The sequence below is a fragment of the Acanthochromis polyacanthus genome, chromosome 6 (assembly GCF_021347895.1).
Source record: "Acanthochromis polyacanthus isolate Apoly-LR-REF ecotype Palm Island chromosome 6, KAUST_Apoly_ChrSc, whole genome shotgun sequence".
NCBI classification, from domain to species: Eukaryota; Metazoa; Chordata; class Actinopteri; family Pomacentridae; genus Acanthochromis; species Acanthochromis polyacanthus.
This window is the reverse complement of record NC_067118.1, coordinates 22779269-23067626: the sequence shown is the minus strand read 5'-3', so window position 1 is coordinate 23067626 and position 288358 is coordinate 22779269. Positions and strand designations below refer to the sequence as shown.

The 288358-nt window shown below is 40.4% G+C and overlaps 5 protein-coding genes across 19 annotated transcripts; 1 reads left to right on the top strand and 4 right to left on the bottom strand.

Moving 5' to 3' along the window:
• Window positions 1-114274: 114274 nt before the first annotated feature.
• LOC127530237 (zinc-binding protein A33-like) lies at window positions 114275-117962 on the bottom strand. The gene is made up of 2 exons (XM_051950240.1): window positions 117693-117962; window positions 114275-116647 (listed from the first exon to the last, which is right to left on the bottom strand). The coding sequence occupies exons 1-2, from the start codon at window positions 117945-117947 to the stop codon at window positions 115376-115378; spliced, it is 1527 nt and encodes a 508-aa protein (XP_051806200.1). The 5' UTR covers window positions 117948-117962; the 3' UTR covers window positions 114275-115375.
• An 872-nt stretch (window positions 117963-118834) lies between these two features.
• Window positions 118835-124843, bottom strand: LOC110952969 (nuclear factor 7, brain-like). Of its 4 annotated transcripts, none has more exons than XM_051950244.1 (4): window positions 123972-124280; window positions 122441-122939; window positions 121308-121363; window positions 118835-118978 (listed from the first exon to the last, which is right to left on the bottom strand). In XM_051950244.1, exons 1-4 carry the CDS (start codon window positions 124263-124265, stop codon window positions 118889-118891), a joined length of 939 nt encoding a protein of 312 aa, XP_051806204.1. In that variant the 5' UTR covers window positions 124266-124280; the 3' UTR covers window positions 118835-118888. The 4 variants fall into 4 exon arrangements, 2 of the variants coding, with proteins under 2 accessions (XP_051806204.1, XP_051806203.1); XR_007942772.1 differs by having other exon boundaries at window positions 118914-118978; window positions 122114-122939; window positions 123972-124835; XM_051950243.1 differs by lacking the exon at window positions 118835-118978 and adding an exon at window positions 118997-119912 and having other exon boundaries at window positions 123972-124843.
• On the top strand, window positions 124177-205582 carry LOC110969182 (solute carrier organic anion transporter family member 4A1-like). 12 transcript variants are annotated; one of them, XM_051950237.1, is made up of 17 exons: window positions 124180-124194; window positions 146718-146779; window positions 147750-147798; window positions 148163-148290; window positions 154645-154778; window positions 156215-156345; window positions 188309-189454; window positions 193077-193167; window positions 193525-193646; window positions 193735-193846; window positions 195228-195382; window positions 196125-196395; window positions 197821-197983; window positions 199654-199829; window positions 200557-200621; window positions 200721-200869; window positions 201770-205582. In XM_051950237.1, exons 7-17 carry the CDS (start codon window positions 188617-188619, stop codon window positions 201938-201940), a joined length of 2313 nt encoding a protein of 770 aa, XP_051806197.1. In that variant the 5' UTR covers window positions 124180-124194; window positions 146718-146779; window positions 147750-147798; window positions 148163-148290; window positions 154645-154778; window positions 156215-156345; window positions 188309-188616; the 3' UTR covers window positions 201941-205582. The 12 variants fall into 12 exon arrangements, with proteins under 12 accessions (XP_051806194.1, XP_051806197.1, XP_051806193.1 ...); XM_051950236.1 differs by lacking the exon at window positions 124180-124194 and adding an exon at window positions 130529-130543; XM_051950235.1 differs by lacking the exon at window positions 124180-124194 and adding an exon at window positions 138280-138294.
• On the bottom strand, window positions 125801-146216 carry LOC110952968 (nuclear factor 7, ovary-like). The gene is given in 5 exon segments (XM_051950241.1): window positions 125801-127842; window positions 127845-127934; window positions 127937-127958; window positions 130324-130421; window positions 146006-146216. Coding segments are annotated over 5 exon segments (1509 nt in total). The 5' UTR covers window positions 146163-146216; the 3' UTR covers window positions 125801-126700.
• A 7724-nt stretch (window positions 205583-213306) lies between the features above and the next one.
• On the bottom strand, window positions 213307-237914 carry LOC110969181 (solute carrier organic anion transporter family member 4A1-like). Its single transcript, XM_051950225.1, has 12 exons — window positions 237794-237914; window positions 233284-234441; window positions 228546-228636; window positions 227278-227399; window positions 227076-227187; window positions 222704-222858; window positions 221685-221955; window positions 220992-221154; window positions 218282-218457; window positions 216843-216907; window positions 216595-216743; window positions 213307-215040 (listed from the first exon to the last, which is right to left on the bottom strand). Exons 2-12 carry the CDS (start codon window positions 234128-234130, stop codon window positions 214858-214860), a joined length of 2334 nt encoding a protein of 777 aa, XP_051806185.1. The 5' UTR covers window positions 234131-234441; window positions 237794-237914; the 3' UTR covers window positions 213307-214857.
• Window positions 237915-288358: the final 50444 nt, after the last annotated feature.

Genomic DNA, 288358 nt, shown 5'->3' with positions numbered 1-288358 from the left:
CTCTGTATTCATTCATTCTTCCATTCGCCGTGTCTCCGGGGTGCGTCGCTCACAAGACAGAGTGTACGGAAAGGAGAACTCTGTGTGCCCCACGCTAGATACAGAGAGTCTATGAATAGGTCAAAGGTTGTTAATGAATGTTGTTTTCCTCCTCCGCTGATACTGTCCCACCGCTAAGCCCTTGTGTTTAAAGCCGTCAAGTGGCAAGCCAAAACCATTACGGCCCCAGGATAAATACAGAACATTCACAGTAATCCTTTATGTGTGAGTCTGTGCCTGAGTGTCTGTGTGTGTGTGTGTGTGTGTGTGTGTGTGTGTGTGTGTGTGTGTTGCTTCTTCTGCAGCACCTTCTGCAAAGGCTGATGTTGTCAAAGTCATTGTGCAACGTTTTGAGGACAAAGAAATTAGGTTAAGTCAGGAGAAATCTATGATGCACGAGTACACAAACAAACAAACACACACAGGCGCGCTTGTGCCGCATGCAGGAAATAGCAGAGTGTGTGTATAAATACCCACATCGTCAACGGTGCTGCGGAAGATGGTGTCTGAGAGGGTTTTGGAGCTTTGCCTTCATAAATCATACTGAACAAGAGACAGAGACCAGTGGAGGATGCGCTGAAACTCACTTGGCTAGAGTTGGTTTTTACTATTTCAAACCTCGCTATCTTCCACTTTTCTCTCCCTCTAATCCCACCTCCTTCTTTTTTTGCCTTTCGCCCTCCCCTCTCTCACCATTTTTTCCTTCCCTTCCATTTTCACCCTCCCTTTCATCACCCTGGATTATCCCCTCCCATTTCTCTCCTTGTCCTCTAACCCTCCTCTACTCCTCTTCCCTCTGCTTTCATTGTCTCTCCAATCATCCACCTCCGTTCACCCATTTTTTCCCCCTCCAAACCACGCACAACTGATATCAGGTACACTTGTGCCCAGCCAGCACCAATCCATCTCCACGCAGACCTGCAATCTCTGATATCCAAACTTGCCCCCCCCCCTCCTTCTGTCATCCTCTTCTTCACTCACCTGCAGCGGTTGCCCTACCCTCCCTCCCTTTACCTCCCTCCCTTTACCTCCCTCGCATCCTTCCACTGCTGCTCACCACTTCCATTATCCATTACTCTCTTCCCCAGTGTCTTCAGCTCTTGCCATTCCCTCACAGTCAAGCAGAGTTATAAGGCATTCCCTCTCTGTCCAGCACACATCCATCTCCAGCTGGAGTGTCAATCTGCTGTGGAAGCAGAAAACACTGAGGTCCAGATTCAACTATATATCTGCTCCACGAAGGGGAGTCGGAAATCACCTCAAGGACCAAGTCACCACTGCTTACCACTGAACAGGATGCATGGTAACCGATGTATGCACACAGATTTTACAAAAATAAACTCTAATTTTGGATTGTGTTAGAATTACAAAGTAGATTTTATTGCTTTGTTTAGCCTGAACGTCGTACAAAATGACACATTTTTGCTCTTTAGTTGTGGTTCAGTTTGCATTCACACTGACATTTACAAACCGATTAAAAGCTGTAAACATGAGGTCATACAGGCTGACACGTAACTCATTGATTGGACAGTTTTGCTGATGTCATCATCAGCTCTGCATGAACCCGCTCAACGAAATCAAATTCTGGTGACAGCCATCAGTGTGTTAGGAGAGCTGAATGAGACCTTGCTGCCAGTTTTACCCACAGGTTACTACTACAGGGAAAAAAAAAAAAAAAAAAATCCCATGTGGCCCAAACTTGGACTGCATATAAAACATGGATGTAGTCACTATGTTGCTTTGCTTTGAAGCATTGAGTCTGAAATATGGGTGTCACCATCTTTGTCTTTTGAAACTAAACATGAGAAGATGATGAGAGAGATGATGAGACTACAGATGGAAATTAGCTTGAAAAGCTACAGTCTGGTGCAAACATCTTTGCTCTTAATGTCATTGTACACTGTCCTGATAAATAAAATAAATAAATAAGATGTGGTGGATCTCATGAGGACCTTATGACACCATTCCAAAACTGTAGTAAACCTGTCAATCACAATGTAGCCTCGCCCAACAGCATACTCTGCTTCATCAGCAAATATCTACACTACTGTTTAAAAGTTTGGGGTCAAATAGAAATGTCCTTATTTTTTGAAAGAAAGGGTTTTTTTCAGTGAAAATAACAATAAATTAATCAGAAGTCATTAACAGTCTAGACATTGTCAATGTGGTAAATGATTATTCTTGCTGGAAATGGCTGATATTTAATGGAATGTCTACTTAGGAGTACAGAGGAACATTTTTAGCAACCATCACTCCTGTTTTCTAATGCTACATTGTGTTAGCTAATGGTGTTGAAAGGCTAATTGAAAGCCTTGTGCAATTATGTTAGCACATGAATTTAAGTGTGAGCTTTCATAGAAAACATAAAATTGCTTGATTGACCCCAAACTTTTGAACAATAGTGTATGTATTATTTTAATGGTATCATAAATCAGAAAATGACTGTGGTGAAGGAGATTTGAAACTACCAAGTGAAACCATAAACTTGCTAGGGAAATGTTTGTTGTGGTACCACACCAAGTGAGAAGAGCGGCACTTTCTCATATGCTTCCATACAATCTGACTGCTTTATGCAACCTGAGGAGTCGCCCCCTGCTGGCAGTTAGACAGAATGCAGATCTAAGTCACTTCTACATTGGCTTCATTTTTCAGACCTGAAAACTACATCCAAAAGTATGTTTTATATACAGTCTATGAGTTCAAAACACTGATGCTCATGTCACATACCTGTGAACTAGAACATTTTTTGACCTCATGTACCAGGTGACCAGTATTAATTTACAAGTCGGCATCATTTTTGAGTCCAGCTCTCCTTGCTACAGCATGTTCTTCCTCCTACTGTTGCTGCTGCTCAAAGGGAATCTTTGAATTTGTTTGGTTTCAATCCATAATATAATATTGTAAGGTCTTGAAATTACTATGTGAAGTGCCTTGAGAGTGCTTATTTTGTGAACTGGCGCTGTATAAGTAAAACCGAACTGAATTCAAACGGATTGACAAGATAAGAGGATTTTTGGATGAACGACATTTGTTTGGTCCAGAGGTCACAAACTCTAAGAGGTGTTTCTACAAATTTGTTCAAAAAATAATTTTATTCTCATTTTAACACTGGAACATTAAATACAATCACTACGGTTTAATTATACTTTATACTATCTAAGACAAAAAAAGAAGTTCCTAAAATAGCTGAAAACACAGCAGCAGTGTATTCTGTAAGTCATGGGGACGCAACGCTTATTGCTGTGGCCCCTCTGAAGCCTGTATGCTCAACAATATATATAAGATATATTTTGAAATGAAACAGGACCTCTATTCGAACTGGACAAAAGACTATTAGAGGAAAGAGGAAAAAGACCAGGGGGGAGGAGCAACGCACTGTAATCTTTATTGTCCAACAGGTGAGAGTGAGAGAAGCTGAGAGAACGTGAGGAAGCAGGAAAGAGAAAGGAGTTAAGGCTGGAGAAAGGCACTTTATATTATCTCACTGCTTCAGCCCTGGCAGCGTCCACAGCGGGCCCCTCGGCCTGCTGTATCGCACCTATATCTCAACAAATTCTCCCAGCCAGACCCTTCAGCCTTTTCATCATCAGCCAGAATACTGCTCCTCATAATGTCCTCAGGAGCGCCCACACCCCCCACCGCCCGGCTCCCCCCGCCTTTCTCCTTTATAATAGCCTCAGTCTGCTTCGCTCTATCATTCAGCTAATATTTTGTTCATCTTCCGGGAAGTGGATGTGCACATTGAAGAAACTTTTGTCCCAGAGGTAAAAGTGTTTCTATTAGGTCTATTCACGGCTACCACTGATAGTCTGGCTGCACTCTTTGGCTGCCGGCTGTATCATCCAACATCAACACACACAAAAACACAGAGGCAGATTTTCACATCATCGCATGCGGTCTTGAACATCCCGTGCAGGTGAACACATTAAATATTTGCACGTAAGAGAGAGTTTACTTACACACACATCACACACACACACACACACACACACACAGCCGCAGACACCCAGTTTGTCACCATCGCTGAAGTCGGGGGTTTCCATCTTGTGGAGCGACTTACTAATTTCAGGACCTTGAATAAAGTGTTGGTGATAAATCAGAGCTGCCAGCACCAAAATACACACAGATTCATCACTGGATTAGCGCTCTACTTTTATTCATCTCTCTTTCTCTGTCCCGGTCTGTCTTTCTCCCTCTTTCACTTCCCCACACCAACACACACAGGCACATGTATGCAATTAGTCTTACGCTGCCTCTCCCGCTGTCTGTTTTATTAACCACATTCGAATTGGAGGACACACTTTTGCTCAACAGCAATTTGCCTTACACCGTGTTACCACCGAGGGACATGAAATTCAGGCCAGAACATAAACTACTCTGAACTTCTCAACAGTTAGAAATCAGATCATTAATGTATGAACTGTTACTGTTAAAGTATTACACATATCACCTGCAAATACATAAAAATAAAAACAACATGGAAAATTCTGTCAAATCTAGACTACACAGTAATGCAGTAGGTCAGAATATTTTAAGCTGGGCTTATCAGCTTTATGGAACATTTGAGCATCTTTTAGCCCATTGTTTTGGTTTCATGGTGACAAATTGTTGAATCATAGCTCTTACCAGTCATATTTTTTTTTATCCATCCAATCCAGCTGTTCAGCACCCAATGACAAACTGACAAAGTCAGTGACCAGCTGGAGAGCATAGGGGGCGTTTATCACTAGTGAGAGGGATCCTTTTTCAGTTGGTGGAGACCAAAACTGAGCTAAAAGGAGGATGACATCGTCAGGCAGCTTGGAAACTTGATAAATTTGGCAAATTATGTATTTAGCTTTTGTTTTTTAACCTGTGGACATTGTACAATTGTCAGTCAACTGTCATTTTGACAAACCACAATGGCTTCCCAATATATACTGGACCAGCTGCACCGTTACTTCCAGTGGTAAATGTGGGTTAGTCTTGCTTAGCCAGACTGGTTGGAGAATGTTCTGACTGCTCTCATTATCATTCTGCTTTGGCTTGTTTGCATTCCACAATCGTTTTGGGCGGTGCCAAGCCCAGAATGCAGTGACAGTGTCCTCTGCAAAATAGTGTTGGTATGTTGAACTTATTTTGGTGTAACACTTACATTTGGGGAGGAAAACACTCTGTTAGACAGCAAATGTTGTAAACATTTTCTTTTAAGATCTTTATAATCATTTACTCCAAAAACCAAGGTGGCCGGCTTTACTGCTCAATACAAATCTTGGTCAAAACCTGACATTCAACATGTAGATTGCTGCTGGGTTGGTTGTTTCTAGGTTGTTGTTTCCTGTAACAAAGATGATTTTGAAAAGCAGAAAGGGAGGAGAATACCATGCAAACATGTGGTTCCAATAGCAGGGTCATATCCAGAATCTACATCCAATGAGTCAGCTTGAACCTGGGTAAACAGCAGGAGCAACTAGTTTTAATAAAGTTGGGCTGATCTTTAAAAGATTTTCCTGATGGGTACTGGAGTCAAAGCACTGTGGAAATGAGCAGAACATAGTAACAGTGACCAGTAACAGTCAAAAGTTTGGAAGCATCTGCTCATTCAAGGTTTCTTTTCTTTATTATAACAATATTGTAGAATAAAACATAGACGTGCCATTTCATCTTCTATGAAACAGTACATATATATAGTAAACTAAAATGTCAAACAGACCAAGCATGGGTGGTGAGAATGTCTGTGACTTATTCAGAATTCAGGGCAACACGTAATGGTTACCACAACACCCATTCCATCTGACTGAACTTAGTGACATCATCATTTGTTTTGGAGGGATTAGCCAAAGCACACCTTCAATTACTCATAGACTCATTTGATGAAGTGTATCAGATGACCTAACCTCCACAATCACCCACCTAAATACTAGAATTGGAGTGCAGAGTGAAGAAATTGCAGCCAACAAGCATTCAGAATCTGTGGGAACTTCGAGACGGTTGGAAAAATTCCAGGAGATGACTTCATGAGACAGGCTGAGAGAATGCCAAGAACAAAAAGATGGTTACCATGAAGAACCTTAAATTTAAGACACATCTTGTTTTCTCCCTTTTTGGTTATTACATAAATCTATATGTGTTATTTTGGAATAGTGATGTATTGAGCTTTGTTCTACAATGAAGAAAGCCCTTGTATGTGTAGATATGCCCAAACTTTTAAAATAAAATGTTAATCTTTCGTCTACTCATATAATCCAATGCGTCAGTTGCTGTATTTTTGTTCAGGATGCTTAGGTATAAAGTTATAATCAATATTTTCATTATTTTTTTAGCAAAGTATCAAACAACTTAATGGCATCAATTTGATAACTGCAGGTGACTGATAACTTCACACTCTTAGTCCATTTATACTTACGATAATTATGTTTTTCTCTTTGTAGATTTTGGACAACCACAACATCCACAGATCATGATACCACTTGCGAGACAAACAGCCTCGTGTAATGCGATAATCAGATACCGGATGTTAAAACAGAACCTGTTGCTGTGTGCCCGTTATCGTGCTGAAAGTCTTTTAATTGCTTTTTGGGTCCAGGAAAATGTGTTTGCCCTCTGGCTGTGTACTGAAGAGCCACACTGCCGACAAACTGGAGGTATATCAAGCTGTACAGAGACGCAAGTGAACACAATCAGTCATCATGGTGGCAATAATAGGAAATTAAAGCCCAGGTTGAAAATAATTAAATCACCCTTTCAGTTACACTATCTATTAAGTCAACAAAACATTATTAATTCAGCTCTTAACACACAACAACCTTGATCCGTGTGTTCTGCTCTACATTAAATGAGACGGACAGTTAAAACCAATGACTGTGTGTTTTGCTTGCTTGTTAAAATCAGTGGGCTCAGCTAGGACGTTAAATAGGTGCATCAGCTGAGAAACATACGTCACCACTACCGTTTTTACTGTCAATAAAACATGTTTTTGTATGTTCATATTTATTACCTTGGTATGTATGAGTGGATGTGAGTGATGAATATGTCTGAATGAATGTTTTCTGTAAACGGGTTAATCAAAGCACAAGGCAGAGACACAGTAAACTAAGAGTTTCATTGTATTGATAGCTTGTTATTGCTGTATGTGACAATGTCATTGAATCCTGAAGATCTGACAGAAACTAGACAAGAGATCAGAAATGCAGCAGACTGTCAAATCTTTCATAGCATTGTTAGCGCCAGCTTTCAACTTTCATAGATGATCCATGTAATGATGGAGGACACAGTCGCCAAAATTGTCCCCTCAGCCCATATATCTTTGTGCTTACGGCTCTTGGTTTGTCAGTAATATATCTGTGTGTTCAGGGGTAAAGTTCAACATGTAGAATTTTTCTTCTGTTTCATTACACATATATTGCTTGAGCAGGGGTAAAAGTAGTTTTAAATTCTTGCCGGAACGATTGGTAATAGTTCCGGACCGTTCCGGCTTACTTTCACCCCTGAATGTCCGTCGATGCTAACCATTGTAAATCCTGTTGAAAGTTTTACAGCCAATCACAAGACCGTGTGGAATTTCAGGTGTAATTTATTGCTTGCCCTGTCCCGGCGCAAGTGGCGCTTATTGACGTCTATTGACTAGTTGTGGAAAATGTCCCAGTGCAATAAATCAAGCGCACCTATTTGCTATTGGCTGCTACTGGCCATAACAATCGCTGTGTTACGGAAGTAGACACGCATGCGCACTCATGTACTGCTGAGTGAACTCCCATATGTGAACTCTGGTCGATAGCAGGCAGCCAGGCGGCATATATCTATGGGCATACCCATAGATACTGGTGGAAGAGCAGCGTACCGCCACCAGATCTTTTCCCGGAACTGCGTTTCGCCACCACATCTTTTGCCGGTACGCAGTTCCGGACCGTTACTTTCACCCCTGTGCTTGAGACCAATGAACAATAACATGCAGTCCAAAACAATTAAAATCGACATCATAAAACAAACATAGATCACGTCATTCTTTTTTTTAAAATAAATGCGCAAATTATCTTTGGGGCTTCATATTATAAAATCAAGATAGATTTAAATGTAGATGGTATATGATCAAAATACAAGAGTTCTTGTGTGTGCCACATTTATGAACAGTAATTGTCATCAGTCAGGATGTTGCATAATACAGGGGGCCCTCAACTTATGTCGGAATTCTGTTCCTATGATGCGATGTAACTCGATTTTTGCCCTAAGTCGACGAATGTAAACAAAGCAGTCTGCGGGAATTTTGTTTTAACATCGCAATCGCTATACATCGGAATGATGGAACAAGACCTCCTTAATAAATTGATGGGAGGTGATGACATAACCATGAAACATCACAGGTCGACGATGTCGTAAACCAAGGACCTACTGTACTACGCTATCAACAGTAGAGCCTGCGTTACTCGTTTTTGTGATCACTGGTAGATGCACACCTGCAATTTCTCCATTAAGCTTGAACTTTTCACGGACACCAAACACCGAGTTCTGTGCCAGTCAGCATCTAAATGATCCCAGTTCAATGTGGAGAATCATCACTGGAGACAGGAGGTGGGTTTGCGGCTACCATTAAGAGGAGAAACAACAGTTTTTATAGAGGAAGAACCTGCAGTCTAAAACTGGACAAGGAGCATCAGGTCAGAAGAACGCTGGAATCATGCTCGTTGTTTTCTTCAACATTCACATGGTTGTGCACCAGGAATTAATCCCCCAGGGTCAGATTGTCAAGGTAGAGCTTTACTGCAATGTCCAGAGATGTCTAAGGCAAACCAATCGGCAGGAGTGATAATGTGCTGCTCAATCACAGCCCACAAGTTTTTTGACCACAAAATGTCAATCATACCTTGCCATTTCACCGGATTTAGCCCCCTGAAGCTTCCTTGTCTTCCCCAAAATGAAATTCAAGTTGAAGGTTCGCCATTTTGTCCGTTTAGGAGCTCCGATGCTCATTGTAGGTGGTTGCTTGACATATACACGGACTCCCAGCTGTTGCAGAACTGCTAAGATTGCTTCAATGGGGACAAAGTTAAAATTTTAAATTAGGTACAGTTTTATGATTTTTATATGGAGAGTCTGGTATCTGTTTGATCAACCTTTGTGTACTTAATGCTTGGGCAGGTGCTTCTCTGTTTCTCGTTTATTTTAATGCCAGTACATTTATACAGATACCTTTTTCTCTAGACCTTTGTACCTTTCAGCTTCCTTTGGAAATTGTGTTGACTGCTCTTAAATTGCAGATAGCTTGTCTATGCTGTTAATGGACTCTTGAGTATGCTCTTGATGTAGCAAAACTCAACAAAATAATTGGACTGCTTGGAGTTCAAGCACAAACAGAAGTTCAGTTCTGAAATTAAAAGAATCCAGTGGCTCTTTGTTGTCATTGTTAAAACCCTTGCTTCAGTATTTTGTCCCATTGAAGACCAGATAAAAATGTTGTGTTGGTGCAGAATAGTCAGTTAGAGCGGATATGAGGGCCATTTCTTGTGATTAGTTCATTGACTACTCTGCATTTGTTCCTGAATTGTTGATGCTCAATTGCAACATTTGAGAGAAAACGCAGAAAGGAGCAGCAACACAAATGGAAGCAAAAAAAATTATGATAAACAAAAATGTGCTTTGTGCCATTTTAAATCTGCAACAACTGCACTTGCACTAAAGCAGCAACACCTGATAAAACAAGTGTCACATTTGTACAATGCTGCAGCGGCTCTTGGCGACAGCCGCTACTTGTGTGTGCTTGCTCTCTCATGCTCAATTGGTTGCGTGAGACACTGATACACAGCGATCCGCCCTAATGGACTGTACTCTGCCGGGAGTCCTAATTCACAGAGAAAATGATCACCTGGCGGCGCCGGGCTCTGAGCGAAGGGGAATGAATGAACAGATGTAGGAGGGGAGCGAGGTAGCGTGTTAACACACACACTGCTATCGCCAGCCACAGCTGCAGCTCTGATCTCCCCCAGCCCTCAACATGCTCAGCTCCCTCGGCCCTTCTTTACAACCCTCCCTCCCCTCCTCCTTCTCCTCCCCTTCACCGCCTCCCCCTCCTTCCCACTCACCCTTCTCCCCCGATTTCTCCATCCGAGTGCTTTGCATCGCTCAGCTTCTCTGCTCTTTTCCCCTCCTTCGGAATAATGCACCGCTTGGCATTCTGCTTCTTCCTTCATACAGTTTTCATTCTCTAATTCCCCCTCTTCCCTCAGTTCTCTGCTAACACTCTATCTTTCTATTTCCTCTGTCCGTCTCTTTGTCTCTGCCTCTTCTCCTCTGTCTCTCTTTCTCCCTCTCTCTCTGTCCTCGAGTGGCCAGGAGAATGATTATGCGAAGCAGGACTCAGATCCATCAATGTGTCACCGGCTTGTTCCCCAAGTCCCCTCTGAGGGCCCGCCCCTCCCTCCTCTGGCCCTTCTCCGGCCCACCGACCGCCGCTGCATTAGCATGGCGGAGAACAGTGGCGAGACAAGGCATGCTTTTGCTGACAATAAGGATAATTGAAACTCGCCTTGATTTAACATTGTTCTTGTTGGTTGTTGTCTCACTTTAGCGCAACGCCATATCTGTAATCAAGCGAAGACTGAAACAAAGAAGCAGGAGAGACAGAGGGAGAGTGTGTAAAACTGTCACATGACCTTGCCATTGAGACAGTTATATATCTATGTGAAACAAAGGGCAAGTCAATGCTATTCTCAGCCTAAGGAAGAAGTCCATGAAGACACAGAAAAAGCAGTCTGACCTAAAGACAGGGACCCCTTACTTTTCTTCTTGAGTCTTCTGTTAGGATTTACTCTCACCTTATTCCACCCTCAACTGGTCAAACCATGTTTCGTGTGTGTGTGTGTGTATGTGTGTGTGTAGAACGAGGGAGATTCCCTTTATCTCCACCTTTGAGTGATGGCTCAGTCAAAGCTCAGCCGTGCAGTAACATCATGAACACTCATTGTCTCCTCAACAGACGTTTCCTTTACACACACACACACATACACACATACTCACACTCAGACACTACCATGCGATGACTGGCTTTTTATTGAAAAATAAAATGGGGATGATTTTGTCAGCGTTACATGAGACAAGTTTATATTTAGATGTGTTCATCGATTTGCAGCTGACACACTACACTGGGGCTGTCTGCGGCCCATAACTCAGCCTGCGCCACAGAGATTGGCCAAATCCTGCCGCCACTAAATCACACAGCAGTGGAGCTGTGCGAGAGGACGGACCCGGACTTATGAATGATTTCTGAATGGTTTATTTCAGCTAGCGGAGGCACACGATGCACTCTTTACCGTGCCCAAAATGCATGTCACCTGAAGGCAGTTCAAGTGTTGTATGTAAATGGGAGGAAGAACGTGAGGTTCAACATATCCTGTGTGTGTTCTACTGGCTAAACTGCGTGTCATCATCGCAATTTATCAGTGCTGCAGGAAGTATTGAAATACTCTATTTAGGTAAATGTGGCAGAATCCCAGTACGAAATAGACCATCACTTGCTCTAGGAAACACTGCGAGAGCCATTAAGAGAACAGACCTAAAGCATCAGTTATTATTAGTGATGCCCTGACATGTAAGCTGTATTTTAATGCAACCCTCTTCTAAAAATTACATTTCTATACAGCTAAACGACATTCTCAGTTATGTTATCATAATTATGTTTCTAATCCAATGATCTTTATTGTATTTTTTTTTAGTCAACTAGTCATATATGTATGTATATTTTTGGAGGGCCAAAACTTTAAATTAATCAGGTTTATCTTTGTAATTAATCTTAGCAATATTATTACATTAATTAGGTTTTTCTCCATAAGTAATAACACTGTTGGATCTCTGCCTTGATGTGTGTCTCGTAGTTAGGTAAAGTAGTGCTTTCATTCTGTGGGCTTTTAATCTATAATATTCAAACAACTCAGGCAACATTACACCATAATTAACACTAAATGGTCTCATCCCCACATTTGACACTTGTAAGCTTACTTTCAAAATGTCAATCATGATCTTTTTTAATGGAATTATTGGACAAATTTGACTTTTTTGTTGTTGTTGTGAAGCACTCTCAACTTCTTAGTTATTATTTATTATTACTATATATTTACAAGTGTAGGACTCATCACTCTGGTCATATTTTATCTGAAAGCCATGATATTTTCCTAGACCGAACCATGCAATGTTGGTGCCCAAACCAGATAGCGAGTGACAACTGAAAATAAACAAGCAAAATCGAAACTTACGAATAATGATCTGATATGGGGCACAGACTCTCATCTCCTGGGTGAGAGTCCTATTGCTGACTTGTGCCTCCATCTTCTCCTGCTACTTCCTCAGATGGACTTTGTCGCTCTTTCAAACTACAAACCTTTCCCATAGGTTATATTTGTTACAGAGCAAAAGTACTCTTAAAAAAATACAAATGGGAATGTGGTTTAGTTGCACAGCAATGCCAATTTGGGTAGACAGAGTTGTTAGGTGTAGCTGGTCGAGATGGATTTTCAGGATTTCTTCTGCATCCATGTTCTGTGGATGTCGACAGAGATGCCATCAAGGAGAGATTTGCTACTTAAAGATTTCTGAAGAGAAATCTATAGGAGAATTCCATTACGTCAAAGATGGCAGATGTATGACACATGTTCCAGTGCTTGCTCCACAAATGCTTTTTACTGTGCAGCAAATGCCACCAAATGTTTTTCAGCGGTTCATCAGATTTGACTGGCGATTCCATACACACAGTTTTGAAGTCCCGGTGAGCATACAAATTGCAGTTATTTTGTAAACCCCATTTCCTTGTGTGCCAACCGTTGTCTCTTTTCCCTCCTTTTTGATTGCCCTCATTAGTTTCACCTGTGTCTTGTTTCCCTCATTTAGCTCTGTGTATAAATGATTTCATCTTTTTCTCTCGTCTTGACCAGTTCATCCTGTATGTTAATCCCTTTTGGTCTCCTAGAACACCTGCCTGTCACCTGCCAAGTTTCCCTTGTGTTCCTTTCCTGACTTTGATTTGGGTTTTCTATCATGTGTGTTTTATGTAAAACTTTATGTGGCCTTATTTCTTGCTTCAGTATCGTTCCTGTGTTTTTCGGATCAGGTTTTTTGATTAAAGCTCATTTGTTCTTGTATTACCTGTCAGTGATGTCTGCATTTGGGTCCTTCCCTGATCTCTCACAACAGCACAAACCGGAAAGCATTACTAAGGAGAAGGACATAAAAAAATACTGCATTTCTGACAACATATATGGGAATGAACAGCTTTGGCGGAGTACTGTGCTCTCTGAGTGCTTTTCTAGTTATTTTCTCTCAAGGTGCATGTTTGTGTATTTTCTTTAATGCACTTCTGTGTAAAGTCATACATTTTTTGATATTCCTAACGTCAAATTAAGGGTAATGCAATACCAAAGCTGGGCGGCATTTAATTTATTTCTATTGGTTATCCTGCGCGTTTGCTCCTTTCTACAGTGTGAAATTATAGAAAAGCTTTTAAGGGGTTCATATTATTAGGGTCAGCACTGTTGAAACACACATACACCCCGTCAAAGGTTTTAGGACACTTTCTAATTCAAATAAAGTAGAACCTGTCCTACATCTTTTGACAGGGGGTGTATCTACCAAATTTGGTACACTTATGCAACACATCAGGCTGAACAAAAAAGTCAGTGCCAACCACATTCCAAACCCAACAGGAAGTGAGCTATTTTGCGTTGAATGTCAGATTTTGCCCATTTTTCATTTTTTTCTAGAGCGAACTCCTCCTCGGGGGAAACTCCAATTCACCTCAATTTCGACCAGTACATACAGGAGGCCTTAATGATCCAAAGTTATTAAAATCTTTTTCCAAAGTCAAAGGGCGTGTCCGTGGCAGCCTCTGGAATTTTGATCCTTCGCCATGAAATTTCAAATGCTGTGTAAAGTGCCCTGAACATGCTCCAATCTGCCTGAAACTTTACATGTATGATCAGAGTCCTGCCCTGATCACACCCATATGATGAAATACACCCCCTGTCAAAAGTTGTAGGACAGGTTCTACTTTATTTGAATGAGACAGTGTCCTAAAACTTGTGACAGGGGTTGTATAATTGGACATCTGTACATTCTTGATTATAAATTATGATTGTATAGCAGAGATGAAGCTTTTAAAAACCAGATGGGATTTGTTCTGACATCCAGGAGCAGCCACATCTTACTAGACACATTGCTGTTAAAAGACTGACAGCTGGATTTAAACGTGTGTTATTTGTGGCTATGCACATACTTGCAGAAACCTCAAATGTGGTAATAACTTTGGTCACGGATGGAACACTCATTCTTGGGCTCCTGAAAATGCCACAGGCAGCTGCGTTTTAAGTAGTATATCTGCGTTGCTTTAACACTATATTTAGGCAACAGCACTGTAGCACGACTGTGCATCCAGAGTAACAAAAATGAAAGTGTGTGGGTTGGAAGCAAGTGAGGATTCATGTCCTTGTCATTGTCAGACTGCTGTTAGTTGGTTACTTGCAAAACACTGAAATCTCAACTGGAATGTTACATTACACATGCATACGGTTTGTATTGTTCTATTCTTTCAGTGGGAAAGGTTTTTTCTATGAATTTTTGTGATAAAGAAGGAGCCAGTCGATCCACCTTCCTGACCTCATCTCTGGTCTTGAGTTTTGGCAGAAAGCATGAGCTCGCATATACTGTTGTACACAAATGATGAGACTCCATCAAGACCCAGGTTCCAAATTATGTTCAGTTTAATCCAGTCAGGTAAGGTGCTGCTGTATTGCAGCATGTCTTAGGTCTGTGCCGTACAGAGTATCAGCTCTGACTGTGTGGCTCACATCATCACATCTGGATTCCCCTTGGTTCACTGTGGATCAGATCTGACCATCCTTGTGTCGCTTTCAGGTAACGTCGCTTTAAAAAAAATGTGATGTAGATACATTGTCTGTCTTGTGTAGACCTCTAAAATATATAGATTCAGTGTTACTCAAAGTACCTGCAGTCTCCAGTGAATAACACTTTAGCCTTATTAGCATTTAACTTCAAAGCGGCAACAGTCTGTAGTGTCCATTCACAGCTCAGCAAGCCTTCACTCTAATGCCAAATTCATTGAATTTTTATAGTAGGTCCATCAAAGAGGCCCATAAACATAAAACTGATATGGGAGCAGATGGTTTGCATTTCGTACCGTATATAAGAAATAAACCTCTGGATCACTCAGACAAGTGGTGCCGTTTCTCAGCCCAGATCTATAGAAGACAAGAGGAAAAAAACGCTAAAAAAATTCAGATCTGATTTATTTTTATATTTGAATATAGAGGAGAAAAGCTGCTCTGTATAGCAATCTCTAACTTTTCCATATTCACACTTACTTTGGATCTTTATTTCAATATTTGGCATGTGTTCTTCTCCCATATCTCTCTCTTAACCCACTGTACGGGTTAATCAACTAGCCACCATGTGGAGCTCGTACTGAAGGTAAGAACCAAACCTTTAGAACTGATGGGATTCATTATTTAAATTCATTATGAATGGTGCACTTTTTTCATTTGATTTATGTTGTAGTAAGAGTAAACAGCTCAGACTGTTTTCATATTGACAAGCTGCAACATCTGAGTCCCTGTACTGCCACATTAAGAATGAGTCTATTACACCCATCTGAATTATTTTCTTTTTTTAATAAATGAAAACAAATAACGATATGCTCTTTTTTGTTTAGTTTTTTTCTGCAGATGTGTATTTTGACAGTGCCGTTATTTATTCTTAAAAGACAGTAGCTGTTAGAGTTGTGTGTGTGTGAACGTTCTTTGCAAAACTCAAACGTTAACACTTAGCAATAAGTAATGAATTGGCTGCAGCAGTTTGAATGGTTGGAAAACTCACGTCCTCCAGCAGCTCCATCTCGTTATTACTTCTGTCTGTCATCTTTGTCTCTTTATGTTTATGAAGTACATTTTTGAAATCCTCTTAGGAAACATTCATACATACAGCCTGTCTTTGTGTAAATTATTGCAACAAAATTTTAGTCTTCCATGCATTCCATTACATCACTGCACCCTCTATTTGAACACAAAGACACTAAGGTGTGGCTCGATAGGGCCATATCTCCCACCACTGGTTACAGTACTCCAAATGAACTTCCCATTGTGGACATCATGTGAGATGACTTTACTTCAGTAAAAAAAATGGCTCAACTCAGTTTGGTAAATTCGGATATGATAAAGTGTTGCATTGCATCAAAAAATATCATCAAAATCTTGTGTGGTGACAAAGTACTTGTCAAAATCTAAGGTCTGTACATGGGACTCCTGGTTGGATTCAGTAAAAAAAGCAAAGCAATTCTGTGCACAACTGTGAAGCCTTTAGTGGCTCAGCTGTGACATAAAGTCATCTTTTAGCAGAACTTCAGATTGTGTTCCACAGAAAAGTGACAAGTAATATCTACAACATACAGAATCACCATTTTTCCCTAGTATTCGTACATTGGGCACTTCAAAAAAATATAGCACATGCTGATTCCAAGTTTTTACAATTTTGGTAAAATAAGTAATTAAGCAAAATCTACATTTGTTTTTTGTTTTTTTTTAAAATTATTATATGTATGAAATTAAGGGGATGCACAGTGGCTCGTTGGTTAGCACTTTTGCCTTGCACCTAGAAGAGCTAGAAGATCCCCGCCTTCCCGGGATCTTTCTACATGGAGTTTACATGTTCTCCATGTGCATTTGTGGGTTTTCTCTGAGTATTCCAGGTTCCTCCCACAGTCCAAAAACATGCTGAGGTTAACTGGTGATTCTAAATTGTACGTAGGTGTGAATGTGAGAGTGACTGTTTGTCTGTATATGTAGCCCTGTGATGGACTGGCGACTTATCCACTGCATCCCTTAACCTTCACTCTAAGTCAGCTGGGACAGGCTCCAGCCTTTTTTTGACCCTAATGAGGATTAAGCGGTGTATAGTTAATGGATGGATGTATGAAATTAGAATTTGACTGTATCGCACAGAACACATTACTGCCATGTCTGTCCCTCTAGTCATGGTTTTGCTGTTTCCATAAAGGTGCAGGACTTTATAATGCAGTGAACAATGAGTTTACAGTGAATAACAAATAAAACCCCAAGCCCAGAAACTGCTTGTGGCTTAAAGGGTTAAAACTGTGATTACTATAGTTACTGCTCTGCCGTAACAAAGTGTGTATCGTAAGCTTATGACACTTGAAATTGACTTTCAGTTGCCTTTTCAGCGCCTAACCTGGTTTATTCATGTATTTCCTACAAATTCTGTAACCTCAGCAATAAATCTTGAACCACCCAACTAGCATGAAAAGATGTGTGGGGCCACCAACAAAAAAAGTTGATACAGTGTCTGTAGCTTTGCCTGGAAACTCCATTTACAGCACGGCACAGTTGCTGATGCTGCATCTCCTAACATTGAATATTAATTAGACACTGGCCTGCACTGTCATTGGCTTGAAAGCTAAAGGGACATCTCTTCTGAAGGGCTATATTTTTTACTTCAATAAACAAAAGATTTTAATTTAGCCTCAACCTTAAAACGCACAAGGTCATTGGCTGCTCCACAAAGGCTACAAAAGACCACATGAGCAGGATCCATGAATCTATTTGGTATTTTATTTGCATTTTGCTATTTTACCAATTGCTTATTGACCTCTGAGAGCGTCTGCTTCCTCTGGCTTCGACTCCCCAGTGTGGACATGGACTGTGAGCGAATTGTTTATAGGCAGTGGCCCCCCACCTGCAGTTTGGTCCCCTTGTTTATAAGATGCACAGGGACAAGTGGCTGGTCCAAGCAGTCCAGCACAATTAGTGTTGGAGCCAAATCGAAAGTCTTTTTTGCCTTTTCATTAGATTGAAAACCTCTCCTGTGGTGAAGCATTACCCAAAGTCATATATTTAACTTTCCTCTCTAGTGGTGCTAATTAAAAATACAATCACACATCTCACTCTTTCTGTCACCCCTCCTTCTTTCCGTCTTTTCTTTTTTTTGCCTTCTCGTCTTTGCCTTTGCCCCTCCCCTCTCTTTTCACATTTACTTTTTTCAATCCCGCCGCGAGCTTGGATCAGAGAGCTCTCTCTCCCAGATTAAAAAGTGTCTGCAGGATCTGCACACTGTATCCATTGCTTCTCCCCTGCCACCAGGTAATGCAGAAAAAGCATTCATCTCCTAGGCCATTTCACATGCCAGCTAAAGTAATGGCCCCCTGGGAACTTTAACTGCATCATACAGAGAGGTGGAGGGAGAGGAAAAACAGGACGAAAAAAAACAAGGAAATATTTTGGTGTTTTGTCTTTGTGGTTGCAGTTTGTCTCCGATGGGACTGCCCCGTCACAGAGAGACGGCGTTTGAGGGAGCTTATTGTTTTTTTGTCCTACAACACAACCTTATTATTCTGTCTGCTCGCCAAGGCGGATCAGATGAGTGTACAGACTCTAAAGTGCCCGTTGACACTGTGGGACCCACAGATCAGCACACACACCTGCAGGAAAGCACTGCAGGTATGACTGGAAAGAGGCAGGCAGAGACTCACATGCACACACATTCATTTAGAAACACACACACACACAATATGCAAACATGTCACTCAGGGAATGTTTGTGTATTCAGAAATTAAAGATGTAATCTAATTCAGCACAGCCTCTCACACTGACCCAATCACAAAGACAAATACTTAACAGAAGAAACAGCAGAGAAACAGCAACAATAGTTTCACAGAAGAAGACAAAAAGCCTCCTCTGACCAACCGGATAATTCTATGGATCTTTATTTAAGGAGAAAAATCTGTGATTACAGTTACAACAAAGATGTGTTTCATTTGAATACAAATATGGATCAAAAATTGCAAAAAAAAAAAAAAAGTCATGCTGTTAATTTGTTTGTTGCATTCATTTTCAGATTGTTGAATCTGTGTGCACTGATGATGTATTGTGACACATTTGTGTAAAGCCCAGAAAATTAAGTGACCTTCTAACCCGTAAGACCTGCTTGCATCTCCAAAATTACATATTCATCTGTGCCAGAAACTGTGAAAGGAAAAAGAATTGATGGAATTTCAGTTTCATGACACTCACTCGCATAATCACATGTGACATGCAGTAACCAACGTTTTGATCCACACTTTCATTTAAACATTTTTTGTGACTGAATCATATTACAAAAGATCAGGGACGTTTTGACTCTACTGCAGGCTGTGTATAGAAGCAAGTGAATCCCCTACCTCTCACTGTGGTTCTGCTGCGTCAATAGAGGTGCATGACTTTATATTGTAGTGCACAAACGTAACGAAGCCAAAAAAAACAAAAATGCCAGGAAACTGCTTTGGATTCAGAGAGTTAAATGCTTCATTTTCAAAGACATTCTGGAAAAAAGATAAGCACATCCACTATAACTAAATTTTATCTCAAAATGTTGTTACTTGGGGAAGTTATGTGACAATCAGCGTTGGTTTGACTGACTGTCTATTAGCAACACTGTAAACTACACACAGAAAAATCGCATCTAGTTAGCTGCCTGTAGTTTAGAATATATTTCAAGCAAAGTGGTATTTATTGAAGATGTGCTGCATGTATCTGTAATACTGTTTTTTTGTTTTTTGTGTGTGTGTGTGTGTGTGTGTGTGTGTGTGTGGGGTTATACATTTGTAACACTCTGCTTAGGTGGTATTTGTAGACTAATGTCTTGTTCGCCCCTTCCAGGCACACTCTTCTCTCTTAAGCCAATGCAATGTAATGTGATGGTCTCATGTCTGAATAATCAACCTGGTCACTTCATACCTTGAACTCCTTTGTCACTATAAAGCGATCCGGTACATTTTTACTTGCGTTCCAACCGAACACAGAAGCAAGCCTTAAAAAGCTGTAGCCTAGTCCGACACATCATCATCAATACAAGCAAAACTATTTAAGAAAAATGTCTGAAAATGGCCCCAATACTAAACTCAGAGAGCTGCTTTCTTTTCTCGCAGAGGACGAGATAACCAGGCAGCTAACTGGACCATAAGGGTCTCATAAATTATGTGTAGCTTCCTATACTGTCTAGTCTTGCGTGTTAGTTTCCAAATATCGCATGCGCACTGTGCTTCTCTCAGTAATGGTCTTGGTATGTCTGAATAAAGCCCAGAGGAACATTAACGTAAAGGTCACCCACGTCTGAATGACACAAAGACACTCCTCTAAGGGCCAGCAATGTTACGTATTCTATGTGAAAAAATGTACAATTGTGTACATTTTATAAATTATTTCTGAAGCATAAAACAATTATTTACAACTAGCATAGACACTAAAGGTTCTCCGTACGCTAAAATGCAGCTTTGAAGGACGTCTTGTTTTAATCTCCAGCAATCTGACTCAGCAGTACATCTCTGATGAAAGGAAAGAAGAAGAAAGCAGCTGAGAAAAAGGTGTGAGAAGAAAATGAAAAGAGCAACAGGAATAAAAGGATATAAAGAAGTGCAGTAAAGGGAGAGATTAAGGGTAATAGGACTAATTGGAGCGGTGGGGTATCTGTGAAGGAGACGTTTGCACAAAAATGAATTCTTTAAAGGTGTTATTTTCTCTGTTGCTCTGCTGTCCATCTCATTTTTTAAAACATCATTAACATTCCACAACCGTGTGTGTGTGTGTTTGCGTGTGTGTATGTGATGTGAACACTGGTGTCTGCAGTCTCTGCTGTGATCCCGGGACAGATCATACACGTACACAACACACACACACACACACACACACACACACACACACACACACACACACACACACACACACACACACACACACACACACACACACACACACACCAGAGCAGATACACACTTCATCCCTGGAGCTCCTGAGAAGCGGAGATTGCCTCTTTAAGGTGGAAATCAATATCCTTTCTTTCCCCATCTCTTCTCCCTTCCTCCTGTCCTCTCAATTCCCGGGCCCCGTCACCCTCTCCCCCATCTACCTCCCTCCATCCCGCTGTGTCTCTCGGCCTCCACAGATACGTTCGCCTCACCTGAGACTCTTTGTCAGCTTGGAGACGCACACAAAACGAACACTTCTCGCCCTGCTCCTCTGTATGAGGGACCCTTCATCCTCTCTTTCTAATCATCAGGGGGTCCATACTTGGAATTGACTGCTGGAGATGATTTTCTGCATTTTTTGATTATCGATAATGCTATTTTTAGTGACCAATTTCAAATAAATGTGCTGCTTGGACTCTAATGCACCCGCCTCTCTCTGTGACATGCTTTTCTGGGAGCAAGAAAACAGTGGAATACTGTGACATTATTAACAAATACCTGTAAAGTAATGTATTTTTAGTCTTATTTAAATCCAGTAATAGAGTGGTGAGTAGTAGAGTAGTGATCAGTCTCACAGTAAACAGATGAGAACATCTTAGCATCACATGACACTCTGACACCATTATCTCTGTTGCTTTTGCACATGTTCAGTTATAGTAATCCTTACTAATGAAGTATCCATCTTAGAAATGACAGGTTCCCTGTCATCACATATTGTTAATAAGTAGCATCTAATATACATCAATTCAGAATATTGGTTATTGGTCTGCTTGATGACTAATAATCTGTATTGTATCGACCCTGTAAAGCACATATCAGTCGCTCCCTAGTCCACACATACATAGAACCCTTCAATAGTGTCATCAAATGTAAAGCAGATCCAGGACCTGAGGGTAGGGGCAGGGTGCTGGGCTACATCCTGTGTAGGAAGGGTGTGCATGATAGTTTGGATGGGTGTTTGAATGTGGAAGGCCTCGTGCCTCTTTATTTGGCAGGGCTAAAAATACAGCAGGGAGATTCTGCAGGGGATGGCAACTGTGGATGAACACAGGGGTGCTGAGGACTTTAGGAGTTTTGAGCGACAGTTTCATCGCTCGTCAACCTTGAATGGCAGATTCGTAAATGGTGCAGGTAATGGTGAACTTCTTGTCTGTTTAGTCATATGCATTTAAAGACATCCCACTGAAAAAATAAAAAAGTCAAAGTCATTTAATATTGAATATCGGTCGATATCGAGTCATAATCCGATATCACATGGCACAGACCGTACTCTTGTTCCGCACTCCAGTCCAGTAGGTGGCAGTAACTGCCAATTGCCAATCAAACCATAAGTTGAAGAAGAACAGTGCCCTCCCTTTGCCGCACCTGTGTGACAGTTAATATGAACAAAGGACTGGGCTAGATTCAAGCTCGATCAAGCCAAGAATGGTCAGTTAAAACATTTTTGGATTCCACTGAATTGGGTCATCACTATACTATGAATGTAGTTTCCCACTCTGAGAGGACCTACACCACTTGTATTTAAATATTGAGGGAAAGCCAGGAGATGGTTTGCTTTATTGGCTGTCAGATGCAGCTACTTTCTTGCCCAAGAAAGACTCTGATATACAATAACTTTTGAAAGGTGTTTGGCGATGATAGCGAGGCAGCTATCCAACAGGCTTGTTTACTTCAGAATGATTAGCAGTAAGTCTCTCTTTGTAAATATGTTTTAACTGTTTTTACTGACTAGATGCTCCCAGTCAGCAGTGATAAAAATCTGCAGAGTCTGACAGTGTTCTGTGAAGGGACAAATGATGAACCCGCAACAGGGTGTTAGGAGTTGTGCTGGGACAAGTCCAATGCAACAACCCTTAACTCCCAGGACTTAAAATGTCTGCTGCTAACATCCTGATACCACAGGACATCTTCAGAGGTCTTGTAGAGTTTATGGTCCATGGGCTGGAAATGTTAAGACAAGCAATTGATTTTGATGTGGTTGTCAGTTTCTGTGCCAAATTGTATAATGATTCTTAAATAAGTTGTTTAAACATTTTGTTTAGTGACACAAGTGTCAACCTCTGGTTCTAGTGAAGAAGTTACAGGATTGCCACTGTAAACATCTGTAGGTCTCATTTTGTGACCATTAATTATTTTGTAGTCGTTACTAAGATATTCTGGACCAAAGTAGTTGAACAATTGAGAGACTGTGAGATTATAATCACAATGAATGCACTTAACACGAAGGTGTAAAGTATGGTATATGACAGAGGTAATTACACCTCTATTTCAGTACTTCAGAACCTGCCTGGTGCATAAAACAAGCTATTCCTCATCCAAAACTGAGGAAAGAGGAGGCAGAGAAGGAGAGGTCCAAGTCAGACACTTGATGATCAGAGTGGAGGTGCAGTTAGGAAGATACCAAACTGGTGAGCTAGCCAATTACAATGCTTGCTCAGCAGCAGGGCTGCAAAACTAAGTAAATATCACAATCACGATTTAATCTTCTAACCACTACATGAAAATGATCGACTGTGGTCTTTACATTTATAAATGCTTAAAACTCAGAAACGGCATATAAACAGCATTGCTTTTTCTGCTCATAGAAAACAACACATGTATTAAATGACTTGGTTTCATCTTCGACAAATCTGACTTTAGAGAATTCATTTCGTTTCATTTTCTTCCGCTTACGTGAGGCTGGATCATTTAAGACGTCCTTCCCCCTAACAAGGCTTTCCAGTTCTTCCTGGGGGATCCCGAGGCTTTCCTAGGCCAGATGAGATACATAATCCCTCCAGCAGGTTCTTTATCTGCTTCAGGGTCTCCTCTCAGGTGGACGTGCTCAGAAAACCTCCAAAGGAAGCTTCCCTGGAAGCATCTCAATCAGATGTCTAAACTACCTCAACTGGCTCTTTTCGACGCGAAGAAGCAGCGGCTTCATTCTGAGCTCCCTACGGATGTCTGAGCTTCTCGCCCTATCTCTAAGGCTGAGCCCAGTCACCCTGCGGAGGAAGCCCATTATGGACGCTTGTACCTCTGATCTCGTTCTTTTGGTCACTACCCAGAGCTCACAACCAAAATTGAGAGCTTTACCTTGTGGCTCTGTCCCCTTCTTCGTCCGCACAACCAGTCTACGTCACCAGGGGACGGTGTGCCTAGGTGATTTTAGGACCCTTAATTTAAATTTTCAACCTAATTTTTCCTCACGCAACTTTCTGTTCTCAAATGGGGGAACAAACGACCAAACTCTGTGCGTTCTGCTGAGTCCCTTTCGACTTTTAAGAGACAACTGAAGACTCAATTGTTCAGAGAACACCTAGGCACTTAATCCGACTCCACCTTAGGGGTAGATTAAGTCAGGTGGTCCAAAACCCAGCACTTATTTAGCACTGACAAAGTTTAAAAAGAAGGGGGGGGGGTTGGCACTCCTTCTGCAACTTGATGGTGACACCTTTGACCAATTGCACTTGAAGCACTTTTTGCACTTACTAAGGGTTTTTCCTTATGTCTGAATTCTTGCTTGTGTTGTACGTCGCTTTGGACAAAAGCGTCTGTGAAATGAAATTGTAGAATTGTAGAATTCTGAGCACCGGAGCCACCTTTTCACCATGTACCATAGCCTGCACTGTGAACCATTTAGGGAGCATCAGTAAATGTAACGTCTATCCATAAGCAAATGCTCAATGAGTGGGTGTTTTAACTGTGACCAGGTTTGAGGTGTTACCAACTGACAATGTCAGTCGCACCAGTGCCACGAGTAAAAAAGTTAGTATGCAGCCCTGCAGAAGCTTACCAGAAGAGGAATTTTCCAGTAAAACAATCATCAAAAGCTGCCAAAATCACACAAGAGTTTCTCTAGTCGAAAAAAAATGTTCACCAGGCCAAGTATGTTGTCTGATCCAACAGAATATATTTGATGTACTTTAATAAAGAAGGTAGAGAAACACAACCCCTCCAGCAAGGGGAACTATAAACATCTCTCCAGAACACTCTGGTATTCAATGCAGAATAGGATCGACTCTGTTGAAACCAAAAGTTTTAATCTCAGTAAAGTCAGGTTTACTTGATTTAGCTGCATTCAGGTCCTACAGCGGGGCTTGTATTTGGAATAGAATAAATCTAGATTCTTAATATTCATTTTAATTCAACTGGCTGCAATTACTGTCACGCCACACAATTGCAAATCATTTGACATTTAAGTGACACTGCAAAGGGGTGTACTCACCGCTGCTGTATACTGTATATGCAGTCTTTTCGTACACCTCTTAAAATTAAAAGCACCTCAGGAGTCCCAGTGAAGCTCTGGAAAACCCTACTGGGAATCAGTACTGCTACTCAGAAAACAGTTGTATCCTATTGGTTAAATTCAGCATGGTCCTGCCCGTTTTAATTGAAATTTTGTGTCACTGATACGGCAAGAAAGCAAACAAGTCGCAGTTTGAGCTCCGAAGTAACATTTTGAAAATGTAAGATGCAAGGACTAGTTGATGTGGTTGAGATTTGCATCAAATACATTAGCGTAGGACTGTCGTTAAAGAGCTGAGCCCAGGAAACACATGGTGGTGGAGGAGGCAGGGTGCGGACAGACAGTATGTGCAGCAGATGAAGTACCGTGAGCAGAGGAGGATGTTGGACAGTAACGCAACGCACCAAGTGGTGACAACAGAAAAAAATAGATGACCAAATCAGGCTCAGACCAGACTAGTCAAATAGCAGATAAAGTGATTGAAAGTGACGGCACCACCACTCACCCAACCTTCCACGACACCCTCCCCTTCCTCACCTCCCAGTCTTCCCCGCCCTGTCCCTCCCACTCTCCCACCCACCTACTTTACCCAAACACCCCCCAGCAGCACTTGGGAGGCTATTTTTGCCATGCTTCACTAAATAAGGCCGTGGAGCATGGCTGCGCGGGTGGGCTGCTGGAGGTGTGTTCTTACCTTGGTATAAAAACCCTGGGACGGTGGGGGTTTCCTCTGATTATGCTGAACCTTTCGCCTGTCCCCCCTCTCATCGCAGTGTTCTAACTTGCTCTCATCTATTTTTGACACTGAAATTGAAAAAAAAAAATCAATGTACAAACATTGCCTGTGAAAGGTATCAGATGACCTTTTATCCCTGAACCTTTTTTGTATTTTTTCTTAACGCTAACTATTTGATGTCAAAGTGTCACATTTTTTTGTAGTCTTCCTTTCATCTTTTTGTTTCGGAGGAATTGCTTTCACTGACCCCTGGATGTCATATCTGGAAAGTGACTGAGTGGAATATGGGAGCAAAAGGACAAGAAAGACAGGAAAGAGTAAGAGATATTTGAGTTTATTAACTGGCCATTCTACTGCTCATGTTTACCTCCCGTTTTCCTTTTTCTTTCTTTTAGTGCTTTTTCCTAACCTTTCATTTATCCAAACGTTGTACTTCCCCGCTTTATTTCCCGCCATGTTCTCCTGCCTTGCTTTTATCACCCTTTCCTTCCTTTTGTCCTTTTCTTTGTTTTCACTCTTTCATACATCTCATCTTCTCCCTTTCTTCCATTCCTTTCCTCTTCATCTCATTTTCTTTTTCCATCTCTGCCTTTAATTCTCCTGCCTCTCCTCTTCCTGCTTCCTGTTCCTCCTGCATTTACTCTGTTTGATTTCTTTAATCTACATTATTTTTCCTGTCCCGTCTCTCCTTCTCTCACTCTTTCATTCTCTCACCCCCTCCCTCCCTCCGTCCCTCTTCCCGATTTGTCCTTCAGCTCTGTCAGCACTCACTATCTCGCTCCATCTCCTTCTCTGGCAGTCTGATCAGCTGTCTTCCTTCTAACTTTACATGGCCTGGTGTGGTGCGAAGGGACGGGCAGCTGCTGGCTGACGCATTTCACTGCCCAGTCATCACTTCAAAATCGAATCCTCTTGCACAAACCTTTATGCTTTTTATTTTTTCCAAGGCCACTATTTTTGCTCCCTTGTCTACCTGCGGGTTCCTATGGTTTTTTTTTTTTTTTCTGTCTTGGTCTGCCTGTTTCTTCCCCCTCCTCTTCCTCCTCCTCCTTTTTCATCCGGCAAGAGAGAGAGGCAAGTCCCGTGACCCTCTTCTTCTTTTCTCTCCTCTCCTCTCTTTTCAGTCTTCTTCCTCCTCCTCCTCCTCCTCTTCTCCTCTCCGCATCCTTAAACTCTCCATCGCTGATTCAGCTCCCAGGGAGGAGAGACTCCGCCTGCAGCGACCGCTTCACTCCGCATGGGCCACCATCCCTATCTGGATCACCTTTACTACGGTAGGAGCAGAAGTGTCTCCGTGTGTGTTTAGATATTTGTAAAATAAGTGTTTTTCCGAGTGCTTACTCACTGCATATATTTGTGAATGTGTGTTTCTGCTTGTGTGTGTCAGTGTGCTTTGTCCCGACCACCTTCACACACTGTACACAGTTTTTTTATTTATAAGCGGCTGGTTTGAAAAAAAAAAAAAGACAGATTGTGAGTTAGAGAGGTGGAAATAGTCCTCTTATTTATTCATTGCTCTGCTCCTTGTTAGAACTATGCTAGCGAGAAAGCATTACAACTGCAGCATGTTGGCAAAAAACGTCTTCGTGTCGGGGTAAAAGGTCAAGGGTTATCTTTGAGGTGTTGCGCTGTAATACACTGATCACTGATTAATGTATTGATATACAGTAGAAATCATTTAGTATAAAAGTGTTAATGCAAAACAAGGCACTGTCTTACTTTGTGAATTTTGGATTTACACAGTGTACCGTGAGCGATCACTTAAAAACTGATAGCAACCTTAATTTTCTGGCTTTTTGTGCAGAATGAATTTATTTTCAATTTATGAGCATGTACACAGATGTAAAGTCATTGCACCACGTGAGCACTCCTCGATATTTGCACTTCTTTATTTTCCATACAGAACCACAGATTCTTTTTAAAGTTGTTCTGGGTTTCTGCAAGTATCTCTTTGTAAATATTCTTATGCTTTTTAAGCAGCATGTGAACCACAACATCTGAAATCCAGCAATGGGACATAGTGTGAAATTGCACGGTGTTGATCCAGTGCTCTGTGTACTATATCTGGCTGCAGGACAGGTGAGTTTTGTCAGTTGAAACACCACATGGATGTGTTCTAATGTGCCCCGGTGTTAATCTCAGTGTTGGTGCAGCCGTCCAAACAGGGCCTCAGCTCTATCTATAGACGGGACACACACATGTGTCACTCTCCAGAGACAGAGGCAGCGACAGAGAGAGCTTTAAAGTAGAAGCAAGGTTCTAAAAGTGTCTTGCATATGCTCCCATCCTTCTGTATCTTTTCCCCCTCTCTCTCTCTATGTCTCTCCTGCTGTCCAGGCTAATTTTACCCACTTAGCAGATACCAGGGAGATCAGCAGTGGTCAGCTGTCTGTCAAGCGTCCGGAGCCCTGACAGGCTTCATGGTGAATTGCTGGAGGTGGCAAAGTGTCGGGTATCCCAGCCCAGCCCTGTAGGAGACCGCCCGCATGGTTGTAGCTGTTATAGCAGACACGCAGCTGTCTGAAGAAAATCTGTCTGTCTTTTTGTCTGGCAATCGATCTCTCACTGTGTGAATCTCAGCTTTATATGGTGTTAGCTTATCTGTGAATGCTGTGAGTGTACAGACAGAAGCGACGTTTACAGAGGGGGGGTCTGCTTTCAACTTGTTTATTGAGATGAAAGATGCTTGTGATACTTCACCCTACTGTAAGGATTACAGAAGTCGTGCCAGATGTTGGCAAATTCCTTCAGATTCCTGCCAAGATGCGTATCACAATCCAGTGCGGGTGCATATTACACACTTCCCTTATCTTGCAATCTATAGCAGCTGGCTATTTCTCCCTGGAGAATTGTAATTCCTGCCTGGAATATTGTAATGGTGATGGCGCAGAGGCCAGAGTGGACAGGCAGCTTAATTCTTCGTAATGTGTCTGTGTCTCGAGCTGGGCTGGGGCGTGCACGTGTGCAAAGCCCCCTCATTTACCAGCGCCGGCCGGTGATTTACAAAACCTTCGTTCCATTGCTGGGAGAGAAAAGAGGGGAGGAATGAGAGAGAGGAAGAGAGATGAGAGGACGAGTGTGATTTATGGAAGAGACTTTTAGTTTAATTACTGGGCGGGCAGGGCTGATGTGCGCAGCCCCCATGGCACTGGTTACACAGTGGTAGGAACACACAAAGGAGCTATTGGGGGGCTACAGAAGATGACATATTCACATAGGTTTTGCGGCTGCTGTTGATACACTCGGCCAATTTGTGTGGCTAAAGTGCAGGACAGGACACAAGAGTCAAATTACACAGCATGGAAAAGCAATATACAGTACCTGTGCAGGGGTCTTAAGTGGATAAGCAAAAACACAAGAAAATATATGCACATCGCTGCTTTTAAAAACTATCCATTTTCCACTTCACTGTGGAGGTAATCTCATATAGAAAAATGTATCTTTTCTTTCCTTTGCACGTAAGCAAATAGTATATTACAGATAGTTAAAGAGAGAGTGTTGTGCTGTGTCAACAGTCCACCTTAATGCAAGCGTTCATGGAGATTTGATTACCTGTAATTGTCATTCAAGGTGAAAGTTTGACAGACCAAAGACAGAGAAAGACCTCCTGATGTTGCAGTTTGGCGAAACTTCCAAGAGCTGTGCATGCTGGGGTGTCAGAGCATGCCTTGTGATTTTTTTTTTTTTTACTTTTTCTGCGAGTTCTTTTTTCTGTTTTAATCCACATTTTTGCCTGAATTAGTCAGTCAAACAGAGAAAATCCTCCTTTCCTGTTCGTTGTGACTCAGTTTATCTTCTGTAACTGGTCTCCTATTAGGTGAATGTTTGAAGGGGAAGCCCAGTTGGAAAACACACACACACACACACACACAGCTGCACAAAGACACACACTCCCCCAATAACCCTTATATGCTTCCTGCTGCTCCCGCCATAGGTTTTCTTAACGCCTCTCTCAGAGCCTTCATTAGATGCCTGACGCTAGCAATGGTTCAATTCATTAAAAGCGCGACTCAGCCTTTGTGCATTTGCCTATAAATTGGTATTGATCTCTGAGAGGACAGGGAGGGGGGTGGGGGGAGAGGAGAGGGTGAGGCAGCAGAGGAGGGTGAGGAGGGTGTGTGTGTGTGAGTGTGTGTGTGTGTATGTTGAAGGTGGGGGGGGTTGGCTGCTTGCAGATCAAGGGTTGAGGCTAATGGGAGGGGGCAGGGGGGGTCTCAGGTGAATGAGATTCACTGAAGCAACAAGGGCAATTGAAGACGCACAAACACACAAACACACGCTCTGTGCACGCTGACATGCATTTAGAGACACACACACACACACACTGAACTTATATTGACATTCCTTTAGTTGGCTCTGGCTGCACCCCCCCCCTCCCCAAAAGTGTCCACGTGCCACGCCAAATATGCCATTCAAGCCTCATCATCACCGCCGTCTGCTCAGCATGGAACTGTAACGCTACTGTAGTTTGAGTGGAGGAGAGGCAGGAGGGTGAGTGAGGCAGCGAGAGAGAGACAATGAGAGCGCATGCAGTATATAGAGGGGAGTGGGCAGCGAGGGGGGATGACTGCATAGCATGTCAGCCTATAGACTGCATGGGACAGTGTGTGTGAGAGAGAGAGAGAGAGAGAGAGAAAAGATGGGAGATGGGGGGGAGAAAAAAAGGAAAAGAAAGAGGAATTGCTCTCAGTGGTGGAGGACCGGTGGGACGAGCAGCTGTGCGCCGGACTAAAAGTTTTCAGTGTGAGGAAGAGGGAGAGATTAAGGAGAGTAGAGAGGGGGAGAGAGAGAGAGCGAGAGAGAGAAAGAGAGAGAGAGAGAATCAGAGGGAGAGAGTGTGGTGAAACACAGAGAGAGAGACTGCAGAGGCAGCACCTGGGACACAGACTGAGAGAAGAGAGAGCGAGGCACTTCTTCTTCTTCCCAGTCTCCTTTTCTTCTCTGCTCTTGCTTTATTGCTTCTTCTCTTTGGCGCATCGGCCCCGGCTCAAGCAAGATGGGGTGGTGAGGAGAGGGGAGGGGAGTGTAGGGAAGAGGAAGAAGAGGAGGAGAGGAGAGGAGGAAGAGGAAGGGGGGTGTTTCTAGCCAACATCTGCCTGTAGGTAAGTGCAACATCTCCCTCATTTCCCTTCATTCTCTAACCCCCCCTACCCTACCCCCCCCCCCCCATCCCCCCTCCTCCCCCTCCCGCTGCAGCTGAACCTCTAAGCATGGCACTCAAGGTGAATCGCGTGTGTCTGTCTTGAGAAACTGCTCCATAACGTACAGCGTGTCAAAGCTGAGCGGACACATGGTCGCCACACAAAACTGTGGCGGTGCAGCTTTTTTATTAATGTGTTCTTTCAGGGGAAGAGGGCAACATAACTGTTCATGGAGCCAAATGTGACTTCTTGGTGTTTCTGATGGAGCAGGGTGTAAATTAGTGAGATCACTGTGTAATTTGTTTTAAGGAATCGAGCTTGTTTTAGTTGCATGACTGGTGAGAAGAACAAGCATTTTGAAAGCAGCGGGAAAAGTTCTTTTTTTTTTTTTTTACACTGTATTAGTATGAACTTTTTTTTTGTTGTTTTTTTGTTTAATTCCTACGCGATGTGGAGTTGACCCTGCTGTGGAAGGATCACAGGGTGGGCTATGTGCATTCTGTGTGAATCCTGATTCAACATTTTTTTTCTTTCCTCCTGGTTGAGTGTGTTGGGGGAGGAGCGGGGTGGGTGGGTGGGCCTGATGCGCCACCAAGGACAGTGGCCTGCTTGGGGGACATACTTCTTTATATGCCCATATGAACAAGAGCAACTATGGAATGTAAAGAAGTATGTATCCCAGGTCGGGAGAAATTGCAGCGCCGCATCTGAAAGAAACTCAAACGCGTAAACTTAACCGCAAAGTGAGTCCCACCGCATGGAAACTTGGTGGAGAAGATGGTTCATTTCTGCACATTAGCACCAGATATTCTATATGCACGCTTCATGTACATTTGCAGAGTGTATATGTGTGTGTCTACTATTTTTTCTGCCCTGATGTGGCCCACTTGAGTCCAGTCAGCTTGGTGCTGCAGAGAGATGCATGCAGTAGAGAAGTGTAGATGCAGCTGCAACTCCGGTCAGCACTTTCCTCTTGCCCGCAATAGATTTTTGGATATCTCTTTCAGCCTGTTCTTTTGAGTTTATTTGCGGAAAAGCCGACTTACCTCCTACTGGCGGTGATTTCTAGAGCACTTCTCCCTTCTTTCTTCAGGATGCACCTTTTATAGAAGAAAAAAAAATGCCGTTCAAGCGTTTGGATTGGATTGTGTGAATTTGCTAATGCTACAAAATTCCACACACAGACACACATCACAGACAGACAGCAGTTTCCAGTAAATGGTGCAGTGATTAAATGCTTGCTAATGGATAGTACGGGTCTGAGAGGATGGTAAGAAAGAGGAAGAAGCGGAGACTGGCTGCAGGCCTCTCTAACAGATTACTGCGCTCAGACGCCTGCTTGTAGTCACACTGTCTGGATCTGGACTCTACTTGTTGGCCTGGTCATCACCGAAATCAGTCTATGTGAAGTTTTTTTTTTTTTCACTGACGCTTGGAGCTCTTGCTTTGTGTGTTCTTGCACTATCTCAGGAGCAGTCACTTTCTGGAAGGGGAAAGTTTATGTCTTATGGCATTCACTAGATAGCTGAAAGAGGGGAAAGTGACAGGAAAAATGGGCGAGTGAGACTGAGAAGATGACTTACGACGAGTCAAACCCACAATGTCAGGCTACATGATATCTGTCTCAGCCTGCTGAGCCAGCAGAACATATAGGTGCCTCTTTTTTTCCCACTCCTGTGATAATTCTTTAGCTCTGATTAAGTATGTATGGTACAGCACGGTACATATATGGGTGCTGAAGCAGTGACTAATCCGGGTGTGGTTTGGGAGCAGGTATAACAATCATGTCAGGTTTTAGTGTATGTATTTTGGCCTACTTTGTGTATAAATACTGTATGTGACCTAGTTAGGGTTTACCTGTCCCTGTTTAGGTGTTATTTGGGCCAGTTTCAGTGCGGCAATTTGGCCCTGATCAGGTGTACACCCCAGGGCGCTGCGCTGTGTGGGAACTCCTGGGCTGACAGGGATCTGCAGTTGGATTACACTTGCTGCCAATCTTATTTCACGAGGAAGGAGAAAAAAAATGTTAACAAGGGATCATAAACGAGAAGAACAGCTTTGTGCCAAGAAGAATTGTTTAACATTACAATACATGCAGTCCGACAGTGCGTTTCAGGGCTAATTAACCATCAATATGAGAGACAGTTCTAATCTGAGCAGCCGCTGATGAAGACGCCATCGAGATAAACTGGGTCCAAAAATGCACAAAGCACACATCAGCGGAGAACATATTCACAAAGCGCCCCACCAACACCCTTTGCAAAAAAAGAAAACAAAAACACGACGCGTGTATTTGTGAGTAAGCACAAGTGTGTGTGTTTATATGTTGGAGGGATTTATTGCAGTGATTTGTAAGAACCAGAGGGAAAGGTCGTTGTACTGTGGGAGACTTCAAAGATAGAAGGGCACGGTGGTGAGGGTGACAAAAGGGAAACGAGAGAGCGGCGTAGACTGAAGTGGGATCGGAGCGGAGGGAGTTGTGGCGAGTGAGCGTGTGAGATGAGGCGAGGCGAAAGAGGCAGAGAGAGAGAGTGAGGGAGGCTGGATTGATGATGGTGTTCAGGGCCTGTGTGTGTGTGTGTGTGTGTGTGTGTGTGTGTGTGTGTGTGTGTGTGTGTGTGTGTGTGTGTGTTGTATGGGGGGGTGTGAGGGGGGCTGGGCGGGTATTGTTCTGTCACTTTGCCTGTGTCAGCAGGTGGAAGCTCTCATCAGGACATTAAATATGCAACAATGCTGACTGCGGCACCGTGCTGAGACAGCCAAAGCCGGACGACTGGGGGGCCCCACTAAAAGTAAACCAGCGGCACCGCTTTGCCTCGCCCCGTGCTAGACAGCCATCCATCCTAACACACACACACACACACACACACACACACACACACGCACCTCGAGACCTCCGTCGTCTTCTCAGGGCTCCCCTCTCTCCCCGCTCTCCTTGGCTGGGTGGCGGTGTAGTCAGCTGGTAAAGCCGGCTGACTTGCCAGCTGACCGGCTGGCTGGTTGACTTGTTCCCCCATTTGGGAGTCCGCACAAGGGCACGGGCAAAGCTAGTAATCCACGGGCCCAGTGAGGGATTAGTGGTCGTTACATACAGATCAGTCATGTGGAACATTGACTGTAACGACCGAAAAAATCCGCCTCTGTGAATGTGGAATTTAATGCAGAATCTACAACGCAGCCGACTGCATGTGAAGGAATGCTTGATTCATCACTCTCCGTCGGCTAAAGCGCAATAGTCAATATACCGTGCTGAGATTATGAGTGATTTGGCTCCAAACAGCAACGGCACAGGCCAGAGTGTGTACAGATGCTGCTCTTGTAGAATTCTCAAACGGTGTTAAACTGCAGGAGCCTCGTTTCTGCTCCCACAGTTAGACATAAAGGGACACACCCTTAATCGTATGTTCACACGTCGATGCTTATGCACTCATTGGAGCTGGCAGTTAAAAAAAAACGGACTGGGTCTCATTGGACAGGGGCAGCTGTCCTTCAATCCGATCATTACACACCTGAGGCTGTTCATACCGTCCCCATCATGAGCTACTTACACGTACCTGTGCTGCTCAAATTTCAGTTACGAGAAGGCACCCAGCGATTTTGCTTGGAGAAGTCAAACTGAAACAATCTTTACAAAGTGCCTCACAACACAAGATAAGCTGAAAAGATAACACACAATCAAATAAAAATAATGTCTCTACTGTCAGTAAAAGTAACAACAAAAGTGAGTAAAATGTAATTATTTGATGTGCATCTTCCAGGCAGTTGTGTAGGCCGCCTCAGCGAACGCTTTTGTTATTAGATTTCATCTCTCATAATCTCATCATCACATCACCTTTGGACTATTGTAGAAAAACATGCGCATCTGAAGTATCATCGCACAATCTAGTTTTGTAAATGCCAGTTCATTTGTGGGTATATGCAAGGTCTTTTTGTGTGCACGTCCCTGGAGTGTGTACTCGGCTTTAGTCAGATAAGGAAACCTGTTTTAAAGTTATAAACAGAGGACGAAATGGGTGGTTTGCAATTAGCAATAACGCAAAATGTCAGTGGGAAATCAGTAATGAGGGCTCAGAGCATTAGCTAATATTTCTGCGATGCTGTTTCTAACAATCGCATTTATTTGTGTCACATGCCAAAAATGTGTTTATTGCAATAAGTTGAAAATTATACAGGGCTGAGTTTCTGTGGCTGGCTGTGTATTAATAGAAGAGGAAGCAGCTTAAAATGAGGCCTGTAGATTTTTAAAGCCAAGCAGGATGAGTATAGGTTCTTAAATTGTTAATCTGCATCCATACACTGCATACCTGTAGTGGGTGGGCAGCTCAGACGAGCGAGAAGGAAGGAGGAGATGAGATTGTAAAGTCAGCCGTTTTATATTAAGTGTCAGAGTTTATTGCCAGGACTTTTTTTTTTTTTTTCTCTTTTAATCATGTTTATAGTAAGTGTGCATCGGCAGCAATCCGCGGAATATAATAGGGGTAAAGAGTAATGGAAGTTGAAACAGATGCGGTGGAGTGGTAATGTATGTGTCGTCTCACCCTGATACAAGGACACAGACGCAGCCTATTATATCCCATTCTATGTTTATGTCTCTAAAGTGAATCTCAGGGGGGAATGTACATCTGAACCCCCCCAAAGTCATTCCTCAAACAATGGACACGCACATAAAAATACACGCACAGATACCGTCACATGTGCGGGTGTAAATAAAACCTCGATATGGATGCACAAACACTTGGCAAGTTGCAGGAGAACATGTATGTGTGGTATCAGCGCCAGCAGTGCCAGCCACACTATTGATTTATCTGGCTGTTTATGTGCCTTTTTCCAATATGTACGCATTACATGGATATAATGCATCTGCACTGAGAGCAGCGGCCTACTGATTTGTTCCTCCAAGTGTAGAAGCTGCTTTTATTTGTAGTATCAGTGATGGGCTAGCGCCAAGGTAAATGTGTAATTTCACAGTTCACACCTACAAACTGCTCATGCACTCAGTCATTACAAGGGACTGTGTTAAAATAGACACCGGAGCTTATTAGAGACGGAGCATGTGCTGGACAATAGATGTGTCACCTAAATCACGGCGGACAAATTGCTCTCTGGAAAAAAGGGGGGAAAAAAGATGAATGACAAGAGATGAAAGAAAGAAGATAGGGCTTTGATAATAAACGGGTTCGGATATCTAATGAATTACTCATAATTATGAGCCTTAAAAGTCAATCAGTTAATTGGCGCAGCGTTTTAATGCGAGAATGATGGCGCATCAGTTCAAAGGGAAACTCGGAATCGATTAAGAAAACACACGGCATAATCAGAAAGCAAATTAGGATTTATCATTTAGCGATTAAGTCATACATTCTCTGTGAGTGGGTCAGAGCCAGAGAGCTTCACCCTGGCCCTGGCATGCACATAAACACAACACACACACACACACTCATGCAGTGCACCTCCAAAAAGCCAATCAGTCCCTTACGCCGGGACAGGGATCAATGTTGAGGTAATTTGTTTCGATCAATTAAACAGACATCTGCTTGAATTAGACTCCAATAGACTGCAAAAGGCCCAACCCCGTCCTATCCCCCAGTGTATACGTGTGAGTGTGTGTTGCGTGTGCGCAGATCGCACCAAAGCCGCGAACAAACCACTAAAAGGTGAAGAATCTAACCGTCCTGCAGCACATAATTGACTGTAACGGTTTTGGGGCGCAAGCTGGATTTGTAAATTGTTGCATCACTTTGCAGTTTGTCTCCTCGTTTTCTCCTATTATACTTTTTGCCAAACACGTTTAGCTGCTGAGATGCAATGCAGGATGGGACGAGAGGAGGGGAGAAAACTTCACATCTGGATTGAGCGACGCTACGGGCAACTTCTGCTCTTGTTTATTGTTTATGGTGCAGGAGAGGAGGGGGAGGAAAGGGAAAAAAAAAAAAAGAGGTAAAAGACAGTTGTATTAGCTTGAGTCTAATTTAATGGCTCCCACTAGTGTTCTCTGTACATCAAGTGATGTTGCTGACACCAGAGTCTGTCCATTACTGTATGATATGAGGAGAGAGGGTCTGCTCCCTTCAAATGAACACGCAGGATAATTGTTATGCAGTGAAGCTGTGAAGCAGAGGGAAGTAATTAAAGGAACAAGGGCACTGTGGTGGTGGGCCGCATCCCCCTCCTCTGCGTCCCCTCCGCTACCGTTTCCCCCCTGCTTGCTGGAGATTACACGTTTTCCCATGCAGGTTCCCCCTTACACTGACACCCCCATAATTACTGCCAGGGTTTACAGTCATCCTAATATTCTAATTACACTCTGTCTGTGTTTATAAGGTCATAACATTTACAATTTTACGACACAGTAATTGTCAATTGACCAAAAAATGAGAAAAAGGCATTTCCCACCTCTAATTGTTTCTTATGATGACAACACACGTCGGACCGCTATCACTCGCCCCAGAACAAACGCCCCGTCTTTTTTTTTTAATTAGTTCAAAATACATTTAGGCTATAGAATATACAGTATCTTCCATTATGCAGCCCCCATCCTCCCCACCTTAGAGCACCTTCATCCATCTCCTGCAGTATTTCAAAAATATATTGCCTGGAGAGGCATCTCAGGGAAATATGAAGTAGACTTTCAGTGATGTGTCTCATAAGGTATATCTCGGCATATAATGCATTCCTGGGCACATTGTTATTTCCATTACGGGTTATGAGAATAGTGAATGAAGACTGTGTGAAAGAGCAGACTCATGTGCTGTGGATTCATTTTTTTTTTTTTTTTTTTTTTTGAGGAGGGTCTCTCATGGAATTGCTACAATTCCTGAAAAACTGCATCAAATATTCATGAGTTAATATGTAACAATTAAGGTGAAGCTAAGCGACGTTCTTGGAGTTTAACGGTTAAAAATGTGGCTGCCCTGCTTCTTCAGGACTGTGTGTTTGTGATTTGGTCAGATTTGATTGGCAGCATGAAGAAACGACTCGACCGTCTTGAAATTTTGATTCAGTGGTTGGTCAGTTCAGAGCAGTGGTTACAATTTTTTTTAACAGAACTTAATGCACTAAAAACCAGTGAGCACTATATCAAAGAAAAACTAAACAAACAAAAGGAAAAGAAGAATACCCAAAACACAGAAATAGAGAAATCTGTCATGTGAAATTACCAAAACACTTCTGAGGTTATTTTGTGTTCATACAGGGCTTACATTCTCTCTAAAAGGCGATAGCTTAGGAATTAAAACCCTGAAGTGTCAATTTTTAGAAGAACCTCTGACCATCTCTTAATTGATTAATTCCTCCATTAGCCTTGTATCTGAGTTCAGGTGACCTTAACTGATTATACAGCCTTGAAAATAATGATTAGACCCCTGTGCCCTCAGTTTTCTGCCTCTTTTTCGTGGTTCTTGTTGCAGTCATACTGCGTTTTCTTTTTAAGGTTGCTATAAATGCTGTTTTGCTGATTCAAAGCCACTCTTTAACTGTATCCCTCTTTATCAAGCACAAAAATATTCTTCTGTCTTCTCATGATCTCACGATTCTCTACTTTTTGAGTGCTGTGGAGTGATAATTTACTTTAAATTATCTGTTGACTTTACACCTACAGCTTTTAGACAAAGTAATGGTGACTCCAAAAATGTTTAAATTTTTGACACCACCAGTGTATTTTGAACACAATTATTGCACAGATTGAATTATTACAGGAGCTTTTTTTTACACGTTTTGGAAGATGCTGTAATGACTTAACTGCTATGATAAAGTTCTGCTTAGAGATTCATTTATTTTTTGTCAAACTCAAGTGATTTTGATGTACCATCACCATTTTAAGCTTACATTTTGTAACTTTTCCTGACAGGCACTTTACAGATGACTAGTTGAAGAAACATTGAAAAGTGATTCATTCCAGTGATTTTCTCTATCTGCTTTTACAGTTTCTGGCTCTTATAAATGTTACAATTTCAGGGATTTTTCAAAAGATAACGTGCCTTTCAAATCTGCTGGCAGGTTTTTCGAGTTCAGAGAGTTAATCAGCAAATTACTTTTACTCTTATTTAAGCTCTCAATTCCTTTTTAGGAAACAAGTAATGAATTAGAACAATGAATTGTTTCAAATTTCTAAACTTAATAGTCACAGTTTGTAAAAAGCCAGACATGATTCAGAGAACATGCAACAAATGTTTCATTTAATAAAATGATGCCTCCTGGTCTGGTCTCTGAGCATCTGAGATGAACAAGAGATCATATGTGTGATTTACGCACATACAAGAATCTGTGCGGCTTCATCGACCTGCCAGTGCTAACATGTCTTCTATCTGAGTGGGGCCTCTTGCATCCATCTCTCGTCGGTTCACCAGAGGAGAAGTGTAATTGGGAGCAGTGTTGTTGTGTGCAGAGTGTCAGGGAATCAGAAAGCCAGCCTGCCATAGCCAGTGATACAGGACGATAGAGGAGGAAGATTAGTGGAGCAGCCTGCAAGGCAGCAAAAGCAGTGAGTCAGTCGTGGCCTGTCAGCTGGTAAAATGACCATGTCAGTCAGGGAGTCTGTCAGTCAAACAGCAGAGCACCGAGTCAGGCCTCTCCTTCCCCCTGTAAGTGCACATATATATCTCAGAGGAGGAGAGTGCAGCGTCAGGACAAGGCTAGTTAGCATTCCTCTGTCATCGCCCTCACTGCTCAGAACTTGCGTTATTGAAGAGGAAAAAAGAGAGCAAGGTAGAGGACAGAAGAGTGAAAGGAGGAGGGAAGCGGTGGTGGCATAAAGGCCGCATTACATCTCCAAAATGTATATGGAGGGGGGGGGGGGGGGGGGGTCATGACTAACAAGAAAGGCAAGGAAAAAATGATCAATAGTCAAAGGAAGAGAAACAAAAGAGGAGGAGAGTGGCATCGTAAAGACCATGAATTACGCAGAGAGGGAGAGTCACTTGCAGAAAGTAAATCTCCCAAACCCATAAAGAGTTATGCGTTGTGATCTGTTCCACCGATCGTTGTGTGCTTTGAGATAATTGCTTCCATTTTGTTGTACAGAGACTATTACAGTATATGATAGCTGGATTACCATCTGTAACAGTGGGCTTTACACAGCAGCAGTAGTGCTGTATCAGCAGCAGGGCTACTGTAGAAACTATAGGTTTAGAGAACAGCGTGAGTGGGTTGTGTATTAGCCCAGGGCTATTGTAGTAGTTATGGTCTCCTTTCACAAGAATTTCACTCGGTAGAGTAAAAACACCTTTCCCCTGTTGGATCCAGCGACATCAGCACATCACCGTGATGGGATCAAATCTCATTGTAGGTGTGAAACGTACGAACCAAGCGACTCTCCACAATCATTCTGGTAATTGTGTGTAGTAGAGGTTATATATTTACCTTAATGTTTTTTAAATCAGTGTAAGCGGTTCTAACCTTTTACAGTTTTCTTTGTTGGAATCACAGTATGAAAACTCTTTTGGGATTGACTCACCCTGATTGCAGTAGTCTACACATTTTTAATATTTTTCCTTCGAAAGGGCCCAAAGGAACAGTGTATTAGTGTGTCTCTCACTACCTTGTCTGTATTGCCTACTGTTAAAAAAATCTTGTAAAAACTTTTTTTTAACTGTTTTTCATTGTTTTACATATTCTTTGTTTTTTTTTAACTTGAATATTTGAAAGTGCAAAAAAAGAAAAAAAAAGTGTTAATTTACATGCTTACCCCCCCAAAAAGTCCCAAACATAATGCCCACATCAAAAACCTGTGTTTCAAAACAGCATTTTTTTTTCCTTTTACAACAATTTGTTATATTTAAGTCTTCAAAAAGTATTATTTTATAGATGTATGCTATTTGTTTGTTGTTGTTTTTTAAGTCTGCGTCTTACAGATTTTTTTGTAACTAAGTCTTAGTCAAGCAGATTGAAACTATGCATTAATTTTATTATATTAAGTGTTTTTCAGCAGCAGATTGGTACATATTTCGTGAAGCAGAAATCCTTTACAACATTTGGTATATGGCAGTGGAGTTCTGTAACACAGTGGAGTAACACATATGAAGTTTTAAGTACAAACACAACACTTGTTGATAGACGCAGCCATTGATGGTTTTGATTTGTTCACGGCATTCAGAAAAATATAGAATAACACTAGACTTATCTTAAAAGAACATAAAAGGAGGGCTTACCAGTCATTTTCCACTGTAGGCGAAAATGATGATGCTATTAAGCTGCATTAGTTCACATATTACTAAAGTGCACTGCTTTGATAATGATAAAGCCACGTAAAGATGTGACAAAATGCATGAACATATTTTTCTTTCTTTTTATGTGTAGCTATTAGTTTTATTATGCTGCTGACTATCAGGAGGTCCCGTTTCATTCACATCCATTGTGACAACTCAGCAGGAGATAGTTATTCTACTTGTAATCATTTTATTAATATTATTGCAGTTTTTTTTCCTTTGACCTCTCTTTGTCAGTCTGTTTCAGTGCTGATGTCAGACTAAGATCACTGTACTGCTGCACCCCATACATGCATGTTACAACCATCACTGGAATTTGATCTAAAAATCAAAAACTGGCGGCTAAATAGAGTCCTTATCACTTTCCTTTAACTTTCCAACTTTATATTGCTTGAATACATTTAAGAGGCTCTTTAGTGATAGGAGATATAGACTAGAGAAAGATGAGGAGGGAATGACATGAGAAACAGGCGTAACATGGATTAAGTGTTCTGTGTAGATGCTTCTAATTGCTTGCATTAACCAGGAAGCAGTGTGTCACATAATATAATAGACTTCCATGTTGCATTACGGCCGTGTGTCTGTTGGATGTGAACTCCTTTCATTTGTTTCCGGTGGTCAGTCTGTGGCCGGACACACAGCTGAGAGGGCTTCATGAGGGCAGGTCATAGCGGTGGCGGGGGGAGATGGGAAGAAAGACTCCTGGGCCTTAGTGGTTTGTTATGGGAACAATAAAGCTGTAGGGCAAGAGAGGAGAGGAGTGGGGAAAGATGAGAAAGTGGAAAGAAAGAGGCGTGTGTGCACAACCGGCAAAGCCTTACTCTGCCAATTAGGAAGTGGCAACAACTTTCAAATGAATATAGTGGCATACACAGAGCAATTATTGGGTTGTGTAGTGGAGAATAAAGCAGTTTAAAGTTGATATAGCAAACATGTTAGCAAACGGCGGCTTATTTACACGTCCAGAGCAACATTAGCTTTTATTTGGAGTCCCGGTTCTCTCCACACAATGAATATCAAATAGTCAGATATAAATAAAATTCACTCTTTAGCTGGTAAAAAGCCAGTGTCTAATTGTGTCTGTCTGCTGTTTAGAGGCCGAATGGGTTGTTTGAAATGTCTTCTTAAAGCTTTTTACTCGAAACTCTCTGGTTGACAACAGTGAGAGTTAACCAAGACAAAACAATGAGATGCTGAAAAGCTTCATATAGCTGAGTGGAACTGCACAATTAGGTGATAATTATTGATGAGTTCATGACTGTATGCAGCCCTTTTATTACATAAAATATCAACTGTTATCAACAGCTTTAAGTGGGCGTATTAAATTACTTTTCACCACTGGTGGTCAGTTGCACGTAAACTTTTAATATGTTACACAAAATTATTCATCTTTGACCAAGAGTTAATAAAAAAATGAATATAATGTCCACACTGTACTCCACAGTAAACTGTATTTCTCCTTTAGGCAAAAGCTTTGCTGACTCACTTTAATAACACTTACTCGTCCCGACACATATATCTTTACAGAAGATGCTGATCTGCCACAGATTCTAATCTCAATGACTCTAACTAGCTCCGGCCTCTTTCAATCCCTATTGTCCCAAGTTAAAACACAGTGGTTGTAATGAAGCCTCTCACTCTCCGTGCGCTTTTCAGGTTTAGAAAGAGCGGGTGTCCCACTCTCTCACAATAGAAAAGCGTGTCAGCCGGGGCCATCTTTACGCCCGAGCGCCCTGTCTGACTTTAACTGCATTGGATTTTTTGTTTCACGACAGAGCGTATATCAAGCGCGCCTTTGTGGCCCTGCTGCGGCCTGTAATGAATGCATGGCTAAGATACCTAAGTGGCAGCGGTGGTTCGTTAAGGGAGGGGGGGGAGCGCGGGGTAAGAGGTGGAGGAGGAGGAGAAGGGGGGGTGGGTTGGAGCGTGCTCAGAGTGAAAATCAGCCTGCATAGGTAGAGAGAGGGAGAAAGAAAGGTGAAGACAGAAGGCAGGTCTGCTGCGGTTTGGCAGCCTCTGCGTATGGATCATGACATCATTCCCCCGGACAAAACGAGATGACGTCTTCTCCGCTTTAGTGTCCGCTTTAGAGTTCTTTTAAAAATGAAGAACCTGCACATGTTAAACTGTTTCATTTAACTTCAGCAGCGCCCTTCATTTTCTTAATCCAATCTCCTCGCGCTTGAGAAACTGAAGCTTTCCCCATCATTTCTATTCTCTCCGAGCTGTCTACGTTTATCTCCCTTTGTTCCACTTTGCCAAGAAGTTAAGTGACAGCCCAGCGTGCAGCAGTTAGCGTCTGGCATTTTTTATACCTTATGAGCAGATAATTGCAGATATTGGCTATCCCCAGCATCTTTACACACCACTTCCATTTAATTTTTGAAGCCACATCTCAGCATTTTCGAACACATAAAAATCACATACAGCAGCGTTGAGATCCTTCCTGTGCTTGTTGCCATGTTTTTTTCCACCTCATTACAGTTATTGATGGTGTGTTGCTGTGGTGAGGACAGGTCCGAGGGGCAGTAAAAGGCTGGTTAGATGATTCACGCACATGTACTGTGAAGGGCTGTGTTTGCTTCACAGTGTTCTAGCACTTTGGTTATGTATTTGATGAAATTACTGAATAAAGTGTCTCTTTAAGGACACTCACAGTGCCATACTTCTTGCATTAACATGAAGAATTTCAGCTCTGCAAAGTCTAGGAAAAGACAAAGTCCCCAAGAGTCCAGTAAGGTTATATGAATTGCGGATACAGGCCTTGGTTCTTGTTTTTAAAGCCAAATAGCTGTCCAAAAAAACCCCATTTGCATGTTGTGGTGGTTGACAAAGAAAAGCAGAAGGCCAAGAGAGTGCGAGGATATAATTAAATGTATCATCTAAATAGGTATTGATCGTCTTAAGGGTGTTGCCGTTAGATTAAAAGGTTAAGGAATAAAACCGCTTTGAGGATTAAATCATTGTGAGGTAAAATCAAGAGTAGAGGAAGATAAACACTGCAATAATCACAAACTATGACCGCTGCAAATACGCTTAATGATGTCCTATAGAGACAGAGATCCCGTCAAGATGCACTGAAGAAGCATAACCAAAACTGGTCATTGCATTTCACTCAATAATGAGAGAGCTTTGGTTGGACGACACAAGGTGAAGCAGGTGCTGCTTATGTCTGAGGAGATACTGTCCGAGTTGCTCCACATTATGAACTACAGTGTGGATGCAGCTTTAGAGATACAATCATCACAGGCCACAGCAACCCTGAGAAGGCTGATAAAGAAAGAGTTCACGGTGCGGCACCTGAGCCGAGCAGTTGCACAAGGTCAGGAAGCGTTTTTATCCGGCAGACGTGTTTTATCTTCAGGGGAGAGTAAGAGAGCGAGGAAGTGGCTGAGCAGAGGATAAAGGGTCCTGTTACGCTCCTGTCTCCTTCTCTGATCAACCAATCAGGCGCGGGAATAGTGCTGAGTCAGCCGCTGGGTGCTGCTCACGTCCGAATGCAGGGGGGGTGGGGGGTGGGGTGGGAGGAGGGGTTGGTGGTTGAAGAGGAGCCAGCCAGCCGGTGTCTGCAGTGGACTGCAGCAGCGTTAGCACCACTAACTTCATGGCAAAGAGGCCTTTCTTCGGAGAGGGCCGGCCCAGCAGCCTCAGAGCCTGCTCTCTCCTTACACACTTTCATTTTACGCCACTTCTCCAATGTTTATCCTGTAGATATTAGATTCACCCTAAATGTCTGTGCTCACTTTGATAATATATATCCCACTTTTCCTTCTGCCTCTAGTCAGTAGGTAATTAGTGGGAATAAATACAGCCAGCCACAGAAGATAAAGTTTACAGCCTGACCACAGGTCAACTTGTTTCATTACTATGGTGTGCCTTGCATTAAGCTAATTACCAACTGGCAAACATCTTCATCAGACATGCACACGGGCCTTCATTAGGATGGTTTAAATCTGCTTCATTTAAATGCTGCATTACGGAGGATTATTGCAGTTTTAAGTGGATTTTAATGGTTATGTTGTAGCGCTGGCCTCGGAACTGTCAGGGGTTTCAGTCGCAGCACGTTGATGTGACAAGAAGCGATGCTCTGAGAGGTTTCCAGGCCTCGCCCTCCCACAGAGCGCCGGATGGAGAGCCGTGGCCTGGCAGTCAGTCAGTCACCAAGAGCCACTTGTCCTGATAAGGAGAGAGAGAGATGGAGAGCTGAGAGGAATACCAGGCAGCCTGAGACTGAGACACAGAGCATGCGACGTGGTCAGCGAGGGGAGAGGCCGAGAGAGTGATGGGAGTGGCGGCGTGCGGCAGGTTGTATTAGCGCAGCCCTGGGTGTCAGGCCATACATCTAAAATGAAAATATCACGGTGAGCGGGAGTGACAGAGTCCGCTGCGGGACTGGTTTCAAAGTGTCACTCCTCCTGCGGGGGCCGTACAGAGTGGTGGGCTGGCAGCTGCTCTGTAACACCACCTGTACTGTGCGAGTCTCCCGGGGGAGGCCGCACACCCCCACTGACCTTCCCACTGTGACTCCCTGACTGTCTTTACCACTACGTCTCTCCCTCCCTCTCCGCCGGCGTCCAGCTGTCCCTAACCCTCAACTCCTCCTCCCCTCTGTCTCCAATATAAGGGCAGGAATGCAGCGGACAGCACAGTCCCAGAATAGACAAGTAGCCAGCCTATCTCCAGCCATGCAGTCAGCCTGATAGAGGGCACATACAGTAGCAGCCAGACTCAAGCAGCAGTGCACACACACACACACACACACACACACACACACATGGAGGCACCCCGACCCACATACTGTCCACTTCCCTGAGCTCTTGAGCTGCTAAGCTTATGAATGCACAACACTTTTACTTATTGTAGTTTTGATCTTGACGGAGCTGCCTTACAGTTTAATGTTGAAAGAGCACTCACCGGTGAAGCCTTCAGCAGGCATCTGAGCGAGGTTAATGATAAAACGCTATGGGTGTAATGATTCTGTTTGATGTCGGATCTGAGTGGAGGTGTGCAAGGTGAAGGAGGGTTGCCCGTTTGATGAGTGTGTGGGCCAAAGATTGCCGGAATAAAGCGCAGACAGCGTAGCGAAGGGATTCTCTCCCTAATCTACTGAAAATCCTGCTATGAAAAGGATTTCATGTCTCGCGCTTTCTCCTCTGAAGTTGATATTCGCGCTTGAACACACACAGAAGCTTGCCAAGCAACACTCGCTCTCACTGTCTGTCTTATGTGGACATTCATAGATCATTATCCACAAAAGTGGTACACAGGCATGGTTCACACTCACACCGCCGAGATCAAAAATAGATACGAACATCCATACAGGTTACATGCTTGGAAGCGCACAGGATACACACACACACACGCACACTGCAGTGCTGCATGTTGCAGAGGTAGAACAACTGCAGCTCTGGGACAGGTAGAGAATTCAGGCCATGCAGGCTCGTCCTCGCCTCCGTATGCTACTTCCAGCTTTGCAGTTCACCCCCCTCTCTCTCCCTTTCTCTCTCTCTCTCTCCAGGCTCCCTTCTTTCGCTCTCAGTTTTGTTTTTTTTAAATTTCTCAGTCAAGGATGCATCCTCCTCATCAATTTGCCGGTCTCTTGGGTGACAAGTTTATTAAACACCAGAGAGATGGAGGGAGAAGGGAAAGAAAGAGTGAACAGACCCTGTCTTGCTCCTTAGCTCCTCACATGCACTGCCAGTATTTAAGCTCTTTTTTTTCTTCTTTTTTTGTAATGCGATTTGTGTGCAGTGAGGCTGATGTATTTGTTATCAAGAGAGGGGTGGACAGCTTTGATACAGAACTGACAGTGTAATCTCTCTCTCTTACACACACACACACACACACACACACACACACACACACACACACACACACACACACACACACACACACACACACACACACACACACACACACACACACACACACACACACACACACACACACACACACACACACACACACCCCTCTTCTGAGTGCCAAAACCCAACAGAGCTACACAGCAGCATGTGACTGTTGGACACTGTAGTTTTTTTTAAACAAGTGTAACTGGAACTGGTAGAAATGGTGCTTTTTTTTTTTTTAGACTATTTTCAGAGTGGATTAATCCACAATTGCTGCTACAGTGAGCATTTCAAGCGGCAGCAGGATGGTGGTTTATGTGGGACTGAGTCAGAATAAACTTGTGTGGGTCACTGGTGTGGTTTTAATAGTTTTTGGACAACAGTGAAGCTCTGTGGCTCAGATCAGGCTTTGGATTCACACACAATACTTTCTTTGAACTGTTCAAGTAGCTTTAAATGATCAGAATGAATTTGGTCGGTACTTTAAAAGACGCAAGATGTAAACACAACGCTGATATTAGCAACCAAAGATATGACATGCTACACATGCTAACAAACAGTTGTTTCTTCACATATCAAGCAGATACCGGATATCATTATTGTTCGTTTGAAGTCGTGTTTCTGGCAGTCTGACTAATAAACGTCCATTCAGTCTGTACATGCAGACACCGTATGTACCGAACACTGCATGGTTTGTTCCACATGTAGATGTTAAATCATCTTATTTTGCAGTGTGTTACAGCAGACTCAGACACTTTATGGCTTTGGAAAGCACAAGCAAACGTGTCATATAGTTGCTGTTTTATTCATTCATGAATTTTTCTAAATTTTAATACACACTGTGGTTTGGTCAACATTTCTCCTGTTCAGGAGCTATATAATTCAAACTAAATATTAACAGAATAAAACAGAGCAAAATATTATATGACTTCCTGTGACATTTCATACAGTAACATTATTTACATTAGTGAAGTTAAAATTAAAATATGATTAAATTAATTATACCTCAGCCCATAAAAATACAGCATACCACTCAAACCTGTCAAATATTTCTCTGGTGACAGAAGTGTTTTGTCGTGTAATGTCAGCAAAGATATTATAAAAGCCCAGAGCACTTTTTTTTTTTTTTGCATACTGCCTAGTTCACACTACATTTTGGCCACATCAGTGCATCCTGCTAGTCTACTGTATCTGTTTCTCTAACCTCTAAATGTTCTTCTATGTTCATTAACTAACTGAAAACTGTCTGTCTGCTGAGCGGGTCGTGTACAGAGCTTTTTGAAAGAATACAGCTGCATGCTGCTGCATGAAAATGATGCTGATTACCAGAATGGTAAGACTGAATAAAGACGGCAAAATTGCAGCCGATTAAACTGAAACAATGAGGTGAAAGATGCTAAAACACTGCATGGAGCTGAGGCACGTGACGTTTCTCACTCGAAGCAACCCTTTTTCCATTTCCACATGGCAATTTCATGCATTATTAATATAAAAATATTGGATATGGCAGCTTTAAGCTCTGAAGAGAAAAACAACAAAAAAAAGAACTATAGGTGAAGATACCACCGCAGATTGTACATGCAAAAAATTGAATCCCAGTGAATCGTGGAAAAAAAAAAATCCAGACAGAATATATCAATAGCTGGGATTCGGAGGCCAAGACTCTGCTTAAACAGTTTATTTCCTAATGATTAAATGATTAGCTAGGCTAATTGAACCAGGAAATGAGTGAGTTGCTCCAAGGACAAGCAGAGCTGCGCAGCTAGCAGGAAGACTGCTGAGTACATCATCTCTGTGCCACCACGCTCAGCTAGGCAGCAGAGCTGAACGGCCCAAACCACGGGCCAAAAACATCGCAAATACAAGTGAGAATAGTAATAACGGAGAGGAGGGGGAGGAGCAGAGGCTCGGTGAAATGGAGAGAAAGCGTGAGAGCATTAGTATGTGTGCGAGAGAGAGGAAGAGATGTTCCACATAGCGCTAGAGGTCAATGAGAGTTAATTTTCCCGCTGTCCTATCCGCTGGCTTCATTAGCAGTATTGGCAGTTAGGTGATGAATTCATTGTTTTCTCAAGTTTGTCTGCAACCATCGTTTATATGCACTCCTTTCTTATCTCTTAGGGCCCTGCTCCCTGTTTTTCTCATCTCTTTTTCATCAAACACTTTGCTTGTTCTTCTCCTTTCTCTCTCTCTCCTTCTTCCTCACAACACTCTCTTCTTCATCTTTTCCCCCTGTTCTTCCTTTAAAACCCTGGCCTTTGTTGTATATTTTTGCCTCTTTTAAGCAGTAACATGCACTCATTCAAGGGCAACATTTCTTCCAATAATCAATGGCTGTTTGCTGATGTATTGTGTTGTGTGTTTTGTGCATGTCTGCGCAAATTCTGTATGCATACTTATTTGATGCTGCCTGCGTGTAGACACCTTTGTTTCTAATCAGTTCTTCTCTCTGGCTCTGTCTCTTTCAGGTCTCCTTCCAGATTGTCCTCTTCTCTACTTCCTCCTTCTCCTCCCCGTCACCTTTCGGACCAGACATCCCCTCAAATGCTTTGCTAAAGCTGGTAAAATGGAACCAAATCAACTGTTCAATGGATTTGGTCCCCTTCAACCAGCTGTAGCTGTGCATTGATCACTCCGAGCATCCGAACACACACTTGCAGAGGGAAAAACAAATGGACAGAGAAGCGGCGGAAAGACTCGAGCTAATTCAGTGGAAAACGGCTTTAAAATCTAAAACTGAAGCTACATTTGCTTCTTTATTGGACTGAGACACAGAAAGTCATCCATGGATAATACACAGCATGCACCAGTTACTGCGTGGATTTATCTCTATCGCACAGATTACCCAAAAGACACTGAAGTCATTTGTTTAATCTGAATAAAACAAGTCAGGTAAGTAATTATAGATAATGTATCTTGGTAAATTTGTACTTTTATTGTGTACTGCTATAATTGCATCGTCCTTTGGAGACCATTTTTTTTATTATTCTTTGCAGATTTTTTTTAAAGTGTGTATGTTTGCTGAACAGTGTAAAAACCGATGCCGTGTAAGAAAAGCACTGGAGCGTATGTGAGGGTGCATGCATGTATGTGTGTGTCACCGACTTCTAATGCACACGCCTGATCAATAAAACCTAATGTGAAGTTCATATAAACTGCTGAAGTGGTCTTTGCTTTCAAGTGTGGACTGACTGGAGGGGGTGCAGTAAAACATATCATGCGGTGGTGGAACGGAAGGAAGAGAACTGGGTTAAGAATTCAACCGTGGCATGTGGTATTGTATTCATTTCTAAGCATTCTTTTTATGTCGGGGACAAAATGTTTGTTGTTTTAACACACAGCCTCTCTACATTTGAATGGAACAATCACGTAAGACTATTTTGAAAATGATAATGGACAGATCACAGGCCAGAAACCACAAGTCAGTGTGTCCACCTTTTTGTACTGTGTAGTGTCGCATATTTGGGACGCGTTGAGTTAATAAAGTTGTCGATGCTGCTTGTGGAACGTTGTCACAATCGTCCTGAATAGCTCAGGGACGTTTCTAGACATTTTGGAGCACAGAATGTCAGATATCCAGAGGTTTCTGAAATATTTTCTTAGCAAGTAGTGTAGTTGTGGACATTTAAGTTCCTGGCTATAGTCCTAACTGATATGCCAATATACATCAGCCAACAGCTCACTTTTCTGTTTTTCTTGTCATCTGTGACATAAAGCTGCATTTTACAGAGGAGTTTTAGAATCAGTGCTGGTTGTCTTTAAAGCAGCACTTGACCAGGCTGTAGATTACCGTAACTCAGTAGTTGAGAATCAGTCACCAGTTGAAGAGCTGAAAAACTTTTAGTGCACAATTTGCTACATACAATCCTTTCTCAAAGGAACAATAGATCTTTCACTTTTTATCTGAGTCAGTAAATGAAGATCATTTGCATGCTGTGTTTATGTTTTTACTGAGTGGAGTTTGAACTTTGCTCAGTACGTGTTAATTGATTTGTGACTGTGGCCTTCACAAGTCCAAAAAAAGACACCTGATACGAATAAATTCCAAACGCATCTCGATCAATCTGCTGTATACCCAAGTACAGGCAGACTTGACCCAAATACATGACTTTATCCAACCTGAAAGTATCATGACCGAGAGGACACAAACACAGGAAACAGCATAATGCACGATCAGTTACTTCACTCATTTTCCAAGCGGAGGGAACCAAACTCTAACTAGACGAGCCCCCAGTAGAGGTCAGAACCACGCCCATGCATGATACTCTGCATCAATTTTGATCATCCTATGTATATCCCTTCCTACTTGATTTGCTGACCTCTACCTCCACAACTGAGCAGGGGACCTTAGAGTGATCTTCAGTGCCAAGTTTGATTATCCTGACTTCAGCACTTGCAGAGACATCTGAACGGACATACACACATACTTACCCAGCCAGGCAGATACCGAAGCGAATGCAGTAACCCCGCTGACGTACGTCAGGCATGGTTAATAATAATAACAGTTCACCTTAATCCCGATCTCAAAGAACTTGTTTGGGGCTGATCAAGGCATTTTTAACTGTACATTATTGACACAAACCGAAGCCCCATCCTTTGTTTACATCTGCTGTCACACACGTATCATAAAGGGAGAGCACAATTTGTGGCAGGATGTCAGGAGTACAAATTTTGAATAATTTTCTTGCACAATAATCAACAACATTCTCATCAGTAATCCAATATCTGAACATACAAATTGAACAGATCGGTCATTTGTAATGATGTTGTGTTTTAGTCCACATTCGTAGGATAAGGACCATAAAGTTGTTACCTGTGCCACTAAGATATGGAACCAATGGCTTAGTTTATCCCAGTTTTTTTACAAACATGACCACTGGTCGGAGAGGTAAAGCATCACAGAAGTCTTTGTCGTGGTGGTCAATTGCACTTAGTCCAGCTGACCACCTACTAGAGTCACTACAGCATTAAACAGTAAGAGACTCCACCTGGTGAAACAACCAGGCACATCAGCTATACATTTTTTGACATGTATGAAGAGAATACAGGTTTTGGCTGTTTTTTATTTGTTTGTTTGTTTGTTTGTTGAGCTTGTAGAACCCCAGTTCAACCTCTCTCTATACACAGTTTCTGATAGCTTTCTATGGGAGCTTTACAAGAGGGTTTGTGACCAGCTACATAACATTAAGGCAACTTTGAATTGCAATTTTAAAAAATACATTTCAGACTTATTCCGCGGTCAAGGATTTACATTCAATTGGCCTTGATAACTTCAACGTACCTGAAGTTTATATTATCTAGGAAAATAGTTAGTATCACATTGAGATGTCCCGAATAATATTGCTTTTAGAGCGAATGTAAAATCATAGAATCTAAAGCAATTCTTTTATGTGCTTAAAAGACACATTTATTTTAAAAGTCAAAAGTTTCATATCCATTTTTGATACCAACAACAAAAGCTATTATGAAATTGAACGCACATGATTCGACACACACTCAGTTCCAGTCATAATCACTCAGCTATTGGACATATTGACACAAAGACAAAAAATCTGACCCCATAAGACTGAATTTGGATCCTGTCTGACCTATGAAGACCTCCAGCTTTGAGCTCATTATACTTGGTGCAAGTGTTGCAAATTGAATTATTTTGATCAAGCTCAACAAGTTTGAGTTACTGGCCAGTAACTCAAACTGGCCAGTGGCCAGAGACTATGACAGTAAAACCACGAAGGACAGACATCAATATTAACTGGTGTGTTTTAAAAGACCTGCAGGAGAGTTTAATAATGAAAACTACATTACACCACATTTTAAATAATCCATCCATCCATCCATCCATTCATTCTCATTAGGGTCACAGGGTTGCTGGAGTCTATCCCAGCTGACTTAGGGTGAAGGCAGGGGACAATCTGGACTTGCAACCAGTCTGTCACAAGACTACATATACAGACAAAAAAAAAAAAAAAAAATCACACTCCCATTCACACCTATGGACAATTTAGAATCACCATTTAACCTCAACAGGTTTTTAGTGGGATGAAGCCAGAGTACCTGGAGAAAACATGCACAGGGAGAACATGCAAGCTCGTAAGTTCCTGGGGATCTTCTAGCTGCAAGGCGAAAGTGCTAACCACCGAGCCATTGTGCAGCTCAATAATACACCGGTAATACAAAAAATAACTCTCAAAACAAGGTCTTGTAATGAATGTTTTTGATTTGTTTGTTTTTTTTTTACCAATGGGTACCCGGTTAAATTAAATAATTACTGTTGAGTGTGTAGGAAGGAGTGTGAATGACGGTGGTGGAGAAACGGGAGGAGTCGCACAAATGTTGGGAAAAGGAGGGAGAAATTTCCCAAACTGATCTGTCTTTCAAGCCTTTCAAACTCTCTTGTCTTTCTTTTTCCAGTCACATCCTACTTTCCTCCTTCCCTCAGCCCTTCATCCTCCTCTCCTCCGCGGCGGTTGTATCACCCGCTGTGCATGGCTTTGGAGGTGTGACAGATGTTTTAATGTGGCTGCGATTCCTTATCACCACTCAGCTGAAAGCTCCATTTGCCTTGGTCCGCTGTGATAGATGGGAGGCCGGGGCTGAGCGGAGAGGAGATGCTATGCTAACGAATGGGAGACGAGGCATTTCAGAGACTGAGCGGGCGGAAGGAGGAGGGGGACACGGCGAAGATGACACACACTGCTGCAAATGGTAGATGTGGTCATTTTCTGTTTTTCATGTCCCGGGTGTGATGAGCAAGTGAGTAATTATAGGAAGGGAGGGGTGTGTATGCAATTACACTGGGATGAAACAGTGCTTGTCAAGACTGGGAGCGCTGCAGCAGAAATGGAGAAATCAAGCAGAACATACACGTTACAAATAAACTCGCAAATAAACAAACAGATAGGGATTTTGATTAAACCTCGGTGTGTTTACAACCCGTTAAATCTGTGGGATTATTGAAAGTCAGTGGCATTACATCTTCTCAATGTTTCGAGCAAGTGAAGAAAAAGAAAAACAAGAAAAGGGCAGGAGTGATCCATCAAGGCAGCATACCTCAACCTGTGAACCAGGGATGCATTACAGAAACACAATGTAATTTGTCTAAAATGCATCTGAGACAAAGTGCACACCTACTCTAAGACACAGGAGAAATATGTTTACAGATGACTTGGTAAATTCTGCACAAAATATAACTGTAAATGTGAACTGGGATATGGTGTAGAACAGCTTTACCTGGTGATAATGAAACTTTATGGCGCTTCAGTAGGATGTATTTTTCCTCTCAAACATCTTTTTGTACTTCACCACTTAGAGAGGTGACACTCCTGGTTAAGCAGGAGCTCAGATGCTAGATATGAATAAGTTCAGATCAATAATATTAATGCACAACAACGTTTCTCATGGGGTTCCACAAAGCTCAGTGTTAGGCCCATTCTAATTTTGCCATGATTGGTATCTCTATTCCTAAAATTTCAACATGTATTTATTCTTTAAATTCATACAACTTAAATTTTTTGTGTTAGAAATTTTAAACTTGGATACAGAGGGGGAGAAAAAACAACTTTTAAAAGGCAGGTGTGATTGCAACAGACTGTTTCTGATTTTAATCCTTTGACTTGCTGGCAGGTTTTAAACACTTTTTTTTTTAATCACAAAGATTACACCGTCAGCCAAAAACTGTAGAAACAGACAGAATTGGCTGATTGTCTGCCTTCTGACGATCCTGAAAGTACTCACTTGTGTCATCTGTCCATTCAATCACATAACTTCATCAAATCTCAGGTTTTCAGGCCTTTTTTTCCCCCCAATCAAAATGTCTTTGTTCTACACATCTCATTCATTTTGTCAGTTCCAAAGCAGACACAAATTCAGGGATTTCACCTGAACTGCAGGCTGTGCTTACACAGAGCAGAGAGGACAAATGAAGACAAACTAAAAGTCTAATTATAAAAATATGTATAGCATGTTCACCCCCTGTCAAAAGTTTTAGGACACTTTTTCATTCAAATAAATTAGATCCCGTCTCAAAACTTTTGACAGAGGGTGTACAGTCCCTTTTTCATTGCTGGGAACGCCTGCTGGTTTGGAAAAATGTTGAACGTGTTGAGTTCAGATTTTTTCAAATTATGCAAATTAAAATGAGCTTTTTCTTATCCTTTATGATTCATGGTATTATAACAGTATCACACTGCACAAAATATATTTTTTAGTTCTCTCTACTTCCAGTCGGGCTGCACAGTGGGGTAGTGGTTAGCACTTTCGCCTTGCAGCAAAAAGATCCCCGTTTCAAATCCCGGGGTGGGCCTGGAAACTTTCTGCTTGGAGTTTGCATGTTCTCCCTGTGCATGCGTGGGTTTTCTCCGGGTACTCTGGCTTCCTCCCACAGTCCAAAAATATGCTGAGGTTAATTGATAACTCTAAATTGCCCGTAGGTGTGAATGTGAGTGTGATTGTTTGTCTGTATATGTAGCCCTGTGACAGACTGGCGACCTGTCCAGGGTGTCCCCTGCCTTCGCCTGAGTCAGCTGGGATAGACTCCAGCACCCCCCGCGACCCTAGTGAGGATAAAGCGGTTTATAGAGAATGGATCTACTTCCAGTCATGGTTGTGGTGTTTTCATAGAGGTGCAGGGCTTATACAGTATATTGTATTAAAAATGAGCCCACAGTGAGTAAAAATGTGACAGGAGCCAAAAAACTGTGAGAAATTGCGTATGTTTCAGAGGGTTAAATAAGTCCAAAATGGTCATTTATTTGTAATCTTGAACAAAGCAAACATTTGGTGAATAATGCTGAGGGATAATAAATGATGTTGAAAACACAATATAAATTCATTATATTTAAGGCACAGTTTACAATGTCAGAATCGGTTTTCATGTGGTGTTAAAGAACACACTTCTTAAATACAGCTTTATTATACAGTTTGTGGTTTTCATCTTCGCTTCTGTCACTAACTGTGAATGCATGGGAACTTATACACACGTGGACAAAATTGTTGGTACCCCTCAGTTAAAGAAGGAAAAACCCACAATTCTCACTGAAATCACTTGAAACTCACAAAAGTAACAATAAATAAAAATTTATTGAAAATTAAATAATCAAAATCAGCCATCACTTTTGAATTGTTGATTAACATAATTATTTAAAAAAACAAACTAATGAAATAGGGCTGGACAAAAATGATGGTACCCATAACTTAATATTTTGTTGCACAACCTTTTGAGGCAATCACTGCAATTAAACGATTTCTGTATTTGTCAATGAGCGTTCTGCAGCTGTCAACAGGTATTTTGGCCCACTCCTCATGAGCAAACAGCTCCAGTTGTCTCAGGTTTGATGGGTGTCTTCTCCAAATGGCATGTTTCAGCTCCTTCCACATATGTTCAATGGGATTCAGATCTGGGCTCATAGAAGGCCACTTTAGAATAGTCCAACGCTTTTCTCTCAGCCATTCTTGGGTGTTTTTGGCTGTGTGTTTTGGATCGTTGTCCTGTTGGAAGACCCATGACCTGCGACTGAGACCAAGCTTTCTGACACTAGGCAGCACATTTCTCTCCAGAATGCCTTGATAGTCTTCAGATTTCATCGTACCTTGCACACTTTCAAGACACCCTGTGCCAGATGCAGCAAAGCAGCCCCAAAACATTACTGAGCCTCCTCCATGTTTCACCGTAGGGACAGTGTTCTTTTCTTCGTATGCTTGCTTTTTGAGTCTATGAACATAGAGTTGATGTGCCTTACCAAAAAGCTCCAGTTTGGTCTCATCTGTCCAAAGGACATTCTCCCAGAAGCTTTGTGGCTTGTCAACATGCATTTTTGCAAATTCCAGTCTCGCTTTTTTATGAGTTTTTTTCAGCAGTGGTGTCCTCCTTGGTCGTCTCCCATGAAGTCCACTTTGGCTCAAACAACGACGAATGGTGCGATCTGACACTGATGTACCTTGGCCTTGGAGTTCACCTTTAATTTCTTTGGAGGTTGCTCTGGGCTCTTTGGATACAATTCCAACGATCCGTCTCTTCAATTTGTCATCAATTTTCCTCTTGCGGCCACATCCAGGGAGGTTGGCTACTGTCCCGTGGGTCTTGAACTTCTGAATAATATGAGCCACTGTTGTCACAGGAACTTCAAGCTGTTTAGAGATGGTCTTATAGCCTTTACCTTTAAGATGTTTGTCTATCATTTTTTTTCGGATGTCCTGGGACAATTCTCTCCTTCGCTTTCTGTTGTCCATGTTCAGTGTGGTACACACCTTTTCACCAAACAGCAGGGTGACTACTTGTCTCCCTTTAAATAGGCAGACTGACTGATTATGAGTTTGGAAACACCTGTGATGTCAATTAAATGACACACCTGAGTTAATCATGTCACTCTGGTCAAATAGTTTTCAATCTTTTATAGAGGTACCATCATTTTTGTCCAGGCCTGTTTCATTAGTTTGTTTTTTTAAATAATTATGTTAATCAACAATTCAAAAGTAATGGCTGTTTTTGATTATTTAATTTTCAATAAATTTTTATTTATTGTTACTTTTGTGAGTTTCAAGTGATTTCAGTGAGAATTGTGGGTTTTTCCTTCTTTAACTGAGGGGTACCAACAATTTTGTCCACGTGTGTAAAACATATAAAGTGATTACAGATTCAAAAACATAGTTAAACACTAATTTTTAAGAACTGAAGTTAAACTGTAGCAATGAAATGTTCAATGTTAATTTCTATTTATTATTATTATTAGTATTCATTTATATATTTTGCAAAACTACAGGCTCTAATATTTGTAGTTTTAAAACAATATATGCTTCAAAACAAGTAGACAACAGAGAGAAACTAAAGGCAAGTTTAACAACTATTGTGTTGCAGTTAAAAAGGTGAATTTATGAAACAGGAGAAATGAAACCTTTAACTGATTATGACTTACAGTAACATACAACTTAAAAATTGCAGCAAAAAGACTGTCCTTTTGGAAAATATTCTGTGACAAAAACAAAAGAAATCTTTTTAGCTTCACAGATTTGCAAGTTTAGCTTACTATGCATTTCAGCTACGGGGTTGAGGAGTTTATTTTACAGTTAGACTTCTACACCTGCATAGTTGACCTGAATACTAGTGTTTTGAGATATTCAAAATACCCCTTCTAAAGAAAAAAAGCTTGAAACACAACAGAAATGTCGCAATTTGGTCGACTTTACAGTTAGATAAGAGAAAACTGACTGGTGTGTGGGATTGGAGGCGAGCTTCTACGGAGCACACCGGCCCGTCCAGCATATGATAACACTGCCCTTTACTGTACATTGATTTATTTATCAGCCTGCTGACATTGGAGAGCAAGGAGCAATGTGCCAAGTCACATAAAACAAGGGGAGACATTTTAATATAGAAATTGAAATGGAGGTTAAAGCGATCAAGAGAGGAGGGGGTGCTCTCACAAAGCGAAACAACTGTGTACTGTAACTGTGAACACGTGTGTGTGTGTGCGTGTGTGTGTTACAGTATAGTGCCAGGCGTCATCACTCACACTGTATTGATGTTTGACCACATTCATCAGCACCGGGTGACATGACTTTCTAAAGAAGGGAGAGGTCCTTCTCTTAACTTTGAGCCTCTCCTTCTCTTTCCTGTTGACTCTTTCTGTCCTCTGTCATTGTTTCCTGACTCAGATTTGTGTCTATTAACATATTCTTTATCATTCTCACTTCCAAGTGTGTGTGTGCCTGTCTGTAAGCCGGAGCCGTGCAGGTGTAAGGTGTATTACTTACATTTACAGGATACTGTGTTAGTTTTCTAGGCCTTCTTTATGGAAGCATTTCCTTCTTTTTCCTCCCAAAATTGCACCCTTTGATTTATAACTAAACATTTTTAGTGCGCAGTTTGATTTCCTTTAAAGGTTGTGTAGAATTGTATCATGTGTGAGCTGTTGGCAAAGGTCTTTCTGCTAATTTATGCAGATGACACAATCATGTCTTCAGTTGCTTCTTATCTGAGCTGGGTTGTCACTGTGCTCCAGACTACCTTTCAACCACTGAAGGCCTAATTGTGTGATCTTAAGTTGGTTCTGAATGCTAGAAGAAACAAACTAATGATCTTTTACAGAGCTGATCCCCAAAATCTCAGATTTCGCTAGCGTTCAGACTTTAATTGGAGACATAAATGAACATAAATCTTCCTACAAGCACATGGCTATCTGAGTGGTTAAAAGACTCTTTTGGAGTCCATATTGAGCAGCCAGTGAAAAAACTAAAGGGTGGTCTGGGTTTTTATTATCAAAATAATGCTCGCCTTAATTTAGCAGTTAGGAAAATGCTTATACAGGCTTCAGTCGTAAGTGTTGTAGACTACTGGGACATTATTTATATCCACACTGCTGCCTCTGCATAGACTCTGTGTATCAGAGCTCTTCATGTTTTATATCCAAGTCATTGTCCAGTACACATCACTGTGTACTTTATGATCTAGTTTGTTGGCCTTCATGAAGCCAAAGAAGCAGCAGACTATTATATTTTAATTTAAAAAGCAACACTGGGTAAACTCTCCCTCATCTAAATGGCTACAAAACAACAGGCCCAGGATTCGCTGCTACAGCTTCATGATTTTCTCTCCCTCGCTTAATTTTATGATATTTTGTAACTTTAAAATGGTGAGGCTTCTTGGTCAGGTTTAAAAAGTAAAATCATCAAAAATAATCAGTCCATGCAGAAAACTGGACTTTGGTGAATTTGCAGCTTTACTTTATCAATTTCAATTTACTGTTAGATAGCAGTACAGAATTTAATTAAAAAAACACAATACTGATGTGAAGTTTTAATGAGATATCGCTTGTTTGAATGTTGTTAGCATTGCAAACTTTATGCTGACATAGATTGTTCCATATTGATTTTATTGTAGTAAGGTTGCTGGGTTGTTCTATATATTATCAAATCTCAAAAAATGTTCCCACCTGACCCCCCCCAGAATCAGCAGTTTTTTTTACGCAAGAAAAATTTTAATTTATTTAATAAGGTCATGCAAAATCTTAGCAGTACAAACATTTTCCAAATTACGGGCCCTTGTCAGGTATTATGTTGTGGCGGGTTGAAACACTTAGTTTAGTTTTTACTAGCATGTTTGAGTCCTCATTACTTAATAAGGACTGGAGATGGAAACATGACATTTTCAGGGCTGAAAAACACATTTAAGTGCCATTAGAAACAAAACTGCGTTCAAACTAATTTTACATCAGCTCCTGGTGTTAGAATTTAAAGCCAAAATTATGTTTTTGCTCAGCAATTAGACATATTAAATGTTCATCCTCAAAACTGCACCAGTTAATGTCTATGACAAAGTAGAATAGAAACAAGCATTAATGGTACCCTGGATGTGTTTTCTGATAATTCACTGGGGGAAAAAAAGAAGTGTATTTTGGGTAAATCTGGGCTAGTTGGTTTGTCAAAACAAGCTATAGCAAATGAAAAGTCTATTTATACCTCAGTTTTGATACCAGGCTCATCATGTACTTATGATTCCTTCTGTGTCAAAACAGCTCCATAATAGACAGAGTATGAAGACAAAATTTTTCATGGCATCATTAAATATATTAAAAATTATTGTGCCAAGAAAATTTGCTGATTTTAAGTGCTTCTCGTGTGAAGCACCGAATGATTTTACATGGCATGACACTGCTTTCAATTCTAATGTTTTCATTATGCGGACACCAAACTATTAGAGGCACGCGTTCACATAATTTCGATGCAAAAACATTCTGGGGCTAGAAATCAAATGGCTTTTATATTTCAGAAATATTGCTGGATGCATGTGCTTCGTTAATTGAAGTATTACAACTCTTCTGTTTTACATCTTCTCCTCTATTTTTTTTTTCAGCTTCATTGCTTCCAAATTGACTGCATTCTGCTTCTATGTGGGAAACATTCACTAACACAAACATCATATTTGCAGCAAGCCAAACATTACCTCTTGACCTTCAACCCTTCTGGATGATCTTAGTCTACCCTTGGTGAGAGGCGCCCTTATGGACAAAAGCTCAGGAAGATTTATAGCACGTGCACAACGTCCTGTCATCAGATGCCTCCACATCCACCTTAGCGTTGCAAGTAAAAAGCTGATCTGAATAAGGAGCGGAACTTCCTTGGCTATGCTCTGATGGAGCATCTGTCTAAATTGTTTATCGGCCTTATTTTCCCATTTCTCAGGGGGGGAAGAGGAGCAGATTCTGCAAAGGGAAATTAATGGGAAAGGAACTTTTTACTGTGGATTGCGTTCCCCTGTAAATGAAAAATGACAGTAATATGCTTTCATTCAATAATACAAGAGAATTCAGTGAAGTAGTTTGGTGTGATATAGTGGAATAAGCATCGGGCCAAATGTGCGTTCAGCGTGTATGTGTGTGTGTTTATGGGAGCAGTGGTCGTGGAACACAGAACCTTCAGAGCTAAATAACACTCGTATGAGCAGAAAACGCACACTGCGCCAAATTACTGACTGCTCTGGAACAGCAGAAAAATCCTTGCACGCGCCGACACGCTGTGCATTATGCTGGAAGATAAGACATGTGATCAACATCTGAATTCCATCTGAATTTTAATGAAGTGAGTCGAATAGTTTTTACACTTGAGCAACATCTCAAGGTGCAGCGACATCCAGCAGCGCACAAACACACTGGAGCCGTGTCCATATGAGCTTTGCTAAGTCTAACATGAGCTCACAGAGAGACATAGTTTGAATGCCGCTTCTGTTGTCCTCCTTTGATATTTGCCTCCCAGCATTTTGTTTTAACGCCTCACCACATATTGCTCACCCCGAGGCAACAGTATGTACTTTTGAGCATCACACCATCTCATTTTGAGCATTTTGAGTTTACAGGCTGTAATGTGTGATCGGGGCTTATAACAGCTGAAAAGTGTTTTTAAAACTAGTCTACAAACTTGATATTTTATGTCTCTGCAGTTTTTAGACTTGCAAAGATAAACTAAAGGCCCTATTTTTATTTTTTTTTTTAGAAATTCCATACAGAAGTTAGTTAATCTGCTCTACAGTTATGACAGTAGCATCAACCCTACAAATTGCAAACAATTATTGGAAATATCCATCCATCCATTATCTATACACTGCTTAATCCTCATTAGGGTTGCATGGGGCTGGAATCTATCCCAGCTGATTTAGGGTGACGGCGGGGGACACCCTCTATCACAGGACTACACAAAGAGATAAACAGTCACACTCGCATTCACAGCTACGGACAGTTTAGAGTTACCAATTAACCTCTGCATGTTTTTTGGACTGTGGGAGGAAGCCACAGCAGGAGAGCATGCAAACTTCATGCAGAAAGATCAAGGGAAGGCCGGGATACAAACCGAGAATCTTCTCACTGAAAGGCAAAAGTGTTAACCACCAAGCCGCTGTGCAATCCTCATGGTAATATAATTAACGATATAATATATTGTGCTTTTTGTCTTTGAATAATGTTGTGGCTGTTCATTCTTTACCTTTGCATAAAACATTCTGATGGTGAGAATCTAAGGTCCACTTACTGGCAGCTTTAAGAGGTGCACTTACTGTTGGCTGAAGGCTTGAGACACAGTGGAAAGCTCCAGTGCCAGTAAGTGGAATTTAAGTTTAAATTATCACCATCACAACAGTCTGATTGATGTTATGTTTTGTTCTACACATTCTAAACTGTGACTTGCCATTTTTTTTGCATGGACACGGGTATCGCCATTTAGGCGGGGCTTTTGAAATATCTCGTTTTTGTGTCTGTGCATATAAACAACACATCCCAATTTAACAAAACCTGGATAACCTGTCATCCCAGCTTTTTAGAGTCCTCAAAGTAGCTACTGTTTGTCTCAACAACTAGGCTGCTTTCTCACTTATGTTTTGGAGGACACACAATTTCTAAAACAAACATATTGTTGCACTTGTGATAGTGTAGAGAAGAGTTCCATTTTTAAAGAGCCACAAAGTCTCCTAAAGAGGTAGGAGGAGAGTATGGAGGAGGAGGACTAAAGTTTGCATCCCGTGTGCTACCATTCTACTTAAGTTTAATTTTGACTTTTTTACTTTCGGTTTGCGCTTGCTGTTCAGGTATCAAAACCATGGTTAGGTTGAAGAAAATATGTAAAAAGGATGATTAAAGCTAGGCACCAAAATGACTTGATTAGGTTGAACAAAGTGAAGGAAAAGCCTGCAAGTTCCCAACATCTGTGAGAACTTCAATATTAATGGAAACATTTTCAGATGATGAAGTGTTTAAACCTTTATCAGAGCAATTGGATTTTAAAGTAACCTAAAATTTAAAACATGCTTTTCCTCTTTTTCTACTTTTGTACTACTTTTCTTTACTGCACATCACATATGATTTTTCAAAGATTCAAACTTTATTTGTATAGTATTTTTAGTACAAATGAAATGTGTGTTTTACAGAACATAATAACAATACAAATAATAAATATATTAAAAAATTTAAATACATTAAATCATTTAAAATTCAGTGTTGTTCAACAAAATATAGAGAAATAAAAACCGTTGAATGGTGTGTTCAAATTTCAACTTTTGCTGCATGTATTGATATATAGAAGGTCATCGTGGCCAGCTGAACGTGCACATTGTGTGCTTTGGTTTATCCTCATGGTGCTCAACGATGGAGATGAGTTACCATTTAAAATGCTGATGGTCCGTGTTTTAACATCAGCCTTCTGAAAACATGATTACGAGAAAGATTTCCTTTAAAAAAAAAACAATCTATGTAATTGAAGATGTCAAGTGAGAAATTACTGAAGGCAAAGTGAAAGTGCGCTTAAATCAAGTGCCGTTATCTCATTGGCAGTGTTTTCTGTTTGTCTTAGGGATTTTTTTTTCTTTTGCAGTGTAAGCCTCACTACATAAAACTACAGCAGAACCACTGCAGTCCACGCAGACACACCAGTACAGCGTATTCCTCAATAGTAAGGCAGCTGAGAGACGGCGGATAGGCAAGACATGAAAAACAGCTCTTTCTGCCTTCCTCCCTTCCATCCTTTCCGACTTCTCCCTTCACCCTGAACCCCTTCCCCTCCTTTTTCTGCCCTCCTCCTTCCTTCCTGTCTCTTGCTCCTGCTACACAAGGGCTTTCAGTAAAAATATATTGATTTCTGCCTCTCTCTTGTCCTCTCCAACCCCCCCCATCCACACACACACACACACACACACACACACACACACACACATGTTTGTACTTCTATCTTAGTGAGGACATCCATAGGCGTAATGCATTTCCTAGAGCCTTACCCTAACCTTAACCATCACAACTGATTGCCTAACCCTAATCCTTACCCTAACCCTAACCAAACCTCAATTCATACCTGTTCTCTAAAAACAAGTCTTCACCCTCAAACATGGCTGTTTCAAAGTGAGGACCGGCCAAAATGTCCTCACTTTGTAAAAATGTCCTCACTTTGATAGTTAAATGCAGAAAATGGTTCTCACAATGTAGCAAGTACAAGAACACACACACACACACACACACACACACACACACACACACACACACACACACACACACACACACACACACACACACACACACACACACACACACACACACACACACACACACACACACACAGAGTTGTCTCTCTCCATACCTCTTCAGAGAAGAAGAAAAAGTGAGCAGCAACACTTCATCCAGCATGTCATAAATAAAGGGCTGGTAGATATTCAATCGACTGATAAACTGACATCCTGTATCAGCCAAAGTGAAAGTCAATGGAAGAGCAGCTGGGAGGCCTCACACACACACACACTGCTACACACACACACACTGCTACACACACAGACGCACACATACAGAGGCGAGCACACATGCCTACAGGGACAAATATGTTGATCAATTCAAGTAATGGTTCCTGTACAGTCTGCTGACCCAATATAGTGTTGTTTGTATATCCGTGACAGGTAAAGAGCAGAGTAAATATAGCCCTACTTAGACTTACATTATAAAGAAAGCATTAAAGTGGTGATGTTTTAGTCCTTTTTGATAAATTGTTGTACAGTGGAAAATCTCTACAGTTTTTTTTTTTTTAGAGATTGTTACACAGGATCACATTGTTTATAATAAAGTCATTGTGATGAGGAGCAGAGAGAAACAGCTCTGTCAGTTTAATCCAGGATTTTGGTTTACTGAGCTGTCACTATAGCTGCATCATTCAGTAGATTATTATACTGGTTCATCAAACTTATTGACAATTTTTTTTGTATTTTTTTTACAGGCTACCTCCAATGAATAAAAGGTTTTTAATCGTTTTATAAAGTGAACAACACATCATGGGTGAAATAAGCAGTCCACGCCATGACTGAGCATTTTCACCTTGGAAGTGCAGTGTACCAATCAGAGCAGCAGCAGAATTTTTTTATAGGGGTGGTCAGATGGAGCCGATGAAAATCTAAGGTGTCACACAAACCAAAATCTGTGAGTGAATTTAAGGCATTCTGTTACGCTGTTACAGTGCAGAGGTGAGCTGGAAAAACCTATATATGAGAGTTATGAAATGGCATACTGATATAAATGGTACTTTGCAATCTAAGTTAGTAATTATCTCATTTGCATAGATTAATACAGGCATATTAACATTCTGGCTAACCCTAACCACAGTAACTTTCATTAAAAATAGCTGAAGAACATATTGTGGTCTACTTAGGATTAAAAAGTTTGTCCATAGGCAAAACATCCATAGTTCATGATTTTGATATTTAAAATTCAGTCCATGTGCACTAGAAAATCAACTAAATACAGCCAGATATGGTAAAATAGAAATAAATTTTCATTATGATTAGGCTACCCATAGCCGTATTTTGGTCGTTACTTTACTGATCACAGAGTTCACTTTTCATAGCACATCCGTAATGTCCCTGCTGTGAATACTTTGCTGTGAAACTAAAAAAACAAAAAGGCAAATCTGTAAAATTCCCCCAAAGTATTTTCAGTTTAGGGAATGGATCAGAATTTAACAATTAAATAACATACAGCTGTGACAAATCACTAACTGTAACTGATAAGCTTCACTCAGTGAGCTGGTGAGTTCAAGCTGCAGGCGACCGGTGGGGGGATGGATGGAGAAAGAAATGACTAATTTGCATATTCACAGATCTGCACATTAGAGGAGGATAAGCTGAAGAGTTGATGATCAGAAATGAGTTCTTAGAAGTCTAGGTAAGGCCAGGAGAGTAACTTTAAGCAAACATCTGATTCTTTTACCAAAGTAAGTTTTTGTTTCTTTTTAATATATGTTTTAACAGTTTTTGAGAACCATAACATAAATGTCACTCTGGTGCCGTGGGAAGTTTTCATGGATACTTTCTGCTACTTTTTCATATTTTCATACCTGAAGCACAAGTGCAAGGCTGGACACAAACAGTACCAACTGCATGAATGCATTATGACACAATAATTTATGTATAATTGCATGAATGAGTGCATTCTTTACTGTGACTGCAGCTAATGACATTGTTCACTGTTGAAAGCTGATGTTTTTCAAAGCTATTTAATTTGCGATGCCTCTGAAAGATAAAATTCAGCTTTTGCTAACTTTTAAAGTGGACCGCTTTTTTGCAAGCAATCCACTCACAACTCTGGTGATTTGTTCTCATGTGCTCTTTTGCTTGATAAACATGTTGATTGGATGTTCTAACGCTTAAAAAAAATGTAGCTTGCAACTGGATTATGCAAAAATTCTTTTTCCTCCCTTGGAAAACAAAAGTGCCAGAGTGCTCTGGTAGCGCTACACCTATGCCTCTAAACGATCAGACATGTTCGTTTTTCAACCAGAGGAGTCACCCTCTGCTGGCTGTTAGAACAAAATGCAGCTTCAGGGCGCTTCAGCATTGGATTCATTTTTCGGACCTGGAGGCTACGTCCATCTTTCATACATAGTTTGAGCGGTGGACCTTCAAGTTGGATTTATTTATGAGCATTTATATTCTGTACAAACTGCATGGTGGATGGTCAGATAGTGTTGGAAGCCCCTCCACCTAAACCTTTCCACTGTCAGATAAGGGGTGTTAAGATCTCATCATTAGCTAGTTATGCTGACAGAATAGTCATTATTCTTTTGTTAAACTATATTGTTTGTGAGCACAGAGAGCAGGAGAGAAGTGGACAGACGTAATGGACTGACACTGGCCGCCACTAGGAAAAACGCAAATAACACACAATGGCATTACAGATGCTGATAAGCCAATGACGTAATCTAACAACATTTGACGACTTTCCAGGGAGTCTTGACTTTCCATTGAAAGTAGCACCTCGGGAACAGTGCTCAGATATTTGTGGCACATTTTCTGCAAACTACCAACTGCAGTACTATCAGCATCTCCCTACAGAGAGTGTCTAAAAATATATATTGTCTGCATTTTAAAACAATATCACAGATTAAATTTCAATTCTGGTTTGACAGCACATCTTAAGAATTACTTTGAACATACTGAGCCTTAGCATACTCCATATGAGCCAGGTTCCGCTCAAGGTTTCTTCCCGTTTAAAAGGAGTTTTTTCTTGCCATCGTGACCTTAGGGCTCGCTCTGTGGGATCAGGCATATGGTTTCTGTAAAGCGTCTTGAGATTGTAATTTTAATTGCCGCTATATAAATAAAATGTAATTAATTTGAATAGTTTTGTGTCACAGCGACATCTTATCCAAATAAACTGTCCCACACTAACATGGTATATACAAGACATCTCTCAATAAAACAGAACAAAATTAATTTACATATTTGTCTTTGTAAGTAAAGTTGCCATTGTTAGGAGGATTACTTTTTAACATTCCCAATTAGCTTCCCATGGAGCTCCTCATGCTTATTGGAGAAGAAATCACTCTTTTAGAGGGCTATAAGTTGATGGGTATAGATAGCAAATGAGATTTGAAAAGAAAGAGCACGTCTAGATTTTCCATTCAGTGCATCAAATTCAGGTAAAAATCATCACTTTTCCTTTGTAAATCTGATGTTTCTTTGAGAATTCAAATCGCAGTCAAACATAAGCGGAAATGTCTCCAGCTCCTCCGCTGTTCTCCCTCCTCGGGGATGCCCGATCGCGTTGATCTGAGGAGTCGAGTCTATCTCACCAGACTAGCTTATTATCTCCCCCAGCGCTCTCTTATCTGAATGGATTTGATGTCAGCCTCTTCTATCTTTCTCAGTGTGTCTCCAGGTCTGACATGCAGTGTGTGAGTGCCAAGTTCGGGATTCCTCGTGCAGGATGATGCGCAGGATTCCCCCTCACTAACCTGTGTCTCACCTGCCTTAAGTCTGTTTATTTAACATTACAACTGCATGCCTCCTCTGCTCCACTTCTCTGCTATATTCCTTCTCTCTGTGCATCTCTCTATCCTATTCAGTCTGCTCATTCACTGCCAGGACAGTCTGTAATTATCAGGTCAGGTGCTAAAACAAACAGATAAACTGAAAGGAGCTTAATTTTTATGGCCCAATATAAATTCTCAATCAAGACAGATATTTCAGTGTCTGACAGAGCAGGAGGAAATCATATTTGATAGATTGCATAATTTCTTGCGGTGTTTCCAATGAAGTTATGTTAACACCAGTGGTACTCTTAATTATTCGAGTTAAATGTGTTTTTACTTACCATTTACATTCATTAACCTCAATTAGCCTCAGAAAGTGGCATAGAATCACTGCTGGCACTTATTCCTCATGACATGGAAGTGTTTTCTACACTTGTGAGAGTGTGCATGTCCATGTGTGTGTATGTGCAGCAGTGATGGAGTGATAATTGGAGCTGGGAATAATTAATCAGTCATTACTGTGTACAATCAGAATAAATGTGTTGTTAACACGGATGTGACACTGGGAATGCACAAGCACACGCATACAGCATGTGCGTACACACACACACATACTGTACATGTGGCGAGGGAGAGTCTGTGAAATGTCGTATTCAGTTGGGAGCTGTAGTTGGACAAATGAATGATTAGCAGCTGCTGTTTGAGTGTCTGTTTATTAGCTCCCAAGTTAAAACTATAGTTTTATCATGTTTAATTTACTCTGTGTGACCATCTTTATTATCATTACAATTAAAACAAATGACAAAGTAATGTGTATTAGGGTGGATGGAAACAAAATACAAAAAAAAAAAAAAAAGTTTTTACAGGTTACAGTTAACTAGAAACCTTGCTCAGCCTGACTGAAAGGTATCTTCTGTTAGCCTAGCTGCGCTAGACAACCCACGGCAACAAATTTAATTCTCTGCCAGGGTGGGTCGAGTTACCCTCCATAAGGCTCGAGGCTGGATTCTCCTAAAACTGGCCGGACCAATCACCATGAAGTGTAGAGTCAGAAGGCGGGCGTAACGAAGTGACGACAGAGACGTGACGATTCTGACAGAAACAACCAGCGCACAAAAAAACAAAACAAAACAAAAAAACAACCAGCGCACAATAAACAGTTATCTTTCGACTCGGCTTTGGCCACAGCCCTTAAAGATTTGAAGCTAAAATTCAACTTGAAAGATAAACAAAGGACGGCACTGAAGTGTTTCATTGTGTTTCATATGGCAAATCCTTAATATACCAGTTCCGCGGCTCCGCTGGTTGGGAAGCTAATGGGACTTAGCCACACAATCCGCCGGTGCTCTCGGAACCACGTCAGCCTATTCGTTGCGTTGACTGGTTGTATACCTACCCAATTGCTGCAGAGGGATTTGATAGACAACCTTTTAGCCCGCCTCCCTCCCTGTCGAGCTTCCCTAGACCCTTGTGCCGTCAGAAACATGGGATCTAGCATGGCTAGGCTAATCTTCTGTGGGTTTGGAGGGAGAGTTTCACAGTAGTTAAAAAAATAATCTTTATTTTGTTTCCTCCATCACTGCCTGCTGCTTCTGAGACGAGCCATTCAGAATAAGCAGTTTCCTCACATCTGATTTATTTACTTTCTAGAGCCGCATCAATAATGCCCGTCACATTTCTCAGCTACAAACAAAGCACACAAAATGTTCTGCAGTTGGTTGCAAGAGTGAACAAAGGAGACTTCATGCAACTGAGGCACTGCAGATTCTTAAATTAGTTTAATTTTAGCTTAAAATAAACATTTTTGGTTTCAGCACATTGTGCAGGTAATGTTCCTAACACTAACTTTATCAGTGGTGGTATGCCCAAAGCATAGAGCTCTGTGGAAACCATAACACATTCACAAATTTTGGAAGCTTTAAGAGCGATTTCCAACCAAAAAACAAAAGCTAGGTGGGTCACTGTGCTTCAGTGGAATCTAAACTCAGCTGCTGTTTAAATCTGTTAGTATTTCTCCTACCCTCTGTGCTCACATATACAGCATTTTAATACAGCTAAAGTCCCATTCTGTTGTCAGACAACAGAACAAGTATGAAATAGTGATTTAAATAAAGATCCTGTTAACTGTCACTGATCGCCATTTCCAAGCTGCTGCTCTGAAAACTACTGAATTTGTAACCACTGCTGTCTGACAAACTCACCACAGACTAGGGTTAAAAATGGCTATGCTATTCCTTGCCTTGGTACTGAGTTTCTAAAGACTGTTGATCAGATCAGCTAGCAAGTTTTGGAGTAGCTGGTATGTGGATTTTATCACCAGTGGACGGAGTTAGGCCAGGTGCTTGTCCATTTCCACTCGAATGCTAAAAACAGCCAAGCTAACCGTCCACTCTCTGGCTACATCTGTATATCTACAGTGTCGTCAATTTTCTAACATTCAAACTCCTGCTGTGAAAAATAAACATGCATTTCCAAAAATGTTAAACTATTCCTTCAACAGAAGCTAGTGTTACAAAGTTTGGGTGGGTAATTTGAAAGATGTGAGCATTTCACACGGCAGGAAGGAACTACTACACAAGGCATCAAATTGCATTATGGGGAATGTAGGACAGCCCAACCTGAACTAGGGACTAAACGTCAGAATAGCTCAGCCTATGTTGCTTTGATGTTGACCCTTCTTTTTAAAAACTGTGTCTTGAAAAATAGATAAAAAATACAACTACTAAATACTGAATCACCGCAACATCTTTAAAGACAAAACTGGGACAAGTAAGTGGAGAAATATAGCAAATGCAGATGCTTCCATACTTGGCACAAGGGGTGGCTGAATGGTTTGATGAGTATGGAAAGTTACGAGTGATATGCTGTGGCTTTCACAGTAACAAAATCTTCACTTACTGAACAACTATTAGAGATTCTGGGCCAGTGTGTCATTACCAAAACCCCAATTTAGAGAATATCGACGGCTCCAATGGAGATTTAAAAGCAGCATTGAAACTGTTCTGATTGTCATCAGTGTATAGTGTATTACTTCTATCATCACCTATCTGTACACAAGAGGGTAACAGGGCTATACTACAGGTAGAAAGAAGGTAAAAGCTTTGAAAAAAGTCCTGAAATAATTATGTCACAGCTAACAACAGGAAACAGACCACAATTTTACTGGAGGTAAGTTTTATTTTAAAAAAAAGTCCAGCCAAAGAGCTTCACGAACTGTCCATAAACTGGCTGCGATGTGCCGCTCCAGTTTGCCTCACCCCTGCAATGCGTCCATGTTGAACAGAGGCAGAAACCTAAATACAATGCGCCACTGTGCCATCCCATCATGTGAGGAGATCGCTATGGTTACAGTGGATGGAGCGGATGGCAGGTTAAATGTGTGCGGTCCAACCCCAACGCGCATACCGCACACACACACACCTCCTCCTCCTCCAACCCTATCCTCCCCCACGACTGTGATTGGCCTGGTTTAAACTGCTGGATGCATCCTAAAGAGGAGGGAAGTCCCAGCGGGCCTGCAGATAATGAATGCCCTCTATCTATCCTGGAGAGCGAGAGCCACAGAGAAAGACGGGCAGAAAGAGAGAGAGCCTATACAGTACTCTCTCACACAATGTGGCGTTATGGAACGACAAGCCCCCCCATCACCTCCCTCTCTATTTCCTGCTTACCCACACACATTCACATACATATGGGGCTGAACTCACTGACCGTCTGCTGCACCGGCCCTGACATCCATCCTCCATATATCCAGACTGTGACCTTCAGATGGCTCAAAGTCCGCTCAGCACCTCCACCGGGCCTGCAGCGGGGGAACGGGACGCGGGGGAAATCGGGCACGGCAGGTGTCATCTCCACTCGTGATCGATAGATATAAAACGATACAGCAATCATATATGGTAAGAACGGAAGGAGATTGTAGTAGCGGGCTGGCTGGTCTGGCAGTGACAGGAATAATGGTTGAATCAGGGATGGAAGTGAGCAGTGTTTGGTAGACGGATGGTTAAGAAGAACACCAGCCTCACCTGCAAAGTCCTTGTTTAAGCCTTCCTGGGGGCTTTTGCTGCACTTAACGCTTGTATCTCTGCATGTTTCAGCTTCAGCAATCTCTAATAAAGGCAAGAAATATCTTAAAGAAAAGGACTGAAGTGAAAGCGTAGATGAACATTTACATACTTTAATGACTTTATACCCTGGGTCTTTTTCGCATTCATGCTAACTTTACACTCACTGCCTTAATTTTAGAAAAGTAACTAAGACAAAATAAGGCACATTGTGGCATGCACCGAAAGCTTAATTAAAGTATTTAAGTTTTAGAGAAATCTGAAATGAGCTCCCCTATAGTATGTCTGTGCAGGTTCTCATTCATCCAGGTTATGGTTATCCAAAGTTGTTTCAATCAATCCACAGGACTTTAAGAAAGTTCCTTGAAGGCGAAAGAAGTTCGTCTTCCTATACAGTACTCTCTCACGCAATGTGGCGTTATGGAACGACACACTTTGATAATACAAAGATAACTATGAGCAATTTCAGTTTGACAATACATGCACAAGAAGCTACAACAAGCGGAAGAAGAAAGATTAAGGCATATAGAGAATTATTGCTGTGAGTATGATGTTTTTAATTATTATTGGGCTATCATGTTCATGAGGAAAACAATTTTTCTTTTAATTAGGCAAGTTAGCAATATGTCATTATCTGCCATCACTTATCAGTCACAGCAGTTATCTATGCAAAGTAACTCAGGTGTCTCAAAACCCTAGCCACTTCCTCCAACTCCAGGATTCCTTGATGTTTTGAGGTAGGATGGGATGAAGAACCTTTGCAGGGTAATCTGGGTCTGCAACCTGATTTTCTCGAAGTTGAACACACCAAAATACCTCCCTTGGGAGGCATTTAGGTGGAAACAAGCTTTTCTAAACATCTACAATGTTACAGAGTGACTGACACCACCAACATGTTGCATAATGTCACACATGCAGAAATTTTTTAATGCAGACTCTTTTGTAATCAGGTTGCTTCTTGGGTGTCTTCCATTGGAAATTTTCTGGGTGCACTCATCAGAGAAGAGAGCAGAACTCACTGAAGGGATTACATATCTCATCTGGCCTGGGAATGCGTTGGGAGGCTCTAGGTTGAAGCTAGAAAATGTTGCTGAGAAGAAGGATGACTTGAATCCACCCGTGGATATGACGAAGAAAAATGGATGGACTGATGAAAGCATCAGTGTATAAACAAGTCCCAGGGTGGCTGGACATAAAACATGTTTACTGTTACTACTGATTAACAGCAGTTTACTGACTAATTAAACAGCTAACTTGGTAGTCAGGTGGCTTCATGAGGAGATCCCTGTTTAGGCAGCACTTCATTGTCTAAAAGAAAAAAAAAAAAACAGAACATTGTCGGTCAGATTATTATGCAGCTGAAAGTGTATTACATTGCTTGTTCTCATGTACTGTCAATTCTGCCGGAGTAACAGTATGGCAACAATCATGAGAATGAGCCAAGCATTTGCAAATTGTTCATATATTTCTTTTTTTTTTTTTTTAGCAACCACACAAAAAATTAACAGTACACACAACAACCTTGTGCACAGAGGCCAGTGTGCTTTTGTTGTGCCTTGTAGAGATGTGCAAACAAAATGCCTCCCTGCAGCAGCATGGTTCTCTCAGAGGTGAGGAGAAAAGAAATTGTCACAAATGGAGAGAATTTCACAAGCTGTTGCTGCGAAATCGCTTCAAGACATGTTTAATGTTGTCAGAAGCACAGTCTGATACTTAACGAAATCTGCTGAAAGTGGATATCAAGACAGCTGGCAGTATAGTGCACGCACGCACGCACGCACGCACGCACGCACGCACACACACACAGCGCTCTTCACTGCAGGGAAACAGCATCTTTTTTTTTTTAATGCTCACGTCTTTCCTTCAGGTGAGGTTCATTCATAAATACTGAGTTCACCTCTTTTCTCAATCGGTGCCAAAAGCAGACTCCAAGAGGCCAGATCCCCCATCCAGCTGCTGGATCCACCGATAGAAAATAAAGGGATTTTATAGGTTTTACGTTCTTTTCATTGGCTGGTATCTTCATACATTGTTGTTATTGTACTTAATATAAAGCACTGTGCGTTGACCTTAAGGTCTTAAAGTAGAATAACACAAGCGCATATCATTTTGAACCATATTTAGTGTTTTCAATTCATCATCCATCTATTTTCTTCCACTCTCAGGCCGACAGTGGGCTAAGCAAGGCATTCCACACACCCCTCTTCATCATTTATTCTCACTTCATCATGTGCTTTAAAAAAAAGTGTATGTAGGCAATGTGCAATTTAATCTTCTTTCTCACTAATCTCATCTATAATGCACACAGGCACGGAAGCAAAAAACAGAGTCTATGCTAATGGCGAGGAAAGCAAAACACATTCAAATTTGTAGAAATACAGCGAAAATGGAAAATCAGCAGTAGAGTTGACCAACACTCCAGCTTGCAAAAAAGGCAAACCACGCTTCAGGGAAAATCTCCCAGCTCTGCTTCACCCTCAGCTCACAAGGCTCTGGTGTGCAACCTTCCTCCAGGTGCAGTTCGCCGAGTCATCTCTTTTACAAACCATGTGTTAATGACCAGTGAGCAACATCACAGGAGTAACTGGTTTACTTTCCGCTTTACTAAGTAAAAAAGGTTCAAAGCAGTATCAAAGGAAGAGTCTGTGATTCTGGAGGTACATTTACATTAGGGGTGTAACGGTTCACGTGGTTGTATTCAACCGTTTCGGTACGGCATGTTCGGTTCGGTCCACTTGCGCACCGTTTCGGTTCAGATTTCATATTATTTTCTCTTCAAATTTATGACTAGAGTGATCTAAGCGCTCCGTCGGGAACTAAAGTCCTTAACGTGTTTTCACACGGACGCTTTAGAGTGTCGGACACCACTTCTTGGTCGGACACCACTTCTTCCACTTCTTGAAGAAGTGGAGGCGCTGCTAGCAGGTGTGTTAAATGCAGTGTTTCCCCTCCTATATGACCGACGAGGCGGGCCGCCTCGCTGGTATAGGCCACTGCCTCACTACAATTTTGCAGAAATTGTCGCCTCGCTGGTCCGCGCCCAAAAAAAAAAAACGGAAAGCACCAAGCCACCGGAGCTGTCATTTTGAACTCTGCGGGTCCGCCGGCTGCTCTCCCCCGGTCTCCCCTGCTAGCTGGTCGGCTAACACCTGCTGCCGCTCGTATGCCCGGGACAAACCGCACACACCGCACCCCTGCCTTTTTTGTACCGAAAATTAACCGAACTGAATACTGTAGGAAACTGAACCGAACCGAAATTACATTTTAGTGTACCGTTACACCCCTAATTTACATAGTTACGTTTCAGATTTTCCAATCATCTCACCGTAACTGCCTGTGTGAACATAAACGGCACATGTTGGAATTTCATGGCTCGGTGTAAGATTCCCTTTCAAAGAGGCAGGACTGTGTACGAATGTTGATCTTTCCTCAGCGCACACACAGACCGGAAATCTAGCAAACTGTAAAGAGATATTCGCTAAATATGATAAAAGCTGTACTTGATTAGTTGCTGACTCCACCTTTAAATGAGCCTCGTAAGTAATTCTGTAAAACTAGCTTTGTAGCAACCTTGGAATATAACTTGATTGTGATTAAGCTGCTTAGTTTTCACATGTACAGATGTTTCACTGTAAATGACCATTTTTAATTTCTGAGCCACAAAAGCTGGTGCAGCCAAAACAAAACTGGTTACACTTTCCTTGAACCACCTTTTTAGCATTTTAGAGCACTATTTCAAAAGGAAAATAAAAGTCATTTACATAAAAATATCATTTTTTTTTGTCAAATATCACAATTTTATGCTTTGGTTAAGTTTCCTGAAAGAGCAACATGTCACAACAATTAACGATTCTCTCTTTTGATAGCTTCTGGTTCTGATAAACGGAGTCAATTCTGCCTTTTTTCCCCCCCTTGAGAAACAAAAATCAAAATTAAACAAAACACTTTGCGGGTGACCAGTTGGTAAAAATGTTAGTTTTGATGATAAATCTACTTTAATAATGACAAGCAAGAAAAAGAGACATGACAGGCCCTTTATTCCACTCTGTGCATGGCAGAGCAGGAGGGCTGGAAATGTGTGGGAGCAACACTCTTGGTAAAAGCTATAAAATAAAGTACTGAGGTGAACAGTTTGGACAGGTAGTGTATGTTTTCATGGGAGTGTGTACATGTATGTGTGTGAGGGATAACATGTGGGGTTTAGTCCGAACAACTTGATGAAGCGGTAAATTTCACTTCTCCTTCTTGCCTGTATGTTTCCCCCAGCAATTGCCCCATCCTGAACACACACACACACACACACACACACACTCTCATACCTTACTAGCTGCTCAGCTCTGGCTTGACCCTCCTTCACACTTGAACTGTTCTGCGGTGGAAAAAGAACCGTACAACTCTCATTCAAACAACGACAACACACACCGCAGCTCTCAGACGCAATCACAACCAGCAGTGTGTTTCTGTCGTTCGCTCGGAGAAGAGAAATCTGCGGTGCCCCTCAGACACACTCAAGGTTTGCCCAAATCTTTGTCTGTCACCGACTTTGACGCCCTCAAACACAAAGGCAGGAGCAGGGGGAGAGATAGTAGGAGAGAGGAGATTAATAACGACGAGATTTACCGTATCGGAACAGCGGAAAGATGGATTGAAGGGAGCAAGGAGGATGTGAGGGGAGATAGGGGGAAATAAACGACGGCGCACGGAAAGATGGGGAGCAGGGAAATAAAGAAGCGGAGGAGAAGAAAGTAAAAGAGACGAAAGGAGGAGGAGGCGGGAGACTGAAAGAGAGTAGAAAGAGCCGGCTGATGTTTGCTGACAAGGGCAGAAGCGAGGCCTCCTCTGAGAGCAGCCTGATGCAGAAACAAATGAGGCGACAGGAGGGAGCAGACAGCTCCGTCACACACTCTGATGTGCGCGAGTGTGTGTGCATGAGATAGTGAGTGTGTGTGTGTGAGCGTGTGTGTCTTTTCATAAGTGTGAAAACCCCCAGAGTGGTTGTCACTGTTTCTGACACTCAAACCAAAGGAAAACATCCACCTTCAAGAAAGCCACAACAACAGTAATGCTCATAGGTGCGTTTAGCAAGGACACAGAGGACGGATGAGGAGAGAGGAGAGGAGAGGAGGAGAGGAGGAGAGGATAAAAAAAAAAAAACAAAGTGCAAAGAGGATTTTTCTGCTGCTGGTAAAGAGGACGTTAGTGGGGCGCATGGGAGAGTCGGCAGTGTCACAACAGAACAGCAGCCTTTCAGTCAGGGTTGCAATAACTCACACACACACCTATACACACACATACACCACGGCTGGCAGAGTGGTATAAACTACCAGCATGTGTCTGCTGTGCTGGGCTTCTGAGGAGGCAGTTAGCAGAGTAATGGGCACTCAGTCGCTCACGCAGCTTGTTACAAGACAGGCAGAGATATGAAGAGACAACTAAGGAAGGTAGCTGGAGAGAGATGGAACGAGTGACATAACTATGTCATTGTTCAGGACGTGAGTGAGTGCACGGCGCAGAGCGTGTGAAACATTCTCAGTCGCTCAACGCACTACAACTCACAGCTCAACTCACAGGTGTAGCCAGTGAAAGGTAAAAGGTGTATGCCAGTGAAGAACCAGCATGCAGCCGGTAAAGAAGCTGTAAAGGCAGATATTACCCTCAGGAGCTGGTGGAGACCAAAAATTGAGCTGCAGGTGAATCAATGGTGGGCATTCCAATTTTGCAAACAAGTTCAGCCTTTTAACTATAGAAAGCACATGTTCAAGAACAGTAAACTCAGTTAAAAGTAGTTTTTCTTTTGCCCATACACAAACTTTCGACAGAGAAGCAAATAGGTAAAAGGCAAACAAAAGTCCAAAGACTGGAGTTGGCCTGGGGTGTGCTCTCTTGGGAAGACATTTTAACACCCTTATATGGATTTTAATCAATCTCAAAGCACATAAAAACCATGTATGTGCATGTTATACAAACACAGCGAACAGTATCCATAAGCTGATCCCAGCTTCACGGGACTATGCATGAGCTCCTTTTCCCCACACTCCTGTAAAGTTGACTTTTGAACCTTTGGAATCAGAACAGTGGCTGATAATGGCAATCATTCGATTGGTTATTGCAGCTATTGATTTTAACACCAAATACAGCTGAACATTGACAGCTTTGTGTTTTAGCTATGTCTGTCCAACACGGTGGAGAACTGTCAACCCCCACAGCTGGCTACAGTCAAGGTAAAGTGAAAAATTAGAACTCAACCTTTCAAAATGCAGATTTTCAGCACTAAAAAACCCAGAGAGATAACAATAACAAAATAACATGTAATGGATGTCTGTACTTACATTATAAAGAGGACATTATCAACACTATTCATGCATGCTCAGTGAAGTCAGAGCGTTAACTCAAGGACTGCCCTTAAGTACAATATGGGGGTACTTGTACTGTGCTGTATTTCCATCTTCTGCTACTTTATACTTTGACTCCTCTGCAGTTCGGAGGCAAATGTTGTCCTTTTTACACCACTGCATTGATAAATTTGCATATTTAAATTAATGATACAAAATATGATCAACAAGTAAGCTTTGATGCAGCCTTTGTTTTTTGCAAAGTCCTTATTAGTAGAGTAAAATGAAACTTTATTGAACCACATGCGGGAGGGAATTTACATATTGAACAAAAAAGCACTCAGAGTGCAGTACTCTGCCAGGGCTGCTCAGTTGCATCATTTCCGATGGCTGAAATCTTAAAAAAAAAAAATGTGACTGAAATCACAGCACCGTAGAATGTAGCCATTTGATATTGATGTACCCACAAACAAATGACCTTGCACTGAGCACAGGCATGTGATATGCATGTTTATGTTATGCATGATACAAACCACGTGACCTAAATATGTAGCGGGCTGCGGGAATTGATGGAACTCAGAAACACCCCCACAATTTACTCAGATGTTCCTTGTATCATTTCCGACGAATAAGTCCCGAGGTCCATAACGGTTGATGTGTAGCATCATCGCGATCATGTGATTGTCAGCAGGCAGCTGATGTAGCGTTCACTTGTTGTCATAGTTAAAGTGACACCCTGCCCCTATCTCACAATGATTAAGAAATCTTTAACAAGGTCATGAATCCAGACGAGAAGGCGTATCAGTGCCAAATTCTAATAAGATGGTCCTTGCGCCAATTCTGGCCTTCCCTGAAAATTTCATCCAAATCTTTAAGTCCTTTTTTGAGTAATGTTGTGTACAGAGAAACACAGACACACAAACGTAAGGCAATCATCACACTGAATTATTACTCCACCATTCCTGGGCGGAGTAATAACTCAATAATATAATTTAAAAAGTACTTTCATTTTTGGTATTTTAAGTATATTTTAAACACTGTTCTACTTTTCAAAAACGGTTTTTACATTTTTTCGTATATTTACTATTTACATTGTCATTTTCAGACCGAGGCTGTTGAAGCAATCAAGGGGGTGGAGTTATCAGTCAGCTTGCAGGGTGTCGGGCAGTTGCAATGAGTCAAAGGTGAAGCCTTTAAAACAGCAGCAGTTCTGCTCTGTACACTTGAACACAGTTTATTAATTGCACAGCAGGAAAATTGTGACATATGTGTTTGAGAACATTTTACAGTTTTATAGTTTTGGTTCTGTGGAGATCAGAATATCTGTGGCAAGACTACCTCTTCCTCTTGTGGTCATAGATGATGTCTTCAAAGTTGCTATTATGTGATGAATAAGAATCTCAGTGCCAAAAATTGTTTACACTGTATATCGGAGGCAAGTTAAACTGGCTGAAGTTTCGGGTTTAGTTCATGATATACACAAATTCTGTGTATTAGTAGCATACTGGTAGCTGGAAAAAGTCTCTCTACATCTCAGAAAGTGGACAACATAGAAAATGTTTGATGGTTTCCCTCTTATAGACATGTAAAGATGCATAAAACATCTATTAAAAGAAATAAAAAGTTAGCACGAACAAACGTCATCTCTTACGGTTTTAAATTCAGTTAGCTTAGTGAAATATGCAATAAAACACTAACGCACACCGACCTACAGGCCCTCTTCTCATTGTTTCCTCAGTGTGTAGCTGGGTGGTCTGTCAGAAGAATAAAACTCGAGTTATAGTTCTATGAAAGTCCCAATGCTGCACTGTCGCACACACTAATCAGCATGGAGAAGAAGACAAAGTGGCTTGAAATTAGCAGTGGGAAGAAGGATTGGAATCAATGGTACTTAAACTGTATGAGTACGTGCTTGTGAGTGTGTTTAAGCACTTGTATGTGCGGTACTATAAGGAGCTGTAGGCCCGTCGTTCTGCTGTTCGCTGGCTAATATGCATAGCCACCTCGCTACTCCTGCTGGAGAAGATTAATATTTAAGCCTTTAGTGGTGGCCGCTGGCTGCCTTTTCCTCACTGTCTGCTGCTCCCACTCTCATTTCTTTCTTCTCATGTCTATTCTGGTCCCCCACCACATCTGCATGTGCACTGACTGACTCCAGCTCATCTTCCTAATGTCTTGTAAGTTCTGCGACAGTAGTACCTCAGCAACTTCTAATTCTTTGTCTTCTTTTTCCACATCATTAGCAAAGCCAGCACCAATGTCTTCTTTTGTTTCTTCTGCTCCTCCCGCTCCATATTTTTTTTATCATGGCACTTGAACTCTTAATTTTAGTCCATAAACTTTTCTGTTATTATTCTTTCCGCTTTCTCTTTCCGTTACTCTCTCCTTACCCCCCTGTACGTCATTCTATATGTGTCCCTGGTGTCTTGTGTTTCAGTTGAGTGAGTCATCAGTCTTCAGTGCTGCAGAGCTCCATTCAAGGCTGCCATCAGTGTGACAATTAGGCCGGTAAATAAAGATAATGTGAGCCATCCGGGGTCCTTAACTGCTGCACTGCAATTAACAGAGCTGATTGGTGGGCAAAGCCTCAACAAGGATGGTGGGAAATTAGGGAGACAGAGAAAGTGTTGGGGTGATCAGACTACCACTTCATTTTGAAAGAAGTGGAACTAAGGAACAAAATGTTACTCACACTTTGTATAGTCTTTTGGCTTTTAGCCAAAGGCCATGGCCACAGATGATGGTTGGAATAGTAAATTGAGAGCTTCACTAAGCACCCTATGCACCCTGACCTTGTGTTCCATCTGAACCTCACTTGTGAACATGATCTGGAGATACATGAACTCCATCACTCGGGCCAGTGGTTCGGCCCTGACCCAAAGGTAGCAATCCCCCATTTTCCGGCACATTAACATTGTCCCAAGGATACAAGTGGCAAAAATGGGCTTTTCTTGACAGATTAGCTTGGCTCACCCTTGGTTCCTTTGCTTAGTTTCAGCCAGTGTGACTCAAAGTCGGATTTTGGTTTTGTTTGCCCAGCAAAAACTGAGCTATCCATCACTGAGATCGTTGCCTTTACTCCAATAAAAATACCTTAGAACAACGGTCCGTGTCAAGGTCTAGGATATGTTAAACATTAAATGAATTCTTGTCAAATCTTGTTGAATGTGGAAGAAATGGGCTGATATAAAGACCTGAGTGAGTTTGAAAGGAGCCAAATCTTTATGTTCAGATGAGTGAGTCTTTTCAGCCAACTACTCACACATTAAATCAGGCAAATGTCACTCCAGAAACCCAGAAAGTAGAAGAGAAGCTTTGAACATGCAGTAAAACTGTTGTATTTGACTTCAAATCGTGCCTTTTATTTCCTTTTACTAACTCTAATCAAGTCAACTTAACCGAAAAAATCATTGAAAATTGATGGTAAATAAAGTCTACAACTAAGAAACCTGCCTTTACTTCTTGCTCTGAGTCAACATTCCAGACTACTTCATAAACATCAGTCAATTCTTTCCTAAGCAATGACGTGGAATACAGAAAATTAAGTCAAGTCATTGTTTATATAGCACATTTAGGATTTTTTTTTTTTTTTTTTTTAGTAGTGAATACTTATTTAGACAGAAATAGCAGATTCTTTGTATTGTTTTTATATGCTTGCTGACACTTTTTATGGTCAGCTCTCAAGGCTATACCTATACACATCCTTAACTACCACTACTGTACGTCCCTGGACACATCAGTAAAGATGCCTAGACAAAAGTAAAGCCTGCCATGGAGTGCTTAAATGACTGAGAGCAGGAGTAAGAGAGAGGAAGGTGGAGCAAATGGAAAAAGGATCATGAGGTATTCCACAACTGGCAGAGCATTGCTGTGCATCTGATGAGTGTTTGCCCGCTGCCAACTCCCAGGGTAAATCTGCTGGGCAATGCCAAGGCTTCCCACTGTGGCTTCTGTTTCCCGACACCTGTCCCACAGCAGCAGGTGAAATATCGACCTGGCATCACAACACAAAGACACCGAGGTAGACGTCCAGTCTGCATAGCTGGCTACACATCTAAAGGGGACGAGAGGCTGACGAGCTGAGAACTAAACTTTACTCTGCTCCGCGTTTCCCAGTCTGTGGTCGGTTCAGCATCTCACTCTAAATGAAACCACCACAATCAGCTTGTGGGAAGATGAAGTAAATTGAGGTCAATTTTGTGGCCAATCCCCATGCAAATCTTTGCTGCTGACCAACAGCAAGCTGTCATGATATAGTTGATTTTACCATGGATTTGGTTTGCCCCTCACTAATTATACACTCAACAAAAATATAAACGCAACACTTTTGTTTTTGCTCCCATTTTTTATGAGATGAACTCAAAGATCTAAAACTTTTTCCACATACACAATATCACCATTTCTCTCAAATATTGTTCACAAATCTGTCTAAATCTGTGATAGTGAGCACTTCTCCTTTGCTGAGATAATCCATCCCTCCTCACAGGTGTGCCATATCAAGATGCTGATTAGACACCATGATTAGTGCACAGGTGTGCCTTAGACTGCCCACAATAAAAGGACACTCTGAAATGTGCAGTTTTATCACACAGCACAATGCCACAGATGTGGCAAGATTTGAGGGAGCGTGCAATTGGCATGCTGACAGCAGGAATGTCAACTAGAGCTGTTGCTCATGTAATGAATGCTCATTTCTCTACCATAAGCCGTCTCCAAAGGCGTTTCAGAGAATTTGGCAGTACATCCAACCAGCCTCACAACTGCAGACCACGTGTAACCACACCAGCCCAGGACCTCCACATCCAGCATGTTCACCTCCAAGATGGTCTGAGACCAGCCACTTGGACAGCTGCTGAAACAATCGCTTTGCTTAACCAAAGAATTTCTGCACAAACCGTCTCAGGGAAGCTCATCTGCATGCTCGTCGTCCTCATCGGGGTCTCCACCTGACTCCAGTTCTGTGCACTAATCATGGTGTCTAATCAGCATCTTGATATGGCACACCTGTGAGGTGGGATGGATTATCTCAGCAAAGGAGAAGTGCTCACTATCACAGATTTAGACAGATTTGTGAACAATATTTGAGAGAAATGGTGATATTGTGTATGTGGAAAAAGTTTTAGATCTTTGAGTTCATCTCATTAAAAATGGGAGCAAAAACAAAAGTGTTGCGTTTATATTTTTGTTGAGTGTAGAATCAACCAATTTGATTGCCTCGATTACACAATCATTGAACAGTTTGAGCTGTTCCAGTGTCCAAATTCCTACACGGCTGCCGTCAAAGGATCCATCAAAAACTAGAGTATACCGTACTTATTTTCACAATATTAGACTGGTATTTTACATGTTGCAACTGTAGTCTTGACTCAAACACTGCTGTGATATAAAATGTAACTTTGCAGAGCACATTGTCTGCAGCATCTTCTCCTGTTCATAGCAGTTTATGTCAGCATTGTTTGGGACCTGGACCTCTTGTCTGAACACATTTTATTGGAATTGTTAATGGACAAAATTAACTGGGGGTTCTGTGCTTACATCCCGTGTGAACACCCATGTCATGGCCGGGCGACTGATCTATACAGTGAGTATAAAAGTCACCGCCTCTCGCAGAAGAGAAAGGCAAATTAAAATGTGTAGTGAGTAAACACAATGTACAAGATCAATAAAAACACAGAGTGTTTGCCCAACTTAACCCTCCTCTGTTGGAGTGTAAACTGCTCCACAAAAGAAGACTGGTTTGAAGACAGTTATGGGACAGAAGTCAATGGTACAAATGCTGTATGCCTATGAATACTGAGCTGTGTGAACCTTTGGCAAGCACACTACTCTTCAATAACAATTGAATTAGAGAAGTCCAGTCTTGAGAAATAGTACAGAGAGGACAGTAAGGAGCTTGGGAAATGACTGAACAGTGTTAGCATGTTTCTGGCACAATAACCATCAGCTCACCAGCTGCAGTAGTCAACATGTCACATAGATCAGGGGTCCTCAAATTTATTTATCAGGTCCACATCTGGCTTTCCTTAGAGGTCTGAGACGACTGGTAATTAATCAACGTATTTATCATTTTTCACCTTTGTGTTGTCTTCGGGTCATTTTTGACCCGGAGGACAAGCGAAGTGCACAGGATCTGAAGACCCGTGACCCGTGATTTGTGATTACACTAAAAATGTTACGTCTCTAGTAACTGGGCCAAACCGAGGCAGACACAGCCCAGACAGTTAGTCCCCATTTAATTTTGACTCGCATTCATTTTTGACATATTTTTACATTTACACTAGCTGTAGAAATTGTCCACTGGGGAAAACAAGACATTTTGTATATTTCTGTGATTTATGAGATTATAGCAAATTATCTGATGACAACACAACACCACACAGCATTCTCTTCAGCAGTCAACAATGTCACCATGACAATGATGTCAACGATAGGGAAAAGCCATGTTAAAACCGCAGTCAGTTCGGGACAGAATCACTGTGAATGATCTCCAGATACACTGCATATCCAACATCACAAACACTCGTTTTGTTTTTATGACAGAATTTATTTTAAAATAGAAAGCATTACACATTACTGCACCAAAGAACGCAGCGGAGTTATGTGATAATCGGCGTACGTTTGTCTGTTAGTTTATTAGTCCGTCTGTGCACAACATTACTCAAAAATGGAATAACTGATTTGGATGAAATGACACATGGACCAAGTGATTAGATTTTGGCACTGATGCAGCTTGTAGTCTGGATCAACAGCAACATTCATTCTCACTATAGGAGGAATAGTTGTAAGGAGGAAAGGTTGAAGGTAAACAACATAATGCAACAACATTTACATTTTTTAAAAATTTTTTCCCAGTTCCGTTTTACTTCTTATTGTAATATTTTGGCAACTAGCCAGCAGGAGGTTAAAGGCAGGCACACAAGCTGACACGGACTTTCTGTCTCTTACTAACTCCTTCCTCTCGATGCTACAGCTGAGACACAGTTCCTCTCTGTCTGTCAGGTCTGTTGCAGCAGATGGACCGGGACACCAGCGAGGTGGAGACAAGAGAAATCGATAGGGAGTTAAATTGAAGAATCTGTGCCCATTACTTTCCCTGTTTCCCTTCGTTCTCCCTGTGTATCTGTGACAAGACTGCAGCAGCCGAGAGCCGCACATATGTCCCATTCACATTCACAGCACAAGGAGCACACGTGCACACTCAGGGCAAAAAGAAGATCTGAGGAAAAGGGCTCTTTCTACTTTCCTTTTATTTCACTTTCTAGTTTTAGTCTAACCTGACTACGACTTTCTAAATGCAAAGACATATTCTTCCAACTGCAAGTCCAATCCTTCTTAATTTTCTTCTTTCTTTTGAGGGCAGAAGGGTGCCAAGTACAGGTCTACGCAAAACTTGATTTGTGATTGAAAACTTCACTTGAAAATATCTCAATTTTCAGCACTTTTGTTGCCAAGTTAAAGCACATATTCAACGCACCAGTGTCTCTATAAGCTACGGCTCCTTGGCTTTATATCTCTGGTCCGTCTGTCCGGCCTGCTCCACCCCCAGTCCGCAGGCTCATTACTCATTTCACACCAAGCAACGGAGCAGAACAATTGAGGATCACATCTATTTCAATCTGAAATAATCACCATCGTGAAATCTAATAAATTATGCAGCACTCAATAGCTCGGCACCGTCCCCCTCTGTATTAGCACTCGTCTAATGATGCCAGCACATTATTCTCAAAGTCACTGCGGAACAACTCTATGCACTTCCTGTTCACAAATGCTTTGGAAAGCAAGTTTGGTGTGTTTGCAGGCAGAGAAATGATGTTGGCAGCATCTTTGTAGGAATGGTCATTTTAGTCTGTCACTGGGGTCCAGACATAAATATTAGGGATGTCCCCATCATGATTTCCAAATCCAATACAGTTTGCATTGATAATACACATTTCAAGTACATTAAAGTTATCAAAATCATTCTAATGCACATGTTGGACATCTAAATAGCTCTGTGATGCATTAAGAAATACATTTCTCTTAACATTTCTGCATCCCAACTGTTTCTTTACGCTACGCAGTCGGACCTAAATCTTGTTGTAATGCTACAGGTGGCTATTGTCTGCAATGTAGTGTGGAGAGGGTAATGTGACTCTGCAAATTCCAAAAGAGGGTACTAATCTGTATGCTCTGCTTACATGTCAGAAAATTTGTTGTTGATTATAAGTTGTCGTTTAGCTGTAGTACCTGGATGTGCCACAAGGCGGAGTCTGTTACTGTTTAAGCCTGTAACAACCAGAGGAGACACCAAGTTATAGAGCTCTGTGACACTTCATGGCCTCCGACCAAAGCTTGTTTATTTAACACATGCTGGGATCAACTAGGAAATGTTTTCTATGTCTCTGTGGCCGAGATAGCAACCACCTTTTTAACCCAGATGATTAATTTGTCAACTCAAACAGCAACATCAACACAGGACAAATGTCCACTGTGTTCAATTTGTGTTACAGACTGATAATGTTGCAGATTAATGATTAAAGTTGCGTCCCTATCAGGGCTCCAGACTACGACCAAAATGGTTGCATTTATTTGAGAGTGTGCCAGTTAAAATTTCGAGTGGTCACACTGTGCAGAGTGCATGATGATCATTAAGCTGTACTGGTGTTGCTCTAATCGGCACAGGCAGCTAATGTGTTTACCACAGCGGTTGAAAGTAGTACTTTTAGAACTTTGGTGTAATGTATTTATACTTCAAAATGCGACCTTCTTGTGAAATACGGAGCACATTTCCATGCATTGTTTATGCCACTCATAGAAAAGAGCACATGTAGAAAAAAAATCACTTGGTTTCATCTGGAACAAATCTGACAAGCCCTGGTTTAACTCTAAAGTAGTTTTTGGTTGCACACCTGTCTGAGCACCACAGCTACCAAGCAGGTGCTACCTCAGCTTGCCATGTGGGGCGTTAAGGGCACTTTGGCGTCGATCGATAAGAAATTGTTAAGCAAGTGATGTGTTTTGCCTGTGACAAGGTGGGAGGTGTGACCAAATAAGAAAGTTGGTCACGCTGATGCTACAGGTGAAAAAGTTAGTCTGGAGCATTGCCTAATGTCCTGCCACAAATAATATTCTCCATTTAAGTCATTTGTGTGGCAGCAGAAGCAAACAAAGGATTGGACTTGTGTTTGTGCCAGTAACAATGCCTTGATTGGACCCCAATCCTGATCTAAGAGATCAGATCAAGACTGCTAACAATGGTTAGATTGCCTTGGAATAACTCTGATGATTACAAAGGAGCACGAGCAAGTGAAATGCCTTGACTACTGTTTGATGCATCATCCAAAATTCTGACCTTTCTGGAAAATGCTTTTCCACATCATATGGAACAGTACGAGCTTAAAATCAAGCAGGAATGGGTGTCAGAGTCTGTAAAACCTTTTGGTTGATCCAGAAATGATGATGATTTGAGTTATGAAATTGTGATGCAGTGTTTTTCTGGTTGATGGAATGAGTTATGCAAATGTTGAACATCTATACAGCTAATTTTTGGTGTCTAGGCTCTGACCTCATCACTCCCCATACGGAAACCTCGACATCATCAGCAAACAACAAAACAGTTGTTTTATTTATTTATACTATTATATATATATATATATATATATATATATATATATATATATATATATATATATATATATATATATATATATAGAGAGAGAGAGAGATAAATAACATTTACAATCAAAACAGCTTTATTTTAGCTGAACAGGGAGTGGACAGTGACAATACGAGCTTCAACTAATCTGGAATCAGAGCCTGGGTACAGAGGTGGGTCCAGTTGAAACCCTGACAGCAGCAACAGCTATCATATTCAAAACAATGAGCAGAGAGCACTGAGAGCTTCAAGGCACCGCCATGATTAAATAGATGTCTTGAGTACCTGTAGCAGTGAGGGGAATATGACATGTGAGAATAAGCAGATTTTAGTTGGACTGCCTGAACCAGTTCACACTTCATTTTGTTTAGTGGTTTTCTTTCTAATTGAAGGGGGAATCCTGAATGGACGGTGGGAGTGTTGGAGTCCAAGCCTAAAGTATACACAAAAGTAATGAAGCCAGTCAATTTCATACTTTCAATACATTATTAAAATTCAGGTGAGTGTAGCTGCATGGATGTAAGACTGATAATATATATTTTTACAGCTGATCCTTTTCATTTCTTGTTGCTGTTCAGTAAGGGTGGCCAGAGTTGAGTTATTTTTGTCAAAACCACCAGTTATCAGGAAAGGTTAGGGTGATAATTGCAAATGAGACAAGTTTCCTCACGGGAACAAAAGAGGCATTTTCCCATTGCTTTTAATGTTTAAATTCTTACAACAAACACCCACGAAAAAATTACTTCTGATTCTTTTTCCAAAGTTCTTTATCATTACACCAATCTTTGGTCATTTGCTTTACCATGACTTCAAATCAAATAATACTTTTTGGACCTCAGTGTTTATGTGAAATACACATAGTACATTTATGTAAAGTTTTCTTAACATAAAGCAGATACATTTGTCACGCCACTTTAATGCTGCATTCTGCATATGCTTGATGACAGAACGAACTCCATCAGCGATGATTGAAAAGCTCTTCTCAGTGACACACAGCTCTGAGCAACATTTCTGCTTCATTCTCATTCTGATCTGACCTGATGATCTAATAAAATAAAAATTTATAGCATGATAATGTACTGTATACAGCAATAATAGGCAGTCAAGTATCTCGTTAAACTTAATTCCTGAAACTTTACATCAGGAACCAAAACAGGTCACAGGCCTATAGCGGGCGGTGGGTCCCTCGATGTCATGAAAACCAATATATTTTAATGAGCCTGAGACCTGGGGCCAGACGATAATTTTCTTATTTGGGTCACGGGCTGAAAAGTTGAATAACCTCCGCTATAAAATACATGGTATTTAATGGTATAGCCACAGCCTACAGTCGCCACTTATCACCTTGTGGACAAAGAGGGGGGGCGGGGCAGGGTGTGAGGTTGAATTTTACAGAGCGGGGGGTCATATTGTGTAAAGAGGCCAGTGCAGATACGGTCAGTGATGAGTGTGGTCTATTTAAAGGCCCTCAGGGTTGGACACTATCTTTAATTCCTCAACTACCGGTCGGGCTGTTATCTGCTTTGCACACCGCTGGCTGCCTGCAGGTCCCATACACAGAGTCAAGATGCCATATAAGAACATGGCACTGGTGAATTAGTTTGTTCACTGCAGCACGGTCATCTTTCTTGCTTCAGGTCTACCACCTCTGTGGCCACTTAACCATAAACCACTGAGCAAAGAAAAAACGCTCTCTTTCGATAAATATAATCTACATATAGCTCCCTGCCCTTTGTCTTCGAGTGTTTAACAAGTGTGTTTTGGCATTGGGCAGTGTTGTAAACCACCCGGGGCAAAGTGAGACATTCCAAGGCCTTTCTGAGCTGTTATTTACTGTGCCTGTGTGTTTGCTACTATAGATCACAACAAAGCAGCTGTTTTGGTTTGCAATATTTCACATGATTTCCAAAGCACACTCAGAAGCAATTATAGTAAAATCATCTGCGTGTCTTCGAGGGACAACATGTTTGTCTGAACTTCATTTTTGCGCACAGTTGAATTTGTGTGAAAATTACTACTTGAAGAAGTGAGGAAAAGGCTGCCGTGTGTGCGCGAGTGTGTGCGTCTTTGTGATGACATGGAAATGAACCAGAGGAGACTGAGTATTCCGAGGGCAAAAATGAGTAGCAGGTTTCTAATCTTGGAAACACTTAAAGAGCCAGACCATTTGGCAGCGGGCCACATCGCTCCTCATCAGTCCCGCTTCTCTCTTGTCTCTATTTGGATTCCGTACATTTGTGAAAGAGGCCTTCACAACTGTGCTTTAACCTCTTCATCGCTCGCTGCGTAGCGGTTCAATCAATTTATCAGTCAAAACATCTGCTCACAAACAAGTTTGATGAAGAGAATCAGGGCAAAAAAAATGCCCCGTTTGTTGCGTTTCAAGCAACTTAAAGAAGCAACAGAATGATGCAATCAGGCAAAGCAGTAATCAGTAATCGAAGCACATTTGATCCAGACACTAACAGCTATGAGCTCACTCAGCACAACTGTTGTGCAGCTGACTTTACTGATGCCAGGTCACAGCCTCTACCTGAGCCAGCCTACATCTTCTTGAACACATATCCATTTTTCAGAGTGACTGGTTGTTAACAGACTCAGGTTAACTCAATTGCAACAGCCTTTCAAAAGGTATTGTGCACTTACTTCAACAGTAAGGCCGCCCCGAAATTCTGCTGGAACTCAACATTCCAGAAAATGAAAAACCAAAAGAAATATGAGGGATGTGTGGCTTCACGGCTGCTGAGTATTTGATGATGTAGGAGCACTGATTAATCATAACCATTCAGTGAAGCTGATAGAATCACACTGTAATATGTACAAATTTGTTCAGGTTAAAATAATTTCTAACCTCGCTGCCTCAAAGTCTTTAGTTAGGCCAAAAGACATTTATGTTGTGTGCACATAATTGTGAGTTCATTACACTTGGAATAAATAGCTGAGGTGAAAAAGATGAAGCTGACTAAATAGACCCAACTGTCCTCAACTTTTAGTACTTAATGGTTAATTTTTTTGTGTGAAAACAACAAAGCATTTTAAGTTGTATAAATATAAATCCTGCCTGAGACAACACAAAATAACCAGTAAAACCAACAAACTTCTAATGATGTCTTAAGTTTAAAAAAAAAAAACTAATATTAAAGTCGTTTTAACTGAGCATTTTGTTGAACATAATTTGTGATATTTAGTTGTGTAAACAGCAATACAAGTTGCCTCAACTTAGCATTTTACTGAGTCAACTTATATTTTTAAGGGAGCCAGGGTGCCTTTTAGGAATATTCTTCTTTTATTGGAAAGGTTAAGATCAAATTGAACTGAGGAATTTGCTCAAACAACTTACAGATCAGGTTTACTATCAGCCTGTAAGAGCTGGCTAGAGGCCATTAACTGCAACAAAAGTTACTGTCATGGTGTCCTGTTGCTAGCTAAACACCTACAACACTCTCTACCACGCAAACACCGAAAACTACCTCACCAAAAATCAATAATGATCAAATTTAAACACAACTAAAACAATACTTACAAATCTATTCATTCAAGTTGGACTTGAATCTTGTTTCTTTGTGATGCTAACATGTAGCTGCTGTCCGAGTAACTGCCTCTGCAAGTCAATATAGTCTTAAACACAGCAAACAAACTGCAGTCTTCCATCTCTCTGAACAGTGATAGGCTCCACCTGGTGGCACAACCAGGTACTACAGCTAATCTACAATACATTTTCTGACTTGCACATCCTTCGTCTTTTGTTTTATTACCGCCCGGCAAAACTGCGTTCTCCGGAAGGTATCGTTTTCAGCTGCATGGTCTTGCTTGCTTGCTTGTTTGTAACAATTTGGTTTCCGCACGATAAGTCGATAAAATATTGATGTAGCCTCACCATATTTGGTACACAGGTGTACCATAATAAGACACAGGTCAAGTTCGCATTTGGTGACCGTGACCTCATTTTCAAGGTCACAGGGGTTATCTTTGTCGCCGGGTGGTCCAAGTTTGGTAAAACTTCTTGTTGCTTTATATGTTTTTAATTGGTCAAATGAATACCAGTAAGTTGATTAATGATTGACATCTCTAGTATTGACTCAAATAGATCTACATGAAAACAGTTGAAGTACATATCATAGGGCCTGGTTGTCTAGGCATTTTTAATTGGCAACCCTTTGCTTTGGTGGTTTCCTGTGCATTTCTTGAGAAATTGCTCATATATGGTTGAGTCAACTAGAAAATCTATCTTGCCTGAACGATTCTGATTGAACTGCTTGGCTGGGCAGAGTAAGACCTGATATCCTAAGTAAATCCAACATTTTAGCTTAACTGACTTGAGCTGCACTAGTAAAAACTTTAAATTCTTTCTTACAGTGCAGCTCTGAGTAGCCACTGTCTGGCTCTCCTTTCAGACTTAACCGCTTCTGGTTGTAGGTTGGATAATTAATGGGATTTTTGGTAGTTTCTGTGACCATGTACACATTGATACCAGAGGCATCATTATCTGCATACTTGCTTGCATACTTTGTGTGCATCTGGAGGATTAAGAAGTACATCCACTATGGGACAGATTAGGCCTTAATCATCACTGGCCAAAAGCCAGAAAATCTTCATTGTGAACTTCTTCTGCACAACATAAACAGGAACCATGGCAACACTTGCAGAAGTCACAATATGGCGTAGATCAAGCTTATGACAAAAATAAAGCCTGAGCAGCAACACTGCGAACAGTTTCTCAGCTGGACAAACTCTATGGCCCAAACCATGTATCCATACTTGCAAAGTCTGACGTGGATTCCCACTAAGGGCTGTCTACTGTCCTTTGTACAAAACTGAGTAAGAGAAGAAGAGAAACATTGAAAAAGGAAGATCTAGTTGCAAAAAGAAATGCTGCATCAGTTGTTTGACCATTTAAATCAGCGGCACAAAGCTCAGAATGAGTGCAAAGCCTTGACCCCAGCTGATCTGGATTATGAAATTTATTGAAATCAACTGGTAAAAATTCCTGCATTTTTGTATGACTGTATATATAAATATCACAGAAAAACAAACAAAAAACAAAAAAACAAATTGCAACATCATGTGTTTTTCAATAGTATGCCATAACACTATGTATTAGGGATGCATGGATATTTTTAAGCTTTGCTCCAAAGGAATGTAGGACACTCGAGTTAGACATGATGTATATGCAGATGTGTACTTAAAAGCAAGTACCAAGAACTATATTGATGGCCAAACAATACTAGTCAATAATATAATGAAAATAAAATAAATAATGCTTACAATAAATAATGATACCATACCTTTAATATTGATGATACAGTCACCTGGTATATTTTTCAAGGTTACTGGTGAAGTTTTTGCAGTCTTGATGTGTCTGAGATCATCAGTTATGCTGTGCCAAGGCAGTGTGAGGAAACAGTAAAAAGCCCTATTTTAATAGAATATTATAAATAACAATGTAACTGTTCATGCGATTAACTGTTGGCAAAGTAAGTGGTAATATTCTGTGTGCAATGATTAAAAAAGTAAAGCTTGCTAGTCAAAATATTTTCCTGAGTGTAGTTACTATTTAGAGTAACTTCATTTTAGATTTAAGAAGCAGGGAGAGCATAGCTGTTCTGATGTTTGTACACTTAACGCTGTAAGTCATCAACATCACTGCAAGGTCTGGCCTATTTTATGTGTATTTGCAAACACAGTGTGCTGTTACTCTTAAACTGGAAAGGCCTCCCACCTCTACAAGGGGATACGAAGTGATGATCTTTAGGCCAAACCCAGGAAAGCTTGAATGATATGGTGGGTAATCACTGATCTACAATTTACCACTGAGCAACGTCCAACCAACACTAGAGTAACTTTACAGAATTACAGGAAAGCATGCTGAGGATCAAATACATAATCATTGGTTGTCAGCAAATACAGATATTATCACATACAATAGACAACAAACACACTGAGTGAAAGGAGAGCGATGAGTGGTTCAAACATTCATTACTCCCTCTGTATTTAGAAACTCTGCCTGCAGTAAAGACAGCAATTCAATTTCATACTAAAAACCCACAGAGAAAATCTATGACAAAGCTACTTGAGATGAAAATTTCTGTGTTGACAGCTGAGCGCCGTATTTCATTACAATGGCAGGGTCAGCTCTGTACAGTAAATTGAAACCCGGACTGCATCAGACGGAGCTGTTGGAATATTCTGGGAAGTGCGTGGTGCTGAGGCAGACGGTGTTGAAGTCCTCCGAGATGCTGCAGTCTGGAACAGCGGCTGCATTCTGTAATTGAGTTCAATTGCTGAGTGAACCGCGGAGAGTGTGAGGAGGGAGGATGGGATATAATACAGTATGTACAGTACATCAACAGTGCTGTACACGTGCCAGAACACGGTAGCCAGCCAAGGTCCTCCTAACATGCATCTGTCCTGTACGTGTAATGGCTAATTATTCACTAGTGTAATATTTCTTTCATTTTGAATTACCGTAGTTTGTATATTAGCCGCATAAACAAACAACTGTGACAAAACTGGTTTTCTCTATACTTCTTTAAACTTTTATAAGCAGGCTTTTCTGACTAACTTTTTTTGAATGTACAGTTATTATGGGTGTTACAATATACTGCTATTGATGAAATTGAAATTTAAAAAAACAAACACTAATATCATGTTAATAATACACATATGATCATATCAGAAACAAGAAAAGCACTCAGAGAGCGCAGTACTCCACCAAGGCTCCTCGGTTGTTGTATGATTTCCAACGGATAAGTACCGATCAGTCTGAAGTGGTTGATTTGTAGTAGGATCGCAATCATGTGATCTTTAGCAGGAAGCTGACATAGTGTTCACTCGTTGTCATAGTTACGGTGATGCTATGCTGCTCTCTTGCAATGATACATAAATCTTTAACAAATCCATAGATCCAGACTATAAGCCACATCTCTGTCAAAATCTAATCACTTGGTCCTTGTGTCATTTCTGACCGTCCCTGAAAATTTCATCCAAATCCATTAATGCATTTTTGAGTAATGCTGCGGACAAACAAAGCATATATTAAGTACTTCAAAAAAAAAAATAGGAAAACATTTTTCTTCCTCCAAATCAAAATCGTAAATTAGAGAGTAAATGCAGCCTTATAACAATGAGTAAGTGACACTAATAATAAATAAAGTTTATCTGAATCTGAATCTAATGTTAATAAACCTGATCTAAAAATTGTGTACAGTAACTTGACCAAACTTTTTAAGACTGACCAAAAGTCCCTAGTAAAAACTTTAGCAGGCTGCTCATTAGCTGCACTACTGGAAACATGGATAGAACTTGGTCCTCGTGGGGCTCTGGGACTCCCAGTGAAGAGGTAGACCGGACAGAAACAATTACCTGGTGAGCAGTTCTGCTTGGGAGATGCAATACATGATATTACATGTAGCTACACAAACAGCAGCAGCAGCAGCTAGACATTACCGGAGCTGTGTATTTTCAAGATGAAGAATTTTCAGGGTAAACTTAGAAAGACATTTGATAAAATGTCTGGGTATTGCATTTAAACGATACTACTATGATTAAAACAGACACAGTATTTTCAGTGTCACTGACTTATTGTTATAAAGCTGTTATTGTCTGATTCACTGTCTTGTCTAGAAGAAGCAGAAATAACAATTGCTGCTGAAGTTTTCCAAATCTCACCCTGGCCTGGTGAATATGACAAAGACACTTACTGTATTTTAAACTTCCCCAGTGTGTCTTATCAATAGAGCCCAAGGTTGTCCATTTTGCCCTTACAGCTGTGGAGCTGTAGAGTGCGAACTCCTGAAAATAGCCGAGGGCTTAAATGGCTGTAGAAGAATTCGCCCTTTCTTTTACACACACACAGATATTGTTATAATGTGATTCTAAGAGCAATGTGCAAATATGGAGAGCAGATTAGAAGAATCGTGCAACCGAGTCAAAATTTATTATGTTAGCCTAACAGCGTGTCATACAGCCTTTGTTTTCTTTGATGGGATATGCTATGGATGCAAGTGCAAAAAACTGCAGTTCCTCGACTGGCCATTGGAGGCTGACCCCAAATGTGATTCAGTCTCCATAAACCCCCATGTTAAAATGTCCAACTTTACAGCAGAAATAAACATGTTTCCAGCGTGGTACAAAAAGCAGTTTTAATCCATTTATTCATGCTTGTGATAGCTGTACCAATATTGATTTTTTTTAATTTAACTTACCTGCTTAAATTATATTGAGTCTTAAATTTATAGTCCACGTATGTGCCCGCTATTTGCTCATTTTTGTACGAACTCCCTGAGTTGGCAGCAGCTGGAGCCACCACTCTGAGCTTCAAACTGCGCCTCAGAAATCTTATGATGTCATGGAGGCTTCATGCAAACATGAGGGACTTTTTACATTAAGTATACAGGACAGCTGCTGTTACAAAGCCCTGTTTCATGCAGCGTGCATAGAATTGAGACGTACTATTTTGTCACGATACTGCAAAACAGATATTACAATCTGTTTTGCAAAATGAGCTGTCATCTGTTTGTGGGCCCTTGCTTGTTTATAGTTGAACAGATGTGAGGTAGTTGAGCAGAGGATCATGTGTCTGAATGGCTGGAAAAACCTGCTGGCGTGCAAACAGCAAAATCTGACCGGATGCAGTAGGACAAGCAGGTATTTTTGGCATTCTGCATTTGACGTACTATGTATTGGGACATACTAAATCTTTTCTGTCATACTATATAGTACGACGGTATTGGAGCGCACGAGTTGGTTTATTGAGAGAAACAGCTGGTGGCACAAATTCTCCAGTCAGGTGCCTTCAAACCACCGCATAAGACAACAACACCATGAGATGACAATGAGAGTGAATTCAAAAAACATACTGGAAATATGTTTTTTTATGGCATTTCTGTTAGGTCCATTTACCACTTTGAAGAAGGTTGTTTCCCCATCGAGTTTCCTCACACAGGTCTCATGATTTCATCTGCACCATTGGAGTTTTTTACGTCAATTCTTCCTCTTCAGTCATGCAAAAAACTTGCACTTGCTGCACTATTTTTTTCACATTTTTGATACCTTTAATCTGATTCTTTTATATGTTTTAATTGTGCTTTTAAGAAACGCACCTTGTGACAGCTATTATGCACACCAGCAGCAGAGCACGTGCATATGCATAAAAACACTCACAGACAGTTGTGTACGAACACAGTGTGATGGGAATCACAGCGCTGGTAGTTTAAATCTGACACCGGCATAAATGAATATGAAGGGATGAAATAGGATTAGCCTCTTTGCTATTGATTAGCTGGCCGTGTAATAATTAAAGTGGGCTGAGCCGCAGGGCTACTGCAGTGTGTGTGTGTGTGTGTGTGTGTGTGTGTGTGTGTGTGTGTGTGTGTGTGTGTGTGTGTGTGTGATGAATGCCAAGGTCCCCAAAATCAAGATCCTTCCACTCAGCACAATCACAACCACGTCTCCTCCTGGCAGCAGCGCTAGAGTGGTCGCACAAGACAGGGTTTGTGCTGTGTGCATGTGTGTTAGAGAGTGCGTTTGAGAGATTGTGAGCCTATTTTATTTTCTTCTTTTTCAAATTCACAGATTTAGAAAAATGTACTCTCATTATTCATTTATTTGAATATTGGCCAGAAAAGCCTGTGCATAGTGTCTCTTTTTGTCTCCATCTATCCTTCATGCAAACACAAGCACACACCTGCATTACTGAGAGTGTGTGCATGTGTGTGTGTGTGTGTTGTATGTACACCACTGAGCAGTTAGTCCTCTATCTCCCTGCAGCGTAATCTCTTGATTTGTGGGATTGACCCCTCTTAATTCAATGGAAGAGAATCGCTGTGACAGCAACACTGAATGGATTTTCAATGCACTGCACCTGCTCTAATAAGTTTAAGGATAACCTCCACCTTCCTGCTGCACACACACACAGAACCAGACAGAGAGGGGAGGGACAGATCACACGTACAGATATTGTACGAACTGAATGAAGTCATCGAACTGAATCAAGCGATTGAATTCCTCCATTCTATCCTCTTGCCTTCCCCAGTCTCTGTAAATGTGTCTCTTCAGTCTGGTGGTTCTGATCAATGTCCTCTCTGTGGGCTCTGTCTCAGCGGACTCATCCCAGGACGTCTTCATTAGGAGTCTGTTGCCAGATCTCGCTCGCAGTGCGCCGACAATAAAGCCTGTTAAACCTCTGATCCATCAGTCTGATACCTGGCTGTCAGATAGCTTACATTTTACATTTAAGGAAGTTGGCTGACACTTTTATCCGTGCTTGGAAAGAGAGTCTCGCTCAGGAAGGATGCTTCAAGATGGCTGCCGATGTGCGAGTTTGAAGATCAAACCAGCAACCTTTTGGTGGCTTGCTTTTCCCTTTCATCAGGTCATTGTCAGAGTCACCGGCTGCAGCCAAGCGACACGGGCCCGCGTGCATCCTGTGCTGTGTGACCGACCGTCTGGTGGCGAGTGTCTGCTGAGGCCGGGGGAGGTCAGGGAGAGTCCCACCTCTACACTGGACCAAAGAGAGACGGCCAGAGGGGAGAGGAGGTGAAGGAGAAACAAAGGACAGTGGCTGGATTAATGAGCCAGGCTGTGTGGAAGATCTGAAACGTGCAGTGGAGGTGCAGTGTTCGACACACTGAAATACGCAAATCAGCTGTGGAACGTAACAAAGTGCATTACTCACACTGGACTTAAGCAAGCACGTAGAAAACGAAGCTGATTAAACCCACAAAACTCAACACAAATCATTCTGCAATACTACTAGAAGCAGTCTATGTTAAAGGGATAGTTCGGGATTTTTGACATGAATCTGTATGGCATCCCCGTCAGCAGTGTTGTTCATTCACAAAGACTTACTGCCGACAGCGTCCAGTGAGCAGAGATCCTGTCCGGTTTTGGTCCAGATGAACGTAGTCCGGCAAGTTTGCTGGGGTCACGAAAATAAAGCGTTTTCTTCTCAAACCAATATGTGTTCGAAAGAGTGATATATTTGCATTACAAAACCGCTGTCCACGAAAAAGTGGACGTAAACGCTTGGCACTATTTTCTCTCCCTTCATATCACTCCGCGCTGCCTCCAGCTGGCAGCCGCGCAGGTTTCACTTTGTTTACTGCTCGTAAAGTTAACAACAACATGTCTGACTACGACAGCGACGATGAATATATTGACTTCAGCATTCAGCCAAGGGGATATCTTTATGAACCCGAATATACTGAAGCCGAAATTCACCAGATGGAGTTGGAACGGGCAGAGAGAGAGAGGCAACGAATTGCATTATCGATTCATTGTGTCGCGCGATTCATGCATCACTCGTCATGTCGTGGTCGCAGAGCCGTCTACTTCACCTGCAGAGGGAGTTGAACAGAGCAAGGTGGAGGCAGAGCAGAGGAGGTATTTTCAAAGGGAAGTAAATTCAACAAATGAAACATGACTGAGACGGAGAAAACAGTTTGACCGAAGTCCTCAAAAGTATGGGAGCTTTACACGCTTCACAAAACAAAGACATGCTGCGTGTCCACTACATGCGAATGCTCGCATCTGAAAATCGCACTGATGCCGGACGGTCACGAGGGGGCCACTACGTGGTGACGCGACCGCGCTTTCAGCTTGACGGTCCAGTAGATGAGTCTGATAAACACAGCTTCTGGGCCGCAAACTTTCTCTATTATTTCGAAAACACTTCAGGAAAAAGTATTTCTAAAGCATTTGAGGCGAGAAATAATCTGTGCAGCAGCTGAACCTGTCCTGGTTTTGGTTCACCGACGGCTAGTTTAGATGTTTAAGGACAGTAGAAGTCGAGTCTACTTTATAAAAATGAGCTGCAGGTAAACACACCGGATCGCAGCTGGAAACGCACCAACCGGACCAGCATGCCACATGCGATGTGTCACATCTAGTGGACATGCATCTTAAGTCACTGCATTATCCTACATTTGTTCCCTTTAAAGTGAGGAAACGTAATATCAGTCTCTCTGGTAGCTTGTCTGATGCTAGGGTTAGCTTATTAACTGATTAATGACAGAGATTGGGCATGTGTGACTGTGAGAGATAGGTTTTATTTCACTTTCATCAGCTAAAGTATGGTTTGAATATGCATTACAAATAAACATAACTTGCACACTATAGTGGTAATAATTTGAAGATTAAGCCTCCAGTTTTAATTTTCTGACATCATCTGAGTGAAGACACTGGTCTGTGTTGGAGTGAGGCAGGATGAATTACATTGATAGGCTTCATGATGAGAAAGGCATCATGTCCACCACAGCAAGCAGCTGTCTGACAGAGCATCCTCAACATGAACGTCACTGACATGAGGCCTCTGTGAATGGTTGAAGATGAAGGCGTCCCTATAATGATCTTATCTGTTCTGTCATTCCAAATCTTCCATTTCTGAATAAAGAGGCGGAAATTAAAAATGTTTTTTTTTAATCCAATTCATCGATTAATCAAAAAAAATAATCGGCCGATTAATCGATTATTAAAATAATCGGTAGGTGCAGCCCTAGTTGAAATTGTATCATAAAAAAATAACTAAATGTGAGCGGCAAAAAATGTATCAATGTACTAATGTACCTTTTTGTTTTTATGGTCTGGATGCTCACACATTGAAAATAAAGAATGTCAAAAAAAAAAAAGCTTGCTCATAGGAGATTAAGGGGATCCTTGGATTTGCTGGGTTTTCATGTATATTTTTTTTTCATTTTTAAGTCACAACCTTACATTAAAACTGGCCAAATTCATCTCAATTATTAATGCTTCAGGGTCATAGCCTGAACATGTATTATAGAAATATTTGTATAATTTTAATCCTTCATATGTAAATTACTCAGGTGAAATCAAATCACTTTCTTATCTCTGTATAGAACAAAAGGTGTGCAGTGTATTTAAGCCAGAAGTTTTTGCTTTGCCTAAGCTGAAGACTGGAGCAACGTGGTGACAGAGATGGAGCAGGAGTGCAGTGGAGTTTATGGTGCGTCAGAAAATTCGGAAAGTCAATGTTCAGAGGAAGAATTACAACTCAAAATGCTTCATAAGCACGTATCATCAGAGCGTGTGTAATTATTCTCGCTGCTAGAATTTGCACACTGATTAAAAGTGTCTTTTATTTCACCTAAGTGCAGACTGTAAATGGGCGTCTTATGTGTTTGGCAAAGGCTCAAAGAAATGTTGGTCAGTGAGAGCAAAGAATTTCTTTAATATTTCAGCTTTACAAAAGAACTTAGACATGTACTAACAGCTCATAGATAAAACCCTTACGCCGTTTTGAGGATGACTACATGTGTTAATCTTTGCAGTTTTTTTCATAGTTACAGAAAGATTCTAAAGTAAGTACATAGATCACAACACTTGGTATTCTATTTATCTTAGGAGCATTTTGTATGCACTTTTTCTCCATTTATATGGCACCACTGGGCTTTTTAAGGTGTCATTTTAATACAGTTCCTATATTTACACCGCTGCTTTAAAGCGCTGCCTCGTCTCTATTAGAAGCCAGGCATCTCAGAACATTTAAAGATCTGCTTTCCTAGATGCCACATTTGACTCTTACTCATTCTTTCTCAAAAATCCCAATTTTGGTTATTAATTCAGCCTGTTTACCAGAAGAGTTTGGACTTGCTGTGTCCATATACTATTAAAAATCTCCTACATTGGCTAACCGTTGTCTATAGAGCTCCGGACGTCACGTGACTCCGTTTGTTTACGCCGCCATGTTGGCAGGAAACTCCGCTTCAAAATGAATGGCGCTGGTAGAAAATTTACGCCGTCTGAGTTTACTTTTCATTTTAAATCAGACAATATTATAAACTATACAAACAAACTGGACAAACTAAACATATCCGATTCATATCATACCCCCGGTATCTTATTTAAGAATCTTGAGGCGGTCGGAGCGGACCTTTTACCGGACCTGCGGTACCCTGACATCTACAATTACCTGATAAATCACTCCTTTTCCCTGGAACATATGTAAAAAAGAAACCATACAGGTTTAGTAATTGCAGACATTTCAAAATCTCTTAGTTGACTTAACATGAAACATATCAGCATCATATTGCTAGAAATTACGCGATCAGATATAAAGCTTAGGAAACGGATTCTGTACCTGATACAAAGTGGTCGCTACATAAGCGGAATCCGTTGCCTGCGGGTTCCCACCGCTCCGTTTTCTTCTTGCGCATTTTATGGCAGTGATCCACCTCTGTCGTCTTTCAGGATCTTTGGGAATCCGATAAAATGCTCTCCCCTTTGCTCGTCCTCGGCTGTTCTGGCATCCCGGGGCGCAACAACTGTTCACCATATCTCTGATGTCGACGCTGAAGAATGTTTAGGAGTTAGCTGGCAGTAGTTTTGATTTCAACTGTTGCATGCCGGGATTGTGTGACGTCATCTCCCAGAGCTCTATTGGCACACGATAAAGGTAGGCTTTGTTTTCCTAAAACGGAATAATTACTACAGTAGGAGTTTGGCTGAAACCATTATCTTAATGTGGGTATTTTTTTCTTTGTAAAGTGCTCTTTAAAGTAATCTTTCTCTCCTAAATTACCGTCAGTGTGATAGTTGTGTGGCTGTTTGATTCAGTCCGAGTCAGACACAGACAGCGGCAAATGTGTAACTTCATATGTTTCGAGTTTAAAGTCTGGTCATCCTTTGTACTTCTTGAAGCCACAACAAGCTCAGCTAATTGTCTCCAGTTCCTTTCTCCATTTACAATTCTATTGCTGTTATCTGTCACTGAGATCAATGTAAAAGCAATAATACTCACCCCCAGTTAACAGTCAAGAAGTGTGGGGAGCAGTGATACAAACAGCCCGCACAAATACATACTGCATCCTCTGTTTCCTCTGAGTAATAGTCTTTTAATTACTAAGAACAGGGAGAAATCGTTGGCAATTTTCAGAGGGACAACTAATATCTCATACTGGGGGTGACAGAGTGAGGACAGTAGAGAGAGCAGAGTGGGCCCTCTAGTGCTCAACATGGAGAAGTGACTGAACCTTTGTGATCTCCCCTCAGCACATCAATGTGAAAGATGCCCAGACATCAAATGCAATCAGGGCTGAGAGGACAAGTCATCCTGTAAAAACGGCTTTCTTCTTCTTCTACTTTGCCTTCAAAAATATTGCGCCTCACTTTTAATACTGTAAATATTATCACGCCGCTCTACTGTACCAACAGCTGCCCAATAAAGCAGATGGATGCCCAGGACGGATTGTGATATTCATCAAGACCCAACAGGATTATTTGTGGAGCATTACATCATTCAACTGTAAGCAATCCTTCACTTTTACACGGCACATTATCCACGCCATGTAATGCACATGAGTGGCTGCTTCTCATAAAAAAATATTGTAGTAAGCCCACCACTTAAGTCTCCCCTGGCCTCCTCAGCTCCTCTTTACACAGATAGAGCAATAACCCGAGTGGACTTCCAACTGTTACAATAAAGCTGAAGCAGTAAAGACAGCTGGGCTTTATCCCACACTGCGACGACTGATTACTAAGAAGTCTGTGTGTGTCTGTGTGCATCTGCATTGCCTGCTGTGGGGGAAGAAGCATTCATATAGAAGCATGCAAAACTTGCATTTAAAATATTTCTCCATGAAAAATGTAAAACATGATGTGAGTGTTAAAGAGAAAAAACGTAGGTATAGTCAGAGTTCTATATGATTTGTTATGGAGCTTTAATGTCTAAGCAATATTTTTGAATCTGCTGTAACTGTTGGCCCTCCTGAGGGCAGCAAAGTGAGTCTTAACCTTTTAACTTAACATAGAGAAACTTTCTGAAAGCATAGCAGCATTATTGTTCATTTAAAACCATTGAATAAGCTAGGTTTAGCTCAATCTAAACCATAACTAGCAGGAAGGCATAACTGCAGTTGTTTTTTCACCTTAGTTTTTTGAGTTTTTATTTTTTATGTCGAATACCATTTTGTTTGACATTAAAAACTCTGGATATTAAAAAAATGAAACATTTTTTGAAGACACTATCAACATTTGCAATGGAAAAGTCAATCAAATGACCACTGAGAGACACACACAACTGCAAAGAGATACAAAACCACCACAAATAGAGCAAATGTCTGCAAGGAGACCAAAAATGGCAGCAAGCATGCAAATTTACGATAGTGACCCCCAAAATAATGGCCATAGTGAGACTCAAATGACTACAAAGAGACACAAAATGGCTACAGAGAGACACTGAACAACTACAAAAAAGCAAATATTTGCAAGGAGGCCGACTTTGATGATGATGATAAACAAAGTTGAAATTACTAAATACAGAGACAAAAAAATGGCAAAAAAAAGAGGCACAAATGACTTCAAAAGGACACAAAATGGCTACAACGACACGGAAAACCACAACAAAGACAGGAAATATCTATAACGAAAACCAAAATGACCAGAGAGACACAACAAAAAAAAACAACTACAAAGAGAAAAACAACTGCAAAGGGACACAAAGTGACTACAAAGAGATACAACACAACTTCAAAGACAGGACATATCTGTAGTCAAACTCAAAGGGATCACAAGCATAGATGGAATAACTACATACCAAAAAAGTGCCACAAAGATGCACAGAAACCTACACAGAGAAACAAGACAACGACATATAGAGCATACATCTGCAGTGGAACACAACATGACTACTAACAAACATGAAATGACCTGAGAGAAGCAAACGGCTACAAACAGACACAAAACGACTACAAAGAGACACGACACAACGACATAAGGAGTTAATATCTGCAATGGAGCACAAACTGGTGGAGGTGGTTAGAGTGGTGATTCAGGGGTAAAAACTTTGGGCTACTGATCAGAAGGTCTGGGCTCACGCAGCACCAGAGGTTCCATCTCCGCAAAGCTAACACTGCTGGGCCCTTGAGTGAGGCCCTTATCCCTGTCTGCTGCAGCGGCACCGCAATGTGGCTGACCCAGCAGCTTCCTAACAAGCTACATCAAAAAAGGACACAAAACAGCTAGAAAGAGAGGAAGTGTCGCGAAATAACCACAAACAAATGTCTATCTAATGGCGTAGAGACACACAAAAAAGCCACAAAGACACAAAATAATGACAAAAAAGATGCAAAACGACAGAAAAGAGAACCAAAATGACCACAAAGAGACAGTAAATGACTGCAAACTGCAGGGGCCAGTTGTCGCAGTAGCCGTGGATGAATTATGTGGATGAGTGTTTGACTCCTGCTCTCTCACAGCCTTTTTCACTCACGCCCGCTTGTGTGCACCTCAGCTTCTTTTGTCTGGCCTTTATCATGCACTCCGAGTCCCTGGCCCTACATCACCGTTACCTCCGTTGTTAGGCCAGCGTCGGGGTGGAAGTCGACAGATCTCCGCGGCCCGTACGCCATGAAAAGCCCTCTCATTAACTCTGCAGAGAGAGACTCGATTACTGCGCTCCGGACCCCTTACTGCTGAGAACAGCCTTTCCCCGCTCGCATTGATTTCTCCGGCCCTTTCAGCCCTCGCTCCCCCCTTTCTCCCTCTCCGTCCAGGCCAGCTCAGCACACACACTCCTCCTCACTGAATCATCTGAATATCATAATACAGCCCATGATGAATGCTAACTAGACAGCAGCTCCCGCTTTGATTAATGAAGATACCGTGCTGGTTCACAACAGTAGACCTGGCTCCTCACAGCCCAAACCGCAGATAACTGTTCAGTGGGTATTAATCATGGTTAACCAGGCAGCAGATTCTTACAGGACAAATGAAGTAGCTTACTGTGGACTTACAGGTACAATAAAACCGCACACACACACATCCTCGCACAAACACATATGTATATTCACATAGCGAAAGGACTACATAAAGCACAAGGTGAGCTTTTGAGGCAGGTTTAATTACACTTTGGTCCAGGTTTGATGGTCTCTGCACAAAAGAGAAAGCTGACGGCCTGTTCTCACTCTGTAGACCGGTTACTAACAGTTATTCTTTCATAATGTTTGCACATTCAAACATTTCATTAATCTTTATTGCATCAATACTTTTATGGCTCCATGTTTTTTTTTTCACTTTCAGGGAAACAAATCTCAAACATTCTCTGAAATAATATCCATTTCTGTTAGCATTTGCAAGTTAAAAACCCAGAACCACTAAAAGACAAATACAACTGAGACGAGGTTGAAGGCGGGGAACACAACGGTTGACAGCAGTTCCCCTCACAATCTAAAGAAGTCCGACAACGACATCAGCTCAGAGCTCACAGAAACTAAAGCTGCACCCAAATACAATCCAGAGCAATCTGGTTGGAAATGGTTCTTATGGTCCTCCGATGTGGAAACAAAGCCAAGCAACTCACCAGTGCACAGAAAGGCTGAAGCTTTGTTTCCAGAGAGCCAATAAAGCACTCCAATGATGACTGTCTGCTGGTGACAATGAAGCCTGATGGAGGTTTTATGCAGGTTTGGGCTCACAATAAGTCCAAAACACACAGTCAGAAACACAAGAAACTACCTTCAGCCAGAAGAACAAGGAGTCCTGTAACAGGTGATCTGGCCCACAGAGCTCTGATCTCAACACCGTGGGGTGTCTGGGATCACATGAAGACACACTGAGACAGACCGGCTGCTGACAGCATGGGTGCCTGGAACAAGCTACTGTCAAGTAAGTACCTTGAAAAACTGCAAGTTTACTGAGTTTAACTGGTGCTATTTCAGCTTTCATTTTTACAATTCTCAATTTAGTTTCCGACATGATTTTAATGTTTTAAGGATTATTTTGTGCCGAATCTTTAAAATAAATGTCAAAATTGGTATTTTCAGATCTGATGACCCTAACAGCAAGATCATTTATGTTTTATAATCACTATAGGAAAAATTAATGTGTTTACTGACGTGACAAAGCATTGGTCAGGGTTCGGTTAGGTTTGGGAAGAAAAATAAAATAAATTAAAGCTGCAAGCAGCGATGGACGGGTCCTCGCATCCACGCTGGTCGGCGAATCCATGCACGTTCACCAGGTGGCACTGTGACTGAGAGTGTGTGTCGGCCTCTGAATCACATCTGGACCAGAGTTTAATCACACGTAAAATTTCAGCCAGATTGGAGCATGTTCAGACTAGTTATACAGCATTTCCTGCCCATCCACCACCAGGTGGCGCTGTAACTCAGAGTGTATTTCAAACAGTGGATGTGATGAGGGCTGGACTCTGATCACTCATGAAAAGTTTCAGGCTGATTTGATCATGTAGAGGCCAGTTATACAGCATTTATTGTCCCTCCAACAGGTGGCGCTGCAACTGAGAGTGTCTGTTGGCCTGTAGATGTGATCAGGATTGGATTGTGATCACACATGGAAAGTTTGAGGCAGATTGGATCATGCAGAGGAGAGTTATACAGCAGTTGTTGTTTCATGGCGAAGCATCAAAACTCTAATGGTCGCCATGGCCACGCCATTTGGCTTCTGGTTAAACTTTTGATAACTTTTCATCACCAAGTCCTGCTGTGTGGACTGACAAAATTTCAGGTCTCCTGGAATTATCCCCTAGGAGGTATTAACTCTCAAAAATGAGAAAAATCATCAAAAATCTCACAATTAATCCAAGATGGCCGACTTCCTGTTGGGTTTAGGACATGGCTCCAAGAGGCTTTTTTGTGCGTCCTGATGTGCTCTATAAGCCTCCCAAATTTCATGGATGTAGGTGAAACGTGCTGGGGGGGCTGTTTGTTAAAAATACTGTAGGGGGCGCTATAGCATGTGCAGTGCCGAGATGCATACAGTGTTGTTCCTTGGGTCAATGGTGATGTGTGTGGTAATTTTTGTGAGCATTGGAGTATTCCTAACCTGTCAGAAAGGGCTTTGTTTTTCATGGCGATATTTGGTTGCTACGGCAACAGCGTTACATGAAATGTCACACCCTTCACAGTGTGTGATTGTCAAGAGGTGAAGACTCGACTGACCAATTTCCAGCATGATATCACCAAGTTTGGGGCCATTGTACCTGAAAATATAAGGCCTTAAACTTACTATTACCAACAGGTGGCGCTATGACTTTTTCAAAATTTATGAGTGTGGATGTGTTCAGACTGGACCTGGTATCCAGCATGTGAAGTCTGAGGCAAATAGGATGTTGTTCAGCTGAGATACGAATCGTTAAATTTTCATGGCGAAACATCGAAATTGGTTTGGCCGCCACAGACACGCCCTTTGATGACAAGTCACCATTTTCACTGGGATGCATCATCAATGTGTTTAGGCTGTTGTCACTGCATTTGAAGTGAATATGATCAACTGGGTAACAATAGGGCATGAAAGTGTAAAAGATGTCTATTTCCTGAAACCACAAGGTGGCGCTATGACTGTCAATGAATATCCCTATGTGGATGACATCAGGACAGGACTGTCATCATACATGTAAAGTTTCAGGCAGATTGGAGCATGTTGAGAAGAATTAGACACCACTTCCTGTTTCATGGCGAAGGATCAGTTGTTTGAGGCTCCGCCATGGCCACACCTTTTGGCTTCTGGTTGAGTTTTTGATAACTTTTCAACAGAAAGGTCTGGTGCATGTACTGGCCAAATTTCAGTTCTCTCAGACTTATCCACTAGGAGCTATAAATTTTGACAAATGTACAGCAAATTCAAGATGGCCGACTTCCTGTTGGGTTTAGGGTGTGGCTGTGATTGACTTTTTGGTGTGTCCTGATGTGGTGCATATGCCCACCAAATATTGTAGCTGTAAATAAAACATTGTGGAAGTTGGCCTAATGACCACTGTTTCAATTTTGCAGGTGGCGCTATAGAGCCATTTTTTCACACATATGCGCAACTCCCATAAAATATCAAATTTTTCGCCAGTCCTGATGTGCACGCCAAATTTCACGCGTTTTGGTTCATGATAAGGCCGCCAAAAAGGCAAGTCATTTCCCGAGGAGCGATTAAGTTTGAAAAATTTACAGCAAATTGAAGGTGGCCGACTTCCTGTTGGGTTTAGGGCGTGGCTGTAATTGACTTTTTGGTGTGTCCAGATGTTCTGCATATGCCCACCAAATATTGTAGCTGTACATGAAACATTGTGGCAGTTGGCCTAATGACTACTTTTTCAAGTTTGCAGGTGGCGCTATAGAGCCATTTTGCCACGCACATGCGCAACTCCCATAAAATATCAAATTTTTCGCCAGTCCTGATGTGCATGCCAAATTTCACGCGTTTTGGAGTATGATAAGGCCGCCAAAAAGCCAATTTACTTTACGGGAGAAAAAAAAAAAATAATAATAATAATAATAATAATAATAAACCCTAGGGTTTCAATAGGGTCCTTGGCACCGCTGGTGCCTTGGACAGTCGGTGCCCTGGCACCGCCTGTCCTTCGCACCCTCGGTGCTCGGACCCTAATAAAACCTCAGGAAAGATGGATTTGGTAATTCCTCCTCCTGGCTAAGTGGACACTGATGCTCTATAACTACATCATCTGACTTCCTTCAGTGCTGTTGTCAGAACTACTGCTGAGGACTTTGCATGTCAGCTCTTCTTTTGGATTCTTGCTGAAATGACTGATTCTGATCCACTGAATTTTTTTCCCCATTCTTGATGAGTTTTGCATATCTAATGTATGTAGCAACCATATGCAACCACTCTATTGAGGTGATTGAGGTGATCACCCCGAGAATGGTGGGTGCTCGGTTCGTAAAGCTGAATGAAACTATAATAATAGATATCAAAATATATCAAAATAAAATGAGACCCAGAGAAGGTTTTTCTTTTTGGCCAAATTAACTGAGGAGAGGCCGGATTTAACACAACGCAAAAATCTATGCACAACCAATAAGTCAAGAAAACATAAAAGAAATACCATAAACTTTCCCAAAAACTCATTACTGTCTGTTCAGATAGGTGACCCCAGATGGCCCTAATGACCAGTCCTGATGTTAATCTAAATCCCTCTCTCACACAATGAACAGCAACATTTCCCTTTCAGTTTACCCCACCGTTTCAAAACCCACAAAGTCAATACAATAGAACAATAGAATTATGCTTTATGATCACCCACACACGCACGCACCACAGATATGGCACGCACACCCATACACGCACACGCGCGCGGCCACATGGCCAAGTTTACTCACTGTCCCCTGTTCAGTCGGAAAGGAGAACGCGTTGCAACGCTGTTTGGTCCACAAAACTTTGAGAGCGGTAAAACAGCGCTCACGCAAACACTGAGTGCGGTGAAAGTTACAATCTGAGGGACTAGCCGCCGGGCTAGCGTTAGCCACGCTAGCTTACTATCGAACTGCTCACAAACTGCTCCGGCAGTCCTTCCTCCCTCCTCCCGCTCATCCTCTGACAGCTGGGCTTATTGGCCAAATTAACGAAGCAGAGGCCGGATTTAATACAACACAAAAATATATACACAACCAAAAAGTCAAGAAAACATAACAGAAATGCCATAAACTTTCCCAAAAACTAGTTATTGTCTGTTCAGATAGGTGACCCCGGATGGTCCGAGTAAATAATCAAGGCCATGAAACAATATTTAAACTTTGTTAAAAATCCTTTGACCCGTTAACATCTACTATTATTATTTTAAACTGACTGTGACTAAGATGTCACAGAGTACACATAAACTCCACAAAAACCCAGTTTTACCAAGATTATTTGTTTGTTCTTTCATTGGTAAACTAAATTATTCCCATAAAATAGTTTTTTCTTGCAGTTTTTTCATCCAGAAAAAGATCCAAAAAAACCTTCATGTATATGCATTTACACATTATTTCAGCAGATACCCAACACTCCCATCATCGGACACTGCATGCATACAACCATAGTCTCCTTCACCTCAACTCTAAGCTTTGCAAGTCACAGGAAAATACTTTTTTTGTTGGAAAATATATAATTAAATAAATGAATAAATATTATTTCATAAGACAATGAATTGTAAACTAAAACTAGCTTCTTATTAGCAAGCTTCTTTCATTGAAATAATAAGTACGTAATGTATTATACAGTGATATAAGCTGCAACCAGGATTTCATTTCATTTTCCTTTCAATTAACAAATTATTTAGTTAACATGAGAAAATCATCTAAGATCAAAGTTCACTATCATGTAAGTTGAGCAAAAGCAGCAAATTGTCACATTTGAGAGGATGGAGGCAGCACACGTTTTGTGCTCTCTCTCTCTCTCTTAGATGTCATTTTCTCTGTTATGTTTCTGCAGTGTGAGCAGAGATGCACATAGCTGAGTGATTTGTCTGCTCCAGCTCTGTCTGAGGGTCAGACAGTAACTGTGACCTGCTGCCCTCTGGCTGCTGACTGCTGAACTGTGCCAGACTAAAGTCTTTCCCAGCCACCGTCTACGGCGAGGGAACGTCTCCATCTCCCTGAGTCTGCAGAGAAGTCTGCATCTCGTCTTTTCTCACAGCTCAGAAATCTGTGAGCTGTGAGTTATGCTGGATGCTGCATTCAGACCAGACAGGGAAACTCTTCAATCTGCCCTGAAGCACCCAACACCTCAGGTTTTCTTTACTCTATTTCTCCTTAAGTTAAATAAATACAAAATTGCTGGAAATTTGTACCTATGAAATATAATTTTCCCTTTCCTTCTCATTCCTCCATCCTTGGGCACATCATCACATCATATTCCAACTGTGCTGTACGACTACAACCAGCAATTATTTTCATCATCAATATATGTGACACATATTTATATTCCTATCAATTAGTTGGTCACAACTACAGAAGATTAGATAAACGTAAGATGTTCGAAAATAATGGAATATCCCCATTATTACTCCCTGCGGTCTAATTTAACATATTCTAATTGCTCTGAAGAAGAAAAAAAGATTAATAGAAAATTAACAAATTAGCAACATTCACATTTGGTATTTATGCTTAAAATAGTATTTACAGGTCCACTGTGTATGGCGTAGTCTGACCTGTTGGTAGAAATGGAACATAGTAGTTTATAATTAAATCATATATATTATAAAATTTAAAAAAAACTAAAAGTTCCCACCTGACCCCCAAAGAATCAACTGATTATTTTAAAATGTATAATAGCTTTAACATATTTAATGAAGCCGTGCAAAATGTTAGCATCACATTGTTGATATTTCACAAAGCTGTGAGGGCTCAAAAATGCTGGGAAAAAAAATAAAGCAAAAAAACAAAAAGTGCAACTCGTCAGCCAAACCAAATGTAGTGTAGGGCCTGTTGCTCTAAAAATAATTATTGTATGAAGGTAAAACTGTCCATGCTTTTAAAGTTATTATGGACAAATTACATAAATAAATAAAATAAATCAACTGATTATGAGGGAATCAGGTGGGAAGCACCGATAGATTGTTCATGAATTGACTTCATGTTAAGTTGCCATATGTCCTACAAAGCAAACAAGCCAAACGCTGGTTCTCCAAGTGCAATCTGATGAGAGAGGCTTTTTCTAATGCCAGACGCTACTAAACCTTCCTTACTGAACCTTTAAATGATTAATTTTTTTTAAAATGTCCACTCTATAGCACTGGTTGGTTTCTCAGTGACTGAATAACTTATGAAGCTGCCAAGAATTAAGGTTGTCTATAATGGCGCAACAATACATTTTGGGAGGTTCATCCAGTTGTGGACAAACGGTAGATGGTCTTTCTCAGACGTGAAGACAGATGTTGGTGATGAAAATGATGACAGAAGGAGATTTCAGGATAAGGTTCAATCCATTTGTTATGTTTACTTTAACTTTAAACTTTAACAGTTTTTAACCGCATTCTGCAAAATCTGGAGGGCTATCCACGACTTAAGCACAAATGACAAAAGACTTTAAAGTTCTGCCTCTTGCCAAAATGTTAACAGATTAGAAGAAATAAAAGGACAAAGAAATTCATTAAAACAAACAAAAAAAGAAATAGCTGTGACGGGAGAACTTTGTTGACATAAAAACAAAATTGAAGAATCCAAACCAGGTTTTACAGCCAGTTCCCATACCAAATGTGCTAGGCTTGAACTTGTGTACCTTATAGACTTCAGACATACTGATCAAGAGTACAAAGTGCAATTAGAACAGCAGCATACATCTATCTGCACTGTACAGAGAACTTAAGAAAACATACTACCCTTTTCATTTCTATTTTAAAAAATAATTCATATACATTTTGAGCATTCCAGATTAATCATTACATTAAGTTTTTATTTCATGTTTTAGAGTTGTTTTATCATCAGTAGCTGGTGATGCTGTTGAACTGTGCTGTTCTGTATTGAAAGGTGTTTATATCATTTAGTCCATCCCTAGTTATATTAGTGGATGGACAAAGTTTTCAGACAGACATGAATAACATTAACCTGGCTCTTTTAGAAACATTAGATTGATCTGAATCTGCTTAATAAACTCTAACTAGGTACTAATTATGTGACTTTTCGCACCAACTGGTTGCATCCATTTAATAAGGGGAACACTTGTGCTACCACTTATTTTACATTTTTAAGATTGTGGCATTTCTTTTATTCTGTTGCAACTTATGAAGCTAACTTGTTAACTTAGATTCAGGAGCAGTCTACTTATACTCCACCTTTAATCATCCAGCACCTTTCATCTCCATGGCCTTTTCATCGCTCCTCTTTCATGCACCGCCTGGATCCATCGCAGATTCAGGGGAACCCGAGATAGAACCCCAACCCCTAATCTCCTTCGCCCAGGCTTCCAACATCAACCAGACAATCTTCACATCCACCCTCATCCTTACATCCTATATTCTTCCCTGCCATCTAACACCATTTTTCCTCATTAAATCTCTAAACTCACTTTGCTGTGGCATGGTCCATGCTAGTGAAAAATTGCGTGCAGAATTCGTATCCATTGTGTTTATTAGCTATTAAACTGATCAGTGGGTTTCCTGACTTATTTATGCTCTGCAGCGAATATGTATTTGCTGCATTTGTTTCACTCATTTACTTTGGCAACACTCAATTGAAAGTGCAAGAAATTAAACAAGTCTATAATGGTAGGATCTGTTTTAGAAATTGCCAATGCTCTCTTGTTAAAGAACAACAAATCTTTTCCCTTAAAAAAAAAAGTGAGCACTTAGTAAGTATTTTTGGCACAGAGTTTTTTTAATGGGCAATATTAACATTTTAACCAAAAAGAAGCAAAAAACACAAAATTACATTCTTAACTTGTTCGCAGGATTTATTTCATGACTGAACATACAAGTGTCTGAATCATTGAGACATGTCTGCAAACAGTTCTTTCTTAATAAATTTACCACATAAACAGCTTTATTTTATTTCTAATTAGTAAGCCACCACCTGTGTGCACTTCTGTCGGGTAAATTGTGTTTTATCATTTTATACATTGCAGTATTACAGTAGCAACACCCAGTTCACTCACCATGTGTAAAATCATCAACTAAACTTACAAGAGACCAACAACACTGGTCCAAAATAAACAAATTTTTTTTTTTTTTTAAAGTTGCTTTAACAGAGCTCAAACACAATTTTACAGTGCATTAAAAAAAAAAAAGAAAAAAAAAAAAAAGCACAATAAGATTTAGTTACTCCTCTAGCAACTTCTGCTTTCCTGTCTAGTTCCTCAGGTCGGTTCCTCTGGTTCCATAGTTCTGAACTTTCAGCTTTGTAAAGGCCTACATGTAGCATCCCCCATGCTGTCTTAGATTCACTCGTTTGTTTTTTAAATAAACAAAGTAATGTGGGTTTATTTGTGAGATGGGAAGTTTTTATCTCCAGAAAACAGAGAAAATATAATGTAATGTTTTTTAGGAGTCCTGTATTTTTTGCTGGAAAAGTTCCTATTATGACCTAAAATTTGGCTGTGAACTACAAGATGTTGATAACAATCCAATTTGGTGGTAAAGAAAAATGGGTTAATAGTAACAAATCCTAAAAGAAGAAGAAAAAAAAAAACAATCAAAAAAACTGATGTACGAGGTCAGAAGTACATAATCTGACATCAATGTTACAAGATTAACAAACATTCTTTAATTGGATTCTTCATGACTTAAACAGCTTTTTGTTAAAGATCCAAATGGTAAACAGGAAAGAGTAATGCAGTGTTCAGCTGCAGGTATTCAGTGTGGCAATTAGATCAAAACCTTAACCTGTGAAATAAAGCATTCCTAATTACAACATCTTTCATTTACCTGTCAAGGATTTCTGGCTGGATCATTCCTCTGTTCAGTACCAGCACACTGTAATGGGGTTATGATCTGGTTCTTTGCGTCTGATGTTAAAATAGGCTGACACCGGCATGGAAGTGAGATCAGGGCACAGAGTGTGGATATGTTTCATGTTGTCTGCATCATAGAAGGAGAGTTTCTTGGATGAGCAGTTCAGGTAAACTCCAATCTTTCGAGGTCTGCCTTCAAATGCTAGTGGTAGACCCACATTGTGATGCAAGGTGTGATACATTAGCCCATCATACAACAGGATATCATCTTTCAGCCCTAGCTCCCAGTAGTTTCTGCTTCCAACCTCTACCTCCCAGTAATGCTGCCCTGAAGTAAACTCAGTGACACTGCATGCATAGTTTGTGCGAGAGGAAGGAAAGGAGGAGAGGTTTTCACTCTGCTTAGCAAAAGTAAGAGGGGGGGCGGCAAATAAACCCATATCACGAGCTTTGACTTGATATGATGATGAACCTAAGACAACAGGGGAAGGGGTGGTGTTGTGTCCTGTCAGAACACCAAAAGCTGGCTGTCCAAATTTAGAAAACAAATCCGCTTGGTTGCTTTGGGGAACAGAAAACAACCTTCGGCCATCATCAGACACAGATAAAACTGTGCTGTCTCTTTTGAGTGAGAGCCACTCTGCTCTGGGCTGGATCACCTGAAGCATCTCCTTCCACATGAAGAACTGCAGGTGGCTTTCATAAGGCCCCAAAGAGAGAGAAGTGTTCACCACTTGAAGCTCATTCGCTCTGGGCCTGAACAAATCTTCTGTGGTCATCATACTCTTGTCTTCAGTCCAGCTCTTTAGAAACTTCTCTGAGTCTGAGATCTCCAGAATAGAGGTTGCTTTGACCTCCATCTCTTTCCTCTCAGACAAAGCGGTTTCTATGGACTTTAAGCTGTGGCTCATCTTCTCTATACCGTCTTCCTCTTTGTGTTTCAGCTCATTCTTTATCTCATCTTCTCTCCTCTGCAGGAACTGGTGCATCTCCTCAAACTGTCTTCCGATTTGGGTCATCAGCTGCTCAGACGTCTCTTTGGATTTTGTCATTTCTTCCCTCTGTGTGTTGGCCAGGCTTTCTATAGCATGGATATCGTCAATCACATCTTGTACAAACGTCTCCAACTCTTTCCTCTGTGATGCAGCTGCCTCTTTGATTGGTTTAAACTTGTGTCCTTCATGCTTCTCCCCATCTCTGCATATGATGCAAGTTAACTGCTGCTCTGTGACACAGAATAACTTCAGCTTTTCTTCATGTTCGGGGCACAAGTCAGGAACCTGTAAAGAAATGAATGTGTGCATTAATAAATAGTGTAGCTAAAACATAAGGATCCTAAATAAGAACATATCAGTACAAAGCCTTTAAAGACAGACAGGTCACTGAGAATGAGGTCATCCTCTTACCATACATACATTATTTCTTTTAACAGTACACATGAAATACTTTTTGCATAATGCTGCTGTCAAGTGGTCAGACTCCACCTCAGAACACATGACATTTGGTGCAGATCTAGATTATTTGATTAACAGCTGCAACAAAAGATGTTGGCCTTGACACAGGACTTCAGGATAGCTCTCCAACTGCTCTTCCACTTAATTCACACAGTGCAGTCACACACTTGCATGACACAAGGTACATGTCCACTACTCCATGTTTTTCTCTGCATGTCAAAGCACCGCATTCTTGCTTTAATTCACCTACAGCTAGTTTGACTAAAGTTTGGCAATGCATCAGCTCTCTGCACACAGCATCGAATTTGCATTAAGTAGAAATCAAGTCCATTTTATGAGAATGAGCTGCGGGGAAAATACACCAGACCATAGTTGCAAAGGCACCACAACCGGACCAGCATGCAACATGCTTTTAGAAAAGAAAAAAAAAAAACTTTTAGCTTAAGTGTTTTCGAAATAAAAGAGAAAGTTAGCGGACGAGCTGCCATGTTGGTCTGACAAAGCTGTAGATGGCCACTATGCGGAGGATTTTCAAATGCAGCGCGTTTACATGCGAGAACACGTGGCTTCAGGTTTTCAACCCTGAGGAGCCAAGAACATGACCTCTTATTTCCTCAAAAGCTGCTCATGTTCATCCCAACCCCACACCGACTGAAGATTTAAAGGTGTCCAAACAAAACCAAATCTAAATTGTCAGGAAACACTGATGCACTTCATCTACCAGATACTGAGGCTCATTCGTTTGCTCATGCTCCATTTGTTTGTTTTCTAGGAGTTTCACTTTTACAAACTCACTCATGTGCAGCATTTATATCACTTGACTACATGTTCAAGTACAATGAGTAGCACAGCGTTCTGCATGTCACCTTACCTCTGCTTTCTCACTCCCACCCTCTTCCTTCATCTTCTCCGCTTCTCTGACCTTCTCGGCGAGGCTTTTCAGAACACCGGTGGTCGGGAGACATTTGGCTTCTGTTGAAAGAGCTGCCCGACACTGGGGACAGCTGTGGACGTCTGTGACACACTGTCTGCAGAAAGAGTGTCCACAGGACAGAGTCACTGGATCCATGAAGATGCTCAGACAAACAGAGCAGGTCAGGTCTTCAGAACACTGAACAGACACCATGTTTGGCTCCTATCTATGTCTCTCTGCCAGGTGCACCTCACTTTAAACTGGACTTTCCCAGAAATGCCACACCCCGTGGATGGAGAAGGGTGTGTCTGCCTGCTTCCTGTAGGACTCAGGTGTTTCCTGTTGAGTTGATTCCAAATGAAGTAGCAGCATTTATCTCCATTATGGAAGACGGCCACAATGTGAGTACTTGTTTTATTAGTTTAAGGTTTTGTTTGTTTAACATGACAAACATTTTTGCTGTTTTCATTTACTTTTATATAGTGACAGCTGCTGCAAAACCAACTTAGCTTGTTTGCTGATTTGTTAAATTGAGTCACAGCCAGATTTTGTCAACCCAACTCAGAGATAATGATAATTAACTACAGCCAGCATATTAATTAATACTCCCATCAGATGATAGAAACATGAAATGATCTACCTGTCAGCTACATTAAGCAGCAGCAACCTGTGAATGTTTAATACTAATAGTTTAACAATTTTAATTATGTTTATAAAGTTGCAGGTATCTGAACTGGTCCCAGTTTAAATCAGAGGTGTATTAATGCTGGATTCCTCTTAGAGCTGCTGTTGTTTATGAGGTCCATAAAGGTTCATAATAAACTATGACATTGGACCTTTATGGAGCTCATTCATCAGTTATTCCACCTATGATGAGTCCAAATGCATGCTGTGAAAAAGGTTAAAAAGTGAAAGTACGTTTTCCTCATAGTTAATCTTCTCATTATCGCTTTTTTTGTGATGTTGAGATCTGTTACGGTAAATGCTTTCTATTGTTACAAACTAAGGATTTGAATTCCAGGAGGTTTGTTTAAAAAAAAAAAAAGTTTACCCACAGAAGAAACTGCCCTCTCCAAACACTTCTGTTGTTGACACATATTTTTCATTTTGAAGAAAAAGGACACATTTTGAACTCATAATTCTTCTTTCCACTGTCACACTGTTTTCAGATGGACATGTCTTTGATCCAGAAGTGGTGGAGTCTTCTTCTCCTGGAGCGTTTCCAAACAGAGGAGTACGACAACCTGAAACAGAATGTGGATATTCATTTTAGTGGCAAGTTAGGGGTTCACTTCCACTTCTACAAACTGACAACACACTATCAGTACCAAGCCTGCAGAACATCTGGTAACTACATTAAGTTCATCAGACTGTGGATGGCAGTCTTTTATGCATGTCAGTTGTTCACCAGTGCATTAGCTTTTTCCCATTCAGTATCTTAGATGAGTGTTGTTTGAAAGACATGACCAGAGGTTTGTTTTTTGGACTGATGAAGCCAGATGTTTGCTCCAGGGAACCCTTAAACCAGTTTACAGATGGCCAAGACAAAGAGCCGTCACTCGGGAAGTTCCACTCCACATGCAGACTGTCACTGACTGCTGGACTTCATTGTCCAGTCAAAGGGAGCTGAGCAGCATTTAGTGGTACTTTGAAAATGTTCCTGTTTTCTCATCATTGCAGACTGAGTCAAAAGATTCACTGAAGTCCTTTGTTCATAATATTATGAATGGACATAACATTTTGTTTCTGTGTTTTAAAAGAATACTCGAGTTCCAGAGAATAATTGTTTCTGTTTCTAAATAAATAGCACCTTTCATGACACTACTTGTGTATGCACCTGTCTAACATGGCTTGTTCTGCTGTGAACTGGTTTATGCTGTTTAGAAATCATGTACGGTCTGTCTGTTCAGGAAAATGTGTCCTTACAGGAGGCTGAACAGGTCTGTGGTCCGGCTTACCATCAAAGGTGAGGGTAAAAGATGTAGATTTTTAAATTTATACAATGTCCTAAAATGTTTTTTTTTTAAACAATTTACTAATGGAAGTAGTTGTCACCTTAATTAAGGAGCACTAGTGTTAGTGAATGAACTCTTTTAAAGTGTTGCCAGCATTTCTGTGAACCCTGCAGTGAAAATGTCTGTCTACAATTTCAGTGAAGTGGAGGAAGTTTGTAGCCGGCTGGAAAAAGAGTTGAAGAAAGAGGAAACACAATTCATTTCAGAAAGGAGTATAGTGGCATGACATTTTGAAAATAAAATGGTTTACCAAGACAAAAAAAGTGAAATATTGCGCATGTTCATGTCTGTGTGTCTCTATCAGGAGGTAATGAGATCAGGGATTTCAAAGTGGGAGCAATGAAGCTAATTTACCTCTGTGTGTTTAGCTTTTATTTTTTTAAATGTTATTGTATAAAATAAATATGTATCTGCCTCCAGAGTTGTCCATGTGTTTCTCCTCTTTCCAACCTTTCAGACTGTGCTGTTTGACATCTAGACACCACAAAAGCCATTACAGATGATTCAGTTATTTGACTTGATAATTGCACAATTTGTCCAAATGCTAGCCTTAGCAACCAAGCTGTGATATTGTAGTATGTACTATTTGGGTAAATTAAACCTTTCAGATCTTAGGTAGGATATAAAGTGGTACATTGTGTGGAATACTCAATCTGGTCCTGAATGTGCAGCCTCCTACTCTGTTGACAGACTTAACCTTTTAAATTCTAAGTATATTCTGAGTGAAACTGTCCTTTACAATGATAAGTTGTGCATTTAAATTGTAAATTGTGCACGTTAGTTACCATCTATTGTGGCCATCACTCACTACAGGAGCCACAGCAAAGCCACAGGGCCAGATAATGACCCTATCACCTTTAAGATTGAAAAATCACCTCTGCACTTTGGAAAAAATGCTGTTTGCGTCAATCATTTAATGGAATAAAATATCTTTACAATCATTCTGACTCAGTTTCATTGTTGTAATAGCTCCTTCTAGTGGCCAGAGGCTGAAACTGCTGCTGGGATTGAGTTGACTCAATTTCTGGATAAATCAGCAGTAATGGAAAATAAAGTACATTTAAGCAAGATCATTTGAATTTTGTTCAACTTGGAAAGCCAAGTTCCCCTGATTCCTTAAAATACAAGTTACTCAATGTAAGTTGAAAATGTATTCATATGTCAGCTCAAGGCTTTTGAAATTTGACATAACACAAGAAATCTCATGTTTATTGAAACACATTATGGTTCGGGTTAACACATAAGATAGAACTGAAATTATCTGGACGGAAATTATTTAAGAAACATATACATACATTTCAATGAGAATAAATGCAGAGCCTAATAGAAAAGTAGTAAGATATAGTACGATACATTACTTATAATTAAAATAAGTAAGCTAAATCAGACTAGAAAAGTAAAGTAATATTGCACATGATTATGAAATAATGACATAGAAACTGGTGGTGCACTTAATACTGAGGAAAGAACATTGCAAGTGATATTGGTACTATTGCTCAGAATTCTGTTTCAGCTGTCCCTCCTGCAAAAAGATTTACTGTCTGCTGGTTGAAAATACCTCCTGTGATGTTCTGTGCTTCACCTCAGTGGTCTCAGTCTGCGGCTGAAAGGGCTCTGAAATGACACCGGTGTGGAGTAAGACATCCATTTTGTCTCTAACCTCTCACAGCATGGATACAGACTGATTTGTTTACCGCTAACGTTTTATCACTTTATGTAATCAGAACTGTCAAGAATGCTCAAAGCTGCAGCTGCTGCCCAAAGAGACTTATTATACAAATTACTGAATTAAGGGTCTAAATATTTGCTGACTGAATGTTCCTCTTCTTTACCCCTTTTTCACACTTCAGTACCTGCACACGGCAAAGTGGGGAATGATCGGGGTGATTATAATCAACACTAAAATAAGCAGATACGGGTACAGATGTGACTCCACGGCTCACAGTGTGAACAGGTTTAATGTTGTCGATATCATAGAAGGAGAACTGGTGAGAGGAGCAGTCAAGGTAAAGAAATTTGTTGTACTCCCATTGTAACTTTGACAAAACCTAACCAAAAATGTTAAGAAACTGATCCAGTCTTCAAGAGTAGGATCTGTTTTATAAAGTGCCGATGCTCTCTTGTTAAAGGACGCAACAAACTTGTATTTATTGGTTTATTTTTAAAAACAGTGATCACTTAGTTGGAAGCATTTTTGGCACAGTTACTCCAAGAGTGTTTCAATGAACAACATTAGCATTTTACATACATACATACATTTTACATTTCAACCATTATAATAAAATATTCAGGCTGTGTGGAAACTAGATCAAAAATATTAACCTTTGAAATAAAGCATTCCTAATTACAGCATCTTTTATTTACCTGCCAAGGATTTCTGGCTGGATCATTCCTCTGTTCAGTACCAGCACACTGTAATGGGGTTATGATCTGGTTCTTTGTGCCTGATGTTAAAATAGGCTGACACCGGCATGGAAGTGAGATCAAGACTCTTAGTGTGGATATGTTTCATGTTGTCTGCATCATAGAAGGAGAGTTTCTTGGATGAACAGGTAAATTAGATTGAGGTAAACTCCAATCTTTCGAGGTCTGCCTTCAAATGCTAGTGGGCTGCTGTTATTGTGATGCAAGGTGTAACACAGAGAGAAGTGCTCACCACTTGAAGCTCATTCACTCTGGGCCTGAACAAACCTTCTGTGGTCATCATACTCTTGCCTTCACTCCAGCTCTCTAGAAATTTCTGAGTCTGAGATCTCCCGAATACAGGTTGCTTTGACCTCCGTCTCTTTCCTCTCAGATAAAGCCGTTTCTTTAAGCTCATCTTCTCTATACTGTCTTCCTCCTTGTGTTTCAGCTCGGTCTTTATCTCATCTTCTCTCCTTCTCAGGAACTGGTGCATCTCCTCAAACTGTCTTCTGATTTGGGTCTTCAGCTGCTCAGACGTCTTTTTGGTTTTTGTTATTTCTTTCCTCTGTGTGTTGGCCAGGCTTTCTATAGCATGGATATTATTTGACATACGTTGTACAAACATCTCCAACTCCTTCCTCAGTGATGCAGCTGCTTCTTTGATAGGCTTAAACTTGTGTCCTTCATGCCTCTCCCCATCTCTGCATATGATGCAAGCTAACTGCTGCTCTGTGACACAGAACAACTTCAGCTTTTCTCCATGTTCGGGGCACAAGTCAGGAACCTGTAAAGAAATGAATGTGTGATTAATAAATAGTGTAGCTAAAACATAAGGATCATAAGTAAGTACATAATAGGAGCACATTGATACAAAGCTTTCAAAGACAGACAGATCATTGACAATGATGCCATCCTCTTAAGTTTCAGGTGTTGGGAGGGTACCTGTTGCTAATTAGCACCAGTGATAAACAGGCCAGCAGAGATTAGAAGAGTCTGACAGACACCCCAGTTCTGTCAACCTGTTAGGTTTGACTATGATCTCCCTCCTGGGTCCCCCACAGTTCTCTTCTAAGAAGGCCACATATAATTTTATTTGCCTCACCTCAGTAGCATAGTGTTGTCACAGTGCCACAAATATGGATACTAAAAGTCAAAAGTCTGGATACACCTTCTCCCTTCTCATTTAAGGGATTTTCTTTATTTTCATAACTATTTACATTGTAAATTGTCACTGAAGGCATTGAAACTATGAATGAACACACATGGGATTATGTAGCAAACAGTACTAAAACAGTAATAAACAGTAGTGCAGTTTCTCCCTCCTCTGGTGAGACGTGCACGTTTATTGTCAGCGTCCATCAGCTCATCCTTTTGTCTTTTCCAATATCGGATTTGTTTCGCATCAACCTTAAAGTGCTTTGCAGCTTTCTCTCCTGAATACTCTGCTGCATAACGCAAAGCCTCCTCTTTAAACTTTACGTCAAACTTTCGTCTTTTTGGTGTACCGGTAGCCATGCTTTTTCTGTTGTTGTCTTTTCTGTCTTGTTCCGTATACGGCGCGAAAGAACGCAGAGGGGTGGGGCACGCACACTGTCAGTACAGCGCAGGCGTAAACTAACCGTGATGTCACCCGCTGGTTTCAACGCCGAGAAAATGAAGCCCGGATTTTGCTACTTCCTGGTCGCCGTTTTGGATTCTCTGTTTGCTTGTTTTCCAGGAGTTTCACTGTTACAAACTCACTCATGTGCAGCATTTACATCACTTGACTACATGTTCAAGTACAATGAGTAGCACAGCTTTCTGGATGTCACCTTACCTCTGCTTTCCCACTTCTATCCTCTTCCTTCATCTTCTCTGCTTCTTTGGCCTTCTCGACCAGGCTTTTCAGAATGACACTGGTCAGGAGACACTTGGCTTCTGTTGAAAGAGCTGCCCGACACTGGGGACAGCTGTGGACTTCTGTGACACACTGTCTGCAGAAAGAGTGTCCACAAGGCAGAGTCACTGGATCCGTGAAGATGCTCAGACAAACAGAGCAGGTCAGGTCTTCGTAGCATAAACCGACGCCATCTCTCACTCCTATCTCTCTCTGCCAGGCACACAGACACATCTCAGTTTGTACTTTCCTTGAAATGCCACTCCCCTTAGATTACTCAGTACAGGAGCCACAGTAAAGCCACTGGGCCAGATAATGAGCCTAAATAACATTTTAGATTGAAAAATCACCTCTACACACTGGAAAAAATACCGTTTCTGTCAATCATTGAATGGATTAAAAAAAAAATCTTTAGTCATTCTGACTCGAAGTTTTATTGTAATATTTCCCTCTAGTGGTCAGAAGCTGAAACTGCTGCTGGGATTCAGTCAATTTCTGGGTAAATCAGCAATAATGGTAGCCTAGCCGCACTAGACAACCCACGGCAACGAATTTAATTCTCTGCCAGGGTGGGTCTAGTTATCCTCCATAAGGCTCGAGGCTGGATTCTCCTAAAACTGGCCGGACCAATCACCATGAAGTGTAGAGTCAGAAGGCGGGCGTAACGAAGTGACGACAGAGGCGCGATGATTCTGACAGAAACAACCGGCGCACAATAAACAGTTATCTTTCGACTCGGCTTTGGCCACAGCCCTTAAAGATTTGAAGCTAAAATTCAACTTGAAAGAAAAACAAAGGACGGCACTGAAGTGTTTCATTGAGAAGAAAGACGTATTTGGAGTTATGCCGACGGGATATGGCAAATCCTTAATATAGCAGCTGGCTCCACAGGTTGGGAAGCTAATGGGACTTAGCCACAATCCGCCGGCGCTCTAGGAACTACGTCAGCCTATTCGTTGCACTGATTGGTTGTATACCTACCCAATTGCTGCAGAGTGATTTGAAAGACAACCTTTTAGCCCGCCTCCCTCCCTGTCGAGCGGTCCTAGACCCTTGTGCCTTCAGAAACATGGGGCTAGCGCGGCTAGGCTACAGTAATGGGAATTAACAAAGTATATTCAAGCAAGGGCATTTTAAATTTTTCCTGCTTGGAAAGTCAAGTTTCCCTGATGCCTTAAAATCTATGTTAACTCGATTTAGGTTGAATATTTTTTCTGACGTCATCTCATGGCTTTTGAAATGTGTCAGTAAACATCATTTTAGATCATGTTGCTGCATACAAATTACTGAATTAAGGATCTAAATACTTTCTGACATGAGTATATCTTCTTCTTTACCCCTTTTTCACATTTCAGTACCTGCACAGGATAAGTGGGGAATGATCTGGATAATTGTAATGGACACTAAAATATGCAGATGCGGTTACAGATGTGACTCCACGGCTCACAGTGTGAATATGTTGTCAGCATCGTAGAAGGAGAGCTGGTTAGAGAAGCAGTCAAGGTAAATAAATTTGTTTTACTCCCACTGTAACTTTGACAAAACTCTAACAAAAATGTTAACAAACTGACCAAGTCTTCAGTAGTAGGATCTGTTTGATAAATTGCAGATGCTCTCTTGTTAAAGGATACAACAAACTTGTATTTATTTATTTTTGTAAACAGTGATCACTTATTAGGAAGCATTTCTGGCAAAGTTACACCAAGAGTGTTTTAACAGGCAACATTAGCATTTTACATTTCAACAAAAAGAGGCCAAAAAACACAAAATTACATTCTTCACCCAGAATGCTGCTACCATGTTAGCAGGATTTATTTTATAACTGAACATACAAGTGATTGAATCTTTAGACATGTCTGCAAACAGTTATTCCTTAATACATGGAAGACATGAACAGCTTTATAATCAAATTTCTAATTAGTAAGCCACCACCTGCATGCACTGTTCTGTCGGGTAAATTGTGTTTAATTATTTTATACATTGCAGCATTACAGTAGCAACACCCAGTCCACTCACCATGTGTACAATGATCAACTAAACACACAAGAGACCAACAATACTGACCCAAAAAACCCCAAACACTTTAACAGAGCTCAAACACAGCTTTACAACATTTTTAAAAAGCACAGCAAGATTATTTATTTACTCCTCCTAGGAACTTCTGGCTTCCTGTCTAGTTCCTCAGATCGGTTCCTCTGGTTCCATAGTTCTGAACTTTCAGGTTTGTAAAGGCCTACATGTAGCATCCCCCATGCTGTCTTAGATTTAGTAAATCACAATACTTGTTGTTGTTTTTTAAATAAACCAAGTAATGTGGTTTTATTTGTGAGATTTTTGGATATTTTTATCTCCTAAAGCAATCAAAAATGTATGTATTAGGTTAGAAGTACATAATCTGACACCAATGTTACTCAAAATATTTAAAAAATTCTTCATTTGGATTCTTTGTGACTTTGAACAGCTATATGGTAAAGATCCAATCAGGAAATAGTCATTAAATGAATATGCTGCATATTCAATTAATTCAATTTTTACCTGCAGTGTTCAGCTGCAGGTATTCAATGTTGTGTGGAAATCAGATCAAAACCTTAACCTGTGAAATAAAGCATTCCTAATTATAACATCTTTCGTTTACCTCCCAAGGATTTCTGGCTGGATCATTCCTCTGTTCAGTACCAGCACACTGTAATGGGGTTATGATCTGGTTCTTTGTGTCTGATGTTAAAATAGGCTGACACCGGCATGGAAGTGAGATCAAGACTCTTAGTGTGGATATGTTTCATGTTGTCTGCATCATAGAAGGAGAGTTTCTTGGATGAGCAGTTCAGGTAAACTCCAATCTTTCGAGGTCTGCCTTCAAATGCTAGTGGCAGACCCACATTGTGATGCAAGTTGTAATATATTAGCGCATCATACCTCAGGCTATTATCTTTTAGCCCTAGCTCCCAGTAGTCTCTGCTTCCAACCTCTACCTCCCAGTAATGCTGCCCCGAAGTAAACTCAGTGACACTGTATGCATAGTTTGTGCTAGAGGACGAGGAGGAGGAGATGTTCTCATTCTGCCCGGCGTGTGCGGGGGCACCAAATGAGCCCATACCAAAAGATTTGGCTTGAGATGCACCAGAGCCAAACGTGAAAGGAGTGGTGTTAAGTCCTGTCTGGAAACTAGCATGTAATTTTCCAGATTTAGAAAATGAAGCAGCTTGGTTGCTTTGGGGAGCAGAAAACAACCTTCGGCCATCATCAGACACAGATAAAACTGTGCTGTTGCTTTTGAGTGAGAGCCACTCTGCTCTGGGCTGGATCACCTGAAGCATCTCCTTCCACATGAAGAACTGCAGGTGGCTTTCATAAGGCCCCAAAGAGAGAGAAGTGTTCACTACTTGAAGCTCATTCGCTCTGGGCCTGAACAAATCTTCTGTGGTCATCATACTCTTGCCTTCAGTCCAGCTCTTTAGAAACTTCTCTGAGTCTGAGATCTCCAGAATAGAGGTTGCTTTGACCTCCATCTCTTTCCTCTCAGACAAAGCGGTTTCTATGGCATTTAACCTGCGGCTCATCTTCTCTGTACTGTCTTTCTCCTTGTGTTTCAGCTCATTCTTTATCTCCTCTTCTCTCCTTCCCAGGAACTGGTGCATCTCCTCAAACTGTCTTCTGATTTGAGTCTTCAGCTGCTCAGACTTCTCTTTGGTTTTTGTTATTTCTTTCCTCTGTGTGTTGGCCAGGCTTTCTATAGCATGGATATCATCTAACGTGTGTTGCACAAACATCTCCAACTCCTTCCTCAGTGATGCAGCTGCCTCTTTGATTGTTTAAACTTGTGTCCTTGATGCCTCTCCCCATCTCTGCATATGATGCAAGCTAACTGCTGCTCTGTGACACAGAACAACTTCAGCTTTCTCCATGTTCGGGGCACAAGTCAGGAACCTGTAAAGAAATGAATGTGTGATTAATAAATAGTGTAGCTAAAACATAAGGATCATAAGTAAGAACATAATAGGAGCACATTGATACTAAGCCTTTAAGACAGACAGGTCATTGAGAATGATGTCATCCTCTTAAGTTCGGGTGTTGGGAGGTACCTGTTGCTAATTAGCACCAGTGGTAAACAGGCCAGCAGAGATTACAAGAGTGACAGACACCCCAGTTCTGTCAACCTGTTAGGTTGACTGTTATCTCCCTAATATAATTAGTATAATTACGTCTATAATTTTACTCCCCCCCCCCCCCCCGAAGCATAGTGTTGTCACATTATCACAAATATGACTTATGTACCTGCCTCAGTATCAGCATCCTGATACTGAAACAATAACATAACAATACAAAGGAGATGACAGAATATGTTTCTTAAAGTTCTTTTTCATTCTGTCCTAGTTTGACATTAGAATTGCAAGTCACACATTTTCCCATCCAACCAGAAGCAGAGGAACTCTTGATTCACAGCTCTTTACACGTTCATGTCTCTCCGCTTCCACATATAGCACTGCAGCTTTAAAAGCTTATCATTGGTGCACATTTAATCACCCTCTTCCACTTTTTCTGCAGCAATTCAGTAGCTTCCTCAAACAAGCAACTTAATAGTATATCTAAAAAAGATTTAGCATGTCCCAAACACGTAGTACGCCAAATGCATTATGCCACAAATGTCTGAATGTCCAACTACATCTGATCAGATTTTGCAGTGTGCAAGCCAGTATGCTTTTCTAGCCATTCTGACCGCACAATCCCCTGTGTAGGTAAATCATAAATGCCATGATGTGTTGTGCAAGCAGAACCAAACTTGGAGCTTTGACAGTGCAAATAGAGGACTGTGTGGTTGATGAAACAACGAGACAGCAGACGTGAGAGAGTCGAGGTAGTTTACTAATTCTCTCCACTTCACAGCACATCGACTCAAACCAGCTTGTGTAGTTTCAGCGGGAAAAACCATAATACTCAGCCAAACGACCTGGAACCGGAATAACCCCCCTACATTCACTCCCGTCTTAAAGGCACCAATCCCTCTTTGGTGAATGTCTCTCATGTCTCCACAAAGTGGGTCCACCACAACTGTCATTTCTGACTACAGACAGCAATAGTCAAGTTTAGGTTCAACATAAAAAAATTGTTTCATATGACTGTGTTCCTTGTGATTATCTGCTAAGTCAGAGCGAAAGTGTGTTTTCATTATGTTTCTCTCTTTCCTTTTTTGTTACTTTGCCTGTTGGCAAGATGACACACAATATCTATAAAATAGAAATGACATATTTGAAATCAGTAAAAATAAATAAATAAATAAAAGTACAATTTTGCTCAACTTTTTTCAAGAATGAATTGCCATTTTGGGCTGCACATTGTAGTAGTGGTTAGCACTTTCACCTTGCAGCAAAAAGGGCCCTGGTTTGAATCCTGGGGTGGGCATGGTATCTTTTTGCATGGAGTTTGCATGTTCTCCCTGTGCATGCGTGGGTTTTCTCCAGGCACTCCGGCTTCCTCCCACAGTCCAAAAATATGCTGAGGTTAATTGGTTACTCTAAATTGCCCATAGGAGTGAATGTGAGTGTGATTGTTTGTCTGTATATGTAGCCCTGTGACAGACTGGCGATCTGTCCAGGGTGTCCCCTGCCTTCGCCCAAGTCAGCTGGGATAGGCTCCAGCAACCCCCACGACCCTAGTGAGGATAAAGCGGTGTATAGAGAATGGATGGATGAATTGCCATTTTAAAAATGTAGGCTTTTGATGTGGACAGTGTTTACAGTTTTGGCCTGTTTTGTTTTGGGGATTTTAACATGATTTTTTTTTTTCTGTGATTATACTAGTTATCACCTATAACTTAAAATAACAGGGTAAATAAGAGTAAATCATTTTTTCTTTTTCTTTTTTTTACAGTGTAAACATGAACTTCAGCTTAGGGCTCTCCGACTGCTCTTCTAGTTATTTTACGCAGCACAGTGCGCCTTGGCGCTGCCGTGGAGCTCTGTTGACACATGATTACGCATTTTCGTGACTCCATTTTTAGGCCCTGATAAGCAAAGAAACGTAGCCTTGCATTTCCTTAAAACCTGCTCATGTTCATCCCAACCCCACACCCGAGGGATAATTTCAATGTGTCCAAACAAAAACGAATCGAAACTGTCAGGAAATAATGACCCACTTTATCTATCTGATGCTGAGACTCATTTGTCTGCTCATTCTCTGTTTGTTTGCTTTCCAGGAATTCCACCATTACAAACTCACTCATGTGCAGCATATATATCACTTGACTACATGTTCAAGTACAATGAGTAGCACAGATTTCTGGATGTCACCTTACCACTGCTTTCTCACTCCCACCCTCTTCCTTCATCTTCTCCGCTTCTCTGGCCTTGTCAGCGAGGCTTTTCAGAACAACATTGGTCGGGAGACACTTGGTTCTGTTGAAGAGCTTCCTGACACTGTGGACAGCTGTGGACGTCTGTACACAGTGTCTGCAGAAAGAGTGTCCACAGGACAGAGTCACTGGATCCGTGAAGATGCTCAGACAAACAGAGCAGGTCAGGTCTTCGTGGCACAGAATCGACGCCATGTCTCATTGCTATCTCTCTCTGCCAGGCACACAGACACATCTCACTTTATTTAAGTTGATATTCTTGGAATGCCACACCCCTTTGATCACTCACTATGACAACGCCGAAAAGCCAAGATAATGACCCTAAATAACCTTTAAGATTGAAAAAGGCACGTCTACACACGGAAAAAAACAGCTTACGGTTTCTGTCAGTCACTTAATGAATCTAAATTCGTTCAACTATTACATTTCATTCTGACTCAAGGGTGCATTGTAACATTTCCCTGTTAGTGTTCAGAGGCTGAAACTGCTGCTGGGTTCAGTTTTGTCAATTTCTGGATAAATCAGCAACAATGGAAATTAACAAAGACATTCAAACAAGATCATTTGAATTTTGTTCAGCTTGGAAGTCAAGTTTCCCTGATGCCTTAAAATCTATGTTAACTCGATTTAGGTTGAATATTCATTCTGATGTCATCTCATGGCTTTTGAAATGTGTCAGTAAGGATTATTTTAGATAGAGGTGTTGCTGCAGTGTCTCAATTATACTTCTATACTAAAGTCCTGTACCAATAATTTGGGCAGAATGTTGAGAATTTCACGTTTTGAGACCTCGGAGTCTTGTCATTTTCAGCCTTTCAAAATCATCTTATCTGGGAAGTCATTTTAAAGGTTTAGTATGTAAAAAGAAAAGAATAAATACCACAGACAAGACTTTTACCACAGATCTAAATGGCTGAATGGCTCCGCAAATTTCCCCCCAGATTTTTAATTATTGGCTGAAAATGAAAAAAAGGGGTAAAAATCTTTAAACATGGGTGATATTGGTGCCCCAGAAGTCCCTTTGTCATACGTTTGGTAAGCCCAGATTCCATTCTTTTTTTTTTTACTTTTTATGCTAATTTGACAAATAGGAGATGTAGATTAATGTGTAGGAGAATAAAAACTGTACATAAGCATCTATATGTGTTGTTATATTTGAAAGTTACAAGTTGCTTCACTCTAAACTTTAAATTCAAAAACATTCAAGACTTATGTTTCCTTAGTGAATATGTCCACACACAGACTTGGAATAAAACACGAAATTCAACAAGTATCACAAAGAAATCTCATGTTTATTGAAAACACATTATGGCTAGTGTTAACAGCATAGAAAAGATTCAGGTAAGAAAACAGAACTGTAATTATTTGGATTGGAAATTCTTTTAACCCTGATATGCTGCAATCACGTATTAGCTAGGATTTATTTTATAACTGAACATTACAAGTGATAAATCATTTAGACATGTCTGCAAACATTATCCTTAATACATGTAAGACATGAACAGCTTTATAAAACATGATTTCTAATTAGTAAGCCACCACCTACATGCACTGTTTCTGTCGTGTAAATTGTGTTTAATTATTTTATACATTGCAGCATTACAGTAGCAAACACAGTTTCACTCACCATGTGTACATGATCAACCAAACTTACAAGGACCAACAACACTGGTCCAAAAAAAAATAAAATCACTTTAACAGAGCTCAAACACTGTTTCATAACATTTTTTAAAAGCATGACAATATTATATATTACTCTTCTAGGAACTTCTGCTTTCCTGTTCTAGTTCCTCAGGGTTGCTCTTCTGGTTCCATAGTTTCTGAACTTCCAGGTTTGTAAAGGACTACATGTAGCATCCCCCATGCTGTCTTAGAGTTATTAAACCATATTTGTTTTTAAATAAGCCCAAGAAATGTCGTTTTATTTGTGAGATTTTTGGAAATTTTGTACGTCCTAAAACAGAGAGAAACTACAATGTAACATTTTTTTAAGGAGTCCTGTATTTTTTTTTTTGCTGGAAAAGTCCCTTTAATATGACGTAAAATTTGGCTGCATTGGCAGTAAACTACAGGAAGTTTACGCAATCAGATGCGGTGGTAAAGGAAAATGGAGAATGTTAGAAGCAACAATTCCTAGTTTATTCACTCATTAAAAAAGACAAAAACTAATGCATCAAAAACTTGATGCATAGGTCAGAAGTACATAATCTGGCACCAATGTGACTGAAAAGATTAACAAAATGTCTTTATTTTTGATTCTTCATGACTGAACAGTTAAATGTAAAGATCCAAATGGTAATCAGGAAATAGTCATTAAATAAATAGTTGCATATTAGATCAATTCCATTTTATCATTACAAAATATTCAGGCTGTGTGGAAATTAGATCAAAATCTTACTCTGTGAAATAAAGGGTTCCCAAGACAGCATCTTTATTACCTGTCAAGGATTTCTGGCTGGATCATTCCTCTGTTCAATACCAGCACACTGTAAGGGGTTATGATCTGGTTCTTTGTGTTGATGTTAAAATACGCGACACCGCATGGAGTGAGATTCAAAACTCTTAGTGTGGATATGTTTCATGTTGTCTGCATCATAGAAGGAGAGTTTCTTGGATGAGCAGTTCAGGTAAACTCCAATCTTCGAGGTCTGCCTTCAAATGCTAGTGGGTTGACCCACATTTGATGTAAGGTGTGATACATTGCCATCATACCTCAAGCTATTATCTTTAGCCCTAGCTCCCAGTAGTCTCTGCTTCCAACCTTACCTCCCAGTATGCTGCCCTGAAGTTAAACTCAGTGACACTGCAATGCATAGTTTGTGCTAGAGGAAGGGCCACCTCTGCCTCTGCCTCAAGGGGTGGCAACAAACCTTACGAAAAGATTTGGCTTGATATGATGATGAACCGAGCAAAATTGGCATCGACGGTGTTGCATCCTCTCTGGAAGTCATACTTTCAAATTCAGAAAACAACTCCGGCCATCATCAGACACAAGAATAAACTGTGCTGTCTCTTTGAGTGAGAGCCCACTCTGCTTCTGGGCTGGATCACCTGAAGCATCTCCTTCCACATGAAGAACTGCGGTGACTTTTCATAAGGCCCCAAAGAGAAGAATGTTCACCACTTGAGGCTCATTCGCTCTGGGCCACTGAACAACCTTCTTGGTTCATCATACTTTGCCTTCGTCCAGCTCTTAGGAACTCTGTGAGGTCTGAGATCTCCAGAATAGAGGTTGCTTTTGACCTCCATCTCTTTCCTCTCAGACAAAGCTGTTTCTATGGACTTTAACCTGCACGGCTCTCCTTCTCTATACCGTCTTCCTCTTTGTATTTCAGCTCATTCTTTATCCATCTTCTCTCCTTCTCAGGAAACTGGTGCATCTCCTCAAACTGTCTTCTGATTTGGGTCATCAGCTGCTCAGACTTCTCTCTTTGGTTTTTGTATTTCTTCTTCTGTGTGTTGGCCAGGCTTTCTATAGCATGGATATCGTCAAACACGCGTTGTACCAAATGTCTCCACCTCCTTCCTCAGTGATGCAGCTGCCTTCTTTGATTGGTTTAAACTTGTGTCCTTCGTGCTTCTTCCCATCTCTGCATATGATGGCAAGCTAACCCTGCTCTGTGACACAGAACAACTTCAGCTTTTCTTCCATGTTCGGACACAAGTCAGGAACCTGTAAAGAATGAATGTGCTGCATTAATAAATTAGTGTAGCTAAAACATAAGGATCATAAGTAGTACCATAATAGGAGCACATTGATACTTAAGCCTTTAAGACAGACAGGTCATTGAGAATTGAGGGTATCCTTTTTAAATTAGGGATGTTGAGGAAGACCTGTTGCTAATTAGCCCCACGTGGTAACCAGGCCAGCAGAGATTAGAAGAGACACCTGAGAACCCCAGAGGATTCACACATTTTCACATTCAGTCAGAATTGGAGGAACTCTTGATGCACAGCTCTTTACACGTTCATGTCTCTCCACTTTCACATGTTGCCACCGCAGCTTAAAAAAAACTTTACTTTAGTGCACATTTAATCACCCTCTTTCACTCTTTTTGCAGGAATTCAGTTGTTTCTCTACTAGCATACTTAATCGTGTATATAAAATAGAGTCTGCATGTCCAAACATATAGTACGTCAAATGCATTATCAATCAATCAATCAGAGTTTATTTGTATAGCACTTTTCATACAAAAGTGCACAAAGTGCTTAACAATTTAAAAACAAACAATAAAAACATAAAAAAGACAATGGCCCACATCCCTACCCAAAACCCTGCCCCACAGCATACTTCCTAAGAACACACAGACATACACACACAGACAGTCAGACACACACGCACACGCACACTACTGTAAAAGAAATAATAGTGTGTATTGGCTGAGAGCAGAAGCACCAGAAAGAGGAAACACCATCAATGAGAGTCGCCTGCACCCGGGGCAGCAGCAGGCCCCATCAGGGGCCAACAGGCCACCTAGCTCCAGCGCCACTTGGCCCTGGCCCTGCCAAAGCCCCAGATGCAGACGGCTCCCCACTGAGGAAACACTGGAATCTAAAATAGGCGTGTTAAAAATAACACGTAAAAACTAAAAATTGAAGAATAAAATAGCTACTAAAAGATAAAGAATAGTAAAATAGTAAATAAATAGTAAATAAATGGTAAAATAGATAGTAAAATAAATACTAAAATAGTGAAATAATAATATAGTATACAAAATAATAAAATAAATATAGAAATAAAGCAAAACCAGGGAATAAACAGTATAAATCAAGGCATTAAGATAAAATAAAAGCATTATGTAAAAGCCAGTTTAAAAAGGTGAGTCTTGAGCCTGCATTTAAAAGTCTCTACGTTCTCTACAGCCCTCAGGTCCTCTGGCAGGCTGTTCCACAGGCGAGGGCCATAATGTTGAAAAGCTGCCTCGCCATGTGTCACTGTATTCACCTTGGGAATTATCAAAAGGCCAGTGCCAGAGGACCTGAGGGTCCGTGAGGGTTCATAAGGTAAAAGTAGATCAGATAAATATGAAGGCCCAAGACCATTAATACATTTAAAAACTGTTAAAATAATTTTAAAGTCTACCCTGAAGCACACAGGGAGCCAATGCAGTGATTTTAAAACTGGTGTAATGTGGTCCCGCTTTCTGGTCTTCGTCAGGACTCGTGCAGCTGAGTTCTGCAATAATTGGAGGTGAGAAATAGTTTTTTTGGGAAGACCAGAAAGCAGGGCATTACAGTAGTCCATTCTACTAGAAATAAAAGCATGCATTAACATCTCTGTGTTTGCTAGAGAGAGAAATGGGCGGACTCTGGCTATATTCTTTAAATGGTAAAAACCTGTTTTAGTTACTTGTTTAAGATGAGGTATAAAATTAAGCTCAGAGTCAAAAATGACACCCAGATTTTTTACAGAACCAGCAGGTTTAAAAAGATAGCGAAGACAGTTTTAATAAAAGTTTCTCTCTCTTGGCCTCAGGGCCGATAACTAAAACCTCAGTCTTGTCCTGGTTGAGCTGCAAGAAATTCTCTGCCATCCAAGATTTGATGTCTAAAATACAGTTAAAAAGGGCATCGACTGGCCCTGTGTCATCGGGAGACACGGCAATGTAAAGTTGAGTGTCATCAGCGTAACTGTGAAAACTGATTCCGTGTCTCCTGATGACATCTCCAAGTGGGAGCATGTATAAGTTAAAAAGAATGGGACCTAAAATTGAGCCTTGAGGCACTCCGTATTTCATTTTGTGGACATCTGATGAGCATGTATCCAAACTTACCAGAAAACTTCTGTCAGAGAGATAGGAGTAAAACCATTATGCCACAAATGTCTGGATGTCCTACTACATCTGATCAGATTTTGCAGTGTGCAAGCCAGTATGCTTTTCTAGCCATTCTGACCCACAATCCCCCGTGTAGGTAAATCATAAATATCATGATGTGTTGCGCAAGAAGAACCAAACTTGGAGCTTCAACAGTGCAGATAGATGACTGTGCATTTCAGACTACAGTCAGCAATAGTCAAAGCTTAATGCTCAATATTCTAACATTGTTTCATATCCACCGTGTTCCTCGTGATTCTCTGCTAAGTCAGAGCTGAAGTGTGCTTTCATTGCGGTTTCTTTTTCTTGTTACTTTGAGTGTGGGCAAGATTACACACAATTTCTACAAAATACAAATTAATTTAAAATAACTGGAAAAGTAACAGTAAATATTTATTTTTGAAATATTGTTTTTTGGGGGAGGATTTTCTAGTGTACACATGAAATTCGGTGGGGTACTTTTTGCTGCTGACAGTCACACTCGACATAAGAACTAGTAGAACACAACATTTAGTGCGGATCTAGTCATTTCCTTTACAGCTGCGACAAAAGGCGTTGGCCTTGGCGGAGGACTTCCGCTTTAGGCTCTCCTGGCCAGCGTTTGTATATATCTATGGCTCTCACGCAGCACAGTGCACCATGGCACTCTGGTGGGGCGTGGTTAAAGCTGCTGTCCGGAGTTTGAATCGCAGCGTCTCCCAAAACACTGTTGGTCCCTCCCTCTGATTTCGCCCCTTTATTTGTGCACGCGCGCAGTACATGAGAGAAGTGCCCGGAGTGCTGCAGCATCTCGCCTGTTTTGCTGTTTTCCCCTCTTCTACATTTAGTACATTTAGTAAATAATAAAGGAATTACGTTAGAATTCTGTATTGAGTCTAACTTGTCCTAATACCAAAATAACATGAATCTGCTAGGACTAACGAGTAAAGTTTCAATATGTGATTACACTCGTGTATCCCTCTCGATGACGTTGTTTATCAAACTTAGTCCATTTACGCGTGTATATGTGTTACATTGTTTATTTATTTCTATCTAGAGTTCAGAATTGCATGACTCCTCTGACGAAGAGTATGTCCCAGACGCCCCAACATCTTCCTCCAGAGGTCGGGCATCTAAACGAAGCCGTCAGCCGGGCTATGGAGGCCGTGGTCGGGGAGCGACGCGAGCACCCCGAGCCAAAAAACGTCCTGCAGTCTCTTGGCCTGACAAGCCGTGGGATTGGTAACTTTTCTGGAAGTTGCTGATCCCTGATGCTCTCTCCTCCACAAGCAAAACAAATGTGCGCGCGGTTGCGTAGTGCGTAGCTCGCCCACCTCTGCATGGGCTTGCTTGCTGTGCGCGTAACCGTTGATTGACAGCATGACAAAGCTGAAGCTCGAACTTGATTGGTCGGCAGCAACCAGCGCTTTTTGGAATAACATGGGGGTCTATGAGAGGAAGGTGGAGCTCAGGAATAAATTTTCATATCGCGTTATACTAACTTTATATTATAGTATCGAACTAGACTAACACATTTAAGCTTTGTTAAAAAATGATGCATAAATTGAAAACAAACGGAAACTCCGGACAGCAGCTTAAAGCACTTTGTTAAGTCAATAACATGACCTTGCATTTTCTTAAAACCTGCTCATGTTCATCCCAACCCGCACACCCGAGGGATGATTTAAATGTGTCCAAACATAACCGAATCGAAACTGTCAGGAAATAATGACCCACTTTGTCTACCTGATGCTGAGACTCATTTGTCTGCTCATTCTCTGTTTGCTTGTTTACCAGGAATTCCACCATTACAAACTCACTCATGTGCAGCATTTACATCACTTGACTACATGTTCAAGTACAATGAGTAGCACAGCTTTCTGGATGTCACCTTACCTCTGCTTTCTCACTCCCACCCTCTTCCTTCATCTTCTCCGCTTCTTTGACCATCTCAGCGAGGCTTTTCAGAACAATGTTGGTCAGGAGACACTTGGCTTCTATTGAAAGAGCTGCCCGACACTGTGGACAGCTGTGGACTTCTGTGACACACTGTCTGCAGTAAGAGTGTCCACAAGGCAGAGTCACTGGATCCGTGAAGATGCTCAGACAAACAGAGCAGGTAAGGTCTTCGTTGCATAAAACCGACGCCATCTCTCACTCCTCTCTGCCAGGCACACACAGACACATCTCAATTTGTTTAAGTTTCACTTTCCTTGAAATGCCACTCCCCTTAGATTACTCAATACAGGAGCCACAGTAAAGCCAAGGGGCCGGATAATGACCCTAAATAACATTTTAGATTAAATCACCTCTACACACTGGAAAAAATACAGTTTCTGTCAATCATTGAAGGGATTAAAAAAACGTCTTTAGTCATTCTGACTCGAAGTTTTATTGTAATATTTCCCTCTAGTGGTCAGAGGCTGAAACTGTTGCTGGGATACGGTTTTGTCAATTTCTGGGTAAATCAGCAATAATGGAAATTAACAAAGTATATTCAAGCAAGGTCATTTTAAATTTTTCCTGCTTGGAAAGTCAAGTTTCCCTGATGCCTTAAAATCTATGTTAACTCGACTGAGGTTGAATATTTTTTCTGATGTCATCTCATGGCTTTTGTCCCAGGTCAGGGGCCAAAAGTATAATCTGTTTTTCTGACCAAACCAACAAACGAAAAAGGGAAAAACGGCTCAATTTTCCTTTTCTCGTTTTCAACCAAAAACGAAAAAACGGTTTTTTTTCTTTCTCAATTCAAAACCAAAAACGAAACCAACACAAGCAAATTACGGCCGAATTTCGTTTTTTGGATTTCAATTTTCCATTTTTTCGTTTCAGGTCTCAAAACGAAAAAACGGAAGCACGTGACCCCTGACCGTCACGGGTCAAATGGACTCCCTACCAAAAGAAAAGCCTTACTGATAAATGGATAATAAAAGATAAATTATGTTAAATAGCGTTTTTATTTTTGCACAGTATTTATTATATACACGACTAGGCTTGTGATAATGTTAGAAAATAATAATAATAATTATTATGAACAACAATACTACTACTACTATAATAATAATAATAATAATAATGATAGTAATAATAATTACAGGTCTGTTGCCTGGCCTGGATACATCTAATGCGAGGACACGAGATCGTTAAATGTTCACCTTTGCGATAAGTGTGACATCAACCGGCACTCCGGTTGATGCTATGTCTGTTGATCATAAAATACATGGGTCATTTTAACTTTGTGACATGTCAGCTGCATGGCGTGTGCTGATGATAAACTCGGTCGTCCAGGGGCCTGTTTCACGAAGCAGGTTCAAGAAGCTCTGAGTTTACTCCTCAACTCTGAGTTGATCTACTCTGAGATAGAAAACTCTGAGTTTTCGGTTTCACAACGGCTAATTTGAGTTGGTTTAATCAACTCGGAGTAGTTTGCCCCGGAGATAAGCGTGCACCGCAACTCTGAAAAGACAGCATCAATGGAACACCGATTCGACGAGTCACCATGGAAACGGGAGAGCGAAAGGCTGCGTTTTTGAACTGGAAGTTTTTTAACGCGCTCATATGGCGAGTTTGAACACGTTTTTAGAAAGAAGTGCAACACCGCTGCAGCTGCAAAAGAGAGAGAGAGACGGCGTAGAGAACACTGCTGCCCAGATCAATGCGTAAAGTTTAAATGTAGTCCTTTGTAATCGTAATAATATTACAGGGAATAACTGTCTGAATGGTAGCCTAGTAAGTTAAGGGAAACGGTTCTTTTCGAGCTGTCTCATCCAGCTGTTCTCAACGCGTAAAGCGGCATGAAGGAGCAGCGGTTCTACTCCAAGCTCCTCCCGGACGACCGAGTTTCTCATCAGCACACGCCATGCAGCTGACATGTGACAAAGTTAAAATGACCCACGTATTTTTAGATCAACAGACATAGCATCAACCGGAGTGCCGGTTGATGTCACACTTATGGCAAAGGTGAACACTTAACGATCTCGCGTCCGCGCATTAGATGTATCCAGGCCAGGCAGCGGACCTGTAATTATTATTATTATCATTATTATTATTATTATTATTATAGTAGTAGTAGTAGTATTGTTGTTCATAATAATAATTATTATTATTTTCTAACATTATCACAAGCCTTGTAGTGTATATAATAAATACTGTGCAAAAATAAAAACGCTATTTAACGTAATTTATCTTTTATTATCCATTTATCAGTAAGGCTTTTCTTTTGGTAGGGAGTCCATTTGACCCGTGCCGGTCAGGGGTCACGTGCTTCCGTTTTTTCGTTTTGAGACCTGAAACGAAAAAACGAAAAATTGAAATCCAAAAAACGAAATTCGGCCGTAATTTGCTTGTGTTGGTTTCGTTTTTGGTTTTGAATTGAGAAAGAAAAAAAACGTTTTTTCGTTTTTGGTTGAAAACGAAAAAACGAAAATTGAGCTGTTTTTCCCTTTTTCGTTTGTTGGTTTGGTCAGAAAAACAGATTATACTTTTGGCCCCTGACAGAATGATCTGGATAATTGTAATGGACACTAAAATATGCAGATGCGGTTACAGATGTGACTCCACGGCTCACAGTGTGAATATGTTGTCAGCATCGTAGAAGGAGAGCTGGTTAGAGAAGCAGTCAAGGTAAATAAATTTGTTTTACTCCCACTGTAACTTTGACAAAACTCTAACAAAAATGTTAACAAACTGACCAAGTCTTCAGTAGTAGGATCTGTTTGATAAATTGCAGATGCTCTCTTGTTAAAGGACACAACAAACTTGTATTTATTTATTTTTGTAAACAGTGATCACTTATGAGGAAGCATTTTTGGCAAAGTTACACCAAGAGTGTTTTAACAGGCAACATTAGCATTTTACATTTCAACAAAAAGAGGCCAAAAAACACAAAATTACATTCTTCACCCAGAATGCTGCTACCACGTTAGCAGGATTTATTTTATAACTGAACATACAAGTGATTGAATCTTTAGACATGTCTGCAAACAGTTATTCCTTAATACATGGAAGACATGAACAGCTTTATAATCAAATTTCTAATTAGTAAGCACCACTTGCATGCACTGTTCTGTCGGGTAAATTGTGTTTAATTATTATATACATTGCAGCATTACAGTAGCAACACCCAGTCCACTCACCATGTGTACAATGATCAACTAAACACACAAGAGACCAACAATACTGACCCAAAAAACCCCAAACACTTTAACAGAGCTCAAACACAGCTTTACAACATTTTTAAAAAGCACAGCAAGATTATTTATTTACTCCTCCTAGGAACTTCTGGCTTCCTGTCTAGTTCCTCAGATCGGTTCCTCTGGTTCCATAGTTCTGAACTTTCAGGTTTGTAAAGGCCTACATGTAGCATCCCCCATGCTGTCTTAGATTTAGTAAATCACAATACTTGTTGATGTTTTTTAAATAAACCAAGCAATGTGGTTTTATTTGTGAGATTTTTGGATATTTTATCTCCTAAAGCAATCAAAAATGTATGTATTAGGTTAGAAGTACATAATCTGACACCAATGTTACTCAAAATATTAAAAAAATTTCTTCATTTGGATTCTTTGTGACTTTGAACAGCTATATGGTAAAGATCCAATCAGGAAATAGTCATTAAATGAATATGCTGCATATACAATTAATTCAATTTTTACCTGAAGTGTTCAGCTGCAGGTATTCAATGTTGTGTGGAAATCAGATCAAAACATTAATCTGTGAAATAAAGCATTCCTAATTACAACATCTTTCGCTTACCTGCCAAGGATTTCTGGCTGGATCATTCCTCTGTTCAGTACCAGCACACTGTAATGGGGTTATGATCTGGTTCTTTGTGTCTGATGTTAAAATAGGCTGACACCGGCATGGAAGTGAGATCAAGACTCTTAGTGTGGATATGTTTCATGTTGTCTGCATCATAGAAGGAGAGTTTCTTGGATGAGCAGTTCAGGTAAACTCCAATCTTTCGAGGTCTGCCTTCAAATGCTAGTGGTAGACCCACATTGTGATGTAAGGTTTGATACATTAGCCCATCATACCTCAAGCTATTATCTTTTAGCCCTAGCTCCCAGTAGTCTCTGCTTCCAACCTCTACCTCCCAGTAATGCTGCCCTGAAGAAAACTCAGTGGCACTGTATGCATAGTTTGTGCTAGAGGAAAACGAGGAGGAAATGTTCTCACTTTCCCCACCAATTACGGGGGCAGCAAATGAGCCCATACCATACCCAGGGGGGTTAGTATATGAGCCAAAAAGACCAGAAGATTGGACTTTCTTCGATGAACCGAATGATAAAGTGGAAGGGGTGGTGCTGAATCCTTTCTGGACACCAAAACATGGTTGTCCAAATGTAAATGAAGCAGCTTGGTTGCTTTGGGGAGCAGAAAACAACCTTCGGCCATCATCAGACACAGATAAAACTGTGCTGTTGCTTTTGAGTGAGAGCCACTCTGCTCTGGGCTGGATCACCTGAAGCATCTCCTTCCACATGAAGAACTGCAGGTGGCTTTCATAAGGCCCCAAAGAGAGAGAAGTGTTCACCACTTGAAGCTCATTCGCTCTGGGCCTGAACAAATCTTCTGTGGTCATCATACTCTTGCCTTCAGTCCAGCTCTTTAGAAACTTCTCTGAGTCTGAGATTTTGAGAACCGAGGTTGCTTTGACCTCCATCTCTTTCCTCTCAGACAAAGCTGTTTCTATGGCATTTAACCTGCGGCTCATCTTCTCTGTACTGTCTTTCTCTTTGTGTTTCAGCTCATTCTTTATCTCATCTTCTCTCCTCTGCAGGAACTGGTGCATCTCCTCAAACTGTCTTCTGATTTGAGTCTTCAGCTGCTCAGACATCTCTTTGGTTTTTGTTATTTCTTTCCTCTGTGTGTTGGCCAGGCTTTCTATAGCATGGATATCATCTAACGTGTGTTGCACAAACATCTCCAACTCCTTCCTCAGTGATGCAGCTGCCTCTTTGATTGGTTTAAACTTGTGTCCTTCATGCTTCTCCCCATCTCTGCATATGATGCAAGCTAACTGCTGCTCTGTGACACAGAACAACTTCAGCTTTTCTTCATGTTCGGGACACAAGTCAGGAACCTGTAAAGAAATGAATGTGTGATTAATAAATAGTGTAGCTAAAACATAAGGATCATAAGTAAGAACATAATAGCAGCACATTGATACTAAGCCTTTAAAGACAGACAGGTCATTGAGAATGGTGGTATCCTATTAAAATTAGGATGTTGGGAGGGTACCTGTTGCTAATTAGCACCAGTGGTAAACAGGCCAGCAGAGATTAGAAGGTTCACACATTTTCACATTCAGTCAGAACTGGAGGAACTCTTGATGCACAGATCTTTACACGTTCATGTCTCTCCACTTCCACATGTAGAACTGCAGCTTAAAACAACTTTACTTTAGTGCACATTTAATCACCCTAGTTCACTCTTTCTGCAGGAATTCAGTAGCTGTCTCTACTAACATACTTAATAGTATATCTAAAAAAGATTTAGCATGTCTCAACACATAGTATGTCAAATGCATTATGCCACAAATGTCTGGATGTCCTACTACATCTGATCAGATTTTGCAGTGTGCAAGCCAGTATGCTTTTCTAGCCATTCTGACCCACAATCCCCTGTGTAGTTAAGTCACATGTCATGATGTGTTGTGCAAGCAGAACCAAACTTGGAGCTTTAACAGTGCAAATAGATGACTGTTCATTTCAGACTACAGACAGCAACAGTCAAAGTTTAAGGTTCAACATAAAAACATTGTTTCATATGCACCGTGTTCCTTGTGATTCTCTGCTAAGTCAGAGCAAAAGTGTGTTTTCATTGTTGTTTCTTTTTTACAATTTTGACCCGTTTTGTTTTTGGGCTTTTAACGTTAAAATCAATGTTTTTTCTGTTATTTATAGAAATTATCATCCGTAATTTCAAATTACAGTAAAGAGGGACGAACAGTAAAGCGTTTTTTTTCTTTTCACAGCGTACACATGAAATTCGGTGTAGTTTTTGCTTAATGCTGTGACAGATCGTCACACTCCACTGTCAGACCAAATAGAACACGTGACATTTGGTGCAGTTCCAGATTATTTGCTTTACAGCTATGACAGAAGGCGTTGGTCATAGTAAAGGACTTCAGCTTAGGGCTCTCCGACTGCTCTTCTAGTTATTTTACGCAGCACAGTGCGCCTTGGCCCTGCCGTGGTACTCTGTTGATGTGTGGTTACGCACTGTCGCGACTCAGTTTTTAGACCCTAATAAGCATGACCTCGCATTTCCTCAAAAGCTGCTCATGTTCATCCCAACCCGCACACCCGAGGGATGATTTAAATGTGTCCAAACAAAACCGAATCGAAACTGTCAAGAAATATGAAAGCACGTCGTTTACCAGATACTGAGGCTCATTTGTCTGCTCATTCTCTGTTTGCTTGTTTTCCAGGAATTCCACTGTTACAAACTCACTCATGTGCAGCATAAACATCACTTGACGACATGTTCAAGTACAAACCGCGGTCAAGCCAGCCCTCACTGCGAAACACTTGGTCAAACTAGCCCTCACTTGGAAAAGCGGTGCGCGCATATACTAAACAGTACGTCAAGAGCGATCTTTTTATAACTGTCGTTATTATTCAAGCGTATGACATCCGCTAAGAATCACTTCAGTCGGATCTGGAATTACAGAATAAAAGCCCCCTGAAAAGCCATATTTATTTAGATATATGTACATTAACATCCATATTTCTCCCAAACTACGAGTAATTATTCAACCGTTCCACTTCAGATTGATAGGATTCCACCTGTGGAAGACATCTATTAAAAATCTTGTCAGTCTCATTTGGTATTTCAGAATAAAAGCCATTTGAACTTTTGCATTTCACTGAAATCTTATAAGGTCGTTTTCTCGGCTATTGTGAGCATTTTTTTTCCCTTAGAATTAAAATGACTGTGAAAATATTTTCTATTTCTTCACAGTAACAGGCCAAAATGGCTGAAAATCAGTCTTGGACAGTTATGATGTCATTTACAAATAAAGTTTGACTATAATTGTGTGCCATTTTGTGTTTTTATTACGGTTATCTTTTCATTCAAAGTATGACTTTATTTAGTTTATTTTGTAATTTATGTTTTATTTTTTCATTGTTTTTAGAAGTAGCAGCACCACCCCCCCCCCCCTTTTTTAGAATGAATACAAAATGTTAAATATGATACCTTTGTTAGGGTGAAATTATCTTGTAAAAGTAGTGTCAATCTGATGTGAAACTGTTGAATAATTACTGTCAGTTTGGAAGAAATATTAATCCTAATGTACATGATATATACATAAATATGCCATTTCAGGAGGCTTTTATTCTAAAATTCCACATCAGATTGACCTGATTTTGACTAGGTGTCTTCCTGAGGTGGAGTACTATCAATCTGAAGTGGAACAGTCGAATAATAACAGGCAGTTTGGGAGAAATATGAATGCTAATGTACATGATATATCTAAATAAATATGGCTTTTCAGGGGGCTTTTATTCTGAAATTCCACAACCGACTGAAGTGATTCTTAGCAGATGTCATACGCTTGAATAATAACGACAGTTATAAAAAAAAGATCGCTCCTGACGTACTGTTTAGTATATGCGCGCACCGCTTTTCCAAGTGAGGGCTAGTTTGACCACGCGTTTCGCAGTGAGGGCTGGCTTGACCGCGGTAAGTACAATGAGTAGCACAGCTTTCTGGATGTCACCTTACATCTGCTTTCTCACTCCTACCCTCTTCCTTCATCTTCTCTGCTTCTTTGGCCTTCTCGGCGAGGCTTTGCAAAACAACGCTGGTCGGGAGACACTTGGCTTCTGTTGAAAGAGCTGCCCGACACTGTGGACAGCTGTGGACGTCTGTGATACACTGTCTGCAGAAAGAGTGTCCACAGGGAAGGTTCACTGGATCCGTGAAGATGCTCAGACAAACAGAGCAGGTCAGGTCTTCGTAGCACATAACCGACGCCATGTCTCACCCCTATCTCTCTCTGCCAGGCACACAGACACATCTCAGTTTGTTTCAGTTTCATTTTCCTGGAAATGCCACACCTCTTGGATTGCTCACAGAAGGAGCCACAGTAAAGTCAAAGGGCCAGATAATGATTCTAAATAACATTTTAGATTGAAAAATCGCCTCAACATACTGGAATACTGTTTGTGTCAATCATTTAATAGAATAAGAAAGTATTTATAAACATTCTGACTCTATGTTTCATTGTTGTAATATTTCCCTCTAGTGTTCAGAGGCTGAAACTGCTGCTAAGGTTCAGTTTTGTCAACTTCTGGGGAAATCAGCAGTCAGGGAAAATAAAGTACATTCTAGCAAGATCATTTTAATTTTGTTCAGCTTGGAAAGTCAAGTTCCCCTGATGTCTTAAAATATAAGTTAGCTCGATTCATTGACTCCTAAAAACTCTTTTGATTTTGTAACCACTTCTGTTTGTAACTCTACTACTTGCACAGACACAGGCTCTTGAGCCTATCAATAAGTTTTTACCTGGGTCTGCTCTCCTGTCCTATGAAGGCAGCACAATGATCTTCATTCTACTCTTCAGAGACGTCTCATCCTACTGGATCACTAAAACAGTTGGTCTTTCTCTCTTTCATAAAATTCATCTTGTTCCATTTCATTCACTTATGTTGCTGCAGCAGCTGTTTGACTTTCATTCTTTGTGGTAACATTCTTTATAGAATATAATCAACAGTATTGTCTTCGTTTAGTTCTGAGGTGCACATTAATCATCCTCATGTTAACTGTTTCTGGTAATGTTTACCCAAATCGTGGGCCTGCCTTACATAACCCCATGTCTCCCTTGTCATTTAGAGATTTTTGTGGTCGTAAATATTTAAGCTTTTTACATCGAAAGATCTGTAATCTGCTAAGTACTAATCACTTTGACATTTTAAGAACATTGCTAATCCTGATGTCCTAGCTATGTCTGAATCTTAACTCAGGAAAAGAATCACTGATAAGTCTTGTATGGCCTTACACCTCAACCATCACTTTGTTATTGCAACTAAAGCATACTCTACCTCAGACCCTGATACAGCCTCTTGTGATATTCAGCATTCCCCATCCTGCAATATTGGTTTCTCCTTAAACTTCTGGTATCTCAGAAGTACAGGATGAACTCACTAGGCTGGACCATAGCAAACCTGCTGCCATTGATGGCCTTGATCCCATGTTCTTAAAATCACCTGCTTGCATCATTGCTGCTCCCATCACAAGAATATTCATTCTGTCTTTACAGCTCTCTGTCTTCCCTCCTGACTGGAAATCGGCTATGATCTTCCCTCTCTTCAAAAGTGGCTCTGGTTCCAACTCCAACTGCTACCGACCCATTTCTATTTTATCACGCTCAGCCAAAGTCCTGGAGAAGTTGGTTTTTAAACAGCTGGGCCACTTCCTTGACTCAAACCAGATTTTGTCAAGCCCGCCATGTGTGGCTGTCATATGCCCGTTTCCAGGCTGGACATGACTATGTACTGTAGGTCCTGGACAGCACTAGTACAGCTGTAGGAGCCATATTTTTCATTTTGTTCTTGTTTCCCCCAGGGACCTGTATGTCTTTTACTTGAGGCTGATGGCCTGGGGTCAAATGAAGGTATTTAGCTGATTATATGATTTGGTTAAGGTGTTGCTGAATAGAAACAGGCAAAGGTACACAGTTTTCGATTGTGCTCGACTTTCTTTGCGTTTTATTATTTTATTTATGACCAACTTTAAGTTACGGGTGAAGAGTGATAATAAAGAACTGGGATTATTTCAACTCATATGAAAAATCTGCTTGTTTATTTTTAGTTGAGTGCACGCCAAAACTCTCGTATAGCCACCATCCTGAACCATTAGGGCTGAGTACAAGACATAACCACAACAACAGAATTAGACAGCAAGCAGATCTGCATAGCTGTATTTATTGACCTTACTAAGGCCTTTGACTCTGTTGATCACTGGATCCTCCTTTGTAGGCTCTCTACCATCAGTCTGTCCACCACCTGTCCACCTGTCCACCACTGGTTTGCCAGCTACCTTACCGACCGTGTCCAGCAGGTGAAGATGGAAAAGATCCTGTCAGACCCACTTACCATCTCCAAAGGTGTGCCTCCAGGGTCCATCTTAGGCCCAACCTTATTCTCCATCTACATTAATGATGTTGCAAAAACTGCTGGCAGTTCCCAGATCCATTTGCACTCAGCTGGCCCTTCACTCCACTCTGTAGATTCCACTCTTCAGCTCAGCCTCACTTCAGTTGAGCAGTGTTTTCACAACCTGCATCTTCCCCATAACATCAGTAAAACCAAATGCATCATCTTTGACAGGCGGAATATTGCATCCAAGCCCTCCCTACCTGTCCTCTCTTCCTCACCTTGCCTAAAATTCATATCACACTGGGTCTTGTGAATACATCAAGCCCATCATTCCCAGTACTTCTACTATTTTTGGCAGTAATTCCTTTCACTTTGCAACAGCTACGAACTGGCTGCTGGCACCTCTTGGCCAGGTCATGTTTGCCAATGAGAACTGGTTTGCAAACATTTTTCCTTGTCAAATAAAAAGAAAAACAATTTCGGCTTTTCTTCATGCTCAGGGCAGAACTCAGCAACCTTTGAGATCAATAAATCAATCAAGAAAAGCAACTTCAATAACTGTTCTTAGCACTGCAGTACTATAAAAGATCCCAGACTAATACTTTGGCTTTTCCACATGCCTTCTTTAGCCTCTCGGCTTTTTTTCCTTTGCTTTGTCAGAAAAACTTTTTAGGATGTGATTGGTTGGAAGATATGGCATTTCTGTAGGAACAGTTGCCTGGCACTGTGGACAGAATTGTTGTGAACTTAGAGAAAGTGTGATGCATTCTCTGCAGAAAGAGTGTCCACAGAGAAGGATTACTGGATCAGTGAAGATAGTCAGACAGATAGAAAAAGTCAGATCTTCTGAGTAAGAGGAGGTGGATGACTTTAGTTCTGCCAGCATGGACAATTCTGTCAGAATGAGTAATGCTGTACCTTTGAACCCTTCCTTGGAACAGCCCCTCAGCCACATTCACAAATGTCTTTTTACATAATATAATGAATTAAGATTCAAAATTCTAATTCAAGCAAACAATCATATCAAAAGATTGCAGCTACCTGAGATATTTAGTTAATTATATAAGAGTCCAGCAATGACAATCACTTATCCCGCAGTGTGAGGCCAAGAAGTACAGTAAAGGTGTAATGTCACACTCTAGTGGTTAGAGGTCAGAAGTGCTTCCATTTTTAACCACAAGCAAATCTGAAATGAATCCTATAAATTCCTGGGTGTTTCTTTGCTCCTGTCACGTTTTTACTCACATTTTTTTTCCACTGCAATATGCACATCACTGGAATCAGCACAACCATGCCTAGAACTAGAGCAAACTCTCTGGTTGTCGTCATAATGCCATAAATCATAAAAGGCTTAATTTGTTTACCTGTTGAACAAAATGTGAAATTACCTGAGATCAACATGTACGTTTTCCCCTGTGCACGTGTTGTCAATACTAGAAAAAACATGGGGGCTCCATGCGCTATAAAAATTTACCTATTTGTTTTTATTTTGTTGTCACGCTTGCTTCCTGTCTGTTCTGTATAAACACAGCCGGTAGTTCAACTCAGCTCAACTGAAAAGTCTTTAAATTATTTTAAATTTCTGGAATTCCACAATTTTATTTAGCAGACACATTTATCCAAAGCAACATACTGTACATCTGAGCGTTGATGTGAGTGACCCATATTATATTTTCCTTGACTGAAACAGGAATAAGCAGCACATGACAAATATCTACTGTGCTCAGTCTGTGTCATCCATGATCATGATCATGAATCATGATTATGGACTGATTACAATACAACTATAAATGCTACACATTGTGCTCTCTTTTTGTGACACATCTATGACAGTGGAAGTCAGCAATGATTGGGTTTAAGTTCATGCTGATATTGATCCGGTAAAAAAATGCCTTGATCAGCCCCCCTATCAATCTTTGAGAGCAGATCGAGACATCCCTAGTATGTATGTATATGCATGTCATTATATAGGTACGCTATCAGTCAAAAGTTTGGACACACCTTCTCATTCAATGCCTTATATTTATATGTATTATTTTGTACATTGTAGATTAATACTGAAGATCAACACTTTTTTGTTTGCAATATAGTTCCATATGTATTCTTTTATAGTTTGGATGTCTTCAGTATTAATCTACAATGTAAAAAATAATTAAATGAAAACCACTGAATGAAAAGGTATGTCCAAACTTATGTCCAAACTTTTGACTGGTAGTGTATGTGCATACCTTACATATGCATGTAGTGTGTATGAACATTACAGTATGGACAAGTCAAGTATTCAGTTTAAGCCTAAATGGCCTCTCACAGCTTCTTGTTTCTTGCTTTTGCTCATACCTCCTTTGTAACAGGGACCTACAAGGAAGCTGCTGAGGCACTCAGACAGCTCATATTAACCACAGACAGGATGTAGCTGTAAATACTGCAATCTTGATGCTAAGAAGAACCACATGTAACTGGTTTCTGTGTTCGTTGCTCTATGACACAGTAGAGGTATCAAATGAGAGTGCATCAGAGCATGAGGAGGATGTTAACTGGAAGTGGCTGAAGAGGATGTATTAATTGTATCTTCTCTGCAAAAGGGAGGGACTTAATTTTCGTAACAAGCTTAGGAAGAACTTAACTGAAGTGTTTTGAATTGTACCTGACCTGATTCTTACTGTGTAAACCAGCATTTCCATCATATGCTACATGCTGGATAATCAATTTTAATCTCATCAAGAACAGGTTGACCCAACATCAGTTTAAAGACAAGCCCTCCAAGAGAATTTCATACTGAGATAAACAGTTGAACCTCTTCTCCTGGAAAGCTAAAGATTAACAGTGTGACCCTTTGAGATTGTTAGGAAAAACTGGTAAGACAGGTAGTTGGTCCTTGTGGTAGATTTTCTGATATTTCAGCAGGTGTAAGCCTTATAGAACCTATAAGATGAGCAAGCAGGCTCTCATTGTTGTTTTCATTACATCGTACTTCAGTAGATGTTATCTCAAGAACTTATAAAGTTATATTTTGTAAAGAAACACAAAAAATCGAAAGGATTCCCCTTGAGAACAAAAAAAACATTTTTGATTGGTGAGGCCAGTAACTGCAGAGCTGAAATATGTTGATCCGGATCCAGAGATACCTGCAGAGAAGACAAAACACAAACTACAGGAGAAAGAAGGCACAAAGTTGGTGACATGAAATCCTGTCATTTAAATGTATGAGAAGAGAAAGAGAGGAGAGTAGAGGAGAGGTGATCAATACCTGAGGAAGGCTGCTGTGGAACAAATGATTCAACACTAAAACTGTCACCTGTCTGTCTGCATGGTTGGCTATTACATCCTGCTTGGTCTGCAAAATGGGTTAGCCCACACAACAAACTTTCCATATGTCAGTGATACCAGAATTGCAGACAGATGCTTAATTTTCCATATGTCGTGAGTGCAGTTGTACAATTTGGGTTTCTTAAAGACCACAGTACAAACTGCTCTTTCATTTTTATGAAGCAGTAGCAGTAGTTGCTTTCTTGTGGTAAATGACTGGGAAATGGTGAGAGACTGTGAGAGACTGTGCAGACCAACTCTGTCAGGTGCTGCTCCGCATCTTCAAACTGAGCCTGAGTCTGGAGAGGGTTCCTGTGTTGTGGAAGACTTCCTGCCTCGTTCCTGTCTCAAAGACCAGGAACCTTTGTGAGCCAAACCACTTCAGACCTGTGGCCCTCACTTCTCATCTGATGAAGACGATGGAGAGGATCATTCTCAGGAACCTACGCCCCCTGGTGAGCCCTAATCTGGACCCACTGCAGTTCGCTTACCAACCGAACATTGGAGTAGATGACGCAGTTGTCTACCTGCTGCACAGATCGCTGACTCACCTGGAGGAAACCGGCAGCACTGTGAGGGTCATGTTCTTTGACTTCTCCAGTGCTTTCAACACAATTCAGCCTTCTCTGCTCAGGGTGAAGCTTGAGGGAGCGGGAGTAGACTGTCACCTGGCTGCTTGGATCACCAACTACCTCACCAACAGACCACAGTACGTGAGGCTTCAGGACTGTGTTTCTGATGCAGTGATCAGCAGCATGGGGGCCCCACAGGGGACAGTGCTCTCTCCCTTTCGCTTCATCCTGTACACATCGGACTTCCAATACAACTCTGGGAGCTGTCACCTAAGAAATTCTCTGATGATACAGCCATTGTTGGGTGTGTACCTGATGGGGACGAGCTGGAGTACAGGACAGTCATCTCTGACTTTGTCGACTGCTGTGAGCGAAACCATCTGCAGCTCAACGCCAGTAAGACGAAAGGGATGACCATCGACTTCCGCAGGAGGAGGGCACCTCAGCCTGCACCGGTGAACATCCGGGGGAATGGACATTGAGATAGTGGACTCATACAAATACCTGGGTGTTCACCTCAACAAGAGACTGGACTGGTCACACAACACAGAGGTCCTGTACAAGAAGGGCCAAAGTCGTCTCCACCTGCTGAGGAGACTGAGGTCCTTTGGAGTGTGCAGGACTCTGCTCTGGACATTCTATGACTCTGTGGTAGCGTCTGCTGTTTTCTATGCAGTGGTCTATTGGGGAGCAGGGTGTTCTGGGATGGACAGAAAGAGACTGAACAGACTGGTGAGGAGGGCCGGTTCTGTGCTGGACTGTTCCCTGGACTCCATAGAGGAGGTGGGTGAGAGGAGGATGTTGGCAAAGCTCACATCCATCAGGGACAACCCCTCTCACCCACTGCATGACACTGTGAAGTCTCAAAGTAGCAATTTTAGCAGTAGACTGAGACACCTAACCTACAAGATGGAACGCTATCGCAAGTCATTCTTTCCATCTGCTATAAGACTTTATAACATCAGCATCACTGGCTGATGTTTACACAAAACTGGACTCTGTCACACAATCCCTCACCACATAATCTGCACAGTTCTCCCGTACTTCACATCATTCCATAAGCCACCTTTCCCATCCTACACTCCTGGACATATTGTGATTGTTATTATGATTATCAATATATGGTTGGTTATTGTTGCTATTGTTGCTCTACTGTATGATGTATGAATAATGAATGTATGCTGCTGTAACATGGGAAATTTCCCCGGACACAGGGAGTAATAAAGGATCATCTCATCTCATCTCATCTCATCTCATCTCATCTCATCTCATCTCATCTCATCTCATCTCATCTCATCTCATCTCATAATTAGTTCAAATGCATTGCCTTAAAACTGAGAGTAGTTTAACTAAGTGCCCGCCTACTTGTTGCATTGTTACATGACCATAAACATTCCATGTCCTCTTGTTGCAACATTACCACTACTCCCTGTATGGCATTTAAAAGTCCACAGCTGTGCCAGCAGCTCTTGTGATCCTCATAGAGTGCCTTGAAGTAAATGTTGATGTCATATCATTGAGCATTTTTGAAGGAACTGCATATTAACCTTGGTGAGGGTCTCTCTTTGCTCTCAGGCAGCTTCAGGTCTTGGTGTCATTTAGTCCACAATATGCTGGATTCCTTCCTCTGAAGTTCTGCTCCATGTTGAAATTATTCTTCAACTGCACATTATTTCTACAAATCTTATGTTATTTCACTTTGCAGAGATGTGCTGCTGGCCTTAAATCTGCTGACCAGGAGGCCACTGAACTCATTGTCCTGTTAATGAAATGTTTGAGAAGGCATGTGATATGTTGCAGTATTATGCTGGAAGCAGCCATTAGTAGATGGCAAACTGAAATCGTAGAAGGATGAATGTGGTCAGCTCTAATATTAAGACAGGCTGTGGTATTCAGACCATATTTGGTTGGTATTTTGGGATTAAAAGTGCCAGGAAGCATTCCTCACAACACTACACCAATAGCATATGTTTGGACTGTTGACACAAGTCATGTTGGGTCAGCTGATTCATGCTGTTGATATCAAATACTGACCTGCTATCTGCAGCCTCAGCAGGATTGGAGCTTCTGTTCTTCCTTTTCTGCTCTGCACAGGTGTAAAGAGTCATTATCTGAGTTACTGTAATTTTACTTTCCACTCCAACCAGAACTGCCACTCACTTGATGTTTTTTTGGTTATTGTTGTTCACTATTCTAAGCAAACTCCAGGGACTGTGATGGTGAAAATCCAGGAGATGAACAGTTTCAGAAATAGTCAAACCGGTCTGTCTGCCACGAACAGCCTACATTTAAAGTTGCATTTAAATGTCACTGAGACCACATTGTTCCTCATTCTGATATTCAATATTAACATTTACCACAGGATGCAGGTCAACTGATTTTTTTTTAAAAAAGGTTCTGGGTGAGTCTTTATTCCTTGCATATATGTGCAGGTTTTTACACATGGGGAGTTCCACAATTTGAAATACCCAATTCTTGTCTTAGAAACGTGTCTGAGGGCTGCTGGATCAGCTTGAATACCCAGCACAGCAATTGGTCCATTGCTGATAGCACCACACAGGCTGACAGTCATTGGACAACAGACTCTCCCCTGAATTCACTGATCTTCTGTATGGGAGGTGATTATTGCCAAAGACAAGCAGTTGTAAGATAAAATGAATAACAGCACGTGTGGTGAAGGATATATACAGTGTGTGTATATATAATTTTTATTATTTGAAAGGATTTAATTGAATGGGATGCATGCTGCATGCTGCATGCTGGACTGATTGCAATGCGTTTTGAACTGCGTTCTGGTGCGTCTCTTCGGAGCGAGGCGCAACTCATTTGCACAAAGTAAGCTGGACTTCTACTTTATGTAAATGCGATGCAGCGTGCGGAAGTCCGACATATCGCGAAACTTTGGTCAAACTTCTAAACTAGCTATCATTGAAACACAACAAGGTCAAAATCAACTACTGCACAGGTTATTTCTCACCTCAAATACTTTTAGAAATACTTTTTGCTGAACAGTGTGTGTAATAAAAGAGAAAGTTTGTATCGAAGCCGCCATGTTGGTCCAGCTTGAAATCCAGGAGGAGACAGCCTTCGAAATGATGCTTTTGTCCAATCAGGGGCAGGCAGGATAGTTGAAGAACAAGGTTGACAGGAGCTGAACACCGCCTACTGTTCGCAAGTACACGCCCAGCAAACCGGTGATTTTCAGATGTGGTGCGTTTACATATGGGAAAAACCAATCAGGTGGACATAACATAAGACAGCAGAAAACAGTATTTACAATACTATTATACAGGTATGGTACTACAAGGTGTCCATAAAGTCTCTTTACAATTTTAAGAATTTATTACAAAGGCTGTTAAAAAGATATCTTAACCAGATTTGTTTTATTGTAATCAGTGGTTGTCAAAGTTTTTTCAACCTCATTTAATACATCTCTATATGGGCACCATTAGTTGCACAAAGCACATCAAGATGGTACTCGATTTCTTGCTGTTTGCTGTAGCATAGCCTCATCAATGGTGGCAATGGCATCAGAAATATTTTGCTTCAAGTCAGTAATGTTCCATATCTTTGTTCGATGCACAATATCTTTAGCATAACCCCATAGAAAGAAGTCCAAGGGAGTGATATCTGGTGAAGGTGGTGGCCAAGGATTTTCCCTTCCAATTTTATCAACTGCCTTTGTAATAAAGTCTTAAAATTGTAAAGAGACTTTATGGACACCAATATATTTTCTGTAAATATAGTTTAAAAAATCAATGTAGTTTAGCATCAGTGGCATAGTAATTAAATGACTGTTGGGTTGTCATTTTACTGACTTTTCTATACAACAGAAAAATACAGTAACATTTTAGTTGTGGTATGAAAATTAGGACTTAATTTCTTTCTTTATTGTTATTTAATTTTTACAGTACATATTTTTTTTAACAAATATTTCCAAAAGACACAATCAGACATTGGGGTTTATGTGCTTATATCATCTTTTACCAGTGTGCTGTTTGTAATAATTTTTTTTTTTTTTTTACCATTGTGTCACTAATCGCTCTCCATACAGGGGTTACACCGTACCGTCGGTCTCCATAAGAGAAGCGCGCTGAGCGACCGCGTTTGAAGCCTCTTCAATCCGACACACGGATGTCAGAGGATCATGTGAGAAGAGGCGGACTGACAGACGCTCGTTTCAAGGTAAGTCTGATTGTTTCTGTTTCTGATCGTGGATGATGCGCTGCTCGGGGCTCAGCATTAGCAGCATGGCCGTACGTCCCTGCATCCATCCACATGTCCGCAGCTGACATTACCGCCTAAAAACATCCAGTCTGCAGCATCTCCACTGAGCAGTAAGGGAGCGTTTGATCCCGGAGAGGCCGCTTCTGCTCCTCGTCTGTCTTTAGAGCAGGTTAAAACGAACAAAAGGCTTCTTTATCAGCCGCATCTGGTCGCGTTAATCCTGCACGCAGAGCTCCGTCTAATCCACGGTCTGTAGCCACACATGTACAGAGGAGAAGCCTTCGACGCCCATGTTGCCTATAATTCTGAATAAGCAGCGGTTATTATAGAATGCCGTTTTGAAAATGGCTTCTCCGTAAAATGCGGCTCCATTTTTTTGTATTGTCAAACCTGAAAATCTCATTATTCCTAAAAACATGCTGGCCCTTCTACGTGCATTTAAATCATTGGACAATGTTCTGACAAAACCGCTGAAATTTGCGCAGGTTTGTCATGGATGCTGTTAGAGGAGGGTTACCATGTGAACGGCCCCTTGAGAAGCTGCTGCTGGGTTTCCAAGTTCAAGTCAGGATCCCTAAATTGTGCTGATGAGTAGACAACTGGGTTTAGTTCTGAGAAACACCTATCTCTAGGTTCTTCTGTGATTCTTGAAAGCATCTGCAGTTGTGGTTTCCTGTGTGCGTCTTTACCTTCAAAGGTAGACAGAGACATGATCGATGAGAGCCGCAGAGGCCAGACAGCCAAAGCTGGGCTCCTCGAGGACTGAGACTCTCCAGTGTCAGGGACACTGCAGGTTCATCAGGGATTCCCCCAAGCTGTGAGCCTCACAATCTTCTGTGAGACAAAAATGTAACCTACATGCAAACAGTCTCTGTTCTGACTCACAGAAATGTAGTTCCTGTAATTTATACCACACATTAAAAATGAGAAAAGCACTCAGAGAGTGCCAAGACTGCTCGATCGTATCATTTGTGATGAATGAAATCTTGAAAAATTCCGTGGCAGAACTCACAGCAACCTAGAATGTGGCCATTTAATATAGATGTACTCACAAATTAAATGACATTGTGCTGAGCACATATGTGTGCAATGCCTGTGTACATTATGTACAGATACTGAATCACATGACCTAAATATATAGCAGGTGGTGGGAATTGATGTGACTCGGAAACACCCCCACAATTTAGTCACTTGTTTCTTGTATGATGTCTGACAGATTAGTCTCGACAAGCCCACAGCGGTCAGTTTGTAGTAGGATCACAATCATGTGATCGTCAGCATTCAGCTGATGTAGTGTTCACTTGTTGTCATAGTTAGAGTGCCGCTGTGCCTCTATCTCACAATACTGAAATCTTAAACAAATCAGTCGTTCCAGACTATAAGACACATCACTGTCAAAATCTAATCAGGTGGTCGTTGTGTCATTTTTAACCTTCCTTGAAAATTTCCTCCAAATCCATTTTTGAGTAATGTTGCTAACAGACAGGCAGACAGACAAATGCATGCAGATTGTCACATAACTCCGCTGAGGCTCCATCTCAGTGGTGGAGTTACAACAGCTGCAGAAAAGAAGTCTCTTCCAGTAGAGAAATATAATAGGCCTCAGGAAGACCTTACAGTGCGCTATTTGATGTGAATCAACACTGTAAAAAATATCCATATATATATATATATATATATATATATATAACTTACAGCTAATCCATCATGTTATTTATCCATAAAAAAAGAAAAACAAACTAAAAAGCTGGCAAATGTATTTTTATTACATAAAATGACTGTATTTTTCTTACTTATTTTCTATTATCTTTTTTTTTCTGTGTATTTCCTAAACTATTGGACTGTTTTTTATGCTTGCAAGTCTGTGAACATAAAGGGTTTTGCAAGATTTTGCATTAGCTGTCAAAACTTTGGACACACCTTGTCGTTCAATGGTTTTTATGTAATTATTTTATACACAGTAGATTAATACTGAAGACTTCAAAACTATAAAAGAATACATACGGAATTATGTTAATTTTCAGTGTTAATCTACAATGTGGAAAATAAGACAAATAAATTGGATGAGAAGGTATCTCCAAACTTTTGACTGGTAGTGTAGATCAGAAGAGTTCAGTGCAGGAGATGCTGGCAGCTTGATTTTTTTTAAAATTAATTTTGTTTTATTGATGGACACAGCGTTCTTTCTCTGAGTAGCACTGTGTTGAGATCCAGTTGGCAGACAGGAGCAGTGATAAAGGTGACCATAAGGAGTCAGTGGTGCGTGTGATCTGGAGACTGTGTGTAGGAGTGTGGGAAAATGATTAAAACCGTGTGCATCCATGTAGCCTTTAGATCCCTAAATGACTCCTTGTTACTCACAACTACGAGCTTTTTTTTTTTTTTTTAATTTATATGTTTATTGGGAAGTTTGAAATAGAAACTGCAGGACAGTCACATTGGTCTTGTATATACATGTACATTTGAAGGGAAAAGAAAATATTTAAACTTATACAAGTCATGTAACATCTTATCTCTACGATTTCAAATCTATACAATTTCTTACTGCACCAAATTGTACTTCCCTTGAAGATTTTTTAGTTTTTAGCAACAACAACTTGAAAATAGAAACTTAAACAATTATACCTATATATAAAAGAAAACAAAGAAAAAAGGTAGGCAGAAGAAAAGTAAAGAAAGAAAGAAAGCAAAGAGCGAGTGAGTGGGTGAAGGGGGGCTTATTCAATTAAGAAGAGTTGAAAGAATTAAAGTAGGCTAGAAAAGGGCCCCATTTCTTTTAGAAAATATTCATATCACCTTTGACAGAATATCTGATTTTTTCCAATTTTGAAAAAGACATTACCTCTCTAAGCCACTGAACACTGCAGGGAGATATAGTGGACTTCCATTGCAAAAGAAGATGACGTCTTGCTATTAGGGAAGTAAAAGCTAAGACCTCTACTGTAATTGTCTGTGACTGAATCGGGTATAATTTCCCGGGACACCAAAGATAGCAGTGTGAGGGGAAGTATTTATAGGAATCGAAAGTATTTTGGGCATCGAATCAAAGTAATTTTTTCCAGAAATTGAACAAAGAGGGGCAAGAAAAAAACACGTGGGTTAAATTACAGGGTGAATTGTGACACCTATCACAGCTATCTGTAACGTCAGGATATATTTGTGACAGTTTGGCCTTAGAATAGTGAATTCTAAACAATACTTTGAGTTGTAAAAGTGTTAGACGCGCACACGTTGAGCTTGTGTGAATGGTATCGATGGCTGCGTCCCACCAACTATCTTCAAATACCAGGCCGAGGTCGTCCTCCCAAGCCCTCCTCACCTTAATGGTGTGGGTATCATCAGAAGATATTAGATGGCTATAGATTCTAGAAATGTGTGGGTTTTGAGAAGGATCAAATTGCAAAACCTCTTCCCACATTTGAGTTGCAGGTATTTGTGGAAACATTGGAAACACTGATTTAACACAGTTCCTAATTTGAAAATACCGGAAAAGGTGGGAGGATGGGAGGTGAAATCTTGCCGACAACTCGGTAAAACTAGAGAAAACATTGTTTTGATATAAATTTTTAAAGAATTTCAGACCCTTGTCGTGCCAGATAGAAAAGGTTGAGTCTGAGAGTGAGGGTTTAAATGAATGATTCCTCAGTATAGGAGTTAAGATAGATGGAGAGGTAAATTTAAAATGATTTCTGAATTGATACCAGATTCTCAAAGTGGAACGGACCACTGGGTTCTGTGTGAATTGGGAGGGATTGATGGGAATGGGGGAAGTAAGCAGAGCTTGCAGGGAAGATGCAGTACATGACTGTGATTCTAACTTGCACCAAAGTGGATCCACTGATGTGTACCAATAAGAGACCTTGTGAGCATGTGCAGCCCAATAATACAACTGAAAATTAGGTAGAGATAATCCGCCATTGAATTTACATCTTTGGAGTGTATTCTTACTAATTCTGGCTGTTTTGCCACACCATAAAAAAACAGAAATTATTTGGTCAAGGGAATTAAAAAATGTTTTAGTCAGAAAGACGGGGAGACATTGAAACAAAAATAAAAACCTTGGAAGGATATTCATTTTAATCGTATTAATTCTTCCAATTAATGACCGGGGTAAACTTTCACATCTCTGAAGGTCCTCCTTAAAATTAGACATTAAAGGTGAAAAATTGGCAGAAAAAAGAGCAGATAATGTTCTGGTTACCCTTATCCCCAGATATTTAAAACTAGTAGGGCTGATTTTAAAGGGAATGTCAGATTGTTTAAGTTGTAGTGCTAACTTATTAACCGGATAGCATTCACTCTTGGAGACATTCACTTTGTATCCATGAGATGAACCCCTCTCCCAGTCCAAACCTTCCCAGTACCTCAAATAAATAATTGTATTCCACCCTATCGAATGCTTTTTCACTGTCAACAGAGATAACTACTTCCGGGGCTGTAGTGGAGGGTTTAGAATAAATAATATTTAAAAGGGAGCAAACATTATAAAACAACTGGCGTCCCTTGAAGGGGAACTTCGTTTTTTTAAACCTGGGCTCTGTTTCCATATACATGTGAGTGATGGAGAAATGAATTTTCGACATAGCTCCAGTATTTAGCGAGGCAGGCAGCTTAGCAGCTCAGCTAGCAGCTCGGCTAGCGAAAAGTATGGGGCAGCTGCCCCCCCCGCGTCAAAGTCCGCCTTAACGTGCCGAAATCACTGCGAGCTATCGCGCGATTTCGGAATGAGATTCGCTTTCTAGCGTCCTGAGATTTGGATACAGACCTCAACAAAGAGCGATCGTCAGATAATATGGAGGTTTTCGTTCACTTCTCATCTCTAGTATGTTGTGGGACACTCATTGAGACTATCTGAGCCGGTCAGTGTGGGGCAAAAAGCACGTTAGGGCGGACTTTGACGCGGGGGGGCCAGCTGCCCCATACTTTTCGCTAGCCGAGCTGCTAAGCTGCCTGCCTGGCTAAATACTGGAGCTATGTCGAAAATTCATTTCTCCATCACTCACATGTATGAAATTACATATGGAAACAGAGCCCAGGTTGAAAAAAACCGAAGTTCCCCTTTAAGGGACGCCAGTTGTTTTATAATGTTTGCTCCCTTTTAAATATTATTTATTCTAAACCCTCCACTACAACCCCGGAAGTAGTTATCTCTGTTGACAGTGAAAAAGCATTCGATAGGGTGGAATACAATTATTTATTCGAGCCACGAGAGCCGCGTCCTACTCCATTGCTCATCAAACCGGAAGTCACGAGCTTTATTTTTATGTTGGCGTAACATCATGACACTGCTATGATGTTTGTGTGTGACTTCAGTCACAAAAATCAGTGTGTGAATCCTTCCATAAAGATTTTATTCGAGTTGAGGCCTTGTCATTAGTAAAGACAGAGTGTCTCTGAAGGTGGGCAGCCAGAACACTGACTCAGCATTCTACCAAACCATCAGAGACCTATCAGTGCTCTCATTAACGGCTGACCCTCCTCTAAACTTCTATGTTTCTTACACCTTACCACAGCCTCAACAGGCTGTGCACTGTCTGTGATTCAACACATCAACACAGCTGTTACACTGATTACTATCAGCATGATACACAAAGTAAAAAAACACAGGGTGTATCCAACATGGAACATTGTTTTTTTTTTTTATCTTTCTTTTTTCAGTGGCAACACAGTGGTTTCACAGGGAGTTCAGCCTCTGTGGTGATAAGCACTGTGCAGAACTAATGCAGGTTAATTTTAAGAGATTGTCTGACCCAGTTCACAGAGGCAGATGGGGCCAAAGCAGGATAAAGGACCCACTGATGCTACACAGCCAGCAAAGTGCCACTTGAATTATACAACTTTTCAGCCATAAAACTCTCGCAGTCTTTGAATTGTTCTGCCTGCCCGTGTCGACTCCCCATGCCAGTTGCAGTTGGTTAAAAACTGTTCCACCAGCCTCATTTAGCGGTGCTGAAGTGACAGACCCTTTGGGACTGAATGAAGAGGCTGAAAACAAAGTGTTACTAACATTTCCTTTGACTAGAGTACTGTGAAGGGGCTGTAAAATTAGGCCAACATGGAAGTGTTGAAAACTGCAGTTCCTCTAATGTCCACTTGAGGCTGGCTCCAAAAATGAGTCAATCCTCATAGACACCAATGTTAAAATGTTCAACTGTACAGCAGGAATAATTGTTTACAGCTTGGTAACTAAAATGATTTTGGGGTCATTCCATCTCAAGTCAACAAATGGCTCCAGCAGCACCATTTCTGATTTGCATTATATTCAGTTTCAGTGTGCCATTAGGTCCCAAAAGAAGATAGCAAACAGGTTTTTGGTCATATGTGTACACATTTTGCTTTTACACCCAATTATAAGGGGGTAGGTTTCGGCCTAAATCTGATAGCCGTCATTCAGGTACATACTTCAGAGGTCCATAATTCTTGAAATGTGCAAGCTAGAAGCATGAAATTCACAGAAACATTTCATTTTTCACTGCTAGTTGCAAAACAATCATGTTTTTAGCCCTGGTCTGAGTGTGAAAAATTTTATGGAGGGTGGAATTCCTGAAAAGAAAAAAAAAGATCTTAATTTCGCCCATGTTTGAAAGGCCTCTGTATGCCATTTTAATCTAAAAAAATATTAAAACAGCATTTCTTTCTTTAGTATGGGTCTTTACTGACATGCTAAAACCACTGTTGACGTACTCAGCTGTTTAGTGTGGCTGCAGGACCTACTTTAATTAGGGACGAATCTGAAATTTCATGAAATACAACCACATTTTTCACCATGTGTGATAAATAGCACCACTCTGAAACTTTTTGCAAAGAATCTTTGTGTACTAGTTGTCAAAACTTCAAAATACTGAATTGGTGTTCTGTCACCTTCATATTGAAACTCTCGGCCAAAAGGAGGCCTAAAATGCCCTCGGCCATCATTTTTGTCAGATTTAGGGCAAAGAAAGTGTCATAGGCCCTTAGAGGATACAGGTTTCTTTGTTGTTTATATATGATAAGATGGTTGCAACACTCCATCTAAGCCTATAAGGAGATAGTTTGAAATACTGCACTCACTGACTCTAGCCTGTTAGTTTTGGAAACATTCCCATGAAGCCCTGGAGCCACGACAAGTCCGGCTAGTTGTTCCAGGGTTTTTTTTTTTAATTTTTTATGGCAATCACTGGATTTCATGTGCTGCCCCACCGAGCAGGGTTGCATGGCTGTATCCATCTTGCTGCCCTTTCTTTAGATCAGAAAGGTATAATTCACAAATACTGGTTTGAAGTACAGTTCAAGGTACGAAAGTAATTTAAGTTCCAATTGCCCACAGAAGAGCAGAGAGTTATTAGACTGAGGTAGAGATTTTCAGAACTTGTACCAAACCCTCCCCTTAAAGTACAACATCAGTATAAATAGTTGTGGTGTCCCTAGACTGGGTGTGTTGGCCTCAACAGGTAATAAGTGTGGTTTAATAACATCTGCTGATATACCTGAGGTGCAATATGACACATTTGATACTTCAAAATAATATATGTTATATGGCAAAAATGTTGCTCGAGGGCACTTTCAGGCCCCTATTTGACATAGATTTTCTATATGAAAGAGCCAGAACACCAATTCAATATTTTTAAATTTTTATTACTGGAATATGAAGATTCACTGCTGAAAGTTTCAGAGTGGTGCTATTTATCACACATGGCGAAAAATATGGTTGAATTTCACAAAATTCCAGATCCGTCCCTAATTAAAATAGGTCCTGCAGACAAACTAAACAGCTGAGTACTTCAACAGTGGTTCTAAAATGTCAGTCAAGACCCATACTCAATGATTAAATATTATGAGTCATAATTTATTGATTTAAATGGCATACAGAGAGCTATAAAGACATGGACGAAATTAAGATTTTCAGTTTTTTTCAAGAAATCAACCCTCCATAAAAATTTTCACACTCAGGCTGGGGCTAAAAGTCTGATTGTTTTGTAATCAGTAGTGAAAAATGAGATGATCCTGTGAATTTCAGACCTTTAGCTGTTATATTTCAAGAATTATGGCAATGTGAAGTACCTACCAGAATGACGGCTATCAATTGTAGGCCTAAACCCACCCCCATATAATGGGGTGTAAAAGCAAAATGCATACACATATTACAGAGAACCTGTTTCCTACCTTCCTTTGGGACCTAATGGCACACACAGACTGAATATGGTGGAAATCAAAGGTGGTGCTGCTGGAACTTTTTTGGATATTGGTTGATTTGACATGGAATGACCCTTTGGTCTTCACAGTGAATCTGTAATAATTGCACGGAAGGAATGGTGGAATCGTGACAATTGGTGGACGTTTATCTGTCTCTTCGTCTGTGTGTTTGCCTGTCTGTGTGCAACATGACTCAAAAACAGACTAACGGATTTGGATGAAATTTTCTGGGAAGGTCGGACATGACACAAGTACCAAGTGATTAGATTTTGGCAGCAATACAGCTTATAGTCTGAATCCATGGATTTGTTATTTCTGTATCATTGCGAGATAGCGTCACGGTGTCACTGTAACTATGACAACAAGTGAACACCACATCAGCTGCCTGCTGATGATAACTTGATTGCAATCCTACTGCAAATCAACCACTGCAGACTTATCGGGACTTATCCATTGGAAATCATACAAGGAACAATTGACTAAATTGTGGGAGTATTTCTGAGTCCCATCCATTCCCCCCGCCCGCTACATATTTAGGTCATGCGATTCGGTATCCGTACATAACGTGCACATGCATAGCACATGCCTGTACTCAGTGCAAGGTCGATTTGTTTGTGGGTACGTGTATAGAAAATGGCCACATTCTATGGTGCTGTGATTTCTGCCACAGATTTTTTTCAAGATTTCATCCGTCGGAAATGAGACGACTGAGCAGCCTTGGTGGAGTACTGCGCTCTGAGTGCTTTTTTTTTTTTTTTTTTTTTTTTTTTAGAACTCGCCTGTTTAGATTTTCTTAAGGTTTAAAATCATGCATAATTACTGATGTGACTGCTTTGGGTGACTTTGGCATCGACACCACCACATTTATCTTCAAAATAACACTTTTCCAAATACCTATGGATGACTATATAGAGGGTTCATACATCATTACATAAAGCTAGAAATAAACACTCTCTGTATAACATGACAAAAATAACATGTATTAATCACATTTTTAAGATAAACAACTACAACAATTACAACACCTCAATAAAGTTTACCAGCACAGCAGTGCAGGCACTTGTATAGTTTGAAATTAGTTTTGTTGAGATACATAAAATTCTCCTCAGTTCTCTTTTAGAGTCGTTTCAGTTTTCGGACTGACCACCTTTGATCGTCTTATTGGAAATGATGTTCATTGTACAATTTCATAGTTAGGAAGCAATAAAAATAAGAAATTAAAGTAAATAATCAAATGGAAGAAAAATCTATGGAAAAGTATGGAATTGTGAAAACACATGCAAGAAAATCACAGATTACATCATACCACTTGATACTTAATGAATAGAAACAGCCACATTTGTTTCAACAGGACAGAAACTGCTGTCATTTTTGCCTTGTGAAATAGTGGTCTGAGAAGGAAGTCAAGTTCCGGGAAAGTTTGTGATTTAGTGACTCTCTCCCCCGCATCCCTTTTTCAACCAGCCCACAGAGCCATATGATCTACAGATGACCTTTGTGGCATCAGGGTTTCTGATGGCTCTTTTATCTGTATTCAGATCCATATGTATAGTCTGTTCTTGTTTAATAATTCCTCTCCCGCACTCTTCGTCATTCCTTAAAAGACAGAGCTGTTCTGTTGCTGAGGTTAAGTGCAGGTTCAAGTGGTGGTAGGTCTAAAGCACCACTGGCAGCTTTCTAGGTCTGCTCTCTTGCTCACATGTTTGTCTGCTCTCGAACAAGTTGCCTTTTTAGCTTCGCTGAAATGTAAGTGCCCCCATTGGCTGGCCCTGTAGATCACTTCTTCCAGTTGATTCCACCACCAACAGGAGGCAGCAAGGTCACATGTGCTGGCATGTCAGTGAGATGTAGGCCAGGGGGTTGATGTACGCAGGGTGTGTGTGTGTGTGTGTGTGTGTGTGTGTGTGTGTGTGTGTGTGGTGTGAGAGGTGTGTGAGAGGTGTGTGTGTGTGTGTGTGTGTGTGTGTGTGTGTGTGTGTGTGTGTGTGTGTGTGTGTGTGTGTGAGATGTGTGTACGTGTTGTCCGCCAGTCTAGCCTTCCTTAACCCTTGCCTCAGGTTAAGTCTGGTCCAGCTCTCCGTTTAAAGGGTCAGATTCTATCTGCCTATTAGAATTTCGCCTAACAGGATTCAGCAGAATAATTAAGCTGGCGTCAAGGAACACTCGCCTAGGTTCTGACTGCCTTTCATCCAAACGTCTTACCCCTCTTAGCTGATAAATACTCTCTTACTGAGCTGCCCTTCTAAGTAGTAGAATTGATTTATCAATCACGTTTGTTAGCGGCAGCTTTCCTCTAATGACTGCATGCTCTTGGTACTATTCCTAGGTTGGTTTTAGAGGTTTGGAAGAAAGTAACCTCAGGGGTAATGTTTAAACACTCTCAAATTGGACTAAATAACCTTTTTAAGAACCATTAGATTTAATGCACACAATCAGCTTAACTTTTTACCACTATGCAGAATCAGTGGTTTATAATCATTTCATAAGTCTTCTCTTTAAATGCAATATAGCGTTTTATTAAGCTAAATTAGCAGGGGCACAGCATCAATTCATGATTAAACAATTAATTATTTCTGATTACTAAAAATTATACTAAATTAACTAAATTGAGCGTACCTGACAATCTTCTCTAATTAGTGAATTTAGGAGAGAGAGCGGACAGCGTGGCCACGCTGTATCACCCAGTCTTGACTTGCATCTGGAAGAAGTCCTCAGCTGTCCAGTAGACTCAGTACGATGTCTTCTTAGCAGACAAAAAGGATTTCTTTCCTCAGCAGGGGGAGCGGAGAAGTCCCGTAAGCCAATCGTGGTCTGGCAGTTATCTCTGGAAGCAGCTGGAATGCTAGTGCGAACGCCCCAGCTGTCTTCTCTGTTGGATGGTGGTGGTGGAGAACCCTCGTCTTCCCAGGCTGTAGTGGGTCACTGGGTCTCCCAGCCCCGGGGAGGGGAACAGCCCTGTGCTGTTGCCTCCTTCGCCTCGCTGGATGTTGTCGGTTCTTCCCTCTGTTGGTCTCGTCTGGATAACTGCAAACCTCTTAGGACTCTCCGTCTGGCAGAGTGTGGTCCTTGCATGTTGATCAAAGTCAGAAAAAGACTTTGCTTCCAACGATGATATCAGCGAACTCTGGAGCCTAAGTCCTGCGTTGTCTTCACGTCTCTCGGGCAATAGATCCGGTGAAGATTCTTCAGAACTCTGGCCAAGTTCTCCTTTGCAGCTCTGGCGAACGACTCTGCGCTCCCGTTATTATACTCTCTCTCCACCTCTACTTAGCACATACACCTCTTACACACAATTCTACCTTGGTACGCCCAAGTGATTGACTCATAGATTTAGACACCGTCTAACTCTTGTAATCACATACATCAGTAACACGGCAATCATGTTTTACAGCAAATACACAGCTTCCACATTCTGTTGTTAACACACACACATTGCTTGAGCCATGTAAGTGGTAAATGGTTGTATTTATATAGCGCTTTTATCCAAAGCGCTTTACATGATACATCACATTCACCCATTCACACACACATTCACACACTGATGGTGGAAGCTGCCATGCAAGGCGTAACCACGACCCACCAGGAGCAATTAGGGGTTAGGTGTCTTGCTCAGGGACACCTCGACATGAGCACGACGGGCGAACCAGCAACCTTCCAGTTACAAGACGGCCACTCTACCCACTGAGCCATGCCGCCCGCTATGTTGCCATAACCATATTTAGCAACAGGCCCTCTTGGGATTTCCCAAACTTCCCCTTTGCTGAAGAAGTCGCTGAGTGACGGTGACTTCTGCTTTCTGCCCTGGCCACCCAAGCCACCCAGAGCTTAGACAGGGATTACTTTTGTTCAAAATTAACATTCAGTTACACAGAATCGCTTTTTAAATCTCTCTTCTTAGTCTAAACATAATAAATCATCCGAATCATCACTTTAATCAAATCAATCACTCCAGAATATATGTATTTCAGCAAGCATAATCATGTGGTTAACTTATAATGTTTCTTTATTAGATCTTTATTTGTCTGCTTCAAAACCTTTGTTACCGTAAAGCCTGAGTGCTCTCTGAGACCTCAACATCAGCATCTCACTTGACAGTGTTTATGTATACCGGTGGGGACTTCAACCTGACTGTGCTATATAGGTGGGGACTCGTGTCACGGTGGGGACCAAAAATGAGGTCCCCACGGGGGGAAACAGTGTTTTCTTGACCATGTTGTTGTTACTGAAAAAAGTAAAAGTGCGAAAACGTTTCTTTAGGGTTAGACATTGTTTTGGTCTGGGTTAGGGTTAGGGTAAGGGTTAGGGGTTAGATATGAATGGGAGTCAATGGTAAGTCCCCACAGGGATATAAGAACCAGACGTGTGTGTGTGTGTGTGTGTGCACTCATGTATTTTACTTCATCTGATATTGGTTTGTTGCCCTGCTAAAGATGTTTTCACTGAATTCTGCACTAAGATATCTTTCAGGTTATAGTACTGTTTATAGTTCCAGTTTGTTTACTGTATCTCACAACCTTCAAATAACTGCACCCGCTTTGTTTGTCTAATGCATCATTTTTAAAAAAAGGCTAAACATATGCAGCCCCTGAGGGCAAAAATGAGCTGATAGGCCCCCATTAACCTCAATTTGCTCTTGGATTTGTATTTATGCTAGCAAATGAGATAATACGAATAAAATATTTTATATAAAAAGTATGAAATAATGAATCTCAATGGAAAGCTGAGTAGAAATGCAATACCAAATCCCTGACAAAAAAACTCAGTTAATGCTATACTAATGCTAATATATTCATATTGCCCAACCCTTTATCCTATGTTCCTGATATGATACAAATAGAATTGATTTACCAGGGTCATTCAATACAAAATACATAATTTTCTCCCACCGGACACGCACAGCATCAGGAGGTTTTTATGTGCAACAAATGTGCAGAATATTCAATGAAACCAATATTCTTCATCAGACTACAAATATTTTGAGTTACAGGCTCTTTTCATATATATGGGTAGATAGAAATGTCACACTTTTTAATTTGTCTTACTTTTTATGGGATTTTTTTTAACACTAATAACTTCATAAGTACAGGAGATCAACACAATAAATCTTCACTGCTGAAAACACATTTGAGCTCTGTTAAAAACTGCAATTAATTTCATTTTAAAGCCACTCCAGGTGTCACAATCTAAAGACAAAATCTTGTTTTCGTTATAAACATTTTTTTTTCTGTAACCATTTTGAGCGTTAATTTCTTCAATGCTGCTTGTCAATGCTCTTGTGTGATAATCATTTTTTTTATTACTCTTTGCTATTTAGGCTTATTGGAACCTGATAAGTATAAAAACTAAGCATCATTTTTGATATGATGTAGTTTTAGAGAAAAATAATGACCACATATGTGGACACTCATTCGGAATTTCCATAAAACACAATCCACTTACTTTTGTGTAACAGAGAGCAAAACTCTTAATTTCTACCCTGAACACAGCAGTTTTCTTTCTTGGCTGCTTTTGCATATTTTAATAAGACATACAAAAATATTTGTAACATTTTTTGAACATCATAGTCTAAAAAACAAAATAAAATCACGTTTTTGCCGCTTTTGGAAAGTCACAGCTGCAATATGGCTCATTTAAAATGCTGTGAACAGTAGCAGGAAGACACCATATGCCTGTAACACAATATAAAACATTCAAAGCATTTTGCATTGGCTATGAAAAAACAAATAGGAATGCCCGTTTCTTTAGGAACACGTACACACCTATGTGTGAAAGGCTTTGTAACAGTTGCGATCAACTTGCAAGCACAAGACCAGCTTGCAGGTCATACAATGCTCTTGGGTTCTGTCAGTGAGGCGTGCGGCATTTTTCAGGCTGATTTTCTCTGGGAGATGTGCATTGACTAGACCCTCCAGAAAAACGCGGACAAAAATCCTTGATTATGCGGGCTAAAATCCTTGATTATGCAAATAAATATGCAGGGTTTTTATGCCATTTTATGCGGGGAAATTGCGGAAAGTTGCAAAGTATGCGAATAGTTGTGAAATATGCAAAAATATGCGCGATTCACCTGCCCTCTGGCTGCGGAGGGATGTGTCATCTAATCGGACAAAGGGACTGCTGCGGGGTTACTGGACTGACAGCCTGTGCTTTGGGAGGGGGAGAAGCTCACAGCAGCACCTGCTGCTTGTTGAGGACAGTAACTGCAGAATGATCCCAGTTTTCCTGTCAGTCTCCAAAACGGCAGAAAAAGTCGTTAGATTTGTGGCTAGTCACTTTTGACAAAAAAAAGTCGCTAGGACGCTTTGGGAAGTCGCTAGATTTAGCGAGAAAGTCGCTAAGTTGGCAACACTGGCACCACGCTCCACATAAGCTCGTGCTTCTAGTGTGTGTGTGTGAATGCGCAAACTGATGACGTCAGGCCGGGCGTCACATAAAAACTCGCTCACAACTCCATTTATATTGGTTATAGTTTTCTCATTTTATGCGGAAATTGTGAAATCAAGCGGGACCCGCATATTTCTCTTTTTTTTCATGGAAATGTGAGATTCTTGCGGGGATTATGCATCCTTTTGGGAAATAATTGACCCCCGCATAATCAGCAGCATTTTGTTGATCTAGTGGCTAAAATTTTGTTCAGAATTTTATAATCTACACTACCAGTCAAAAGTTTGGACACACCTTCTCATGTAATGCTTTTTATCTAGTTGTATTAGTTTCAACTTTACCAGGATTTTTAAAGTACTAAGTTGTGATGCACTGTTCCATTGGAAAAATTAACCAAACCTAAGCTTAAAATTATGATATATCACGAAACCTTTTCATTCTACATGTCTCATGTAAGAAAATACCAACAATAAATTATTTTCCTAATTCCTGCACTCCTTCACACAACCCTGAAGCCACTAGTAAACCAGCTGTGAGCAACACTTCTATGAGACTTCTCAGCTAAACTGCAGGCAGTGTTCCTACAGAGCAGACAGGAGTCACTTTTTCACCATTTTTGCCCACTATTGGCTAACAACTCTAGGCACTCAGAAAAAGTTGTGCAAGTTGATTCCAAGTTGTGTTTTTTCAGTTATTGTTAAGTAAATAGTTAAAGAAATTCAATGTCATGTCTTCCACACCTGCTGTGGGTTTTGAGGTTCAAGGGGTTACAGGAAATTTCCAGCTTAATTCAGCCTGGTGCTTTTCTATTAACAGGTTGACTGTGGCTCAATGGGTCACGGTAACTTTGCACTTCTTACCGCAGTTCTTTAGACAGTTGTCAACGTCGCTTATAACTAATACAGCACTGACTAAAGCAGGGATATTATGGAGTCATGGAAATAACACACTGTACATTTCCTTTGTGTAACATGAGCCTCTGAAAAGTCATACAACACATGCCTACTGAAATACTGTAGTGAAATAAATTGGAAATTTCCCTTGCAAATTCCACACAAACCAACAGCAAACAATAGGCCTTTTTTTACGGCAGACATTTAACTACCTTTAATAGAGAAATAACAGGTAGCACTAAGTTTGTCAGCAGTGGCTCAGTTTCATCAAGTGTTCCAGTAAGCTGAGATAGTGAGCTGGTGTGCACAATAGAGGGACCAGGGAAAGATTTCACCTGAATGGAATGCAGTTGTTTTCTGTGTTATCAGTTTACACTTGGGCTTTTCCTGCTCCAACAATTCAGAATGTCTGTTGCGAAGAGGTCGAGACCGCATGCTGGTAAGTGTAGAATAAAATGATTCCAATGTATAGCTGTGAGGACAATGTGAAAGAAAGACAGGGAAGTGGGCATAAGGAGAGTGTTTTATTCTCTAGTTTGATCTCTAGTCGAGGTGTTTAACTGACTGAGATATGCTGCATGGAGAAACAGTCTGACACCCACCTGCCGAGGATCAGCCTGTCAATTTTACAGTCATAAACAAAAGCTGACATGCAATTGTAATGACCATGTATATCATGGTAGTAGCGAGTTTCCAAAGAGTTCTATTATTATTGAAGCACATGCATCTGTGTCCCATATAAAAAGAAACATGCATTTTGGTTCTTTCATAATTTTTTTAGAGGTCTTCTGGAAATCTAACAAAATCCGCTGGGTCGAAAATATACAAACATCAATGCTAATATTTGATAAAATATTCATTAGCCATTTTTACCTCAGTTGTTTGTATTTTGTTAGCCATCCACAGGCTGATAGTTGTATGTCTGACCACTCCTCAGAAGTCGTGCAATTCTACTTTTTCGGTTTGCTGACAGACTTGTTTTTTCAGATTGTCTGCCATTGTTTTCCCTCCATTATTTAGTTATCAAATTTCCAACAATATGTTCTTCGAGGACACAATCTTAGATGAGATGGTGTAGCTTTATTTACATTTTACAGATTGTATTTGTCAGTGTATTGCATATCAAATTGGAAATGCAATACCAATTTACTCACAAAATTAAACTAACATGTACAATCAAAAATTAAGTAAATATAAAAAACCGTAACTGACTCCAGGAAGCTCCATTTCCCTCCTATTTTTCAACTTGCTTAGATGTGCTTCTACATCTATGTCTAACTTTAAAAAGTTAATATGAAGTCCATCATGCAGAAAGATCCAAACAGTGGACTGAACCCAGCGTATACAGAGAGAAGTTAAAGTTAAACTTATTGTGGTTGTTTAGGGAAAATCCAAAGGTTTGGTTGCTCAGACAAACAGCAGGGATCACTTATTTACAATTTAGGAACATTTAGAGTTCATTCACATTCGTGTCTGATGACTAATTGAAAGACCATCAGACTGTGGATGCAACAAGAGAGCTGGATATGGTGCTGCTGTTCAAGCTTGCTGATTTGTCCCAGTGGTTACTTGTAGGGCCCGACCGATTTATTGGCCGGCCGATTAAATCAGGTGATTATAGCCCTTTTCAAAATAATCGTAATTGGCCGAAATTTTGCCGATTAAAAGCTAATATATTCTTAATATCTGATAAAACAGTAAATGCTGTTAAATGTTGGAGTTGTGCACAGTGATGTCTTTGCGCTGTTTGTTAAATACACGGAGCTCTGACACCATTCAATCCTCAGTCTTCACCACTGTCCTAGGGCTGGGCGATATGGCCAAAAAATAAAATCTCAATTTTTTTTAGTCATCTTGGACGATTACGATTTTAATCGATTTTTGTTACATACATTGTTAAAACATAAACGATGCCTCTTTTCCATTGTTGTGAGGCAGACAATGTGCTACAAGCCCAGTTTTATCAAAGTAGCTGTCTATCAAGCTGCAGGAATAACACTGGTGTCAACTGGAGCCAATTGAAGGCTGCAGTGATTCTGTTGACACAACAGTGTATCAGAATGAGGTTATTGAATATTTAACCACGCCCGATGGGTACTTCGGCGGGGTTATTGCATCCGGTGCGGTATCTGGCTGGGTAAGTATGTATGTGGCGATGTCTGGTCCAATATCTCTGCAACCGCTGAAGTCAGGATAATCAAACTTGGCACTGAAGATCAGTCTTAGGTCCCCTGCTCAGCTGTGGAGTTACAGGTCAGCAGATCAAGTAGGGAGGGAGATACGTACGATGATCAAAATTGATACATATTGCATCAGTTGTATAAGGAGGACAGGGTTTTCACCAGCAGAGGGCGTGGTTCTGCCCTCTACTGAGGGCTCATCTAGTTGTGTCTCTCTTCGCTGTTGCAGCAGTTTTGCAATTTGCAGGCGGTCCCTGTTCACAGCCGGCTGCTCATAGACACCAACGTTATTTCTGCAACTTGAAAGACAGCTACTTTTAATAAAACTGGGCTTGTAGCACAACATGTGCCTTACAACGATGGGAAAGAGGCATCATTTATGTTTTGACAACCTACATCTAATGAGTTATTGATGCTGGAAGTTTGAATCTGTGAATATCTTTCCAACTTTACCAAACGTGGGGACACAACCACCCAAGGAGTGGTTTATTTAATTTTGCAAAAAGCATTTAGTCATACTTAAAGCTTTAAGTGCTTTATTAACACAAAACTAAGAGTTCTGTATTGTTTTATGATCACAGGTTCTGTCTAAAAAGATGTGGCATCATTTTAAACAGTGAAACCATACTAATAAAATGTAATGGCCAACCAGTGTGTAATACTGGATTCTGCAAAAACTGAATGCAGAATACTGGACAAAGAAATTCTCTACAGATATTTTTCTCATCTTATATTTTCTTAATACAATGAATGTATTAACTTATTTATGTGTGTATGAATGTATTTACTGACTTATTTATTTAGTACCGTTAACATATCAGAGTTCTGAGTGTGTTTTTCTTTAGATAGGCAAAGGCCATTTATTGATCACATATAGGCTATTAAATAAATGATATAAAAAAAAACCCAAAAGCATTTAAAATACTATTAAACAACTTAGGCATTTATTGAGTCACTAAAATACTGTAGAGTCTACGGCCACATTAGTCTGACTATAATCATCCTCTGGTAAATTCACAACCATGTACTGATGTCTCTTACCAAAGGGACTTCAGGAGATGATTAGATGATGATAAACTGTGACCTGCTGGTTGGGTTCTCTCTGTTCTCATGTTTCTTACATGTTGGTCTCCTGATGCTGCCTTACTTCTGCTAGTCTATGAGCAACAGAAAACACAGTTTGCCCTGTACAGGAAGATGAAACTGGCTGCCCTTAATATTTCGTATGTTTTATTTTGTTTATTATGCAGTTTTGATGTGTGTGTGACAGACGTGTATGGGACATTTATGAAAATACAGAACAATTAGCGTCCCGTATTGAATCAATACAGGATTGCGTCCCGTATTGAATCAATACGGGACGCTACAATAGTCAAATAAAGGACGAATCTGTATTTTAAGGAACGGGTGGCAACCCTATGCCGCACTCCCGTAGCTGCGGTCACTTTTCCCATTCTTTAGGATGCCTCTGCCGGAGGTGCTGAAAGAGGTTAGTTGTGCTGCTACTCTTCGTTTTCACAGTACTTTTGCAAACCTTGCACATGACTGTAGTTTGCTCTGTGTCAGTCTTGTCAAAGCCGAACCACTTCCATATAATCGATGTAACATGAGGCCCTTTTCTCGCGACCAACTCTTCATCTGCTGTTCTGTCCGCCATGATGGGGGTGTGAGTGTTTTGGCCAATGACGTATATATATAACTATATAGCTATATAGCTATATATATATATATATATATATATATATATATATGTCATTGGTTTTGGTGGCAGGAGATGAGAGACGGAAGCAAACGCCAGTGCACAAGTCATGAAAGGCAGAAGAAGAATCTGTATTATATATTTAAGCTCGCCTCGATTTTACGATTTCGCAAATTTTCAAATCGTCAGGTTTTAAAAATGCGAATTAATCGAATTAATTCGATTTATCGCCCAGCCCTACGCTGTCCAGCAGTAAGTTACAGCCAGGAACCATTACAGGAGTGGGCTGAACCAACAATTAAGTTTATAACTACGTTGTGAAATTGACAATGACTCAACATCTCCCATTTCAGTTTACCTCCTTGTACCACACATGCTTTGTTGCGTCGGTCATGCTTTTCATTTACGTCGCATAAAGTTGTGCTAACCCAGGTTAAGTTACTCTACGTCTGTTTATGTAAACAATAACCTCGCTGTAGTTATGCCAACCTAGCATAGCATAAGCTAACAGCTTAAAAGCTATTAAGTAACTGCAGAAATAACGTAAGTGTAAAAAGTGTAAAAAATATTTGAGAGCACAGAACGACCGTTCATCACTCCATCAGCTGCGTGTTGAGGCGCGTTTAAGGGGGAGCGATGTAAACGCAGAGGATGAGGGGGTTTATTCAGTGCAGGCCCGAAAAGTTCAAATATTACTGTCTGTCTTCAGCAACAAGCATGATGTCATGTCACTCCTAGTTTTACTTGGTCAGAAAATACTATAACGGGACCAAGCCTGTTACAGCAACTTACTGTGTGTGTTGTTATCGAGTAACATTAGTGCCGGACTATTTGTGACCATTATTTACATAAAATGCAATTCTGTCAAAGATGACATGTTTTGACATCTGAGAAAAGCCTCTGTTTTTTTTTATTTTGGTTCATATGAGTCCTGACTTGATGGCAAAGAAAATAATGGAGTAGAGAAAATGCGAATTAACGTTTAAGCATCAGAGGACTGCCAGTAACTTCACATATTATGTTAGTTATATACAGCACATATATATATATATATATATATATATATATATATATATATATGTATGTATACATATATATACACATACATATATCTTTTTATCAGCATAATCTCAATCTGTATTTTCATTTTTATTTGAAACAGAAGTTTTCTCAGAAAAATAGTGGTGCACAGGGATTACCTCTTTAGTTTTATTCAGATGCAATAATTTGATGTCAGTTGGAAAGATGTCATTGTTTTAGTTCACTACCAGTGACTTTTTATAGGTCAACCCACTGCTGGCTTCCTTCTGTGGACTACAGATGGATTTTTAGTGTGGTGCAATAATTGTAATGTTTATTGTCTCTGTTATGGATACAGTAAAATAAGTGGGACATTTTTTTACTCTTCAGATGTAGAAACAGAGAAGATGGAAGTAAGTGACTCATAAATCTATGTTGACAAGTTCAGGCTTAGGTGAATCAAGCTGACTGTTTATTCCTGCTGTGTAATGAAGAAGACTAAGAGCAATCAGGCTGTGATTAACTTGTCTCTGGTCAAATATATGTAACATTAGCCTCAAAAACATGCATGAGGTCACTGAGGCCAAATGCACAATGCTGCAGTAGTTTCATTTAGAAATGTATGCTGTTCTAATTTGAGGTTCAAAGAGGAAGTTCCTGGAACTACATCCTCACTGGGTTCAAACAGGGTTACCTGTTATTGCAGCTGACTCAGTGAGTCCCACAGTTTGTCCTGCGCTGCTGCTCAACCAGACGGGTCCTCTGCTGCAGTAAATATTGCTTCCATTGTGGTGACATCTCACACACTCAGCAAACACCAGTGTCTCTGAGTCAAATTGGCATTTCAGCTTTATCTGAGTCTGCTGTAATTACCCAGCCCGATCTCACGAGGATTCGTGAAACTGTCACGTAAGTTTTAGTTTCGGTTTCGTGCGCACCAACACGATTTCGTCATGTTTTTCGTGCCGCTCACCACGAAATGCGCACCAATGTATTTTAAACGGCGGACTTTTCGTGCCACCCAGAACGTATTTCAAACGAATGTGTGTATTATATTTTTAATGTAAAACCATGGCGAATCCAACGCTATATTTTGCATGACATCGTCCCTAACCATAACCCTAACCATAACCATAACCCGGTGGTACACTTACCTTTTTTTTTTTTTTTTTTTTTTTTTTTTCCCAATTTGCATAGGAATTTCAAGAATGTCCGGCGGCCGGCGGCCGCAAACGCGATCACACAAGCAGTATACGCCGATGGACAGCTTAGATCGTCATGAATCCGCTGGTATAAACCACTTTCAGCTGTGATTACCACAGCGGGTTTCGTTGTGAGCAACACGAAAAACATTTCGTGGTGAGCGGCACGAAAAACATGACGAAATCGTGTTGGTGCGCACGAAAAAGAAACAAAAAATTTACGTAACAGTTTCACGAATCCCCGTGAGACCGTGTTGAATTACCACATGAGACTTTCTAGTGATACTTCAAAAGCCTTTGTGTACCACAGAAGAGGAAAGACTCTCCACTCCAAAGTAAACAAATTTCTGCTGTGAGGATAAAGGACCTGGTAGGTAGGGCAGACCCGGTGCTTGTTAATATTACAACTCCTCACTCTGATCTCACTTTGAAAGCAGAAATGAAAAGACGAGATGGAGAATTGGATAGAATGAAATCTAAAACAAGCCCATTGAGAACTTCTGTGACTTGCTTCAGAAAAACAAACAGCAGGGCAGGAAGGTGTTACCTCACCACGGTGCATTGTTAACGGAGTGGCCTGGTTCAACCTTCAGGACACTCCCACCTCTGGTCGTATCATCATCACCCGATATCGATCCCCTCCCCACCTTTTATGATCTTTTTAAAACTCCACTCGGAATCCCCTGCTTCACTAATTCCCACTTCACCCCCGCGTCCACACTGAGACCACCAGGAACAGAAATCTTGGCCTAATTTCATTTGGACACCCGTCAACCTGTCAATTACACATAATAAGATTTTAATTGGATTTCATATTCTGGCTTCCCTCCCAAACCTTATTATTCCTGCTTATCATGAGTGATCAGCTGAATAGACAACAGCTCCCTGCGTGGTCGGACAGTCCTATTTATTTCTGTGTTGCTCAGCAAACAGCTCTGCTTCTCAGGACTTTGTGGTGTTCTGCACTCAGAGATGTTCAAGGAGAGTAATGAGCTGGGGTAGCTTTCCACCAGTCATCTGTTAGACTCTTTAGTTTTAGTGCTTAAAACACTGACAGTGATTGATGGTTTGCATGCTTGTGGTTTTTGGAGTTTAAATATAAAAAGGCAAATCTGTGTGTCACTAGCTTCTGTAACTTAATATTATGCAACATTTCTTTCATCTCCCTTTTAGAAAACAAAAATTAGGCATATTTTCTGAAGTTTGCTGTCCGCATTCTAAAAACTACTGAAGCAGACACTATTAGGAAGACACCTTTGTGATTTTAAATAAAGATTTTTGTGGGCACAGATAAAAAATACAGCACTAAAGAAAAAACAATTAACAGCACAAATGACTTATGAGTTTTCATGTAATAAACAACAGGTGTACATATAAAGTAAAACAAAGTGTTCTTATCAGTGAAATATTTTTTTGGCCATTGTTGGCTTTACTTGGCATGTTAGTGAAGAGGCTGACAGGAAAATAGGGAGGAGAACGAGGGGGAGGGCCTTCAGCCAAGGGCTTTGAGCTGAAATCAAACTCAGGCCACTGCATCAGGGACTATAGCCCTGTTCATGGGTCACCTGCTCAACCTGTTGAGCTATCTGGGAAAAAATAACCATGTATATTTCACTTTGTAGTGGTTGTTGTGGTTAAATTGTGCAAACATTGGAATTGTTTGGGAGATACAGCTATAACACATTAAATGGAATAGGTTGAAACAACCCATCCTTAACCTTTAGCTGTTGGGATACTCGAAATATTACAATCCTTCTATTATGTCATATCAGACTGGTTTAGTATAACCAGGCTTCTATTATTTTATTGTGGATATATTGTGCCAAATTTGCACAGCATGTTCCCTATAGAACACAACAAACAAAAACGACAAAAAAACTTTTTAAGTTAGCCCATTCTGTAAAAAAGAAACAAAAAAATAGTTAAAGGTATTTGTAAGTCAGCCATTACCAACAGTCATAGGACAAAAGTTCAGGACCTGTTCAGCTGACCTGCAGGGTGTGTTTACAGAGAGCAGACAGGGGACAAGTATGGAGACAAATTAACAGTGAACAGACAAACATTTATAGCATAGAGAATCATTGTTTGTCCCTGCAGTAGTAACACTTTTGCACAAGTAGATTCCAATTTTCTTTTTCAAATTTTGTAAATTAATGAGAGAAATTCCACCTACATTTGTTAGTTCTGTCCACTTCGAGTCATAATTGTGGTGTTTTCATGGCAGTACAGGACTTTATATTGCAGTGAAAAATGAGTGAGCGAAAATATAACAGGAACAAAAATCACCCAGAAACTGCCGGAAATTCAGTAGGTTAAAAAAAAGAAAGAATTGCACTCATAGACCTGTAATGACAGAAGCCTACTGGTGTTATGTGCAGGGACTCGTTCATGTTATATTAATCAAGACAACATTAGCGATTGTGAAAATTGTGTTTCCACACCTTGCCTCTCAGATGATTTGGTGCTATTATCTATTCAGCTTGAGTCTAGCTTTCCCTCCTTTTTCAAAAGTGAAGTGACCGACAGTCTTGTGCACTGGTGCCAACTTTGCGTGCAGATCAAACATTTTACAATAGATCAAATGATACCCGCATTTAAAGACTAGTTACAGCCATATTCTGAATGAAGATTTCTGTTTCTACACACTTTCTCATATAGAAATCCAGTTTAGACCTCAGTTTCAGGTCAGTATCGTGAGCGCTTATCTCTCAGGTGGATTATGTGGGCTGGGAGTATTCTCCTCCCTCCCTCCATCCCTCCCTCCCCCGGCCTGCCTGCAGGACTCCACTGATTGGGGGGACGGGCTGTGTGTGACTTTGCTGATGTGCTGCTTCAGACTATAAGAGGCTTTGAAAGACGGGCTTAGGACCTAACATGAATACCACTGACTGACTCTCCATCTTTATTCTACTCTGTCTCTCCTGCTCCATTTCTGTCTTATGTTTTTTTTTGTTTGTTTGTCTGCACTCATAAATGTTGCCAGGCCTGCTGAGTATCAAATAAGGAAATGGAGGTAGGAGGCAAATTATATTTATAATTCGATTGATTTTGCATAGAGTTTTATACTCTCATGGGTTGTCAATTAGCATAATGTTAGCATGTAAGCAATTAAAGTAAAACCAGCAGAAAATGTTCTTTTCTCGTGTGGTCCTTGTCAGTGAAAGATTTTAAATGGCCACTTTGCCACTGTTTTTAGACATTATTGATGCAAAATATGAGTTTGTGCGATCACAAAAGCAAATCATGCAGTGCGTAGCTCATATATTTTTTTATTAGAATATTAATTTCAATGTTGCTGTGTGTTATAATAAGAAAAATGCTTTCTCATTTCTCAATTGTGCCTGAAAATGAAATATTTCTGTACAGTAAATAAGCAAGGTTTCAAGGTTCTTTGTTGCCATGCTAGCACAGGTGTTAGAAATTAGTACTCAGGTCAGGTCTTTAGTTTCCTAAGGGAAATTACAAAGCAATGTAATCAACATACACATGTGTTTGCTGGTGGTAAACAGTTAAATAGGCATGTTTGCAAAAACTGCACTATGAGGTTGATGTCCATTTGGCCAAGTGTCTTTAATTGGACATGTGAAGAGTGTCTGTAGTTGCAGGTAGATGGGTGATAGGTAGAGAGCTACAGAGCACCACCAGAGTTCAATTGTTCCTCAGTTTGGTGGTCCAGGAGTTACCTCACATAGCTTTACTTACTGGTTCATTGTATGAGAAATTTCGTCAGTGAGGAAAGTGCTTTTTTTTGGGGGGGGGGGGCTTTTTCTACTTCAGTAAATTGTTGCCACTGTTAAAGCTGGTTCTGCACAGTATACGATCAACAGACATTTTATGTGGAACAGCAATACATTAACTCCTTCTCAGTTGATGAGAGGTTGAAGATGTGTAACTCGGTTAATTTCAGTTTATTATGGTTGTTGTGGTTCCATTGTGCAAACTTTGCATTGCATGGTAGATAGAACTGGAATAGAAACACTGAATGAAATACGGTAAGCTGAAATAACCCAGAGTTAAACTTTAACTGTTACTCTGCACTCAAAAAATGACAATGCAACAGCTCTTAAATTCCAAGCTCTATCTTGGAACCTTAAAAGGCTTATTGACCTCATTCTTTCTGAAATCTGTTATCTGAAACCTGAATACCACTTGGTGCACTCTAAAATAGACCCTCCAGAAAAACGCGGGCAAAAATCCTTGATTATGCAAATAAATATGTGGGGTTTTATGCCATTTTATGCGGGGAAATTGTAGAAAGTTGCAAAGTATGCAAATAGTTGTGAAATATGCAACAATGTGCACAATTCACCTGCCGTTTGGCCGCGGAGGGATGTGTCGTCAAATCAGACACTGGGACTGCTGCGGGGTTACTGGACTGACAGCCTGTGCTTTGGGAGGGGGAGAAGCTCACAGCAGCACCTGCTGCTTGTTGAAAACAGTAACTGCAGAATGATCCGAGTTTTCCTGTCAGTCTCCAAAACGGCAGAAAAAGTCGCTAGATTTGTGGCTCGTCGCTTTTGACAAAAAAAAGTCGCTAGGACGCTTTGGGAAGTCGCTAGATTTAGCGAGAAAGTCGTTAAGTTGGCAACACTGGCGCCGTGCTCCACATCAGCTCGTGCTTCTAGTGTGTGTGTGAATGCGCGAACTGATGACGTCAGGCCAGGCGTCACATAAAAACTCGCTCACAACTCCATTTACACACGTGGACAAAATTGTTGGTACCCCTCAGTTAAAGAAGGAAAAACCCACAATTCTCACTGAAATCACTTGAAACTCACAAAAGTAACAATAAATAAAAATGTATTGAAAATTAAATAATCAAAATCAGCCATCACTTTTGAATTGTTGATTAACATAATTATTTAAAAAAACAAACTAATGAAATAGGGCTGGACAAAAATGATGGTACCCATAACTTAATATTTTGTTGCACAACCTTTTGAGGCAATCACTGCAATTAAACGATTTCTGTATTTGTCAATGAGCGTTCTGCAGCTGTCAACAGGTATTTTGGCCCACTCCTCATGAGCAAACAGCTCCAGTTGTCTCAGGTTTGATGGGTGTCTTCTCCAAATGGCATGTTTCAGCTCCTTCCACATATGTTCAATGGGATTCAGATCTGGGCTCATAGAAGGCCACTTTAGAATAGTCCAACGCTTTTCTCTCAGCCATTCTTGGGTGTTTTTGGCTGTGTGTTTTGGATCGTTGTCCTGTTGGAAGACCCATGACCTGCGACTGAGACCAAGCTTTCTGACACTAGGCAGCACATTTCTCTCCAGAATGCCTTGATAGTCTTCAGATTTCATCGTACCTTGCACACTTTCAAGACACCCTGTGCCAGATGCAGCAAAGCAGCCCCAAAACATTACTGAGCCTCCTCCATGTTTCACCGTAGGGACAGTGTTCTTTTCTTCGTATGCTTGGTTTTTGAGTCTACGAACATAGAGTTGATGTGCCTTACCAAAAAGCTCCAGTTTGGTCTCATCTGTCCAAAGGACATTCTCCCAGAAGCTTTGTGGCTTGTCAACATGCATTTTTGCAAATTCCAGTCTCGCTTTTTTATGAGTTTTTTTCAGCAGTGCTGTCCTCCTTGGTCGTCTCCCATGAAGTCCACTTTGGCTCAAACAACGACGAATGGTGCGATCTGACACTGATGTACCTTGGCCTTGGAGTTCACCTTTAATTTCTTTGGAGGTTGCTCTGGGCTCTTTGGATACAATTCCAACGATCCGTCTCTTCAATTTGTCATCAATTTTCCTCTTGCGGCCACGTCCAGGGAGGTTGGCTACTGTCCCGTGGGTCTTGAACTTCTGAATAATATGAGCCACTGTTGTCACAGGAACTTCAAGCTGTTTAGAGATGGTCTTATAGCCTTTACCTTTAAGATGTTTGTCTATAATTTTTTTTCGGATGTCCTGGGACAATTCTCTCCTTCGCTTTCTGTTGTCCATGTTCAGTGTGGTACACACCTTTTCACCAAACAGCAGGGTGACTACTTGTCTCCCTTTAAATAGGCAGACTGACTGATTATGAGTTTGGAAACACCTGTGATGTCAATTAAATGACACACCTGAGTTAATCATGTCACTCTGGTCAAATAGTTTTCAATCTTTTATAGAGGTACCATCATTTTTGTCCAGGCCTGTTTCATTAGTTTGTTTTTTAAATAATTATGTTAATCAACAATTCAAAAGTAATGGCTGTTTTTGATTATTTAATTTTCAATAAATTTTTATTTATTGTTACTTTTGTGAGTTTCAAGTGATTTCAGTGAGAATTGTGGGTTTTTCCTTCTTTAACTGAGGGGTACCAACAATTTTGTCCACGTGTGTATATTGGGTATAGTTTTCTCATTTTATGCGGAAATTGTGAAATCAAGCGGGACTCGCATATTTCTCTTTTTTCGTGGAAATGTGAGATTCTTGCGGGAATTATGCACTGTTTTGCGGGGATTATGCACCCTTTTGGGAAATAATTGACCCCCACATATTCAGCGGCATTTTGGTGATTAATGCGGGAATTCATGCGATCGCATAATCGCGTTTTTCTGGAGGGTCTATCTAAAAGTTTTACAATGCATGGTTACAAGTGAAAAAAATGACTGATTTAGATAAACTATTCAAGTTGCAAACATTATTTAAATGAGTTTAGTTGATATAATTTGGTATTTGTAAATTGATATTATGTGTAATTTAAAGTAAAATTTCTGCATTTGTTGTTTTATATCTAAATACAAGTGAAGGTAACTTAATGAAAATGGTTTGGGAACAAAATGTTTCTTCTCCATGACTTTGAAGTTTGCTATCTTAACATGCCTGGGCAACTAAAAACAGTTAAAAATGGTGTTTTAATATACCTGTGATTGTAAAGGCAAAGCTAATTCTTTGAATTGAACATGGTTCGTTGGTTAAATATAGCTCCATTGGAAGCTGTCATAACTCAAAAACACTGATGCAAACTGTTACATTATTGATTGATTGATTTTTTTTGAGGCCAAACATTTTTTATAATATAGGCTGTTGTGAACAGTATTCTGTCTACACAGATTATATAACAGTATTATGTGAGACAGTCTGTCCCATCAGCTGTGTTTTGTAGATGTATCCAATTAGGCTCTGCTGACAAAGCAAATAGTCACACGAAGCCTGTCAGAAGAGTTTTTCACAGTCAGTTTGAGTTTGCGTGTTCAGTGCATGTCCTGAATTTATCACAGCAAATCTGAACTGAACTCCTGATTGTTCTTGTTCTCCTGAACTTGATTGAGAGCAGAGTGAAAATTCTGACGCTGTATTTTGAATGAAACTTACCCACGCTGAAGCACTAAATTTGAATCTGTTCAAATGGTATAAACCATTTGAACATACCAACACTGCAGAAGCAATAGTCCCTACTTCTGTTTAGGGAGGGCACAGCGAAACTGCATTTCTTATTTTTATGCCATCTACAGGGGCCCAAACTAAGTGATCCATTTGGTGCTGTTCACTGTTTTCACCATGAGTGTCCTATAGTCTAGCATCTTCCAAGCTGGTAATGCAAAAAAAAAAAAAAAAAAAAGGCGGGTCTCAAGGGGTTAAACTGCAACAATGAGTGAAAAGTGGTGGTAGGCTGTTGTATTTTGGTGAAAAAACTGTGACAAGCTGCTCTAAATAGTCGCATTGTTTTCATGTTGGTGTTAATTACAGCAGTGATCTGTGTTTGAGACTGCTGAAGCAGAGAGCACTACTAATGGTTCATTACTGTGTCTTATTGGAGGTTTGATAGGTTGTGTGTGTGTGTGAGTCTCTGTGCCTGTGTAAAACTTCTGATGGTAAATTCTTTGTTGACTGTGTTTATAATTCGAACGTTTTTAGTCTAGGCACACTGTTGGAAGCTGAATTCACTCTCTGTTTGCACACTTTATTGTGCAGCGATCAAGGTCGCAAATATCACTTCTGCAGATACCAAATTTCAACATTTTTGATGTATTTGAAAAGAACTGCATTGTTCTCAGATGACGTACAGTGTCACTTAAATGTTTGTGAACCCTTTAAAATTCCCTGAATTTCTGTATAAATGTGATCTAAAACATCTTTTTCAGATTTTCAGAGAAGCCCTATAAGCAGACAAAGAGATACTGATCACACAAATGAGACACACATAGTATACTTGAGTATTTATTTATTGAGGAAGATTAGACACTATTGTAGCCCTGTAAATGGTCAAAGTATGTGAACCTGTAGGATTAATATGACGGTAAAATTAGAGTTAGGTGTATTCAATCAATAGAATGACATTCAGGCATAAGTCTGACAGGGACTTATTGAATTCTAGTCCTCACAACATTTTTGCGGATGATTTGAACAAGAGATTTCTGAGGACCTCAGAAAAAATAGTTGTTGATGCTCACCATGCTGGGAAAAGTTACATAACTATTTCTCAAGTGTTTGGACTCCACCAGTCCACAGTCCGAAAGATTCTGTACAACTGGAGGAAGTTCAACACCAGGAGCCATCGACTAACAAAGATCACTCAAGAGCAAGAGCTGTACTAGTCAGCGAGGTCAGAAGGGAATTCAGGGTAACTTCTGAGCAGCAAAATGCCTCTCTCATATTTTCCAATGTTCATGTTTATGAGCTCACCATCAGGAGGACACTGAACAACAGTGGTGTGCATGGCAGAGTTGGCAGGGGAAGCCACATCTTTCCAAAAAGAACATTGCTGCCCATAAGCAATTTGTTAAAGATCACATAGATGAGCCAGAAGACTATTAGCAATATGTTTTGTTTGACCAAAGTAGAACTTTTAGGTTTACATGAGAAGTGTGATGTTTGAAGAAAGTAAAAGATAGCATTCCACCATAAGAATTACATGCTGTCTGTAAAATACGCCAATCAGCCACAACATTATGACTACTGACTGGTGAAGTGAATAACATTCATCCTGTTGGTACTATGTGGTGTTCTGCTAGAAAACGTTGGATTTTGGCACCCATGTTGATGAGACTTTGACACCCAAATATACGTTGTCACAGAACAAGAACACTCCCTCATGCAAATGGCAATCCCAAATGGCATTGGCATACCCCTGCAGGAAAAATGCACCCTACCACATCACAAAAAACATCAAACAATCAGAAACATCTTGAGGAACATGACAGTTGCCCAAGATGTTGATTTCACCTCGAAAGTTCCAAGACTCTATTCTGATCAAGCATTAACAGAATACAGTAGAACAACTTTGATTCCTAGAGGCCCCACTGCACAACCCAGAGTACCCAAAGGATCTGGTTGTCCTGGTGCCAGACTCCATAGGACGCTCTGAGAGGTCCTCTTGTCCAGGTCCAATGATTCAAAGCATTTTTGATGACAAAAGGGGGACTAACACAATTTTGGGCAGGTGGTCATAATGATATGTCTAATTTGTGTATATGGTGGTGGTATCATTGCTTGGACTTGGACATCTCTCCATCTTTGATGCAATAATGATCTGAATTATACCAGAGAATTCTGAAGGGAAACGTCAGGACATGTGCAGGGTTCTCGCCAGGTTTTTTTTCAGCGTAACGGTAGGTCCTCCTGCACGCGCGCGTGCAATAGACGGGAACGCGTATGCGCGCATGCGCAATAAACGGGAACGGGTCAATCGACAGGAAAGTATGGCTGAGGTGGGGAGACACTGATAAAAACAAACGCACATGGCGTTATCTGTCAAAATAACAGTGCAGCGGCCCTAATCACAGTGTTAACCCTTCCTGTTCGGCCCCGACCGTGGTCAGGAAGCCCAGGGTTAACCTTCTGTCCTCCTCCAACTACACCGACTGCCCGTCTGTCTCACTCGCTCTCCCCCTCCCTCCCCCTCCCACACACACACGCTGCTCTCTCACACTCTCATGACGGAGCCACACACTCTCATAACAACAGCGTAATCTTTGAAATGCGCTGGCGTAGCGGCCCTAATCACAGCGTAATCTTTTAAACTGAGCGTAACGGGCCGTTAAGACTGCGTAACGGCCCGTTAGACAGTGTAACGGGCCGTTATGACAGCGTAACGGGCCGTTACGCTGAAATGCACTGGCGAGAACCCTGATGTGTCCATGAACTAAATCTCAAGAGACAGGGAATCATCCAGCAAGACAACAACCCTGAGCACATAGGTTGTTCTACCAAATACCAGTTAAAGAACAAGAAAGTTACTGTTTTAAATTGCAAAGTACAAGTTAATACCTTAATACAATAGAAATGTTGTAAAAAAAAAAAAAAAAAAGACCTGATTTCAGATCTTGCACAGATTACAAAATATTCTTAACACAGGTTTCAGTGCACTGATGTTTTGTGGCTTATTAAAATGATTGTTTCATAGTTTCCTCATTCATCTTCTCTTTTGTCTCCACAGAATGCTATTCCTGAGCACCGCTATGAAGCAGTATTTCTACCCTGTGCAACCTTGTACCAATAAACAGGAAAACCTGAAGAGCCTTAACACATATTCAGCACCTTGGACAAGTAAAGTGCACACTACGAGCCAAAAATAGACAATTCCAGAGACGAGGACATAGGTCTAACCACAGCAAATTCGCATTAACCCTGCATTGATCTGCACTTCATTTCTATATTGGTGGTGGTGGTAAACATATCACTTTATCACCTCAGTTCATAGACCCCTCCACCCACAGGACCCTCACAGTGCCCCTCAGAGGGGCAATGCCAGTCTTGCTAAATGCCGACTCCTCCTTCAGCTCCAAACAGGAGCTCCTGGACCTGCAGGACTGCCCTCTCAGCGGGGATCCCTCTCTTGACACTCCCAGCCCTGTGGATTCCCAGACAGGCAGCCCCGTAGGTTCAGGGCCCAGAAGTCCAGGGCCTGATGTCCCCATCCGGCCCTACATTTTCACCGGGGCTTCATCAGTCCCTGGGGAGACGCATAGAGTTGAAACAAAATCTCATGCAGAAACTCCTCTGGGGTTGCAGGTGATATCCCCTGACTCGGATCAGCTGTGTGGCTGGGGGGCTCTAACGCCCAAAGCTATACAAGTTTTCAACACCCCTCGTTGGGTGCTGTTCTTCCTTAGTGTGGCTGCTTTTCTCCAGGGAATGATAATCAACGGCTTAATTAATACCGTGATCACTTCCATTGAGCGACGCTTTGACCTGCACAGCTATGAGACCGGCCTCATCGTCAGCAGCTACGACATCGCCTCCTGCATCTGCCTGGTCTTCGTCAGCTACTTTGGAGGGACGGGGCACAAGCCTCGCTGGCTGGGATGGGGGGTGCTCATCATGGCGCTAGGTTCTCTGGTGTTTGCCTTGCCTCATTTCACTTCACCGCCCTACCAAGTCAGCCTACCTGAGCAAACAGGAATGTGCTCAGCAAACCGTACCAGCCCATGCCAAGACAAGGAGGGAGGAGGGATGTCCAACTATCGGTTCGTGTTCATGTTGGGCCAGTTCCTACATGGGATCGGTGCTACACCTCTTTACACATTAGGGGTCACATACCTGGATGAGAACGTCCACTCCAACTATGCACCTGTTTATGTCGGTGAGTCACACTACATCAGTTAGAATAGAATAGAATAGAATCACTTTATTCATCCCCAAAGGGAAATTCAATTGTCAGGGTTCTTATCTGGGTTTAATTTTTAATTGAATAGCCTGACTGCTGATGGCAAGAAAGATTTCCTAAATCTTTCAGTCCTGCAGCGCAGAGATAGGAGCCGTCCACTGATGTTTTATTGTTCACTGAGGCAGATGTGAAGTGGATGATCCATGTTTGTCAGGATGGCCTCCATCTTGCTCATCTTAGAGTAGTTATTCTAATAGCAGCATGCAATAATCTCATGTGTCAATTAGTATAAAAATGCAGATGATTATTTGCTTCAAATTCCAAAAATTAGGTTATGTAAAAGAATGAAGAAGTTTAATATTCTTTGCATGTACTCTCTTTTGTCCACAGTTTCTCGTCATTTTCCCCAAGGTTAAACAATACCATACAGTTAATTTTAGTCATTTAATTATTTAGCAGTGTTTAAAGCTGTTAAAAGTGAAAGCTCTACTTGATGACTAACATAGCTACTACTCTGTGATTAATATGCCCTCTACATGCCAGTCACACCATTTATGTTCAGCCATTGCATCTTTGATTGAAATTCTAGTGGCTTAAATAATTCAGGTGATCTTGACTCCATGCTAATTTGAGACAGATAGTTGACATGTAGCTCCAGAGTTTGAACAAGTAACAACACTGAGATGCAGGATAGAGTTTTTAAATCTCCTTTCAAGCACATGATGTTGTTCCTTAAGCCTTCCATCTTGAATTCTCTAAAAACAAGACCAGTGATGCCAATTTTACTTTATCAATGTTAAGCCACATCACCAATCAATAACAGACCTTAAAAATTACAATTAATGTTTTTTCACAGACTAATACACTTTCATGTTTTGTAGTTTGTCCATCCAGTACAAGTGGTTCACACAGATACCTGTAAATTCATGTCATTAAAAAGACTTTTTTTCTCGATAGAAATGGTATGGTGAATTTTATGATTTTTATTTGTTTGCTTTTTTAAACTAGAAACTATATTCTATTCACCTTTATTTTATTTGTGAAATCTTGGTCTAATGACTATTTTATCATGACTTTACTACTTTTCATTTAATTGATGGTGCAGGAAACACTGCATGAAGATGCTCTTCATGCTTACAAAAACAGGCTTCGTACAGACCCAACTAAACTTTCTGCTGGAGCTTTACAACTCAGCGTATTAAACTGGGGTTTCATTATCAGGCTGTTGCCTCATTTTTATTTAAGTGATTAGATAAGTTTCATTGTCATAACTCATCTTATGTAAATATTGCTGTAAAACAGCAAATATTGTATCTCTCTGTTGACCACAAAAATATTGTGATTCTCCAGAGGAAACAATATTTGGGCCTCTGCTGAAAATAAAAAGTGACATCTTGAACACGAACCCAACAATTTCACTGTAGAAAGTGTGAATGTGTCCACAGCAGCTCTGTCTGCTGTGCAGTAAAAGAATTTAGATTAGTAAAGCTACATATTATGACTATGACGTGTCTGAAGATAATTAATGAAGTTGCCTCTGGTTTAGAACCTGCAAAAGGTGAGCACAGTTTTTTTTCACAAATTGGAGACACCTTAGATCCTGCTGCTGTGTGATGCTGCAACTGTTTAATGAAATCAAAGAAAAGAGAAATGTTTGATTTACAACAGAGTCTGCACTCTGATTTTAACACTTATGTTAGTGTGTGAGGTTATTAAAGCTGTGATACTGAATGAGCTCAACTCTGATGGGCTCTGACCCGATTTAACCGCTGGTTACACAGCTCCTCATCTTCTTTATTATCTGTATTGCTGTTAGCAAATGCTAACTTAAGCACCTAAAGTACAGAGCCAGCTGTCAGATATCAAACTGTCAGACTTTTGTTTAGTTTTATTGGAGATAAAACACACACATCCAAACACAGTAGTTTGTCAGTGTCATTAGCAGATGATATCAATAAATGTAACACTTGACTTGACATCCAAAAACTGTGACTATTACTGAATAATGGAGAACAGCTATGGATATGTCTGTACAAATATGGGCTTAGCCAGTAACAGTAACTTTTTTGTGTTTTACAGAAAACAAATTTATTTAGAAGTAGAGGGTTTTTTTACTCTTCTGGACTTTGAGAGGAAAAAACATGTAGAAACCAGTCTAAATCTGTAAATTTTTAGATTTAGGGGGAAAAAAAAGTCATCCTAACTTGCGTCACAATATTACAACAGCAATATCAGGTTATTTTTTCCATTATCTGGCTATGTTTTCATTTATTCTGTCTAAAAGTCACAGTCTAACATAATGTCAGGTGTTCTTGTTTAGTCCAGCAATCCAGATAACCATCATAAAACTATCATGTATTTACAGTTGAGGGTCTGAAACTAGTGTAGTAGTAACTCTGGACTAACTGACTCGCTGACAGGTGGTCAGAAGGTTTGACTCAGTATTGCCTGCTCTGTCGTCTCTGCCAAGACACTCTCAGCTGGTTCAGGTCAAGCAGTAAGGAGACTGCAGGCCACAGTTGTATGGACTCATGTAGAGAGCAGAGGTGTGTTTATTCGGTTTCAACTCATATTGGCAGCTGGGCACTGATCAATCTCTCTGAATGTTAATTGTTGTGAATGTGCTTTGATTACATACCATAATGACAATACATTTGCAAACAGGAGGTCTTTAACACGTGTTGCAATAAACTCTGTCCTTCTTTCCTCTTGTTTTAATTGTGTTGAAGTTAAATCTCTAACTGTAGGATGAGATAAAGTACTTTTGTGACCCTATGGAATATTGCCAATTAGCAGCAGCCATCAAGAAGATTGTAAAAGAATTTGTCTTCCCTCCATTAAGAGAGAATTGGATACAGATAAGAGAGTTTATTGGGTAGAAATAACCACATTGACAAATAATCACAGTAACACAGTCAATGTGGACATTATTGTGTTGCCATCAATAAAGATTGTCAGCCCTCTAATTTTTTTCTTTTTGGCTCTGTCACCACCTATTTTCACCATTCAGTATTTGCTGTTCCCTATTTCAAATGGCAACAGTCTTCTCACCGAGACACACAAATTCAACAAGCACCCAGTTTCTCACTTTAAGCCTCGTTTTGAACTGGGCAGCTTCTTTAGCGATAGACTGCACCACCCTAGGTGTTTGATGGAGCGGAATCGCAAGTCCTTCCTTCCTGCTGGCATCAGACTTTACAATCAGCTCTGCTCCCAACAGACCACACACACACTAACATCACGACAGTCGTTAGCAGTAAGCCACAGTGCAGTTCATTCATGTAAATATTCTTACATTTGTATTCTTAGTATCCTTGTGTTACTCTGCTTTTCTTATTTTATATATATATATATATATATATATATATATATATATATAAATGTATATAAATATGTATATATACTGTGTTTACCTCATCTCTTGTTCTATTCTATTTACTTTTTTTCATGAAACAGAACTTTCTAGTTACAGATCCCATTAAAAGAACAATAGCCCTTTTAACCTGTAGGAGAGGAAGTTATAAGTAGGAAGCAGGAAGTAGATGCTGCAGGACTGACACACCCGTCTTCTGAGTCTGTTGTCTCTGTCGCTCCACAGGAGTCTTCTATACAGCGGCCGTTTTGGGTCCAGCAGCAGGCTACCTGCTGGGAGGATACTTCCTCAACACCTTCACCGAGATCCACCTGACGTGAGTCTGCTTTCAATGGCATAATGTCCCAAAACACAACAAAAAAAAATGGACTAGATTATAAGGATAGAACTTTGTAGAGCATGACTGACAAGAATAGAACAGACTATAGTATAAAACAGAACTTATTAGAATAAAATGAACTTGAGTATAAGACGATAATTTTCTTGACTAATCTGATGAGAATGCAACGGACAATTGTATAAGAATGGAACTTTTTAGAATAGAATGGACTACAATCTAGGAATAGAGCTGACTACAATAGAACTCACTAGAAAAGAAGCTTTTTGACTGCAGTATGTAGAAGTCATCATCTATAAAGATGCAGTGGTTCAGAATGTGTCTATGCTGTCACAGGACAGAAATGACTCCAGCGAACCCTCACTGGATTGGGGCTTGGTGGATCGGCTTCCTAGCAGGAGGAGCAGCAGTTCTGCTGACATCGTTCCCCATCCTGGGCTACCCACGACAGCTACCAGGTACCACTGCTGTCCACTGCACAAACACACACTCATGGATCCACTGCCAACATATATAGGAAGAGTCTTCATATGTTTCTTCTTGCAGGATCTCAGGAATACGCCTCCGTGCGGGTGTCTGAGGCCCACCAGCTTAAGGATGGAAGTCACACAACAGCCTCAGACCCTCAGTTTGGCAAATCAGTCAAGGACATGCCCAGGTAGTGCATTTACTTCCACAGGAAGAAGAAGAGCAGATTTGGATACAGTGTAGAGATGAACTGAGTGCACATTAATTAGATACGGAACATGAGATGTTGCTTTGAAATTCTTAAAGCTGAATGCTGGACTGCAGTTTTGCTTTTCCAGTGCAGTGCGGAGGGTCATTCTAGATTTATAAGTACAGGGAGGGCCAGCAGTGTCAAACAGATGGACTCGCATGCTCTTACACATTGATCACCTGCCAAAACAGAACAAAGAAGACTGAATTACGTGGTTTAATATAATTATTGCAATACAGAAGAGATGACACTGATTTGTGAGCAGAGTGCTGATGATCATTAACAAGGAATTCAGTTTTTTCTTCATTTAACTGCTGAAAATGTTCTGCATTTTATCTTCTGCACACTATTGTTGTGGCCTGAAGATGCTGGGGTCTGTGGATCTTATGTACAATGATTGTCACTGACAGAAAAATGGAAGGTAACAAAATGTCTATGAATAATCCTACCAAGGTGTCGCAGTTACAAAGGGAATAAGATATGACTGACCCCTAGGGTAGGCCATACTTAATTTCAAACGTTGAAAACAGTCACCTCAATGATGTCCCAACCTAGACAAAAAAAAAAAAGTTAACACATTTCAGAAAACTTTGTACCAATTTGTTTACTCAAACCCAAAGGATCTGTCATTTCCACAGTTCACTTTCAGTCCCATTCGCTTTTGAAAACTCCTGAACAGCTTCAAAAGCGAACTTGCCTGCCTTAAATCAAGGTACATTCTGCAGCTGCATTTGAGCTGCTCGCCTCAAATGTTTTCAGAAACACATTTAAGTGAACTATTGTTAAAATACAAGAGAACTTTTCCAAATGAGCTGACAGGTTTGTTCAGTTTTGAAATGTGGGAGCAGACAGAACACAAGGGAAATTGTTCATCCAAACAAGTCTACTCAGTGCTGGAACAGTTGCAGGAGGCTGTAGTCTGCAATCATCTGTCATGAAGCTACCTAGTCACATGTCCGTCAAGCATTTAATGTTGGCAACCACTCACATCCAAAACACCCCTGTGGACACGCACCATTAGACAGGCTTGTTATGAGCATTACAAATGAGTGACAGACATTCCTGATGTCAGTTTACAACTGTGTTTACTATGAGCCACTATAAGCCACTCTGTGATGCCATCTGTTTCTGTGGGGATTACAGAGGATTACATGGCACATTATGTAACATGATATATCTTTAGATTTAGTGCAGTGTTCATCAGCATGGTATTAGCAACATTTCCAGTAGCCCGCTATAATGAAGAGGGAAGCTAAAGTTTATTCAGTTACAGTTTCTTCACACTCTGCTGCACCCTCACACTCTCTCTGTCCCTTTCCAGATCTGTGCTGCTTCTTTTAAAGAATCCCACATTCCTGTTCCTTTGCTTGGCTGGGGCTACAGAGGCCACCCTCATTGGAGGAATGTCCACCTTTGGGCCAAAGTTCTTGGAGTCACAGTTCAGTCTCAGTGCATCAGAGGCCGCCACATTGTTCGGTAAGTAGCAAATGAAGAAGAAAAGTCAAAAAACCAAAGTCCAGAGCAAGCCCAAGCAAAGCCATCACAGCTCCGTGTAATGTTGCATTTGTAATATTACAGTGTTGGAGACATTTAATTTCTATGTTTCCACTCTTCTTCACCTAACTTCTTGTCCACTTTGACCCACGGATTACGAATCTATGGGCTTAGTAGAAAACATGACTGTAGCCTGGTCTTCATGTTCTAAGTTTTCCAGAAAGAGCTACTAAATACCAAGATTAGATGCAGACTGGCCAAAAGGAGATGCACAACCCACACAGGCAGATGAAGATTGACTAAAGGAGTGACAAAGGGATGTCTGATATCTAAAGAGACACAAAACTTACCAAGAACAAAGCAAAGTTCCCCAGATGATATAAAATAATTAAAATGGAAAAGCAAAGCAACATAAGGACATGCAGTATGACTACAGAGGGAAGAAAAATGACCAAAGATTGCACCTTTCTGACTGGAGCTCTTGCTGCTCTGTAGAAAGGGTCCCTGCATGTTGTTTACCAGTTAAGATTTTGTCAAGATAACGGTGTTTGAGGAATGGTCAGGTGTCACCAATAACATTCTTCCTTTGGAGATCATTAACATTCACAGCAAACACCATCAAAATGTAGCCATGTGAATGCCATTTGCTTTCAAGTGTATTTTCTTTGCAGGTGAATTGCAGCCTGACTTTATGAGTCTTTATGCCTTTGTTCCTGCCTTCCAGGATACATAGTGGTGCCAGCAGGAGGCGGGGGTACCTTGTTGGGTGGCTACATAGTGAAGAGGTTTAAGCTGCGCTGTCGAGGTATCATCCGTTTCTGCATGGTATGCGCAATGGTCGGTTTGGCTGCCATCTTCATCTTTCTCATCCATTGCCCCAACCTGTCCATGGCTGGTGTCACGGCACCTTATCAGTCTGGTCTGATGGGGAAACAGCAGCTGGAACAGTACAAACACTTGTATGACAAACCCAGCAAGCTGCAGTCTGGAAACAGGTGGGTGATGATAATGTCAGCACCTGTCAGTCTTTGACTGTATTCAGGGAGTCTAGAAGATGATATTGTTCTCGTCTGTAAAGTTTGGTCAGGATTATTCTCAGGTTTGCTCAGTGAAGCATTGTTTTCTGTAAACCACCACTCTATGAATGTGTAGAAATTTTCAGCTCATGTCTAATTATTTACATGTTGACACCACTGACTCACTTTTGAAGTCTGGATGCTTCAAGTGGATTTCTCAGGATCTGTTTTTGGAATGTCTGTGTTGACTTTACTTATCAGCCCCAAAAGTTGCTGCTGGGTTGACCATAAGCCACACTTATTTGCATATTTAACCCTCTGAACTAGTCCAAGCAGCTTCTGTTGCTGAATGCTTGTCAGCATCTAGAGGAGGTTGGTGGACAGGGAAGACAGAAAGGACATCCATCCATTCATTCTCTATACACCGCTTTATCCTCACTAGGGTCGCGGGGGGTGCTGGAGCCTATCCCAGCTGACTCAGATGAAGGCAGGGGACACCCTGGACAGGTCACCAGTCTGTCTCAGGGCTACATATACAGACAAACAATCACACTCACATTCGCACCTACGGGCAATTTAGAGTAACCAATTAACCTCAGCATATTTTTGGACTGTGGGAGGAAGCCGGAGTGCCCGGATAAAACCCACGCATGCACAGGGAGAACATGCAAACTCCATGCAGAAAGATGCCAGACCCATCCCGGGATTTGAACCGGGGATCTTCTTGCTGCAAGGCGAAAGTGCTAACCACTATGTCACTGTGCAGCCCACAGAAAGGACAATGAGGGAAAAATCATTCCAGCACTTCATTTGAATCCTGTCAAAGCCTTTTAAGTTGTACCATTTTTGCAAACACATTGTAGTGTTGTCAGTATTCCTAAGTCTACATCTCTTGTCTTTGGACCTTTGGGCCTTCTGTTCTGAGCTGTTTTTTCTAGTACTGTCTTGTCACCGAATTTTCAGTGGGACTTCAGTTGAATTGAGTTCCTAAATGTGATATTTTTATTTTATTTTATTTTTAACATTGCAATTTAGCATTCAGGAGTTTAAAATGTGTGCATATCTGGTCTTTACATATGACGTTGCATTAACAGTACATATGTATTTTTCCATTGCACATTGTTTACAACATTGAACCTTGTTTGTCAAGAAAACAAGATCTAATTGGTTGAGAAAAAAATGTTTCCAATGAATATTTTTAATTCTTATTTCCACAGCCTTTTCATGTACTTCCTAGCAGCGTCCTTTAGATTGTTTCCTTCATGATGTACAGTAAAGACAAGAAAAAATGACATGACTGGTTCCTTCTTTGCCATCTGTTTTCCCTCATCTCCTGTGTTCTGTTTGTCTCTGCCTCTCTCTGTTCTTCTGATTGCTGACTCTTGTTCCCCCTCTTATCTGCAGCTTCTCTTTGGACCTGAACCTGACAGTGGACTGTAATGCTGACTGTAGTTGTATCAGAGAGCTGTACAACCCTGTGTGTGGGGCAGACGACATGATGTATTACTCTCCCTGCCATGCAGGCTGCACCTCCATCAACCACACTGATGTCTCCACAGGCAAACAGGTGCAGCTCACACTCTTCTTAAGCACGCTATGTCATTCTGAATGGAAGGAAAACTCACATTTGATTTTCTAGGATCTGAAACAGATTAGATGAAAGCAAATAAACAAACAGGGAAAGGCCTGAATATACAGGGAGCACCTCTACGCTAATAATGTTTGGTGTAGGGCTGTTCAGGCCTGAACTCAACAATCAGGATAGAGCACTTTTTACGTCACCTGTGTACCATTAAGGAACAGCTTCAAAACAGGAATGCAATTTTTTTAACTTAGTTTCTGGCTAGATATATTGAGTTGAAGTTATTTAATTAAATTTAACGTTCTTAAAATGTGTATTTTCAAGGAAAAGGGGATCTTATAAGGACTCACTGTCACCAGATATTAGATATTAAGCTGCATAGATGACTTCTTAATATGGTACTTACTTATATTGCAATATTTAGTGATTGACTCATGATCCCAAAATCATTGAAAGATTTTAGATTAAGCTCTGGATCACAGCTAACTCTACCATCACTTCGTTTCTGATCTGAGCAGTAATTTTCTTGTGTAACAGAGAAAATACAGTGAGTTCTGATAACTGTTGAAATATTTACATTTCCTGTCTCCTCCATAACACTAACATGCCAAATATTGCACTCAGTGCCAAAGTCACATGTGGGGCTGATGGTACAAGTTCAGAGTACTTCTGGTACAAATTTATGCTTTTTTCAGTGTTTGCTGATAAGGATGAAATAAATGACTTTAACTGCCATCAAACTGATCAGAATGCAAGTTGAGGACATGTCTTCAGACACACAGGAAAGTGTTTTCTGCTCCTCAGCCTTAAATGATGGTGACAGAACCCAATAATTACATGTCATAACAGTCATAACATCTCATTTATGTAGAGTAGAATGTTTCAGTATATGGAGGAAATAGGGGTATGTTTTTTGCCCCCAATTTGGTCTAAGCCTTTCAATGCAATGCAATATGACAGATCTTACACAATTTGTCCATTAAGGAACATTTGCTGACCTTCTCAGAGGTTTTATATATTTATATTTTATAGATTACTATTTTTATACATACTATACATTTATAATAGAAGTTGTGGTAAGTGGTGGTGTCACATGACTCCATTGTATTGGTGTGCAATTACTAGTATTGTCCTGATAGTGAATGGACATGACAAAATATTAGAAACACCTCTAGAGCTAAGAGCCAATAAATTAAAAAAATAAAATCGGCTGACATGATTTTTACATTTTCTTTATTGTTGTGAATGTCTGGAGCTTGTCATGAGCATTGGACCTAAAGCACACTGACTCCAAACAAACGCCACATGTGATGAACAGTCAACCTCTGGTGCTGTGCTAAAGAGATCTGGGGCTTAAGCTCATAAGTCCACCACCGCCACTGCCTGTGGATGAAAACCTCTTAACCACAGGACAAACCAATGTTTAAATCAAGTAATTCTACAAACTGTACCAAGCTTTGCAAAGCAGATTTTCAAATATGGCACCACTTCTGTGTTCTTTGCTCTGTAAGCTGTATGTGTCACCCACTGTCCATGATGGATTTAGACACTGGGCTTTTATTGAGGATTTTTTCTCCTTGGTTTGTTAAGTGAACACAAGTAGAGACTTGACTTTGAGTTGAGGATGTTCTGTGCTCCATTATGTGTGTTTGCAGGTGTACTCTGGATGTAGCTGTGTGGTGGGTAATGTGTCCTGGGGGGAGGAGGGCTTCGCTCTTGCAGGAAAATGTGGCAACTCCTGCTACCACTTGCCGGTCTTCCTCGCAGTGTTTTTCATCTCCATCTGCTTCACTTTCCTCTCTAGTATCCCAGCACTCACTGCCACACTCCGGTAGGTGAAAAACTAAAACCCTTTGAAATTCTGAACCTCACGCAATTTTGTGTGTGTGTTCAGCCCGATCTCACGAGGATTCGTGAAACTGTCACGTAAGTTTTAGTTTCGGTTTCGTGCGCACCAACACGATTTCATCATGTTTTTCGTGCCGCTCACCACGAAATGCGCACCAATGTATTTTAAACGGCGGACTTTTCGTGCCACTCAGAACGTATTTCAAAAGAATGTGTATATTATATTTTTAATGTAAAACCGTGGCGAATCCAACGCTATATTTTGCATGACATCGTCCCTAAACATAACCCTAACCATAACCCTAACCATAACCTAACCATAACCTAACCATAAGCCAGTGGTACACTTACCAATTTGCATAGGAATTTCAAGAATGTCCGGCGGCCGGCGGCCGCAAACGCGATCACACAAGCAGTATACGCCGATGGACAGCTTAGATCGTCATGAATCCGCCGGTATAAACCACTTTCAGCTGTGATTACCACAGCGAAAAACATTTCGTGGTGAGCGGCACGAAAAACATGACGAAATCGTGTTGGTGCGCACGAAACCGAAACTAAAACTTACGTGACAGTTTCACGAATCCCCGTGAGACCGGGTTGGTGTGTTTGTGTTTAGTAATTACTCATTATGGGCTATTCTTTTCATTATAGTCTAAAATCTAAAGCTTCATTACGCCTACATGTCTCACTAACACTGTCCTGTATAGGTGTGTTCCAGACAGCCAGAGATCCTTTGCACTTGGCATTCAGTGGGTCGTGGTGCGCACACTTGGTAGGCCAACCGTGTTGTTTTTCCAAGTTTAACTGTAACCTTTGAAGCACAACCAAAGCGTCTTATTCTCTCCTGTCTGTGTTGCTGTTTTCCTCACAGGTGCTATTCCTGGACCCATAGCGTTCGGCTCGATGATTGACATCTCCTGTTTGCTGTGGCAGGATCAGTGTGGTGAGCAGGGCTCCTGCTACCTCTACCAGAACTCAACCATGAGCCAGTACATTCTAGCAGCTGGAATCATCTATAAGGTAGCGTACAGGCTAACAGGCCATTTACTCTCAGATTTAATCATCACAATCTTATTTTTTTGTATTAATATTACTTTTGTTTAGCTTTATTGATCCTCTGAAACTTAACAAAATTATAAAATACACATTTTTTCAGCCAGCAACTGTGTAAACAAAAAGAAGAATTTGTTTTCCAACTTTTTACCAGTTTTTGAACTTCTCATCTGTGTTCCATTGGTAAACATAACCAAATCTGTGCTAAAATTATGTTGTTGTTTTTTTTTTTTTAAAATGTGCTTATTCCAAGTGAGTTACTTGTATATTTGCTCTAATTTACACTATTTAGATTTTGTCAAAAACAAAAAATGTTGTGCTCCACACATCACACACACACACACACAGCACAACCATGACATTTTTAGTGACTCAGCTATGAACAACACAGAAAAAAAATCTGAGACTTTTGGCTGAAGTCCCAGCTGAGACAAGAATAGATTTAAATTATAGTTTGTAGAGTCACCATTTTAGTATTGGTTGCACCTGTGGGTGCTTGGAAAGATGCTGTACATGCTGATTACAGTTATAACCCGCTAAGAAAACTCACGAGAAGCAGAAAAAAACCCCAGAAACCACATAAAACTGAAGCAATCAGAATGATTTTCTCTGGCTGTTAGCATTCCAAGCTCCTTATTATGACATTTTATGAGGGTAACGTTAGGGTTTACCTGCCCTGCCCTGTTGAGCTAGTATATAAAAATGGAGAACCATAGCAGGTGACACCAAAGGATTTGAGAAGCAGTTTGTAGAAGTATGAAATTGATTTTCTCATGTAAGCATCTTACATGAGATTCTTACCGGAGAAGAATCTCGTGTAAGAGACATATTTTCCTCCCTGCTGTCATCCGTGACGATCTCTTTCAGGCTTTGGGGACAGTCTTTTACCTATTAGCCAACATCTTGTACCAGCCTCCTCCGGAGTCACCGCAAAGCAGCTGTGAGAGCACTGACCACGGGATGGGAAACTTGAGCGACCTGCCCATCAAAGACCTGCCCGAGGATGGCGTCATCGTCAACCTTCACGCCCGGCTATGATGTCCGGCACCCGCTAACCAGTGAGGCTGTCTGATTGTGTCTTTGTGTATGTGCCAGAATGCCTTCATGCACACAACAAATTTTTAAAAGCACATGATGACATGCTGCTGTCCTGGAAGAAAACCTTGCTTAATCCGCATGTGTGTGAGTGTTCGGTGCACAGTGCCAAGCCGCAGAGGTTTTTATCTACCAAGAAGCATTTCTACAGATATCTCAAAACTAATCAGTTCAAATTACTTTGTACAATGTGAGCCTAATTGCATTTGTGTTTCATATTTTCATATTAGTGTCAGATGTTCTCTTCAAAAGCATTTATGATGGGGGGGGGGGAGCATTTATACCCACCGTGCTCTTCTTCTGTTCTTTCCTCTTCATCGCCAAATAGATTCACTGCTTTATTATCTGCCATAAACAAAGCCATGGTTGAAAACGCTCTACAAGAACTGTAAGTCAGTAATAATAAAGACAAATCATTTTCATATCATACGTCCAATAAAGAGCACTGAAAGACACTTACAGTTGCTTCAGAAGGTATTCAGACCCCTATACATGTTGTGCACTTTAGTGTTAAATGGATACAATTGCTGTTTTTGCCCTTCACTTTACACCCAATAATCTGAACTGACAATTTAAATAAAGTCTAAAGCTTACCCACCTTCTTGGGTAAATTTCCACAAAGATACCTGGGTTTGGACAGTTTATCCTAAAAGATTTTTATTGTCGTAAGATTGGAAGGAAAGCGACTGTCATAAACTTCAGACACCTTGCCTTGAAGCCACCCCTGAGCTGTCTTGGCTGTTTGCTTTGGTTTGCTGTAATCCTGAACCATGAACTGCTGCCTCAGTCTGAGGTATTTGTGTTTGTCTGCGTCCATTCTTCCCTCAGTCCTGACTGGTTGCCCCTTTTATAGCACACATTCAGTGGGATGTATCTAAACATTAGGGGTAGCACTGCTTTCCAACATTAGATGCTTCACAACTGTGCAAACATTGGATGCACCTGACTGCACGGATATTTCACTTGGGGACTTTATGTTCCTAGATTTCAAACTCTTTTGAAAATTCTCTATTATATTCCAAAAACAGTTCACCAAATAAATTGTTTCTGAAAGCATGAAGCAAAAAATCAGCTGGTCAGTCAATAAATCTGTCTTTTACTTTTGACCGCAGTTTGTTCAAAAGTTTTTCGACAGTTTGCAGAGGCATAGAGTGGCAGATGAACACTCCTGATTTAGAAGTAAATGAGATTCCCCATCTCTCCAAATGCATCTTGGCACATCCAAAATGCATTGCATGACCACTTACATAGACAATAAGCATAGAAATTATGGATCCTGTGAAAACATTCCATTACTCTGAACACCTTCTGTTTAGCTGCTCTACCTAAAAGGACTGAAGTTAGAAGGTGCCGCTAAGATGGTCATCCTTTGAGCAGGTTCTCCATCTCCACATTGGACCTCTTAGGCTTTATAACAAAGGTCTATGGAGAATTTCTTGGACTTCATGGCTCGGTCCTTATATTCTGTCTGAATTGTGGGACTATGGATACAGGAATCTCTCTCTCTCTCTGACAGTCCACTGTCCAAGGAATTCGGTTTGCCACAGATAGACTCCATTCTAACTTAAGCAATTTTAAAGCAAACTACATGCAGTGGTCTACAGTTTGGAGCACTACTGCGAATGTTCTGAATACTTTGTGAAGCAAAAGTGAAATGAGTGAAGATAACATGAGCTTAAACTATTGATCGCAGCACAGCAGCACAAATATATTTTCAGTTAGAAAAGCACATGTATATAAGAGATTGAATTTAAAAGCAGTAATGCAGGGACGGAGAACACCACATTACTTCTGTGATCTACATGAAATAGATCTATACATAGATTGCTCTGCTGACCAATTTGGTAACAATAGCTTTGATGCTGATTATTTATAGAGCTTGATTAGCTGCACTTTAAAAAAATGTTTGCAAAGTATGTGTTGATACAAAACAGAGATTTAAAGGTGAAGTAATTCTGAAAAACAAATCCGTCCAGCACTAAATATTTTTCAGTGCACACAGCATGAAGAGATATTCACTGAATATGACAGAAAGTGTGTTGCATTCGAACCACAAACTTCAATTTGAACACCTGCATTTAAGATTGTAAAATGCACCTTATAATGTGTTGTTTTCTGTGGAAGTGCTGCAAAAAATATGTCCAAATTTCGGTGCGTCCAGTTCAGCAATGCTCAACTTTACATGTGAATTTGGACTTTGACCAACAGATCTTTTCCACAGAGGACATGTTGAAGTTGCTGATCCCTGATGCTCTCTCCTCCACAAGCAAAACAAATGTGCGCGCGGTTGCGTAGTGCGTAGCTCGCCCACCTCTGCATGGGCGTGCTTGCTGTGCGCGTAACCGTTGATTGACAGCATGACAAAGCTGAAGCTCGAACTTGATTGGCTAGCTGCCGACCGGCGCTTTTTGGAATAACTTGGGGGTCTATGAGAAGAAGGCGGAGCTCATGAATAAATTTGCATATCGCGTCATACTAACTTTATATTATAGTATCGAACTAGACTAACACATTTAAGCTTTGTTAAAAAATGATACATAAATTGAAAACAAACGGAAACTCCGGACATGAGCTTTAAGCGATGAGCCTTGCTTCGATCTGATTGGCTAATACGGGCTGTTTTTTTCTCTAAGGGAGGCAAGGCGAAGCTGGCCTCTGTACAGACAGACAGTGCAGAGGGCATGAGAGACGTAGTGTAATGCACAAAAAGAGCTTGACAAGAGGGGCGCTGTTTTGCTCCTCGCAAAGCAGAAATGCCTGATGTAGTGTTTTGACATCAAGAAATGACAAAAATATAAAACATAAAATACATAGTGGTGAAGATTATTTATATTTTTTCTTTCTTGCATATTTTTGGGGGAAGCCAGGCTTCCTTTGGCCTCCATGAAAAACCGCCACTGGTTTAAAGGGATGAAGTGGGATTGCCACTTTTTTGCTGCTTGAAGGTGTTTTGTGACAGAGCTTTTAAGAGGGATATTCTGAAAGTAGTTTGTAAGCTGGGGCTGCTGAGGGTGACGCACTATTGGCACGACATGCAGTAAAAGAAATCAGCACAGTTATTTGGACCTAAATATCACAGAACTGTAAGTCTACAAATGTGCCAAAGCAGTTTTGCCTAACAACTCTTGTACTTCATTGTTTTATCATTTTCCTTATTTATGCAAATAATTTATTTATAATATTTCAGCTCTCATGTTTGACTTTTGCATTTACCGTGTGATGATAACAGGAATGCTGCCCTTCCTGCCCTTTGTCAAGACGTCCTCCTCTTGTCTGCATTGTTTATGTGATTGTAAAACACAACCTGCTGTGTGTTGCCTGTGTTGTTGTTGTCATGTACTCTGCTCCTGTACGGACTGACCGAAACACCTGATGTTGAGGAGTTCGATTTCCATATGAATGTATATATGCAGTTCTCCTAACAGGTTTTGTCAAGCCACTATGTAAGCTGATTTTTATTCTTTTCTATTTTAATTTTGGTACTGTATGTTTTTCTAAAAAACAAAATGGAAGCAGTGGACTTGAAATCAATGATCTTTTTATGAAACAAGTCAAGTGTTTTCTAATTACAAAAGCTGAACAGCAGATTACGTCTCAGACTTTTTTTGTGTGTGTGTGTGTGTGTGTGTGTGTGTGTGTGTGTGTGTGTGTGTGTGTGTGTGTGTGTGTGTGTGTGTGTGTGTGTGTGTGTGTGTGTGTGTGCGTGCTCAGGTGCTGGCTATACTTGTGGGGGACCAAATGTCCCCACAACTGTAGGAAAACTGAAAACAATGTCACTTGTGGGGACCTCATTTTGGTCCCCACAAGTTTAAACAGTGTTTTCTTGGCCATGTTGTAGGGTTAGGCATTGTTTTGGTCTGGGTTAGGGTTAGGGGTTAGATATGAATCGGAGTCAATGGTAAGTTCCCACGGGGATATGTGAACCAGCCGTGTGTGTGTGTGTGTGTGTAATCTTGCTGAGAAATGAGAGGGATCCTTAACCCTTTAAGACCCACCATTGTACAAGTCCGCCAGGACATATTTTTACATTTTTACATGCTGTAGTGCCATTTTTTTGGAGTATTTTTTACTTGCTTTACATCATAATGACCCTGATATCCCAAACTGTAATAATATGTATTGACTTATGTCTTAACTATTACAATAAATTGCTTAAAAGTGCAGGGTTAGGGTTAGGGTGGGTTAGAATGACTCACTTCACCTATATATATATATATATATATATATATATCCCGGGCTTTGCAACAGTTCTGTTACAGGGTTTCATGATCTTTAGAGACGTTTACATGTCGGAGTGAAAAATTCCATTAAATAAACTGAAAGTTCTACCTTATAGGCAGGTGTCCTTAATACAATTTTTTTCTCCGGTGAAGTTGTATCAAGATGGAAGTCAAAAGAGTTGAGATATCTGCTCTCCTTCATGCTGGTCACAAGTCTGACAGAGCCAAGCAGCTGAACATCAGCCGGATGACCGTCCACAGAGTCGCGGAGAGGCTCAAGAATGGTGAAGATCTTTCAGTGATCTTTCAAGAATGGTGAAGACCTGAAAGATCTTCACCATTCTTTAGCCTCTCCGCAACTCTGTGGACGGTCATCCGGCTGATGTTCAGCACAAAGGAGAGCAGATATCTCAACTCTTTTTACTTCCATCTTGATACAACTTCACTGGAGAAAAAAAATTGTATTAAGAACACCTGCCTATAAGGTAGAACTTTCAGTTTATTTAATGGAATTTTTCACTCCGACATGTAAACGTCTCTAAAGATCATGAAACCGTGTGTAACAGAACTTTTGCAAAGCCCGGTATATATATATATGTATATATATATATATATATATATATATATATATATATATATATATATGCATATATAAATTAATATTAATCAATTAAAATATCAATTTTATTTATATAACGCCAATTACAGGTCAAACTGTCTCAAGACGCTTTATTTTTATATTTTTTTGTCGTATTTAAAATATGAAAAAAGTAAGAAATTTAAACCTCTTGACTAATCCAATTTATTATTTGGTTTATTAGAGACTAATCGGCAACTAAAATAACTTTCTCCACTAAAACTAATAAACATGAGGTCCAGTAGAAGGAACAGTTTTAAATACTGCAGTCCCACAACGACAAGAATAAAGTTTCTCAACAAAAACTAAATCTGCTGGTGGATTCCTTCAAATTCCTAATAAATGATAATAAAGTGTGATACTAAAGTTTTGTGGTGTTAAAAATCTCAACGTAAAGATATCAAGTTGAACATCTGGATGGAGGTTGATAAAAGTTGACCTCCCTTCATTTCTCTGGAGCCGACTCCATGGATTTTAGGGATGCTGGTTAAAGACCTGCTCTTCCTTCTAGTTCCTGTAAAACTACCTGATCAAGAACCTGCCCAACTGCTGTGTGGTCCATCAGGATGACTTCTTCAAGCCCCAAGATTAGACTGAAATTGGTGAAGATGGCTTTAAGCAGTACGATGTCATCACTGCTCTGGACATGGACGCCATGATGAGTCAGATCTATGCATGGCTGGAGAACCCGGGCAAGTTTGAGAAGTCTCATGGCGTTAACAACACCCTGGACACAGAGATCATCCCGAAGTCCAACCACAAGGAGGAGGAGGAGACTCACATCCTCATTGTGGAGGGCTTCCTGCTTCACACCTACAGGCCTTTGATGGACGTGCTAAACCAACATTACTTTATTTCCATCCCATATGAAGAATGCAAAAAGAGGAGGTGCTCTCGGAAGTACATGGTGCCAGACCCCACCGGCCTGTTCGATGGCCACATCTGGACCATGGACCTGCAACACAAGAACATCTGCTCACTGTGAAAGATTATTGAGAGCAGCTTTTTGTCATTTCTATGCAGAACACTATGATGTTTGCTGAGCTGTGCACGAATAAATGACTTAAGAATATGAAACATTGCTACTGTTTATTATTGTTCTCAGGTTTACTATTAAATGTACCGAGTGCTACTTACTGTATTTTATTGTATTTTAAAATTTACATTCCTGCACAGAACATTTCAGATTGTTTTACCATAGATCAAAGGCACAGATTGTTGTTGTTCACTGTGTATTGGGTAGTACTCATATTGATTAAAACTGATTATCATACAGAGCCCTATGATGTTTCTGGTATACAGCTGAGAACTAGTTGCTAAAAGTACAGAATATTATTTCTTATTTTAGGTGTGATAATTGTCAGTAAACATTCTACGAAGTGGAAATTGACAAGGTTGTATCTAGTGCTGTTCTTGCACAATATTTGTCACTTAATTGCCCTCAGGATACTGTCGTTGAGCTTACTAGTTTTACAAAACAGGCAGCTGCTGCACCTAATGATGCTGTAATTCACATAAACAAGGAAACAAGTCCATCATAATTTGAATGTTAACAGTCCAAGATGAAAAGGTCATATACAGCCTTCCTACTGGGTTAAAGAGACAAAAAAAAATAAATCCTGAAAAATACTTTCTAAAAGCGAGAGGTCGGTTGCAGCTTTCATTTTTTCTTACAACTTTTTGGTACAATGTTTACCTCCCTTCACTCATCCTTGGAAACCACAGATCCATCCATTCATTATCTATACGCCACTTAATCCCCCTACCACGGGGCTGCTGGAGTCTATCCCAACCAACTCAGGGTAAAGGCAGGGGACACCCTGGTCAGGTCACCAGTCTATCACAGGGCAACACATAGAGACGGACAATCAAAAACAATTTTTGTCGTAGCAGGTAAAATAACATGACATCACATGATTCAAAGCTCTGACAAGTTATCTAAAAAGTCATTCAGTGCATTTTAAGTTCTTGAGACCTTAAAATGGATAAAACTTTGTAGGCACACAGTGTTTTGGAGGTTGTCTTTGATACAAATTGGTACCTTTTTTTAGGCATCATTCAGTCCTGTTGTTTTCATTGCCTCATCCTCCCCACTGCGTGGTGCTAAGCCACAATATTTCAGCAGCCACTGGACTATCAATGTGGAACACATTAGCTCTGATTAACCATATACTGTCAAAAATAGCAAACACAAATTGATGATCTTTTGCTTTATTGCAAATACAGCAGTAATAAAAATAAATAACTTCAAACATCCTCAGTTGCACTGACCCATACAACCTCTTAGCCCCCAGAAAGCTGAAACTATACATAAACCTGCATAGCCCTGGTCTCCATGGTGATATCCTCTTTATATCTGCTAAATGGACAATATGAAGAGAAGTGACTAGAAAGATCAAAACCAACATATGTAGCAGGACCTCAGAGTGTCTGCATGAGATTTGACTGTTTTCTCTGTCTCTATTTAGAAAACAAAGGATAACAGCTGACAATAACCAGCAATAAGTGTTTGCTTTGTTACATTATGAGAAAGAAAAAATTGGAAACTTGGTAGTGTGGATCAAAGTGGGTCCCCAGTTTCCACACTGTGGGGTTCAGGATGCTTTACTGTCGCTCTGACCTTCTAAAGCAGGCCAACACATCCGTCTGTGGGCCTTTCCACTCAGCTCATCATACTTCCTGTGCTCTGTACTCAGACCTGTGACCTGGAAACTGACTTCTGTGATCACCATGAGTAGGGTGACCATATTCTGTTTCTCTGAAAAGAGGACACACTTCCAGCTCACGCGAAAAAATTTCAGTCCCCCCACCCCCCCATTTTTAGGGGTTTTCTGTGGGTCAGGGGGCTTTCTGTGCTTCAAACTCAGTTAAACAGATATTCTGAATTCCCCAGAAAAGAACACTTTACCTGGATATACAGAAAAATAGCCCAAAACACTCATAAACAATTGCTTTATAAATAATATATTTATTAATTTAAAGCAATTCTCCTAAACAATATAATCAGTCACATACAAATATGGCATGCTCTAGTCTTTAATAGTTATTGACTCAAGTTGTGTAGGAACACCTATTCAGATGTTTAACAAAATAAGAAATAATCATCTCTCTTAAGTCTGACACTTACACCTTAGTTAGGAAAAGTGAAGTAGAGTACCATTCTTCAAAATAACCTCCCAATTATCAATCATGTAAAAATAGAAATAATGCCTCAAATTATTAAACAAAAAGAAAAAAGAGAGGTAGCCTATTCTTCAATGTTCAGGTAGCCCATTCTTCAAAATAATGTGTCTAATGGCAAATGAAAAAAATATAGAAATAATGCCTCAACTCAACAGTCCTTTTTTCCTTCTCTTATTAGCTACAGAGACATAAGTCCCAGCTTTGCAGACTGTACATTCTGCCTCCCATTTGACACGACCCGGACGAAAACAGGGGTACTTTTTTCGCATTTCATCAGTGAAATGACATTTGCGTTTCGGCATTTTCTTTCGGTTCGAGTGTTCCCTCGCAGTGTGCCTACCTGCCTGTCAGCCTGCGAGGAGTGAGTGAGTGTGGAGTGCCTCTGTACTGATTTGTGAATGATACGTCGTTCCGGGGTTCGGCTCAAACTCCGCCTCTCAGAGCGTGTTTCCAAAGGAACCATTCAACGTGAATGATAAATACACTGCTCTGTGACGCGCTCAAGCTAGGCAAGATCAAAAACCCGGACATTTGAAGGACTTTATAAACGCCGGCCGGGCAGGCCGGACAGCCTCTCAAAAGAGGACATGTCCGGGCAAAAGAGGACGTATGGTCACCCTAACCATGAGGACACGACCATCCCATAACAGCATCTTTGGAAGATGTTTGAAGTTATTTAGACTGTTAAAAAAAATAGTAAAGATAAATCAACAAACTACCCCGACAGCAATGGATAACAAATATAAATCATAATATTAAAATAAATTATCCTGCTTTAAATAAACTGCACAAACAATACATTTAGACAGTTTCATTGTATGCTTTGTGGAGAAACAGTTTTATGTTACTTTTATTTTTCAATACATTTTCACTACATTTTTTGAGAAAAAAGTTTCTTTTATATTTATTTTTAAGATTATCACAATCAAACACCAACAAACTGACAGACCTAAAATTTCAGCTGTGGACCTGTGTTCTATGCTTTTTTTTAAAAAAAACAAAAACAAATGATGATTAAATACCTTCAATAAAATTTCATCACACTCCATTAAAGTCTCATTTTGGAAGAATAAACAATCTTTTTTTCAATATATAAAGAAAAAGGTTAAATTGATAGTTTGGAGATGTATTTATATGAAGAGCTAAATATGTAATTACAGATAGTTATTGTCATTTTTACATAAATCTGTATATCATTCAAGACAGCAGAAAATATACTGTACAAATAACATAACATTTTGTAGTGGAGACTTCATGGGAACTACAGGTGCATCTCATGCAGATATTTCATAATGGATGGCAAAGCTACCTCAGGAGGAGACTGGTGGATTGGTTTGCTGACCTGCTGAGGCCTTTTAAAGGACAGACATGCTGCTGTGGAAGCATTACTGTAATATAAACACTACTGCATGATTTGTTATAGGGCACATTAAGCTGATGCAAGCATGTAGTTGAAAAGTTAAATCACAGTGTGTCACTCTTTGTGCTATCCACCAGCTGTTGTTATGTGTTTTAGTAATGCCATCATTACCAAGGCGGCAGAATCAAAATGAATGAATTGCTGAGTTGAGCACAGTTGGTGGTCGCCCCCCTCTGTCAGACACCCATGGAAATGTGGATGTTATTCAGTCACACATCACTAGTTGGAAATTGTCACTGAGAAGAAAACACAAATGTGAATGACCTGAGTTATAACAGTCAGCAGGAATTACCGGCCACAGCATGAATATAAATAAACAAACATGCAACAAATGATGTCTTATAGCAAAATCACGTAAAATACAACATATAGCATGAATGTGCAATATTAGGTGGTACAACTGGAGTTTTGAGCAGGAGATATAATTGATTTGTTTTTTTAATATGACCATCTTTGAGCATCAGTATAACTGAAAATATCCCAGTTTGTAAAGCAGATTCAAAACAGTTCATTGTCTGACATGGAGTCACAGAAACAAGCACTGGTAGCCTGGATACTTTGAGTTTCACCACAAAAACACTTTGGTTACTATGCAAAAGGTGTCATTCTTATCTATATTTTTAGGCCAGGCTCATCTTCTCGCCATGGTTCCTTCTGAGTCTACACAAACTTCTAATGCCTCAAGGAGACACTGATGGAACAACTCTCTCATGAAGATCTCCCCTCACGCAAGGAAGACCAAGAGTTGCTGCCAAGGAGACATTCATTAGAGAACAGTAATTACCAGGATTGCAAATTAGAGTCCACATCAATTCCTCCCAGAGTTCAAGCAGCAGACACATCTGTTGGGAAGAGACTGTGAGAATCTGGACTTTATGGAATCAGGAAACCACTACTGAGAGAGATCAAGAAGAAGAGGAAGAGAAACAAGAAAAGAGAGGCTAACATTGTTGGAGATTTATTCAGAATTCAAGGCAACAAAGCAACTCACCTCCAGATCATCCAGACTCTGTATGGGCTGTTTGACCAGGAATGGCAGTGATGGATGACATGACCTCCATTATCGTCATCATAAACCCAGCTGAGATGGTTTGGGAGGAGTTGGAGTGCAGAGTGAAGGAGAACCAGCCACCAAGAGCTCAGCATAAATTTCAGCGTCACCTGGTAACTTCACCTTTCTAAACCTTTTAACACTGGTATGTTTTAGAAGAGAACAGTTTGTCCTAATGTGGTTTGCAATAATCTGATGTGTTCTTGAAAACAGTTCCTTGAAATGCCATCTTTAGAAGCAGAAACGTCACAACGGGAACCTGCCATTAAGGTGAGACACCGCAAGATACTTATTTTAGCGATTAAAGAATTATCTTTTTACTGCAGTTTGAGTGATAACACTTCCCCTTTTGTCCGACTTGTGTGTATAATATGCAGAGACAGAAAGCTGGATTTTGCTCTGGAGACTATGGAGACTCTTTAATCTCTGAATTCAGTCGGCCTGTTTGGAAAATGCTTCAATAAAACAACCAGGAAATGAATGTGCGTGTCTCATATAATAGCTTCCCACTACAGCTAACTAATATTTGACAAGTGCTCTGTGAATATTTTCAAACAAGAAACTGGAACCTTATGCGACAATTCTATTGGCTGAAATGTTAAGATAAGGACTCTGGTTGCTTCAATTTATTATTTAAAATTTTGAAACACCAATGAAAGGTACCATCCTGACACAACCAAGGATTGATGATTGTAACTCTTGCAAAGGAAAGCAACAGTTACTGCAATATTCCATCAGTACCTGCAAGTATCAATATGAACGCACACGTGCACATAAAAAAAAGTCTGAGACACAATCTGCTGTTCAGCTTTTGTAATTAGAAAACACTTGACATCTTTGAATTGTTTCATAAAAACATCATTGATTTCAAGTCCACTGCTTCCATTTTTTTTTTTTTTAGAAAAACATACAGTACCAAAATTAAAATAGAAAAGAATAAAAATCAGCTTACATAGTGGCTTGACAAAACCTGGGGACTGATTTCAAAACCTGTTAGGAGAACTGCATATATACATTCATATGGAAATCGAACTCCTCAACATCAGGTGTTTCGGTCAGTCCGTACAGGAGCAGAGTACATGACAACAACAACACAGGCAACACACAGCAGGTTGTGTTTTACAATCACATAAACAATGCAGACAAGAGGAGGACGTCTTGACAAAGGGCAGGAAGGGCAGCATTCCTGTTATCATCACACGGTAAATGCAAAAGTCAAACATGAGAGCTGAAATATTATAAATAAATTATTTGCATAAATAAGGAAAATGATAAAACAATGAAGTACAAGAGTTGTTAGGCAAAACTGCTTTGGCACATTTGTAGACTTACAGTTCTGTGATATTTAGGTCCAAATAACTGTGCTGATTTCTTTTACTGCATGTTGTGCCAATAGTGCGTCACCCTCAGCAGCCCCCAGCTTACTAACTTTCAGAATATCCCTCTTAAAAGCTCTGTCACAAAACACCTTCAAGCAGCAAAAAAGTGGCAATCCCACTTCATCCCTTTAAACCAAAAGCAAGTTCAATCAGAACCAAAGAAACAGAGCTCAAGAATCCAAAATGTTGGAAGCTTTAGCAGCTTATTAGCTGTGTGGCAGAATTGACTTACCATTACACTTAGCATCACTGAGACATTGCTAATGAGTAACCTGTGAATTTGCTGCTGTGACAGGTCAACATGTCCTCTGTGGAAAAGATCTGTTGGTCAAAGTCCAAATTCACATGTAAAGTTGAGCATTGCTGAACTGGACGCACCGAAATTTGGACATATTTTTTGCAGCACTTCCACAGAAAACAACACATTATAAGGTGCATTTTACAATCTTAAACGCAGGTGTTTAAATTGAAGTTTGTGGTTCGAATGCAACACACTTTCTGTCATATTCAGTGAAAATCTCTTCATGCTGTGTGCACTGAAAAATATCTAGTGCTGGACGGATTTGTTTTTCAGAATTATTTCACCTTTAAATGTCTGTTTTGTATCAACACATACTTTGCAAACATTTTTTTAAAGTGCAGCTAATCAAGCTCTATAAATAATCAGCATCAAAGCTATTGTTACCAAATTGGTCAGCAGAGCAATCTATGTATAGATCTATTACAAAGTATGATGACAGAAATGCTTTCTGTCCCCCATGACATAATGAATATGAAACATAAATGGCATCAGGCTCACATTCTACAAAGCAATTTGAACTGATTAGCAAATAAAAGCCTCTGTGGGTTGGCATTGTCACACATATGTAGACAAAGCAGGGTTTTCTTCCAGGACAGCAGCATGTCATCATGTGCTTTTAAAAATTAGTTGTGTGCATTAAGGCACTCTGGCACATACACAAAGACACAATCAGACACTGGTTAGTGAGGCTGACCGGGCGTGCGGGTTGACGATGACGCCATCCTCAGGCGGGTCTTTGATGGGCAACTCACTCATCTTTCCCTGGTCGCTGCTCTCACAGCTGTTTTGCGGTGACTCCGGAGGAGGCTTGTACAGGATGCTGGCTAACAGGAAAAAAATTGCCCCCAAAGCCTGAAATAGATGGTCATGGATGACAGCAGTGAGGAAGACGTGTATGATTAACTGCACAGAAAATAATTAAAAAATGTAATTAAAGAATAGTTTGACATGTTTCCCATTCTCATGAGAACAAGCATGGCTGTGGGTTGAGTCTGAAGCTACAGGCAGGAGGTGATTAGTGTAGCATTCAGCAAACAGACTCATCTTGTTGTACTTGTAATTTCACCATGCAGTGTGAATTCAAAATACTACGAACTGCTTCTCAAATTCAGTTCTGCATTTTTATATATTAGCTCAACAGGGCAACAATAAGCCCAACCGAACAGCTTCCTCTGAATCACAAGACAAACGACTTCAATCTGCAATTCAGACTTCAAACAAGTCAGTATAGTTCAGATATTGTTTCCTCCCCATGTCTGACTGAATGTTTGAATTTTGAATAAAAAGCAACAGCCCTGTGAGAACATCTTTAAAGCTGATTGGTTCAAAGAAAACACTACTTTTTTTCTGGAAATTACATTTGATAAAGGATGGGTCACATTGTATTTGACTGTGAGACAATTCTGTATCCATATAATCAGATATTCTTTTATAATCTCCATGTAACACTACGGGGTGATTAAAGCCCTGGTGTTGCTGTGTTAAGCAAAATTGTCATTTTGTGGAGTGTCTTTAAACGTTACACTCAAATTTTTGTGAAATCCAGTTCAACTTATAGAAACTGCCACAGAGAAGGTACATTCCAGACGACTGAAAATGACACTGAGCTAAAAACATTTTCTAACATCTTTACGACAAAAAATGGGCATTGAGCCCAGTCATTTGTCAAGCAGTCCAGAATTCCTCTTGTCACGCAATGTCATAATAAGAAACTTAAAATGGCAATAGCCAGAGAAAATCATTCTTACTGCTGCAATTCTCCATGGTTTCTGAGGTTTTTTCTGCTCCTGTCAGTTTTCCTAGTGGGCTAAAACTGTAATCAGCATGTACAGCATATTTCCAAGCACCCACAGGTGTAAGTACTTGGAATACTAAAATGGTGACTCTACAAATGATAATTTATTTTCCATTCTTCTCTCAACTGGGACTTCAGCCAAAAGTCTCAGAATTTTTTGTGTTGTTTGCAGCTGAATCACTGCAAATGTCATGGCTGTGCTGTGTGATGTGTGGAGCACAACATTTTTTTTGTTTTTGACAAAATCTAAATAGTGTGAATTAGAGCAAATTTACAAGTAACTCACATGGAATAAACAGATTTTTGATGAAACAATATATAGCACCGATTTGGTTATGTTTACCAGTGGGACACAGATGGGTAGTTCAAGAACTGCTAGGAAGTTTGAAATCAAATTATGCTTTTTGATTACGTAGTTTCTGACTGATAAATTGTGTATTTTTAAATTGTGTTAATTTTCAGAGGGTCAATAATGCTAAACAAAAGTAATATTCATACGCACGGCTCATTGTTTATCCACACTTCTGATCTCAGCAGCAAAAATTTTATGCAAAACATATGATTGTGATGATTAAATCTGAGAGTAAATGGCCTGTTAGCCTGTACGCTACCTTATAGATGATTGCAGTTATTAGTATGTACCGGCTCATGTCTGAGTTCTGGTAGAGGTAGCAGGAGCCCTGCTCACCACACTTATCCTGCCACAGCAAGCAGGAGATGTCAATCATTGCGCCGAACGCTATGGGTCCAGGAATAGTACCTGCGAGGAAAACAGCAACACAGACAGGACAGAATTAGACGCTTTGGCTGTGACTCAAAGGTTTGATGTAAACTTGGAAAAACAACACGGTTGGCCTACCAAGTGTGCGCATCACAATCAACTGAATGCCAAGTGCAAAGGATCTCTGGCTGTCTGGAACACACCTATACAGGACAGTGTTAATGAGACATGCAGGCACAGTGAAGCTCCAAAGCAGTTGCATCTGCTTCATTTTTCAGTCTGCATCACTTTGCTGCTATAGACACTTTGCTGGGATCCTTAGTGAGCTGTTATTGCAGTTGTGAAAGTGATAATACCACAGGACAATTTCCCGATGCAGAGAATACATGTACAGTGGTAAAGTGACATTAGTTGCAGATGTATAAAAGCAGTTGTTAGGATTTGATACCAGGAGCACAGCATTTTCATCAAAATTGCTTTATTCTACATGCCTCTCTTCAAAAACACTTAAGATCAACAGCTGGGAACCACATTCTATAAAAACAAAGTTGTCTGTACTGCTCAGTGCAACCATGAGGTTAGCTCAGCTGCTACCAAAAGTCATGACAAAAATTGTGGGATTTTTTGACTGAACCGCAGGCTGTGTTTAAGCTAGGGCTGGACCCGAATATCCAAAAATTCAGTCGCTGTTGGTGATATCTGAACATTAATTTTGAGATCCGAATATTCAGATCCCCCCTCCCTCCGCCCCTCGTATCACACGGACCTACCAACCCTGATGTCACGCTTCACTTCGCACTTGTTAGTAAGCACAAGACAAAAGTCAAAGACGGAGATATCCAGAATCAGAATCACTTTATTCATCCCCAAAGGGAAAGTCAGTTGTCAGGGTTCTTATCTGTTTAATTTTGAATTGAATACCCTGACTGCTGATGGCAAGAAAGATTTCCTAAATCTTTCGGTCTTGCAGCGCAGGAATAGGAGCCGTCCACTTATGTTTCGTTGTTGATTGAGGCAGATGTGAAGTGGATGATCCATGTTTGTCAGAATGGCCTCCATCTTGCTCAGTGCCCGTCTCTCCACCTCATCCTCCAATGTGTTCAATCCGATTCCAACCACAGAGCCAGCTTGTTTAATCAGTTTGTTCAGACGCTGATGCTATGCTAATGGTATTGGACTCAAGATCAAGCTTTATATGTAAACTTTATATATTTTGATATTTGTCAGCCCTCCCAATATCCAGATCCCAGAAATTGCTATTCGGTGGTAAAATATCTATAGGATGTAGAGTTACTATTTATTACCAGCATCAGTAACACCAAATGTTTAACATGTTAATTCTAGGTTTTTCACATTTTTGTAAAATGAATAGTGTGTAATTTATAGCATCATAGCTTTGCTAACTGCACAAAAATTCGTTTCAGTTGTCATACTTATTGATGGTTCTGTTGTTTCCATAGAGGTGCAGGACTACAGTGAAAAAAATGAGCCCATATTGAGTAATTATTTAAAACATACACACACACAAATACACACAAAACAGCATCAGTTTCAGCAGGTTGAATTTTTCCACCTACCGGAGTATGGCAGTCACTGTTGGGCTCTGACAGAGGAACGTAAAGGTGATGGCGATGAAAAACACTGGGAGGAAGACTGGCAAGAGGTCGCAAGAGTTGCCACATTTTCCTGCCAGAGCGAAGCCCTCCTCCCCCCAGGACACATTACCCACCACACAGCTACATCCAGAGTACACCTGCCAACACACATAATGGAGCACAGAACATCCTCAACTCAAAGTCAAGTCTCTACTTGTGTTCACTTAACAAACCAAGGAGAAAAAATCCTCAATAAAAGCCCAGTGTCTAAATCCATCATGGACAGTGGGTGACACATACAGCTTACAGAGCAAAGAACACAGAAGTGGCGCCATATTTGAAAATCTGCTTTGCAAAGCTTGGTACAGTTTGTAGAATTACTTGATTTAAACATTGGTTTGTCCTGTGGTTAAGAGGTTTTCATCCACAGGCAGTGGCGGTGGTGGACTTATGAGCTTAAGCCCCAGATCTCTTTAGCACAGCGCCAGAGGTTGACTGTTCATCACATGTGGCGTTTGTTTGGAGTCAGTGTGCTTTAGGTCCAACACTCATGACAAGCTCCAGACATTCACAACAATAAAGAAAATGTAAAAATCATGTCAGCCAATTTTTTTTTTTAATTTATTGGCTCTTAGCTCTAGAGGTGTTTCTAATATTTTGTCATGTCCATTCACTATCAGGACAATACTAGTAATTGCACACCGATACAATGGAGTCATGTGACACCACCACTTACCACAACTTCTATTATAAATGTATAGTATGTATAAAAATAGTAATCTATAAAATATAAATATATAAAACCTCTGAGAAGGTCAGACAATTTTCCTTAATGGACAAATTGTATAAGATCTGTCGCATTGCATTGCATTAAACTGCATAGATGACTTCTTAATATGGTACTTACTTATACTGCAATATTTAGTGATTGACTCATGATCCCAAAATCATTGAAAGATTTTAGATTAAGCTCTGGATCACAGCTAACTCTACCATCACTTCGTTTCTGATCTGAGCAGTAATTTTCTTGTGTAACAGAGAAAATACAGTGACTTCTGATAACTGTTGAAACATTTACATTTCCTGTCTCCTCCATAACACTAACATGCCAAATATTGCACTCAGTGCCAAAGTCACATGTGGGGCTGATGGTACAAGTACAGAGTACTTCTGGTACAAATTTATGCTTTTTTCAGTGTTTGCTGATAAGGATGAAATCTATGACTTTAACTGCCATCAAACTGATCAGAATGCAAGTTGAGGACATGTCTTCAGACACAGAGGAAAGTGTTTTCTGCTCCTCAGCCTGAAATGATGGTGATAGAACCCAATAAGTACATGTCAGATTGGTCATAACATCTCATTTATGTAGAGTAGAATGTTTCATCATATGGAGTAAACAGGGGTATGTTTTTTTGTCCCCAATTTGGTCTAGGCTTTTGAATATTTCATATCTGCTGACAGCGAGTCTCAATTAGATGATCTTTTCCTTGAAAATACACACTTTAAATGCATTAAATTTATTAAAATAAATTCAACTGAATACACACTACCATTCAAACTTTTGGGATCACTTACAAATGTCCTTATTTTGAAAGAAAAGCTTTTTTTCAATGCAGATAACATTAAATTAATCAGAAATACAGTCTAGACATTTTTAATGTGGTAAAAGACTATTCTAGCTGAAAACAGCTGATTTTTATTAGAATATCTACATAGGAGCACAGAGGAACATTTCCAGCAACCATCACTCCTGTGTTCTAATGCTACATCGTGTTAGCTAATGGTGATGAAAGGCTAATTGATGAGTAGAAAACCCTTGCGCAACTATGTGTGAGTGTGAGTTTTTACGGAAAACATGAAATTGACTGGGTGACCCCAAACCTTTGAATGGTAGTGTATCTGCTTAGAGCGCATTGAGAAAAAAAAAAAAACATGCATTCCTGCTTAGAAACTGTTCCTTAATGTTACACAGGTGGTCACAGACCTTGTTGTGAAGTTCTGGAACCTTGTCTGAAATATAATGTGCAGAGCATAGGGTACCTGTGGTTCTACAGGCTCCAAAGCACATTTTAAAGCTATATTCTCCATATTTACGTCAGAAAATATATGGTAGATTAGCTCTAATACATGCTTGTTCCATCAGATGGGCTGTTTATTACTATACCGACCTGAGGAGTTGTCAGTGGGTCTACAGGCAATTCATGTTGGCACGGAAAGAGAATTGTGGGGGTTTAACTAGCAACAGGTCACCAAGACTTATGTGAAAATAATCTCCATCCAAAGCTCATGCATTTAAGACAACCTGGAATTCACTAGGACAGTGGGCCTAAAAAAATTCATATATGCATATAAGCTGCCAATTATTGATTAGAAAAAAAACTTTCAAAATTTGTATCCCTTTGTCCAGTCACAAATTCTGCTCTTCCTTTTTGACATTGATGTAAACAAAGGATCGGGCTTAGATTTGTACCAATTTCAATCATTTAAAAAAAGCTGTAACCTGCCTCTATCCCAATCTTTGAGTTCAGACCAGAACAGCCTTACACCAAACAGAGGTGCTCCCTGTATATTCAGGCCTTTCCCTGTTTGTTTATTTGCTTTCATCTAATCTGTTTCAGATCCTAGAAAATCAAATGTGAGTTTTCCTTCCATTCAGAATGACATAGCGTGAGAAGAGTGTGAGCTGCACCTGTTTGCCTGTGGAGACATCAGTGTGGTTGATGGAGGTGCAGCCTGCATGGCAGGGAGAGTAATACATCATGTTGTCTGCCCCACACACAGGGTTGTACAGCTCTCTGATACAACTACAGTTCACATTACAGTCCACTGTCAGGTTCAGGTCCAAAGAGAAGCTGCAGATAAGAGGGGGAACAAGAGTCAGCAATCAGAAGAACAGAGAGAGGCAGAGACAAACAGAACACAGGAGATGAGGGAAAACAGATGGCAAAGAAGGAACCAGTCATGTCATTTTTTCTTGTCTTTACTGTACATCATGATGGAAACAATCTAAAGGACGCTGCTAGGAAGTACATGAAAAGGCTGTGGAAATAAGAATTAAAAATATTCATTGGAAACATTTTTTAAAAATGACTTTAAATGACTTATGTTAGCACAAAACATGGACACTCCTAAAACAGATCCTCAGAAATCCACTTGAAGCATCCAAACTTCAAAAGTGAGTCAGTGGTGTCACCGTGTGAAAAATTAGACATGAGCTGAAAATTTCTGAACATTCACAGAGTGGCGGTTTAAAGAAAACAATGCTTCACTGAGCAAACCTGAGAATAATCCTGACCAAACTTTACAGACGAGAACAATATCATCTTCTAGACTACCTGAATACAGTCAAAGACTGACAGGTGCTGACATTATCATCACCCACCTGTTTCCAGACTGCAGCTTGCTGGGTTTGTCATACAAGTGTTTGTACTGTTCCAGCTGCTGTTTCCCCATCAGACCAGACTGATAAGGTGCCGTGACACCAGCCATGGGCACGCTGGAGCAATGGATGAGAAAGATGAAGATGGCAGCCAAACCGACCATTGCGCATACCATGCAGAAACGGATGATACCTCGACAGCGCAGCTTAAACCTCTTCACTATGTAGCCACCCAACAAGGTACCCCCGCCTCCTCCTGGTACCACTACGAATCCTGGAAGGCAGGAACAAAGGCATAAAGACTCAAAGTCAGGCTGCAATTCACCTGCAAAGAAAATACACTTGAAAGCAAATGGCATTCACATGGCTACATTTTGATGGTGTTTGCTGTGAATGTTAATGATCTCCAAAGGAAGAATGTTATTGGTGACACCTGACCATTCCTCAAACACCGTTATCTTGACAAAATCTTAACTGGTAAACAACATGCAGGGACCCTTTCTACAGAGCAGCAAGAGCTCCAGTCAGAAAGGTGCAATCTTTGGTCATTTTTCTTCCCTCTGTAGTCATACTGCATGTCCTTATGTTGCCTTGCTTTTCCATTTTAATTATTTTATATCATCTGGGGAACTTTGCTTTGTTCTTGGTAAGTTTTGTGTCTCTTTAGATATCAGACATCCCTTTGTCACTCCTTTAGTCAATCTTCATCTGCCTGTGTGGGTTGTGCATCTCCTTTTGGCCAGTCTGCATCTAATCTTGGTATTTAGTAGCTCTTTCTGGAATACTTAGAACATGAAGACCAGGCTACAGTCATGTTTTCTACTAAGCCCATAGATTTGTAATCCGTGGGTCAAAGTGGACAAGAAGTTAGGTGAAGAAGAGTGGAAACATAGAAATTAAATGTCTCCAACACTGTAATATTACAATTTCAAAATTACACAGAGCTGTGATGGCTTTGCTTGGGCTTGATCTGGACTTTGGATCCTGTGTTTTTTGACTTTGCTTCTTTATTAGTTACTCACCGAACAATGTGGAGGCCTCTGATGCACTGAGATTAAATTGTGACTCCAAGAACTTTGGCCCAAAGGTGGACACTCCTGCGACAAGGGTGGCCTCTGTAGCAACAGTCAAGCAAAGGAACACGAATGTGGGATTCTTTAAAAGAAGCAGCACAGATCTGGAAAGGGACAGAGAGAGTGTGAGGGTGCAGCAGAGTGTGAAGAAACTGTAACTGAATAAACTTTAGCTTCCCTCTTCATTATAGCGGGCTACTGGAAATGTTGCTAATACCATGCTGATGAACACTGCACTAAATCTAAAGATATATCATGTTACATAATGTGCCATGTAATCCTCTGTAATCCCCACAGAAACAGATGGCATCACAGAGTGGCTTATAGTGGCTCATAGTAAACACAGTTGTAAACTGACATCAGGAATGTCTGTCACTCATTTGTAATGCTCATAACAAGCCTGTCTAATGGTGCGTGTCCACAGGGGTGTTTTGGATGTGAGTGGTTGCCAACATTAAATGCTTGACGGACATGTGACTAGGTAGCTTCATGACAGATGATTGCAGACTACAGCCTCCTGCAACTGTTCCAGCACTGAGTAGACTTGTTTGGATGAACAATTTCCCTTGTGTTCTGTCTGCTCCCACATTTCAAAACTGAACAAACCTGTCAGCTCATTTGGAAAAGTTCTCTTGTATTTTAACAATAGTTCACTTAAATGTGTTTCTGAAAACATTTGAGGCGAGCAGCTCAAATGCAGCTGCAGAATGTACCTTGATTTAAGGCAGGCAAGTTCGCTTTTGAAGCTGTTCAGGAGTTTTCAAAAGCGAATGGGAATGAAAGTGAACCGTGGAAATGACAGATCCTTTGGGTTTGAGTAAACAAATTGGTACAAAGTTTTCCGAAATGTTTTAACTTTTTTTTTGTCTAGATTGGGACATCATTGAGGTGATTGTTTTAAACGTTTGAAATTAAGTATGGCCTACCCTAGGGGTAAGTCATATCTGAGCACCGATGGTCCCAAGGCTGAAGGACCCTATTGAAACCCTCGGGTTTCTTTTTCTTCTTCTTTACTCTTTTCCCATCTTTTCAAACTCCACTTTGGCGGCCTAAACATACCCCAAAACGCATCAAACTTTGCATGCACATAGGACTGGCAAAAAATGTGATATTTTATGGGCGTTATGGGCGACTCCCAAAAATATTTATCCTTTGCCATCAAACAGGAAGTGTTGTCTAACTCGCCTGAACATGCTGCCTGAAATTTAACATATCTGATCAGAGTCCTGCCCTGACGACATCCATGTAGTTATATACATTCACAGTCATAGCGCCACCTTGTGGTATCAGGAAATACACATTTTTTTACACTTTGATGTACTATTGTCAGCAGGTTGATCAGATTCACCTTAAATTTGGTGACATAAGCCTAAACACGTTGATGATGATTCCCAGAAAAAATGGTGACTTGCCATCAAAGGGTGTGTCTGTGGCGGCGCGGCGAATTTCGATGTTTCGCCATGAAAATTTAATTATTTATATCTCAGCTGCATGTGGTCCAATCTGGACCAAACTTCATATGATTGACATCTCAACTCAACTTTATTTATATAACCCTTTAAAACAGCCATGGCTGAAACAAAGTGCAGTCCATAAATAGACAAAGCAACACAGTCCGGGTCAGAACACATCAACAGTCATGAATATAGAAATACTCATAGCGCCACCTACTGGCAACAGGGAGTTCTTGCCATTACATTTGCATGTCCCATTGTCCGATACTTTATCATATCATTCTAGAAATTTGACAACTCAGGGTTCACACCTAGATGATGTCACGGTGTGAAGATTTTGACGATTCATAAAACACTTATGCATTGTCATGGCAACGCATCGTTGCCGTGACAAACAAAGTACTTTTTGAAAGGTTAAAAATGCTCAAAAGCTCGCCAAAATTAACACACATATCGGGATTGGTAAACCATTTCATGTTTTAAGGGAATTTCACCTGATTGTGGCAAAATGGCTCCACAGCGCCACCTGGAACATTTCAAACTTTTACTACGGCCAGTGCATGTCATCCAGAGTTATGAAAATTGGTAGGCATATGTAACTGGTCAAGAGGCATAAAAATGTAATTGACACCCATGCCCAAAAACCAACAGAAAGTCAGCCATTTTTAATTATGTGACAATTTTCAATCATTTTTACAAATTTCATAAGCTATATGCTCAAACAGGGTAACTCCAACAGAGCTGAAATTTGATCAGGATGTACAGCAGACATGGGTGATCAAAAGTTATCAAAATGCTCCACAAAAGTCTGAGGGCGTAGAAATGGCGACCCCTATGATACTTAACATGTATGGACCAAACTTCATATGACTGACATCTCAACTCAACCTTATTTATATAACCCTTTAAAACAGCCATGGCTGAAACAAAGTGCTGTCCATAAATAGACAAAGCAACACAGTCCGGGTCAGAACACATCAACAGTCATGAATTTAGAAATACTCATAGTGCCACCTACTGGCAACAGGGAGTTCTTGTCACTACATTTGTATGTCCCATTGCCCGATACTTTATCATATCATTCTGAAAATTAGACAGTTCAGTATTCACGCCTTAACGATGCCACAGTGTGAAGATTTTGACGATTCATAAAATGCTGTGGCCGTGGCAACGGATTGTTGCCATGACAAACAAAATACATTTTGACATGTTTGGAACCCTCAAATGCTCACCAAAAATACCACACACATCAGGACTGCTGAAGATTTGATATTTTAGATGAACTGCACATGTGTGTGGAAAAAAAGCTCCATAGCGCCACCTGGAAAATTTCAAACATTGCTACGGCCAGTACCTGTCACCTACAGTTTTGAAATTTGGTAGACATATGTAACTCGTCAAGAGGCACAAAAATGTAATTGACACCCATGCCCAGAACCCAACAGGAAGTCAGCCATTTTGAATTATGTGTCATATTTTTGACAATTTTGGGTCATTTTTGACCATTTTCAAAAGCTATATACTCAAATAGGGTAACACTGACAGAGCTGAAATTTGGTCCGGATGTACAGCAGGCACGAATGATGAAAATTTATCAAAATGCTTCGCAAAAGTCTGAGGGTGTGGAAATGGAGACCGCTGGAAATTTACAATTTGCCATGAAACAGGAAATGCTGTGTAACTGCTCTGAACATGCTTCAGTCTACATGAAACTTTACATGTATGATCAGAGTCCTGCCCTGATGACAATCACATGCAGATATACAGCCAAAGTCATAGCGCCACCTGGTGGATGGAAGGAAATGCTCTATAACTAGCTGTACATGCTCCGATCTGCCTGAAACTTTACAGTCCTGATGACATCAATGGGCCCAAATACACTCTTAGTCGCAACACCACCTGGTGGACATGCATGGATTCGCCGACCAGCAAGGATGCGAGGACCCATCCATCACTGCTTGCAGCTTTAATTCCCTTTGTAACTACGACACCTTGGTAGGATTATTCATAGACATTTTGTTACCTTCCATTTTTATATCAGTGACAATCATTGAACATAAGATCCACAGATCCCAGCATCTTCAGGCCAGGACAAAAGTGCATAGATGATAAAACGCTGAACATTTTCAGCAGTTAAATGAGGAATAAACTGAATTCCTTGTTGTTGATCATCAGCACTCTGCTCTCAAATCAGTGTCATCTCTTCTGTATTGCAATAAATATATTAAATCACGTAATTCAGTCTTCTTTGTTCTGTTTTGGCAGGTTATCAATGTGTATGACCATGTGAGTCCATCCTTTTGACACTGTTGGCCCTCTCTGTACATATAAACACATGTAGAATGACCCTCCGCACTGCACTGGAAAAGCAAAGCTACAATCCAGCATTCAGCTTTAAGAATTTTAAAGCAAAGTCTTGTTCTTTATGTTCTGTATTTAATGTGTTCTGTATTTTATGTGCACTTAGTTCATTTCAGCTCAGTGTGAAAGTCCCTACTGCTGTTTTGAGGTTCTTCTCAGCTTCTGCTTTCCCTTCTCTACATTACCAAACAGCCACTAAAATAATAACAGTGTGAGCGTGATTTGTTTCTTCTTCAACAGTTAAACTCTCAGCATCTTTGTAAAATCTAATGATCTGACAGTAACTCTGGATGCTAACAGCTTGCACACACGGGCAGCTTTTTGTTTTTCTTGAGACATTGAACAATATAAAGTTATTTTTGCAATTTATAGTACAAAAGCAACTCCTCATGTTGATGCTCTCAGTCATTCTGGTTTGGTTTTCAACCTTCATGATGCTGTTACTGGGTAACCCATCTATACTTTATCCAAATCAGCTCTTCTTCCTGTGAAAGTAAATGCACTACCTGGGCATGTCCTTGACTGATTTGCCAAACTGAGGGTCTGAGGCTGTTGTGTGACTTCCATCCTTAAGCTGGTGGGCCTCAGACACCCGCTTGGAAGCATATTCCTGAGATCCTGCAAGAAGAAACACATGAAGACTCTTCCTATATATGTTGGCAGTGGATGCATGTGTGTGTGTGTTTGTGCAGTGGACAGCAGTGGTACCTGGTAGCTGTCGTGGGTAGCCCAGGATGGGGAACGATATCAGCAGAGCTGCTGCTCCTCCTGCTAGGAAGCCGATCCACCAAGCCCCAATCCAGTGAGGGTCCTCTGGAGTCATTTCTGTCCTGTGACAGCACAGACACATCTGAACCACTGGATCTTTACAGATGATGACTTCTACATGCTGCAGGGAGACAGCTCTGTTCTATTCTACTCTGTTCTAATTTGTCCTGTACTAATCTGTAGCTTGTTCTATTCTGTTATACTCTCGTGCAGGGGTGTCAAACTCATTTTAGTTCAGGGGCCACATACAGCAAATGGGCCAGGACAGTAAAATAAAGCATAATAACCTACAAATAATAGTAAATTTTCCTTTTTTTTAGTGCAAAAATGTCCATTTCTGAAAATGTTAACATTTAATGAACAATCTTTTTACAAAGCATTATGAAAAACCTGAAATGTCTTTTTAAAAATGTGCAATTTGTACAATATCATGCCTCAGTTTACCATTTACGCACGTGCATTACAAATTTAAGATCACAGTGTATCTACAAAGGCACAAAACATTTAGTATCTGGTATCTGTAACTGAACAATATAATATTTTACTTCATGATCAAAACAATTGGTTAAGATTGAAAAATACTTTAAAGTTACAGTTTTACAAATTTACAAATTTACAATTTGCAGTTCACGTCTTCTCCATAAATTTCACAGTTTCCAAAGTCATCTCACGGGCCAGATTGGACCCTCTGGTGGGCCGCATGCTTGACACACCTGCTCTAATAAGTTCAATATTATTATACGTGAGTCAGTTCTATATTATTATACTCCAGTCACTTCTATTGCAGTCAGTTGTACTGTACATTACACCCGACTGCAAGAGAAGTTCTGTTTCAGTCAGTTCAATGTTTTTATATTCTAGTCACTTTAATTTTTGCCATTTTTATTTTATTTCAGTCACTTTTTTTTCCTGTTTTCATTAGTTCTAGTCTAACAAGTTCTGATTTTATAGTCTAGTCTGTTCTACTCTCGTCAGTTCAATTCCAATCAATTTATTATGCCCGTTATTTCTGTTCTAGTCAGTCCTATTGCCGTCAGGTCTATTCTTAGGCTCTAGTCTATTCTATTCTAAAAAGTTCAATCTAAAAGTTTGTCTACTAAAGTCAGCGCTATACTCGACAGATATGCTCTACAAAGTTCTATCCTTATAATCTAGTCCATTTTTTTCTGTTGTGTTTTGGGACATTATGCCATTGAAAGCAGACTCACGTCAAGTGGATCTCAGTGAAGATGCTGAGGAAGTATCCTCCCAGCAGGTAGCCTACTGCTGGACCCAAAACGGCCGCTGTATAGAAGACTCCTGTGGAGTGACAGAGACAACAGACTCAGAAGATGGGTGTGTCAGTCCTGCGGTGTCTACTTTCTGCTTCCCTTCCCGTTCAACAAGTATCTAAAAAGTTATGTTTGATGAGAAAAAGAAGCTTCAAGTGGGAAACTGGGTGCTTGTTGTGTTTGTGTGTCTTAGTGAGAAGACTGCTGCCATTTGAAATAGGGAACAGCTGAATGGTGAAGATGGGTGGTGACATAGTCGAAGAGAAAAAATTATAGGGCTGGCACTTAATCTTTATTGATGGAAACACAATAATGTCCACATTGACTGTGTTACTGTGAGTTTATGAGTCAATGTGGTTATTTCTACCCAATAAACTCTCTTATCTGTATCCAATTCTCTCCTAATGGAGGGAAGACAAATTCTTTTACAATCTTCTTGATGGCTGCTGCTAATTGGCAATATTCCATCGGGTCACAAAAGTACTTTATCTCATCCTGCAGTTAGAGATTTAACTTCAACACAATTAAAACAAGAGGAAAGAAGGACAGAGTTTATTGCGACACGTGTTAAAGACCTCCTGTTTGCAAATGTATTGTCATTATGGTATGTAATCAAAGCACATTCACAACAATTAACATTCAGAGAGATTGATCAGTGCCCAGCTGCCAATATGAGTTGAAACCGAATAAACACACCTCTGCTCTCTACATGAGTCCATACAACTGTGGCCTGCAGTCTCCTTACTGCTTGACCTGAACCAGCTGAGAGTGTCTTGGCAGAGACGACAGAGCAGGCAATACTGAGTCAAACCTTCTGACCACCTGTCAGTGAGTCAGTTAGTCCAGAGTTACTACTACACTAGTTTCAGACCCTCAACTGTAAATACATGATAGTTTTATGATAGTAATCTGGATTGCTGAACTAAACAAGAACACCTGACATTATGTTAGACTTTGATGGATATTTGTGACTGCTCCGTGACTTTTAGACAGTATAAATGAAAACATAGCCAAATAATGGAAAAAATAACCTGATATTGCTGTTGTAATATTGTGACGCAAGTTAGGATGACTTTTATTTCCCCCTAAATCTAAAAATTTACAGATTTAGACTGGTTTCTACATGTTTTTTCCTCTCAAAGTCCAGAAGAGTAAAAAAAACCCCTCTACTTCTAAATAAATTTGTTTTCTGTAAAACACAAAAAAGTTACTGTTACTGGCTAAGCCCATATTTGTACAGACATATCCATAGCTGTTCTCCATTATTCAGTAATAGTCACAGTTTTTGGATGTCAAGTCAAGTGGTACATTTATTGATTGATATCAATAAATGACACTGACAAACTACTGTGTTTGGATATGTGTGTTTTATCTCCAATAAAACTGAACAAAAGTCTCACATTGCTTGATATCTGACAGCTGGCTCTGTACTACTACTTAAGTTAGCGTTTGCTGACAGCAATACGGATAATAAAGAAGATGGGGAGCTGTGTAACCAGCAGTTAAATTGGGTCAGTGCCCATCAGAGTTGAGCTCATTCAGTATCACAACTTTAACAAGACGATATGGTCATCAGTATCCCCCGCCACATGTGATGTCTATGAGTCTATATCCAAAATAGTGATGAAGGGCCATAACTCTGTTAAGTATTATTGCACAGGTCTCATTTTCGAACTTGATCAAGGTGTCCATGGTGTGAAGCTACACTCTAAATTTCGTAATCCTAGCTGTAATAGTTTCCGAGAAAAGCTGTCCCCTTCATGTCGGACGGACAGACGCACGGACGTACGTACGTACGGACGGACGGATGGAGGCCAAACCTATATCCCCTTTTCCACTTCGTGGAGGCGGGGGATAATAACCTCACACACTAACATAGGTGTTAAAATCAGAGTGCAGACTCTGTTGTAAATCAAACAAACGTTTCTCTTTTCTTTGATTTCATTAAACAGTTGCAGCATCACACAGCAGCAGAATCTAAGGTTTCTCCAATTTGTGAAAAAAAGAAAAACTGTGCTCACCTTTTGCAGGTGCTAAACCAGAAGTAACTTCATTAAACACGTCATAGTCATAATATGTAGCTTTACTAATCTAAATGCTTTTACTGCACAGTGGACAGAGCTGCTGTGGACACATTCACACTTTCTACAGTGAAATTGTTGGGTTCATGTTCAAGATGTCACTTTTTATTTTCAGCAGAGGCCCAAATATTGTTTCCTCTGGAGAATCACAATATTTTTCTGGTCTACAGGGAGATATAAGAGCTGTTGTTTTACTCCAATATTTATATAAGGGGAGATATTGCAAGAATGAAACTTATCTAATCATTTAAGTAAATAAACATGAGGCAACAGCCTGATAATGAAACCACAGTTTAATACACGAAGTGCCAAAGCTCCTGCAGAAAGTTTAGTTGGGTCTGTATGAAGTCTGTTTTTAGAAGCTTGTGAGTGTTTCCTGAACCATTAGTTAAATAAATAATAAAGTCATCAGACTGAAATTTCACAAATACCAAAAAAAGTGAATAGAACAAACACTCCCTGGCCAAAAAAAAAAGTCACCACCTGGACTTAGTTGAGCAAATAGGCAAGAGCCTGCCTTTGAATAATTACTGCAGTGATGAACATGTTTCAGCTGCAACAACTTATTGAACTCTAGCTGCTGCAGTGAGGAGCTTCTCATTTCTTAAACAATGTCAGAAAACATATCCTGTGGTCATGGAAAGGATGTTAATCTGTCTCAGAAGGGTCAGATTTTTGGCCTGCATCAAGCAAAGAAGACAACTAAGGCGATTTCTGAAACTACTAAAATAAGGTTAAGAACCGTCGAACGCACTATTAAAACCTGAAGGTTAGTGGTGAACCATGATCTTCGAGGAAGAAATGTGGTCAGTCATGTGGTCTGACGAGTCCATATTTCCAAAGTGATGGGGGCGTCAGGGTAAGAAGAGAGGTGTGTGAAGTGATGTACTCATCATGGCTAGTGCCTACAACCCTGTGGGGGTTAGGGTTATGATCTGGGGTTGGTCAAGTTCAGCAACGTTATCTTCTCAAAGAATAAGCTCGGTTGACTACCTGAATATACTGAATGATCAGATCTTTCCAAGGAGTTGTTCTTCCCTGATGGTGTGGGCATGTTCTGAGAAGACGATGCCAGAAATCATGGGGCTCACATTGTGAATAAGTGGATCAGGGAGCATGAGACGTCATTTTTACACATGGATTGTCCTCCAGAGAGTCCAGACCTCATCCCCATCGAGAATCTTTGGGATGTGCTGGAGAAGACTTTCAGCAGCGGTCTGACTCTCACATCATCAATACAAGATCTTAGTGAAAAATGAATGCATCTCAGGACAGAACTAAATGCTGTGACGTTGCAGAAGCTTATCTAAACGATGCCACAGTAAATGAGTGCCATACTCAAAGCTAAAGGCAGTCCAACAAAATATTAGAGTGTGCAATTTTTTTGTGACGGGCAGTGACGTTTGTCGTTTAAAAAAACATTTAGAAAATTCACCGTACCATTTCTATCCAGAAAAAAAAAAAGTCTTTTTAATGACATGGAGTTACAAGTGTTTCTGTGAACCACTTGTAGTGGATGGACAACTTACAAACAATGAAAGTGTATTAGCCTAATTGTAATTTAATCATTTTTAATATCAGTTATTGATTGATAATGTGGCTTAGACTGATTAAGTCTTATTTTTTAGAACATTCAAGATAAAAGACTGAAAGAAAATACCATGTTGAAAGGATCATTGGGAAAACTCTGTTCTGCATCTCAGTGTTGTTACTTGTTCAAACTCTGGAGCTCCATGTCAACTACTTGTTTGAAATTAACATGGACCCCAGATCACCGGAATTATTTCAGGTTGAGAACCATCACTCTGTTGGTGTTTTTGAACAGGGCTACTTTTCAACCACCACAATTTCAAAGATGCAAGTCCTGAACATAAATACTGTGACTAGCATGCAAAGGGCATATTAATCATAGACAGTAGTAGTAATTTTTGTCATCAAGTAGAGCTTTCACTTTTGACAGCTTGTAACACTGCTAAATAATTGAATGACTCAAATTAACTATATGGTATTGTTTAACCTTGGGAAAAATGACGAGAAACGGTGGACAAGAGAGAGTACATGTAAAGAATATTAGACTTCTTTTCATTCTTTTACATAACTTGATTTTTGGAATTTGAAGCAAATAATCATCTGCATTTTTATACTTATTGACACATGAGATTATTGCATGCTGCTATTAGAATAACTAAAATATGTAAATGAAGCAAAACAAAACAGCACTGCACTGGCTTTCATGAATGGTAGTGTCTACAGTTATGGACCCGTACCCGTAGCCTGTGGCCTACGGATACGGCACTTTCCATTTGCCAGACAGATACGGACCCGTACGCGAGTCTCGCGAGTCAAGAAGCTGCTAACCACTGCAAACTGTTGAAAGGTAAGCAAAGGTTAGTGTTAGGGTTAGGTTTAGGGTCCGCACCTGTAGTACCGATGCTACGGGTCCGTACCGCTAGCGTCTACCGGGAGTCACATGACCAGATCTCGCGTATCTGATTGGCAAATGGAAAGTGCCGTATCTGTAGTCCACAGGCTACGGGTACGGGTCCGTACCTCTAGCAACAACTTTCATGAATAACTGATGTGGTGTGACTCACCGACATAAACAGGCGCAGATTTGGAGTTGACGTTCTCATCCAGGTATGTGACCCCTAACGTATAGATAGGTGTAGCACCGATCCCATGCAGGAACTGGCCCAGCATGAACACGAAGCGATAGTTGGACATCTCTCCTCCCTCCTTGTCTTGGCATGAGCTGGTATGGTTTGCTGAGCACATTCCTGTTTGCTCAGGTAGGCTGGCTTGGTAGGGCGGTGAAGTGAAGTGAGGCAAGGCAAACACCAGAGAACCTAGCGCCATGATGAGCACCCCCCATCCCAGCCAGCGAGGCTTGTGCCCCGTCCCCCCAAAGTAGCTGACAAATACCACCCAGATGCAAGCCGCGATGTCGTAGCTGCTGACGATGAGGCCGGTCTCATAGCTGTGCAGGTCAAAGCGTCGCTCAATGGAAGTGATCACGGTATTAATTAAGCCGTTGACTATCATTCCCTGGAGAAAAGCAGCCACACTAAGGAAGAACAGCACCCAACGAGGGGTGTTGAAAACTTGCATAGCTTTGGGTGTTAGAGCCCCCCAGCCACACAGCTGATCCGAGTCAGGGGATATCACCTGCAACCCCAAAGGAGTTTCTGCATGAGGTTTTGTTTCAACTCCATACGTCTCCCCAGGGACTGATGAAGCCCCGGTGAAAATGTGGGGCTGGATGGGGACATCAGGCCCTGGGGTGTCAGGGCTTCTGGGCCCTGAACCTACAGGGCTGCCTATCTGGGAATCCACAGGGCTGGGAGTGTCAAGAGAGGGATCCCCGCTGAGAGGGCAGTCCTGCAGGTCCAGGAGCTCCTGTTTGGAGCTGAAGGAGGAGTCGGCATTTAGCAAGACTGGCATTGCCCCTCTGAGGGGCACTGTGAGGGTCCTGTGGGTGGAGGGGTCTATGAACTGAGGTGATGAAGTGATATGTTTACCACCACCACCAATATAGAAATGAAGTGTAGATCAATGCAGGGTTAATGCAAATTTGTTGTGGTTAGACCTATGTCAGGTTCGTCTCTGGAATTATCTATTTTTGGCTCGTAGTGTGCACTTTACTTGTCCAAGGTGCTGAATATGTGTTAAGGCTCTTCAGGTTTTCCTGTTTATTGGTACAAGGTTGCACAGGGTAGAAATACTGCTTCATAGCGGTGCTGAGGAATAGCATCCTGTGGAGACAAAAGAGAAGATGAATGAGGAAACTATGAAACAATCATTTTTAATAAGCCACAAAACATCTGTGCACTGAAACCTGTGAGTTATGACTATTTTTTAGTCTGAACAATATCTGAATTTCAACAAATGGAAATTCTGGGCCATCAAATCAAACCAATGACCTAAAAATATTCAACTTGGTGTTTCCTTTATTGAGAAAATAATCCGAAATTAAACATCTGTGAATGGCAGAAACATGAACCTTTGTTTCTGTATCTGGTGGGATTCTCTTGTGGAGCAGTAACTATGACTAAATGAGTAATTTTGCTCCATTCCTCCTTTCAGAACAGCTTCAGCTCTGGAATGTCTGCTTATAGGGTTTCTCTGAAAATCGGAAGATGGTTTGGATCACATTTATGTAGAAATATAGGAAATTCTAAAGGGTTCATAAACTTATAAGTGTCCCTGTATGTCACTTGAGAACAATGTGATTCTTGTCAAAGAAATTTGATATCTGCAGAAGTGATATTTGTGACCTTGGCTGCTGCACAATAAAATGTGCGAGCTGAGAGAGTGAATTTAGATTCCGGTAGTGTGCCTCCACTAAAAACATTCTAATTACAAACACAGTCAACAAAGAAATTACTACCAGACATTGCACACAGACACTCACACACACAACCTATCAAACCTCCAATGCTACACAGCTGTAATGAAACATAAGTAGCGCTCTCCGCTTCGGCAATCTCAAACACAAATCACCGCTTTAACACTAACATTAAAACAATGTGATTATTTAGAACAGCTTGTGATGTGGCAATTAAGTCCCAAATCAAGTGCCCGAGTCTCAGACTTGACCTTGTTCAAATGTCCAAAAAGATTCTTTAAAAATCACCAGAAGAGTCAGCAAGAAGGGGCAGCAGGATTTATTGTCGACACAAACCCAGGATCAGTTCATAGCAGCGACCAGCACTACAACAAGTACTGAAACAACTGAGCTCTGCATCGTTTCTTATGCTGTCAGAGATGGCCACTTTTTCCATGCCTATAGAGAATATTATTGGATACACAGCTCTGATACTGTAGTAGGGACTTTTGCTCTGCAGTGTTGGTCAAATTTAGTGGGTAAGTTTCATTCAAATTACAGCATCAGAATTTTTACTCTGCTCTCAATCAAGTCCAGGAGAACAAGAACAATCAGGAGTTCAGTTCAGGTTTGCTGTGATAAATTCAGGATATGCACTGAACATGCAAACTCAAACCAACTGTGAAAAACTATTTGCTGTGCAAGCAGAGCCTAATTGGATACATCTATAAAACACAGCTGATGGAAGAGACTGTGACACATAATATTGTTATTATATAACCAGTTTAGACAGAATATTGTTCACAAAAATGTTTGGTCTCAATAAAGAAATAATGTAACAGTTTGCATCAGTGTTTTTGAGTTATGACAGCTTCCAATGAAACTATATTTAACCAACAAACCATGTTCAATTCAAAGAATTAGCTTTGCCTTTACAATCACAGGTATTTTAAAATATCACTTTTAACTGTTTTAAATTGTCCGGGCATGTAAAGAAGCAAACTTCAAAGTCATGGGGAAGAAACATTTTGTTCCCAAACCATTTTCATTAAGTTACCTTAACTTGAATTGAGATTTAAATCAACAAATTCAAAACATTTTGTTCAAATTACATAAAAAAGCAAGTTACAATTACTAACATTATATCAACCAAACTTATTAAAATAATGTTTGCAACTTGAATGGTTTATCTAAATCAGTAATTGTTTTTCACTAGTAACCATGCATTGTAAAACTTTTAGAGTGCACCAAGTGGCATTGAGGTTTCACATAACATAGTCAAGCACAGTTCTCTCTCTCTCGCTCTCTCTTTTTTTTTTTAAGATTTCAGAAAGAATGAGGTCAATGAGCCTTTTGAGGTTCCAAGATAGAGCTTGGAATTTAAGAGCTGTTGCATTGTCATTTTTTGAGTGCACAGTAACAGTTAAAGTTTAACTCTGGGTTATTTCAGCTTACCGTATTTCATTCAGTGTTTCTATTCCAGTTCTATCTACCATGCAATGCAAAGTTTGCACAATGAAACCACAACAACCATAATAAACTGAAATAAACTTGGTTACAGTAAACCAGAGTTATTCTTCAACCTCTATTCAAGCTCAGATCAACTGTAATGTAACCCTAATGTATTGCTGTGTTCCACATATAATATCTGTTTGATTGTATACTGTGCAGAACCAACTTTAACAGTGGCAACAATTTACTGAAGTAGAAAAAGGGAAAAAGAGCACTTCCCTCACTGACTAAATTTCTCATACAATGAACCAGTAAACATGATCGCTGATAAACTCAACTCCCAGTAAGTAAAGCCATGTGAGGCAACTCCTGGACCACCAGATTGAGGAACTGTTGAACTCTGGTGGTGCTCCAAAGTAGTTTAAATCAATCCACTGGGCTTTAAGAAAGTTCTTTGAAGACATTTCACCTCTCATCCAAGAGGCTTCTTCAGTTCTCAGTTCAGTTCAGAACTGAAGAAGCCTCTTGGATGAGAGGTGAAACGTCTTCAAGGAGCTTTCTTAAAGTCCAGTGGATTGATTTAAACTACTTTGGATAACCATGACCTGGATGAATGAGAACCTGCGCAAACATCTGGTGGTGCTCTGTAGCTCTCTACCTATCACCCATCTACCTGCAACTACAGACACTCTTCACATGTGCAATTCAAGACACTTGGCCAAATGGACATCGACCTCATAGTACAGTTTTTGCACACATGCCTATTTAACTGTTTACCACTGGTCAACACTTGTGTATATTCTATATATTGCTGTGTAATTTCACTCATTTGTATTGATTAATTCCTTGACTTACAATCAGGACCCAAGGACCAATTTCCTGCCACCTCCTGTGAATACATGTGCTCGTATGACAACAAAGAACCTTAATCCTTGCTTACTGACTGTACAGAAATATTTCATTTTCAGACACAAATGAGAAATGAGAAAGCTTTTTTCTTGTTATAACACACAGCAAAATTGAAATAAATCTTCTTATGAAAATTATGTTAGTCACACGCTGCATGATTTGCTTTTGGGGTTGCACAAACTCATATTTTGCATCGATAATGTCTAAGAGCAGTGTTTCCAAAGTGTCTACTTTCAGTCTTTCACTGACAAGGACCACACGAGAAAAGAACACTTTCTGCTGGTTTTCCTTTAATTGCTAACATGCTAACATTATGCTAATTGACAACCCATAAGAGTATAAAACTCTACCCTGTGAAAGTTGAACAAAGCTTTAAAAATGCAAAATCAATCGAATTATAAATATAATTTGCCTCCTACCTCCATTTCCTTATTTGATACTCAGCAGGCCTGGCAACATTTATGAGTGCAGACAAGCAAAGAAAAAAACATAAGACAGAAATGGAGCAGGAGAGACAGAGTAGAATAAAGATGGAGAGTCAGTCAGTGGTATTCATGTTAGGTCCTAAGCCCGTCTTTCAAATCTCTTATAATCTGAATCAGCAAAGTCACACACAGCCCGTCCCCCCAATCAGCGGAGTCCTGCAGGCAGCCCGGGGGAGGGAGGGATGGAGGGAGGGAGGAGAATACTCCCAGCCCACATAATCCACCTGAGAGATAAGCGCTCACGATACTGAGCCAGAGCTGAAATCTTCATTCAGAATATGGCTGTAACTAGTCTTTAAATGCGGGTGTCATTTAATCTATTGTAAAATGTTTGATCTGCACGCAAAGTTGGCACCAGTGCACAAGACTGTCGGTCACTTCACTTTTGAAAAAGGAAGGAAAGCTAGACTCAAGCTGAATAGATGATAGTAGCACCAAACCATCTGAGAGGTGTGGAAACACAATTTTCACACCAGTAGGCTTCTGTCACTACGGTTTTGTGAGTGCAGTTAATTTTTTTTTTTTTTAACTGACTGAGGTTCAAGCAGTTTCTGAGTGACTTTTGTTCCTGTTATATTATCACTCACTGTCATATTTCACTGCAATATAAAGTCCTGTACCTTCATGAAAACACCACAATTATGTCTCACAGTGGACAGAACTAACAAATGTAAGTGGAAGTTCTCTAATTCATTGACAAAATTTGAAGAATAAAACTGGAATCTACTTGTACAACAGTTTTTCAGGTCTCGAACGTTGTTACTACTGCAGGGACAAACAATGATTCTCTATGCTATAAATGTTCACACTGTTAATTTGTCTCCATACTTGTCCCCTGTCTGCTCTCTGTAAACACACCCTGCAGTTCAGCCCAGGTCAGCTGAACAGGTCCTGAACTTTAGTCCTATGACTGTTGGTAATGGCTGACTTACAAATACTTTTATGAGTTATTTTTGTTTTTTTACAAAACTGGCCTGTGTCAAAAGGTATTTTTTGTGCCTTTGGTAAATGGCTTCCTTTTCTCAATTCTTTTTAATGATGACATGCATTTCTATGGAGAGGGTTAACCAACTTTACCAAATCCCACAACAACTATCAGAGAGCGGAGAAAATTTTGTCAGTAAAAATGAAGAACTAAAAATCCAACTTCAGAAAAGAGTCTTTGTCAACAGTGTGCCAAGCTGATAAGAAATATTCCATTTTTTTTAACTATGCATTTGAGGACATTTTTCAAGATGTTTTTGATCTAAAGACAGCCGCTGAGAGCAGAGGGAGAACATGACCTGCTTCGCTTTGTAGAAATATAAAGCTCTGTGTCATCTGCATAATGTAGTCCATAATGATGGAGAATGGTCCTAATACTGACTCCTGAAAAAGCCATGCATAACCACTTCTGATTCTGAACAAACATCCTGTCCCTTGATAAAATGTTCATTTTTAGTCTGTACAGAAACTATTTCATTTCAGCTATTTGCCTTCAACACTGGATTTCGGCCTATGTGTAACATCCATATTTCTTTGCTTTTGCCAAAGCTTCAGTGTTGTTTTGGTGACCAGTGACATCTAAGTATATGGTGGGAAAAGGTCCCATATAAAACTTTTATAGTGCACCAAATGGCATTCAGGTTGCAGATAACTTAGTTACTTAAATTTTAAAAAGTTTGCGCTTCATGAATGATGCTACAGTGCCTTGTGAAAGTATTCGGCCCCCTTGAACTTTTCAACCTTTCGCCATATTTCAGGCTTCAAACATAAAGATATAAAATTTTAATTTTTTGTCAAGAATCAACAACAAGGGGAACACAATCGTGAAGTGGAACGAAATTTATTGGATATTTTAAACTTTTTAACAAATAAAAACCTGAAAAGTGGGGCGTGCAATATTATTCGGCCCCCTTGCATTAATACTTTGTAGCGCCACCTTTTGCTGCAATTACAGCTGCAAGTCGCTTGGGGTATGTCTCTATCAGTTTTGCACATCGAGAGACTGAAATTCTTGCCCATTCTTCCTTGCAAAACAGCTCGAGCTCAGTGAGGTTGGATGGAGAGCGTTTGTGAACAGCAGTCTTCAGCTCTGCCCACAGATTCTCCATTGGATTCAGGTCTGGACTTTGACTTGGCCATTCTAACACCTGGATACGTTTATTTGTGAACCATTCCATTGTAGATTTGGCTTTATGTTTTGGATCATTGTCCTGTTGGAAGATAAATCTCCGTCCCAGTCTCAGGTCTTTTGCAGACTCCAACAGGTTTTCTTCCAGAATGGTCCTGTATTTGGCTCCATTCATCTTCCCATCAATTTTAACCATCTTCCCTGTCCCTGCTGAAGAAAAGCAGGCCCAAACCATGAGGCTGCCACCACCATGTTTGACAGTGGGGATGGTGTGTTCAGGGTGATGAGCTGTGTTGCTTTTACGCCGAACATATCGTTTTGCATTGTGGCCAAAAAGTTCAATTTTGGTTTCATCTGACCAGAGCACCTTCTTCCACATGTTTGGTGTGTCTCCCAGGTGGCTTGTGGCAAACTTTAAACCAGACTTTTTATGGATATCTTTGAGAAATATCTTTGAGAAATGGCTTTCTTCTTGCCACTCTTCCATAAAGGCCAGATTTGTGCAGTGTTTGTGATTGTTGTCCTATGGACAGACTCTCCCACCTCAGCTGTAGATCTCTGCAGTTCATCCAGAGTGATCATGGGCCTCTTGGCTGCATCTCTGATCAGTCTTCTCCTTGTTCAAGGTGAAAGTTTAGAGGGACGGCCGGGTCTAGGTAGATTTGCAGTGGTCTGATACTCCTTCCATTTCAATATGATTGCTTGCACAGTGCTCCTTGAGATGTTTAAAGCTTGGGAAATCTTTTTGTATCCAAATCCGGCTTTAAACTTCTCCACAACAGTATCTCAGACCTGCCTGGTGTGTTCCTTGGTCTTCATGATGCTCTCTGCACTTTAAACAGAACCCTGAGACTATCACAGAGCAGGTGCATTTATACGGAGACTTGATTACACACAGGTGGATTCTATTTATCATCATCAGTCATTTAGGACAACATTGGATCATTCAGAGATCCTCACTGAACTTCTGGAGTGAGTTTGCTGCACTGAAAGTAAAGGGGCCGAATAAAATTGCACACCCCACTTTTCAGTTTTTTTATTTGTTAAAAAAGTTTAAAATATCCAATAAATTTCATTCCACTTCACGATTGTGTTCCAATTGTTGTTGATTCTTGACAAAACATTTAAAATTTTATATCTTTATGTTTGAAGCCTGAAATGTGGCGAAAGGTTGAAAAGTTCAAGGGGGCCGAATACTTTCACAAGGCACTGTACATAATGTGAAGTCGGCTTTTTAAGGTTCCCTGATAAAGATTTTAGAGATAGAGCTGTTGCATTCTAATTTCGTCTCAGTAAAGCAAGTAACAGTAGATTCACCCTTACTGTGTCTATAACTTGCTCTATAGGGAACATGCTGTGCAAAGTTGGCACAATATAGTCACAACATCCACAATAAAACAATAGAAGCATGGTGTAATAAACCAGTATGATATAACATCAGATACGCTTTATCATTTTTTCAAGTACACCAAATGACACTAAAGGTTAAGTATGGGTTATTTCAATCTTCACTTTGTGCAAACATTGTCTACAGTGCAATGTTTGCACAATGTAACCACAACAGCCATAATAAAGTCAGATAAACACAGTTATTCTTCAACCTGAGAAAAAAGTTAATGTATTCCTCGTCATATGATGTCTGTTTGATGGTATAAACAGTTTGACATGAACTTTCCAAACCAGCACAGATTGTTTTATAACAATAGCATCAATTTAATGAAGTAGAGACAGGAAAAACAAGTACTTCCCTCACTGACTAAATATCTTAAACAATAAACAAGTAAACATGATCGCTGATAAGCACCAATCACATTGAAGCACAACGATGTTATGTAACTGTTTACTTACCGTCATACAAAAATATTTCATTTTCAGACATTATTAAGAAATGTGATTTTTTTTGTGTGATCCAGCAACATTGGAAATAACATAATAAACAAGATATTTGTCAACCAATGCATCATTTGTTTTAGCGTTGCACAAACTTCCATTTTTGCATCAATAATGTCTAAAAGCAGTGTTTTCAAAGTGGATGTTTATAATACTTCAATGATAAGGATTCCTTGTTTCACTTTAATTGCATATCTATTATTATATTAAATGAAAACTCATAAGTCACTTGTGCTGCTAATTGTTTTTTCTTTAGTGCTGTATTTTTTATCTGTGTCCACAAAAATCTTTATTTAAAATCACAAAGGTGTCTTCCTAATAGTGTCTGCTTCAGTAGTTTTTAGAATGCGGACAGCAAACTTCAGAAAATATGCCTAATTTTTGTTTTCTAAAAGGGAGATGAAAGAAATGTTGCATGATACTAAGTTACAGAAGCTAGTGGCACACAGATTTGCCTTTTTATATTTAAACTCCAAAAAACACAAACATGCATACAGAGAATTACTGTCAGTGTTTTAAGAACTAAAACTAAAGAGTCTAACAGATGACTGGTGGAAAGCTACCCCAGCTCATTACTCTCCTTGAACATCTCTGAGTGCAGAACACCACAAGTTCCTGAGAAGCAGAGCTGTTTGCTGAGCAACACAGAAATAAATAGGACTGTCCGACCACGCAGGGAGCTGTTGTCTATTCAGCTGATCACTCATGATAAGCAGGAATAATAAGGTTTGGGAGGGAAGCCAGAATATGAAATCCAATTAAAATCTTATTATGTGTAATTGACAGGTTGACTGGTGTCCAAATGAAATTAAGCCTAGATTCCTGTTCCTGGTGGTCTCAGTGTGGACGCGGGGGTGAAGTGGGAATTAGTGAAGCAGGGGATTCCGAGTGGAGTTTTAAAAAGATCATAAAAGGTGGGGAGGGGATCGATATCAGGTGATGATGATACGACCAGAGGTGGGAGTGTCCTGAAGGTTGAACCAGGCCACTCCGTTAACAATGCACCGTGGTGAGGTAACACCTTCCTGCCCTGCTGTTTGTTTTTCTGAAGCAAGTCACAGAAGTTCTCAATGGGCTTGTTTTAGATTTTATTCTATCCAATTCTCCATCTCGTCTTTTCATTTCTGCTTTCAAAGTGAGATCAGAGTGAGGAGTTGTAATATTAACAAGCACCGGGTCTGCCCTACCTACCAGGTCCTTTATCCTCACAGCAGAAATTTGTTTACTTTGGAGTGGAGAGTCTTTCCTCTTCTGTGGTACACAAAGGCTTTTGAAGTATCACTAGAAAGTCTCATGTGGTAATTACAGCAGACTCAGATAAAGCTGAAATGCCAATTTGACTCAGAGACACTGGTGTTTGCTGAGTGTGTGAGATGTCACCACAATGGAAGCAATATTTACTGCAGCAGAGGACCCGTCTGGTTGAGCAGCAGCGCAGGACAAACTGTGGGACTCACTGAGTCAGCTGCAATAACAGGTAACCCTGTTTGAACCCAGTGAGGATGTAGTTCCAGGAACTTCCTCTTTGAACCTCAAATTAGAACAGCATACATTTCTAAATGAAACTACTGCAGCATTGTGCATTTGGCCTCAGTGACCTCATGCATGTTTTTGAGGCTAATGTTACATATATTTGACCAGAGACAAGTTAATCACAGCCTGATTGCTCTTAGTCTTCTTCATTACACAGCAGGAACAAACAGTCAGCTTGATTCACCTAAGCCTGAACTTGTCAACATAGATTTATGAGTCATTTGGTTCCATCTTCTTTGTTTCTATGTCTGACTTATTTTACTGTATCCGCAACAGAGACTATAAATATCACAATTATTGCACATCACTAAAAGCTTATTTGCATCTGCAGTCCACAGAAGGAAACCAGCAGTGGGCTGACCTATAAAAAGTCACTGGTGGTGAACTAAAACAATGACATCTTTCCAACTGACATTGAATTATTGCATCTGAATAATACTAAAGAGTTAATCCCTGTGCACCACTTTTTTTTTTTTTAAAGAAAACTTCTGTTTCAAATAAAAACATAAATTCATGACAGAGATACACGCTGCATCCATAGGGTCATGCTTCTCTAACCTGAGGGGTTTTTTTTTCATTGGATAAGGTTAGAAAATACATTCTGGTTTACATAGAGTAATTCAGAGACAGAAAATTATTTTGTTTTGCTATGGTTGACAGAAGTTAACACACTGCTGGTTCATAAAACGAGCAAATCGACAACCCACAAGCACAAACGCCATTTAGAAACACGTTCAAATAGAAAAAATGCAACTCAGTACACAATCAAGCTGCAAGCGCATACGCTACAGTGGAAATGTTTCCAAGAGACATTAAAAAGTGATGGATCCTGCTGGGACAAGGTTGGTTTTTCCATAGTCAGTCATGAAGTAAACAAGTGGCAACCTCTGCTGCTGCAAAATGACCTTAATGTGCTGAACACTTGCAGCTTCTTGAACAGCCACTAGAGGCTTGCTCTAAAAGAGAGCCAATCCTTAGAGACCCTACTGTTAAAATGTTATGGAGGGTATGTCTATCATTGCATACAGTCTATAGAAATTAACTATTCATCAGTGGTGTCAAAAATTGACAACAATTCTACATATGTTTCAGTATGCACAGTCAACAACACGAGTACACCCATATGCAAAATCACTTAGAAGTCAAATAATTTCAAATTGCAATGAAGCACTGAGGTGGGAGGGTGATAATATGGGTTGACACAAGGTGTTGAGGGAGATTATATTATTAATAGATGGCACCACGAAGGTTTGTGGATATACCAAAGTACCTGCTGATAACATGATTCTTTGTCTGCAGAAGCTCAGCAGAAGATAAATATTCCTGCATGAAACCTTCCAAAGCACACTATCAAACTAACACCAGAGTTTCGAAACAAGAATAAAATAAAAAATCTAACTGTGCCACGTATATTGTCAGACTTTAATCCTATAGAACACAACCCCTCTAACAAAGAGCACCTGAACAAAATAGTCTCTATTGGAAGGTAGAACATCTCTCCAGAATTTTTGCATCCTCCATAGAAAGTTGAACATACAAACTAATAAAAAAGAGAAAAGATTTAAATGTCAATACTGACTTGTCTTGCAGTTCCTACTATGGGGCCTGTATTTTGATATAGTAAATCTAAACTGTTAACTCTTAACTGTACAGAACGACAAAACTGTTCCTTTTTAAATCAGAAATAATGAAGTTAGTGTGCGGTTATACAATGCTGAATCATTTGACATTTCAGTGACATTACACAGGGGTGTACTCACTTCTGTTGTATAATGTAACTCTGAGCTGTCCCCTTCCTGAACTAAGTACTTTGTTCCCTCCAGCTGATTTACTAAACACAAGACTTGGGCGGTTGTATTCAGCATTGCCAACTGATGTTTCGCACTAACTTTAAGTTATTTTCCTCAAAGGGAGTCTCGAACATGTTTCTATGAAGTGCTCTCATGTGGTTCTGTCTGTATTTTAGAGAACTGATGCCAAAGAATATGCTGCCTGATCATTTACTCAAAACTGCTCACCTGGGATATGAGCCAAAAACATTTTCAGGTATCCAGACTTGCTTCTGTGTGCACTTGTGTTTACCCACTCAGCCCATAGACTTTACATTGTGAAGATGTGATGAAAATAAAATGAATTTTTCCAGGGACTGCGAGGTTGTACAAATATGAAGCCTCTATGAATTTCACATTTTATAATGCAAAGAGTAAATAAAATAGTCTTATTTGCAATTGAAGGTGTCCTGTCAACATGTTTACAGGCGTCTCTTTTAAAATGGTGGTGAAAATGATTTTTTTATAGGATTTTATTGGTACAATAACACAAGCAACCACTGGGACCTATCAGCAAGTCTGAGCAGCAACACCGTATCCAGCTCTCCTGATAGGTCTACGGTCTGATGGTCTGTCAAATAGTTGTCAGATACGAGTTGAAAAATAGAAGTGAAATAGAGCTACTTGGAGTCAGTTATGCTTAGTTTGACTTAATTTTTGTTTGTACATTTTAGTTTAATTGTGTGGGTAAATTTGTATTTTATTGACAACATGACATCCAACAAACTGACAAATACAATCTGTAAAATGTAAAGAAAGCTGCACGATCTCATCTTAGAAAGTGTCCTAGAAGAACATATTGTTGGAAACTTGATAACTAAATAATGGAGGGAAACCAGTGGCAGATGGTCTGAGGAAACAAATCTGTCAGCAAGTCAAATAAATAGAATTGCATCACTTCTGAGGAGTGGTCAGACATACCAGTATAAGCTCATGGATGGTTAACAAAATACGAACAACTGAGGTAAAAAATGGCTGGTGAACACATAACGAAATATTGCTGTATGTATATTTTTGACCCAGCAGATTATGGTTTATATCCAGGAGACCGGGGATAAATGTACGAAAGAGTGAACAGTGTCACCAGCAAAGCACCTCCACACCATCACACCTCCTCCTCCATGCTTAACTGTGGCAACCATGTATGTAGAGACCATCCGTTCATTTTTTCTGCATCACACAAAGAGATGGTGGGTGGAACCAAAGATCTCAAATTTGGACTAATCAGACCAAAGCACAGATTTCCAGTCGTCTAATGTCCACTCCTTGTGTTTCTTGGCCCAAACAAATCTCTTCTGCTTGTTGCTTTTCTATAGTAGTGATTTCTTAGCAGCTTTTTGACCATAAAGGCCTGATTGGTGCAGTCTCCTCTGAACAGTTGATGTAGAGATGTGTCTGCTAGTAGAACTCTGTGTGGTATTTATCTGGGCTCTAATCTGAGGTGCTGTGAACTTGCCATTTCTGAGGCTGGTGATTCAAACAGCAGAGATGACTCTTGGTCTTCTTTTCCTGGGCCGGTCCTCATGTGAGCCAGTTTGGTCATAGCACTTGATGGTTTTTGTGACGGCAGTTGGGGATACATTCAAAGTTTTTGCAATTTTCCGGACTGGCTGACCTTCAGTTGTTAAAGTATTGATGGACTGTCATTTCTCTTTGCTTAGCTGACTGGTTCTTGCAATAATATGGGTTCTAACAGTTGTCAAATAGGGCTGTCAACAGTGCACCAACCTGACTTCTGCACAACACAACTGATGGTTCCAACCCCATTAAGAAGGCAAGAAATTCCATAAATGAACCCTGACAAGGCACACCTGTGAAGTGAAAACCATTTCAGGTGACTACCTCATGAAACTCATTGAGAGAAGGCCAAGAGTGTGCAAAGCTGTCATCAACGCAAAGGGTGGCTACCTTGAAGAATCTAAAATATATTTTGAGTGATTGTGCAATTGTTTGTTTGCTACATACTTTCATATATCTTGCTTGATAGTTTTGATATCTTCAGTATGTATCTACAATGTAAAAAGTAGTAAAAATAAAGAAAAAACATTGAATGGGAAGGTGTGTCCAAACTTTTGACTGGTAGTGTATATTGAAATTGAAGCACTTTGCCAACAAACCAAGGTCTTATCAACATTACATGTTTCCATGGATATTCAAGGCACTATGACAGTGAGACACAGCCACTGTTTGTGGTAATAAAAGTATTTCTTAACTAATTTTCTTCTATTGAAAATTTAGCTTTATCCAAAACTGCAGAAAGTAATAAATCAACCTGATAAGTCTACATGCAAATTGGAATTATTGCAGTACATATCACCAAGGCTGATTCTTGCAAATTTCCCTGCTGTGGGACCAATAAAGGATTATCTTATCTCATATTATCTTATCTGTTGTTCTATCCAGTGCAAGTCATCAAAGTACAATAGTCTGTCATTTTACTGTAATCTAATCCTGCAGGATCTCACTGTCACTGTGGGGAATTCATGGGGAGGGACAAAGTAGGCACTGATCCAATATTGCTCTTTCACTTGGCTGAAAATTTGAGATCAAACATCAACTAGCCCCACAAGCAACAGACAGAACTGTCCATTCCCACTCACCTGCACGGCAATGAGGCCTCACTGCTGTCTGCTCTGCTGCTGTTTCCCCTTCTCTTGTTTCCGTCCGCTTCTGATTCTGCAAAAACAAAGTGACCGAAAGGACATGAAGGACAAGATACTCCAACGCTTTGTGAACTAAATAAGATGGTTAATTTGCATAATATGCAAATCACTCCTCACTGTTTTCCAGGTAGATAGAGTGCTGGTTTAATAAACATTCATCAGACGAAACTTCTAAAGAAGTAAATCCATGCAGTGTGGCAGTACACAAAGAGCATCGATCACAAGAAGGCAGGAATCTGATGATATGCAGTGTATTGTTGCACCCAGTGTGACTCCTGTCCTATACTGGGATTCACAGGCAGGTAAACTCTACCTTGTACCGCACCCTCCAAGGAACAGGCCAGTGTTGTAGATAAATGGATGTAATACAAGAAAGTGTGAAACTGAAATGGACATACAAAAATACAGAAAGGCGTCGGTCAGTAACAATACAAATCACTTGTGACATATTATGCAGATCAGTAATATAGGTAAGTATTGGGTGAAGTTGTAAAATTACAGGTGACTGGTATATTCAGGTAAGTAATAAGGTAAGCAAGTTGAATTAAAGTAAATTACATTGAAGGTAGACCCAAAACCTGGAATCCCCATTTACACTATAAACATACTAACAGAGTGACAGTCACAACACTGTAACCATGTCATAACAATTATAAATATACATTCTAGCAATATTATCAAACACATCAACTCACTAATTTTGCCTCTTGAACGGCGAGGAGCAAGCCGACAGTAAAAGAAAAGAAGTTAGCATTTTAGCATTAATGAAGCTGGGGGAACTTCCTGTCAAAGCCTCCCATTGGTTGAGGCTGCAGCAACATGTCACCACTGACTGAAAAAGTGAAAACTGAAAGAATTATGCCCCCTAGAGGCCTGGTGGTGCAAACAAATAACTGAGAAGTTTCCAATGAATGCAGCAAAGTAGCAGCCATTAGAAAAGAAGCACTGCTTACTTTCACCATCTTTATTTAACAGATTATTTTGGATAAAATAACCAGATGAAGCCCCGCAAAATGCTTCCGTCAGACTGTGAATATCTTCATAGTTATAGGGTTTTAAGTTAAAAAAAAAAAAAAATCCTTCTTCACACTATTTGAGTGATTTCCTCCTTTTCTGGAAAGGCAAAAGACATGTTATTATAAAAGAGCACCATCCGCAGAAGCTGGCAGGCCTCGCCCTCCCTGTCTTTATATATCATTTCGACGTTGCGTCGGAACTGGTTACGTAGAACTAGATGCCAAGCAGAGCGGACAAATACGTCATCACTCAGCGCTCTCAGAAGGCTTTGTTTACATTTGTTGGCATTACGCCACCTTGGATTGTGCTACATTCGCTAACTTTTTGCCCTTCACTATGGCTTCCAAGTGTAAGTCAGACTCTTCTGATGGCAGTGCTGTTGTTGTATTCACATTATGTTCTGTTATCTTCTTGTAAAATGACTCATATGTGCATGGAAGTCAATGGTATTCATGACTTTTCCGAAGGACTGATCGATATTGTGATGCACGTAATGGTTTAGTTTACATTTTCCCCAGAGTTCCGACTTACAGCGAAAATCGATTTCCATCAGGCCGTAGGAATGGAACTCTGACGTAAGTCGAGGACCCCCTGTATACAGAAAATGTTATACTGAGCTCTTACAGATTAAGCAAATCAAGAGGAGACTTGGGTTCACATCGATCAGGCCACCAGCAAATTTTTCCTGAGCTCCTTCTTAACTGCTGAACTTTCAAAGTTCAAACAGTGGCCTAATCCCATTGTCCACCAATCAAACAAAATATGTTGATAATGTAAACAACATTTTGAAGTAAATATGCCCTCTATGCACTCCCTCATTTGGGGAAACCAAAACTTTCCCCCAGCCACTTCTGACACTTTCTTTTTAATGTGGCATAATAAGAGAATTAAAAATGTTCAGGATCTCTTTGTAGACAGCAAGTTCACTTCATTTTTGCAATTATCACAAATGTTTGATTTGCCAAAAAACTGCTTCTTCAGATACTTGCAAGTTAGACATTATGTCCAGAAATCCTTCAGTTGTTTCCCAGACCTACCAGATCAGGATGACATAGACCATATCATCTCAGTCAGCGGAAGTTTAAGATCAACTTGAAAGAAATTTATTTACAACATCTTGCCACTCTCAGTTGACAGAATTAGGAGACAACTGGAAATTGACTTGGGTGATGAATTAAGTGACAATATATGGAAGACATCTCTTAGACTGATTCACAAATCCTCCCCATGTTCACATTATGGGTGAATTCAGCTTAAGATAGTGCTGCGCGCCCATCTAACCAATGTGAGATTGGTGAAAATATATCCCCAACACAGACCCATCCTGTCCTCACTGCAGACCATATTCACATGTTCTGGTCTTGTCTGTGACTCCACACAATCTGGCTCAACATTTTTGCCATCTATACAAAGATTTATGGAGTGGCAACTTTACCCAACCCCCTTTGTAATATATTTGGTGGCTGGCCACAAAATTGCCGTACTACTGGCAAGACCTGCGAGGTCATATCCTTTATGACTTTTATTGCAAGACGAATTATTCTGCTCTGCTGGAAGAAGCAACCTCCCCCCCAGTTTTACAAGGTGGATAAGGGTAACTATACACTTTCTGCAACTAGTAAAAACAAGACAAGCACTCAGAGAGCGCAGTACTCCACCAAGGCTGCTCAGTCATTGCCTGGGGACCAGACAGCCTTTATATTGTGTATTACAAATACACATAAAGTCAGTCTGGAACTGCTCCATTGAACCAAATCTAGCCCAGAGGCGGGACTACCGATCACAGCTTGAATTGGAGAGAGCCAATCAGCGTAACACATGTGTGACGCAATCATTAAGCGACCTAACAACTGCCTTTTCGCCATGATGTTTTGTAGTTTTAACAGCTTCCTTCACCATACAGGGGTCCTGAGGAAAATCTAAGCTCTCCCTTTCAACAGTGAAGGGCAGCATTACGCATTCTATCGTAGAGCCTACCGGAATTAAAAGAAGAAGAAGAAGAAGTAGTCCAAACAGTTATGGCGACCAGTTTTAAGGACAAATTCAGCCCGTGCAAAACAGAGGAAAGCGCACGAGAGAAACCTCGCTCTGTTGCGGTCGCCATTTCGTTTGTATGCGGGAGGTGCACAGGTGTTAGATGGGTAATCTCGGCCCTGAAGATGACGCATCGTTAACTCCCGCCTCTGGTGCTCTGATTGGTTCGGTCTGATCTGCTCGGAGCTTGACAACCTGTCAAAATGTGTCAATGGAGGAGGGCTAGACCGTATTCCCGTATATCCCTTATAACGGGAATACAAAGTCTAGCTAAGCTAGGCTAGCTCAGTCATGGAATGATTTCTGACAGATAAGTACAGATCAGTCTGAAGTGGTCGATTTGTAGTAGGATCGCAATCGTGATCGTCAGCAGGCAGCTGACATAGTGTTCACTTGTTTTCATAGTTACAGTGATAACATGCTGCTATCTCACAATGATACAGAAATCTTTAACAAATCCATGGATCCAGACGATATGGCATCACTACCAAAATCTAAATATGTGGTCCTTGTGTCATTTCTGATCTTCACTGAAATCTTCATTCAAATCTGTTTGTTTTTGAGTAAGGTTGTGTTCAGACAGATGATGTACGCCGATCGTCACATAACTGCCACGTTCCTTGGTGGAGTAATAAAACAGACCAGGAAAATCAAACAACATTTCACAAAGAGCTGGTCATCTTTCCTGCAATATGTTTAAGACTTAGGTATACCCCTTATGGACCAGGATGAAGAGGATAATAATGATTCAAGGGCAGCCCCCTAACTACACTTCAGAACTTGTCTAAGAATCGTCAGGTATTTTAAGCTTTATTCAGAATCAATTCAGTGACACTTATCAGTACATCCAGAGCTACATAATGAAAAAGGAAATTCTAAAGGCTAATTCTGCTATGATCCCCGCTCCAGGCCCTCTCCTTCTTCTTTATCTCCCTCCTTCTCTGTACCTGTCTGACATCTGTCTCTCCCTCCTCTCTCTCTGTTTTGTGTCTCTCTGCTCCCTGTATCTTCTGCCTGCAGTCTGATTGCAGCAATGAGAGTCAGCTGCAGTAATCAGCTTCATATATCCGAGATGTGGATTACTAACCGTGGTTGTGATGATGGCCATGCTGCTGCTTCTGATCACACTTTCTCTTCTGTTTCTGTGAACATCTTGCTCAACAAATCTTTGCTTTAACTCAGATGAAAATAAAAAAGATGTGATCATTTTCCCTTCATCTGTTGGCACACACAACCCTCCTGCTGGGGTCGGTCTGCTGGTCATTTCCTGACAGAGGGAAAATGAATAACTGCAGCCCTGTGGCAAGATTAGAGTTACCATGCTGAATTAAAGCCGGAATGGATTAATAAAAGGAACGTTTCTGTGCGCTCTAATGGGGATATTGGAGACACACAAGCGTGTAAACTCCTAATTTGTCAAACCCGATGGCACACATATGTTAAACCCTCACACTTATCTTGTGTGCCACATTCGAGTGCAGACTCCAAATTCATATTGCCCCTTGTAATGCATTTCAGTGCGTAAACAGAAATCATGACGTGTGCGTAAAGTGACCACACAAACCAGCGATAAGACACTTTCCTGATACTCACCTGAAGCACAGTTTTCATGGTGACAGGAGAGACGATAGCGGTGCAAATCTTCTCGTCGTTACGCATCGCTTGGCCCATGATGAAGAGCATCAACATGGCCGGACACTGCGAGGCTGGCCAGGTGGTAGTGCACGGTGCTCTGGAGGTTCTGCAGGGTCTTTTTGGTCAGCAGGGTGTACAGGGTGATGGAGTTTCCCAGAGAGCCCACAGCGAACAGAGCCACGTAGATGACAGTGACTATCACTTTAGAGTAAATGACCGTGTTCACTTCCAAGTCTTCCTCCTCCGTTTTGGAAGCGGCGGTGATGTTATCAAACGGTAACAGGGAGTTATTCCCAAAGAGTCTCACCGCCAGCGCGCCAAAGTCGCGTTTCGAGAGCGTAAAGTTTAAATCCATTTCTCTTTTATGTGTGAGAACATGTAAACAGAAAGTGCGGTTATTAAAACTATACGGACCATATGTTGAGTTTCATTTGGAGTAAAACGGATTTGATGAGTGAAAGTCTGAGGAGAGCAGCTTTTATATTTGGCACGACAGGAGGCTCGTCTGCTATTGGCGCTGCTGCGGTGACGCACGGTCATTCACTGAGAGGAGCCCTTTCATTCTGTCCGTTTATGGCTCACCTTGGAAACAAACAGCACAGCGGATCAACAAAACAAGAATCACAGGCATTTAAATTCATGTACACTTTCTACTTGACGTTTCTTTTTGTTTCTTCACTTAGATTTCTCTCTGCAAGGAGCTCATCTCTTCCCTCATTTTTCGGTCAGGTGCAGAATTGCAAAGGAATAATGTTCGGTGACAGCTGGAGACCCCACTTCAATGTATCAGATGGTGCTCCAAGCTGCAATGTCTTCAGTGCTAATGATCCACTCTCAGTGTGGAGAAATATTATCACTGGACAGGCAGAGAGGAAATGTTCCTTTAATGGTTGCTTTGTAACAACTGCTGCTGAAACCAATGTGAATGAAACCACACACACACACACACACACACACACACACACACACACACACACACACACACACACACACACACACACACACACACACACACACACACACACACACACACACACACACTCTGTGTTTTCCTATCCTTGTGGGGATCTACCATTTACTCCCATTCATATCTAACCCCTAACCCTTACCTTAACCAACACCAAAACAATGCCTAACCCTTTAAAATTGATTGAAACAGTATTAAATCTGGACACAATGTGTTGATATTCTTTGAAGTCTTGCTTTTGATTGCATATATGGAAGCAAATCAGTGTCAATATTGGTGACAAATGCATGAAAAAATAAACTTTGCGTTCACCAATAAGTATTCCTGAAGTAACCTTGCAAGCACTGGCTGGACAGTAGCCTCCATCCACCTGTTTTTATGCACATTTTCAATTAAAAGCATTAGAGGACATTTAATTTCCTACGACTTTGAACGTAGCATGCGCATGCACACATACAACCTCTCCTTCACCCTCCTCTTACCTCCCCCCTCTTAACATTTACGAAGAAACGCCCCCCTCCAGAAACTTGCATAGCACTCATGAAGTTGTCTTTTACGGCTGGGTCCCCCTGGATCTTTATCTACCATTATGTAAAAAAACATGAGCAAAACAAGTTGCCAGCTAACTATGAAGCTATACCAAAGCGACACATACAGAAAACACGTAAGTCCAGGGCGTACGTAATCTACATAACTAGGCCTGAGCCGGAAGATTTCTGATTGACAAGAAAGGGAGCAAACCAAACGCCTCGGTCCGAGCGCGTTGATTGGCTGATGTTTTTCAGGTCCTGCCATGTCCACAGTTTTTTTTTTTTTTTTTTTAATTCTTTTAGAGACCATACATACAAGTCCACTAAAGGTCAGTATATTCATTTTATGTGAATCAGACAAATTAAACAAAAAAAAAACATAATGCCTTTAAGTATTAAAAAGTCAATGTCGGTGCCGAAAACTCTCAGTATAATCCAAATAAAGAAATGCAGAGGTGGAAAAATTTTATCAATGAAAGCAAAATGCAGCAAAAGGCTATGATAACTTCCTTGAAGAATATGACTCCAGCATGGTTTATCAAGGGTGTAAAATAGACATCAGGTACATGTGGATCTATGCAGGGATTGTAACTTTGCTCAAAGTGATATTTGAAACAAACATGAATGAAAATAATCTTTTTAAAAGGGAGCACTTTCACAGTTCCATGACATTTAGGTCAGCAATCAATGATCAATTTTTTATTGATTATTCCCAGTTGTTTTAGTTAATGAAACTGAATGACTCCTCCAAAACCACAAAGTGACCATTTAAGTTCATTTTATGTATTTCACTGTACAATGAACACAGTATGCAATGTAAACAAAAGTTTACACATTAGTGAAAACTGTGGGATAAAATACATTAAAAATAGAGCATATTATTCAAGTCCGTAGTGCAACTCCAACAAAAAGCACCTGAACAAAATGTGTGAGGGGGTTGGGTGGTCTGTATATTACATAAAGTTGCAATGTGGACACAGGGGAGATTTTACAAACAGCTAAAGCAACACCTTTTCTGCTTACTGTTTAGTTTTTCTCTGACTTTCATAATAGCTGTGGAATGCATTTAAAAAAAAAAAGTCAAATTCACAGCATAACCGTCATCTTTTACTTCTATTCGAACTCTGCACAGTTTAAAAATCGCCTTTTTGTTCTGCAGAAATCTGAAGTACTTTTAAAGCCTTGGACCTTTGAAAACATTAACAGTGAACTGCAGTGTTTACAGCCACTGTCATCGTTTAAAACTGTAGAACTGACTGCAGCTGACCAATGACTGGAGCCAAAACCTGGTCATAATGAATCGAAGTAGGAAAAAATCATGCGATAGTTAAAAGTATTGACATTTATGTTGACTTATCACAGCAGCTTTCATGGCACATCTTAAAAAGCTTCAGTTTCATTACATGTTCATGAAAAAGCTTTGCTCTCATGGCTAATGGCAGTTTGGATTAATGATGATTATGTGACCTTTATGTAGTTGCTCAATGCTTATTTGCTTTTTTATACTGTATTCGTTAGCAATGGATGGTACCACCAATATTTAAAAAGTACAGAAAGTCTCTATGTAAAACTATAAATGCATCTTTGGCTATATAAAAAAAAAAACTTCTTTCATATTTTTGCACTTGGCTACACTATCATAAACATCACTGACCTGTGAGAGACTTTTCTTTCTGTTACTGTAGAAAGCATTTTTTACAGAGAGCAACATGTTTTGACCCTTTCAGCGTTCTTCCTTCAACCTCTGCTGAGTGCAGCCTTTAGCCACACCAGACTGTCAGAAATGGACCTTGTTATGTCGCTGCTCCACTGTACACTTTGTGTAAAACAGAACAGGCGAGACTGTCACCCTGGATTTTCTCTGTCGTTTCTTGGATCCAGAGGGATACTTACGAGGGAGCCTGTAGAAACACTGTGTTCAGGTGAAGAGTGTTGCAGGGAGAACTTCTCAAATCTCCTGACTGACCTAGCTTCAGAAGCTGAAGGAACAACAACACAACTTTTAAAAAGATTATGTTCTACCAGCAAACTCTACTGAGTTGGAGGAATTAGCTTTTCCCTTGCAATCAAGGATATATTTTTAATAAACAACCTTATTTGTATGAAATTCTCCAGGCATATTAAGATAGAAGAGGACACTTGAAATCCTGAACTTGTCAGGAATCAGGGCAATTTCATCAAGTTATCTCAACTTGAAATTAGGTTTGACTCAACTACTGCAGACATTTCGATATAAATCATACACAATAATGAGTTGATGCCATTATTAACATTATTATATGATCACAACTTGTCAAAAACATGTCAAAAATCTAACATCTAAATCAGTTTTTAAAATTATTATTATCTTGCAGTTGTGCATTTAATCAATTGATGGGAATAGAAGAGATACTTCACATAGTGTGCAACAAAATGTAACACTACACACAGAACCCACACATGAACATGGCATTTTGGTGATTTCCAAAGCAAGCACAAGCATCATCTGAGGATATTGCTGCTTGTTTACAGCACAGGAAAATAAATGGTGATCAAAACAAACGCTTGTTAAGAAGAGAGACTGTTTGAGAAAATTCTCTTTCATTCACACCTTTCATCAGTCATCACTGAAAAAGCTGCAATCAAAGCAAATACTGCTGGACTGTGGACTTTGATTGGCAAATTCTTTCCATTGACAGTGCCCAAACACAGTGGGGAGTTCTGAAATCTCCAGAAATCTTGTGAAATTTCAGTTTGTAAGAACGTGAAATTGTATTGCAAAGTCAACTGGTGAACATTAAAGAACATTAGTGGATGGAGATGCCAACACATCTCTCCAGAATCTTTAAAAGCCAGGAAACTGCATTTTGGGCTCTGTGTGATATTTTTGGACCAGTGTAAGTGCTAAAACATGCTATAAACCTGATGTTCAGACTCAGTCCTGTGTGCATAGAAAGCCCGTTCCATCATTGTAACTATTTTTCATAGAGGCAGGGCTGTTGGGTTCCCTGTTCTTTTGCGATGATGTTCATTTGGGCAGTGTGAAAGTATTAGTGTCCTGAGTAATTCAGGAAGGAGGACTCAAATACAGGATACAGCTCACAGGAAGGTTGAACAAGCAAAGATTTAAGCTTAATGACCTCACCAGTTAGATGTTAGATCATAAAAGCACGCAAACACACTTCAATTGAGGGCAGCTGCTCAGTCCAGCAAACACACACAATAATCCAAAACAACTAGAAAATAGGCAAAGTCTGGAGAAACAAAAGAAGAAAACTGAACACTAGGAGCACAGACATTGGTAGAAAACAACACAGGTAGGCAGACAAGCAGGTAAACAAGCAAGACATTATATCTCCACACAGGGGCTGATTGGAGGATGAGACACAGATGAACCAATAAGTCAGCAAACTTTCTTCTCCCCACACATCATGGGCCACACCGAGAGCAGCACAAACCACACACGTATTTTCTTTCATTGCAATATCTCAGCAACGTAAAACTAAGAGAGCCATTGCTGTGGGAAAGTGTAGGTCTTTTTTCAGCATGACAGCTGCTGATTCTTTTTCTGAGTTATTCTGCTCAGAATTTCAGACTGCAGTAGAACAGGAAGGTCTAGATGATCTTCTATTTTGAAAAATGAAGCAATAGTTAATTTCATTTGCAGCAAATCCCCAAGAGAGAGAGTACTTACAATTCAGACATGGGTAGACGACATCCAGTGTTCCCATTCTGCGTTGTTGTTATTCTGAAAACCTTGTGTTAGTTTTTCATTTTGATGAAATATTTCACATTTCTCTACAACTAATCATGGAAGCCAAGCTTAGCTACAGTGTTTAAGAAAGGAGACTGAACAAATTTACTGATCCAGAGTGTTACTCAGTAATCTGCAGCGTCTTGATTAGAAAGTTTCCTCTGCATTTCAATTTATAGTCTGCCTAGACGAAGCTGACCTGTTGTACTCAATGAGAATTAAAGAAAAAGTGGCAACAAAACAGCTGAGACAAAGTGAGACCATGCAGACAACAACCAACATTTATTAAAAAGATATATTAACGTTAATGTAGCACCACTACTGTAACACAAGTGATGTTACTTTGAGTCTGATATCTTTCATGTTGCTGTCAAATGAATGAGTCAGTTTCATGATTAATGTTGACGCTGCATATCAGCCTTTCTTGAAATGTTCATTCAAGAAAAATCCCCATAGTTGTGCTCCAAGTTTCTCCCTGAAACTCTAACCCAACTTCAAAACGTCTCATACAAAGCCTTATAGACTTAGACAACCTTGAGCACACAATCAACAATGTGAGTGCAAATTATCCCTGAACTTGTTCAAAATCAGTGTCCAAATTTCTAGATACTAATAATAGTATTTATGCACTTGGATGTGAAGGAGGAAGCCTCACTGGGATGCTGAACTGAGTCCCTGCATTACCTCTGTAATTTGTGCAGTTTATGGCAAAACAAGAAGGAAGCAAGTTCATCTCTTCACTTGTTCTTGAAATTATTAATTCTGTATGGAATTTAGAAACCACTCTGTAGAGCCTAGGAATGCTGTAAAAATGTCCAATAGAAGCATTATTAAGAGGTACAAATATGATCAATGACCTGAAGAAGCAAATAAAAGCAGATTTATGGAAGTTTCAGTCCTGAGGTGAGCTCTGCAGAAATAATTCAATAATATAAATACATTTGTTCTGAAACTAGCCTTTTATTGTTTAAAATGTTCACTTTTATTGGGACTTTTTCACATCAAGAATTGTGGTATTTACAGTAAAGGATGATAAAGCTACAGAAACCTGATGCCAGTGGACACTATGTGTCACGATCCCTGCTCTGGCCCCTGTTCTCCTCACACCTCGTCTCTTGCTTCCTCCTTCCTCCTGTCCATCATCGCTCCCCCTCTTATTTCTCGCTTACATCATTATTTCATCAATTGCATCATTACCACTTAAGGTCTCTTGAAAAGTTAATTTGACATTTAAGTGCCATGTTTCTGACCATATGTCAATGTAGAAAGACGTGTCTAAAAGATACCGCTTGTTCCAGCACACAGTGTTCACAGATCAGAGGTGACGAGGTTGTTGGACACTTGACTATTTAATGTTTCTCGCAGCTGTAGATTGTCTGCATAATAATTCATGAACAACCGTTGCACAGTGGTCTGAAGGTTAAGAATTGTCTTTTAGACAGACACACCAAGTTATATGTCAATAAAGAGGCGATGATGCAAGTAGAGCCAAAAACACAGCTGAGTTCATTCTGAAGTGACCAAGCAGTTTATTATAGCACCTTATAACACAAAGTGATTTTTAAAAGTGGTTTAGAGGCAAAGATTAAAGAACAACAACAAACACAGAACTGGCCAGCCATTCAATGCATTTTAAGGTCTTGAGGGCCTTCAAAGAGATTAAACTTTGTAGGCACAGAGTGTTTTGGAGGTTTACTTTGATACAAATTCTTAACTTTTTATGCATCATTCAGTCCTGTTGTTTTCATTGCCTCATCCTCCCCACTAGGTGGTGCTAAGCCACAATGTTTCAGCAGCCACTGGACTATCAATGTGGAACACTTTAGCTCCGATCACCACATACTGTGAAAAAATAGCAAACACACATCGATGCTTTTCTGCTTTATTGCAAATACAAACAGTAATAAAAATAAATAACTTCAAACTTCCTCAGTTGCACTGACCCATACAACCTCTTAGCCCCCAGAAAGCTGAAACTATACATAAACCTGCATAGCCCTGGTCTCCATGGTGATATCCTCTTTATATCTGCTAAATGGACAATATGAAGAGAAGCGACTAGAAAGATCAAAACCAGCATATGTAGCAGGACCTCAGAGTGTCTGCATGAGATTTGACTGTTTTCTCTGTCTCTATTTAGAAAACAAAGGATAACAGCTGACAATAACCAGCAATAAGTGTTTGCTTTGTTACATTATGAGAAAGAAAAAATTGGAAACTTGGTAGTGTGGATCAAAGTGGGTCCCCAGTTTCCACACTGTGGGGTTCAGGATGCTCTCATTTCGCTCTGACCTTCTGAAGCAGGCCAACACATCCATCTGTGGGCCTTTCCACTCAGCTCATCATACTTCCTGTGCTCTGTACTCAGACCTGTGACCTGGAAATTGACTTCTGTGATCACCATGAGGACACGACCATCCCATAACAGCATCTTTGGAAGATGTTTGAAGTTATTTAGACTGTTAAAAATAATAAAGATAAATTAGCAAACTACCCCGACAGCAATGGATACCAAATATAAATCATAATATTAAATTATCCTGCCCGATTTAAACTGAACAAACAACACATTTAGACACTTTCATTGTATGTTTTACGGAGAAACTGTTTTATTTTCCTTTTACTTTTATTTTCTAGGATGATCACAATCAAACAGCTTCAACAAATTGACACACCTAAAATTTCGGCAGTAAAACGGTTTTATTTTACAAATGATGATGAAACACCTTGAATAAACTCTTAACACGCTCAAGATGATTAAATAAGAGTCTTCTTTTTCAAGAAAAACAAACACTGATGAATTTTTTATTTTTTTTTAAATATGAAGAAAAATGTTAAATTGATAGTTTGGAGATACATTTATACAAAGAGCTAAATATGGAGAAGTCAAGAATGCTGAACACTTCCGCTACGCACAGGAGACCAAAGTGGCCTGGGAGGAAGGAAGACTGTCTTCTGACATCACTGAAGAGCAACGTAAAGTCACTGAGGCAGACCTCATCATCTTTCAGTTCCCCATGTACTAGATAATTGTTGTCATTTTACTGAAGTCTGTATACAATTTAAGAAAGTTGAAAATGTACTGTATAAGTAACATAGTATTTTACTGTGTAGACTTCAGAGGAACTACAGGTGTATCTCATGCAGATATTTCATAATGGATGGCAACGCTACCTCGGCAGGAGACTGTTTTGTGGATTGGTTTGCTAACCTGCCGAGGCCTTTTAAAGGACAGACATGCTGCTGTGGAAGCATTACTGTAATATAAACACTACTGCATCATTTTTTATCCTGCACATTAAACTGAAAACCTGTGGAAGCAAGTATGCAGTTCAAAAGTTGCAGTGTGTCATTCTTTGTGCCATCCACCAGCTGTAATGTGTTGTACTGATGCCACTGTTACCAAGGCGGCAGAATCAAAATGAATGAATTGCTGAGTTGAGCACAGTTGGTGGTCGCCCCCCCTCTGTCAGACACCTGTGTAAATGTGGATGTTTTTCAGTCACACATCACCAGTTTAAAATTGTCACTGAGAAGAAAACACAAATGTGAATGACCTGTGTCTTTATTACAGTCAGCAGGAATTACCGGCTACTGCAAGAATATTAATGAGCAAACATCCAACCCATGATATAGCAGAAATCATGCAAAATTCAACATATAAAATGAATGTGCAATATTAGGCGGTACAACTGGAATTTTGAGCAGGCGGCATAATGCAGAATGTATCAAACTCAGCTGGAAAGAGACCAGCAGCACACAGCAGAAGTGGACTGCAGAGCTGCATCAGTCCCTGGTCGGCCCGTTCTTGGCGTGCCACCCAGAAAGCAAGTGAAAGGTCTTAGGAAGTGAAGTGAAACTAATGTCATGCATAACTAAACTAGTTTCTTTTTGTAGTTGTTAACGGATGCTTTATGGCAGGGTGTGTATATCACCCCATGCTATAAGGTTGTTAAATTTAACAAGCAGATAAACATGCACTGTGATTAAAATGGATAATCCTCCTAATAAGAAGCTATCCGTGCTACTTTACTGCATAGTCTAAAACCTCAGGGAAACTTAAGATTTTGTGTGATAGGTTGCTGCTCCGAGGTTGTTGGTGTCGTTTCCTGTATTGAAAAAATGGTAACATACAGATAGCGTAAGGAAAGATAACGCTGATTAACACAATTGGTGGCATATACTTACATCCTACATCCAATGAGTCAGAATAATCCTGAGATGGTACATGCAGCTACCTAATTTCATACATGAAGATGAAACTTTGCATGAGGACTATCTATCCATCCATTCTCTATACACCGCTTTATCCTCACTAGGGTCGCGGGGGGTGCTGGAGCCTATCCCAGCTGACTCGGGCGAAGGCAGGGGACACCCTGGACAGGTCGCCAGTCTGTCACAGGGCTACATATACAGACAAAAAAAAAATCACACTGACATTCACACCTACGGGCAATTTAGAATAATCAATTCACCTCAGCATATTTTTGGACTGTGGGAGGAAGCCGGAGTACCTGGAGAAAACCCACGCATGCACAGAGAGAACATGCAAACTCCATGCAGAAAGATCCCAGGACCAGGCCAGGATTTGAACTGGGGATCTTCTTGCTGCAGCATGAGGACTACCGTGTTGAAATTGTCTAGGGGTTGTTAGTGAGGCATTTTGTCACAGGCATGCCCAAGTGTGATACAAAAACAGTAAGTCCAATGATTTGTCCATCCATCCATCCACCCCAATCTCCTCCCTATGCTGACTTTGTGGCATTATACCAACTAAGAACTGAAGAGAAGGTGTCACCAGTTCATATAAATGTTTTGGAGCATTTATTAAAATAACATCCATAGGTTTAATATTTTGTACAAGAGGACAGTCTTTAACTTTTAGTTGATTTCAGAGAAGAACAATATGAAACAGAACAGTTTCAAAGCAGTTTCAAGAAGCTTCTTGCACTTTGCTTGGGCCGTCACCACAGCAGAGAGACTGAAAGGCTGAGTAACCACAAGGGCCATGTCCACTCAGAGGTCTGTCAGTATAAATACTCTCCCTCTCGCTGTGTGTGTCTCTCTCTCACACACACACACTCAGTATGCCATCATTCCTCTGGAATATATTGCGTGACCTCCCGCAAGTCAGCCCACACACTCTGAATTCAACATGAGCTTGTTTACATTCTGACCAACATGGTTGGGTAGTCTGGCACCCAGACCATGACACACAGTTGTGATGATAGAGTGCAGCATAGACAGCAGCAAAGTTGAACCATCAATACTGAAACACTGAGTGATTTTCATTAGTTTCTCATTGCAAAAAAAGTGGAGGTGATCAGGTCATGTTAACCCATAAAAACCCAGACCCATTTTTCCTTAAAGGACTTAATGAGTTAATGTCAGACATAAAGCTTTACAAGAAAGAGACTGTGGCACTCAAAGTGCTTGTTACACTGGTGTCACTGTGGGTTCTAATGTAAACCAGAGGCAATTATACATGTTAGGTAATAGATATGTGTGTGGGGGGTGTTTGTAGGCATATGTGCTTCAATATGTCATGGTATAGAAACTGTTAATGAGCTGTTCTTCATTCATCTGTGCTGAGGAGATAAGGAATACAAAGACAAAAGAGCAAAGAGATGAGAGACAGATCGCATGTTCTGTGAGATTGTATACAGGTTATAGACGAGGAAAACATGAAGACATTTTGTGTCTTTTTCGTGACATGTTGCTTTCATTTTAGTCTTTTTATATTATTTCTCATATTTTTAAAACAAATATGCATTACTTTAGACAAGTTAGATGTAACTCTGAACAAATAATCCCTTCTTTATTTTACAAGGTGATTCTTACAGTACCTTGGTGTAGATATATATTGTTCTTTTTGCAGTGTAAAGCAGTATAACATATTTGTTCCAAATAAGTTACACACATATTCATTCACAGTACTTTACAAACTCTACATTCATACATATGGAAGCATAAAGGAGGCTCATGTTCTGGTCAGTGGTATTTGTCAGCTTTAAGAGATGAATCACAGTAGTTTATTTATTGCAGCACACTGCTTGGTAGCTGCATGTATCCAAGGCTGAACCACAAGGACGTGATACAACTGAGATTAAAACATGAGTAACAGTAACTGCACAAAGCAACCTGGGCCCTGTTTGCTGATGATGTTGATGTACATTTTCAATGCCTTTTTTGAAAATTAGCACTTAACCCATCAACCACATGCTTGGTTTTATTGGCCTGTACAACCAAGCAGCTGGTTTGTCTCACCCATTTGGTGAAAAATATAACACAAAGCTCTTTGATGATGTGACAAAGGTTTGGTTCATTTTAGATCATTTTTTTTGGGGTAAAATCAGTATTTTTGTTTAGTTACACCATTTTTGTCTTTATTCTTACAATTATAAACAGACATTCAGACTCAGAGCATTTTATTTGTCCCCAGGGGGGCAATTTAAGGTGACTGAACTGTCATGGGCTAATACATGCAAGGTTCAATGTTTTGTCAACCCATCCATCCACCCCGACCTCTTCTCTTCGCCAACCAAGACTCTAAATCTACTAGGAACTAGTAGGGAGGTGTCACTTGAGCATGTTTTTGGGCATTTTCTGAAACAACTATCACAACCCTTGCTTTAAATGTAACTTAAGATCATAATAAATTTGCTTGCACAATCTATATCAGTGTTATATCATTTTAACAGTTGATCAGTTGAATCCTGAAAATCATGTTTTCATCACTTCAGAGGACCTCCTAGGGATTTAACTCTGACTTACCTCACCGTAACCCTAACCTCAACTTGAGACATGAGAAATTCAGGAAAACTGCTAATGAGGGCTGTGGCTACCAGTTAGTGTCACAGTTTCTTGGGCTTGTTTGTTTATAAGTTGTAGGAGGCCCTCATTTAGAGATCTTTCCTATGAGCTTCTGAAGTTCTGATGCTTTTGGGAAACCCCTTTTAAGGCCGAGAAGATTCAGAACATGGATTTTCTTATTATTTAAATCTTAGGACTCTCTCGGAAAATGGGGCCCTGGACTGTTGAGTTATCTTTGCTGCATTAGGGTGAGATTATGCTCGAAGCAGTAATAGAATCAGGAAATTAGGAGTGCTGCTGCAGATGATGCATCTATATACATTCAAAAGTTTGGGGTCACTTATAAATGTCCTTATTTTTGAAAGAAAAGCAGTTGTTTTTAATGAAGATAATATTTAAGTAATCAGAAATCCATTCTAGACATTGGCAATCTGGTAAATGACTATTGGAAACAGCTGATTTTTAATATCTGCATATTACATTTCCAGTAACCATCACGCCTGTGTTCTAATGTTACACTGTGTTAGCTAATGGTGTTGAAAGGCTAACTGATGATTAGAAAACCCTTGTGCAATTATGTTAGCACATGAATAAAAATGTGAGGCTTCATGGAAAACATGGAATTGTCTGGATGACCCCAAACTTTACAGATATCAGGAGATGCATTTGTTTGTTTTTTTTAAGTAATAAGGTGTTGCACATGTTATGATACAATTATTTCATGTTGGTTAAAAAAATAAAATCACAGGTACAGCACATTTGTAAAAGTTATTGCACAGACATTCCGCATTGAAGAAGTTTTTTGCACATACATTTTAAGTGTTCACATTTAAAGGAATCAGTAGTGATATGTGCTCCATTAGTGACTGGTCACCATAGTGACAGCTCTTGGAAAGAAACTGTCCCTGACTCTCTGTTTGTTCATGCTTTGAGTGACCTGTAGCGCTTTCCAGAGGACAACAGGTCACACAGGCGGTGTGCAGGATGGTGATAGTTCCAGTCCATTTAAACCACATCAACTGGCCTGAAACCTGTCCTTTGTTTCAAGGAATTCCTTAGGTTAAACATAGAAACAGCAAAAAGTGGCTTGGCCAAATTTATTCATAATTCCTCATGAAATGTTACTCAAGAAGCTTGGTGACATTAAGTCAAGTCAAGTCAAGTCACATTTATTTATATAGCACATTTCATACGACAAGCGCAGACTCAATGTGCTTAAGAACAAATAATTAAATAACAATAAAGGGTAGCAATAAAACAAACAGTTTTACAAGGTATTAAGATATAATATTAAAAGAAAAATAAAAACAATAATAATAACATTAATTCCATAATAAAATGCTATCACCCAGCCAATCATTTTGAACCTAGTCAAAGGCTTGTGCAAAAAGATATGTTTTTAGTCTGCTTTTAAAAGAAGACACTGTTGTAGCAGACCTTAGTTCTTGAGGTAGAGAATTCCAGAGAGTGGGACCGTAGTGACTGAAAGCACCATGAGCAGATTTTGAATTAATTTTTGGTATGATAAGAAGACTTTTACTGGATGATCTAAGGGATCTGTCCGGTATGTATTCAGTGAGCATGTCAACAGCGTAGGAAGGAGCTAAACCATTCATAGATTTATAAACAATAAGAAGTATTTTAAAATCGATTCTCTGTTTCACTGGAAGCCAGTGAAGAGAGGATAGAACAGGAGTAATGTAAGTAGGTCTATGCTTGCAGGGGCCATGTCTATACTATACTGCAAACTGCTCATAAGCAGACAGATAGTTCATAGTAATTATATTCCTGAGGTTGATGTACACTATTGTCCCACAGTGCAATGCACAAAGGAATCATCAGAAAAAGGCATACTAGTTAGATTTCCGTTAAAAAGAAACAAACAACTTTCCAGTACTATTAAAATGATTTCCTATACACAGTTCACACGTTGCAGTAGAAAAAAAAAACAGCTAAAATCAACATTTGTGGATGAATGCATTCCATTTAGATTTAGCTTACAGGAACTCTCCAATGGAACAGGTCCATCAATAACAGCATTTGTTCCATCTGTACATTTCCTGCTATGACAAATCAAAGGTTTTGTAGATAACAGCACAGAATCTCAAAAAATGACAGAGAGCTTATGAAGGAGACCAACATATAAAAGCAGTTTTTGTGCCTAATCCTGAACTAATGACAAAGGAAACAGGCAAAAAATGTTCATTTTCCCAAGAAGGACATTTGCTTCTTAGCTCCGAGCACATGGCTCCCTATTAACTCTAGTCATCCTCTCAGAGCCGTGGATTTTATGAAGGCCATGCTTTTGTTTTGCACTGAAACTGCAGGAATAAATGTCTATTTTAAGATCAGATAGCTAACTCTGTTTCTCTGTATTAATGGATGTTAACCAAATATCATAGATGTTTATCAGGCTGTGTGCTTGAAGAGTGTTTAGTTTCAGTTTATAACTGGTGACAGCAGAGAGTCGCAGACTGATGGGTTTGAATGGAACATCTCGTGATTATTTCTACAGGGTTAAAGTTAAACAGATGTGTATTATCTCTTTTTGTTTCTCAGAAGTGAAACTTTTCCCATTTACACTGCAGCCATCACTAATATCAGTCGTTGCACTGATGTAGCACATCTGGTATCTATCTAGTTATTGCTATTGTTTGGAAAAGCAGAATTTCTAGATCTTTACAAATATAGCCTAAAAATTAGAATGAGTTTAGAGCCAGGAAAAAACATTTTTGTTTAAATTCTAATGTTAACTATGTGAGAACATTAATAACTTTTGTTTTGACTTCCAAAACAAAAAGAAAGAAAAACAAGAAAATGTAGGGATGTGTATAATGTACAATTTATCATCTAAACTGTTATTTCATGGGTGTTAAAAAAAATGCATGTACACATATTAAAGCTACAGCATTATACAGTATTGCTGGTATATTTGGTCCTTTTTTTTTTTTCTTTTTTTTTACAAAAACAGTAATTGTAAAAACTGTCAAATTTCATTGGAAATCAAATTCAACTTCAAAATCCATAGCAGTGAAAGGCTTTTTACACTAATCACATCTTTATTCTTGTCATATCATCCTGTAAACTGCCATTGCATCATTCCTATGTAAAAAATACATTTTTGTTTCTGTGCAGTTTGTGTTTTGAATGTGCAATAGTTTCCTTTTGAAATGTGATGGTCTGGAAGTCTTTGCATGATTTTTGGTTTTGCAGCATTTTGACATTGTGGAAGCTTTCTTGTTTTGTTTTTCTTCCTTTTTTGCTTTGCTTTCTGCTGCTGACTTCAGATCCTACAGAAAATAACTGTCAGGAACTGAGAAAACACCACAGAACTAAATGGTCTTACTGGCTGTAGCTTTTGAACATATCAAACTGTCAACTGATTGCTTGGGGACTGACAGCCGCTGCCACTGATACGATCAGCCAGACTGAAAAACTGAGGGAACATACACAACTGAGAGAGAATGAATATGGTGGTAGTCTGGTACTTATAATAGGGTCATCATTAATGAGAAGTGAAACTGTTAAGGCAGGTGATGAGATGAGCTGGTGTATGGCAGGGGAAGTTAGCAGCAGGCAAGCTTGTAAAGGCAGATTTGTAGAGGGAAGTGTTAGGATGTCATGTTACACCCACACTCACTGGCCAATTTATTCAGTACAGCTTGTTAGTGAAAGGTTGAGCCTCCTTTTGAGTTCAGAACTGCCTTAAGTTTTCATGGCATACTTTCAACAAGGTGCTGGAAACTTTCTTCAATGACTTTGATCAATATTGACATGATAGCATCATGCAGTTGCAGCAGATTTATCGGCTGCACATCCATGAGGCCAATTTCCCATTCCACTACATCCCAAAGGTACTCTATTGGATTGAGAGCTGGTGACTGTGGAGGCCATTGGAGTACAGCGAATTCATTGTCATGCTCAAGAAACCAGTTTGAGATGATTTGAGCTTTGTGACATGGTGCATTATCCTGCTGGAAGTAGCCATCAAAGGATAGGTACACTGTGGTCATAAAGGGATTTACAAGGTTAGCAACAATACTCAGACAGGCTGTGGCCAAACCATGCTCAATTGGTACTAAGAGGCTCAAAGTGTGCCAAGAAAACCCCCCCACAGCATTACACCGTCACATTTCATGTTTACGTCAAATTCTGACCCATCTGAATGTCGCAGATGAAAGAGACACTCAGACCAGGTGTTACGATCCAACCTTTAGGGTCGGCTGGATGCAGCAAAAATGACCAGATGTTATTGGTTCAGGTAAATTAATTTACTGCTCAGTAGCTAATTGAACAGAAAAATGATCATACAAAGAAAAACAAGGCTGATGGATGTTGCTAAAACAAAGAACAGAATATAACAAAAGAAGGCTAACAGAATTCAAACTAAGCTAAGCAAAAAGAAAACTACTAAACTCCATAGCTAAATTTAAACAACACTGACAACAAGCAAGAAAAATTAATACAACAGTGCACAAAAACGAACTAAACAAAACTGGTCCCTCTGAATGCTCACACATTGTACACACAGTACACGATGACTCGAAATACTAAGTAGCTTCTTCCCCAAGTTGGTGGACTTCTAATTGGAGCCTCAATCTCCACTGAGAATTTGGACTCCACACCAAATCAGCAGCCACCAACAGAAGCTCTATATTTGTCCATAGCACCCACCACAAGTACTTACGGACCAAAGGACCACAAACATTACACACAGGCACCAGGGCAAACTGGTTCTATATAGCAGCCTCCCTGACTGAAAGTTTGGCTGTAGTATTTAAGCTCTTCAGGTGTGGCTTGTGGGAGGAGGCGTCATGGTGGAAGGCCAATCTGATGGGTTGGGAGGTGTGTAGGACCAGGGCTGGGAGGAGGTCTGGAGCAACAGACTTAATCAGTCCTCATGAATCCCAGGTGGAAATTGGAGCTTGATCGTCAGCCAGCTGTACTCAATACGGTCCCCACATGTCATCCAGATACGCAGAGGCTGTATAAAATCCATCACCAACACAAGTAACAGAGGATGTAACACCAGGCAACATTTTTCCATTCTTCTATTGTCCAATTCTGTTGAGACTGTGTGAATTGTAGCCTCAGTTTCATGTTCTCAGCAGACAGGAGTGGCACCATCTTCTTCAAGGTTAGACATGTGCGTTCAGAGATGGTGTTCTGCATTCCTTAGTTGTACCTAGTGGTTATTTGAGTTACTGTTGCCTTTCTATCATCTGGAACCAGTCTGCCCGTTCTCATCTGACCTCTCACATCAACAAGTCATTTTCATCCACAGAACTGCCAGTGACTGGATGTTTTCCACTTTTTCAGGCCAATTTCTGTAAACCCTAAAGATGGTTGTGGGTGACAAACCCAGTAGATCAGCAGTGTTTGAAATACTCAGACCAGCCCATCTAGCACCAACAACCATGCCGCATTCTAAGTCACCGAGAGTACACAAGACTGAACCAACTTAAAGCAGTGCTATTTTCTTTGAATTACTGAAAGCATTAAAAAAAAACATGCCTTTTCTAGCCTCTTCCATTTTGTCTTTGCTAGCAATGCAAGAATGTGAACTATGATGTTAAGACACCTAGATTGGAGCAATACTGAATTTTACTTTTATTTATCAGATTACAGTTTTAGTCTCATTTAAGAACCTAAAGATAATCATCACCTTTACAATGCCAACAAAAATACTCACCCCCACAAAAGTCAAAGTGAAACATTTCATGTAATTTCAATTAATAATAAAAAAGTATAGAATAAAGGGATTACTGAGAGTAAAGTCTCTTCATGCAGTCAACTACTTGTCAGCCACATAATGTTTAATGTATTAATTTCATTAAGTCACGTAATTAAGGTAATTAACCACCACTAAAAACAACAGGGCACACCATTGGCCGCTGTTCATTCTCTATTGTTTGCTTGCTTGACTCTACTCTCAAAAATTTTATGAAATCATACAAAAGCATGTGCTACTCATCCACAACAGAGTGGCTTGAATTCCTTTTTTGTCACATTCACTGGAAAGTTCCAGAGCTTTCTAACTCCCTCTCTCTCTTCTAAACTCTCTCTGACTATCAGACCTTAATAAGTGGATTTCTGTCTCTGAGAATATCCCCACACCTACAAATCCCCAAGTGGAGAGGAATGTGTTTTACAGTCAAAATAAGACAATTTAAAGGTTCAACATGCCTCTAACCATCCAGCACTTTTTTTTCTTCTCTCAATCATTATCCACACATACCTACAAATAACTGTGTTTTTGACTGACAGTGTCCTATCACATGAGTCATCTCAGGTTACAGAAAATCAAAACCTTACATTATTAGAAAGAAAACGCTTTCATTTTGAGCAAGCACTTTGAAACGGTGACGAGGAAAAACTCCATCTCAACAAGAAGAACCTGCCAATAAAACCAGACTCACAGATTCCATCTTCTGTCCTGACTGGCTGAGGTGAGAGAAAAGATGAGGAGTGATAAACAACAAACAATATGACAAAAATAGTAGCTAGCAATGATAAAGGGGACCAAACAGTTCAACAGGACACCGTTGTCATGGCAACTTCATCTGACCATGTTAAAAGCCTCGCTGTAAGCACAGATAGTGAATGTTGATAGTACAGTTTGTCAAGTATCATCTTTACCAAAGTATCGATTGACACAAGAATCACTTTTGAGAAGAACACATCAGCAGTAGAAGTTGTTGTTTGTTTGTTTATTGCAGCACCCCATAGTGGTCAAATACTGCAATTACTTTTTTTTTTTTTTCCCACTTCATCAGCATGGGATCCAGTCCACATACCAAGTTTGGTTTTGGCGGATTGAAGCACAGCTGAGGTAGGATTTCATGACTGGGTTACTTTCAGAAAACAAAAATCTATTTAACCAGGCTTGGCGCAAAGATCATCTGTACCTTTCTTTTTTTTTATTTTAAAGCAGATTAGAAAAAAGATGTAGCCAGTGAAAACTGATAACTTTTTTTTTTTTTTTACAAAATCAAATAAGGCAGAAATTAATATCATAAAGTGCATTGAGCTCAGCTTGATACAAGGAATCTGGTATTACCTCATTTTGAAAACTGGGCATAAAGTTGAAGAATTCTATTCAGAATGCTCCTTTGAGTTTGACCCACTAGGGATCCTAAAGAGTTCGTGGCACAGATCATTTTGTAAGTGAATCAGGAGAGTTTCCCTTAACTTTTTATAACTTCTTACCAGACTGATTCTAGTGGTTGACAATGACAGGAAGAAAGAGATACAGAAGGTACAGAAATAGTGTGCCTGTGCAGTTATGTTGCTTGCCTGCCTAGAAACACTGGACTAACACATACACTGATATGCATACACACAAATGAACAAAAGCTTTGAGCTGTCAGACACAATAGTGCGCTAATGGTTTCTTTAAGAGCTGCTTGAGTAGGTGGGGATGTTCATCACATGACAATTGATGAAAACTTGAACTCAAGTTGCTGCTTTGATAAATTTCCACGGTGACATTTCCACCAATAGAAAACCACATCTCGTGTGTGTTCATGTCTCGGCCTAGTATTCATAAATGCCTCATGGAACTCTGCAGGATGCTAAATACAAATCTAAAAGCTTGCAGGTAAACAACAAGTCTGTGTTACTGCTTACTTTTGCAACTGCTGTAAAGAGTTCTTTTTGCTCTGCGAAGAAACACGGCGGAGTTCTTTGAAGATCAGTGTTCATTTGTCTGTCTGTGTGCAACATTACTCAAAAACAGATTTGGATGAAATTTTCAGTCAAAAATGCCACAAGATTTTAGATTTTGGCAGTGATGCAGCTTATAGTTTGGATACACAAATTTGTTAAAGATTTCTGTATCATGGTGAGATATGGTATAGCATCACCGTAAATACGACAACAAGTGAACACTACATCAGCTGCCTGCTGACGATCACATGATTGCGATCCTACTACAAATCAACCACTGCAGACTTAGCAGGACTTATACATCGGAAATCATACAATTGAGCAGCCTTGGTGGAGCACTGTGCTCTCTCAGTGCTTTTCTTGTTTATGATGATGCAACAGTAAATGTAAATGAAAGACTGACTGACCAGGAGGTGCCCTGGTTCCAGAGTTATTGACAGTTGCAGCAACATTACAGCTGCCAGAAAGATTTAGTGAAAACAAATCCTGACTCCTCTACACCTGCAAGGGAAACTCCTGTTTAACGATATGCAAATTATGTTACTAAGGTATTAACTAAGCTGTTCTCATATAACTGACAGATACCAGAGGAAAAAACTTGAACACCCCGACAGCCTTGGCTGACACTATTTCTTACAAGATTAAACAAAATACTAATGTGGCACGAATGGAAATAGTTTGCTTAATGGAGCCAAATATTGGCAATTTAAATCCTTCAGTCATTCATTCTACTACTGACTGGTAACCTGCTCACCACAACTGTTGGTTCCCATTTGATTCAACCTTCTTGCTTGCAGCTACAGATCAGTCATCATTCAGTGTCTCTGGACAGAGAATCCCTGAAGCTGTCATCATTCATCCCTGCTCTCAGACACATACAAACCCCTCCACCATGCTAAGGTGATGATTTTTATGGACATCACAAAGCGCGACCCTGAATTTGAAGCCACTTAAAGTATTGTGTGTTTTCGTGGAAAATCCTCATAAATTAGACACCCACTGCGAGAATGAGAAGCATCACCGATGATCTTTTCACACCTCAAATCAGCTGGTTCGTTAAAATGGACAGCTGTGTGGAGTGATTAAATGTGCTTGCCATTCACTCTCATCAGCCATGCATAACTGATTAACACCTCGACTCCATAGTCATTACCCCAGCACCTCTGTGTCATCTTTAATTTGAGAATTTGTGCAGGGTTAATCATGACAACATATGATAGCAGCTTAGTATTAATGACAAGACAGCAGGATGAGTCATGCAAATGTAATACAAGATTAAACTATAGGTATCTGAATGTCTGTCACTTCTAAACACTAGTAATAAACACATTACATGTTCTTTCTTAATTCAGCACATAAATCTAAATTGCATTATATGCCATGCTATGTCTTGATCCAGATCATTTGCCAGGATGTAGCTTCAGATTTAGCGTACAGACATGATTATGGTCTCAGTCATCTGCTCAGTACTGCACCACCTGCCTTCCAGCAATTTAACACCCCACGTCTCTCCAGATTCCTACCATATTATCATCTAAACGTAATTTTTTTACTTATATGTGTTACGGTTTGTTTATTTCATTGCTGTGTACGCCAGACTTCAGTACGCAGAACGTTCTGTTCCTTCACACCCACAGAGCTCACACAAATGCAATTTGAATGCAATGTTTTGAACCAAGCCACACGAATTTGTCCTTGAATCACCCACCTGCTGAGTCCTGTCGCGCATGTTAACAGGCTTTGTCCCAGTCCTTCCAATTTTCTGTAAATTGTAGACAGAGTTACAACTAAATTTACCTCCAAAAATAAAAGTAGAAAAACCTTCATCAGTGTCAAAACTGTTGCGCTGGAGACTGCAGTCACACAGGTGTATCCATTTAAGATAATAGAGCCTGCTGTTAGCAAACAAACATTTGCACAGCAATCTTTGTTTCGTGTATGTCATCACAATAGAGTGTAACAGCTAATTTGCAGCAAGTCATAAACACAACATTGACAAAATTTAATGTCAAAAGAGTTTGGGGAGATTTCAGTGTTTTGTTGTATCTGTAGAGCCAGATCCAGGAGATACTGTAAGCACAATTCATACCAAGTGACAAATAACTCATTGACTAAATAGTTTCAGACAGTTTTTATATTGGTATTTGTACCATAAAAAGCACAGCAGGTAGAAGGCAAGACCTTTGCTATTGTCTGCACTAGAATATCCCTAATTATTCAGGCTGCTGCATTTTCTGCTAATTCTTAGTGATCATGTACCCGTATAACCAATGAGAATAAATATCCCTTTTTATAATTATGATATCCAAAATAAAAATAGAAACATGCAGCTTATACACAATGAGGTGTGCCTGTGCGTCCGACCTAATATATACAGGTAGCTACTTTAGAAAATTAAAAGTGGTAACGGTTCACACTTTAGGCAAGATATTGCTAGGAAAGTGCAAACTGATGAGGCATGAGGCTGTGAATGATTTGCGATTGATACGATTGTTTTCATTCTCTTCAAGACGTGATGATCTGAATGTTGGTGCAATCTATCGCACTGATCATTTTGAATTTAATATGGAGCAATAAATGTTAAAATGATTCATAGATCAATGTATAGCTACTATGTCATATAATCTGTCTTTTATCACTCGTGTGGGCAAGTGGCTGGGAAATATCACAAAAGCTCCAGAAGCTCTGTAAACCCATGCGGCACCTTGTGGATGCTGTCCAGACTGTGTTTTCAGCATCACCCACATCATTCTTGAAAGCTCCTGATGCAAACAAGTGCAAAGCAGTGCGCACTGACTGTAGGGTAGTCGGCACATGTGTTGCACTGACAACATAAGGCTCAAGAAGCTTCCAAAAATCTAAATCTGTCGTACAAATAGTCATTAGGAAGTGCCAAAGGGATTTGACAGTCTCTCAAAACACTTGCCCTCCTCAGGTGCTCTGTCATTATCTGTGCACCAAATTCCACAGGATCTTCCAGGAATAGAAATGCCACTTTCCAAAGAACTGAATGGTCTGCAGGCAGTGCTTTTGTATTTGCCGATTGGTTATTTGATTACGCACAAAGCTCTAAAAGCTTACTGGGTTTGCCAGAGTCCAACCAGGAAAGGCATAAAAAGTCAAGTACGGCGGTAGAGAGAATGTCGTGAAAGTGGAGTTGGGACAGGGTGTTTGCATAGAGAGATAAACATGTGGAGGTGTTATGATGGGGGAAGACAGCAGGTAGAGCTTGTCATGGAAACTGGAAAAACAGTAGCTGGATACTAGCCTATTTTGGTCTGACTGATGGGATCGCATTCCAATCCCGACATATTGTGCCTGCATTTACACTTTGCATTCACATGTGTTACGCTCGTTTTGATCACCTGATCAATGCAAGTTCAGTATTCATTCTCCTATTAGCTCTGTTTGACTGTTTGCCAGCTTCAAAGAAAAACATTTCCCTCTTTAGCAGTAAAATGCTCCACAGTGTAGACCAGCAAGTCACTAACTTTGTCAGTCTTTTGGTAAAGGGTACATAGCAAACAATGGGTTTATCAGAAAACACCTGACAAATACAGACATTAGGTGAAGGGCACTAAAATGTTCTTAAACTGTACAGTGAAGCAAAACTGACAGTGTCGTTTGCATTTTTACTCTGCCAAGGAATGTGGCTGAGTTATGTGACAGTGGGCATACGTTTGTCCTTCTGCTAATCTGTCTGGACCAATGGATTTGGATGAAATTTTCAGGGAAGGTCAGAAATGACAAGGACCAGTTGGTTAGATTTTGGCAGTGATAGTCTGGATCCACGGATTTGTTAAAGATTTCTGTATCATTGCAAGATAGCGGCACGGCGTCACTGTAACTAATGACAACAAGTGAACACTCCATCAGCTGACGATCACATGACTGTGATCCTAGTACAACTGCAGACTTATTGGGAGTTATCCATTGGGAATGATACAATGACTGAGCAGCCTTGGTGGAGTACTGAGTGCTTTTCTTGTTTCCTTTTGTTATTTAAAAAAAAATAGATGGTGCAGCTTTACTGAGACACATTCATTCTCTGAAATTTCTACAAAAGGTTTATATGTATGTAGCACTTCCTTTGTACACTGTAGGAAGCTCTATGATCCCTTAACCTAGGTACTTTTCAAAGAGGAGTAGAGGAAAATATTTAAACACTTGCATAGATTTTTTAGAACATATAGCCGGCCTTTATTTAACAGTAACACTTACTACCTCTTGTGCAATTTGATGACAACACTTCAAGTAAAGCAAAACTTAGTCCAGTAGGATTCAATTTGTTGGGATTCAAATCGTCCTTTTCCTTATATTGTCCTTTAAGATGGGAAACTCAACTCTTCCCTTATATTGTCCTCTCAATCAGTTCAGCTTGGAGAGAAGATGAAATAAGAAACAAAATCAAATCAGAGCTCTGACAAAATAACAAAATAAAAAAAATTAGATCAAAGTTTGTCTACCTGGATAGTATGTTTTTTTTTCTTTGACTGTAGTGTGATGATTGTTCAGTGCTTATCTGTAAGATGAACTGAAGAACATGGAGTGAAGTCATCCTAATCGTCAAAGCGATCCTCTTCACACCTGCTAAGGTTAGTCTGTGGCACGTCCTCTGTCCGTCCTCTCTCTAACTTTCAAAAATATATTTGTCACCTTGAGAAAATAGCAAGCAAATTACATTTATCCATGCCAATTACATTTTACTCTTTGTAAGACGGTACACCAGCTAAGCTACATTAGCTAGCATAGCATGTAAAGTTATTAACAACACTCACCGGAGAATAGGAAAACAAGACCTTTAAATCCTTGATGGAACTCCGACGAGATACTCCTTGTTACTCTTTCTAAAATACAGTTTGTTCAGAAGACCTCTTAAGTTTACTCATTTTTCTTGCTCATAAACTCCACGTGGTCTTTTTTGCTCCGTTTCTTTCTCTGTTTCTCCTACAGCAGTGGTTGATCCTTTCTCTAGCTGCGGCGCTACCACCTGCTGGCGCAAAGTGGGTACTACATCTCAAAAGATGAAAATAGTTCATCCTGATTTTGGTTATTTTGAGTGGGTTACATGTAAAATCATTGTAATCCTTACAAGCTGATGGCATATTGTGTTCCACATCCACAATTGTTTCTTTGGCGCGTTTCTCTGGTTTGTGCACAAGTTTGCTGTGAAAATGTGTCTTTTCTAAAAATATCCAACCATCCATCCATTCTCTATAAACCGCTTTATCCTCACTAGGGTCACGGGGGGTGCTGGTGCCTATCCCAGCTGACTCGGGCAAAGGCAGGGGGCACCCTGGACAGGTCGCCAGTCTGTCACAGGGCTACATATACAGACAAACAGTCACACTCACATTCACGCCTACGGGAAATTTGGAGTAACCAATTAACCTCAGCATATTTTTGGACTGTGGGAGGAAGCCGGAGTGCCCGGAGAAAACCCACACATGCACAGAGAGAACATGCAAACTCCATGCAGAAAGATCCCAGGCCCACCCCAGGATTCGAACTGGGATTTTCTTGCTGCAAGGCGAAAGTGCTAACCACTACACCACTATGCAGCCCCTTTTCTAAAAAACAAAAATGTAAAATTACATCTGAAAGCTGGACACTAATGAAGATGGTTAAAACTCTGCAAATAATTTAAATAAAGGCAATGCAAAAGTTATACAAAGCATGGTGGAAATTCCTAGTCAGGCAGTGTACCGCGTGGACTGGCCATGACTTTTTACTTTCACTTAGTCCATTAAACAAACCGTCGGGAGTGCAGAAGCATGGATGACTATATTCTGAAGGCCCACTGACCTTAGCACTTTGTGACTTTTTTAACTCTGTCCACTTCATCTCACTTCACTCCCTTGACCTACTCTCCCCACCCACCACCACTCCAAAACCTCCTCCACAAACAAAGTGTTTCAGGTAGTAAGGCAAGTGCACTGCCTGTCTCCTCTCTTAGCTCTAAAACTGCGCCTGAGGACTTTTCCTTTTGTCAAAAACAGCAAAAAACAAAATTAAAAACGGATTCCCAAGGAGTTCCTGCACAAATTCAGGGCACTACAACAGCTCTATAGTCAGTTGGAATGCTGCCAAATTAGCCAGTTCTCAACCCAGTCTGAACCAGGTCCACATTCTTAAAACCAAGCTCCATCAGAGAGCTATTACTGGGTCACTGTGTTGATACTGAAGCCTTGATTATACTCTGTTGTGGGCATACACATAGACATATGTAGAGACCCAGAGATGCATGACTGTTTAACTTCTTTTCTAGCTTGGGAAAGTTCACTTATAGCACTTCATTGCATACATGTGCAAGAGGTTGTATCTGTGTATTGTGTGCATACGTGCTATTATCTGTGTAGCTATAGTTTCAGTGTACATAAATTTTGGGCTGCATGTGGACATGTGAAAAGAAGACTTGTTGTGTAACCCTTTGTGGTTCTTCAAGCACTTTCGAATGGAGGAACTGTAACTCCAGCCTTTGCCTCTTTGATCCCAATGATAATCGCTACGACAAACAAGATGATGCATGTATGTTTTAGCTTTTACAAGACCAGATGTAATTGATGGATTAAAATTGCTTAGCTAAGACAGTCACTTGCATGTCCTGCCAACTGTACTATTTACCATTGTAGCCAAAACATTACCTCCGAGGTCGAGGAGTTGGTGAAGATGTTGTATTTTCTTGGCATAAGCTCTGTTAATTATTATATCAATGTTAAAGTTTTGATTCAGGAAAGTTTAAATGTTCTGAAAGATCGTGGCCCTGTTGGTAATTTGACTATTTCTCTTGTGGCTACAATTGCACTGTAGATCCAGGCAATTCAACAACAATACTGTTTCGTTGGTAAGGATGCAGCTTTTGCCTTTTAGAGCAGTATGAGCAGGTGGTCATGAGTGCATATTTCACACAGCTTTTACATGATTCTCATTTTAAACTGTCACACAGAAACATAATAAAATAAATTTTCCAAACAGCATTTTTAACCGGGTCATGGACTTCACATTGGAGCAATAACCCAACTACAGCTAACTAGAAAGACAGCTTGCTTGTAAAGGAAGAAAAGAACTTAGGTAAGAGGAGAGACATGATGAATACAAAGGGAAAACCCCATTAGGGTAAAATAATAAGTGGAGTGAGAGGCAAAACAACGGTGAGGAAGAAGCAAACCTGTTGATTCACACACAAATTTTGCTGGTGTAACCTTTTGGGCTTCTTTCACCCTGAGTGAATGAACAAGAATGACTGTTATTATCTTATTTCTCAGCTGAATCATGTGAAATGACCTAAAGTGCAAGAAGGGGAGGCATCTCCCAGAAGACATTATGAAACTTTTGAGGACTTTCAGAGAGAGCTTTTGGCTGGCCAGGCTGAAGGGCAATGATGACACCTGAGAGCAGGACAAATGGAAAATTAATTATAACTCAGATGCGCAAAGAGTAAAAGTTCAAAGGACCAGCTTTCTGTCCAACTAATATGAGCCAAGAGGGGGAAGTCATTATTAAATTAAACACTGAGAAAATGAAAATAGTTTTAGAAAGCGTGTTGGAGATGTGTGATGAGTTGTTCTAAAAAAAAAGCAGGGGAATTATTATTCAAAAAAAAAAAAAACATTTTCTGTAACACCACCTCACAGTTGAGCTTCTGCAGTTTTGTGAACAAGCCTTTTTCAAACACTTGTAATTATAGTCATTTCGCACGTATAGTGAGATAAAGAGCAGAGTGAAATAGATTCAGCATATTCCTTTTAGTGGCTTATTTTTTACACTGCAGTGAAACGAAATCACAGGAAATGGGCACAAAGCCTCATCAAATGAATAACCAAAATGCATTAAGCTTTTCCTAAACCGTCTGAACCCCAAAACCTGGTGGCAGATTTTCAAGACCAATAGTCTTTGAAAAAAATACCAAAATTACACCATTTATCAGGGCAACTGAAAATGCGACAAGTCTTTATGTTTTTCCAATGCCATTTCAACCAACGAGATGTGCAGTCCTGCCTGTAAAATTAGCCAAACCTAATCTTTAAATCCTAGTATTTCAATTTCATTTTCAGAATCATTCTCTAAAAAAGGAGCTATGACGAACAGTGAACTTTCAGCTGAACTGCAATCAGTGTTTACACAGAGCACAAAAGGAGACAAACTGAACAAATTACAGAGATTCAAAGGATTTTGTATTGACATCATGTACATATGTGGACTCTGGAAAAATGCTTTCAAGTTGTTTTTTGACAATTTATGGCATTATAACTGTTTCATAGTGCCCACAAGATATTTCCGAATTCGTTCTCCTTCTAGCCATGGTTGAGCTTTTTCCATCGAGGTGCAGAATTGTACATTGCAGTAAAAAATGAGCCACAGTGTGGGAAAAATAACAAGGGCAAAGAAACACTCAGAAACTGCTTCGAGTTCAGAATGTTAATATATGTTTTCAGTTGTGAGAACAACAAGCACAAACAAAACTAAACAGTTACAGCTCCATCTTTCACCAGCAGATATGACAGCAAAAACGTTTTCATCCAATTTTGGCACATAATATGTCAAATAATGTAAGAGTACATAAATGTCAAGTCCGGATTAATGTACATTGTCCCATGCATATTAAAAAAATATACAATAACTTTGCATCTGGGAGCAGACGGTGTTGAAGCTTAAGCTCCTGGCACTGGAAGAAACAGTCCAGAATGTAACTCAGTGACAATGCAGTAATTCAGTTTCACAAATATGAGAGTAGTTAATAAGCATTTTTTCCACTATGTCAAATGTCCCAGTAAGTCAAAATTTTGACATACAGCTTCAGAATTATGAGATACTAAATCAATCTTACAGTATGTCTAACCGAGCAGCATCATTCATGTCACGTCAGAATCAGGCTTACATGATCAGGCTTCTACATTAATCCAACAAATTTTAATAAAGCAGCTCATGCATCACTTAGCTGGACATGATATTTCAGAGTTCATCCAATCACTGTTTGTTTCACTTGAATGAGTTACAGACAGCAACAGGAAGGAGGATCGTGCATCCATGAGAAAAATGTGTATTCATGGTCAATTGATTGTCAGGGCCACTTCTACATCATGGACCGTTCAAGACTTTGTGTGTGACATCCACATTTCTCCCACATTTCTCCTGTCATTTTTAATGCTTTCCATTGTCTCTCACTTGTTTTGCTCAACGAGTAAAACTACCAAATCCTCACCTCTTGGTTTACTGACAGTTGATGACACAAACCAATTGAAACGCATCCTTAACCATGAAATTGAATGATCAAATGCAGGTTATGTTCACCCCTCTTGTGTAACATCAGCATTAGCATATCAGACCGTTTGCTGTGTAATTTATTCAGCACCGTAAGATTCATGTGAATGCTGGAGATGCCTCTCAGGTTCACCAACCAACCAAATGTCATCGCTTTGTGAAGAGGAGGGCAGGCGGCATCGAAGGGATGAGAAATTGTGATCTCCCGAGAGTGAGAAGGGAGCAACAAGGGAATAAAAGCTGTCGTTCTGCTCATTAAATAACTAACCAGAGGTGACAACCTGGTAGTATCACTCGCTTAAGGAATCAGGCAGGCAGACAAAGATGAAAACACTTAGCAGACCTCTTCCAATAGATTAGCAGATCTTTTTTGCCGACAAAGTTAGCTGCTGACATGTTTTGACTATGTCTGCAGTCCTCCTCAGAGCGTCATCTAACGTGTTGATGATGTGTCATTTTGATCAAATCTGTCAGAATCCATCAGGGCCGCTGTCTGATGGTCTCTGGAGGAGGGAGTCCCGGGTGTGTGAGAGGATATAAGCCCCTTTTTCCTGGTTCATGGAATTGTTGGCGCGCTTCTTGACCTCAATGGCCCCTTTTATCCACCTCTTGTGCTCACTGGTGTCCGATGTTATAATTTTGCCCTCATCCCAGTCCATATTGTGGTTGTTCTCTTCCAGTGGTCTGTGATGGCTGATTTTTTTGTTTTCTTGATCAACTTTTTCTTTTAGTGTTCTTGAGAGGCGTCCTACTGTGCCTTTTTCACGTGCTCTCTGCTGTTCCTTTTTTCTTCTATTGAATGCTCTGTTTCTCCTATGTATGTTTTCTTGCATGATCTACACAGTATTTCATATATGATGTTTTTGTTGTATGGTTCTTTTTTCTCTTTTGGGTGAACTAATAACTGTCAGAGTTTGGTGTGTGGCTTTACTGCTGTGTTGCTATCGTGCTTTCGCATTATCCGTTGTATGGGTTCTGCTATCCCTCGGATGTATGCTATGGTGATTAAGTCTCTGTTTTTATTGTCCGTTTCTTGCTTCTTCTCTTTGTTCTTGACTTGCCATCTGACAAAAAGAACTCGTGATCGCATGTCAGATGAGGCTGAGGAAGGCTGCAGACATAGTCGGAACATGTTAACAAGGTAAAAAAAACTCACCCTTATTAACTTTGTCTGCAAAAAAGAATTGCTCATCTTTGCTGTAAGAAAAAAACTAAATTAACATAATCCATCAGACTTCAAACAAGCTTGCAGTGTCTCATCTTCCTGTAACTTTACAGACCCAGTAACTCAAATGTATCTTTTTTTCCTACTTTCAGCCTGTTCCTGCAACTTCCAGCATTCCCATTTGCCTTGCACACTCACTAGTAATCACCTTGCTGCCCAATTGGAAGTCATTTTCAGCAAATCAGCGGTAACTTTGTTTGAGTCGAATATTGAGGTATTTTGATCATACTTCAGGTGCAGAGGGAGGCAGAATAGAAGAGAGACTTTGATGGTTATGAGGGAAAATGAGTGGTCAACAAAACAATGTGATGAAAATAGAGGGTTTGAGGCCGACAGGAGCGGAAGATAGAAAATGTAGCTCGACAGGTTTATATTGAAGATGAAGTGAAAGAAGAATGGAAGTGACGATGAGCTTCACGGTTGGAGCTCACAGTTTATCAAGACTCGTGAAGTGTGTCCTTTGAGTTCTGAGTCATTGCTGAAAATGGTAATTTGTCAAAATGTACAAAGGCGGGACAATACGTGCAAACTTTTAGGAATGCCGGAATGGATTTAACATTAACTACAGTGTACAGAAGAAATGTTTTGTGTATGACCCTTCTTTACATCCAGAAAATTTTAAGATTATAAAACAATCTTGATCACTGAAAGAGCTCTGCGCACATGCCATATTTTCACCCAAACACTGAACAGTTTGGAGTAAAAGGAAATGTGTGGGCTGACTTGTAAAGGAAAATACCAATGTGCTGAATCTGAAATCTCATAATATATGTAGAGAACTGCAAAATAGCCTATATTGTGCTGCTGTTGTGGATATGAAATCAACATGAAATGACAGACACTTGGCCACACGGCCACCACTAAAGGATCGCTACGACCTCTGAATGAAATTTAATTTTTATGATTTCTAACTGGTTTTGGGTACTTCCATCAAACCCCATATCAAGAAAATGTTTGGGGGTTTTGGTGACATGTGAATACCTCGATGCAAGCTGTTTTAACAGAACCACTGAAGAATGCAAGGACAAGGTAAAAAGAACCCCAGAGATCCAGCTGTTGTCTTTAAAAATGAGAGCTGAACCGCACAAGTTGGGCAGTTGGTCTGATGTAAAGAATACATTTTGGATGAAGCATCTATGAATCACAGGTTTACTCACACCTAAAACATGCCAGCAGCTGCCAGTTTTGCTCTGAACCATATCTATCCATCCATCCACCCTTCCTTCCATCCATCCATAGGTCACCATAGCTGCAGCTTCAGCAGTTGTCATCATGACTGGAAACGTCAGCACTCATGTAGTTATTCATGAACTGTATCTGTCACTTGTTGCTAAAACGTGGATAGAAAGAGAAACCTGTGTGTAGTGGTGCAGAAAAGGAGTTGAGTAAAGAAAAAAGGTTTTGCTGTGTGAAAGTATGCTAGGATACAACGATGTATTCAATCAGTCTGCAGGCAATGAAGAAGATATTGGTAGAGAAGTCGCATCAGAGAGGAGCGAGCAGGTACTTTATAATGCTTACATGCTCTGCAATGTTAAAATCAATGGTTTCAATGGCAGAGCTCTGCAGCAAGTTCGATCATTTCTAAAGTTTAACTGTCAGACTATGTTTATGCTACCTTTCCCGAAAATTTTAAAACAGTTGTCTCTTTTAAGAGTTAATGGATGAAATAAACATGTACATTTGATCAGTGCTTTTCACATTACAGCTTGTAAATCTATGATATTTGCCAGCTGGCCCAGCAATAAATAGGATTTATTCAGTGATACAAAATGCTGCTTTTATGACCATTCTGATCATAAAAGCAGCTATTAATTACTCATGTACATTTTACCACAACACACCTTGATGACCCTCAGACCTCTTACGAGTGTCCTGTGGACTGACGAGTCAACAGCGGAACTGCTTTGAAGATAAAGGTCCTAAAGATAAAGGTCTGGGGTAAAACAAACACACAATTCCACTAAGAGATCATTATACCTAAATGCAGCTCAATTATGCAGTAAGTCAATGATCCCAAGCACGTGAGTAAATCCACCTCAAAAGAGCGCCAAAGAGATAAACTGAAAGCTCTGGACTGGCGTAGTTCGGATCGGAACTTCATTTAGATGCTGTGGTGGGACCTGAGGGCTGTACGACAAAGCAGATTTGACATAGTCGGGCTTTCTTTGTGTAAGTCGGCTACAAAAAGTAAAACCCCAGTCAGAGTTATGACAAAGGTGGTTGTCAACTTTCTTTATCAACTCAGGTTTTCTACTTCAAAGTTCGTACACATTCACATAAAAGGAGCTTTTAACACGTTACAAAATGAAACCATTGTGTGCACCTGCTTCTGTCATCAGGTTGTGTTAATGGCAACAACTTTCTATTTAAATAAGATATTGTACTGAAGTGCATTTAGGTCTGACACTGTCCCATTTTGTAGAATGTCACTTTAATTTGTGACCAAATCAAAATGAAGTTAATGTTATTGATTGAATATCATTTATAATGAACAGTAATAAACTAGTCAACTTTCTAATCTGTGTTGACAGTTAATCAGAACCAAACATAGAATCATAATTATATAATTTCTGCATGACCAACTAAATATATGCTGGGTTGGGATACACTTTGGTTAAAGGGAGATGCTTGTTAAAACCGCTTTAAATCAGTCTCTAAACATAACTTGCTGCTGACCAGGGTAGCTCCACAGCAAATGTTACCATGGAGATCTAGCCAGGTAAAAAGAGGACCACCTTCATGACACTGAAAACTTTCGGCTCAGCGTACATCACTAACCCATTAATCTAGCTTCGTAATCTAGCTTCGTAGTACTGCCTTCTGAAGAGCACTTCATGCTCACAAATGCTCCAGTGTGGTTGCACTAAAACGGTTTTACAAAGAAAAGCAGAACGTCTTCAGATCAGTTACCGGAAGAAGTATGGCATACTTATTGCTTGTGGTGGCACATTTAGCTAACAAGTTTCTTCACATTGGTAATTTAGGTGTTTGATAACCTTTTTTGCTCCTTTGAATACAATTATTGCTTGAAACTTTCATATTTACTCAGGTGATCTTTGTTTCTATCTTAGATTCTATTTGAAAATCAGTTTAGTTTGAGTTTTTTTTTTTTGTAGCGTACATTGCTTCATGTGTCTGCACAGCTTGACTGAAGTAAAAGTAAGTAGACTAGTTCACTACCAAAGCAGGAACATCTATCAAAATGCAAATGAATCTATCTCTTAAAGGGTAGAGATACAGTAACATTATTATTATTTGGGGTTTGTGACTGTGTGACCAGCCTCATGAAAGGAGCGTGTCCAACATCAGACAGATTCAAGGGCCAGAGGGAATATGAGACACTTTTGTCATCCTCAATAACGAACAAAGACAACACACGCACACGTTTCAGGAAACATCACAGTAAACCACTTTATATGCACTCAGGAAGTCGAGACTCAAGTGGAAACTTCAAACGCGGGAAAACATTCACGCTAAATTGTGCCTTCTCATAACCAATTCCTCTTTCTCAAGGGGGAGTATTGTATTTAGGGTCATCTTATCTGCTGCTACTCTGTGAGTAGAATCAAATATGCACATTGTGTTGTGGCTGAGGGCTGATGACTTCATTAGGACAGTACCGTCTTGCTTCATATCAAAGGCAGAGATGTATACAGTGGGTACGGAAAGTATTCAGACCTCTAGAAATTTTTCACACTCTGTGTCATTGCAGCCATTTGCCAAAATCAAAAAAGTTCATTTTATTTCTCATTAATGTACACTCAGCACCCCATCTTGACAGAAAAAAAACAGAAATGTAGAAATTTTTGCAAATTTATTAAAAAAAGAAAAACTGAAATATCACATGGTCAGAAGTATTCAGACCCTTTGCAGCGACATTCATATTTAACTCACATGCTGTCCATTTCTTCTGAACCTCCTCGAGATGCTTCTGCTTCTTTATTGGAGTCCGGCTGTGTTTAATTAAACTGATTGGACTTGATTAGGAAAGGCACACGCCTGTCTATAGGGTCATTCCACGTGGTTTCACCAGATGGTGGTTGCTGCACCGTTTTCAAATTAGTCCTAAATTTGCATGCCATTAGATAGTCACAAAAGTACTTTCTATGCAAAATTGTAGGCCTGTAGCTCAAATAGTGTCTGAGTTGTGGGGGTCTGAAATTTTCAGAATTTGGGCTATAAAAAAAGCCTTACCAGCGTTCTTTAAGTGATATTGTTATTTCTCAGCCTCTAGACATACCAGAGAGCTGTGAGTTGGTAAACAAGGCCTCTGCATGTAGATAGTGCCCCACAAACATCCCCAGGTGTTTCCCTACACTCTGCAGGCCATGGGGGCTTGCTAAAAATGCTAAAAATTCAGAAAAACCTACTCATGAGTGGGGTTTGGGACCTTAAAAGTACTAGAAATACTGCACAGAAGTGTTCTAACACCCCTGGGTTCCATTCTACACAAACTTGTGTGATAACTTAGCAAACTGGAGCTTTCTAGGTACCTCAGTTTGGAAAATATGAGTTCCCAAAGTTGGACGACATTTTTAATTGGGTATTTTTGGTGGCAAAAATCTCAATGTGGGACAGGTACCAGAGACAAGACAGTTCTATCTGTCGTCTACCACTGTACAAAAAAGCAGCAGGGTTATATTTGTAGTTACTAAGATATTCTTACTCAAAATGGCATGGGTAATGTCAAAATCGTTTTTTGCTATTCAGTACTTTAAATTGGGATACAAGTATTAGTAGTCATTCCAATGGTAGTATTATGTATGTTTTGTTCTTTTTGAAATGTTAGTTGTTAAAGGTGACTACCTTCAAAAAGTGTAATGGTATAACTTAGGTATACCTAAGTTATAGCTTAGGAATAGGTTATTTTGCTTGTAACATGACATGGTACAATTAAATTTAACATGCTTAATCCCACTGCACTGATACTGTAAAATTCAACGTTATTGTTGTATTTTTAAATTAATCAATCATAAACTACTACAGAGCTCCCTGAATACAAGTTAGTACATTTAATTTGTATGTGAATGTTATATTACATGTACGCATTGCAAATGGGTGTCAACATGTCATGATATCTACAGGTATGGCTCTAAACTAGACCTTGTGACACAAAAAGGGCATTACACTTTTTTGCTTTTCAGTACTTAAATTGGGATACAAGTATTAGTAGTCATTCCAATGGTAGTATTATGTATGTTTTGTTCTTTTTGAAATGTTAGTTGTTAAAGGTGACTACCTTCAAAAAGTGTAATGACCCCCCAAGATGGGGTGCTGAGTGTACATTAATGAGAAATAAAATGAACTTTTTTGAATTTGGCAAATGGCTGCATTGACAGAGTGTGAAAAATTTCAAGGGGTCTGAATACTTTCCGTACCCACTGTAGCTGCTCTTGCAGCTATTGTGCTAAACTGACAGTTTCCATTTCACTAGTATGTGACAGATACTGTAATCTGTCCTGTATTTGTCTGTGAGATGCATTGGTACATTGGGGAAAACTCAATCACTGCTTTATGGTCTTGCCTCTGCTGACACTAATAAGGGAGGCAAAAGTGAACATGTGTCCCTGGATGTATCAGGTACA

Coding starts and splice junctions, on each gene's coding strand:
- LOC110969182 (XM_051950234.1), top strand. CDS start 188,617: ATGCCAGTCTTGCTAAATGCCGACTCCTCCTTCAGCTCCAAACAGGAG. Junction 196,396..197,820: donor AAGCTGCAGTCTGGAAACAG/GTGGGTGATGAT, acceptor TCTTATCTGCAG/CTTCTCTTTGGACCTGAACC. Junction 199,830..200,556: donor GCACTCACTGCCACACTCCG/GTAGGTGAAAAA, acceptor TGTCCTGTATAG/GTGTGTTCCAGACAGCCAGA.
- LOC110952969 (XM_051950243.1), bottom strand. CDS start 124,265: ATGTGTCTGTGTGCCTGGCAGAGAGAGATAGGAGTGAGAGATGGCGTC. Junction 121,364..122,440: donor GAGTATGATGACCACAGAAG/GTTTGTTCAGGC, acceptor GTGTCATTTCAG/AGCCCTTTCAGCCGCAGACT. Junction 119,913..121,307: donor AGCACAGAACATCACAGGAG/GTATTTTCAACC, acceptor CTCTTTTTCCAG/CCGGCTACAAACTTCCTCCA.
- LOC127530237 (XM_051950240.1), bottom strand. CDS start 117,947: ATGGTGTCTGTTCAGTGTTCTGAAGACCTGACCTGCTCTGTTTGTCTG. Junction 116,648..117,692: donor GTGGGAGTGAGAAAGCAGAG/GTAAGGTGACAT, acceptor ATTTCTTTACAG/GTTCCTGACTTGTGCCCCGA.
- LOC110969181 (XM_051950225.1), bottom strand. CDS start 234,130: ATGCCAGTCTTGCTAAATGCCGACTCCTCCTTCAGCTCCAAACAGGAG. Junction 228,637..233,283: donor ATCTGCGCCTGTTTATGTCG/GTGAGTCACACC, acceptor GTCACTCCACAG/GAGTCTTCTATACAGCGGCC. Junction 227,400..228,545: donor TTCACTGAGATCCACTTGAC/GTGAGTCTGCTT, acceptor GTGCTGTCACAG/GACAGAAATGACTCCAGAGG.